The sequence below is a fragment of the Lactuca saligna genome, chromosome 5, assembly GCF_052625555.1.
Source record: "Lactuca saligna cultivar CGN05327 chromosome 5, ASM5262555v1, whole genome shotgun sequence".
Lineage (NCBI taxonomy): Eukaryota > Viridiplantae > Streptophyta > Magnoliopsida > Asterales > Asteraceae > Lactuca > Lactuca saligna.
Genome location: NC_136421.1, coordinates 126,740,045 through 127,028,402, shown reverse-complemented (window position 1 = coordinate 127,028,402; position 288,358 = coordinate 126,740,045). Strand labels below are relative to the sequence as shown.

Sequence of the window (288,358 nt, the reverse complement as noted above, 5' to 3'; positions counted from 1 at the left end):
AGGAATTTAGCTAAGGCCTTTGGGAGTGTGTTGTACCATTTAACTTCACATTTGGATACAAAATGAAGAGTTTACGGCCAAGGATGTTCTTGGGTCGTAAACTCCCCAAAAGTGCATGCCAAATTGTCCCAAAACTCACTATAGGGCCTTCTAGGATTTATCTAAGGTGTATGAGACCATGTTGTACCATAAAAACATACATCTTGAAGGATTTATTTGAGTTTACGGCCCAAGAACAAGTCTTGGCCGTAAACTCCCCAAAAATGTCACAAATTATGATGTTTAATCCCTCCCTATTAGTCCAAGACACATACCATTAAATTAAGGAAGTGAAATAAGGCCCTAATCATACATTTTGGAGTGTCACAAAAGTTTACGGCCAAACCTAGGGGCCTTACGTCCGTAAACTCCCAAAGGATGGCCTTTGGGCCATAAACTCCAAGGGAGTGAGCTCATGGACCCTCCCGTAAATCATTCATGACCTTGTACCACTCCCGGGAACCCTATCTAGGCCTTAAAACCCCGAAAACGATGCTAGAATGTCCAAATAATATAATGAAAAGCATAAGATGATTAACTTCTTGTAAAATACATATTTCATATGACATTAGGGTCCTAGGAGGTGCTCAAGTGGTTATTTGGTACCAAACGCTCAATCGACACTTTTACCCGATTCACCCGATTTCCGCGATTTCAGGTGAGTCCATACCCCTTTAATGAACCTTTCAAATGTTTTAGATGTTTTAGGGGGGGAGATACAAGTTGAATATACATGTTTATGAAAAGTTATACAAGACAATTTTTCATATTACAGACTTAATCACATGTGATTCACAACCTGTAGTTCAAATCACATGTGATTTATCACTATGCTTTATAAATAAATCAATTGTTTTCAAAACTATCTTGGATAAACAAACAAGCTTTATATGTTTCTTTTGTACAACACTTTTGTTTAACAAAACTCCTTATAAAAATGTAACCACACTAATATATTTATATAAGTAAGACTTGAAGGACTTAGGACCGATAGCTCACCTTATTTCCTGTTTCTTGTTTGATTGTGGGCTTAGGGTAGTGGCTATCCGTCCGACTGTCATTGATTTCTTAGTTATATATTTCGTATATAAGTGCGGATTACGAGTACTTCTTATTTCAGTAGATGCCTAAATCACTAACCTGACTAGAACCACACACACTAATTTAACTATAATAGGTATAGTTAAGGACTCTATCCCTTATTTTAACTACTACTCTACACTACTATAATTCTCTCTATTACGAAGCAATACACTAATAAGAGAATACAACACAAGTTATTCAAAAGACTACTACACTATAATACAAGAGAATGTACTAATCATGAAATAATTCATTATCCCACTACGAGATACTCTATACGCTACACACTACGCCCTAAGTTTTCCGATAGGAAGACGACACTATATGTATAGATCTATACGGGGCAGACGCTATTACATCCCAACTGATAATTTTAGTCTGAGCCGCTCAGGTCCAGGGATGCCTTTACTCTACCACACTATGCTTGACTGGGAAGGTCATGAGGGTCCGCTATTACTCACACTATTGGTAACATACAAGAAAGACACTATAACCGCACTAGAATACTAAAAGAAAGATGAAGTAATATCCCGAAGCAAATAAGTATCTAATACTAAAGGATGCTGCACCACTATTATGTACTCCAAGAATAACTCACTATATTGCCTTACTTAATGGTGAGTCACTATTACACTTCTATGATAAATGGCTTTCAAAGATAGAAACAACATATTTCTTAAAGATTTTCATTTACTATACAGTTCTGGGAAATACAGGATTTTCTAGGTTTTACCACTACTTATGATTACAAACTTCAGTTTTCATACTAATGATTCTAATGCTTTTTATACAAGTACTCACACTAAACTCTTATGAACTCACCAGCTTTATGCTGATATTCTTTTCAAAATAACTTGTATCTTCAGGTCAAAGATAGACAGGTACAGCTGCAGCATTTTTGGAGAGGATGGAGTATGCAAGACCCATCTCTTATTTTTGTTTACTTTTGGTGTTTGTCAAACATTACAAAACACACTTGTAAATACACTTACTATGTAAATGACATGGTTGTATGTTCCTTGCTTTTACTATTATACAATTGTGATGATACTGTACACTACGTCATCCACCCCGAAATGTATTTCGCCGTTATCGGTTTTGGGGTGTGACCGATTGGTATCAGAGCATTGTTTATAGTGAATCAAGTATATCAACCTATAAAAGATATACGAACTATAAACACTTCGGGACTAAAGCACTCTGACCAAGAATATATACTGTTAAGTATCTAAAAGATTTAACTAAGTATATATACACACATCACTATAAAACACAGAAGTCAGTATCGTCCTAGAACAAAACAAAAGTATTAAGATTGTTGGATAGCACAATTGAGCTTAGAGACATATAGTCACATTTAGGGGGATGTAGCCTGATCAACTACGTTTTCCTGGGAGTGACTAGCATGTGCCTAAGCTTGGTTGTGGTGTTACAACTAGTCTAAAACTTACCAACACTACCACAATAACGTTAACATTAGAATACTATAAGAGTATTCTGTACCTCTAAAAACATACATCTGTGAGAACTAAAAAGGGTCGTTACTGATGGAGCAATAGTTGCTAAATGGATACTTTCCGGTTACATGTGACTAGGGCGTTATAGACTTAGAATCTGTGATCTTTGCTTTACTTCCTGTTCCTTGTTTGGTTGTGGATTTAGAGTTAGGGTCACTTATTCGACGGACTATCCTGCCCCAATCACATATAATTAGTATGCATTATGCAAGTATTGGTCCAACTCGTGACGACCGTCTTATAAATAATTTAGGTTAGTATGCCTATTAACCTTCTTTTCCCCTTTTCTCGCATAGATACCATGGCTGGCTTCCACCCTCCTGGCGACCCGTACTACCCAAACCAGGGTAATGGGGGATGGCTCAGTGAAGAGTCGGATGATGATCACCGAATCCCTTTGGATGACCACCGAGCAGAAGGCTTTCCGGATAACTCCGACTCCGAGCCAGAAGTTAATAACCTACCACCTGGAGTTTCGAACCCCAACCCCCGTCCGACATTTCAGGGCCCCACTCCTATGTGGGCCATATCCTTGCACAGATGGAGCGAAGAGCAGGGTCATCCCATGCCATACAATGGAGACCGAAGTTTCTACAACATAAACGAAGGAGGATCAGCAGATCAGGTTCTGCCCATCATGATCCAAAGAATTGCCAGGAATGTCGAGCAAGGTCAAGCTGCAATAGGTCGAGTTGTAGAAGTGGATGCCAACTCAAATCTCAACACAGTTCGCATCCACCAACTCAAAGAAGCCATGGACAGGACAAGGAGAACCAATGAGGCTCTGCAGCACCAGCTGGATGCATCCCGAGCCGAAGCTGGAGAACTCCGTGCACGCCAAAGGATTCATGATCGACACCTTCAAGAAGTTATGCGTCAGCTAGCAAATCTGAGGATTCGCCCAACAAGCAACCGTCGCTAGTAGAAGACGTCTAGTTACCTCAATCTTTTGTTAATGGATTAACCTTTTCACTCTATGTTCCGTAGATCTATTATCTGTAAACATTCCTAGCTTGAAAGCACTCTAGTTAAACCTCTAAACTGCCAAAATTTTCTCTATGGTATGATGTAAGACCTATTGCTAGGTCAAATTTTCATGAACTTGTGTTGCATCATTAATACCAATATATTGGCAGTTGATTTCTCTATTGTTATAACTCTCATCTTGATCTTGGGTTATGTTGATTTAATCCACGAAACACTCTATTTATATTCGCAATAGGCTCTTACTATTGCTATCATTTCTATAATTCTTCCAGTAAAGGATGCCTCCACGAAAGCGTCCCACCAGAGGAAGGCCCGCAACTCAAACCCCTACTCCACCACCTCCCCCTCCACAGATCGATCCGGTGCTATTCCAAACAGCGGTGACTGTGGCCGTGACAGCAGCCATGGCCCAAATGAATTCTGGGGATGCGAGCGGTGGTAACTCCAGGTTCGGTGAAGTCCATCATAGAGTGCAGGGATGCACTTATAAGGATTTCATGAACTGTAAACCTACCTTCTTCGACGGTACCGGAGGAATTCTAGCATTATCCCAATGGTTCGAAAGAACCGAAGCGGTGTTCGAGATGTGCTCTTGTCCCGAAGAGAGCAAAATCAAGTTCGCTACTGCTACCCTCACTAACAGGGCCTTGACATGGTGGAACGGTCATGTTAGTTCACTCTCCTTGGTCACAGCCAATGCTATAGGCTGGGACACTCTGAAAGATCTTATGAGGGGAGAGTACTGCCCTAGGGGCGAAGTTCAGAAACTTGAGGAAGAACTCTGGAACCTCAAGATGAAGGGGACTGACATAACGGCTTATACGGCCAGGTTTTGCGATTTGGCGGCTATGTGCCCCAACATGATCCCCTCGGAAAGCAAGAAGATTGAACGGTACATCTGGGGTTTAGTGCCTCCGTATCGAGGAAATGTTCTAGCTTCACGCCCTACAACTTTTGACAGCGCCAAGGAATTGGCCCAGAGTCTGACCAACCACGAAATCCCCTCTACTCCGGCAACAGCAACCATAACAACCGCTGCATCACCCGCTTCATCTGACAGAAAAAGGAAGCATTGGGATAAGAAGAAGGGCAAGAAAACTCAAAACTCCTCAAAGGACCAGCAAATTGTGGCGGTCCATGCTGCCACCACCCTGACTACTCCAGCTGCTCCAGCCCCGCCGAAAGCTTACAGTGGAAACTTGCCCAAGTGTCCCAAGTGTCCTTTCCACCACAACGGCCCCTGCCGTGAACTGCAGTGTTCCAACTGCGGTCGAAAGGGCCATACTGTCCGGTTTTGTAAGGCCCCTCCCAAACCTATCACACAGGTTCCTGGTACGGGAGTGACCCCAACTTGTTATGGTTGCGGAGAGGCGGGTCATTTTAAGAGAAACTGTCCAAAGACCACAAATGCTGGAGGAACTGGAAGGCTACTCGCTATCGGTCACAATGAAGCGGTAGCAGATCCCACAGTAGTCACGGGTACGTTTCTTCTCAACAACTCCTATGCCTGTGTCTTATTTGATAGTGGTGCAGAAAGAAGCTTCGTAAATCATAACTTTAAATACTTACTCAAACAAACCCCTCAACCACTAAAAGAAACATTCGTCGTAGAAATGGCTAATGGGAAAACAGAAAGCTCTAGCGAAATCTACATAGGTTGCACTCTCATGTTAGACGATCACTCGTTTCCAATCAATCTTATGCCAGTCTCAATCAAAAATTTCGATGTCATTGTCGGTATGGATTGGTTGAGTCTCCATCGCACCGATATCCTATGTTTCGACAAAGCCATTCGTCTGAACCTTCCGAATCACGAAACCCTCTTGATATATCGAGATAAGCCGAGTACGAGCCTTCGTATCATCTCCAGTGTTCAGGCTCAGAAATACTTACGCAAGGAATATCGCACCTTTCTTGCCCATGTCGTCAACACTAACCAGAAATCGAAAGATCCAAAAGACATTCCCGTAGTATGCGATTTCCCTGATGTCTTTCCAGAGGATCTTCCCGGCCTACCTCCCAAACGTCAGATTGAGTTCAGAATCGACCTAATTCCAGGAGCTACCCCCGTAGCTAAGTCGCCCTACTGTCTAGCGCCTGCCGAAATGCAAGAACTATCTGGTCAACTCAACGAATTGCTCAGCAAGGGATTTATAAGACCGAGTTTCTCACCTTGGGGAGCTCCAGTCTTGTTCGTGAAGAAGAAAGATGGATCATTTCGGATGTGCATCGATTATAGGGAACTCAATAAACTCACGGTTAAAAATCACTACCCTCTCCCTCGTATCGACGATCTGTTTGATCAACTACAAGGAGCAAGTTACTTCTCCAAGATTGACCTTAGATCTGGGTATCATCAGTTACGGGTACTTGAGGAAGATGTTCCGAAGACAGCTTTCCAAACCCGCTACGGACACTTTGAGTTCATAGTGATGCCCTTTGGACTGACCAACGCCCCACAGTATTCATGGACTTGATGAATAGAGTGTGTCGTCCATACCTGGATCAGTTCATCATCGTCTTCATTGACGATATCCTTGTTTACTCTCGGAGCGAGGAAGAACACAGGGATCACTTACGACGAGTCTTGGAAACGTTGCAATCCGAAAAGTTATATGCAAAGTTCTGTAAGTGCGAGTTCTGGATCCGAAGAGTTGAATTCTTAGGTCACGTGGTTAGTGAAGAAGGAATTCATGTGGATCCCTCCAAGATTAAAGCTATTGAGAACTGGTCAGCGCTGAAGACGCCTACAGAAATTCGTCAATTTCTAGGCCTCGCTGGCTACTGCCGTAGATTCATTCAAAACTTTTCTCGGATTGCGAAGCCTCTCACTATGCTGACACAGAAAGGAGTACCGTTCGACTGGGAAGAAAGACAGGAGAAGGCATTCCAAACCCTGAAGCGAGCCTTATGCACCGCACCAGTATTATCCCTTCCCGAAGGGATAGAAGATTTTGTAGTATACTGTGATGCATCCAATCAGGGTCTTGGTTGTGTCTTGATGCAACGGGGTAAGGTTATCGCATATGCCTCGAGACAGCTAAAGACCCATGAGGCGAACTACACTACTCACGACCTTGAGTTAGGAGCGGTTGTCTTTGCACTAAAAATCTGGAGACACTACTTATATGGGACGAAGAGTGTGGTGTACACTGATCATAAAAGCCTTCAACACATAATGAACCAAAAAGAACTCAACATGAGGCAGCGTCGATGGGTCGAACTACTTAACGATTACGACTGTGAAATTAGATATCACCCGGGAAAAGCCAATGTAGTAGCAGATGCACTGAGCAGGAAGGAGTATACTGGTCGACAGACCAAATCGTTGACAATGACTATCCATTCGCACCTCTCCACACAGATCAAAGAGGCTCAACTGGAAGCCTTAAAGCCCGAGAATGTGTTGGGAGAATCTCTGCGCGGAATGGATAAAAATCTGGAGGTTAAGGGTGACGGAGCCTACTACTTCATGGACCGAATCTGGACTCCACGCCATGGAGGTTTTAGAGATTTGGTTATGAGGGAAGCGCATAACACTCGCTACTCCATCCACCCAGGTTTAGATAAGATGTATCTGGATCTCAAAAAGCTATACTGGTGGCCAAACATGAAAGCGGAGATCGCCACTTTTGTGAGTAAGTGCCTTACTTGCGCGAAGGTCAAGGTTGAATATCAAAAGCCTTCAGGACTCCTTCAACAACCTGAGATACCAGAATGGAAGTGGGAGCGGATCACAATGGACTTTATAACCAAACTTCCCAAGACAGCGGGTGGATTAGATACTATTTGGGTCATTGTTGATAGGTTGACCAAGTCCGCACACTTCCTACCCATTAAAGAAACGGACAAGATGGAGAAACTCACTAGAATATACCTTAAAGAAATAGTACGACTACATGGCGTCCCAATATCTATTATCTCAGACAGAGATAGTAGATTCACCTCTAGGTTCTGGCAATCATTGCAAGAAGCACTAGGGACGAGGCTGGACATGAGTACAGCCTACCATCCGCAGACCGACGGACAGAGTGAGAGGACGATTCAAACCTTAGAGGATATGCTGTGAGCTTGTGTGATTAACTTCGGCAAGTCATGGGACACACACTTACCTCTTGTGGAATTTTCTTATAATAATAGTTATCATACGAGCATCAAGGCAGCCCCATTCAAAGCCCTCTACGGCCGTAAATGTAGATCCCCTCTGTGCTGGGCTAAGGTGGGTGACACTCAACTAGCTAAAGGAAGAGTTCCTGATAGCTCTCTCACTGGTCCGGAGATCATTCGATAAACGACCGAGAAGATTGTACTGATACGCGAACGACTAAAAGCCGCTAGGGATCGACAGAAAAGCTACGCCGACAAACGAAGAAAACCCTTGGAATTCCAGGTAGGAGACCGAGTCCTGTTGAAGGTTTCGCCCTGGAAGGGCACGATACGCTTTGGAAAGCGTGGAAAGCTGAACCCAAGGTACATAGGGCCTTTTGAGATTCTCTCCAGAATCGTCCCCGTAGCTTATAAACTCAACCTACCTCACGAACTAAGCAACATACACCCTACCTTTCACGTCTCTAACCTGAAGAAATGCCTGTCAGACAAGACACTCGTAATTCCCCTTGACGAGATTGAGGTTAATGAGAGCCTCAACTTCGTGGAAGAGCCCGTGGAGATTCTGGATCGAGAAGTAAAACGAACGAAGCAAAGCCGTATCCCAATTGTGAAGGTTCGGTGGAACGCCAAGCGAGGACCGGAATTCACTTGGGAGCGCGAGGATCAAATGAAACTCAAATATCCTCATCTCTTTACTTAGTAATATTGTAGTAACGTGTCTGTTGTATTCTAAATTTCGGGACGAAATTCCCCTAACGGGGGGATGATGTGACAACCCCAAATATATTGCCGTTACAAACCCTATTTTCACAAACGGAATGCGTCAACATACGTTATTTTATGTAATATTTGGAATCGTCAATATCCGAATATCTAATTATATGCATGTCTTAATCTCATCATAAGCAATATAACTCATACGTGTTAACCCAGTTTAACCTAATAGAGTTGTATTACTTTTTCAACCACTTCACCCGGGTAAAAAGTTTTAACCCAGTTAACTTTAAACATCGGGTAGCCGTGTATCGGGTGCGATACCTGAGACATATGAAATGGTTGTGCACAACATTTGAATACTCTTTCACCACACACCCACTTCCTCTCTCTACTTTCTCTCTCTAGACTCGAAATCGGCCCCGAATCCGCAAATTTCCAACTTCCAAACGTAAGTACTCATCCTCTATCTTAATCTAGTCATGCTTCATTGAATTTAGGGGCCAAAATCGTAGAAATCAAGGACCATAAAGGAGTTTACGGCCTAAGAAGCTCCTTAGGTCGTAAACCCCCAAAATCATGCCAAAGATCAAGTTTTTCCTTATTTTAAGCTAGTATACTAATTAAGGCATGTATCTAGAAGAGTTTGGACACTAAAACACAAGGATTTGACATGTAAAAAGGAGTTTACGGCCCAAGCTTGTGCTTAGGCCGTAAACACCTCAAAGACCCCATAAATCTATGTTTAAAGCCCCAAAAACTCTTCTAAGATGTTTGGTAAATTGGACTTGCCTCCAAGGAACACTTAAATGCATCAAACAACTCCATTTGAGGACAAATTGAGGAGTTTACGGCCTAGCTTAAGCTTGGGCCGTAAACACCCAAAAATTTGTGTCAAACAAGTCCCTAAACTACTCTAGTGCTTGTAAGGAATTTAGCTAAGGCCTTTGGGAGTGTGTTGTACCATTTAACTTCACATTTGGATACAAAATGAAGAGTTTACGGCCAAGGATGTTCTTGGGCCGTAAACTCCCCAAAAGTGCATGCCAAATTGTCCCAAAACTCACTATAGGGCCTTCTAGGATTTATCTAAGGTGTATGAGACCATGTTGTACCATAAAAACATACATCTTGAAGGATTTATTTGAGTTTACGGCCCAAGAACAAGTCTTGGCCATAAACTCCCCAAAAATGTCACAAATTATGATGTTTAATCCCTCCCTATTAGTCCAAGACACATACCATTAAATTAAGGAAGTGAAATAAGGCCCTAATCATACATTTTGGAGTGTCACAAGAGTTTACGGCCAAACCTAGGGGGCTTACGGCCTTAAACTCCCAAAGGATCGCCTTTGGGCCATAAACTCCAAGGGAGTGAGCTCATGGACCCTCCCGTAAATCATTCATGACCTTGTACCACTCCCGGGAACCCTATCTAGGCCTTAAAACCCCGAAAACGATGCTAGAATGTCCAAATACTATAATGAAAAGCATAAGATGATTAACTTCTTGTAAAATACATATTTTATATGACATTAGGGTCCTAGGAGGTGCTCAAGTGGTTATTTGGTACCAAACGCTCAATCGACACTTTTACCCGATTCACCCGATTTCCGCGATTTCAGGTGAGCCCATACCCCTTTAATGAACCTTTCAAATGTTTTAGATGTTTTAGGGGGGAGATACAAGTTGAATATACATGTTTATGAAAAGTTATACAAGACAATTTTTCATATTACAGACTTAATCACATGTGATTCACAACCTGTAGTTCAAATCGCATGTGATTTATCACTATGCTTTATAAATAAATCAATTGTTTTCAAAACTATCTTGGATAAACAAACAAGCTTTATATGTTTCTTTTGTACAACACTTTTGTTTAACGAAACTCCTTATAAAAATGTAACCACACTAATATATTTATATAAGTAAGACTTGAAGGACTTAGGACCGATAGCTCACCTTATTTCCTGTTTCTTGTTTGATTGTGGGCTTAGGGTAGTGGCTATCCGTCCGACTGTCATTGATTTCTTAGTTATATATTTCGTATATAAGTGCGGATTACGAGTACTTCTTATTTCAGTAGATGCCTAAATCACTAACCTGACTAGAACCACACACACTAATTTTACTATAATAGGTATAGTTAAGGACTCTATCCCTTATTTTAACTACTACTCTACACTACTATAATTCTCTCTATTACGAAGCAATACACTAATAAGAGAATACAACACAAGTTATTCAAAAGACTACTACACTATAATACAAGAGAATGTACTAATCATGAAATAATTCATTATCCCACTACGAGATACTCTATACGCTACACACTACGCCCTAAGTTTTCCGATAGGAAGACGACACTATATGTATAGATCTATACAGGGCAGACGCTATTACATCCCGACTGATAATTTTAGTCCGAGCCGCTCAGGTCCAGGGATGCCTTTACTCTACCACACTATGCATGACTGGGAAGGTCATGAGGGTCCGCTATTACTCACACTATTGGTAACATACAAGAAAGACACTATAACCGCACTAGAATACTAAAAGAAAGATGAATTAATATCCCGAAGCAAATAAGTATCTAATACTAAAGGATGCTACACCACTATTATGTACTCCAAGAATAACTCACTATATTGCCTTACTTAATGGTGAGTCACTATTACACTTCTATGATAAATGGCTTTCAAAGATAGAAACAACATATTTCTTAAAGATTTTCATTTACTATACAGTTCTGGAAAATACAGGATTTTCTAGGTTTTACCACTACTTATGATTACAAACTTCAGTTTTCATACTAATGATTCTAATGCTTTTTATACAAGTACTCACACTAAACTCTTATGAACTCACCAGCTTTATGCTGATATTCTTTTCAAAATAACTTGTATCTTCAGGTCAAAGATAGACAGGTACAGCTGCAGCATTTTTGGAGAGGATGGAGTATGCAAGACCCATCTCTTATTTTTGTTTACTTTTGGTGTTTGTCAAACATTACAAAACACACTTGTAAATACACTTACTATGTAAATGAAATGGTTGTATGTTCCTTGCTTTTACTATTATACAATTGTGATGATACTGTACACTACGTCATCCACCCCGAAACGTATTCCACCGTTAACGGTTTTGGGGTGTGACATACATAGAGGAATTTGTTGTGAACAAGCTTCACATCTCAAACCCTAAATTGCTAGTTGTGACAGATATGTTTTGATTTCGTTAATAGGATTAACTGAATTTGGCTATTATTTGTGTTCGATTAATTGCATTACCTGGCATGTTAAAGTTATGATTTTATTGTTTGTTACTGAGTATCATTATGATTAGATGATTATTTTATCTTGATGTACTTGAATCATATGAATCTATGATCATTAGGTTTGTATGACTTGGACTTTGATCATAAGCCTAGGGTTAGATAATATTAATCGGTGACTTTGATTGTGTTAGAGAGCATTAGGTATCCATGCTATGCTTAGATTGATTGTCATGATCATTGGCACAAAATCACTAGATCATATCGTTCATAGTTCAAATATATTTAATTAATTATGTGTTCACTAATTGCATGATCATTGTGTTAATTGTTCATTAACTATTAGTACTAGGAAATACAATCAAGATAACTACACATTACAATTTAGTAATAAATTCATTAATCCATTGCACTTCTAATAACTCAAACATAAAAACTTGGGGGATTTTTATTCTAATGGAAGTATTTCTTATTTATTGTTTCCATTTAGTTCTTTAGTTTCGTTAATTAATTAAGCGTTAGAGTTAGTTTAATTTAGTTTACACCAAACTAACATTTACTTTTTTTGTTATTAATTTAATTAACATTCGAATTATTTGATATAAATCATTATCGTTCCTTGTGTTTGACACTCTTTCTTATCTTAAACTATGTTACTTCACGACTAGGTATATTCCCTATTTTTATTTAAAACTAGTTGAGATTAGACAGGACTTTATAAATGAAAAACAACTATATAAACAAACACCTCAAGTTTTTGCCATTGTTGTCGGGGAACGGTTGCGTTTAGTTTGTATTATTTATTTGTTGATTAAATTTTTTTTTATAGTTTTGTTTTTAGTTTTTAGTTTTTACTTAAATGGATATGATTGTTGCTATTCTTGAGAGTGAGTTGCAGGCAATTGATGATCCATTCGATCAAAAAAAAGATTTGGAGGAGCTGGAGAGGTTGCTAGTTAAAAACTCAGTCTAAGAAAACAAACAAGTTGGAAAGCAAGAACCACATCGTGGTGTGATCATTACCACGATGTCGACCATTGCTTTTTCGGTTTATGTTTTAAAGCATGGGATGGCGATTCCAACTATGGAGAAAGTTCTGATGTACGATCCATTTCTGATGAGTGTCCAACCAGTTCCAACCCTTGTCAACATTCTTGGATTTTATGGATTCAAGCTTGGCCAGCCGATTTTCAAAACAAAAAGTCAAATCTTACAAATCGGACAAAAAGAAAATTAATTGAAACGGATGGATTTGCATAGATTTTATTAGAAGTTTATTAAGTTGAGAGTCCAGCTCAAGACTCGCACGAAACGAAGCGCTTATCGGGAGGTAACCCGGCTTTTAAATTAGTTTGCATTTTCTTTTCGTTTTAGTTTTTATTTTTAATTTTTAGTTTTTAATTTTATTTTGAATAAAAGTGATTTTGATGATTTTTATTTCTGTTGGAAGAAATATTCAGCTTAGAAATTGATGATGGGCAAAAGTTCAAGAGTGGAGTGGAGTATTACGTGAAGAATGCAAGAAGCATGACACACAAACAAGTGTAGGGTATACAATCGATGTGGAGATAAAACCAAGGTGTCTTTCATGCTATCAATGCTATATATGGGAATAAATAGATACGAGGGACCAGTCAAGAAATTAGCTACTTTCATATTTGTCGATTTATTCAGCGATAAAGAATTTCGATTTTCATGAAGATGCTGAGTGATTCTAACTACCTCGAGACTCGACTTATAATTGCATTGCAACAATGTTCCTGACATTTAAAGACCGCGACGTGCCAATTCTTACTGCACTTTGTGTCAATAATTTTACACAAGTTCTAGTTTTTATAGTGACCACACCCTGGCCAGAAACTTTGCACGACGTGGCAACGCCCCAGGCAGATTTTTGAGTTGTGAAGTTTAGATGTACACTGCTTATTTTGTTTCCAAGAGTCCACCAATTTCATAAAGGGTGTTCAGATTCTGGAGTATTCTAGTAGACGAAGTCAAGTTTAGTATCGATAAATAACAGTCATTCGGTATCGCCACTACATAACCAAGTTGAGTTAGTTCGTTTTCTCCCTCTTTTATTTTGTATGTTTTAATTGTCTTTATACAATGATGGCATTGTTTAATGTAAGTGTGGGGAAGGGGATCAAATTAAAGGAAAATAGCATGCTAGATTAAAATAAAAATATATATGCAAGATTTAATAAAACTGACAGAACATAGACTTGAAAAAATGATCTAAATTTGAAAAATATAGAATATTTAAAACCATGCTTGTGTTATAACTAAGTTTGCTAGTAATGTGTAGGATAATTTGATGTGAATTTAAAGGTTTTCTTTAACAAATATGCTATAATATATTTTTAGTTTCCCAGTTCAAGTGAAATCATGAGACAAAAACGTGAATTTGTGTAGTTTAAGGGACATAATACGTTTTGCATCGTGTACTTGAAATGTATCCAGGAAAGCTTATGTGGTCTTTGCAATTTAGACTAATACCTTTACCTAATAAGGGTTGAGATTAAGCTCCCTTTCGTAAGCATAAGTTTTCCTTTTAGGTTTTAGTTTGAGAGAAAAAAAAACAAAAAAAAAAAGGAAAAAGAAGGTGAAGAAACTTGTGAAAAAGAAAAAAAAAATTGTCAAAAGTTGTTGAGTAAATAAAAGTTTGCAAAGTATGAAGATCTTGAAAAATTGAAGAATAAGGCAAATTGCCAAAGGATTATTTGATTTTTAATTTTTTTTCTAGGTTATTTTACCATATGTATGTTTGGGAACTTAAGAAAAATTACCTTGAGGTTAATAAAGTTTTATGAGGATATATTCAGAGGGATGCAAAAATGAATGTTGTTCAAAATAAATAGGGAAAGTTTATAAGGATTGTGAGTATTTAGGATATGGGAAGTAATTAGGGTCTAGACTTAAATATATGCATTGAGGCGAGACATAAATTGTGAATTCAAATTGAGTTATTCTATGTGATGTTGGTGGGCAAAGTTTTGATATAGCATCATAACAATCTAGTTTGTTTGAGGACAAGCAAAAGATAATTGTGGGGTATTTTGAGATTATCTTATTTAACTATATACTTTAGGTCATTATCTTAATATATTTGATCAAAATGTTATATTTTCATATATATGATACTTAATATGCTTGAAAATGTTCAATTACAATTAAAATGGGAACTAGAATGCAAAATGAAGAACACGGAGCTGGAAAAAAAACAAAGAAAAGATGTTGCTGGAAAGCTTGACCCTTTGTCAGTATTTTTGTCCATATCGCATGAATCGTAACTCCAATTAAGGCAATTCCAAATGATCTAAAAATTAGAATAAATTTCGAACGACTTTTGTGTTTGTGCCAAAATGTGAAATCCAACCACCACGACGTGGTAAATGGAAACTTCGGGATTGTTGAGCTGAGACCTTATGGTTGTGATTATTCATGAGGAAGAACCCTCCAAGGGTCGATTTTAAAGTTAGAGATTCAATTGGAGCAACGATTGTAAGATTCAAGCCCCATTATATCGAGATTATGCTTCGGCTTTGCTTGATGATCACGTCTTACATTCTTTTGGTGATGTTTTTCCGCTTTAGTTTACTGAATATATTATAAAACCTTATCTTTCACTCTATATTGTTGAACCATTGTTGATTTGCTTTGATGTCGTTAATAGGATTAACAATTTGGTTATTACTTGTGTTCGATTGATTGCTTTACCTAGCGTGTTAAAGTTATGATTTTATTGTTTATTACTAAGTATTATTACGATTTGATGATTATTTTATCTTGATGTACTCGAATAATATGAATCTTTGATGATTAGGTTTGTATGACTAGGACTTTAATCATAAGTGTAACATCCCAAAAATACAAGCCAAAAATTTCGTTTTTAACTCATTAATAAAACCATAACTATCTTTCAACATATAAAAATCATAAATTGTGTATCTCAAGAATAACATAACATCTGTCAAATATATCAAGAGTATAAACATCCCAGGCTGAACAAATGGTGTGTGCACTGCAATCTTCCTGAGCTCCTCTTTTGAAAACTGAGTACCTGAAACCAAAACTAAAACTGTAAGCACGAAGTTTAGTGAGTCTCCCCAACCTAACACATACCATACACATAATCACATAACTTGGGCCTAGCCCATTGCATCGGGCCCTACCCTGTATCGGACCGTAATCTGGTACACATATAAACATATACACAATGCATATAACATAAACACATAACATAAATATTACTCCAGGACTACTCCCAACTGCATCGGGACGAATCCTAACATCGGCTTACCCGGCATCGGACTCCTGCCCGACATTGGGCTCACCCCGGTATCCGACCGCATCAGGCATCAGGCTCACCCCGGCATCGGGCTTACCTCGGCACATACATAACATAGCATATATCACATAACATAATCACATAATCTGCATCGGGTTGCCCTGGCATCGGACCGAAACCCAGAACATATAATATATAACATATAAACTAGCATACATCGGCTTGCCCCAGAACACATAACACATGGCATAATAACTAACATACATTGGGTTGGCCTTGGCATCGGGATTACCCCGGAACACATAGCATATAACATAATCACATATACTGCATCAAGCTTGGCCAGGTATCGGACCGGAGTCTGGAACATATAACACATAACACATAAACATGCATGAATCATGAAGACATCAAGCATACATAACTACTTCTCGGGACCGCCCAGGCATCGGACCGAATTCTGGAAACATATAAACTGCATCGGGCTTACCCGGGCATCGGGCTCACCCCGATATACTACAACTACTTAAACGGGCCGGCATTGTGGCCTTAGACCTGGTCCTACTGGAAGAGGACTCACCTCACACTGCTGAAGATTCGCTAAACACTTCTGACTACTAACTGACACTTCTGAACTGTTGACCCTTCGGCTTCCCAAACTATCAATACCCAAACAACATTTATACCATGATAATCCAAAATTCTACCCTAGCCAAACTTGGTCAAAGTCAACGGTTCATGGTCAAAGTCAACACTTCCAGGTTGACTTGACTCGCCGAGTTGCTCCATCAACTCGCTGGTCAAAAGCTCAGAATCCTACAACCGCGAACCAACTCGTCGAGTCATCCCCTAACTCGCCGAGTTCCCTGGCTAATCCAAACTCGTGGCAAACCGAGTCAACCCACTGAGTCATTCCCCTGACTCGCCGAGTTCACCCATAACCAGAAAACGGGACAACTCGCTTAAACTCGTCGAGTCCTTTCCTGGACTCGTCGAGTTCCTCGTCCTGATGGATAATCTTAAAGGATTAAGCCCTTATACTTAGGAAGACATAGCTCCATGATCCAAAACCCTTATTACTCCAAACCAAAATAAGGAAATCAAGATCTAGGCTCTAGACATCCAATAACCTCATAAAGTCCTGGACTTTACTTCCTTGCATGGCCTTTAGGGCTCCAAAAGGCCTTGATAATCTCTTTAAGCTTGCATGGGACATCCTAATGGCATAAAGTTTGCACCTTTATGCCTTAGCCACACCTAGGGGCTCCATATCTGAATGGATCTAAGCTTGGGACATCCTTGTCTCATAGATCTAGCTTTTGAACCAAAACTCAAACAAAAGGGACATGAGGAGATCTAAGAGGTTGATGAGCAAGGTTAAGACTTGATTACCAGAAAGTGATGGGATTGAGAAGCTACTTCTGGATCTGCAATCCCCTTCTTGATTCCTACAAGATTTTCTCCTTCTTCAAGCTTCCAAGTAGACCACACACACTCCAAAAATGGCTCACACTCACAAGAAAGGCACTAGGGTTTCGTGGGTGAGGGTTTGGGGTCTGGGGCCTGAAGATGAGGCTGAGGGGATGAGAATATGAGGCTTAAATAGGGAACCAAGTCCCGAAATTAAGGTTTCCCAAACCAGACCAGACTCACCGAGTCGGCCACTTAATCCCCGACACGGAACTCGCTCCTACTTGTCGAGTTCTTCCTTAGACTCGACGAGTTGACTCCTTGACTTAGGGTTTTCCTGTCCTTTCTTGTCTGCTGGATTAGGGGTGTTACAATAAGCCTAAGGTTAGATAATATTAATCGATGACTTTGATTGTGTTAGAGAGCATTAGGTATCCATGCTATGCTTAGATTGATTGGCATGATCATTGGCACGAAATCACTAGATCATATCGTTCATAGTTCGAATATAGTTAATTAATTATGTGTTTACTAATTGCATGATCATTGTGTTAGTTGTTCATTAATTATTAATAAAAGGAAATCCGATCAATATAACAAGTCATATTACAATTCGGTAATCAATTCATTAATCCATTATACTTCTAATAAATAAAACATAAAAACATGGTGTATTCGTATTCTAGTGGAAGTACTTCTTATTTATTGTTTCCAATTAGTTCTTTAGTTTCGTTGTTTAATTAAGCGTTAAAGTTAGTTCAATTTTGTTTACACAAACACCTTTTACTTTTCTATTATTAATTAACATTTGAATTATTTGATCTAAACTATTCTTACTTTAAGATTAGGTACACTGCTTATTTGTGTTTAAGACTGGTTGAGATTAGGTAAGACTTCATAAATAAAAAACTAGTGTATAAATAAACACAATACCACACCAAATAAGGTTTGCGTAAATTGGTTTTTAGGTTATTTTGTTTGGTTCTCAGTTAAATATGAATAACAAAAATCAATAATCCAAGTGTATTAAGAAACATTGATTTGTCCAAAAATAACTTAACAAACAACGTTAATCCAGTTGTAGGTAAAAAATATATGATGAAAACTATATAAATACATTGTGTATATACGTACATTTGTGAATATTCAAATTCACATATATGCACAGTATATATAAGAACTCACATTGATAGTCGTTCTTTACATACGTTTAAAGAAGTTGCATATCAGTGTATTAGTTTCCAAATTCCAACCGATCGATTGACCCAATATGGATAATATCATCAAGAGAATCCATGAAGCCTTGGATATTCATGCAAGTCTTTTTTACTTTATTAAATTTAAAAAAAAAAAAATAAGTCAAACATACTACAAGCTAACCAAATGCTAAAACCGACTAAGCCTAATGGTTAGTTCAAACCGACTAACCACAATCAATCAAAAGATTAGTCTAAACTAACTAATAGCAGTCGTTTAATGGTGGGAGGAGTGCGTCTTTTCCATCCCTCTTGCCACCTATGTGCCACATGAACATTTTTCTATCCTTTCACTTCCATCTTTACCAACCATCAAAGAGTAACATAACGAATCTATCTTTTTTAAACCACCCACCTACGAAGTTTTTTTTAATATTAAAACATTTACTAAAACGATAACTAAAATCCTAAAACAATAACTTAAATCCTAATATATAGGTACTAATGCATGTGGTAAAAGTTGAGAGAGAAAAGGTTGAAAATGGTTACTACCAACCCCATCAATTTGAACTCATTTAATAAACAAGCCTAATATTAAGCTCGAGCTCTGCTTGCTTAAAATCGATCTCGAATCGAGTTTTTAACGAGTGAAGCCTAAGAGGAAGGTGGAAGTTGGTATTAAGATTATGTTACATTAGACCTGCAGTAGAACATCGTTGGATATGATATCAAAAATGATATTTAATAATATATTAGAGGTTATGTCAATCATTAAAAGAAATACTAAAAAGGAGATTGTTATGGTTTGGAGATGTCCTCCAAGCAAGTCAACCCACAACTATTGTAAGTAGTTGATACACAAGTTTTATGATGAGGTAGACCGATAATTTGATACACAACACGATTGATATGACAAACACAAGTTTTATGCATAGGATTTAAAAATTTGTTTTTCATGTCTATTGATACAAATTTTAAATTCATGTTGTGTTTTACAATTGTGAAACACAAATTTATCCTTTTAAACATGTAAAAAATAAATTATCTTTTTAAACATATAGACACAAATTAAATTTGTATCGGCATGTGTTTAAAAAATAAATTATCTTTTTAAACATAGACACAAATTAAATTTGTATCGGCATGTTACAAGTATATACATGTATAAAAAAATATAGACAAGTTAAATTCATGTAAGTATATGTTTAGTGTTTTCATGTAACATAGTAAAAATGGATTAATTACGACAATTTAAATTCATGTAAGTTTATGTTTCAGTGTTTTCATGTAACATAGTAAAAAATAAAAAATAAAAATAAAAAATAAAAAAAAAAAAAAAAACATGTTTATTTATATCATGTCACATGTCGCATCACACTGAATTAATTACATGTGCTCATGTTTGATGCCAAAGACACATTTTACAATTCATACAGTGTTCTGACACGTATACACAGCAAACACAAATTGTTGCCAGGTCTATTGTGAGGAGCAAAGATTGGTTGACCAATATAGTGGCAAAATAGTAACAGATAATCATGAAAATTGTTACAACATTGTATAAGAGGAAATGTAGACAAACATATAAATCTCTTTCTTCACTTATTTGGTAAAGAGTGAAGATTAATTATTATTATTCCCTTCATATAATAATATTTTCTAAACCTTTAAATTCTCTTGTTTTGAAACCATATTCAAACATAATTTCATATAGAAAAAACAGAACCAACACGACACGACACGACATGACAGTTTTAAAACATAAAAAACCAAACCACTTATTTCCAGAGTTGACCTTTGAACCCCAAACACATTACAAGACCAAAGGGGTAAATATGTCAATATTATTTATAGCTATCCTGCCACCTTGCTACTATACCCCTGTGACCTTCCAGAAAACAAATCGGATCTACCATTTGCCATTCCAGCCTTCATTGGTGGTGGTGAAGGTTTCCCTCTTCCACTTCCAATCGTCATGTTTCCAAATTTTTCACCAACTCTTCCTTTTCCCATATACACCCCTCCTACTCCTGAAATTATTATCAATTAATTAATCTTATATATCAAAAAGATGTAAGTAAATAAATAGTTTCTTACTTGGATTATTAATATTGTTTTTAATGGGTGGCTGATATTTTGGTTGTTGTTTGGTGGAAGATGAGATCTTATTTGTCTTTTCATTTACTCCATCTTGTCGATTCAATTCCAGTCTTCGTTGCACACCTGTTTTTTCTTTTAAATTAATCACAACATAAAAATATATATACAAAAACAAATTAGATTAATTAAATAATATTATTAGTATTATTATTACCTGAATTTAGAGATGAATGCATTTTGGCAGACGGAGTAATATTTGGCTTGGAATTGGGTAGAGGATATTTCTTGGCACATTTCTGTTCCACAGCTCTTTTTGTAGTTAAGCCAGCTGCAAAAAACAACTTGACTAATTACAATTTTGCCCTTCTTTTATTTACTTGAAAGTAATAAAATCTCATTAAACTTCAAGAATTGTGAGTTGTGAGAGGGAGAACAAACCAGATGGAGGTGTTTTAGCAATGGTGGATTTAGGGCGAAGAGAAGGTGGAACATAGTAACAATTCTGCAGATTTTTTGAAGAAATTACAATTTTGCCCATAATAATAATAAAAATATAAATTTTCTTAATAATTTAAAAAAAAAAAATTGAGAGGTTTTACCTGAAAGAAAGGATGCTGAAGAGCTTCCATGGCTGTTGGCCTCTTACATGGATCCCAAGAACATAGTGACTGAATAGCATAACAATAAAAATATATTTTAGTTGACATTTTTTTTTAAAATAAAATTTAAAAAATTTATGGGAACAAATTATTACTGAAATCAGATTGACTCCATCTTTGCTTGCAGATGGTACGAGTGCAGAGAGATTTACGCCTGCAAGCTGCTAACAAAAATAAAAAAGTTAATTTTTTTATTAAAAAAAATATAAAAAGTATTAAAAAAAAAAAAAAAAAAAAAAAAAGTAACTAACCTCTGGAAATTGATAATTGACAGTAGTTGCAAGCTCAAGTCCTTCAGCCCATGAGCTTTCTGTTGGGCTTCCTATCACTTTGCAGATTTTATAAATTTCATCCGCTTCACTGAAAATTTTACATTTTTTATAAATTTCATAAACTCATTATGCAATAAAAAAAAATTATTTATATGAGAGAAGTGGACACCACACACCTTGAACCTGGGAAAAGTGGTCTGAGAGTAAATAGTTCAGCCATGATTGCTCCCATTGCCCACATATCTATTATATTATGATTTCCATTTTCCAAGAATGTATTTTTTATAAAAACTTTTATATAATTTAAAAATTTTGTATTTTATATAAAGTTTTTACTCACCAACTGCAGAACCATATGTTGGTGACTGAAGAAGAACCTCAGGGGCACGATACCTGTAACCATCCACATTTTCAGCAAAATTTGAAAAAACTAAAAACCAAATTCCATGTTTGATGCAAAAAGACCAAAATACCCTCGACTCACCAGCGGGTTGAAACATACTCGGTGTATGGTGGTTGGGAAACAATCTCACGAGCAAGACCAAAATCAGCTATCTTTATTACATCCTTAGAAACAAGAAAGTTTTCTGCAACATAAAAATAAAAAAAAAATTAATTAATTTTCTACTCAAGGGCACTATTGTAATTTTAAGTAAACTTTTTTTTTAAAAAAAAATCTCACCAGGCTTAAGATCACGATGGAAGAAACCACGTTGATGCATATAAGCAAGACCTTGAAAAACTTGGAAGCACCAATTTCTAATATCAGTTTCTGAAAAAAGCTTCAGTCTATCTTTCATAAGTTGATAAAGACTGCATTCCTGCAAAGAGAAAAAATAAATAAAATTATATTATTATATAAGAGTTGAAAAGTCAACAAAAGATATAACAAGAAATCTTCTTCTGTTCTACATACCATGTACTCAAACACAAAGTATAAGATGTCATTTTCTCTGATCACTTCTTTCAGCTTCACAATATTTGGATGATTCATTTTACGAAGTGACTACAAAAAAAAAATTAAGTTTATATTAAAATGCAATACAAGATTTGTTATTTTTTTCGTTAATTACATGATCTGTTAATTGTTACCTTTACTTCTCTCAGATTTATGCATTCTTCCCATGAATAATACTTCCTCTTCATTTTTTTAATCGCAACCTGTGTAGATAATAAGTAAACTTTAATAATCACATCATTACTTATAGATTTTAGAAGTAAAAACGTGAAGGGTTCAAAGTGACATTTTAAAAAGCAAAGGGGTGGAAAAGCCACAAACTCATAAACATAAATATAGACAAAAGAACATAAATGGTCCCTATGGTTTATCCATGGTTACACACTCGGTCTCTGCCACTTGAAAAGACAAAGTTGCCCTCACAATAATGGATGAACAATAATGGTGTTAGCAAAAAGGACCATTCACGCAAGTTTTGGACATTTTCATCAAAAAAAATTAGCAAGGACTGAGTTTGTGACTTTTGGAAAACCACAGGGACCATTTATGTAATTTTGTCTTATTTTCATTATAATTAACAAGAAGTTATACAAAGGACTCACCACTTCACCATTTTGTTTATTCAACGCCCTCCAAACAACCCCAAAAGATCCATTACCAACTTCCTTGATTACCTTGTACCTAAACAACAACAAATCCAACATATTAGTTACAATTTCACATCATTTAAACCCTAAAATCACAATCAAGAAATCAAGAGATGAACTCACCTTTCCATTTTTGGGTATGCAACTGCTAGAAGCACCTTTATTTACGAAGAACAGACACGAACATAGAAGAAGATGAAGAAGAAGAAGAAGAAGAAACAATGGACTTAATCTCTAGACAACTATAGAAGAAGAACAAGAAGAAGAAGAAGAAGAAACTAGATAATAGTATAATAATAAACTATCCAACATCAACTTTCTTGATGCATGAGCAAAAGAAGAGTGAAAAGCTTCTGATGGAAAGTTTTATTTATGGACACCGGATCGATGATGCCCAGATTTTCAAAAGGCATAGAAAGCAATAAGAAGTGAGAAGTGAAGGGCATCTTGATATGCTTAAGCTTATATTTTGTACCCAAAAAAGAAATCTTGATGATGACTTTTTTACCCCTATGGATTCTGTTGCAAAATCTTCAGCCAATTTTTTGTAAATCTAGTTGGTACCCATTAGAAAAGAGGAGTGTTGCTAAACAGTATCTCATCTAGTAATTAACAGTGAATGCAAAATTCATCATGTACATACAAAGTTCAGCCCTGCATTGAGAAAGGATGGAATGGACAAGTGTGTTAGAAACTACCACACAGGGGTAAAATGGTAATTTAGTCAGCATACACTGTAGATGCTCTATTTGAAGCTTTACCTCAGTAGATGATCTTGGAAGATTTAAAAGTGATTACTGTATTGGAAGTGCACTGGTTTCGTTCAGAAAAAGGACATGAGTACAAACAAGATGAAAACTTTTTTATAAATTGCAATTTGTCAAAACGTTGACCAGCTTACTTGTCAATGTTGACTAAAGATCCAACACCTATCTCATAACAAACTTGCATTACGCCTGTAGACAGGAGGATGCTCACTAGGTGCAGTTAACAAAGGAAACAAGAAGAAAACATCTAGGGATGAGAGAACGCCAATCGAGCACTTTTTGGAATGAGAAAGCCTGATTCTTGAAACAATCTGACCAAGGGCATGTTTGCTCCATGTCTCAGAGGAAATTAAAACCTTTTCAAACTGAAAAGAAAGAATGATATTAGTTTAATGTAAGTGAGATATCAATCATATCATGCAGCAGATGAGATTTATCAGTTTCATCATGAGGATGGAGACTATAAAGTAATCACAGGATTATCATTGTAATAGAAACCTGAATAATCATCCTAAAGATTCTTACCTAAAATAGAGAATCATGATTTCCCATTATTGGTAATCTGGTTGTGGAAAGCAACTTGTAATTTGAATAGATACCAAAAGTTGCATTATTGAATCATATTATATGCTTATGTGTGTATAATATATATGATGTATTATTGTAAAGGTAGAGAATAAAGGTAGCAACGTAAAGTATATTTTAAGAATATAGAAGATGATCAAGTGGGTGCAACGATTAAAGAAAGATGAGAAAGAAAAGAGATAACACATAAAAACTTGCAAGATAAACGAGATGAAAATCAAGCTCCCCCAATCACAAGCAAATCCCCAATCGCGATAATTCTAGTGAATTACAACTATCAGAACTAGGGAGAAACATTTGATGAATGTAAACCAAATAGACCCTGAATCATATACAAACATGAATAATTGTTCGAAAATAAGACCATCTTAGAGATCCGTTTGTAGATAGATTTTTTATTTCCATTGTTCCTAACGAATCCAGCTGTAAACCAAAATACCTAATTTCCGGATATCAAACTCAGAAAAAAAAAAATCGCTAAATATGATGTATATATGCGGAAACCCCCATTAAAAGATCCATAAAAACGCCAATAGATTAAACAAACAAAACCCTAAAACCAGATCTAATCAACCCGATTGAAAAGCAACCACAAACAATCCAGATCTGGTTTCCACAAATTAAAAACAAAACGAAATGATCGAATACGAAACCCAAAAAGGGGGGAAACGGTGGAAGATACCTGTAGGGTAAACGGCATAACCTTAGGGTAGCCACAGGAGGGCAAAGGCCTAACTCCAGAGCTCGTGATATTGGAGAAAGATGAGAAGAGACCCCCCACCCACCGATTAACCTATTGAGTAAATTAGCAATGTTATTGATGCGTATGTTATTGTTGGTGACGAAGAAAACCTAATTATAGTCGTCAAAGATGGGCATCGTTTATATAGAGATACACGTGGGTGTACGTATATGTGGTGTGAGGATGACGCGATGGGGACACGACCACCCAATTAATTTAACCAATCCATCATGCTTGGCGCCTACAAGGCTACCATATCCCATTCCCACACTACAAAAATTATGCATATTTATGTCTTTTTAAAAAGATAATGACTAAAAATAAATAAATAAATAAATAAAATAATATGTTTTTGGATTTGTATATATTTGGTTGAGTTTTTTTTTTTTTTTTTTCATAATTACTTTTTCAATTTGGTAAACAGTATGCATTCAGTCTTTATGATCAGTTACTTAAGGTTAGTCGAGAAAAATGATTTAATATGTTAATATATTTCTCATTTTGTACACATTTAATCCTTAATATTTTTGTATACATTTAGCCTTTAATATTTTTTGTTTCAAAATAAGTCTTTTTTGTTTTTTACTCGTTCAATACTTAAGCATCAAAAACCTCAAACATCTCATTAATGATTGTACTACGTAATATATCGTGAGAAAAACATAAATAAATCATTAATAAGTACTGAATTAGTACAAAAATAAAAATTACTTATTTTGCAACAAAAAAATATGAAGGACTAAATGTGTATAAAAACTTTAAGGACTAAATGTGTACAAAGTATGAAATATATTATCATATTAAGTTATCTTTACTGGCTAACCAGGGGTAGTCAGTCATAATGATTGAATGTATACAATTTAACAAGTTTAATGGGTAAATGTGGATGAAAAAAAAAACTTAGTAACCAAATGTGTTCAAATCGAAAAATATATTACCCTTTTAAGTTGTTATCCATTTTTCAAATGTTACACATGATATTATAATTTTTAATATTTAATATTTTTATTGTTGATAAAACTGTAAAATTTGTCCTCGTGATTTACCAAAAACGATATATAAGGTCTAAAATATTTTCACCTATGGAAGGTCTAAAATTATAAAATTCATGTGATTTTGCTCCATTTTGTCCCTAAAAACCTGAAAATACTATTTTACCCATTTCATTTCTTTTTTCATTTTTTAATGTTAAATATAATTATTTTATAATTAAAAAAAAGTAAAACGAAAGTATGGGTCCACCCCAACCCCAACCCCCACCAGCACCCTAACCTATCTCTTTTTACCCTTTTCCCCAACCATAATCAGGAAATGTTATGTAACATCCAGATCCTTGATGTATGAAATTTTGAATAAAATATGAGTTGTGTGTTGGTCACGACGTGAGGGAAGCACCGTCACATCATGACATGGTCGCAAAAGTTGGGGGTCTCATTTAAGTGTCACAACGTGACACCTGATTTGCGGCAAAACCCTAATTTTTCGAGCTTTAGGCCTATTTAAAGGAATTGATGGCTAGGGTTTCCTCCACCCTCAGCCTTCATTACCTCCAAATGACCCTTTAGCCAAATCCTAACCCTCTTGGAGCTTTTGATCTCATTTTTGCAAGCTTTTGGTGGTTTTGAAGGAAGAAGAAGAAGTTCTGGTGCTTAGTTTCTCTAAGCAATCCATCGTCGTACTTGTGTACAACTTTTGTAAGTCCTCAAACTCTCATCTTGTTGTTGTATGCTTCATGGATTTAGCTTGTATGTCATATTTTACCTCATTAGTGAATTTGGAATGAGTAAAAGAGATAAAGGTTGCAACTTTATGATTTTTCTGAGTCCTAAGAACATTGTATTTCATAGATCTAGTATGTGGTTATGGTTTGGGGACTTTGCATGAACTTTAGGTCATATTTCATCTTTTGGCCTAGATTTGGGGAAGGACATGCATGGAGCATGTATGTCCATAAAGTTTACATTTTTAGGTATCATTAAGGTCCTTAGAACCCTTTTGGAAGTTTTAGACTTGAGACTTTAGGGATTAAGTGCTTAATGGTTGACTTTATGCCTTAAGGTGCCATTAAGGACCTAGGTTTTGAGATCTTGGCTTATTGGGATGTCTTAATGGATAATGTTGTAAACTTTATCTATCAAGACCTTAGGAAGAATCAAATCTAAGCTTTGGAGCTCATGGAATGGATGGAAAATGGCTTAATCCATTAGGCTATTAAGACCCAGTTTTCACGATGTAACGTCTTGGTTGGGGAGGGATACACAATTATTTTGGCCTTATCATGCCACAACATGACTAATAGGAGGTCACGACGTGGTGTCTCTCAGAAGTTGACTTTGACAGTTAACTTTTTTACTTAGGTTGACTTTTAGTCAAAGTGCTAGTTATAAAGTGTAGACTAAGGTTAGACCTTGTTTGACGATATATGCATATTTAACTATGTATTTAATGCATATTTCTAATACTTTTAGCTATAATCATGTTTAATTTGGAAAAAATATATATACTTATTATGTTTGAAATATGTTTTGTAGCAACGAAGACTTGCTCGGGATAAAAAGGAAGCATGCGAGGAGCTAGAAGCAGGAAACGGGAGCTAAACCAAAAGAAGAAGAAGAAAAGACTTAATACCACGTCGTGGTGATCTCTGTCGCACCCCCAAACCAGAACGGCAGAAACGTCTGGGGGTGGATGACTTCATGTACAGTATCATAACAATTGAATAGTAGCGATCAAAGCATTACAACCTTTGTATTGAATATTTTTATAAGTTTACATGGTTTCAAAACGTTGTTTACATTATATCAAATGCACAAGACAAAATAAATAACGTGATGCATGACGTCTCATCCACCAAAAACTGTTGCGTTTACCAGTTTACTGGTTTCTTGATAATACAAGTGATTTTGAAAAGTGTCAACAATTAAGTTAGTGAGTTCATAAGCGTTTTGTATGGGAAGGATTTTGTAACTGTTTCTTGAAAATGATAGTGTATACTTTCAAAAAATCCAATATTTTCTTTAAAAATGAACTATAACTCTTAAATACCAAGACTATAAATGTAAGTAATGATGTACTGGAAAATAGTGTTGTGAAGTTTTATCTTTATATAAAACTACTTGAATGTGTGGTAACCCGTAAATCAAATGTTTTGTTGATACCCTATGTGAGTTATTATAACCATACTAATGCGACTAGTTTCCTGAACGATGCTCTTCAGACGTCAAAATTGTTTATGACATTTGTCACCCCAGACCTGTCGGTCTAACTGTAGCTAACAGTTTAGGTGTGGAGTTTTCAATCTCATATAGATCTATACACAAGTGTTACCTCTCCCTACAAGAGACTCTGGTTATAATTCAGGTCTTGGTATGTGTACTCTAGTGGGTACGGTGAAACCAACTGCCTCACAACAAGTATCAACCAGTTTACGTCTATTGTACTGAAAACTTATTTTCTTGTAAATGAAAGCATTACTCTTCCGTAGTGGTTACATAATGTAGAAATAATTATACCTTTAAATAATTATATGTTTTGTTCGAAAATATAAAGTAGTATTTGTAACCCATAAACTATACCAATTATAGTTTATTTATGTAACAGCCCGGAATTTTCAGGTAATTATTTTGGATTTATTTATGGAAATTGTGAGTGGACTCGGCGAGTTGGAGCCCAGACTCGCCGAGTAGGATCGCGGATTTGGGCATGGGTTCGCGTCCGGACTCGACGAGTCCAAGAGTGGACTCGGCGAGTCCACGCTGTGTGGTGAAACCCTAATTTTCGGGGTTTGCGGCCTATTTAAAGGGCCTTATGGTCGTCATTTGTGCTCACCCAACCCTTAGAGAGAAACCCTTGTGTGCTTGAACGTTTTGAGAGAAAAAGGAAGCATTCTTGACCCTTGTGTGTGTCATTTAGCAAAGAAGGAGAAGATTCTAAGCAAGAGGAAGCAAAGAAGGTTGCTATTCTGTGGATTTGAAGCTTAGATCATCAATCTAGAGGTATGATTTCGGATTACTTTCTGTTTTGTTATGAATAATGGGATCTAGGGTTTCTTATGGGCATTTATGGGATGATTTGATGCCAAATATTTCCCTTCTTTTGTTGAGGCTTTGGATCTGGATCCATAGAGGTCCAGAGAGCCTCATTCTTCAAGCTTTATGTATAGCAATGGAGTTTATGACCTTGGGTTGTAGTATTTGAGACAAAAACATCATTTATGGTCATATAGAGATTGTATGTGCATCAAGATAGTGACTTTACATGCTAAATATGCTTGGAAGGACTGGATCTATGGGTTAATGGACTGGATCTGAACTTATGAGCAAGTTTGAGTCATTGCATGGCACGGACTCGCCGAGTCCGAAGAACAGACTCGGCGAGTAGTATGAATGTTGCCCGACCACACATCGAGTGGTCTTGCCGAGTTGGGGACGGTTGACTCAGTGAGTCAGGGGGGAAGTCTGAGTGGACAGGTGGACTGAGTCAAGCTAGACTCGCCGAGTTGTTCTTGAGACTCGACAAGTTGAGTCGTGGTGGCCCCACAACTCATGCCAGGTGGAACTCGTTGAATTAGGAGGATAATAGACGTGTCAAGGGAGGATTTCAGGGAAATCAGTGTATACGCTCAGACTCGCCGAGTCGCTATTGTGCACTCGCCGAGTTCGGTCAAAGTTGACCGTTGACCGTTGACCTAAGTTGACCTTTTAAAGAGTAGTCAACCTTAGTTGGGAAAGTGTTAATTAGAGATATAGGAGGACTTTAGCTCGGGGGATCGAGCACTAGTGATTTCAGGATTCACGACTTACCGAGACGCGAGGTGAGTCTTCTCACTATACTTTACCTTGAGTAGGTAACCAAAGTTATGTGATAGAGTGTTTGTATGCTATGTATGTTATGTGTTGTACTGCATTATTTCTACGTGATTTATGTTGTGCATGTTTACAGAGTTAGAACCTGAGGGTTCACAGAGTTTGGGTGCACGGACCCACAGAGTTATAGCCTCGAGTGGCTAATATGGGTTATATATGGTATTTTGGGGAAACTCACTAAGCTTTGTGCTTACAGTGTTTGATATTATTGTTTCAGGTACTAATGACGACCGCGGGAAGGCGCCGACTTGATCCGTACACACACACGGAGTTTATACATTTGTGATCTTGGGATTTTGTATTTACTTGAATTGGATAATTAATATGGTTGTTTTATGAATATTAAATGAATTATGTTTTACGAAAATTTGAAAATTTTGTTTTGAAATTTACGGTGTTACAATGTGGTATCAGAGCCTTGGTTTGAGGGATTTGGGTACACTTTCGGGAGTATTTGAACTCAAACTGAGGATTCGGAAAAATATTTTCAAAAGAAAATTTAACTTTTCTAAGAGTAAAAGATTTTTAGAGAAATTCAAGGAAGAAACGTGTGTACGATCAGTCAGCGCCCGAACGGTGATTTCCCAAAATACCCTTATATTATATGTTTATGGTGTATTCTCTTGTTAGAGTAGGCTAGGTATTCTTATTAGGACTAGAGTGCCCTGATTTGTGATGCCTTAGCCTAGGGAGATGTGAGCTGCTATGAGATGCTTGAGAACGAATAGGTAGCAGCGAGGAGCTTATGAGAGATCTGCTAGAGATTGATAGAGTACTTGGAATTGGGGATCCAAAGAGGAGGATTTGGGGTGTGTACTGAGACGGTGTGGACAGTAGTATTGGGACCGTACTATTGAAAGCACCGGGACGGTGCACAGTCCAAATAAGAATCTTTGGAATACCAAGAATCAAGGAGGGATGGGTTGTCGAGTGTGAGTATGCTCGAGCGGATTCTAATTTACCGTATGTTGTATTTCAGAGGTTGATCATGGTGAGGACACGTCATATGCCGGAGGGTGTCGGGGCTAGTGATGAGGAGATCCGACAGATCATTCATGAGGAGGTGGCTGCGGTCATCAGAGCAGAGATACCAGAGATGTTCGGGTCTATTAAGACCGTGCTGATCAAGACTTTCGACGAGCGATATTCCGCTCTTTCTGAGGCTGCTGTTGCTGCTAGGCCGTAGGGTGGTGACGCGTTGCTGTTCCGGGAGTTCAGCAATACGAAACCACCGGAGTTTGATGGGACCCAGGACCCGGTGTCAGCCATGAGATGGATTTCTGACATAGAGGGATGTTTCTTCACTTGCTCATCTCCTGAGCATCTGAGAGTACGGTTCGCGCTGAACCAGCTTCGCTTGGGAGCGAAGGACTGGTGGAAGTTTGTCACAACACACTTTTCGCCTGCTGAGCTTGCGGCAGTGACCTGGGAGAGGTTCACTGCCATGTTCCGAGATGAGTATGTTCCTCAGGTGGAGCGGGAGCAGTTGGCTCAGGAGTTTCTGACCCTCAAGCAGGGTACTGAGTCTATTACAATGATCACCAGGATGTTTCACGAGAGGGCGATGTTCTTCCCTGAGCACGTGTCCACTGAGCAGGCACGTATGAGTCGATATTTGAGTATTTTGAGAAGGGACATTCGGGAGTTCGTGGCGAACTCCTCATACCGGACATTTGCCGAGCTTCAGGCAAATACCCGGAAGAGGGAGATTGAGTTGGAGACCCAGGCTAGGGAGGAGGCTGAGTCTCAGGGGAGGGATCGACGACCGGTACAATTCCAGCCGGCAGCCAAGTGGGCCAAGCCCGCTGATCCCAAATCAGGGAGCCAGAAGGGCCGCACTTGTGGAAAGTGCGGCAAGGGTCATGATGGAGTGTGTAGAGCGGGATCTTGCTACAAATGTGGCAAGGAGGGGCATATGGCCAAGGACTACCCCAAGGGGTTTGCAGTATGTTTTCACTGCAACCAGACCGAACACCGGAAGGCGGAGTGTCCGCAGTTGCGGGGATCAGCTCAGGAAGCACCTCAGGGATCTGCCCCTGCCGCCATCAGAGCTACCAGGAGTGGGCCAGTGAAGGGCGAGGCACCGAGAGCACGTGGGAGAGCATTTCAGTTGACCGCGGAGGAGGTCCGCGCAGCGCCTGATGTCGTGGCTGGTATGTATTCTTTCGTGTATTTATTATAATGTTGAAATATTATGCTTATATTATGTTATGTGTAGGTACTTTTGTTGTGAATTCTGTACCTGCCTTGGTATTATTTGACTCGGGTGCGAGTCGGTCCTTTGTATCTTTGGCTTTTAGTCAGCACATCAGTATTAGTCGCGAGGCGCTGAGTCAGCCTCTAAGAGTTTCTATAGCTGACGAGAAGGCGATATATGCCACGGAGGTGATCCGTGGGTGCGTACTCGAGATTTTCGGTGTTGAGTTCCCGATTGATTTGGTTCCTATTGCCATGGGGGATGTTTGTGTCATCGTGGGCATGGACTGGTTGAGCAAGTTCGATGCCGTTATCAACTGCGAGCGACAGCTAGTGACCATACGAGACCCTAGTGGGGGGGGTTCTTACAGTGTACGGCGAGGGTACCCGTTCTGGATCAGCATTTTGTTCGGCCACTAGGGTGAGGCAGTGTTTACAGCAGGGCTGTAAGGGTTTTGTGGCGTACGTGTCAGATACGCGGGTTGATTCCGGGAGGCCGAGGTCGGTGGAGGAGGTTCCTATAGTGCGTGAGTTTCCAGATGTTTTTCCGGAGGAATTGTCGGGGGTGCCTCCCGTGAGGCTAGTAGAGTTCGGTATTGATTTGGTCCCGGGGGCCGCGCCTATTGCTAAGGTGCCTTATTTTCTTGCACCTCCAGAGATGCAAGAGCTATCCTCGTAGCTTCAGGAGCTGCTCGGGAAAGGGTTTATCGGCCGAGTAGCTCGCCGTGGGGAGCGCCCATTCTGTTTGTAAAGAAGAAGGATGGTTCACATCGGATGTGTATTGATTACCGAGAGTTGAACAAGCTGACGGTCAAGAACCGTTACCCGTTGCCGAGGATCAACGATTTGTTTGACCAGTTGCAGGGAGCATCTTGGTTCTCCAAGATCAATTTGAGGTCTGGATACCATCAGGTGAGGGTACGAGATGAGGACATCCAGAAGACAGCGTTTAGGACGCGTTATGGGCATTATGAGTTTGTGGTGATGCCTTTTAGGCTCACCAATGCTCCGGCAGTGTTTATGGATCTGATGAACCGGGTATGCAGGCCAATGTTGGATCAGTCGGTGATCGTATTTATTGATGACATTTTGGTATATTCGAAATCTAGGGAGCAACATGAGGAGCATTTGAGGGAGATCCTTGGAGTTCTGAGATCGAAGAGGCTTTATGCCAAATTCTCCGAGTGTGACTTCTGGTTGCGAGAGGTCCAGTTCCTTGTACATCTTGTTAACCAGGATGGGATATTCGTCGATCTGGCCAAAGTGGAGGCAGTTATGAGTTGGGAAGTGCCAAGGTCACCCTTCGAGATCAGGAGTTTTCTAGGGTTGGCCGGTTATTATCGTAGATTTATCAGGGATTTCTCCAAGATCGCAGTGCCACTCACTAAGTTGACCCGGAAGGGTGTTGCTTTTTCATGGGGTCCCGAGCAGCAGGCTTCCTTTGAGACGCTTCGCCAAAGGTTATGCGAGGCCCCGGTGTTAGCCATCCCGGAGGGAATGGAGGATTTTTTTGTATACTGCGATGCATGGATTTATGGATTGGGAGAAGTACTGATGCAGAGAGGGCATGTGATAGCGTATGCATCGAGGCAGTTGAAGCCTCACGAGTCGAGGTATCCCACCCATGACCTAGAGTTGGGGGCAGTGGTGTTCGCCCTCAAGATATGGCGCCATTATTTGTATGGGGTTCGGTGTACGATATACACAGACCATAAGAGTCTGAAGTATTTGATGGATCATCACAACCTAAATATGCGACGGAGGAGGTGGTTGGATGTGGTCAAGGATTATGATTGTGAGATCATGTACCATCCGGGCAAGGCTAATGTGGTAGCCGACGCCCTGAGTCGTCGGGCAGAGAGTGCCCCGTTGCGAGGTGCATGTTTGCATTTGACCGTGATGACTCCGGTGTTGGACACCATTCGAGGAGCACAGGCTGAGGCAGTGAGGTCGAAAAACCAGAAGAGAGAGCGAGTTGTTGGATTGGTATCGGAGTTCGTTACTGATGGTCGGGGGCTTATGACTTTTCAGGGGCGTATTTGGGTACCGTTCGTGGGAGGTACGCGTACCATTTTGATGGAAGAGGCTCATCGGTCGAAATTCTCAATCCATCCCGGGGCCACTAAGATGTATTTGGATTTGAGGAAGGAATATTGGTGGCCCTGTATGAAGAGAGACGTTGCGTGGTTCGTCGAGAGGTGCTTAACCTGCCGTAAGGTTAAGGCCGAGCATGAGAGGCCGCATGGTAAGTTGCAGCCATTGGAGGTTCCCGAATGGAAGTGGGAACAGATCACCATGGATTTTATCACTAAACTGCCAAGGACTGCTCGGGGAGTTTATGCAATTTGGGTGATTGTGGATAGGCTGACGAAGAGCGCTCACTTCCTTGCCATCAGTGAGCGTTCTTCCGCAGAGAAGTTAGCAGAGATATATGTGAGGGAAGTGGTATCTCGGCATGGGGTGCCGATCTCGATTGTCTCCGACCAGGACGTGCGTTTCACTTCCAAGTTCTGGAAGAAGTTCCACGAGGAGTTGGGTACTAGGCTGCATTTTAGTTCCGCGTATCACCCCCAGACAGACGGACAGAGTGAGCGGACGATTCAGACCCTTGAGGACATGCTCTGAGCATGTGTATTGGATTCTGGGGGAAGTTGGGATACGTATTTTCCATTGGACGAGTTTTCTTACAACAAGAGCCATCATTCGAGCATCGGTATGCCACCCTTTGAGCTGTTGTACGGGAGGAAGTGTTGAACCCCCATTTGCTGGGGAGAAGTCGGGCAGCGTGTTATGGGCAATACGAAGATAGTGCTTCAGACGACAGAGCAAATCCAGCAGGTCAGACAGAGGTTACTGACTGCTCAGAGTCGACAGAAGAGTTATGCGAACAAACACCGGTCCGAACTTGAGTTCCAGGTCGATGATTTTGTGCTCCTGAAGGTCTCTCCTTGCAAGGGAGTGATCCGATTCAGGAAGAGGGGCAAGTTGGGGCCCCGATATATCGGACCATTTCGGGTAATCGCGAGGGTAGGCAGGGTAGCCTATCGCTTGGATTTGCCCGCAGAATTGGGGTAGATTCACGACACTTTCCATGTGTCGCAATTGCGGAAGTGTATAGCCGATGAGTCGGCAGTGGTTCCATTAGACGATATTCAGGTGGATGCGAGCCTAAATTATGTTGAGAGACCAGTGGCCATCAGAGATCGGAAAATCAAGGTTCTGAGGAACAAGGAGGTACCTTTGGTCTTGGTTCAGTGGCAGCATCGGAAGGGGTCCGAGATGACGTGGGAACCGGAGCGTGAGATGCGAGAGCAGCATAGTGAGACTTCGAGGGCGAAGTCTAGTTCTAGTGGGGGAGAATTGTAACAACATGGAATTTTCAGGTAATTATTTTGGATTTATTTATGGAAATTGTGAGTGGACTCAGCGAGTTGGAGCCCAGACTCGCCGAGTAGGATCGCGGATTTGGGCACGGGTTCGCGTCCGGACTCAACGAGTCCAAGAGTGGACTCAGTGAGTCCACGCTGTGTGGTGAAATCCTAATTTTCGGGGTTTGCAGCCTATTTAAAGGGCCTTATGGCCGTCATTTGTGCTCACCCAACCCTTAGAGAGAAACCCTTGTGTGCTTGAACGTTTTGAGAGAGAAAGGAAGCATTCTTGACCCTTGTGTGTGTCATTTAGCAAAGAAGGAGAAGATACCAAGCAAGAGGAAGCAAAGAAGGTTGCTATTCTGTGGATTTGAAGCTTAGATCATCAATCTAGAGGTATGATTTTGGATTACTTTCTGTTTTGTTATGAATAATGGGATCTAGGGTTTCTTATGGACATTTATGGGATGATTTGATGCCAAATAGTTCCCTTCTTGTGTTGAGGCTCTGGATCTGGATCCATAGAGGTCCAGAGAGCCTCATTCTTCAAGCTTTATGTATAGCAATGGAGTTTATGACCTTGGGTTGTAGTATTTGAGACAAAAACATCATTTATGGTCATATAGAGATTTTATGTGCATCAAGATAGTGAGTTTACGTGCTAAATATGCTTGGAAGGACAGGATCTATGGGTTAATGGACTGGATCTGAACTTATGAGCAAGTTTGAGTCATTGCATGGCACGGACTCGCCGAGTCCGAAGAACAGACTCGGCGAGTAGTATGAATGTTGCCCGACCACACATCGAGTGGTCTTGCCGAGTTGGGGAGGGTTGACTCAGTGAGTCAGGGGGGAAGTCTGAGTGGACAGGTGGACTGAGTCAAGCTGGACTTGCCGAGTTGTTCTTGAGACTCGGCGAGTTGAGTCGTGGTGGCCCCACAACTCATGCCAGGTGGAACTCGTCGAATTAGGAGGATAATCGACGTGTCAAGGGAGGATTTCTGGGAAATCAGTGTATACGTTCAGACTCGCCGAGTCGCTATTGTGCACTCGCCGAGTTTGGTCAAAGTTGACCGTTGACCGTTGACCTAAGTTGACCTTTTAAAGAGTAGTCAACCTTAGTTGGGAAAGTGTTAATTAGAGATGTATTGTGATATAGGAGGACTTTAGCTCGGGGGATCAAGCACTAGTGATTTCAGGATTCACGACTTACCGAGACGCGAGGTGAGTCTTCTCACTATACTTTACCTTGAGTAGGTAACCAGAGTTATGTGATAGAGTGTTTGTATGCTATGTATGTTATGTGTTGTACTGCATTATTTCTATGTGATTTATGCTGTGCATGTTTACAGAGTTAGAACCTGAGGGTTCACAGAGTTTGGGTGCACGGACCCACTGAGTTATAGGCTCGAGTGGCTAATATGGGTTATATATGGTATTTTGGGGAAACTCACTAAGCTTTGTGCTTACAGTGTTTGATGTTATTGTTTCAGGTACTAATGACGATCGCGAGAAGGCGCCGGCTTGATCCATACACACACACGGAGTTTATACATTTGTGAACTTGGGATTTTATATTTACTTGAATTGGATATATAATATGGTTGTTTTATGAATATTAAATGAATTATGTTTTATGAAAATTTTAAAATTTTGTTTTGAAATTTACGGTATTACAATTTATGAATGTTTTGTTAAGTCCATTTATATAATCAAATATATAAACACATGTAAATTATCATGTCTAGATGTTTTGAAACATTATAATATATAAACTTACATCTAAACACAAGTACGAAACATTTAGTATAATAAAGACAATTTCTACTTTTTGACTTTTCTGTCGCAGTTTTTAGAAAAATTATAGAAAAATCATCGTAAGTTCAAATTTGGATCCACATACTCTTAGAGCTTAGAAAATGAGTCTATTTTGTCAATAATATTTTTCCTTTACCTTAAGTGGTTCCTAACCTGAGTGAAAACGTTCATTTTTATAGACTGGTCCGAAAATATTCTGAAATGATAGGCAGTTTTGTAAAAATCACCATAAATTGTAGAAAAATCGTATGAACGCATGCGAGTAGTCCTTAAAAAGGTATAGACCTGAACTATTAATATGTTGAACATTTTTGAAATATACGAAGCTTAAGTAGACCAAAACAGTCAGTGAACAGACCATAATTTTTCTGTAACACCTGGTATGTTTTCTTTAGTATATGTATTTTTCTCTGGGACTCAACGAGTTGGAGGATCAACTCATCGAGTAGGGACGTGGTTGCAGACATTTTAAGTGACCGACTCGACGAGTCGGGAGACTGACTCGGCGAGTAGGTGCTGGATAAGTGAAACCCTAAATCCAAGGGTTTGCACCCTATATAAACAATTTAACTCAGCCTCCCTTGTCCCTAACACTCTCTTGAAAGTTTCATATTGAACCCTAGCTGTTTGTGTGTGAGTTAAGGCCATTTTTGGTGTTTTTGTGTGGATTGTAAAGCTTGGAAGGAAGAGAGGAGCTTGGAAATCGAGTTGGGCTTGTAGATCTGGAGATCTTACTTTATTTTCAGCAGCTTCAAGATATAATGCCCCTGTCTTAACTCATCTATGTGTTTATTCATCTTTAACTTGGGATCTCTATGGATTTCTAAGTCATTTTTCGGATTTGGAAGTGTTGAGTGGGTTTTGACTTCAGATCTGGGCCTTAAGAGGGGTCTCATGGCATAAAGGTGCCAACTTTAGGGCCATGAGGGCCCCATGCACATTATAGGACACTTTATATGGATTTTTGAGCTAAAAACCCCATGCATGTGCATCAAGTTTGGAACTTTACGTATAAAATGGACATTAGGAGGCTCGATCTATGGTTTTGGTGTGTTAGACCTCATTTAAATCGACTGTATGGAATTGGTCAAGGTTGGACTTGGCGAGTTGTTCTTGGCACTCGACGATTCGGTGACCATTGTGCACCAAACCCTTTATGTGAATGGGTAAGTGTTATGAAGGAAGTCCCTTGTGGGTTTAGATGAGAAAAGGGACCTGGGAGCCATGGGACTCGGCGAGTGGTATGAGCAGACTCGGCGAGTCCATAGCAATCTCCCAATCTTTGAAGATGGACTTGATGAGTTGTTCATACAACTCGGCGAGTTATAGACTGGACAAGTTCTTAAGTTGGAGATAAACTCGGCGAGTCGGATGAAGATGATCCCGATGTTTTGATTGAAGGAGAACCCGTCGAATTTTTGCTAGACTCAATGAGTGGAGTCGGGGTTTTGTGCGGGATTAGAGAAGCATGGACTCGACGAGTTGGTAGGCCAACTCGGGGAGTCAGGTCAATTGAATGTTGACTTTGACCAATGTTGACTTTGACTGAACTTGGACTGACCCTGTTTAGGGTTGTATGTGATGTGTGTTGACTTGAAGGTTATCGTGTAGGGATCGAGGAGTCGTAGGGAGTTGACTTGTGCGCCGAGGATAATTCAGACACTGCACGACATTGAGGTGAGTTACCTTCCAGTAGGGCTGGGTCTAAGGCCACAATGCCGGCCCAACAAAAAAGGGTATTTAGAAGATAATGGTCTTTGTGATAATTATCTTGGTCTGGTTATGTGATGATTATGAGGTTTATCTGGATGGTATGTTATGTGTATGGTAGGGATTAGTTTCCTTGATAGTGGTCCTTAGGACCCAAGGGTAGGTCAGTACCCGGATATGGCTGACTGTATGCTTATATTTGTTGATTGTATGCTAGTGGTAGGCGGTGAAATAGTCCCCAGTTACCGGTTGAAAGATACCGATGTTGATTACCGGTTGAAAGATACTGATGATGGTTATCAGTTGAAAGATACCGATGAAGGTTATCGGTTGAAAGATACCGACGATATTGTATGGTATGTGGTATGATGGGGGAACTCACTAAGCTTTGCTATTACAGTTTTGGGTTTGGTTTCAGGTACCTCTTCGTCGAAGGGGAAGGAGCCGGTGGTGTAGCAGCGCATCACACATACACACACACACATGTTTCCGCAAGAAGTTTTTGGGACTGTACTCTGATTTTCCATACTTATGATATTATGGTTTGAAATACAACATTATGATTTTGTAATGGAATGTTTTATTAACAATGTTTTGATAAAATGTTTATTAAATGCGTTAATTCAAAAATGAAATTTTTGGCCTTGAAAATTGGGTCGTTACAAGTTGGTATCAGAGCCCTGGTTTGAGGGATTCGGACACACCCTCGGGGGTGTCTGGACTCAAACCGAGGGACTAAAAGATCTTTCAAGGAAAAATGGTTTTCTAAAGTCTAAACTGAGGAATTATAAGAAAGACGAAGTGTGTGATGCGTGCGACCGGTCGGGCTCAAGTAAGTTTTCCCCAAGATACCCATACTTGTTATGTTATGTTATATGGTTTTGATTCAGAGAACTGCATGCTAGAATAGGACTAAGGATCTAAGAGGATGCCTTGTGTGCCTGATATATGATTCTTAGAATTGCATGCTAGTTAGGGCTAAGGATCTAGGAAGGATGCCTTATGTGCCTGTTGTATGAGTTGTATGCTAGGACTGTTTAGTCAGCAGTAGAATGACATGTGTAGGTTATGCCTGGTTTGGTTACTTGAGGCACGAATGCTACTTGCTTTGTGCTATGGGGGTTCTGATGGGTTTTGGTCATAAGAACATCCTATGTGCTCATACAAACCCTAATGCTTGGATCTAGGTTTCTTTATTGTACATGCAAGTTATCCAAGACTATAAACCCTAATTCTAGCATACAAGTAATCATATTAACATAAGAATGGGTTTAAGAGATTACCTTGATTGTTATGTAGCAATAATAATCCAATTCCTCCTTGTATTGACTTTAGAAAGCTTAGAGTCACAAATGTCACTCCTCTAATGGTTCAGAAACACCAAGAGCAAGAGGATGAAGAGGAGAGAGGATGGAGGCTGCCCTAAAACGTGTGAAACCCTAGAAAGATGCTTAGCCACGTTTTTGGGTCATAAGGGATCTATATATATAGGAGACTATTAGGGTTATCTAACAAGGAAACCCTAAATTGGATGCTTAAGCCCTAAGCAACCCATAGATTCCTTTCCTTAATGCCTTGGACGATTTCCTCATGGGCTTTCCCATAGAATTCGTCCACTCCTTAATACAAGGCAATCGATAGCCTAAATTGCAATTATCTTATAATTACAATTCCAGTCCCTTAAGTTTAATGAATCTCTTTTAGTCACAAAACTAATTACCAATTAATTCTTGACTAATATTTATTTAAACAATATGATTTCTCCTTTAATATATTATTCTCATAATATATTAATAAATCATATTTAATCCTTTCTCTCCATAATTCATCCTATCTAGTTGCTTATGTGAATGCAACCCAAAAGGACCATGCACCATCGGGTCAAGTACATACCAAAATAGTTATGGACTTAGACACTAATCCAAATGTCTCCCACTTGGATAAGTCTAATAACTATTATGTGTATGACTTCAGATCCTGATCTGCAATCGTAGCTTTCCAAAGCCGCTGTCAACTCTGATCCTATCAGATATGCGTGTCCTTTAGATAAGGGATCATATATTCCTCCATTCTAGATATCGTATGAGATATGATTTCAAATCATTCTTTATGTACTATTTCTTGACTTCCAATTTATGACGACTGACTAATTGAACAAATCAAATTAGCCCTAGCCCGACGGAGCATTTACGTTTGTCATCACTAAATCATCGAGGGGCCCAAAGATATCGCTTTTATCTTACTTGGGATAAAAGGAACGGATAAACTTTGATTCAATGCTCGCTTGCACTCACTTACCGAATCACACACAACAATATGTTTTATGACACCAAGTTACTAGTGCGTTTTCATATTATCAATGTGCAACCGATTAGCAAGATACAACTCACACATCTCGGTTTCAAGAATATAAGATGTTATCGTCTCACCAATCACTTGTGATACAATTCATGAAGTGATCCAAGTGAGCGTGGGTTTGATCCAATGCTCAAATCATATTCATAAGAACTCATGAACGTTGCAGCAAACATTTGCTTATGTCTAATGCTCTTTAGACAATCCACACACCAATTCATGACAATCTTCATTCATACCTACTTCCAACATATGAACGACTGTGGCCCTTTCGAATAATTTGACTGTTCTAAACCAATTAAATTATTCAGGAAGTCAAAACATGCAAAGTGAAACACAAGAATAATACTAATCCCATATGGCCTCAACCTTTGAGCATAAATAAAACACCTTTTATTTATCACCATATCGATTACTCATTATTTGTTGTTTTGGGTAATCAACTTCTTACTTGAATTATTACACTTGTCCCATGCTCTTAGTATGCACACAATGTTTACCTATGGTTCTTACTTTGTGAAATAGATCAAATTGAACACATTTCCAATCATTCTCATTTCATAACTCCTAATCCATTTTATAAATGTAAGAATATCAATTCTTGCCACTTATAGAATATGCTAGATTCTAACATTTTATGCAACGATCCTTTTGTAAGATCACTGCACCAAAGTCACAAAGACTATTTCCAATGAAATTACAAAGTCCTCTATCGGAGATTGTTACAAGACAATTCCATAGATGTGATGTCTCTCACTCAAAGTACATTCCTTTGAACATCCTTTTGCATAAAAAAGAGTTTCTAATCTAGACATAGATTTTCAATATTCAATTCCCAAGATGGAAAACTTTCCATACTTAACATATGATAACTCATTCTCAATAGAATCTTTTTCTATTTATAATAATGTCGATATGGTCCATCTAAGATGGAAACATTTCCATATTTTCCAATACTATACTTCCAACTACTCAGAAGCGATCAATCCTCGGCGAACTTTGGATTGTCCTTTGATAGTTGTTTAATTATTTTTGTCAAAAACCGGTTCTAGTCCTTTTTCCCTCTAAATGCGCTAAACATTTGGAAAATTTTAGAATGGTCAAATATTATAGCATTTGCAATCGATCCTGTACCCGAAGCGTATGACACACGATGCAAAATGTCTTACTTAAAGATTTGATACTTTATCAATCTTTTGCCATAATGTTTTATTTGCTATGTTCTCAAAATTCGAATTGTGAAGAGGAATGCCGTAATCATAATCGAAATTTTAAGAACACACTATGTACTTTTGACTAAATTTATTAATATTCCACAACCTAATCCTTTAGATTTAAAACGAAGCATAATATTCTCTCCCTTAATTATAGCAAAACAACTATTCCATCCTTACAAATTTGCAAAGAATGACTCTTGTTTTCTATAATTAATATTGCCAACTTGCAATACTTTCCTTAATAATCATACAATCATAACATTTATTCTCCCACTATCATGATGATTATTATAAAACATAACACTTATGCTCCCACTAGCTTCGATATGTATTCATAAACATCTTAACTTTCAGAAAAACAATACCAATTGAATTTCTTAAGTCCATGTTTCTAATACTTAGTGCTTTGATCATCTTTTATCAAATCTTCTTGAACTTATACACATTTGCCTTAGATAGTTCATATGTGTGTCTAAACAATTAAGACTAATTGCCAAACCTCACAACTCAAATCATGGAAAGGGATACCGTAACCATAATCGAATTTGAGAATGCAATTTTACAATCACTATCTTTTTTAAAATCTTTCTTAGTGAAAGCATTTCCTCACAATCATTTTCGTGAAGGAGGAAATCTTATGAAACTTAGATTTAAACGGTGTATGTGTTCCTATCCATGTGAATTTGTTAAAACCAAAGTTTACGACAAATTCAAACTCATATGGACCGAACTTTCTTAATCTTAATTTCTTGCCTTATGGTAGCACATCTGCCCACCATGTCTTCCAAGTAGTTAAGCAGTTCACCTTTGCCTATCAAAATACTTTCCATTGATCAAGTTCCTTGCCTTTTATGCATTCAAACGAGAACTAATAGGACTCATGCACAATTAACTCAATTGGAATGGCATAGAAAACAAAATAGTGTCAACACGATAGGTTGTAAACCTCAACTCGTGTGCTAGTGATGATCGATAAGGTTTATTTGATTTGTTCTTTAAACCTTTCAAGACCATTAAGACTCCCATTGACTCCTTGACGTATAAGATTCTCTTGTCAATAAACATTTATTGACAACCAAATATTCAAGAGTTAGTGTAGTTTTTATCATAACACTGCATAAAATGGTCCTAGTTGGTCTTTGTCTTATCCAAGACATCACAACTTTCCACATTTGATGAATGTTAAAAAACTTCTTAATACTTGTCACTTATTGCCACAATCTTAACTTTAAGACTTGTTATTGGAACGAAGTATGATTGACTTTTTGATTTAACCATTTCTTCAATTCTTGATTCCTCTTCTTAGACATACAATTGTACTAAGACTCACTTAGAGGATCAACTGAGATATGGTTCTTAATCATTAAGACCTATCATAAAGCATAAAAGGTACTCTCCCTTCTTCTTAGAATGGAGAAACTTTTATCTTTCTGCCTACTTGATTCTTCTTATTCGTTTTGCTATTGATTTAAACTTTTTCAATCAATTCAGAATTACACTTAATCTTATGAGTATAATCATATTTACTAAACTTTTAGTAAACCATGATGAATATCTTGTTACTCTTATGGTGGACTTTGACCAACACACAACTTTATGTACTCGATCTCCTAGTCCCTCACTTAACACTTTGTCAATGAATTAGTCTAATTTCCAAATATGAAATTTCTCATTCTTCGTGCAACCAAGTTGCATGATTCCAAATTTCTGCCCAATTGAAACTTGGGCGATGAGAAACTCTCCCTATTTGGTAAATTCTCGACTTTTCCATAAACACCATAAATAAGAATCATATCCATTTGTTGTAGAAATATGCAAACACCAATTTTCATAACGATTTCATTGCAAGGAAATAAACAAATAAATAAATAAGTCAAACGAAAATTTATTTTATTAATAAAAGCAGCGGAAAACATTTGGCCTTACAATGCAAAATCCATTGAAAACTATGTATTTCAAAAGGAAAATTTCTAACAACTCTATCATAACTATCTAAGCTCAAAATCTAATCTTCAAGTCAATGCGATCAAGATCCATTCCTCGTGATTAGATTCATCTTACTCTTTCACCAAGCTTCCTTTCTTTTCACCGATCCTGCAAAACATTCAAATGCAATCTTATCACATCATGTATTAAGAATCAATGAATAGGAACTTAATAGAGTTAGATAGTGGATTTTACCTGAAGCGTAGCCATACACTTTGACTCCCCCATCTTCTGGACTCTTCAGGCTCTTTGGGCAGACTTGTATCCAATGCCCTTTCTTTTAGCAGCAAATGCAGGTCGGTTCTCCTAGAACATCCTCGGAAGCATGGTCGGTCGACTTTCCCAACAAATACGCTACATTGCTTCGCCAAATCATTTCTGATTCAGCAGCAATGAGGATGTAAGTTAGGTCAATGAGGATGTCGTTATGATCCATCATATAATAGTTTCTTTTGAACTCATTATATGATTCAGGAAGTGACTGCAAAAACCAATTCACAGCCAACTCATCTGGGAATGACACACCCAACATTATCAACCTCTCAATCTGTGATTTCATTCCTAGAACGTGGGCACACACGGGTTTACCATCTTCATGTTTCATTTCAAATAGGGCTTTAGTGATATTGAACCTTTCAATTCTTCGATCTTGTGGGTTAGGGAGAACAATTGGAGGAGGTGGAGGAAGTGAAGCATGATTTCTTGTTCCTCGATCGAATCATGGAATACCATCTTCATGTGGAATGCTTGTTCCACGGGATTTGGGAAGACCATAGTTGTCGAACTTAGACATCTACAAACTGGGAGAAACAAATTCAAGTTAGTTGATTGATTGAGTCCTTAGTAAATCACCCAAATGAGATACTAAGGTTAGGACCCAACACAATATTCCACAACTCGGGAGAGGGATGCCGTAACCCTAATTGCAGAATATTTGAAGGTAAGTGACTGACGATTCACTAATTTCCACCATGAAAACGAAAAAGAAATTTAAGTTTTAAACCTATGAAAACTCTTAGATCCTTTGAGATTCATTGAACATTTCAATGGCATGTTTAAATCTCGATATGCCCCTCTTGTTTGTGACTGGGATGCCGAGGATCATAAAGCGTGTGTGAATAACCATGCAAACTTACATGGTGCCCTCACATGTTACAGTCACCTATTCGATGTGCCGGTAAACCACACACGCTCCACCGAACTATGACAAACATTGAGTCACCCTTTGCTACCTTTGCTTAGAACCATTTAGTGTGTCGGTAAACCACACACGCTCCACTAACGTCTTCGCAAGGGCACAAAGTGTAATTTCATGGTATTGCATCAATTCACTTTGCCTAAGTAACTAAGATTGGGAATTTGTAAAAACATTTAATTACTTTTGTATTTCATTATACTTATAATGGAAGGTTTCGTCCTATCCTACCCATTCGGCTAACGACCCTCCACTAGTCAAGAGTGCGGTGGGTAAGAGTGGATACCCATTCAATCGCCATTTTATAGGCAATTTCCTTAAACACCCCTTATAGACCAGCTTCGTGAATGAGGCCTACTAACGGTAAGACTGACTTTTACTCATACATATATAATGTTAGATTTTTAATGTTATATATAGTATAGGGTGTATTTTACACTTTGAAAATACTAGGTGGTCAAATTTAATAATTATACCTTTAATTCAATCAAATTGTATACCTAAACTTTTATGGATTTATTAAACCTCTTTTAATTATACACCATAATTAATTAATAAAACCATAAGGGTGTGATTTGAACTTTTCAAAACATTACTAGGGTTTTAGAATTTAACATTCCTAATTAAACCTTTTAATCAACTTTTAAATTCCAAAACTTGAGGGCAAGTTTTGAAACATTAGGGTTTAGAATTTAAATATACATCAAAATTAAATTATTAATCAAAATTTAAATTCCAAAACTTGAGGGCAAGTTTTGAAACCTTTTTCAAAACATTAGGGTTTCAACTATTTAAATTTCAAAACAACAAAACTTTTGGGTTCAAATTTAAACTATAAAACCTAAAGGGGAAAATATGAAACTTTTCATAACAACAAGGATCAAATAACAAATAATCTTAATTAACATTTAATCACATAATTATCCATATTTGATTTATTTAATGATTTCTTGCAAAACAATTTACCAATTTAATCAAAATAATTAATCAATTATCACATAAGGAAACAAATATTTTATTAATTGATAAATATCTTCAATTAGATCAAGAATATACTCAAATATATCAAAAAAACGGATTTATATTGATCTAATATGATAAGGCAAGTATCCTCAAGCAAAAACAGCAAGAAATCCTGTTTTTCCCTCTTTCTGACCGACTGACTCGTCGAGTCAGGCATGGACTCGTCGAGTCAGCATGGACTCGGCAAGTTCATCTATAGACTCGGCGAGTTCAGCCCCCAGAAACCCAAGATTTCGATTTTTAAGCTTGAACAAACAAACAAAGCATCAATACAATAGAAACCAATCAAGTCTCTGATACCACTAATGGGTTTTGGTTATAAGAACATCCTATGTGCTCATACAAACCCTAATGCTTGGATCTAGGTTTCTTTATTGTACATGCAAGTTATCCAAGACTATAAACCCTAATTCTAGCATACAAGTAATCATATTAACATAATAATGGGTTTAAGACATTACCTTGATTGTTATGTAGCAATAATAATCCAATTCCTCCTTGTATTGACTTTAGAAAGCTTAGAGTCACAAATATCACTCCTCTAATGGTTCAGAAACACCAAGAGCAAGAGGATGAAGAGGAGAGAGGATGGAGGCTGCCTAAAATGTGTGAAACCCTAGAAAGATGCTTAGCCACGTTTTTGGGTCATAAGGGATCTATATATATAGGAGACTATTAGGGTTATCTAACAAGGAAACCCTAAATTGGATGCTTAAGCCCTAAGCAACCCATAGATTCCTTTCCTTAATGCCTTGGACGATTTCCTCATGGACTTTCCCATAGAATTCGTCCACTCCTTAATACAAGGCAATTGATAGCCCAAATTGCAATTATCTTATAATTACAATTCCAGTCCCTTAAGTTTAATGAATCTCTTTTAGTCACAAAACTAATTACTAATTAATTCTTGACTAATATTTATTTAAACAATATGATTTCTCCTTTAATATATTATTCTCATAATATATTAATAAATCATATTTAATCCTTTCTCTCCATAATTCATCCTATCTAGTTGCTTATGTGAATGCAACCCAAAAGGACCATGCACCATCGGGTCAAGTACATACCAAAATAGTTATGGACTTTGACACTAATCCAACAGGTTCTGACCAGCTTCAGCTAACTAAGGAGCGGATATGTAACAGCATCTGCGAGCTAGTTAGGGAGAGGTGGTGGAGACTCTTAGTGCAGCTGATGGCGGAGAGTAGGTCGGAGAGTGCCTTAGGGAAGCCTAGGATGAGGTCAGTGGAAAGGGTATCGGTAAAAGGGACTTGGTGAAGTCAAAGCAATTCTTGAGGAAAGTAAGGATAGATGTGGAAGGTAGTGTGGGCCCGTACTACTGAAAGTAGAGGATCCGTACTCGAACCGAGGAGGGCCTAGATGGAACCGGGAAACTTGGAAAGTGTGTGTGACCTCTAGAAAGTATATGTGACCCTGGCATTCGTATGTTATTGTTTCAGAATGGTGGTCACGCGACATGGAGCAGGAGGTTCAAGATCCGGGTCAGGATCGGGTTCGGGGGCAGGATCCGAGCATGTGGATGATGGGTTACTCGAGTTCATCGCGTCCAAGATCATGAGAGGTATCCTTGATGTGACACCGGTTATCTTCGGGTCGATCAAGGAAGGGATCATTGAGCTGATGGAGGATCGCCTCAGGGCGTTCAGGAGTGACATGGCGACCAGCCAGTTAGGACCACACACATTGTCCTTTAAGGACTTCAGAGGGAGTGGTGCGCTAGATTTCCATGGGGCGAAGGATCCCGTTGCTGCCAGATGATGGATTGCGGACATTGAGTCTGCACAGCTGACCAACTTCTGCCTCGAGGGGTCGAAGGTACAATTTGCAGCAGGGTGTTTGAGGGACCGAACTAGGGACTGGTGGGAGTCGGTTGGTGACTCTCTAGGAGCCTCGACTGTTGAGGCTATGACATGGTCAGATTTTGTGACTCTGTGGGAGCCTCGGGTGTTTGAGGGACCGAGCTAGGGACTGGTGGGAGTCGGTTGGTGACTCTCTGGGAGCCTCGGTTGTTGAGGCTATGACATGGTCAGACACTGCAAGACATTGAGGTGAGTTACCTTCCAGTAGGGGTGGGTCTAAGGCCACAATGCCGGCCCACCAAAAAGGGGTATTTAGAAGATAATGGTCTTTGTGATAATTATTTTTGTCTGTTATGTGATGGTTATGAGGTTTATATGGATGGTATGTTATGTGTATGGTAGGGATTAGTTTCCCTGACAGTGGTCCTTAGGACCCAAGGGTAGGTCAGTACCCGGATATGCCTGACTGTATGCTTATATCTGATGATTGTATGCTAGTGGTAGGGGGTGAAATAGTCCCCGGTTACCAGTTGAAAAATACCGATGTTGATTATCGGTTGAAAGATACCAATGATGGTTACCGGTTGAAAGATACCGATGAAGGTTACCGGTTGAAAGATACTGATGAAGGTTACCGGTCGAAAGATACCGACGATATTGTATGGTATGTGGTATGATGGGGGAACTTACTAAGCTTTGTGCTTACAATTTTGGTTTTGGTTTCAGGTACCTTTTCATCGAAGGGGAAGGAGCCGGCGGTGTAGCAGTGCATCACACACACACATGTTTCCGCAAGAAGTTTTTGGGACTGTACTCTGATTTTCCATACTTATGATGTTATGGTTTGACATACAACATTATGATTTTGTAATGGAATGTTTTATTGACAATGTTTTGGTAAAATGTTTATTAAATGCATTAATTCAAAAATGAAATTTTTGGCCTTGAAAATTGGGTCGTTACATTTTCTGTAAAAAACTTATTTTAAGCTTAGTTATGTTTTAGTGACATAACTTGTATTTTTAATTTGCAAATCCTTTAGATCATCCAAATAGGATTTATTTACTTGTATCCCCCCCCCCTAAAACTTGGAAAAACTTGAAAATAAAGGGGTATGAGCTCACCTTGAGTGGATTTTTTAGTGGATAAGGAGATGAAGATGAAGATCCTCAAGCTTAGAACACTTGAAGATGGTTGAAGAACACTTGAAGATTGTATTACCCTATGGACAATAACATGTATAAATGTGTGTAAATGTAACAAAATTAGTATGTATGTGTGTAAAATCACTAGATCTATGGAGGAAAGTTTACCAAAAATTGAAGAACCAACTTAGGATGGATAACCTTGAGAGAAAATTGAGTGTTCTTGAGAGAATAATGGAGGAATGAAGAAGATGAAGATGATGAACACACACACACACACATAGAGAGAGAGAGAGAGAGAGATAGAGGTCGGTTAGATGTAGTTTTATGAGGGAGGGGGAGGGAGGGTGGTGGGGTGGGTAGGTTGGGGGTGAGGATTGTTTGGTGGATAAAACTTGGTTATATGTTGGACAATGTATTGATATATGTTGGGTAATAATTCTTGATGGAAAAGATGAGATAGGTTTCATCAAGGTCAACTCTCTCTCTCTTTTTTTTATTTATTTATTTTTTATTTTTTTTAAATTGTTGGACTTTTATAACAGAGTGTTAGTTTTTATTAAAAGTGTGACATAAAAATGTATAACTACTTAATTTGAATCATAAAAATTAAAATTAAAAAAAAAGATCACTATCAATAAGGATAATAGCCTAATGTTTTAAAAGTATTATTTATATAAAAAATGATAATACGTTACATGAAAATTAGGTTCATTTCTAAATTCTTTCCATTAAAAGTTGGGTGTTTTAGGCCGGGTTTGGAATTTGTCGTATTCGGTGACGAGTTCACTAAAATTCGTATTTGTAGCATTTGTTATGAATTTGTCATGTAGTATAAGGATTATGAATTCCATTACATCGTGTTGTGAATATTATTCATAGTAAAATAATATAACCTTATTTAGGGTAGTATAAGGATTATTTAGGATTATGAATTACCGAATTGTTACGATACTAACCTTATTTAGGGTTTATGTTCGATAATTTCCAATAAGAGTGGTACTTTATATTATAACTTGTCAATCGTACATTGGATGCATTAGGGAATATCACAATTTACCTAAAATTCTAATACAAGTTAAGTTGACCTGGTTGACCTTTTTGACTTTGTTTGACCAAAATTAACGGTTTTCACAGTCTCCAATACGACGTGGTGTATAGAAGATTCGCGACCATAATGGCTGACTTGGCGAATATAGGATTTACACGAGGACTACGTCGTGGTGGCGCTCAACCACGACGTGGTGATCAGATTTTGACAATTATAAAAACCCGAACATTAGGCCGACTCCAGAGGCATGCAATCGCTTTTTAGAGGAGAATTTCAACTAAGAACCCCCTAGAAACCCGAAAGAAGATCGAAATTCAAGTGAAGATCAAGGATTAAAGAAGAATTGGAAGAATTCCACATTTAGCTAGTTGATTTTCTTATCATACTTATATCTAATTTAATTTACATGGATCTATTGTGTTTTTCTGCTACAATGAGAGGCTAAATACCTTTTACTTCTGTTTGGTGAATATGAACTTGATCTATATGTGTTGATTTCGATTATTGGATGATTATATTTGATTTTTACTTGTGTTTGATATATGAACCCTAACATAGTTAGTTCTAGTTTATATTGCTTATAAATCAGAATTTTATGTGTTAATTGATCCTATTAATTACATGAATTTGTCCCCTAATTGTTTATGATCATTAAATAGTTAGAGCTAGGATTAATCACATCTTAGATTAGGTAATTAAAGCTAGTAACTTTAACCGTATTAGAGAGCAAATCAGTCTAGATTTGTGCTTGGTTGCTTAACTTGATCATAGGAAAGTAACTAGTATAATTCATAGTCCAATTGTGCTTAATATCATTTTAGTGTTTAACTTATGCATTATCATTGCTTTGTAATTCATAAATTTGTAACGCCTATATATTTGATCATAATAACTGAATAATTAGTAATAAATATAATCCATCCATTAGAAATCAACCAAAAGAGAAGGAGAAATCAGATCTAGGTAGAAGTATTATTTTAATTCTTGAAGTTAATTTGTTCTCTTTGCTTACTTAATTGTTAGTTGATATTAAGTTCTTCTAATCTTGAAAAATCAATAAAAACACCCCAAATCATACTTTGTTTCTTGATTTAATTAAAAGTAGTTAATTTATTTAATTGAATTTCATTCCTTGTGATCGACATCCATCTTACCCAAGCTATACTATAATCTAACTAGGTACACTGCCTATAGGTGCATAGTTAGTAACAGTCCGTTAGGTTATAAATTAAAGACTAGTAGGTACTTTTGTGCACATCAAAGTTTTTGGCACCGTTGCCGGGGAATGACTTATTTGATTTATAATTTAATTGTTTATAATTCTTCGATTCTTTTTGTAGGGTAAAAACCACAAAAAGTTACTTTGGTTGCATTAATTTTATTTTTCTCCCTAAGGTGCAACCACCTCGTGGTCATCTTAACCACATCGTGATCTCGTCTCAATTAATTTTTAGTTTAATGATTTTTATTCCTTTTATGCATTTTTGTTTTGTTTTGTTTTTGTTTCAGTAATTTATGACTCGAGGATCTAAAACTCCAATTGTTCATCCACTAGAAGATCCATAATCAGATTTTCACAAAAAGAAAGGTAAGAAGGGTGATTGTAGCACTCGGTTCCTGGTATGTAATTTATTTTGTTGTGTTTTGCATTTTTCGCATGGGACTCAGTGAGTTGAAGGCCCAACTCGTCGAGTAGGAGTGGGATTGGACACGGGACTTAAGTGATGGACTCGTTGAGTCGGCGGCCAGACTCGACGGGTAGGCTCTGACTGGACAAAACCCTAATATGAGGGTTTGCACCCTATTTAATCATCTCTTTCAACCACAACTCGTCCCTAATGCTCTCAAAGACTCTCCATAGCAGACCCTAAGTGTTTTGGTGCAGTAACTAAGGCTTTTGAGTGACTTCGTGGGTTTTGACCTCAAGGAAGAAGGAAGAGCATAGAAGGATCAAGAGGAGGATGAAGGGTTCGAGTTTTGTTCATCATTTGCAGTCTTTGAAAGGTATAAAGTCTGTACCTTGCATGCTTGTTTGTTAGATCCCTTTTTGGGGAAGATTTAGGGCTTTTAAGCCATATGAGGTGACCAACCATGATTTGCAAACATGGTTGGGAGTTAAGACTTCGAATGTAGAACTTGGGGAGAGTCATAAGGCATATTTGGGTTGCTTTTGCACCCAAGGAAGGCCCCATGCAACAAAAGAGCCATTTTAGAGCCTTTTTGGATCAAAAGTCCCATGCATGCACGTAAAGGTCGTAACTTTACGTGCTAGATCGAGCTTAAGGGCTTGGATATATCATTTGGACAAGTGTTGTACATCAGAAATCGAGGATTTACGGTGTGGACGTTATCGACTCGGTGAGTCCGTTCTTGGGACTCCACGAGTCCAAGGCTTTGAGTCCCATATTTGTTGAGGGTCAAGAGAACTCAATTGGGTGTTAGAAGGGTTGTAGCAGGACAGAAGAAGTGACCCAACGCATTGGACTTAGTTTTAGACCTGGATTCATGGAACTCGACGAGTGCTAGAACAGACTCGGCGATTCCATGGCAATCTTCTAATGTTTGAAGATGAACACGACGAGTTGTTCATACAACTCGATGAGTCAAGGTCAGGTTTTGTTCATTGGATGAAGGTGAACTCAACGAGTTGTTCATACAACTCGGTGAGTCGAATGAAGGTTCATTAACGTTCGTAAAGAAAGGGAACTCGTTGATTCGTTGCCAAACTCGACGAGTTGAGTCATGGATAAGGACGAGTAAAGGGTAGGGACTCGATGAGTTGACGGTCCAACTCGGCAAGTCGGGTCAACTGGAAGTTGACTTTGACTTGGACTTGGTTAGGGGTAAAATAGTCATGTTACCCTAAGAGTAGATATAAGATTTTAACTGAGTATTTTATGGGGATTATAGCCGGAGGATTTCCGTAGCAGCGGCAGATAGAGGTTTCCCGTGCAGATTATCAGCAGCTACTTGTACGAGGTGAGTTACCTTCCGGTATGGGTGGGTCTAAGGCCACAATGCTGGCCCACCAAAGAGGAATATTTAGGATATGATTGTCTTTGTGATAATGATCTTGGTTTGGTTATGTGCCTTGGTTATGAGATTTATCTTTATGATATGCTATATGTATAGTAAGGATCAGTTTCCCTGATAGTGGTCCTTAGGGCCAAAGGGTAGGTCAGTACCCGGATATGCCTGATTGTATGTTTATATCTTGATGTTGTATGCTAGTGGTAGGGGGTGGAATAGTCCCCAGTTACCAGTTGAAAGATACCGATGATAGTTACCGGTTGAAAGATACCGATGATGATTACCGGTTGAAAGATACCGATAGAAGTTACCGGTTGGAAGATACCGATGATGATTACCGGTTGAAAGATACCGATGATGATTACCGGTTGAAAGATACCGGTGATATTGTATGGTATGTGGTATGTTGGGGGAACTCATTAAGCTTTTTGCTTACGGTTTCTGTTTTGGTTTCAGGTACCTCTTCGTCTAAGCGGAAGGAGTAGACAACGTAGCATCGCATCACACACACACACATGATTCCGCATCGGATTTTCGGGGATTGCACTCTGATTTTCATTATTTTGATGTCATGGTTTGGGACACAATATTATGATTTTGTAATGTGTTGTTTTATTGACAATGTTATGGTAAAATGTTTTAAAAATTATTAATTCAAAAATGAAATTTTCGGGCTCGAATTTTGGGATGCTACAAGTTGGTATCAGAGCCCTGGTTTGCGGGATTCGGACACACCCTCGGGGGTGTCTGGACTCAAACCGAGGGACTAAAAGATTTTTACAAGGAAAATGGTTTTTAAAATCTAAATGAAGGGATTTTAAGAAAGATGAAGTGTGTGATGCATGCGACCGACCGGACTCAAGTAAGTTTTCCCCAAGATACCCGTACTTCCTATGTTATGTTATATGGTTTTGATTCAAAAAACTGCATGCTAGAATAGGACTAAGGAACTAGGAGGATGCCTTGTGTTCCTGATATATGATTTTGAGAATTGCATGCTAATTAGGGCTAAGGGCCTAGGGAGGGTGCCTTATATGCATGTTGTATAAGTTGTATGCTAGGACTGTTTAGTCAACAGTAGGATGGTCTGTCTAGGTTATGCCTGGTTTGGTTACCCAATGCACGAATGCTGCTTGCTTTGTGTTATGGGGTCATGGCCATCTTCAACTAGCTAAGGAGCAGATATGTAACAGTATCCGCAATCTAGTTAGGGGGAGGTGGTGGGTACTCGTAGTGTAGCTGATGGCGGAGGGTAGCTCGGAGTGTACCCTAGGGAAGCCTAGAATGAGGTCAGTGGAAAGGGTATCGGTAAAAGGGACTTGGTGAAGTCGAAGCAATCCTTGAGGAAAGTACGGGTAGATGGAACCTGGATACTTGGAAAGTATGTGAGACCTCTAGAAAGTATATATAACCCTGGCATTTGTATGTTTATTTTCAAAATGGTGGTCATGCGACATGTAGCGAGAGGTTCAGGATCTGGGTCAGGATCGGGTTCGGGTGCAGGATCCGAGCATGTGGATGATGGGTTACGCGAGTTCATCGCGTCCGAGATCATGAGAGGTATCCTTGATGCGACACCGGTTATCTTCGGGTTAATCAAGGAAGGGATCATTGAGCTGATGGAGGATTGCCTCAGGGCGTTCATGAGTGACTTGGCGGCCAGCCAATCAGGATCATGCACATTATCCTTTAAGGACTTCAGAGGGAGTGGTGTGTCAGATTTCCATAGGGTGAAAGACCCCATTGCAGCTAGGAGATGGATCGCAGACATCGAGTCTACGCAGCTAATGAGCTTCTACCTGGAAGGGTTGAAGGTCCGTTTCGCTGCAGGGTGTTTAAGGGACAGGGCCAGGGATTGGTGGGAGTCGGTTAGCGACTCTCTGGGAGCCTCGACTGTTGAGGCTATGACCTAGTTAGACTTTGCGACCAGATTCAGGGTAGAGTTTACGCCAGCTGTGGATTTTCAACAGCTAGCCAAAGAGTTCTTGGACATGAGACAGACTACGAAGACTGTGGCGGAGATCACTGCCAAGTTTTGGAAGAAGGAATTATTGGTGCCCCGGTATGCGGGTGATGAGGACATGATGAGGACCTCGCTACCATGACATACTACGAGCTGATGTTCGGGAGCATGTCAGTTTTTCAGCTTGCCCTACCCTGGATTCCATGATTGCCAGGGCTAGGGAGAGGGAGATTGATCTGGAGCACATCCGGAAGAGGAAGGCAGAGGAGGGGCAGACGGCAAGGGCTTCGGGAAGAAGCCCAAGGGATCCGATGGTAGGCCGAAAGGCCAGATAGGGTGGGACCATTGTGCGAAATGCAGTCGGTCACATGAGGGAGCTTGTCGCACTGGGCGGGTTCAGGCTGCTATAAGTGCGACAATGTTGGGCATTTTGGCAGGGATTGTACTGCCCCTACTCTGGTGATACAGATGTCAGACCTGATTTGCTGTCATTGCAATCAGAAGGGCCATAAAAAGGCTAATTGCCCTAGATTGGCAGTAGCAGCGACAGGATGGGTTGTGGATGGCCGGAAGGTCAAGTTGGAGGCTCCAGTGGTTCGGAGCCGAGCATTTTAGCTGACAGCCAAGGAGGCACGCGCTGCACCCGATGTAGTGACCAATATGATTTTTTATTTTATGCTTTTATGTTTTGTCGCTGTGATTTCGATATATTATGTGCCATGCTTAGGATCATTCCATGCGAATAGTATCCCAATTCAGGTGTTGTTTGATTCGGGTGCCACTCGATCATTTGTCTCTCTTGCACTTAGCAAGAAGTTTCCGGAGTCTTCGGGTATGTTGGATTGCCCTCTAGAGGTCGAGATTGCGGACGATTGGTCGGTACGAGCGTCAGAGGTCTACTGGGATTATGTTTTGAGGCCGTTCAAGGAACGTTACCTGGTGGACTTGGTTCCCATACCTTTGTGGAGGAACAAGGTTATTATTGGCATGGATTGGCTGAGCCCCAATGGGGCAGTGATTGACTGCACGCAGCAGTCAGTACGGATTAGGACCCCTAGTGGGGGAGAGCTGGTGGTTCAGGGCGAAAGGCCACAACGAGGACCAGCTTTATGTTCGGCAGCGAAGGCTAGGCACTACCTCCAGCAGGGTTGCGCAGGTTATGTCTCCTATGTTATGGATACCCGGGTGGCGGGTAGGGCGATGGTGGGCGATGTGCCTGTAGTACCGGAGTTTGAGGATGTATTCCCCGAGGAGTTGCTCGGGGTACCTCCGGAAAGACAGGTGGAATTCATAAGCGACCTGGTCCCTGGTGCGGCTCCGATAGCCAAGACACCATATCGGTTGGATCCTCTTGAGATGCAGGAGTTGTCTACACAGTTGCAGGAGCTGTTAGACAAGGGATTCATTAGACTGAGCAGTTCTCCCTGGGGAGCCTCGATTCTGTTTGTGAAGAAGAAGGACGGGTCGCATCGGATGTGCATAGATTATCGGGAGCTGAATAAGGTGACGGTAAAGAACCGTTACCCACTCCTGAGGATCGATGATCTCTTTGATCAGCTGCAGGGAGCATCTTGGTTCTCCAAGATTGATTTGCGTTCAGGGTATCACCAGAGGAGGGTCAGAGAGGAGGATGTGTAGAAGACTGCCTTTCAGACCCGTTATGGTCACTATGAGTTTTTGGTGATGCCTTTCGGGCTTACCAATGCTCCTGCCGCGTTCATGGATCTCATGAACCGTGTGCGGGCCGATGCTGGATCGGTCTGTGATAGTTTTCATCGATGACATCTTTGTCTATTCCAAGATGCAGGAGGAGCACGAGGAGCATCTGCGAGAGGTTTTGGAGATTTTGAGAAGGGAGAACTTTTATGCTAAGTTCTCCAAGTGTGAGTTCTGGTTGCGCGAGGTGTAACTGGAGGCCGTGATGAGGTGGGAGGTTCCGAGGTCTCCATCCGAGATTCGAAGTTTCCTAGGATTAGCCGGCTACTATCGGAGATTCATTCAGGATTTCTCCAAGATAGTTGTACCCTTGACCAGGATAACGAGGAAGGTCGTGGTCTTTCGTTGGGGACCTGAGCAACAGTCTGCATTCGAGACATTAAGATAGAGATTCTGTGAGGCACCAATCTTAGCCCTGCAAGAGACCATGGAGGATTTTGTCGTGTATTTTGATGCGTCCATCTTGGGTTTGGATGCAATATTGATGCAGAGAGGGCATGTCATTGATTACACTTCGAGATATATGAAGCCTCACAAGGTGAACTATCCGACACATGATTTGGAGTTGGGGGTTGTTGAGTTCTCCCTCAAGATTTGGCATCATTACCTCTATGGGGTTTGTTGTACGATTTACATGGACCACAAGAGCCTGAGGTATCTCATGCAACAACCAAATCTAAATATGAGACATCCTCAGTGGCTTGATGTGGTAAAGGATTATGACTGTGAGATCCTCTACCACCCGGGAAAGGCCAATGTGGTGGCCAGCGTGCTTAGCCACAAGGCAGCACCGATCAGGGATATCTATTTGAGGATGACAGTGGTGACTCCGCTTTTGGAGCGTATTCGGGAGGCCCAGCAGGAGGCCATGAAGGAGGAACATCGGAAGAGCGAGCGGATTATGGGACAGGTTTCCTCCTTCGACTATGACAGCCGAGGATTACTAACACTACACCGTAGGGTGTGGGTGCCGTACCACGGGGGTGTGTGCCAGGTTCTGATGGAGGAGGCGCACAAGTCTTGATTCTCCATTCAACCCGGGGCGAAGAAGATGTATAGGGATCTTCGTTTTGACTATTGGGGGCCCTGCATGAAGCGGGATGTGGCATGGTACGTGGAGTGGTGATTGACCTGCAGGAAGGTCAAGGCCGAGCATCAGAGACCTCACGACAAGATGCATCCGTTGGATATCCCGCTGTGGAAATGGGAGGACATTACGATGGATTTTATCACAAACCTTCCCAGGACCGCGCGGGGAGTGGATTCGATTTGGGTCATTGTCTTTCGATTGACCAAGAGTGCTAATTTTATTCCGATTCAGGAGAGCATCTCAGCTGAGATGCTGGCCGACATCTATATCAGGGAGGTGGTGGCGCGGCATGGGGTGCCAGTGTCGATGATTTCAGATAGAGATGTTCGGTTCACTTCCAGGTTTTGGAAGAAGTTTCATGACGAGTTGGGTACTCGTCTGCATTTTAGCACCGCCTTCCATTCGCAGACAAATGGTCAGAGTGAGCGAACCATCCAGAATTTGGAGGACATGTTGCGGGCGTGTGTCTTATACTTTAGAGGTAGTTGGGATACTTACCTTCCCTTGGCTGAATTCTCATACAACAATAGTTATCACGCGAGTATCGATCGTCCTCCCTTCGTGATGTTGTACGGGAGGAAGTTCAGGACCCCGATATGTTACGGAGAGGTGGGCCAGAGGGTAATGGGGAGCACCGAAGTAGTGCTCGAGAAGACAGAGAGGACTTAACAGGTCCAGAGAAGGCTTCAGACTGCTCGGAGCCGACATAAAAGTTATACCGATAAGCGCTGATCAGACCTGGAGTTCTAGGTCGGGGATATGGTTCTCCTGAAGGTGTCGCCATGGAACGACGTCATCTGATTCAGAAAACGGGGAAAGTTGGGCCCAAGGTACATTGGACCAGTCAGGGTCTTAGCCAGAGCGGGCAAGGTGGCGTATAGGTTGGATTTGCCAGTCGAACTTAGCCAGATCCACAACACTTTCCAGGTCTCCCAGCTGCGGAAGTTCCTGGTGGACGACTTAGAAGTGGTACCCTTAGAGGATATTCAAATCGATGACAACCTGAATTATATTGAGCGGCCAGTGGTGATCCTCGACCGGAAGTCGAAGGATCTGAGGAACAAGAAGGTGGAGCTAGTGAAGGTGCAATGGCAACACTGGAAGGGCTCGGAGTGGACTTGGGAGCCAGTGGATGAGATGATGGAGCATTACCCATAACCTATCTAGGAATGAGCAGTAGACTTCGAGGATGAAGTTTGAAATAAGTGGGGGAGATTTGTAGCACTCGGTTCCTGGCATGTAATTTATTTTGTTATATTTTGCATGTTTGGCCTGGGACTCGGCGATTTGAAGGCCCAAATCATCGAGTAGGAGTGGGATTAGACACGGGACTTAAGTGATGGACTCGTCGATTCGACGGCCAGACTCGGTGAGTAGGCTCTGACTGGACAAAACCCTAATATGAGGGTTTGCACCCTATTTAGTCATCTCTTTCAGCCACCACTCGTCCCTAATGCTCCCAAAGACTCTCCATACCAGACCCTAAGTGTTTTGGTGCAATAACTAAGGCTTTTGAGTGACTTTTGTGGGTTTTGACCTCAAGGAAGAAGGAAGAGCATAGAAGGATCAAGAGGAGGCTGATGGGTTCGAGTTTGGTTCATCATTTGCAGTCTTTGAAATGTATAAAGTTTGTACCTTGCTTGCTTGTTTGTTAGATCCATTTTTGGGGAAGATTTAGGGCTTTTAAGCCATATGAGGTGACCAACCATGATTTGCAAACATGGTTGGGAGTTGAGACTTCGAATCTAGCACTTGGGAAGAGTCACAAGGCAGATTTGGGTTGCTTTTGCACCCAAGGAAGGCCCCATGCAACAAAAGAGCCATTTTAGAGCCTTTTTGGATCAAAAGTCCCATGCATGCACGTAAAGGTCGTAACTTTATGTGCTAGATCGAGCTTAGGGGCTTGGATCTATCATTTGGACAAGTGTTGTACATCAAAAATCGAGGATTTACGGTGTGGACGTTATCGAATCGGCGAGTCCGTTCTTGGGACTCGACGAGTCCAAGGCTTTGAGTCTCATATTTTTTGAGGGTCAAGAGAACTTAGTTGGGTGTTAGAAGGGTTGTAGCAGGATAGAAGGAGTGACCCAACACATTGGACTTAGTTTTAGACCTAAAGTTCATGGGACTCGACGAGTGCTAGAACGGACTCAGCGAGTCCAGGGCAACCTTCTTATGTTTGAAGATGAACTTGACGAGTTTTTCATACTACTCGGCAAGTCAAGGTCAGGACTTGTTCATTAAATGAAGGTGAACTCGATAGGGATGTCAACGGTGGAAAATGGGGCGAGGAGTGCATATCCCACCCCCGACCCCGAAATTTCCCCATCCCCCCGCCCCCGCCCCCGCCCACGGAATGTCCAATGTTCTTACCCCCGTCCCCGCCCCCGAATCCCCTTTATTACCCCCGTTCCTCCGCCCCCGATTGATTTTGGGCTAGTTTTTTTGGGCTAAAAGAAGTTGTTATTTATGCTAAAATAAGCTATTTTTTGGTAACAAATAATTATATATAGCAAAATTTTATATGTTAAAAATAAAAAAGTTATGGCATTTTGAAAAATTATACTAACAACTTAAAAACATGTTTTTTGATGAATTTTGGAAGCTCAAAATCATGTTGTAGTTTATTATATTTATATAATTAATATATGTAAATATATGTGTAATTTATTAACGGGGGTCCCCATGGGGATTTCGGGACGGGATTGCCTACCCCCGCCCCCGCCCCCGAAATTAAGACAGGGGTTGACCTTGCCCCTACCCCCGTCCCTGCCCACGATTTTTTTTTTAAATCCCCCAAACGGGACGGAGCCCCACTGGAACGGGGTCCCACGAGACTTTTTGACATCCCTAGAACTCGACGAGTTGTTCATACAACTCGGTGAGTCAGATGAAGGTTCATTGATGTTCATAAAGAAGGGGAATTCGTCGAGTCGTTACCAAACTCGACGAGTTGAGTCATGGATAAGGACAAGTAAAGTGTAGGGACTCGACCAGTTGACGGTCCAACTCGGCAAGTCGGGTCAACTGGAAGTTGACTTTGACTTGGACTTGGTTAGGGGTAAAATAGTCATGTTACCCTAAGAGTAGATATCAGATTTTAACTGAGTGTTTTGTGGGGATTATATCCCGAGGATTTCCGTAGCAGTGGCAGATATTGGTTTCCCGTGCAGATTATCAGCAACTACTTGTACGAGGTGAGTTACCTTCCGGTATGGGTGGGTCTAAGGCCACAATGTCGACCCACCAAAGAGGAATATTTAGGATATGATTGTCTTTGTGATAATGATCTTGGTCTGGTTATGTGCTTTGGTTATGAGATTTATCTTTATGATATGCTATATGTATAGTAAGGATCAGTTTCCCTGATAGTGGTCCTTAGGGCCGAAGGGTAGGTCAGTACCCGGATATGCCTGATTGTATGTTTATATCTTGATGTTGTATGCTAGTGGTAGGGGGTGGAATAGTCCCCAGTTACCGGTTGAAAGATACCGATATTGGTTACCGGTTGAAAGATACCGATGATGATTACCGGTTGAAAGATACCGATAGAAGTTACCAGTTGGAAGATACTGACGATGAATACCGGTTGAAAGATACCGATGATGATTACCGGTTGAAAGATACCGGTGATATTGTATGGTATGTGGTATGATGGGGGAACTCACTAAGCTTTGTGCTTACGGTTTCTGTTTTGGTTTCAGGTACCTCTTCGTCTAAGCGGAAGGAGTAGACAGCGTAGCATCGCATCGCATCACACACACACACATGATTCTGCATCGGATTTTCTGGGATTGCACTCTGATTTTCATTATTTTGATGTCATGGTTTGGGACACAATATTATGATTTTGTAATGTGTTGTTTTATTGACAATGTTATGGTAAAATGTTTTAAAAATTATTAATTCAAAAATGAAATTTTCATGCTCGAATTTTGGGATGTTACAGTGATTCTAGCAACACTTTTCAAATTGAAAATCTTTGATCTTTTTGAGAAGACTCCAAGTAAAGGGGATGTAGGATACGAACCAGGATCATCTGCTGAAGAAAGTTCAGATGAGGAAGAGATGCAAAGCGACATTGAATAGATGGCGGACATTACAAGGACGACGATGGGAGATTACAAGAAGAGGATACACTAAGAACATGCACCAAGTCTAATTCTACCCAATATAGCAGTTGAAAGAAGTTCCAAGCTCAAGGATCACATTATATTAAGGCTCAAGGATATAACTTTCGTCGGGAAAGAGTATGGGGATGCTTTGAAGCATATTGATGAAGTAAAGGACATTGCCAACTACTGCAGTGTTCCTAATGTGCCAGGTGAATCACTGTTACTTAGGATGCTTCCGGTGAAATTTTTCGGTAAAGCCAAGGTTTGGTTGAAGTCACTTGCACCCAAATATATTACTAGTTCAACAAATCTTCGTGATGCATTTACTGAGCAATTTAGTCCACCTTTAAAGATCTCAAAGATTAAGAAGAAAATTGTTAATTTTCAACAAGATATTGGAGAGTCATTGTAGGAAGCATGGGAGAGGTACAGAGGCTTTCTTAGAAGTTGTCCTCAACATGATCTTAATGTCCAACAAGAAATTTCCATCTTCTATGATGGAGTAAATGTAACAACAAGATGATTTTTTGACTCTTAAGGACCAATGACGAAAAAGGAGTTGACAACTATTAAAGAGATGATTGAAGAGTTTGAAAAGCACTCACGTGAGTACCACAACCCACGAGAGGATGTAACTAGAGGTAAAGGAGATTAAGGGAACAAGAACATGGCTGTAGTTTTTGCAAAGTTAGAAAATATGGATAGGCAAATGACAAAAGTAGAATAATCCATTCATGCCACAAGAGTTGTGTATGATAATTGTAATGGGCCACATTTGACCAAGGATTGTGATTTAGATGAAAATGGGAACAAGAAGGCACAAGTGTTCTACTATAGTGGTGAAAAGTATGATGAAGATTGGAGGAAGCCCAAGAAGGAATGGTTGTCATATGACGAGTACAGGAAGCAGAAAGATGAAAAATATAGACAAACTGGTAGGGGTTTTTACCAAAAACAGCAACCACCACCTGAAAAGAATATGAATTTTTAATCGGTACTTCATAGGTTTATGGAGGCATCTGAAAAAAGACATGATGCTACTGATGTTAATGTGATAAATCATCAAGCCTCCGTCAAAAATATAGAGACACAACTTGGTAACTTACTACAACTGTTAATGAGAGGTTACCACCTAGAAATCAAGACCCAAAAATGCAACCTCATGTGATGACCAATAGGAAGGAGTTGGAAAAGGCCTAAACTATAGTACTTAATGATTTGTGCTCAGCCATGATCATCAATGGATTGTGAATAAAGATGGGAGATCCAGGCCAACTATCTCTACCTTGTGAATTTGGCAACTCCACTTCTATTAATGCTTTAGTCGATCCGGGGGCAAGCATTAACCTTCTGCATTATTCTTTACCAGAAGCTCGGATTACCAAAGCTCCAAGACACAAGGATGACAATACAGATGGTGAATTACTCGATCACTTACCCACGTGGAATCATTGAAGAATTTTTAGTGAAGATGGGAAAGTATATTTTTCTAGTTGACTTTGTGGTTCTCGTTATAAAGGAAGATGAAGAACTTCCCATAATTTTAGAAAGACCATTTATTAGTAGCGCAAGAGCTCTAGTTGACATCCACTAACCAAAAATCACACTTCATGTAGAAGATGAAGCATTTACCTTTGAAATGAGTCCAAAAGTAAATCATGAAAAGCCAAAAGATGAAGTGTCAAAAAGGGATAATATGGAAGAAGATCTTGATGAGCTAGTTGAAATTGAAAGATGATGGAAGAAGAGTTGAAAGTTTAGCAGAAGCCCTATTAGGACAAAGTCAAATGTTTTAAACAAAGAGCCTCAGTTCCTATGACATTAGAGGTGATTGCATTTACTACTCCTAAGGATTAAGTGGAAGAGGAAATTGATAAAGTGGACGATGACTTATATGAAAAGGTTGAGATAGTTTATGAAGACATAGGTTGGGATTTAGAGGAGCCAATAATGGTCAAAATGGAGTTAGAGAAGGTAGGTTGTAAAGAAGACGACATTAAGAGTGTAAAGGTGAAAAGGCAAGGAAAAGGGGTAAAGCATAATGTAACATCTCGATGATGAGGTATTTCCAATTTTAACCCTAAGTATAAAGAGTACTTGCATTTTGGCCCTTGTGTATGACATGTGTTATAAAATGGCCTATAATGGAATTTTTGCAAAATCTGGGCGGAGCTCACATACGCTGGATGTACATAGAGCACATTGGGCGTACGTGCCAGAACCTCAAACCCTAATTTTTAGGGTATGGACCTATTTAAGCATCCTTAAGTCCCCAACCCGCCTCCTTTCATCAACATCCAACCCACTTTCGTCCCCAAGCTAACCCTAACCCATTTTAGAGCATTCTTGAGCATTTTGTGTGTGTTTTAGCAATCTTGCAGGAGAGAGGAAGAATAGAAGATCATCTTGGAGGAGTGGGACTCTTTGGATCCAGAATGGGAACATCATTTGGTATTATTTGGAGGTAAAAATCTATAGACTTGATGAAGCTATGCTTCGATCTAGTTTGTCCATGAAGTTTGTGTGCATTTGATCCCATTAGTTTGGTATTTTGAGTATGAGCTACTCCAATTCATTTAAGTTGTCCTTTTAGATGCTTTGGAGTGTCTAGAAGCATAAAAATGTGGTATTGGTCATTATTTCCCTTCTATGCATGTCTTAATTGGTTAAGAGGATATATTTTTTTGGTATTTAGCACTTAATAGTCGTGCAAGACAATAAAGTTGTAAACTTTATGGTCAAGGACAACATTTGGGGTCCAGATCTGTAATTTGGTCGTAAGGGCTTAAGTACTAAGCTCTTAATGAGATGGAAAAGGAGCCAAGCATGTACGCATGGCATACCAAGTGGTACACTCACGGTTAAGCCCCCATTTTTGGTCAATGCTCGAGTACGCCCCGCGTATAGTCTGAGTACACCTAGCGTACTCAGCTAAGTTGACTTGGTTTTCTTTTTTTACTTTTAGTTGTGACCGAGGTTTGAAAAAGTTTGACCTAAGAGTGTTGTGGGTATTTGGAGTTATGTTTGAGATTGGTCACTATTTGATTAATAGGCCATACGTAGAGCTGATATTCGAAGCAGAGACCTATTCAACTATTTTTCTAGGCTGAGAGGTGATTTTCCCTCACTGTACTTATGTGGTCATTGGTTATGTGATTAGACAGGTAGATCTGTAGGCCTACTTGTGTTTGTTGATCATTGTTCATTATTGTATATGTTGACATGTTATGGCTTGATGGGTTGAGTCGGGCCAGCTGGTGCTGAAGGCCACGACGCCTAGGGCCACACAGATAGACCGAAGGCATGCGAGGTAGTCCAGTTAGGCCGAAGGCCCGAAGAGTGGCCTAGATAGTCTATAGGCCTGGGAGGCAGTCTATAACACCGTAAATTTTCAAACAAAATTTTCATTTAAAAACACATAAAAACTCATGTCATATTTCTCAAAAATCAAAATTGTCTCAAATGTCAAACGCAAATCCACAAAATATATATAACAGTATCCCAGAATCCTCAAACATAGTCTCAACAGATGTGTACAATCAAGTTGGCATCTTCTTGTGATCCTGAGAAGTACCTGAAACACATAACACACAACACGATAAGCACGAAGCTTAGTGAGTTCCCCAAAATACCACATATACAAATAATAAGCCTCTCATGGCTATAATTCGGCATGGACCCTCCGACCTCATGCATCTTGGTGAAGACTCTCTAGTCTCACAGCTCGGTGTAGACCCTCCGATCATGTGGACCCTCCGGTCTCACAGCTCGTGTTGTACCCTCCAGTCTTTTATCTCAGTGAAGCCCCTCCAGTCTCACAACTCGGTTTGGACCCTCCGGTCTGACCTCAGTAAAACACATAATAACATAACATATATCACAAAGACAAAATGCATAATATCACATAACTCAAATGAGGCCCTCCAGTCACTCGTTATTACCACTCAGGTAAGCATAGTGAGAAGACTCACCTCAGAAGTAAGTGAGTAGATCTAGCACCCCACGAACAGTCTAGACTCTGCCTGCATAATATAATTATCTCTAATAATAAAATTGTAATAACCGATTGATATGCTAAGCTAACTCCTCCACTAAATTTAAAGGATGATAATACCATTTTACCCCTCCATGGTCTCTAAGGTCCATAGTTGACCAAACCGTAAAAGTCAACGAAATTCAACGCTCCAGTCAACGGACCATGTTGATTAAACTCGTCGAGTGCACCCATGCAACTCATCTAGTTCCTTCATTTTCTCTAGAATATCTGGAAAGTCCATCTCAACTCGTCGAGTTATTTCATCAACTCGCCAAGTTGTAGTACGTGCAGTCCATCAGTAAAAACCCTAACCGACTCATCGAGTTGGCTCATGCACTCGCCGAGACCCCCTAACCAACTTCTCATTCAGACAATTCTAAGAAGAATTAAGGTCCCAAACTCTAGATCTAGCCTCCCAAGGCTGAAATACCACATAAAGCTGCAAGCTTTACGTCCATACATGGCATCTAGGGCTCGAAATGCCAACATAAGCTCTATATATGGTTAGATGCATAAAAGCCTCTAGCTTAGTAAATCTTGGATCTTTGGGCTCATAAGACCTCCTATAATCCAGATCTGAGGTTTCAATCTCATGACATGCTTAGGTGACTCAATAACCAAAAGATGGATGGGAGAAAACTCTGATTTTGAAGTAATGCTTTTGGAACAATTACTCTTTTTGTAAATAATGTTGGTTAATGGTTGATTTTGAAAATTTTAAATATATTTGATTTTTGGAGTATTTGAAATTGTATGTATATATGTGTATATATATGAAAAAATATATGTGTAGGGAATTTGAATTTTAAATGCATATATATATATATATATATATATATATATATATATATATATATATATATATATATATATATATATATATATATATATATATATATATATATATGGGAGGGTTCATGCGAAAATGCAAATAATTTGCGAAAACATGAAAACAAGAAAAACCTATGAGATTGTGTTACCTCAACATTATCTTTTTGGACAATAATTCATCCAAACTTTAATACATGATGATAATCGATCATATATGAGAGTTTTCCACTACCCAACTCCAAATTGTGGGTGGGATACCTCGTCTCGTGAGGCTTCAACTGCCTCGATGCATATGTTATCATGTGCCCCCTCTGCATCAACACCGCACCCATCCATGATATAGATGCATCACATTAAACTACGAAGTTCTCCACTCCCTCGGGAAGGGCTAACACTGGAGCTTCATACAATCTTTGGCGACGAGTCTCAAATGAGGCATGCTGCTCGCCCCCCCAGGAAAAAGTAACACCCTTCCTGGTCAATCTGGTAAGAGACAACAATCTTGGAAAAATCTCTGATAAATCTCTGGTAGTAGCCTACCAGGCCAAGAAAACTTCTGATCTCGGATGGGGACCTCGACACTTCCCATCGCATAATTCCCTTAATCTTGGCCGGGTCAACCAAAATCTCATTTTGATTAACGAGGTGCCCTAGGAATTAGACCTCTTGCAACCAGAAATCACACCTGGAGAATTTGGCGTAAAGCCTCTCCGTCCTCAATACCCCAGGAATCTCTCGAAGATGTTCCTCATGCCGCTCTTTGGACATGGAGTATACCAGAATATCGTCGATGAACACGATCACCGACCAATCCAACATAGGCCTGCACACCCGGTTTATGAGATCCATGAACACTACCAGTACATTGGTGAGTCCGAAAGACATCACCACAAACTCGTAGTGCCCATAACAAGTTCTAAAGTCCGTCTTCTGGATATCCACCTCATAAATTCTCATCTGATGATACCTAGATCTCAAATCAATATTGGAAAACGAAGATAACCCCTCTAACTGATCAAACAAATCGTTGATCCTCGGTATTGGATAACTGCTCTTGACCGTCAACTTGTTCAACTCCCGGTAGTCGATACACATCCGGTGTAAACCATCCTTCTTCATGACGAAAAGGATCGGCGCTCCCCATGGTGAGCTACTCGCTCTAATAAAACTCTTCCCTAGCAGCTCCTGGAGCTGCGAGGAAAACTCTTGCTTCTTGGGAGGCACAAGGGGATAAGGTGCCTTAGCAATAGGCACCGCACCCGGAACCAAATCGATCCAGAACGCCACCTACCTCTCCTAAGGCACACCCGGTAACTCCTCGGGGAAAACATTCAGGAACTCACACACAATCGGAACATCGGAGATAGAACATAACCTCTCAGTGGTAACTCTCATATCCATCTCATATGCTAAATATCCCATATATCCCTGCTGTAAACTCTGCTTCGCCCTGGAGATAGAATAGATTGTTGATCCAGGTCTAGTATCTTCACCTTACACAGTATGCACTCCCCTACTAGGGTCTCGTATGGTCACCCATCGCTATCGACACGAGATCTATTGGGAACTCAACACCAAAAATCTCTAATACACATCCCTGGAATACATCAGTGGCAAAAACCGCATGCTCGTCGGCTATAGAAACCCTCAATGGTCGACTCAATGCCTCGCTTCTGACACTAATGTGATGACTAAAGGATAAGGACACAAAAGATCGACTCGCACCCGAGTCAAATAACACCATAACAGGCACATAACTCACAAGAAAAGTACATATACACAACACAATATAAGCATAATCAAATCTCAAAACAACATAAAATAAGGAGATATATACCAACAACAACACCAGGCGCAACGTGGACATCCTCCATTATCAGTTGAAATGATCTCCCACGATCCCTTGGAGACTCGACCTTCCCCAACTGGCCATCAGTAACATGTAAAGCAACATGAGTAGCAATCGGGGCTAATCCCTGGGTGAGCTGGGGACACTCAGCCTTCCGATGGGCCGTCTGGTTGCAGTGAAAGCAAATAGAAAATCCCTTGGGGCAGTCCCTCGCCATATGCCCTTCCTTGCCACATTTGTAGCAAATCCCTGTTCGACAAGACCCCTCGTGGCTCTTGCCGTATTTGCTACAAGTGTGGCCCTTATGGCCTCTAGCTCTCGAATCATCGGGCTTATCCCACTTAGCCACCGACTGCGACTATATCGATCTCCTATCTCTCATTTGCTGTTCTCCCTCCTCCCTGGTCTGAATCTACAGCTCAATCTTTCTCCTCCTGGCATTGGTCTGCAATTCAACCAATTTCTGATAAGATGAATTCTCCATGAACTCCCGAATATCTCTCCTCAAGATGCTCAAATACTAACTTACACATGCCCGCTCAGTGGACATGTGCTCAGGGCAGAACAACACCCTCTCATGGAACATCCTCATAATCTTAGTCACTGACTTTGTCTTCTACTCGAGAGATAGAAACTCCTATGCCAAACGTTCCCTCTCTACCTGGGGAACATACTCATCTCGGAACAATTTGGTGAACCTCTCCCAAGTCATTGCAGCATGATCTACAGGGGTAAAATCAGTCGTCACAAACTTCCACCAGCCCTTTGCTCCCAAGCGAAGCTGGTTTAGCGCGAACCGGACTCTTAGATGCTCTGGACATGAACACGTATAAAAACACCCCTCAATGTCAGAGATCCATCTCATGGTAGCTATCGGATCCTGCATCCCATCAAAATCTAGTGGCTTTATGTTGTTGAACTCACAAAACAGCAATGAGTCACCTCCCAGTGGCTGGGCTGCAACTATGGTCGTGGTGGCTGCAACAGTAACTGCCTCTATAACAACAGTGTATCGCTCATAAAATGTCTCAATCAACATGGTCTTAATAGACACAAACATCTTTGGTTTGGCCTTTCAGATAGCTGCGACCACCTCCTCATGAATGATCCTGCGGATCTCCTTGCTACTAGCAGCATTGCCCCCGGGGTTGTTGCGGGTAATCACCATAGTGTCTCTGAAACATAAACACAAAATCATTAGAGACTAGCTCAATACACATACTCACTTTATTACCTACCCCTACACACTCCTTAGCATCCTATGATTCTTACTTGGGGTCGCATATAGATCTGGTGTTTTCAGTAGTATGTGCCCAATACTACTTTCCACACCAACCTGTAGTCGTCTCAAGTCCTCATCCTACGATCCTAATTCACAATACTCTATCCCTCATGGATCTCAACTACTCTCTTGGTAGATTCCTCAATGCTCATCTAAGTATCTCTCCTAGATTACTCAAACTCTCTCTAAACATTCCTGCTATGTTTCTCCCTACTCAATACATATACAGAGCAAATACCAGATAAAATCAATCAATGGCATACCCTAGGCTAAGGCATCATGAATCAGACAAATCTAGCCCTTATTTCTGAAGTACCTAGCCTATTCTCTAGCATGCAGCTCTAATATCTCAATAATAACTCATAATATAAACAAATAATGGTATTTTGGGAAATCACTGTTCTGGCTAATTGTACAAACTGCTCCGTCTCGTTTTCTCTTTGAAACTCTTATCGTTTTAGAAAAATCATTTCTTTTTAGAAAAATCTTCTCAAATCCTCAGTTTGAGTTGAACATACCCGAGAGTACATCTTAATCCCTCAAACCAAGGCTCTGATACAAACTTGTAACACCGTAAAATTTCAAACAAAATTCTACATTTTTAAAACACCTAAAAACTCATGTCATATTTCTCAAAAATCACAATTGTCTCAAATATCAAACACAAGTCCACAAAATAAATAATAGTATCTTAGAATCCTCAAACATAGTCTCGACAGATGTGTACAATCAAGCCGTGACCTTCCTGCGATCATAAGAAGTATCTGAAACACATAACACACAACACGATAAGCACGAATCATAGTGAGTTCCCCAAAATACCACATACACAAATAATAAGACTCTCATGGCTATAACTCGACATGAACCCTCCGGCCCCATGCGTCTTGGTGAAGACCCTCTAATCTCAGCGCTCAGTGAGGATCCTCCGGTCTCACAACTCGAGTTGGACCCTCTAGTCCTATATCTCAGTGAAGACCCTCCAGTATCACAACTCGGTTTGGACCCTCCAATTCGACCTCAATAAAACACAGAATAACATAGCATAAATCACAAATACAAAATGTATAATATCACATAACTCAAATAAGACCCTACGGTCACTTGGTATTATGACTCAGGTAAGTATAGTGAGAAGACTCACTTCAGAAGTAAGCGAGTAGATCTAACACCCCACAAATAGTCTAGACTCCGCCTACATAATATAATTATCTATAATAAGCAAATTGTAATAACCACTTGATATGCTAAGCTAACTCCTCCACCAAATCTCAAAGGGTGAAAAGACCATTTTAACCCTCTATGGTCTGTAAGGTCCATTTTTAACCAAACCCTAAAAGTCAACAAAAGTCAACGCTCCAGACAACAGTCCATGTTGACTAGACTCATCAAGTGCACCCATGCAACTCGTCGAGTTCCTTCGTTTTCCGGAATATCTGGAAAATCCATCTTAACTCGTCGAGTTGTCTCATCAACTCGCCGAGTTGTAGCGCGTACAATCCTTTGGGAAAAACCCTAACTGACTCGTCAAGTTGGCTCATGCACTCGCCGAGTCTCCCTCACCAACTTCTCATTCATACGATTCTAAGAAGAATTATGGTCGCAAACTCTAGATCTAGTCTCCCAAGGCTGAATACCACGTAAAGCTACAAGCTTTACATCCATGCATGGCATCTAGGGATCCAAATTCCAACATAAGCTATATATATGGTTAGATGAATAAAAGCTTGCCTCTAGCTTAGTAAAGCTTGGATCTTTGGGCTTATAAGACCTCCTATAGTCCAGATCTGAGGTTTCAATCTCATGACATGCTTAAGTGACTCAATAACCAAAAGATGGATGAGAGAAAACCCTAAAAACTCCCTAGAATGAGATATAACAAAAGAAATGATCAAGATGGTAGCTTTTTACCTCCAAACAGAAGCTAATAACTGAAGAACATTCGATCCAACAGTTCCTCCTCGATCCAATCTGTGTTGCTCTGCAATTTTCCTTCCAAAAATTCACAAGAACACTCAAATTAGTCTCTCTCTGTCTCTCTCTTACTCACTCACTCACTCACTTATTCTCTCTCACAACGAGTGGAACTAATCTAGGGTTTCTTATAGAGCTCTAAGGTGACAAGGGAGGCAAATATGGAGGCTTAAGTTCCTTTAAATAGGATACAAACCCTTAAAATTAGGGTTTTCTCACTTAGCACCAACTCGTCGAGTTGGGGTCCTCCAACTCGTCGAGTAGACTCTAAAAATCACGCGGCCATTATCTCCTCTACTCGGCGAGTTGGGGCATCCAACTCGTCGAGTTCCTATGAAATAAAGGATGTATATAATTAAATGTTATACCTGGGAGTCGGGATGTTACATAGTCCAGTTATGAGGAAGGCTCATATATACATGTTGTTGTTTGTTATGTTATGTGGTGGTACCTTGGGGGAACTCACTAAGTGTTGGTTTATGGTTTCAGTTTATTGTTTCAGGTTCTTCAGAGGATCGCGGGAAAGTGAAGGATTAATAGTGCACATATTCTTGTTTTTATTATATTAGATATTGGGATACTTTGATTATGATTATACTTTTGAAACACTGGTTTTGTACACACTTTATGGTTAATGAGTTGTTTTTGAAAAGTTTAAATTTACGCTGATTTTTAAGACGTTACAAGTTGGCATTAGAGCCTTGGTTTGAGAGAATTGGATGAACATTCGTGTGAATCTAGACTCAAACTAGGGAGCTTTAAAAGTTTTAAAAATGGTTTTCAAAAGTAACCAAGGAAGGATGCGATGTGTACAATTAGCCGGAGCAAGAAAGTATACTCCAAGTTACCCCACTATTATTTGATATGATATTTATGATAAAAAAAACATGCCATTGATAGGCAAGGGATCTTTAGGAATTGCATGATAGAATTTCTTGATACATGATGCCTGATAGCCTAGGGTTACTTATTGAATGAAATTGACATCATTACTGTAAGTGCTTAGTGTATGCATCATAGTTGTACATAACTAGGATTTTATAGCCAGAGAATGTTTGTGTTAGCCTTATTTCATGCTCCTTGTTTTGTTGTGGGCTTAGGGTAGAATAAAGTATTGATCCAGTGTTATGTATGATTAGCATACGCGAGTGTTGCAGGGTTGGTGGAAGTTTCATGGATGAGTATATGTGTGAGTAGCCGACCTGATGAGGAAGTTTTAGCTACCAGAGAGAGAGAGTGAGGATAGGATATATGTGTATCTTAGTTGTTGTATTTGTGTTGGGCGGTTATGATGATCCTTGAAACAAATACGGGTAGGTGTGGAAGGTAGTATGGGCCCATACTACTGAATGCACAGAACCCGTACGTGTAGCAAGGAAGTCACAAGCCCCAATGATTTAATCTTGTCTCGTGATTGTAGCAAAGTTTAATGTGGCATATGTTATATATATATATATATATATATATATATATATATATATATATATATATATATATATATATATATATATTGGTTTATTTTCAGTATGGTGTTTATGAGAGGATTTGGTTCCGGGTTAGGAGTAAGTGGCTAATATAGCCTAGGGTTTACTGATGATCCGATTTGGGAGATCATCACCACTGAGGTGGCTGCTGCTATATGGAGGTATATCTAGGAGATGTTTTTGTCTAGGAGATGATCGGTACGCTGATCTTCTGATGTTGGTGTTGTTGCAGTTGTTTCTGCTGTAAGGGTTCGAGCGGAGGGAGTTTTCCAGTTTTGACAATACGAAGCCCCTAAAGTTTGATGGAGTTAGTGACCTGATTGTAGCGATAAGGTGGCTATCTAATGTGGAGGTTTGTTTCTTTACATGCTCTTGCCCTACTAACCAGAAGTTCAAGTGTGCCCTGAACCTTCTTAGGTTGGAAGCGAAGGACTAGTGGAGATTGGTGACCTGTGCTTACACTCCTAAGCAAAGAGATGGTTATTACTTGGGAGTGGTACTTGAAGATGTTCCATGCGAGGAACATTCCCTTGGTGAAGAGGGAGAGGTTAGCTCAGGAGTATTTAGATTTGAGGCAAACTACTAAGACGGTGATGGAGATCACTGTAACATACACGTTTTAAAATCGTGTTTTGTAATGAATAAAATTGTGAAATATTATGTAAAATTGAGTGTTGAGTTCTAGCAGATGGTTTTTACTATAAATGAAGTAAAACTATGTTTAGAATCACTCAGAAAATATTGGAAGTCTTATAAGATTCCAATTAAAAGACAAATAGTGAAAATATGAAATTTTAAATAAGTAAAATTTTATTATTTGATGTTGTAGATAATCTCGTTAGAAAATTGTAGGCGAAAACCTCGTCAAAATCCGAGTTATAACGAAGAAGTTATGACCAACTGAAGATCCGCGACAAAACCGACACGACACCGAATGATGTAAAAAGCGAGTTTTTGATAAACTACTTTTTAGCCTTAGTAATCTAAATGAAAGTCGTAGTATTCGTTAAACCAAGAAATTCGATAAAAAGAACGCCAAAATCTTACTTCATATGAGGAAGTTATGATTTTTCGAAGTTTCAACTTAGCAGTAGACAGCTAAAAACTCGAATTTTAGATCGAACGATATTTTACCGATACATCCTAAACGAGAATCGAAGGTCTCGTCATTTGTAGTAAAACGGTAAAAAGTCTAACAAAAACGGATGTCGGATGAAGAAGTTATGAATTTTTAACGGATTTTCATGTCCCGGTCTGTTCAAAATAATAATATTAAAAATTAAAATCAAAATTAGCCAACGAAGTCTAAACGAAAGTTGTAGAGCGTAATTTTAGCTATGCGTGCACATAAAGAACGTCAAAAACGGAGCTCGTATGAGAACGTTATGAAATTTAGAAGATTTGGGTGCAATTTTGAAAAATTCGCATGGATGAGAAGCAGCCACGTTACGCTCGCCTCGCATTCCGGAACTGCTGCGTCACCGAGATGTGTCCAAGTTCGGATCTGACACGTTTTCAAATCCGAAGCAGCCACGAGCCTCTGACGTGCCCCTCGCAGCCGAGCCACGTCCGAGCCTCGCAAGCGGCTTCGTGGCCTTCGCTCCTCCTGCCGCGCGTCCAAACTTCGCTGGAGCCACGTCCGAGCCACCGAGCAACTTCGTCACTTCTTCCGGACCGAGCTTCACAGCCTACGACGTGGACGCCTCCCAGCCCCAGATTCCGAACCTTCGCCCCTATAAATAAGAGGGTGCGAACCCTCCCGGCTAAAATGAGAAAATTTCCATTTTTCACCCCTAAATCCATATATTCACTATTTTGACTTTTCCCGAAGCCCAGGTATCATTTTTAAAGCCCGAAACACGTCCCGAGACCCCCGAGAAGCTCGGAAGTTTTATCTTTTCGGTTTTTAAGCCCTACCTTCGCAGAGCCCGGTTTTCAATCAAGCTCCCGGTTTTCAACATTGAAAGGCATATGTAAAGCTGAAGTGCTGTCCAAATTACTATTTTAACCCCCGGTTAACATAAGGTGAGTTCAATATATAGGAACAATTGTATGTTATGTGTTATATGTGCTATGTGCTTTTCAGTATTATCATTCTGAGTTATTTTCTCGTGTTATTTGCTATGTTTATAGCAATTGTAATACCTTTGACCATGTGATCAGTGAAAGGACTTAAATTCACATTGGTACAGGTACGTAGCCTCTGGCCATGTAGAGCATGTCTCCGTAAGAGAATTAATTCTATTCTGTGGCATTGGAAAATGGTTAGACAGGACTATAAGCCTGAAATCTAACAAGATGTTAATCAGAAATTGCATGTCATCTATGCCATTTGGGCCAAAGCTTTATTGATGTATGTCAAGAATTGAAAAGAATATCTTTGAATAATGTCTTTGATTGATATGAACGCTTGTCACATGATCTCACATACATCTTGTTGTTCCTCTTTGTTTTGCCACATTGAAGTGTATATATATATATATATATATATATATATATATATATATATATATATATATATATATATATATATATATATATGGCATAACATTATATTGTATCTATTTTTGAACTCACTAAGCGTCACCGCTTACCCTATTAATGTTTAACAATTGCAGGTGATAAATAACTAGTATGTTTACATATTATTGAAAGATGTAGAATAGTTTGTAATAGTACTTTTGTATTACTTTTTATGTTTGTATAAATTACAATATTCTGGGTAATTATGTAATATATATAACACTTTGTAATGGAAGGTTTGTATCCAATAGTTTGTAAATCCTTTATATCAATGTAAAATAGTGCTTTTATGAATATGAAAATAGCATGCTTTGGAGTAATGATAATGTGAAATATGAAAGTTTAGGGCTTTCAAAAAAAGAAATACGAAATTTGGGGTCTTTCAACCATGATATCAGAGCAGTAGTTTAAGCGAACTAAATTCCACGGATTGGTTTTTAGAATTAAACTATAGGAAGTTCAATATATGAACTTAATCACTGTAAGTATAGGGATACAAACCATAGGAAATATATAAGTAAAAGTACTAGGTAATAGTAAACCCTAGTATTCTAAAATACTATCTTACTCCGTATTTCAGATCGATGGCTGAACAAGTAAGTAGCCATACCCCTGATGTTGGTAGAGATCCTCAACTCGAGGAAGTGAATACTCCAGTATCTCCTCGCGAGGAGCGACTTCTAGGTAAACTTACCAGTGTTATTCGACAAACTCTCGAAGAACACAAAAAAAATGATGATAAAGGAAAAGAGAAAGCCACTGGAGAATCTTCAAGCGGAAAGGTGAAGCGTCCCTCGTTCAATGATTTCAAGAGTAGTGGTGCTATGGAGTTTTCTGGTGTCCTTAATCCTATAATTGTTCTAACTTGGATTCAGAACACCGAGAAAGTATTTCGTGTTTCTCATGTGGATGATGAAGACAAGGCTATCTATGCTTCTGCAATGCTCATTGGAGAAGCTTTAGTCTGGTAGGAAGCAACATATGAAGCTCTCGATGGATGTGACCAGGATGACTTATCCTGGGAGTTGTTCAAGACTCGTGTGCTAGAGAAGTATTGTCCTATAGATATGAGGAGAAGATTAGAGAATGAATTCCTCGAGCTTAAACAAGGAGGAATGAATGTGAATGAGTATGAAACTCAATTTAATCAAAGATCAAGGTTTGCGACGAAGTATATTCCAACTGAAGACGAGAAAATTCGGTTATTCATGGAGGGACTACGACACGAAATCCATGATTTCGTTGTCAACCAGGATGTTCTGTCATTCAATAAAGCCGTTGAGTATGCTCGAAGGCGTGAGCATGACTTAGAAATACGTGGTGCCACTCTTACTATTCCAAAGCATCCACGTACTGAAAGAACTACTCCTGCTTCCACTATTCCACGAGCTCAATCTATTCGAACTGATCCTAGCAAGCAAGCACAATCTCAGAGTGCTTTTCGTGGCCGTGGTAGGTCACAATCTTTTTCTATTTAATCACCATCATGTCGCGTTTGTGAAAGGAATCATCCGGGTCAATGCAAAATAGACAAGGAATCCATTGTCTGTTATGGGCGTGGAGAAACAGGTCATATCAAGCCAGATTGCCCAAGGAAGGATGTGACTTGTTATGCATGTGGTATTACTGGCCACAAGAAGCATTTTTGCCATACTCTTACCAGCCAAGTGACGGGAAGTTAAGCTTCTGTTCAGCAACCAGCGAGAAGTCAAGTCCCTGTCCAACAAACGAAGAATACTCCAACTAAAAAGGAGGAGGTGCCAAAAGCTAAGGGTCGTGCATTCCAGATTACCGCAGAGGAAGCACGTGAGGACCCAAATGTCGTGACGGGTACATTTATTGTCAAATCTAGACCTGCTCACATCTTATTTGATTCTGGTGCCTCGAATTCTTTCGTATCTTATGAATTTGCACATTCTTTTCAAACTATTTGCTATGCACTCGCGCAACCATTTCACTTAGATACTGTAGGAAGTATATCATTACTTGCTGATAAAATCTATAAGGATTGTGTCATAGAAATTGAAGGCTATAATTCTCTTGCTAACCTAATCCCTATCTCCTTGCCCAATTTCAATATTATTCTCGGCATGGATTGGTTGTCAAAGAACCATGTAGAACTCTTATGTTACGAAAATATGATACGCATTCCTATTGAAAGGGAAAATCCTATTCATGTCTACGGTGAACAAAGAATCTTACAAATAATCTCTTTCCTCAAAGCTCGTAAATTCATATCGAAAGTTTGTCCTATTTATCTGGCCTATACAGTTGACATCTCAAGAAAGGAGAATAAAACTGTAAATGATATTCCCATTGTTAAACAATATCCCGATGTTTTCCCCGATGATCTGCCTGGACTTCCTCCGGACAGACAAGTAGAATTCCGAATTGACCTTGTGCCCGGTGCTCCTCCGATCGCAAAGACTCCTTATCGTCTTGCACCAGCCGAGATGAAAGAAATGATGATCCAACTGCAAGAATTACTTGACAAAGGCTTTATTCGACCGAGTACCTCTCCTTGGGGTGCTCCAGTATTGTTTGTCAAGAAGAAGGACAGATCGATGTGAATGTGCATTGATTATCATGAGTTGAATAAAGTGACTATCAAGAACAAGTACCCACTACCTTGCATCGATGATTTATTCGATCAACTTCAGGGTGTTAGCTATTTCTCAAAAATTGATTTGAGATCTGGATATCATCAGTTGAAAGTACAAGAGCAAGATGTACCAAAGACTGCTTTCCGTACTCGTTATGGGCATTTCGAATTCCTTGTCATGCCATTTGGTTTGACAAATGCTCCTGCTGTATTCATGGATATGATGAATCGAGTGTGCCGCCCAATGCTCGATAAGTCTGTCATCGTATTCATTGACGATATTCTAATCTATTCCAAGTCTGAAGCCGATCACGCAGTTCATATTCGTGAAATCTTAGAACTTCTTCTAAAAGAGAAACTTTATGCTAAATTCTCGAAATGTGAATTTTGGCTCCGTCAAGTTCAATTTCTCGGCCATATTATTTCTAGTAATGGTGTATCTGTAAATCCCATCAAAATCGAAGCCATTCAAAATTGGGAAGTGCCCCGTAATGCTTCCAAAATTCGAAGTTTCTTAGGTCTTGCGAGATATTACCGGAGATTCATTAAAGACTTTTCTCGTATAGCCATACCTCTCACAAGTCTTACATGGAAGGAAGTGAAGTTCGAATGGGGTGAAGCTCAAGAAAAAGCTTTCTCAACTCTAAAAGATCTTTTGACTCATGCTCCTATCTTATCACTCCCAGAAGGTGATGATGATTTCTCCGTATATAATGATGCTTCAAGATTGGGAGTCGGTTGTGTGTTGATGCAGCGTGGTAAAGTGATAGCCTATGCCTCAAGACAACTGAAAGATTATGAAAAGAATTATCCCACTCATGATCTTCAACTCGCTGCAGTAGTATTTGCCCTAAAACTTTGCAGACGTTACCTTTTTCGTACCAAATGCCAATTATTTACCAACCACAAGAGTCTCAAGTATATATTCAGTCAGCAAAATCTGAATACGAGACAACAACGAGCCATGGAGCTGATCAAGGACTATGATTGCGAAATGTTGTACCATCCTGGAAAGGCTAATGTGGTTGCAGATGCACTTAGCATGAAAGTTTATCGTAATAGTATGTGTTATACTATTACTCACACTACGGTGAAGTTCACCATTCTTGATGAACTAGAGAAGTGGCAAGTTGAAGCCTTAAAGCCAGAAAATGTAAAGAAGGAAGGAATGATACATTATGTCGATGCTTTACTTGATGATCCATGAGGATTAAAAGTATTTAAGAATCGGATATGGATTCTAAAGATTGGTGGACTAAGATAGAAGATTTTAGATGAAGCTCATAAATCTAAACTATCAATACATCATGGTACAAGTAAAATGTACTATGATGTAAGAGCTGATTATTGGTGGCCTGGATTAAAGAGAGACATATAAAGATATGTACAGAAATGCTTAGTATGCTTACAAGTCAAAACAGAACACTAAAAGCCTTATGGAACTCCAGAAAGCCTTGGTGTTCCTGTATGGAAGTGGGAAGAGTTGTCCATGGATTTTATTACCAAATTGCCAAAGATTACTAGACAGAATGATAGCATTTGGTTAATCGTCGACCGTCTGACTAAGAGTGCACATTTTCTCACTATGTGTGAAACGACTCCAATGTAGAAATACGCACATGTATACTTGGATGAAATTATTGCAAGGCATGGTGTGCCACTAAAGATCATTTCCGATCGCGATACTCGCTTCACTTCTCACTTTTAGGCGAGTATGCAACACAAATTGGGATCTCGAGTTGCTCTCAACACCGCTTATCATCCTCAGACAGGTGGTTAGACAGAGAGAACAATCCAGACAATAGAAGATATGCTTCATGCATGTGTTTTGGAGTTCGGTGGTAACTGGGATAAATACTTACCGCTTGTCAAATTTTCGTATAATAACAGTTATCACACTTCAATCAAAATGCCACCATATGAAGCATTATATGGTCGCAAATGCTGTACGCCGTTATGTTGGCGTGATGCAGGACAGAAGATCCTTGGAGGCCCTGAAATGATTCAAGACACCACCGACAAGATTCAAATCGTACGAGAAAGAATGAAAGCGGCCCAGGATCGACAAAAGTCCTATACGGAAAAGAGAAGACGACCTATAGAATTTCAAGTGGGTGATTTCGTGATGCTGAAGGTATCCCCATTGAAAGGCCTTATGATATTTGGGAAGAAAGGAAAGTTGAGTCCTAGATTTGTTGGTCCTTTCAAAATCATCCAGAGAATTGGAAAGCAAGCTTACCGCTTAGAATTGCCTGAAGATTTAGTGGGTATTCATGATGTGTTTCACGCAAGTTATCTGCGCAAATGCTTGAGCATCTACGATGAGACAGTTCCATTATCCGAAGTGAAATTGGATAATAAGTTAAGATATGTAGAAGAGCCTGAAGAAATCGTGAATGAAAGAACAACTAAGCTACGAAATAAAGAAGTAGAATTGGTGCTTGTCAAGCGGAAACACCATCGTGGCCCAAACTATACTTGGGAGAATAAGAATGAGATAAAAGCAAAATATCCCCATTTATTTTAATCGATGTAATTTCGGGGATGAAATCCTCAAAAGGAGGAGGTATTTGTAACATACACGTTTTAAAATCATGTTTTGTAATGAATAAAATTGTGAAATATTATGTAAAATTGAGTGTTGAGTTCTAACAGATGGTTTTTACTAGAAATGAAGTAAAACTATGTTTAGAATCACTCAGAAAATATTGGAAGTCTTATGAGATTCTAATTAAAAGCCAAATAGTGAAATTTAGTGAAAATATGAAATTTTAAATAATTAAAATTTTATTAATTGATGTTGTAGAGAATCTCGTTAGAAAATTATAGGCGAAAACCTCGTCAAAATCCGGCTTATAACGAAGAAGTTATGACCAACTGAAGATCCGCGACAAAACCGACACAGCACCAAATGATGTAAAAAGTGAGTTTTTCATAAACTAATTTTTAGCCTTAGTAATCTAAATGAAAGTCGTAGTATTCGTTAAACCGAGAAATTCGATAAAAAGAACGCCAAAATCTGACTTCGTATGAGGAAATTATGATTTTTCGAAGTTTCAACTTAGCAGTAGACAGCTGAAAACTTGAATTTTAGATCGAACGATATTTTACCGATACATCCTAAACGAGAATCGAAGGTCTCGTCATTTGTAGTAAAACGGTAAAAAGTCTAACAAAAACGGATGTCGGATGAAGAAGTTATGAATTTTTAACGGATTTTCATGTCCCGGTCTGTTCAAAATAATAATATTAAAAATTAAAATCAAAATTAGCCAACGAAGTCTAAACGAAAGTTGTAGAGCGTAATTTTAGCTACGCGTGCACATAAAGAACGTCAAAAACGGAGCTCGTATGAGAACGTTATGAAATTTAGAAGATTTGGGTGCAATTTTGAAAAATTCGCATGGATGAGAAGCAGCCACGTTACGCTCGCCTCGCATTCCGGAACTGCTGCGTCACCGAGATGTGTCCAAGTTCGGATCTGACACGTTTTCAAATCCGAAGCAGCCACGAGCCTCTGACGTGCCCCTCGCAGCCGAGCCACGTCCGAGCCTCGCAAGCGTCTTCGTGGCCTTCGCTCCTCCTGCCGCGCGTCCAAACTTCGCTGGAGCCACGTCCGAGCCACCGAGCAACTTCGTCACTTCTTCCGGACCGAGCTTCACAGCCTACGACGTGGACGCCTCCCAGCCCCAGATTCCGAACCTTCACCCCTATAAATAAGAGGGTGCGAACCCTCCCGGCTAAAATGAGAAAATTTCCATTTTTCACCCCTAAATCCATATATTCACTATTTTGACTTTTCCCGAAGCCCAGGTATCATTTTTAAAGCCCGAAACACGTCCCGAGACCCCCGAGAAGCTCGGAAGTTTTATCTTTTCGGTTTTGAAGCCCTACCTTCGCAGAGCCCGGTTTTCAATCAAGCTCCCGGTTTTCAACATTGAAAGGCATATGTAAAGCTGAAGTGCTGTCCAAATTACTATTTTAACCCCCGGTTAACATAAGGTGAGTTCAATATATAGGAAGAATTGTATGTTATGTGTTATATGTGCTATGTGCTTTTCAGTATTATCATTCTGAGTTATTTTCTCATGTTATTTGCTATGTTTATAGCAATTGTAATACCTTTGACCATGTGATCAGTGAAAGGACTTAAATTCACATTGGTACAGGTACGTAGCCTCTGGCCATGTAGAGCATGTCTCCGTAAGAGAATGACTTCTATTCTGTGGCATTGGAAAATGGTTAGACAGGACTATAAGCCTGAAATCTAACAAGATGTTAATCAGAAATTGCATGTCATCTATGCCATTTGGGCCAAAGCTTTATTGATGTATATCAAGAATTGAAAAGAATATCTTTGAATAATGTCTTTGATTGATATGAATGCTTGTCACATGATCTCACATACATCTTGTTGTTCCTCTTTGCTTTGCCACATTGAAGTGTATATATATATATATATATATATATATATATATATATATATATATATATATGGCATAACATTATATTGTATCTATTTTTGAACTCACTAAGCGTCACCGCTTACCCTATTAATGTTTAACAATTGCAGGTGATAAATAACTAGTATGTTTACACACTATTGAAAGATGTAGAATAGTTTGTAATAGTACTTTTGTATTACTTTTTATGTTTGTATAAATTACAATATCATGGGTAATTATGTAATATATATAACACTTTGTGTTAGAAGGTTTGTATCCAATAGTTTGTAAATCCTTTATATCAATGTAAAATATTGCTTTTATGAATATGCGAATAGCGTGTTTTGGAGTAATGATAATGTGAAATATGAAAGTTTGGGGCTTTCAAAAAAAAAAAAAAACGAAAGTTGGGGTCTTTCAATCACCAAGATGTTTACTTAAAGGGCTCTTTTCTACCCTGAGTTTGATGCTTATGAGCAGGCTCAAATGACTTGGTACTTGAGCATGCTTAAGATGGATATCCACTAGTTTGTTTCCACCCAACATTATGCTACCGTCGCTGAGCTTTAGGATGCCGCAAGGAGGCGGGAGATTGAGATAGAGATTCAGACAAGGAGTTGAGGTGGGCTCATGTTCAGTCACACCCTACAACAAAGCGGTTCAAACCTCCAGAGAGGCAGTTGAAGTTTTGGATCGACTTGGTTCCTGGTGCAGCTTCGATAGCCAAGGCATCTTATGAGTTAGCACCTTCAGAGATGCAAGAGTTGTCTATACAACTGTAGGAGCTGTTAGACAAGGGATTTATTCAGCCGGGTAACTCACCATGGGGAGTGTCAATTTTGTTCGTGAAGAAGGATGGGTCGCATAAGATGTGTATCGATTATTGAGCGTTGAATAAGCTAACAGTGAAGAATTGTTATCCACTCCCGAGGATTGAGAAATTATTTGACCAGCTTCAGGGTGCATCTTGGTTTTACAAGATTGATCTGCGTTTGGGTTATCATCAGATGAGGTTTAGAGAGGAAGATACACAAAAGATGGCCTTCTAGACTCGTTATGATCATTACGAGTTCGTGGTGATGCCGTTCAGGCTCACCAATGCTCCAACCGCATTCACGAATCTCATGAATCGTGTATGTAGACCCATGTTGTATCGGTCTCTGATTGTGTTTATCGATGATATTCTGGTCTATTCCAAGACCTAGGAGCTACATATTGAGCATCTAAGGGAGGTATTGGAGACCTTGGGAGGTAGAGACTATATGAAAAGTTCTCTAAGTGTGAGTTCTGGTTACGCGAGGTGTAGTTTTTGGGGCACCTTGTCAACCAAAACGGTAATTTGGTCGATCTAGCCAAGGTCGAGGTGGTGGTGAGGTGGGAGGTTCTGAGGTCTCCATCTGAGATTTAGAGTTTCCTTGGATTGGCAGGTTACAATCAGAGATTCATTCAAAATTTCTTCAAGATAGCGGTTCCTCTGACTTGGTTAACGAAGAAGACCGTGACATTTCATTGGGGGACCCAGCATAGGCATCATTTGAGAATCTAAGTCAACAATTATGCGAAGCTCCGATTCTGACCATGCCAGAGGGTGTTGAGGATTTTGTGGAATATTATGATGTGTCGATCTCAGGTTTAGGACCAGTGTTGATGCAGCGGGGCCATATTATTGCTTACGCTTCGAGGCAGCTGAATCCTCATGAGGCAAATTATCCTATACATGTTGGGGGATGTGTTGTTTGCCCTCAATATTTGGCAACATTACCTCTATGGGGTCGGTTGTACTTTCTGTTGGGATTTCTACGCATCAAATACACTCTAAACTAGGTAGCAGAAAAAAATCAAAACAACGATATACCTAAGTGTACATGCAACCTATGGATCTATGGTTTCATACTAATTACATCTACCCTAGAAAAAAACATACCTCTTATGTTGCCCTTGATCTCCATGCTTGAGATTCTAATCCTCCATGAAGTTGCTTGGATGAGAGGACCCAAACCAAAATCCCTCTAATGGTATCACACCCAATATCACCCAAGAGTGGAATAAAATAACTAGGAGAATGGCCAATTTCACAAACCCAAAGAGGGTTAGAAATCATCCCTATGGGAGGAAGAATAAGAGGAAAAACTTCAAGCCAAGAATGAGAAAGGAAGAATGAATCCCTAAGGCCCTATTATAGCCTTGGATGCCTTCCAAGGTTCTATCCTCAAGCCCATGTAGAATATGGATAACCCTAAGAACGAAATTCCCTTTATCATAAGAGAATTTTTTTCACCACCCTTCTTCTTAGGGCTCTAGAATATTCCTGATCAACCAACTATTGATTAATTGAATATCCAATCCTTTGATTAATTAAAATGTTAATTAATTCCCAAAATATATTTCCAATTAGTTTCTAATTAATTATTAACCATAATAATTAATAAACCAATTTCTCCTTTATTTATACTACTCAATTTGGGTCTTGAGGGAAACCCAAAAGGACCATGTCATTATTAGAAATATTACCAATACTTAATTACCTTGGACACACTTTCCAACATTATATACATGGATCACAAGAGTCTGAGGTATTTGATGGATCAGTCGAATATGAGCATGAGACAATGTAGATGGTTGGATGCGGTGAATGATTGTGATTGTGATATCCTTTATCACCCAGGGAAGGCCAATGTGGTGGTAGATGCTCTCAGTTGCAAGGAAGTCGTGGATCGGATTAGGGATATGTGTTGGAGGATGATGGTGATTAGTCCACTTCTAGAGCAGACCCGAGAGGCTCAAGTTGAGGCTATGAAGGAAGAGCACCGAAAGAGTGAGCGCATAGTGGGTCAGGTGGCTTCCATCGATTATGATAGTCAGGGATTATTGAACCTTCCTTGAAGGGTGTGGGTTCCATATTTGGGTGGTGCACACCAGGTTTTGATGTAGGAGGCGCATAAGTCAAGGTTCTGTATTCATACCGAAGCAACAAAGATGTATAGGGATCTCCAGCTCGACTATTGGTGGCAATGTATGAAGCGAGATCTGGTCTGGTATGTGGAGAGGTGCTTGACTTATAGGAAAGTCAATGTCGAACATCAACATCATCATGAAAAGTTGTAGCCGTTAGACAGTCCCGTTTGAAAATGGGAATATATTACTATGGAGTTCATCACAAGGTTTCAACGGAACAGGTGCGAAGTGGATTCGATATGGGTCATTGTGGATCGATTGACCAAGAGCGTGCATTTCATTATGATTTAGGAGAGTATCTCTGCAGAGAGGTTGGCTGACATTTACATCAGGAAAGTTGTGGCATGGTATGGGGTGCCAGTTTTATTGGTTTTAGACAGGGGTGTCCGGTTTACTTCCAGGTTCTGATTCAGGAAGAAGGGGCAAGTAGGGCCCCATGTATACCGGTCCTTTTAGGGTTTTGGCTAGGGTGGCCAAGGTTCCTTATCGCTTTGATCTACCCAAGGAGCTTAGTCAGGTCCATAGCACGTTTTGAGTCTCTCAACTGTGGAAATGTTTGGTTGATGATTCTGCGGTGGTCTCATTGGAGGATATTTAGGTGGATAATCGCCTGAATTATATTAAGAGACAAATTGCCATCCTTGATAGGAAGAAGAAGGATTTGTGGAACAAGTTGGTGGATCTGGTAAAGATACAGTGAGGTCGATATGAGGGAGAATTATCCAGATTTGTTCGCAATGACAGACTTCGAGGACGAAGTCTGATTCAAGTGGGGGAGAATTGTAACATTTTCATTTCAAGTATTTTTCTTTTTTTTTCCCTTAATTGCAAAATCTTCCATTTTGGCCCCTAGCCAAGTGCGTTGGGCGTACGATAGGAGTATGTTGGGTGTACTGGGTCAAAATGAAGATCGTGGAGGCACCCACATACGCTGGGCATACTTGGAGTATGCGAGGCGTGCAGATGCTTGGGACAAACCCTAATTTTTAGGGTTTGATCTCTATTTAAACACCTTAAGTTACTCTAAGACCTTCTTATAACTAGCCTCCACCTCTATAAACCCTAAGAACGAAACCCTAATTTCCATTTGAGTGTTTTGAGCTTAGAAGTGATCTTTGGTAGTGTTTTTGGTGATCTAGAAGGAAGAAGAGCTCTTAGAAGTTGCATTTGTGTGGTCAGAGTTTGTGGATCCAGAATTATCACCAACTTGGAAAGCTTTTGGAGGTATAAAGCTCTGAACTTGATGCTTAATAATGATAGATCTAGTTAGGGCTTTTTTTTGTGCATTTTATGGTGCCTTGAGTCATGCTTGAGAGTATGAGCTACTCCAGAAGCCAAGGATGATAAATCTTAGCATTTTTGAGGTTTCTGGTGCATAAAAATGCAATCTTGATGTATTATATTGTACCATGCATGAGTTAGGGTGATTATTATGGGTCTTATTGGTCAAAATAAAGTATTGGGTCGCATTAAGACATGAAAATGAGTAAAGTTTCCAACTTTACGTGTTTAGACATCATTTAGGATCATATCTGAGAAGTAGACTTAGTGCCTTAACCAATTAAGTGCTTAATGGCGAGTTAGGTGTAACATCCCGAAAATCAAGGGTAAAAATTTCATGTTTATTATATTCAAAACACTAGATCAATAGTTTCCAAACATTGCAAAACATTTCCATACATCACATTTATCAGAGTTCATTCCCAAAATCACATATTGTGGAAAACATGGGTGTATGCAATGCGATCAAGCTGAACCCTTCCCTATCGATCCTGAAGTACCTGAAACCATAAACCACAAACTGTAAGCACAAATCTTAGTGAGTTCCCCTAATACCACATACTATACATACTAATCGATCCATGAATAACATTCATAACATCTAGCCATACATATCATACATATATAACAATCAATAAAAGTGCTATGATTGATCCATAGTCTTTTCATTATTCCACGAGCCGCCTCATGGTCTTTCTTGCCATGCTAGGGGCCAAAAACCTGGGTCTTACAGACAAGTGTGTGGAGCCACCTCCTGGTCTTCCATGTAAGCATCACAAAGACAACTAGCATACAATATACCATTTCTAACTAATTAACTGCCATAGTTCAGACTCTGGTCTTGCATACAGATTGTTAGGAGCTGTCTACTAGTCTTTCATACAAATGCCAAGGGTCACCCTCGGGTCTTCCTACATCACATAAACCAAATGGGTTAACATTGGTGCCTTCGACCCATAAAACAGTGAGGAGACTTACCTTGAATGCAGAAGTTCACTGAAAGAAATCCCTAATTGTTGCCCTGATGACTTCCCAAAGTATCAATACCAACAACACACCTAATTAACAATTGGGTTCCAAGATATAATCCGTAATCCTTTCTTGGGGTAAAAATACCATTATACCTCTGACCCAACATGAACCAAAAGTGAGGCCCAAAACCAAAAGATCCACAAAGGCCCACTAATGGCCAAATTTTCCAAATTGGGCCCAACTCCATATGGGTCTCATCCTAAGCCCATAATTTTCTTAATTACAATTCTAATTACCTCAAGTACCCTTTAGAGCAACTTGGTCAAAGACAGGGTCAAAAGTCAAGGTCAACGACTCTAGTTGACCAATCTTGCCGAGTTGTTCATCAGTTTGCCGTGTTTCTCCATTATCTGCAAGGTCGGGAAAAAACCGATCCAACTTGCCGAGGTTATCCATAAGCTTGCCGAGTTCGCCAAAAACCCACATCTTAATCCATTAAGCCGATATTATTGACTCCAAGAGCTTCACAACTCAGATCTCGACCAATATGAGATCTAGAAGGGTAAAGTTTCCAACTTTATCCCTAGGAATCACCAAAATAGGTCCAGACACAAACCACAGCCTTAAAGAATGAAGGCTTAACCATTAAACACTTAGAATTCAAAGACAAGGCCCGTAATTACAGATCTGATACCCTAGAGCTGGAATACCACGTAAAGTTTCCAACTTTACGCTCATGCATGACTAAAAGAGGACCAAATGCTCAAAAAGGGATTAATAAGGGAATTAAAGAATGCATGAAGCCCTTAAATCCATAAAGTTGGCACCTTTATGCCAAAAGAGTCCATGAAAACCCCACATCTGAAAGAATAAGGCTTTGGGATGTCCTAATCCCAACATCTATCCAACCCATGACTCAAACATAACAATTAACCCAAAAGAAAGATCTAAACATCTAGCCATCAAGATAAGAACTTTATACCTCAAACTCCTTGCAAAATGGATAATGATTCAGGATCCAATACCTATTCTTCAAGCCTAGAAACTTCAAGATCTTCTGACTCCTTCACAATTCACAAAATGGGCACCAAATTTCCTTCCAAGGCTAATTTTTTTGACAATGGAGGCTACAACTCGTTTTAGGGTTTTGATAACAATGGAGGCTGATAAAGAGGCCAACCAAAGGAATTTAAGGCCTTTAAATAAGGTGCAACACCCTAGAAATTATGGTTTCCTTTCCAACCACCAACTCGCCTAGTTGAGGCACCTAAACTTGTCGTGTTGATTCATTTAATCCCTGCGACTCTTCCCTCCTAAACACGCCGAGTTGGTTCCTCCATTTGTGAAAACCTTGATTGAAGTTTATAAGAAAAGTAAAATCCAATATTTTTTTAACGAATATAACTCGAATGTTTCATCCTTCAATTGAAAATCTATATCCAATCATTTGTGAAAACCTTGATTGAGTTCTCTATGGTCTTATTTATCTTTATTCTATTACTTTTCATTTAAATTTTGTTAAAATTTGGTAGGGTTGAATAAATAGTCATGACTTTTAATGCTTTAAGATCTTAGATACAATGAAGAAAGAGAACATAAATTCGAGCTGTTTGGTAATTCATGTGATTAAGTAAGAATAGTAAACGAAATATCATGATTTATTTGGATATATATATATATATATATATATATATATATATATATATATATTGGAGGGTTCTATATATAAGCTTATGTATATAACAACTGTTAGTGTATCCCACATTAGTGCGACATGGTAATATAAGTAGCTATAGGTGTTGGAGTCACTCTTCCTTCCACAAGGGCTCTTTTAGAGAGAGAATCTTAGGCTCCACTTATATTTACATGGTATTGGAGCCGGCATCCTACACCCTGTGGTTCAGCACATCCTAGTTTAACCTTATCGAGCCTCAGACTCTGTGGGGGAGTGTTAGTGTATCCCGTATTGGTGTGACACGATAATATAAGTGGCTATATATGTAACACCAGGAATTTTGAGGAACAATTTTAAGAATGAATCACCTATTCGATGTTTGGACACGGTGTGTTGGAGGCACTAACATGACATGTCTATAGATGAAAAGGCGTAGATTTTATCAAGGACAACATGACGTGTTGCCTCTTGGAACACGATGTGTTGATGGCTGGAATGAAACCCTAACCTTCTGGGTTTTTTCTCCCCATTTAAAGGAATGTGGAGGCTAGGGTTTGTTCACCCTCAACCCCTCAAGCCCTGAAAGAAACCCAAATCATCATTCTGTTGGATTAGGTGTCTAAACCCACAACTATAATTGGTATGTACTTGACCAGAGAGTAGCATGGTCCATTTGGATTGCCTTCACTGGAACAATCTGATAGGATGTATATTTAAGAAAGATGTTCTTCATGATTTATTAATATATTATAAGTATAATATATTAATTGAGAAATCATAATATTTAATTAGTATTGATCAAGAATTAATTTGGAATTAATTTAGTGATCAAAAGAGACTAATTAAATAAACGGGGACTAATTATGTAAATTAGTGATACATATGGATTGGGCTATTGATCAATGATGGGATAAGTTTATGTAAGTATCCATGAAGAGTTAGCCCACATAAGATATGGATCATAACGTAAGTGTATGGATTAGGGTATACCCATGACTCTTGGAATCCTACACTATATATGTGTCATCCTTAGCCAAAATCGGGGTACTTAAGTGTTCTAGGAAGAGAGATAGCCAATTTTGGAGTGTATAGCCTCTCTCTTAAAGTCTTCATTTGTTCATGGTGTTTGTGAACCATTTGAGGCATCACACTTGAGGTGCTAAGCTCTTGAAAGGCCAAAACAACAAGCTACAATATATAGGTATTATCCTACCTAGTTTTATGATTCGTGTACCAAAATTTGTATGCTTGATAGGTTCATGCTTTGGATATTTCTTTGCATGTGTAACTAGAGAAAACTTAGATCCAAAGATATTAGGGTTGTATGTGCACAATAGGAGTGCTATAGTACTTACAACGAACTATGGTATCAGAGCCATGGGTAGTTTTCTCTTATATAGTTGCATTTGTAAATTGTTCAAAGTTGAAAAACCTAAAAAACCACCCTCCGACTGTTGGACTCGATGAGTCTATGTTCATCGGTGATGAACTCGACGAGTCCTATCAGACTCGATGAGTTGGATCATCTTATGCTCGATGAAGATTTTAAGTCATATTGATTCTCAATTGGAGTGAAGGTTCAAATCTCCAACTTTTCATAATCTACATAACTTTATTTCCTTCAATTTTATTTCATTATTGATGATTTTAAAAAGGGACATAAGGTTAGGAGGTTCAGATGAAAACAAAAACCCATGTGAGAATTTGTGCCTCATCAATCTAAATCATTATGGAATTCATTTCTTGTGAGCTTAGGTGTGTCACTATTGCTTATAAGGTATATTCGATTATACCTTGTCACGGTCTCATTTTTGCTTAGATATCAAAATGACCAGGTACGATACATTCATTTCTTACATACTAGACAAACTGTCTTTTATGCCACTAATCCCTACCTAGATATAAGCCAACCAAAAATGATGTCTTGAGATCCCGTGATCCATCAACAAGAAAAGACGAAACAAGATAAAGAAGAATCAACAAGAAAAGACGAAACAAGATAAAGAAGAATTAACAAGAAAAGACGAAACAAGATAAAGAAGAATCAACAAGAAAGCCAAATCATTCACCGAAGAAATACCAAACAAAACAAAAAAAACTCTACATTTGGTACTTTCAAACAAAGTTCAACCAAATGGTTATTTCAAAGCAAACATCAAAAGATCTCGTGATCTTTTTTTAACCATTTTTCACAAAAAGGGATATCTTAATCCCGCAAGATAGATACTCTCAAAAATCCCAATTTTCTCAAATGTAGCAAATTCTCGATGCTAAAACAAAATATCCTTTTACAACAAATAGATATTGATCAACAAAAAGGATACCATCAAAGAAAAAGCTGCAACAACAATGGATTTCCTGGGATATTGTAGCCTTCATCACTGAAGATTCTTAGTTGCAAACTGCACTATGAAAATTGCTAAACCCCTCTACATGTATTTCCCGACGGAGAGAGAGTGAACTTAAATGGTATGAATGAAGAAACCCGCTGAGTAATGCCGAAACCAGTCTTATGTGATTGATTATCTAATAATGACACTAAGTGACCTTTCAGGAAAAGCATAGTTGAACACCTCCAATATGAGTGTGAGTCGTCAGAGAGAGATATCACTCGTTTTTAGTGATCATTAACTTGTTCTGCTGCCAGAACAACCAAACACCCAAGTGAAGTGTGAGCTATACCTATGAGCGTTCATCTGAATCGACCTGTTAAACCACTTGTCGTCATTAATAATGCTATAAAATCTTAAGAAATTTCTTTAGATACATATATGGCTACCCTTTGATAACCGAACCCGAGACTTTGATTCGGAAACAAATTTCTGAAAATCTTTTACATAAGATATGTTAAACCAAGTCACAAACTTTCAAATCAATTGCTATGGTTTTATATATATATATATATATATATATATATATATATATATATATATATATATATATATATATATATATATATATATATATATATATATCTTATCTATTGACAAATCTTTTATCTCGAATCTTCAAAAGTTAAACTGTCAATATGATTATATCATACCTGTCCTTATTTCAGCAATGATCACATAGGGGGAAATTGTTGAAAAATGTTCTTATGTAACCTTGTATGTGACCATAACTGAAATAAGATGAACTGTTTTTATACAATTTAACAAATATTATCAGTTATTTCAGGTTGCATGAATGCGTGATAAAACGGAAAATACGAAAGCACGCGCATAGACGAGAAAATTAGCTGTGTGACTAAAAAGTTTCACCAATATACATATATATATATATATATATACGTATGTATATATATGTATTATATATATGTATGTGTTATATATATATGTATTATATATATAGATATGTGTATGTGTTGAATAGTCAAACAAAGAAGGAAGTCAACAAAAGTCAAAGATGAAGAAGCCTAAAACCCTTCCCACGTTTTTTGCTCCTACTACTACATCAACTTGCATCTTTCAACTTACACTCAAGTGCACTACTAGAAGATATTTGTTTCTCATATATATACATGTGTATGTAGTGTGTGTTTAGTGTTGGAGATAATAGAAGAGAGTAAGAGAGATAGTTATGATATAGTGAGTTTTCCTTTGTAAAACTAAGCCCTCTCAATCATCATCCCTGGAGCTAAATGAAGAACACCAAGATCAAACAAGAAGCAAAGTGAAGAACACCAAGATCAAACAAGAAGCTAAATGAAGAACACCATCAACCATCTTCATCTTCTTCATTGAAACTAAAGGTTTTTCATTGTCACCACCTTTGATCATCACATCATACACCACCAAACACTTTCCTTACATCAAAACACCAAAACACAACCATGAAACAACCCAAAACCTTCTGCATCAAGATCAACCACAAAACCCATCACTATTCATCATCATCTTCATAAGAAATTTCACCACCTTTACCACCTTATATCAACCTCCTTCCAACCTCTAAACAACCTTGAAAACATCCTCAAAACACCATAACACCATTACCCTAGCCAAAACATCATAAACAAAACTTACCTTCAAATCACAAAAATCCCGAAATGGACTCTGAAACGAACACGCCCCGTGTTAAAAACCAAGGAAAAATCAACACGCCCCATGTTGCCCTCTGATTGCCTTCTTCATACTTCTGAACCTCAACACGCCCTGTGTTCAGCAAGGCTAAATCAACACGCCCTGTGTCAGCATCAGCATCATGAACACGCCCCGTGTTCAGCAAGGCTAAATCAACACGCCCTGTGTCAGCATCATTCTTCAAGAAAACCCTCCAAAACCCTCCTACACGAGTCGTGTCACTTGTGCCTTATCTTACACGACCCGTGTGCATGTTTTTACCCAAAAATACTTCAACTACAAATACATAAACCCATGTATTTTGTACCCTTTTGTAAACACTTGTTTTACATAAAATCGAGCTTTAAATGAACTTTTTGTTACTTATCCAATGCCAGATTGATCTTTGAACAAATATCGACCAGTCGCTCCAAGAGTCCCAATATCGACCAGTGTGTTCAAAGAACAAATATCGACCAGTCGCTCCAAGAGTCCCAATATCAACCAGTCTATTCAAAGAACAAATATCGACCAGTCGCTCCATAAGTCCAGTTCAGTCAATTTATTGACGAACCTACTTGATATATATTTATATATTTATATACTTTATTATAGCTTTATGTCATTTAAATATAGTCATTTATATTATTTATAGCTTTATGTCATTTAAATACAGTCATTTATATTATTTATAGCTTTACGTCATTTAAATACAGTCATTTATATTATTATAGCTTTCAGTCATTTACAACTTTCATATTTATACTTATTCCGCAATTATTATTCTTTATACATATATATATATATATATATATATATATATATATATATATATATATATATATATATATATATATATATATCTTATATCTTAAACTGATATATCTGTCAGACTGTAACTGGTAACCGAGCCTTTTGTTGTGGTGATCAGATTGTTATATTTCCGACAAATCGGTATCTGAGCTGATATATAAAAGGAATAATATCCAACAATTGGTATCAGAGCTTGTGTGATTTACCTTGAAATTTTTGTCGAAAAACTTTTGGTTATAGCGTTTATAAACCTTCCATAAGCTTTTCTTTAAAAACTTCATTTTAATATCACTTGTTCAAAATCCTTTCAAAAAAATGTCTTTGGCAAATTACTCCAACATGAACTCTGTCTCCATTGCAAATAGCTTAGGATCTGGTTCACGGGCACCCATACTTATTCCTGAAGAGTATAATTCGTGGGTTGGCCGTATGAATCTTCATCTTAATGCTATAAATGAAGATGTCTGGAAGTGTGTAGAAGGAACATTTGTTACTCCAGAAAATATGGCTACTCTTGCTACAAATCAAGCCACTTAAGTTGAAATTACAAAAAAGTTGGAACTCCAAGCCAAAAAGCAACTTGTTTCTGGAATACCTCACAGTATTCTAAGTCAAATGGATGACATTATATTGTTAACCGCAAATCAAATTTGGGAGAATTTGAAAAATCGTTTTTGTGGAAATAAAAGTATTATCGGAAACAAAAGAACATCTGTTTTGAATGAATTCGATAATTTCAAAATGCTTTCATCAGAAACCATCCATGATGCTCATGATAGGTTCAATTTGATTATGGTTAAAATGAACAATTTGGGTATCAAAAAGACACAACACGAGATAAATCTCAAGTTTTTAAACAATCTTTTCGAAAGCTGGAAAATGGTTAAACTCATTATTCATGGAAATCCAGCTATTCATACTGAAACTTTGTACAACTTGTATGGAGAACTTCAATCGTATGAATCCTCGATTAACCCACCAACCACTGCAGCTTTTGGAGGACCACTTGCACTTGTGTCCACAACTTCTCAAAACCAAACACCTTTCAATGATCAAAACTTTAATCATTTAAATCAGACTACATCTTTTCAAAACCAAGCCTTCCAGTCTGATTCAAATGATGAAGCAGATTATCAACAACTGTGTGCGTTGGTTGCAAACACAAATCTCCAGAGATTTATCCCAAATCATGGTCAATCAATTTTTAGACCAAATTTTCAACCAAGACCATCTTTTGGACAAAATAACTCAAGTTTTCAACCAAGACCATCTTTTGGTCAAAACAACTCAGGTTTTCAACCTAGACCTTACTTTGGACAAAATTCTCAAAGACATTCTTTCCAAAATAACTCAAACCAAGGTTTTCAAAACCAGGGAGTTCAAAACGATCCCAACTCAGGTCATAATCACAATCCAAACAACAGTTTTCAAAATCAAAACAGAGGTTTCCAAAATCAAGGTTACAACAATCAAAACAATGGTTTTCAAAACAACCAAAATTTTGGATTCCAATAAAACCATTCTCAACCTTCCCAACAAACCCAAAGTCAAACACCTGAAAGACTTCCGATTAAAAGTCAAAAGGATGATAGTGATGTAGAAGTGATCATCTGTCATAACTGCAAAGGAACAAATCACTATACCAGTGAATGTCGAGCCAAAAACAAAACCAAAATCAAAGACTCAACATACTATGCTCAAAGAGCCGATGAATTGAAGAAACTGGAAAACCAAGAAAAGCAAAGAGCATTGGTGGCAATCCATGAACCAAGTGTGGAATACTGGCCAACTTCTGATGACGAAGCTGAACACGAACCAACACAATCAAACTTCTGCTTCGTATTTGGTGTTGAAATACCTTCAAGAGCTCCAAACGTCATAGAAAAGGTATGGTCTATGATCTCTGAATTTGGTTTTTCCAAAACAATTTTTGAGTCCCACATAACCAAAATTGAGACTAGTCTGGAAGCTGACCTCAAAACATATCATGACACAATGGTCAATTATGATATTTGCAAATCTGAGTTACAAACCTTGCAACTCAAATTTGGAGAATCAACAAGAACAAAAAGCAAATTGGAAAGAGACGTTGAAAGAAAATCAGAAGATTATAATTACGTCTTGGAACAATTAAATCAGACCTTAATTCAGAAAAGGGATTTGGAACTAAAAAATCAGTCAGTCATTTCTTCTGAAATAAAAGATGTTTTAGAAATGGAAATCCTTCAGTTGAAACAAGACTTTCAAGAATCAACTGACAAATACAATGTTTTAAATGAAAAATTGACTGATTCTTTAAAACAAATCAATTCTATTGAAACCGAGAATAAAAGATTGATATGGAATATGGATTCTATCAAAGTTGCCAGAAAACTAAGTGATGATATTTACACCAAGGCAAACGCCTTAGGAACTGGCAAAATTGATACGAATTATAGACCAGGAATTAGAAGAGAATCCTTTGAAATTGAACAAGCAAAACAGGAAAACATGATGAATTGTGAAAACTCTGAATCTACTCTACCTAATCTTTTCACATCTGTTAATGAGGAAGATTCAGATGACGAAACAGTTATCAACTGTAGTCCAGATGATACTGCTTTCAGTGTTTCCAAAAAGTCTTTCAAAAGAGTTGTAAATTCTGAAACAGACTCTGCAAGTTCTTTAACTCACCAAATCAAACATACCGATGGAACCACTAAACTCAAAAACTTTTTGAATGGAGAAAATTCCTCTTATGAGGATGGTAGTACTTCTATAACAACTGCTTTTCCTACAATGACTTCATCAATTGTTGGAAAAACTAGTCTGGGACAAAAATACTCCAAGAAACAACAAACAAGCAAAAAATCCATTCAAATCACCAAAACCCCACTAATCAAGCCAAACATTTTTGAAAAACAACCAAAGAAACCAGTTAAACCCTACGTCGTACCTCATAATCAGGTTTCTAAACAAAAACCAAAATCTTTTCAAAAACCTTTTGAAAACCGCTTTCAAGATATTACTTTTAATCATTCAAGGAACTTTCAAAAACCATCACATCCGAAAGTTTCAAACCATCATCATCAAAAAGCTTTTCAAAATCGTCCATCACATCCCAGATATGAAGAAAACTTTTCAAACAAACCTTCACATCTAGGATATCTATCACCAAATCACAGATCTTATCAACCCACAGGTTTTCAAAAACAAATCACATTTTGGGTAAAATTGATAGATCAAATCAAACCTCAACCATTCCATCATCATAAACCAAACCATTACAATAATGTGAAGTCAAATGATAAAAGAAATTCATTAAGAAAAGCACCCAAAATAACAACTGACAAACCAGGACCCATTCAGATTTGGGTACCTAAACTTCTTGTCTGATTGCAGGTACTTAATGCTGGAGAACCCAATGATGATACATGGTATATTGATAGTGGCTGCTCCAAGCATATGACAGGAAACCGGAACTACTTACGTGACTTCAAACCTATACAAACCAATCAAGATGTTACCTTCGGCAACAACATGAAAGCAATAATCAAAGGTTATGGAAACATAACAAATGGTAATATTACCATAAAGAAAGTTGCCTTCGTCGATGACCTGAAACACAACCTCATCAGTGTTTCTCAACTATGTGATAACAATCTTGAAGTTCTTTTCACCAAACAACAAAGCTTGATCATGGACGCCAAAACCAAAGATGTTATAGTTGATTCTGACCGTGCCGGAAATATGTATCCACTTGACATGGATCTTATCTATGGTAAACCCGATATATGTCTTCTATCTAAAGCCCCAGCAGATATTAGTTGGTTATGGCACCGCCGCCTTTCCCATCTAAACTTTGGGTACATCAACAAATTAATCGACGATGATCTCGTTCGAGGCCTACTACTTCTGAAGCTTGATAACGAAACTCTTTGTGCTGCATGTGAAAAAGGAAAACTTTCCAAATCCACTCACAAAAGCATCTCAGAATCTAGTGTATCCGAACCACTAGAGTTGTTGCACATAGACCTTTGTGGCTCTGCCAAAACCCAAACCATACAAGGGAAGAAGTACATTCTTGTTGTCGTTGATGGTTTCTCGCGCTTTACTTGGGTCTTTTTCTTAAGAATAAAATCAGAAGCACCTGAAGAGATGATCAACTTCATCAAACAAATCGAGTTGAAGCTGAAACGACCTGTTCGAAGAATCCGAAGTGATAATGGTTTAGAGTTCAAAAACAATACTCTAGATTCATTCCTCAAAGACAAAGGAATTGAACACAACTTCTCAGCCCCATACACTCCACAACAGAACGGTGTTGTCGAAAGAAGGAACCGAACTCTATGTGAAGCTGCAAGATCAATGCTTATCTTCGCTGATCTGCCACAATACTTCTGGGCAGAAGCAATAGCCACAGCTTGCTATACTCAAAATCGTTCCTTAATCCATAAACATCTTCATAAAACACCATATGAAGTCATTAACAACCGAAAACCAAACATCAAATTTTTCCATATTTTCGGTTGTCGATGCTTCGTAAAGAATAATAAAGATCACCTTTCAAAATTTGAATCAAGGTCGGATGAAGGAATTTTCCTTGGTTACTCTTTTTCTTCAGCTGCTTATCGAGTACTGAATAAACGTACTAGAGTAATTGAAGAAAGTACCGATGTTCATTTCGATGAATTTTATGTTAGGAAATTGGATCGTGAACATTTTGGTTCAAAAATGATTGAAAATAGTTTTCAAAATCCAATTCAACAAACACCTTCTCCTGACATAGACATTGAAATCGATCTTGATTTGCTTTTTGAACAACCAAAAACCGCTTACAATTCTGAACTTCTAACTACTTTAATTGACCCTACAGGAACACCCAGTGAAGTAATTCCACAAACAAACAAAAATGATGCAAATCAATTCGAGGGGGAACCACCAACACATACTTCCTCTTTGGAACAAACACCAAATCCTCCTTTAAACACCCCATCCCTAAATAGCCAAAACAATCCCGATGCATCATTTATGGGGGAACCTTCAAACCTATTCCAAGATGAAACGCCCGGAGAAGAACAATGGGATACTGAAACTCCAATTATTATAGCGGAAGAGAATCGCTTAATAAAGTGGACCAGAAATCATCCAACAGAGCAAATCATCGGAGATCCCAACATAGGCATTCAGACTAGAGGCGCATCCACAAATGACTGTTTATTTAGAGCCTTCTTATCCACGACTGAACCCAAAACCATACATTCTGCTATAAAAGATCCAGATTGGGTAAAAGCTATGCAAGAAGAGCTAGCAGAATTTGAAAGAAACGACGTATGGAATCTTGTTCCTACTCCACCCGATGTTACTGGTATAGGTTCAAGATGGGTATACAGAAACAAGACTGACGATCAAGGAATCATTTGTCGAAACAAGGCACGTCTTGTAGTCAAAGGATATTCACAACAAGAGGGAATCGACTACGATGAAACATATGCTCCAGTTGCCCGAATTGAAGCAATTCGCATCTTTCTTACTTATGCTGCACATAAAAATTTCAAAGTATTCCAAATGGATGTTAAATGTGCATTCCTACATGGAGAGATAGATCGCGAAGTATACATCCAACAACCACCAGGTTTCGAAGATCCCAAATTTCCAGATCACAGCTTTAAATTGCAGAAAGCCGTCTACAGCTTGAAACAAGCACCTCGAGCTTGGTATGCCACATTGTCAACCTTTCTCGAAGAATCAGGTTTTAAAAGAGGTTCAATTGATCAAACCCTCTTTCGTAAAATCTTTAATAAACATATGTTAATCGTACAAATATATGTTGATGACATTATTTTCGGTTCTACTGATGAATCTTTAAGTGTTAAGTTTGCAGATCTAATGAAGAGCAAATTTGAAATGAGCATGATTGGGGAGATGACTACTTTTCTCGGACTTCAAATCAAACAGTCAATTGATGGCATTTTCATCAACCAAGAGAATTATGTCAAAAACCTACTCACTCGTTTTTGAATGGAAAAATCCAATACTGCAAAAACCCCAATGGCTTTTGGATACAAAATTGATGCAGACTTAAATGGCAAACCCATTGACCAGAAAAGATATCGTGGAATGATCGGATCACTCTTGTACCTCATTTCCAGCAGACCTGACATCATGTTTTCGACATGTGTTTGTGCTAGATACCAAGCAAATCCTATGGAATCCCATGTAGTTGCTGTGAAACGCATCTTCAAATACCTTAAAGGCACTCCCAAACTTGGCCTTTGGTATCCAGCTAAATCCGATTTTCAGCTGAACGCTTTCACCGACTCCAACTACGGAGGATGCAAGCTAGATAGGAAGAGTACATCTGGTAGCTGTCAATTCCTAGGAGGTAGACTAGTGAGTTGGACTTCAAAGAAACATACTTGTGTATCCACATCAACAACAGAAGCTGAATATGTCGCTGCCGCCAGCTGTTGTTCACAAGTCATATGGATGCAAACTCAACTGCGTGACTATGGCTTCAAAATCTCACAAATTCCCATATTTTGTGACTCAACCAGTGCAATTTCCATTTCTCACAATCCCGTTCACCATTCCATGACAAAGCACATCAACATTCGATATCACTTTATCAAAGACAACATTCAAAAGGGTCATATCGAACTACACTTCATCAACTCCGAAGATCAAATTGCCGATGTCTTCACTAAGGCTCTCGATGAAACGAAGTTTCAATACTTCCTAGGCCGTCTAGGAATGTTAAATCCAGATAACATCCATCCTTAAACTTTTACTTTTTGTTTGTACAAAAGTGTGTTTACTTTCACTCAAAAAGAAAATTCAAAAACATTTGAAAAATGCTTTCTTTTCAAAAAAAAAAAAAACCAAAAACATTGAAATAACCAATATTTCCAAAAACATTCAGAAAAACAAATCTTCAAAAATATAATAAAAGACTTGCCGTAATAAGCTTTTATAGAACCTTGTGATTAATCGTCTTTTGACTTAATTTTCAGATGCTTATGCTCGATGAAGATTTTAAGTCATATTGATTCTCAATTGGAGTGAAGGTTCAAATCTCCTACTTTTCATAATGTACATAACTTTATTTCCTTCAATTTTATTTCATTATTGATGATTTTAAAAAGGGACATAAGGTTAGGAGGTTCAGCTGAAAACAAAAACCCATGTGAGAATTTGTGCCTCATCAATCTGAATCATTGTGGAATTCATTTCTTGTGAGCTTAGGTGTGTCACTATCGCTTATAAGGTATATCCGATTATACCTTGTCACGGTCTCATTTTCGCTTAGATATCAAAATGACCAGGGACGATACATTCATTTCTTACATACTAGACAAACTGTCTTTTATGCCACTAATCCCTACCTAGATATAAGCCAACCAAAAATGATGTATTGAGATCCCGTGATCCATCAACAAGAAAAGACGAAACAAGATAAAGAAGAATCAACAAGAAAAGACGAAACAAGATAAAGAAGAATCAACAAGAAAGCCAAATCATTCACCGAAGAAATACCAAACAAAACAAAAAAAACTCTACATTTGGTACTTTCAAACAAAGTTCAACCAAATGGTTATTTCAAAGCAAACAGCAAAAGATCTCGTGATCTTTTTTTAACCATTTTTCACAAAAAGGGATATCTTAATCCCGCAAGATAGATACTCTCAAAAATCCCAATTTTCTCAAATGTAGAAAATTCTCGATGCTAAAACAAAATATCCTTTTACAACAAATAGATATTGATCAACAAAAAGGATACCATCAAAGAAAAAGCTGCAACAACAATGGATTTCCCGCGATACTGTAGCCTTCATCACTGAAGATTCTTAGTTGCAAACTGCACTATGAAAATTGCTAAACCCCTCTACATGTATTTCCCGACGGAGAGAGAGTGAACTTAAATGGTATGAATGAAGAAACACGCTGAGTAATGCCGAAACCAGTCTTATGTGATTGATTATCTAATAATGACACTAAGTGACCTTTCAGGAAAAGCATAGTTGAACACCTCCAATATGAGTGTGAGTCGTCAGAGAGAGATATCACTCGTTTTTAGTGATCATTAACTTGTCTTGCTGCCAGAACAACCAAACACCCAAGTGAAGTGTGAGCTATACCTATGAGCGTTCATCTGAATCGACCTGTTAAACCACTTGTCGTCATTAATAATGCTATAAAATCTTAAGAAATTTCTTTAGATACATATATGGCTACCCTTTGATAACCGAACCCGAGACTTTGATTCGGAAACAAATTTCTGAAAATCTTTTACATAAGATATGTTAAACCAAGTCACAAACTTTCATATAAATTGCTATATTTTTATATATATATATATATATATATATATATATATATATATATATATATATATATATCTTATCTATTGACAAATCTTTTATCTCGAATCTTCAAAAGTTAAACTGTCAATATGATTATATCATACCTGTCCTTATTTCAGCAATGATCACATAGGTGGAAATTGTTGAAAAATGTTCTTATGTAACCTTGTATGTGACCATAACTGAAATAAGATGAACTGTTTTTATACAATCTAACAAATATTATCAGTTATTTCAGGTTGCATGAATGCGTGATAAAACGGAAAATACGAAAGCACGCGCATAGACGAGAAAATTAGCTGTGTGACTAAAAAGTTTCACCAATATACATATATATATATATATATATACATATATATATATATACGTATGTATATATATATATATATGTATTATATATATGTATGTGTTATATATATATGTATTATATATATATATATAGATATGTGTATGTGTTGAATAGTCAAACAAAGAAGGAAGTCAACAAAAGTCAAAGATGAAGAAGCCTAAAACCCTTCCCACGTTTTTTGCTCCTACTACTACATCAACTTGCATCTTTCAACTTACACTCAAGTGCACTACTACAAGATATTTGTTTCTCATATATATACATGTGTATGTAGTGTGTGTTTAGTGTTAGAGATAATAGAAGAGAGTAAGAGAGATAGATATGATATAGTGAGTTTTCCTTTGTAAAAGTAAGCCCTCTCAATCTTCATCCCTGGAGCTAAATGAAGAACACCAAGATCAAACAAGAAGCCAAGTGAAGAACACCAAGATCAAACAAGAAGCTAAATGAAGAACACCATCAACCATCTTCATCTTCTTCATTGAAACTAAAGGTTTTTCATCTTCACCACCTTTGATCATCACATCATACACCACCAAACACTTTCCTTTCATCAAAACACCAAAACACAACCATGAAACAACCCAAAACCTTCTGCATCAAGATCAACCACAAAACCCATCACTATTCATCATCATCTTCATAAGAAATTTCACCACCTTTACCACCTTATATCAACCTCCTTCCAACCTCTAAACAACCTTGAAAATATCCTCAAAACACCATAACACCATTACCCTAGCCAAAACATCATAAACAAAACTTACCTTCAAATCACAAAAATCCCGAAATGGACTCTGACACGAACACGCCCCGTGTTAAAAACCAAGGAAAAATCAACACGCCCCATGTTGCCCTCTGATTGCCTTCTTCATACTTTTGAACCTCAACACGCTCTGTGTTCAGCAAGGCTAAATCAACACGCCCCGTGTCAGCATCAGCATCATGAACACGCCCCGTGTTCAGCAAGGCTAAATCAACACGCCCTGTGTCAGCATCATTCTTCAAGAAAACCCTCCAAAACCCTCCTACACGAGCCGTGTCACTTGTGCCTTATCTTACACGACCCGTGTGCATGTTTTTACCCAAAAATACTTCAACTACAAATACATAAACCCATGTATTTTGTACCCTTTTGTAAACACTTGTTTTACATAAAATCGAGCTTTAAATGAACTTTTTGTTACTTATCCAATGCCGGATTGATCTTTGAACAAATATCGACCAGTCGCTCCAAGAGTCCCAATATCGACCAGTCCATTCAAAGAACAAATATCGACCAGTCGCTCCAAGAGTCCCAATATTAACCAGTCCATTCAAAGAACAAATATCGACCAGTCGCTCCATAAGTCCAGTTCAGTCAATTTATTGACGAACCTACTTGATATATATTTATATATTTATATACTTTATTATAGCTTTATGTCATTTAAATATAGTCATTTATATTATTTATAGCTTTATGTCATTTAAATACAGTCATTTATATTATTTATAGCTTTACGTCATTTAAATACAGTCATTTATATTATTATAGCTTTCAGTCATTTACAACTTTCATATTTATACTTATTCCGCAATTATTATTCTTTATATATATATATATATATATATATATATATATATATATATATATATATATATATATCTTATATCTTAAACTGATATATCTGTCAGACAGTAACTGGTAACCGAGCCTTTTGTTGTGGTGATCAGATTGTTATATTTCCAACAAATCGGTATCTAAGCTGATATATAAAAGGAATAATATCCAACAATTGGTATCAGAGCTTGTGTGATTTACCTTGAAATTTTTGTCGAAAAACTTTTGGTTATAGCGTTTATAAACCTTCCATAAGCTTTTCTTTAAAAACTTCATTTTAATATCACTTGTTCAAAATCCTTTCAAAAAAATGTTTTTGGCAAATTACTCCAACATGAACTCTGTCTCCATTGCAAATAGCTTAGGATCTGGTTCACGGGCACCCATACTTATTCCTGAAGAGTATAATTCGTGGGTTGGCCGTATGAATCTTCATCTTAATGCTATAAATGAAGATGTCTGGAAGTGTGTAGAAGGAACATTTGTTACTCCAGAAAATATGGCTACTCTTGCTACAAATCAAGCCACTCAAGTTGAAATTACAAAAAAGTTGGAACTCCAAGCCAAAAAGCAACTTGTTTCTGGAATACCTCACAGTATTCTAAGTCAAATGGATGACATTATATTGTTAACCGCAAATCAAATTTGGGAGAATTTGAAAAATCGTTTTTGTGGAAATAAAAGTATTATCGGAAACAAAAGAACATCTGTTTTGAATGAATTCGATAATTTCAAAATGCTTTCATCAGAAACCATCCATGATGCTCATGATAGGTTCAATTTGATTATGGTTAAAATGAACAATTTGGGTATCAAAAAGACACAACACGAGATAAATCTCAAGTTTTTAAACAATCTTTTCGAAAGCTGGAAAATGGTTAAACTCATTATTCATGGAAATCCAGCTATTCATACTGAAACTTTGTACAACTTGTATGGAGAACTTCAATCGTATGAATCCTCGATTGACCCACCAACCACTGCAGCTTTTGGAGGACCACTTGCACTTGTGTCCACAACTTCTCAAAACCAAACACCTTTCAATGATCAAAACTTTAATCATTTAAATCAGACTACATCTTTTCAAAACCAAGCCTTCCAGTCTGATTCAAATGATGAAGCAGATTATCAACAATTGTGTGCGTTGGTTGCAAACACAAATCTCCAGAGATTTATCCCAAATCATGGTCAATCAATTTTTAGACCAAATTTTCAACCAAGACCATCTTTTGGACAAAATAACTCAATTTTTCAACCAAGACCATCTTTTGGTCAAAACAACTCAGGTTTTCAACCTAGACCTTACTTTGGACAAAATTCTCAAAGACATTCTTTCCAAAATAACTCAAACCAAGGTTTTCAAAACCAGGGAGTTCAAAACGATCCCAACTCAGGTCATAATCACAATCCAAACAACAGTTTTCAAAATCAAAACAGAGGTTTCCAAAATCAAGGTTACAACAATCAAAACAATGGTTTTCAAAACAACCAAAATTTTGGATTCCAATAAAACCATTCTCAACCTTCCCAACAAACCCAAAGTCAAACACCTGAAAGACTTCTGATTAAAAGTCAAAAGGATGATAGTGATGTAGAAGTGATCATCTGTCATAACTGCAAAGGAACAAATCACTATACCAGTGAATGTCGAGCCAAAAACAAAACCAAAATCAAAGACTCAACATACTATGCTCAAAGAGCCGATGAATTGAAGAAACTGGAAAACCAAGAAAAGCAAAGAGCATTGGTGGCAATCCATGAACCAAGTGTGGAATACTGGCCAACTTCTGATGACGAAGCTGAACACGAACCAACACAATCAAACTTCTGCTTCGTAGCTGGTGTTGAAATACCTTCAAGAGCTCCAAACATCATAGAACAGGTATGGTCTATGATCTCTGAACTTGGTTTTTCCAAAACAATTTTTGAGTCCCACATAACCAAAATTGAGACTAGTCTGGAAGCTGATCTCAAAACATATCATGACATAATGGTCAATTATGATATTTGCAAATCTGAGTTACAATAGAAACATCTCTTGGGTTCATAACTTATAAAATTAATTAAATAGTTTTAATTTTGAATTTTAATAACCTAGATGCTTTGAATAGTTCAATTACACCTTATGGACTTTATTAAATTAATTAAAAACATGTTTTAAGGTTAATTAAATTAAGAGTATAATTTATTAATAAATTAAACCATCAAGTGTTTTAAAAGTTTAAAATGAACCCTTATACTATATAAAACTAAAAGTTTAATATATATTATTTATGTATAAGTAAAATGCCAATCTTACCATTAGTTGGCCTCATTCACGAAGTCGGTCTATAAGGTTACTACCTATAAAATGATGGTTTAATGGGTGTCCACTCTCACCCACCGCTTACTTGATTGGTGGAGGGTCGTTGGCCGAACGGGTTTGACAGGACATTTAAATCCTCATTAAAAATATAATGAAACATAAAGTAACTAAACATTTTATAAATTCCCAATCTTAGTTACTTTAGGAAAAATGTGAATTTGATGCTAACCCATGAAATTTCACATTGAACCTTATTGGTCGTTAGTAGAGCGTGTGTGGTTAACCGAAACACTAATATTGGACTAATGAAGGAGGTCAATGGGTAGCTCGTAGTTTGTAATAAATCAATGGAGCGTGTGTGTGTAACTGACACATTGATTAGGTGATAAATGACTTTGAGAGTATTAAGCTAATTTGAAGGGCATAATCGAGATTAAACATGCCATTGAAAAGTTCAATGAATCTCAAAAGATCTAGGAATTTCAATTCATTTAAAACCTAAAATTCATTTTGGTTTTTCATGGTGGAAATTGGTAAATCGTCATTTATCTACCTTCAAATATTTTATAATTGGATTACGGAATCCATCTTCCAAATTGTAGAATATGGTGTCGGGTCCTAGCCTTAATATTTCATTTGGGTGTTATATTAAGGACTTAAATCAACTAACTTGAATTTCTCCCTTGTAGATGTCTAGTTCAGGCAACTATGGTCTTCCCGAATCTTTTGAAAAAAGCTTTCCTCATGAAGATGGTGTTCCCAGAAATCATACTTCACTTCCTCCACCTCCTCCAACAGTTCTTCCTAACCCACATGTCCGTCGACTTGAAAAGCTTAAGGCAACTCAAGCACTATTGGCAATTAAACACCAAGATGGAAGGTTTGTGTGTGCACATGTCTTGGAGATGTAGCTACACATTGACAGGCTGGGAATGTTAGGATTCGTAGTGTCAAGGAAGTTGGTTGCTGACCTGGTTCTTCAGCCACTTCCTGAGTTGTATAGTTAAATTGTTAAAGACTACTATATGACAAACCGCGATGTGACCCTTATTGATCTTACCTATTTGATTATTGCTGCTGAATCTGCAATGATTTGGCTTACTACTAATGCAAATTTGATTGGAAGATCTACTTTTCAAACTTCCATGGACATTGACAATGGCGACAATGGAAGTCCAAAAAAGTCTTCTCTGTGTCATCCCCATTTTCGCAGCCAGAAAAGGCCGACTTGTTTATGCTTTATTCGAAAATCAGAGTAACATTTTAAAGAAAAGTGTTGCGGAATTTGTTCCCAAAAGAAAATATGATAAAGATTTATCAAAGAATTTCCAAAGAAATGTATTACATTAAAAACCTCAGGATCCCATGTTCGATACAGAACAAAAGCATAAACAGTACAATATAATCCTTACAACATTTATTCATATCCACAGGCCTATAATCCATAATACCTCATCCGAACATCACATCTATGCTCATGTGCCACTACCTATAATACAAGAAACTGAGTGGGTCAGGTTTGGGAGCCTGGTGAGCGCATAGGGTTTTCAACCCATAATAAATAGTTTATTAGTTTTATCACATCAATAAATCCGATTACCTATTCCAGTTATCCTCACTTTATGTCCCTAAAACACCTATCATAAAGGACCTAGCCTAAGGATCGTTATCGGGATGGACACTACTACTAAGGGGGTTCCTCAGCAATAAATGTCTGTAAGGCAACCATGAGGGGGATGGAGTACGCCGGTGAACACGTCGTTCACAAACACCTACAAGTTGGGAGCCTGCTAGAGTTCCACTGGACTATCTAGAATAGTCTGTGGTCATCATCTATACTCCGCTAGATGACTAGATCATCGTCAACATCTAGGCCTCTCATCATTTTATCGCACATTGTCTATTTCATATTCCCATGTTTTACCCCAATATTTTTGTACATATAATATATATATATATATATATATATATATATATATATATATATATATATATATATAGTTCAAATCATTTAAAAGTCATATAAAAATGTTCATCCATCATAGATATCAAGTAAACATATAATATGCACACATAGCACGTAATTAATATAAAATATTTCATATCTATGTGTAAGATGAAAGTAACTATGCACTCACTTGTTAAAGTGACGACTCGAAATTCGTGCAACGCTTTGCTTCTTAACAATATGATTTCCTTCAACGAAACCTAGTATTATTACCACTAGATTTTAACCTAATATTTATTGCGACTAATTATTAGTCTAGATTTGTCATTAACTCAGAGTCTACTTCATGATCTATGAAATAAGAAACAAACAGGTAGGATCATATCGGAGGTAGGGTCCGTTTGGTATAAGAAGTATACTATTTGGAAATACCACTTTAAACACTTCACTAAATCACAGCCTAGACATCATCCCTGTAAGTAGATCAATGAGTATAACGACTTAGAATCACTGATAAATCTTATTTATAAGTTTATAATAATGATAACGAACTTAAACAGAAGTTATACTTAAAGTAGGGTAAGCATAATTCACTTACCGGGGGTTTGGCTAGGAACTGGGCTTTGCGGGGGTAGAACTTCCCAACCGAATGCTCTTCTTCTCCGAGCCTTCTGGCGCTCCGAGACTCGCCTATAGCACTTAGAAGTTGCTAGGGACTGGGAGGGAGAGATTGGGAGTGTTGAGAGAGAAAGAAGGGTGAAGGTGTGAGTTTTTGGGGTGATTTACGCCTCTATTTATAGGTTTTATGGAGCTATTCCACGTCGTGGACTTGCATAGGCTCCAAGGCTTCGCCTGGTGCTGACATGCGGCACTAGACGCAACTAAAACAATCAATCTTAAAAGAATCATAACTTTTGCATATGAGCTCCGTTGTTGACGTTCTTTATATCCACACGTAGGTAATGATAAGATCTACAACTTTTATTTTGACATCATGGGCTAATTCTCGTCCGATTTTAAATTTAATAGTATGAGAAGATTATACTGTTAAATGATTGCGTAAAATTCATAAATTCTTCATACGGACTCCATTTTCGTCTGTCTTTTTATCGTTGAGCTCTTTTTAATGTTATCTTCAATTCTTAGGTTGCGTTGGCCAAAAATTTATCGATCTAAAATTCGAATTTCCGGGTTGTGCACTGTTATGCCAAATCTTAAAAAAATCTTAACTTCCTCATATGAAGTCAGATTTGGGCGTTCTTTTTATGCATGTTCTTGGTTTGACGTATACTACAAATTTTATTTAGATCTCTAAGGCTGAAAACAGTTTATCAAAAATCCGCTTTTTACGTTACGCGGTGCCTTACCGGTTTGCCGTAAAACTTCGACGGGTCATAACTTCTTCGTTATAATTCGGATTTCGGCGTTCTTTATATATCTGAAATCCTTGTTTCGACCGCTACAACTTTATGTATAGATATCGGGTTAATCTGACACTTTATTTTTGACGCTTATTTTTATCCATTATTTATTATACCTTTATAAATAAGTATAAAACACATAAATTCACATAATTCACATAATACTCAAATAATTCATCTTTATTACTTCAAAATAGATTACAATGGGTGACCTGACTATTACATCACTGCACTAAAGCTTAGCTAAGAAACATGGGAGTTACATTCTCCTCCCAATGGGAAAGAATCAAAGTGAAAGACTAAGTATGTGATTGTCCAGTGTACCTTTCCAAAAGATCCGTTTGTTTCTGTTGCCAAGAAAAGGGACATTGGAAGCAAAGCTGCCCTGACTACCTGAGAGATCTAAGAGATGGTAGAATAAATCGTATGGTTCTACTTCAGGTAAGTTCCTTATCTAACTCTATTAAGTTCCCATTTATTGACTCTTAATACATGATGGGATAAAATTAAATTTTAATTTTTTGAAGGATCGGAGAAGAGAAAGGAAGCTTAAAGGAATAACATGTTGATACTGATCATGAAAAAATAGATTTTGATCGCATGGTTCGATGATCGAATTTTTGAGCTGCTACTTAGGAGTTATGATAGATTGCTTAGGAATATTTAAAAACATATTTTTCATATGTACTTGCATTGTAAGGTGTAACATACATGTTTTGAAATCGTGTATTGTAAATTATAAAAGAGAATCATATTATGTGAAATTGAGTGTTGTGTTCTAACAACTAGTTTTTACTAGAAATGAAGTAAAACTATGTTTAGAATTACTCATAAAATATTGGAAGTCTTATGAGATTCCAATTAATAGCCAAATAATGAAAATTTAGCGAAAATATAAAATTTTAAATAATTAAAATTTTATTATTTGATGTTGTAGAGAACCACGTTAGAAACTTGTAGGCGAAAACCTCGTCAATATCCGAGTTGTAAAGAAGAAGTTATGACCAACCAAAGATCCGCGACAAAACCGGCACGACACTGAATGATATAAAAAGTGAGTTTTTGATAAACTACTTTTTATCCTTAGTAATCTAAATGAAAGTCGTAGTATTCGTTAAACCGAGAAATTCGATAAAAAGAACGCAAAAATCTGACTTCGTATGAGGAAGTAATGATTTTTCGAAGTTTCAACTTAACAGTAGACAACTAAAAACTCGAATTTTAGATCGAGCGATATTTGACCAATACATCCTAAACGATAATCGAAGGTCTCGTCATATGTAATACAACGGTAAAAAGTCTGACGAAAACGGATGTAGGATGAAGAAGTTATGAAATTTTAACGGATTTTCCTGTCCCGGTCTGTTAAAAATAAAATCAAAATTAGTCGATGAAGTCTAAACAAAAGTTGTAGAGGGTAATTTTAGCTATGCGTGTATATAAAGAACGTCAAAGATGGAGCTCGCATGTGAAAGTTATGGATTTTAGAAGTTTGAGGCTCGAAATCTGAGAATATCGCATGAACAGTATAGCCACCGGAGACCCTCGTCGCTGCCACGTCACTTCTCACGAAGCAGCAACATCACCGAAGACGTGGCCGATTCGAGAAGCATAGCGTGTCACATGCTGAGTGGACCGATGTGAGAGCCAATCCAGATCCGACGCGTGCTTACCTGCGAGCCGAGCCACCGAGCTGCTTCATCACCCTTCCGTCCCAGCCTCGCTGGAGCGCTGCGCAGCTGCCGCGTGTCTTCGCTGAGTCACCTTCTCAGCCAAACCCTCTCCTATAAATAAGAGGCCTACGAGCCTTCTTGGTGAATTTTGATAAATTGCCATTTTTGGCCCCTTTTTGATGGGTTTTGGTCATAAGACATCCTATGTGCTCATACAAACCCTAAAGCTTGGATCTAGGTTTCTCTATTGTACATGCTTTGAATCCAAGACTATAAACGCTAATTCTAGCATACATATAATCATATTAACATGAGAATAAGTTTATAGTGTTACCTTGGTTGTTATGTAGCAATAACAATCCCAATTCCTCCTTGAATTGGCTTTGGAATGCTTAGAGTCACAAGTGTCACTCCTCTAATGGTTCACAAACACCATAAGCAAGAGGATGAAGAGGAGAGAGGTTGGAGGCTGCCAAAAACGTGTGTAAACCCTTACAAGAACCTTAGCCACGTTTTTGAGCTTTAAGGGGTCTTAATATAGTTGGGCTATTAGGGTTATCTAACAAGGAAACCCTAATTTGGATGCTTAAGCCCTAAGCAACCCATAGACTCCTTTAATTAAGCCCATGGACGATTTCCTTATGGGTTTCCCATTAGAATTCGTCCATCCCTTAATACAAGACAATCCATGGCCCAAATTGCAATTATCTTATAATTACAATTCCAGTCCCTTAAGTTTAATTAATCTCTTTTAGTCACAAAACTAGTTACCAATTAATTATTGACTAATATTAATTAAACAATATGATTTCTCCTTTAATATATTATTCCCATAATATATTAATAAATCATATTTAATCCTTACTCTCCATAATTCATCCTATCAAGTTGCTTTGGTGAAGGCAACCCAAAAGGACCATGCACCATCGGGTCAAGTACATACCAAAATAGTTATGGACTTAGACACTAATCCAACAGTCTCCCACTTGGATAAGTCTAACAACTATTCTGCGTATGACTTCAGATCCTGATCTGCAATCGTAGCTTTCCAAAGCCGCTGTCAACTCTGATCATATCAGATACGCGTGTCCTTAGATAAGGGATCATATATTCCTCCATTCTAGATATCGTCTGAGATATGATTTCTAATCATTCTCTTTGTACTATATCTCGATTTCCGATTTATGATGACAGACTAATTGAACAAATCAAATTAGTTCTAGCCCGGCCAAGCATTTACGTATGTCATCACTAAACCATCGAGGGGCCCAAAGATATTGCTTTTATCCTACTTTGGATAAAAGGAACGGATAAACTTTGATACAATGCTCGCTTGCACTCACTCACCGAATTACACACAACAATATGTTTTATAACACCAAGTTACTGGTGCGTTTACATATTATCAATGTGCAACCGATTCGCAAGATACAACTCACACATCTCGGTTTCAAGAATATAAGATATTATCGTCTCACTAATCACTCGTGATACAATTCATGGAGTGATCCAAGTGAGCGTGGGTTTAATCCAATGCTCAAATCATATTCATAAGCACTCATGAACGTTGTAGCAAACATTTGCTTATGTCTAATACTCTTTTAGACAATCCACACACCAATTCACGACAGTCTTCATTCATACCTACTTCCAACATATGAACGACTGTGGCCCGTTCGAATAATTCGATTATTCTTAATAAACTCAATTATTCTGGAAGTCAAAACATGCAAGGTGAAACACAAGAATAATACTAATCCCATATGGCCTCAAACCTTTGAGTATAAACAAAACACATTTTATTTATCACCATATCGATTACTCATTATTTGTCGTTTCGGGTAATCAACTTCTTACTTGAATTCCAACACTTGTCCCATGCTCCTAGCATGCACACAATGTTTACCTATGGTTCTTACTTTTGTGAAATAGACAAATTGAACACATTTCCAATCATTCTCATTTTACAACTCCAAATCCATTTTCTTAAGTGTAAGAATATCAAATTCTTGTTACTTATAGAATATACTTAGATTCTAACACTTTATGCAACGATCCTTTTTTAATGTCACTGCACCAAAGTCTCAAAGACTATTGCCAATGATATTACAAAGTCCTCTATCGGAGATTGTTACAAGACAATTCCTTAGATATGATGTCTCTCACTCAAAGTACATTCCTTTGAATATCCTTTTGCACAAAAGTTTCTAATCTAGACATAGATTTTTCAATATTTACTTCCCAATATAGATACATTTCCATACTTTCCATATGACAACTCATTTCTTAATAGAATCTTATCTATTCGTAATGATGTCGATATTGTCCATCCAATATTGAAACATTTCCATAATTTCCATTACTATACTTCCAACTACTCACAAGCAACCAATCCTCGTCGAACTTTGGATTATCCTTTGATAGTTGTTTAATTGTTTTAGTCAAAACCGATTCTAGTCCCTTTTCCCTCTAAATGCACTAGACATTTGGAAAATTTTAGAATGGTCAAACATTAAAGCATTTGCAATCCATCCTATACCCGAAGCGTATGGGACACGATGCACAATGTTTTATTTGCTATGTTCTCAAAACTCGAATTGTGAAGAGGAATGCCGTAATCATAATCGAAATTTTAAGAACACACTATGTACCCTTGACTAAATTTATTAACATTCCACAACCTAATCCTTTAGATTTGAAATGAAGCATAATATTCTCTCCCTTAATTATAGCAAAACAACCATTCAACTTTGCAAAGTATGACTCTTGTTTTCTATAATTAATATTGCCAACTATGCAATACGTGCCTTAATAATCATACAATCATAACATTTATGCTCCCACTATCATGATGATTATTATAAAACATAACACTTATGCTCCCACTAGCTTCGACATGTATTAATAAACATCTTAACTTTCAGAAAAACAATACTTATTGAATTTCTTAAGTTCCTGTTTCTAATACTTAGTGCTTTGATAATCTTTTATCAAGGCTTCTTGAACTTATACACTTTTTCCTTAGATAGTTCATATGTGTGTCTTAACAATTAAGAATAATTGCCAAACCTCACAATTCAAATTATGGAAAGGGATGCCGTAACCATGATCGAATTCGAGAATGCAATTTTACAATCACTATCTTTTAAAATATTTCTTAGTGAAAGCATTTCCTCACAATAATTTTCATGAACGAGGAAATCTTATGACACTTAGATTTAAACGGTGTATGTGTTCCTATCCATGTGAATTTGTTAAAACTAAAGTTTACGACAAATTCAAACTCATATGGATCGAACTTCCTTAATCTTGATTTCTTGCCTTATGGTAGCACAGCTGCCCACCATGTCTTCCAAGTAGTTAAGCAGCTCACCTTTTTCCTATCAATGTACTTTCCATTGATCAAGGTCCTTGCCTTTTATGCATTCAAATGAGAACTCATAGGACTCATATGCATAATTAACTCGATTCGATTGGCACAGAAACAAAATAATGTCTTCACGATAGGTTGTAAACCTCAACTCGTGTGCTAGTGATGATCGATAAGGCTTATTTGATTTGTTCTTGAAACTTTTCAAGACTATTAAGACTCCCACTGACTCCTTGACATATACGATTCTCTTATCAAAACATTTCTTGACAAACAAATATTCAAGAGTTAGTGTAGTTTTTATCAAAACAAAACACTTCATAATTTTGGTCTTAGTTGGTCTTTGTCTTATCCAAGACATCACAACTTTCCACAATTGATGAATGTTATAAACCTTCTTAATACTATTCACTCAATGTCACAATCTTGACTTTAAGACTTATTTTGGAACGAAGTATGATTGACTTCTTGATTTGACCATTTCTTCAATCTTTGATTCCTCTTCTTGGACATACAATTGTACCAAGACTCATTAGAGGATTAATTGAGATATGGTTCTTAATCATTAAGACCTATCATAAAGCATAAAAGCTACTCTCACTTCTTCTTAGAATGGAGAAACTCTTATCTTTCTGCCTACTTGATTCTTCTTATTCGTTTTGCTATTGATCTGAACCTTTAATCAATTCAAAATTACACTTAATCTTGTAATTGTAATTATATTTACTAAGCCTTCAGTAAATCATGACGAATATCTTTGTTACTCTTATGGTGAACTTGATCAACACACAACTTTGTGTACTCGATCTCCCAGTCCTTCACTTGACACTTTGTCAATGAATTAGTCCAATTTCCAAATACGAAATTTCTCATTCATCGTGCATCCACGTTGCATGATTCCAAGTTTCTGTCTAATTGAAACTTGGGCGATGAGAAACTCTCCCTATTTGGTAAATTCTTGACGTTTCCATAAATAACATAACTAAGAATCATATCCATTCATTGTAGAAATATTCAAACATCAATTTTCACATAAAGATTTCATTGCAAGGAAGTAAACAAATAAATAAATAAGTTAAACAAAATTTATTTTATTTATAAAAGCAGCGGAAAAAACATTTGTCCTTACAATGCAAAATCTATTGAAAACTATGTAAACGAAAATTTCTAACAACTCTATCATAACTATCTAAGCTCAAAATCCAATCTTCAAGTCCATGAGATCGAGATCCATCTCTTGTGATTAGATTCATCTTGCTCTCTTATCAAGCTTCCTTTCTTTTCACCGATCCTTCAAAACATTCAAATGCAATCTTATCACATCATGTATTAAGAATCAATGAATAGGAACTTAATGGAGTTAGATAGTGGATACTTACCTAAAGCGTAGTCATACTTTTGACTCTCCCATCTCTTAGATCTCTTAGGTAAATAGGGCAACTTCGTCTCCAATGCCCCTTCTCTTTGCAATAAAAGCAAATTGACTCCTTTGGAACAACACATGGAACTACTTCAGACATCGCCTTTCTCTTACGATCAAACTTTTCGATCATTGCATGTCTTTCATTTCCATTGTCTATATCCATAGAGGTCTTGAAGGCAGATTCACCAATCGACTTTGCTTTTCTATTACGCCAAACCATTGCTGATTCAGCAGCAATAAGCATATAGGTGAGATCTATAAGGGTCACGTCGCGGTTCATCATTTAGTACTCTCTTACGAACTCACTATATGAGTTAGGAAGAGACTAAAGAACCCAGCCATCGCTTCACCGACAACGGATCCCATCATTCTTAATCTATCAATGTGTGGCTTCATCCCTAAGATGTGTGCACACACCGACTTGCCCTCTTTATGTTTACTCGCCAAAAGGGCTTGAGTGATATTGAACCTTTCAATTTTACAATCTTGTGGGTTAGGGAGAATAATTGGAGGAGGAGGAGGAAGTGAAGCATGATTTCTTGTTCCTCGATCGAATCGTGGAATATCATCTTCATGTGGAATACTTGTTCCACGGGATTTGAGAAGACCATAGTTGTCGAACTTTGACATCGGGAGAAAAATGGATTCAAGTTAGTTGATTGATTAAGTCCTTAGTAAATCACCCAAATGAAATACTAAGGCTAGGACCCAACACAATATTCTACAACTTGGGAAAGGGATGCCGTAACCCAAATCGCAGAACATTTGAAGGTAAGTGAATGACGATTCACTAGTTTCCACCATGAAAAACGAAAAGGAAATTTAAGTTTTAAATCTATGAAAACTCCTAGATCCTTTGAGATTCATTGAACATTTCAATGGCATGTTTAAATCTCGATATGCCCCTCTTGTTTGTGACTGGGATGCCGAGGATCACAAAGCGGGTGTGAATAACCATGCAAACAACATGGTGCCCTCACATGTTACAATCACCTATTCGATGTGCCGGTAAACCACACACGCTCCACCGAACTATGACAAACATTGAGTCACCCTTTGCTACCTTTGCTTAGAACCATTTAGTGTGCCGGTAAACCACACATGCTCCACTAACGTCTTCGCAAGGGCACAAAGTGTAATTTCATGGAATTGCATCAATTCACTTTTGCCTAAGTAACTAAGATTGGGAATTTGAAAAACATTTAGTTACTTTGTATTTCATTATACTTATAATGGAAGGTTTCGTCCTATCCTACCCGTTCGGCTAACGACCCTCCACTAGTCAAGAGTGCGGTGGGTAAGAGTAGATACCCATTCAATCGCCATTTTATAGGCAATTTCCTTAAACACCCCTTATAGACCAGCTTCGTGAATGAGGCCTACTAACGGTAAGACTGAATTTTACTCATACATATATATAATGTTAGACTTTTAATGTTATATATAGTATAGGGTGTATTTTATACTTTTAAAATACTATATGGTTAACTTTAACAATTACACTTTTAATTCAATTAAAAGGTTAACCTAAACTTTTATGGATTTATTAAATCTCTTTTAATTATACACCTTAATTAATTAATAAAACCATAAGGGTGTGATTTGAACTTTTTCAAAACAATACAAGAGTTTTAGAATTTAACATTTCTAATTAACCTTTTAATCAACCTTTAAATTCCAAAACTTGAGGGCAAGTTTTGAAACATTTCAAACCATAAGGATTTAGAATTTAAATATGCATCAAAATTAAACTATTCAATCAAAATTTAAATTCCAAAACTTGAGGGCAAGTTTTGAAACCTTTTTCAAAACATTAGGGTTTTAACTATTTAAATTTCAAAACAACAAAACTTTTGGGGTTCAAATTTAAACTATAAAACCTAAAGGGATAAATTGAAACTATTTCACAAGATAATACAAATCTAAATTACAAATAATCAAACTTTATCTAATAAAACAAGTGATTATCTAAATTTTGACAATTATCTTCTATTTAGGTAAGGATAATCACATAATAATGAAAAAATTCGGATTTTATCACAAAAACGAGTTTATGGGAATTATCCAAAACCAAAACAGGAAGAAAATCGCGAAAACGAGCTGTCAGACACTTTGACTCGTCGAGTCTGGGCTTGGACTCATCGAGTTCAGCTGACTCGGCGAGTTCACCAAGTGACTCGGCGAGTCAAACCTTCAAAACTCAAAAAAATCGATTTTCAATGCTTATTACGATCAAATATGCATCAATACAATAGAAACCAATCAAGGCTCTGATACCACTGATGGGTTTTGGTCATAAGACATCCTATGTGCTCATACAAACCCTAAAGCTTGGATCTAGGTTTCTCTATTGTACATGCTTTGAATCCAAGACTATAAACCCTAATTCTAGCATACATATAATCATATTAACATGAGAATAAGTTTATAGTGTTACCTTGGTTGTTATGTAGCAATAACAATCCCAATTCCTCATTGAATTGGCTTTGGAATGCTTAGAGTCACAAGTGTCACTCTTCTAATGGTTCACAAACACCATAAGCAAGAGGATGAAGAGGAGAGAGGTTGGAGGCTGCCAAAAACGTGTGTAAACCCTTACAAGAACCTTAGCCACGTTTTTGAGCCTTAAGGGGTCTTAATATAGTTGGGCTATTAGGGTTATCTAACAAGGAAACCCTAATTTGTATGCTTAAGCCCTAAGCAACCCATAGACTCCTTTAATTAAGCCCATGGACGATTTCCTTATGGGTTTCCCATTAGAATTCGTCCATCCCTTAATACAAGACAATCCATGGCCCAAATTGAAATTATCTTATAATTACAATTCCAGTCCCTTAAGTTTAATTAATCTCTTTTAGTCACAAAACTAATTACCAATTAATTATTAACTAATATTAATTAAACAATATGATTTCTCCTTTAATATATTATTCCCATAATATATTAATAAATCATATTTAATCGTTATTCTCCATAATTCATGCTATCAAGTTGCTTTGGTGAAGGCAACCCAAAAGGACCATGCACCATCGGGTCAAGTACATACCAAAATAGTTATGGACTTAGACACTAATCCAAAACTTTTTCCATTTTTTCACTATTTTGACTTTTCCCGAAGCCCCGGTATCAATTTTAGCACCCGAAACACGTCCCGAGACCCCCGAGAAGCCCGGAAATTTTATCTTTTCGGTTTTGAAGCCCTACCTTTGTAGAACCCAGTTTTCAATTAAGCTCCCAGTTTTCAACATAGAAAGTCATATTTAAAGCCAAAATGCTATCCAAACTACTATTTTAACCCCCAGTTAACTTAAGGTGAGTTCAATATATAGGAACAATTGTATGTTATGTGTTATATGTGCTATGTGCTTCTCAGTGTTATTATTCTGAGTTATTCTCCCGTGTTATTTTATTCGCTATGTTTATAGCAAATATAATACCTTTGACCATGTGATCAGTGAAAGGACTTAGATTCACATTGGTACTGGTATGTAGCCTCTAGCCATGTAGAACATATCTCCGTAAGAGAATGACTTTTATTCTATGGCATTGGCAGAAAGTTAGATATAAATGGTATGTAGCCTCCGACCATGTAGAGCATGACTCCGTAATGGAATTGAACTTTATTCTATGGTATTAGCAAATGGTTAAACAGGGCGTGAAAACCTGAAATCTACTGAACTGGTTAAATAGGGCGTGAAAACCTAAAATCTACTGAAATGCTAAACAGGGCGTTAAAACGTGAAATCTATCATATTGATAATCAGAATTTATATGTCTTTTGTGCCATTTGGGCCAAAGCTTTATTGATGCATATCAAGTATTGAAATCGTTATGTTTCATTGAAAAGTATATCTTTGAATAAAGTCTTTGATTGATATGAACGCTTGCCACATGATTTCTCATATGTCTTGTTGTTCCTCTTTGCTTTTCCCACATTGAAGTATATATGACGCATAAGATTATATTGTATCTATTTATTGAATTCACTAAGCGTTATCGCTTATTCCTCTCAATATTTAACTATTGCAAGTGATGAGTATTCCAATATAGCTTTATACCGCTGAACGATTTAGAATAGTTAATAGTATTTTTCTATATTTTTAATGTTCATGTATTATATGAATAGTAGATTCCTGGGTAGACATGAAATGTAATAGAACTTAGTCGGTTTGTATCCAATCTTTTGTAATCACTTTATCAATATAAAATATTGTTTTATAAATATGCATGTAGCATGTTTTGAGGAAGTAACTTAAGAAATATTTTGAAATAGTATGAAAGTTTGGGTCTTTCATAAATACGAAAGTTGGGGTCTTTCAATCATGGTATCAGAGCAATGGTTTAAGTGAACTAAATATCACGGATTGATATTTAGACTTAAACTGTTGGAAGCTCAATATATGAGCAGATTCGTAATAAGTATATGGATACAAACCATGGGAAATATTTAAGTGGGGGATTGGGTAATGATAAACCCTAGTATTATAAGATATTAAGTTACTTCAGAATTTTAAGAAAATTAGTTTAAGTGAACTAGAAATTTTAAGAATTTCTAAACTTAAACAAGAATTATTAAGTAAAGATGATACGATATATTTTAGGTTGAATACCTAATGAAGGCAAGCACTAGAATATTAAGAGGAGATATGCCTTATATTCTATTATGTGCTAAATGATAAATGAATATAGAGAAGAGATATGCCTTATATTCTATTATGTGAGAAAGCTTAAGCTCTGTTGCCGACCATGGTTTAGAAAATTTTAAGAATTTTCATAATAGAATTTTTCGGAGTGATAAAGAGACTTATGATAGTTGACATCGATAAGTTTATAAATAAACGATCGTGAGATATTGTAAAATAATAAATATGAATTGTTATCGTAATAAGTGTATAATTACCAATAGAGCGGTAATATACATTTAAAGTATGTATATAATAACATCTTTGGAAGAAAGATGTGCGTTTGAAACACGTTTGGACAAGATAAATGTGTTGGTACAAATCCACAAAGTTGTTCTACCACTGTTCAGATTGAAGAAGTGATTGTTTAATAGAGTCAAAAGAACCGAAGATAGTGATCAGTACTTCGGCAGTATCACAATGAATATTGTGAAAGATTTAGAAGAATTAAATGAAGATCAAAAGAAAGGCTAATGAAGTTTTCAGACTCAATAGGCTAAAACTTTGTGATATAAAGTTCCATTGTGTGTTAAGCCGACTTTAACATACAAGATTGGGATGGTGAATTGAGTCAGTTAGTGGTAAATGGTTAAGCAAATTACTTGTTTAAGTAAGGTAGAATGCTTAATTGAAGAAGAAATACACCCATAGTATCGTATGAGAAGAGATGTTGTAGTCAGGAATGACAGAGAACCAAGTTGAAGCTAGTAAAGTTTGTTGAGATGCTGCTAAGATGCAGACTTCTTAGGACAGACTCTTATGAAATAGACTTAGACTTACTCATATACAAGAATAACGATGTCAAGGAAGAATAATGAAATGAACCAAAGTGCATGATGGATTACATGAGTTAAAAGATGATGCAGGTAGTAGAAGACCGTTTATCTCTATGCTGCTAAAGTAAATTTTGGAATAGTGTGTCTTGTAGAGTAGACACTACTCAAGAGAGAATTAGTATGAAGAAATGGAAGTAAAATTTCTATCGACCTATGGAAAAGTATTAGGATATATTAAATCGAGCATATGTATGAGAAGAATCCTAGAAGGCGAGTATAGGTAATCCAATATATGTTTGATAGAAACCTGAAAACCCTAGTTGAGTCTAGGAGAAACTGTTGTACGTATTTGTTTGAACACATTCATGTGTAATAAGTTGCTTTGTGAAAACTTTTGAATGGTGACTTGGGAACTGCGAGACAGTACTTGGGACGAGTATGAGTAGGTGTGAATAGTAGTAGAGGCCTATAGTACTGGAAGCACATGACTCACACTTGGATAAGGAAAAGTCACAAGGTTACCAAGAAGCTAGTAAATGATTCCATTTTATTCATGTGTGTCGTTACCTTCGATTCGGTAATGACTAAGAAGACAAGTATTGTTCAACTCTTAAAGAATCGAGTCCGATTAGTACAAATCTGCGAAAGGAGTTAATTGGTTCAGAGAACCATGTCTTATATAGTGACAAAACATCAGTAGGAATACTGAAGAAGTAAATGGTCGAGATAGTCGATAGAAATATAACAACTTTCATTAAAGAATTGAGCAATCATTAGCCAGAGATGTGACTTGCTATGTGGTGTTACTGGCCACAAGAAATATATCCTCCCTACTCTTACTAGTCAAATGGCGGGGAGTCAAGTTGCCGATCAATAATCAAAGAGTACTCCAACTAAAAAGGAGGAGGTGCCAAAAGCTAAAAGATGTATAGGTTCGAAAGCATGAATTAGAGATACGTGATGCTATTCTTTCTATTCTTAAGCATCCACATGTTGATCAAACTCTTTTTGTTTTTGTTATTCTATCAGCTCGATTTATTCGATCTGATTTTATTACAAGAGTTTGGTTCATTGTCTTGTGTGTTATAAATACAAATGTCATTAGAATAAAACCATTCGAGTTGCTGTTATAGAAAAAGTAAAGACCTTATCTTGGGTTTAGTCTATAAACCAAGAAAGAGCAGGAGTCCGCAATGAGAATTGAGTTTTAACTCAAAGATTAGGATCGAATGTTCAATAAAGAATGAAGAGCGGGTGCAAATTTGAACATCGCCAGTAATTAGGAAGTTTGAAGAATTTGACAATCGTTTGGCAAACTAAAAGCTAAATATCGTACATTTAGATTACCATAAAGGAAGTAAGTAAACACTCGAATGTTCTGACTAGTAATTTTCTTGTAAACTCTAGATTTACTCACATCTTATTTGATTTTAATGCCTGAGATTCTTTCGTACCTTATAAATTCGCATATTCTTTTCAAATTGCTTGTTACGGAATTGTCCAATAATTTCACATAGATAACATAGGAAATATATATCATTACTTGCTGATAAAGCCTACAGAGTTAGTGTTATAGGAATTGAAAGTTATAGTCTTTCTCCTAACCTAATTCCTATCTTTGATATTATTCTCGACATGGAATGGTTGTTAAAGAACCACGCAAAACTCTTGTTCTAGAAGGAGATGATATGCATCCCTATCAGAAGGGAAGATCCTATTTATGTCTACAGTGAAAGTAATAAATTTCTCTCTTAAAAAAAACTCGTAAATTATGTCGAAGGGATATTCTACTTATCCGGCTTATACAGTTAATACCTTGAAAGAGGAGAAGAAAACTGTGAATGATAACATTTGGATAATTATCGACCGGCTGATGAAGAGTACATATATTCTCGCCACACGTGAAACGACTCCATTGGAGAAATACGCGTAAGTTACTTAGACGAAATTATTGCAAGTCATGGTGCGCCACTATAGATTATTTCCGACTGTAATACTCGTTTCACTCCTCACTTTTGGGCAAGAATGAAGCATGAATTAGGATCTCGAGTTGCTCTTAGTACAAGTTATCATCCTCAGACAAATGGTCAAAAGAAGATAGCAATCAAAACAGTAGAAAATATACTGAAGGTATATAAAGTACTGTATGAGCATAAATGTCATACTCAAATATGTTGGAGTGACGTAAGACGGAAGATATTTAGAGGATCTAAAATGATTCAAGACATCACTAACAAGATACAAATTTTCCGAGAAAGAATGAAAGCGACCCAAGATCGATAAATTCCCTATGCAAAAAAGAGGAGACGACCTGTAGAATTCCGGGTGGATGATTTAGTAATACTGAAGGTATTTCATAAATAGGCGTTATACTACTTTGGAAGAAAGAACGGTTGGTAAGCAAGCATACTGCTTGGAATTGCCTGAAGATTTGACAAATATTCATGAATTGTTTCATGTGAGCTATCTGTGCAAAGGTTAAGCATATATGATGAAATGGTTCTATTATCCAAGGTGAAACTGGATAATAAGTTAAGTAGAAGAGATTGTAAATAAAAGAACGACTAGTTTACGTAATAAAGAAATGGAGTTAGTGATTGTCAAGTGGAAGCACCATCGAGGACCAAATTATACTTGGGAAAAATAAGAATGAAATAAGAGTGAAGTATCCTTAATTGTTTTAATCGTTATGATTTCGGGGACAAAATCCTCAAAAGGAGGAGATATTTGTAACATACACGTTTTGAAATCGTGTATTGTAAATTATAAAAGAGAATCATATTATGTGAAATTGAGTGTTGAGTTCTAACAACTAGTTTTTACTAGAAATGAAGTAAAACTATGTTTAGAATTACTCATAAAATATTGGAAGTCTTATGAGATTCTAATTAATAGCCAAATAATGAAAATTTAGCGAAAATATAAAATTTTAAATAAGTAAAATTTTATTATTTGATGTTGTAGAGAATCTCATTAGAAACTTGTAGGCGAAAACCTCGTAAAAATCCGAGTTGTAACGAAGAAGTTATGACCAACCAAAGATCCGCGACAAAACCGGCACGACACCGAATGACGTAAAAAGTGAGTTTTTGATAAACTACTTTTTAGCCTTAGTAATCTAAATGAAAGTCGTAGTATTCGTTAAACCGAGAAATTCGATAAAAAGAACGCAAAAATCTGACTCCGTATGAGGAAGTTATGATTTTTCGAAGTTTCAACTTAGCAGTAGACAACTAAAAACTCGAATTTTAGATCGAGCGATATTTGACCGATACATCCTAAATGAGAATCGAAGGTCTCATCATATGTAGTACGATGGTAAAAAGTCTGATGAAAACGGATGTCGGATGAAGAAGTTATGAATTTTTAACGGATTTTCGTATCCCGGTCTGTTAAAAATAATAATATTAAAAATAAAGTCAAAATTAGCCGATGAAGTCTAAACGAAAGTTGTAGAGCGTAATTTTAGCTACGCATGCATATAAACAAAGTAAAAGACGGAGCTCGTATGCGAAAGTTATGGATTTTAGAAGTTCGGGGCTCGGAATCAGAGAATTTCGCATGAACAGTATAGCCATTGGAGACCCTCGTCGCTGCCACGTCACTTCGCACGAAGCAGCAGCATCACCGAAGGCGTGGCCAATCCAAGAAGCATCGCGTGTCACATGCTGAGTGGACCGATGTGCGAGCCAATCCGGATCTAATGCGTGCTTACCTGCGGGCTGAGCCACCAAGCTGCTTCGTTATCATTCCGTCCGAGCCTTGCTGGAGCCCTACGCAGCTGCCGCGTGTCTTCGCTGAGTCACCTTCTTGGCCGAACCCTTGCCTATAAATATGTGGCCTGCGAGCCTTCTTGGTGAATTTTGAGAAATTGCCATTTTTGGCCCCTTTTTCCATATTTTCACTATTTTGATTTTTCCCGAAGCCCCTGTATCAATTTTAGCACCCGAAACACGTCCCGAAAGCCCCGAGAAGCCCAGAAATTTTATCTTTTCGGTTTTGAAGCCCTACCTTCGCAGAACCCAGTTTTCAATTAAGCTCCCGGTTTTCAACATAGAAAGTCATATTTAAAGCCGAAATGTTGTCCAAATTACTATTTTAACCCCCGGTTAACTTAAGGTGAGTTCAATATATAGGAACAATTGTATGTTATGTGTTATATGTGCTATGTGCTTCTTATTGTTATTATTCTGAGTTATTCTCCCGTGTTATTTTATTCGCTATGTTTATAGCAAATATAATACCTTTGACCATGTGATCAGTGAAAGGACTTAGATTCACATTGGTACTGGTACGTAGCCTCTGGCCATGTAGAACATGTCTCCGTAAGAGAATGACTTCTATTCTATGGCATTGGCAGAAAGTTAGATAGAAATGGTATGTAGCCTCCGACCATGTAGAGCATGAATCCGTAAGGGAATTGAACTTTATTCTATGGTATTAGCAAATGGTTAAACAGGGCGTGAAAACCTGAAATCTACTGAAATGGTTAAACAGGGCGTGAAAACCTAAAATCTACTGAAATGCTAAACAGGGTGTGAAAACCTGAAATCTATCATATTGATAATCAGAAATTATATGTCTTTTGTGTCATTTGGGCCAAAGCTTTATTGATGCATATCAAGTATTGAAATCATTATGTCTCATTGAAAAGTATATCTTTGAATAAAGTCATTGATTGATATGAATACTTTTCACATGATTTCACATATGTCTTGTTGTTCCTCTTTGCTTTTGCCACATTGAAGTATATATGAGGCATAAGATTATATTGTATCTATTTATTGAATTCACTAAGCGTTAACGCTTATTCCTCTCAATATTTAACAATTGCAGGTGATGAGTATTCCAATATAGCTTTATACTGCTGAAAGATTTAGAATAGTTAATAGTATTTCTCTGTAATTTTAATGTTCATGTATGTATATGAATAGTAGATTCCTGGGTAGACATGAAATATAATAAAACTTAGGTGGTTTGTATCCAATCTTTTGTAATCACTTTATCAATATAAAATATTGTTTTATAAATATGCATGTAGCATGTTTTGAGGAAGTAACTTAAGAAATCTTTTGAAATAGTAAGAAAGTTTGGGTCTTTCATAAATACGAAAGTTGGGGTCTTTCATAAGGAAAGGTTTTCCGCATGTTATAAATAAAGAAAAATTTATTTTTATCTTATTTTATATTTCCTTGCAATGACATTTGTGAAAATTGGTGTGTATATATTCTTTGCAATATTGAAAATGGAATTGATTCTTTCGTTTGTGGCAGTGTCATAATTTACCAAATAAGGAAAGATTCTCATCACCAAGTTTCAATTAGACAAAAACTTGGAATCATGCAACTTGTATTGTATGATGATGAGAAGTTTTATTTTTGAGAAATTAAGACTAAATCCTTGTTCATATACATGTGAGTCAAGTAAAGGACTAGGGGATCTAGTACACATAGTTGTGCACTGGTCAGGTCCACCACAAAGAACGATAAGACTATTCATCATGAGTTACTAAAGTTTAGTAAATATGGTTATGCTTACAAGATTAAGTATACTTCTGGATCATTGGAGAAGTTTCAATGTATAGTAGATCGAATAAGAAGAATTAATTTGGCAGAAAGATAAAAGTTTCTCCAATCTAAAAGGAAAGGAAAGTACTTTAGTATCATGTTTTATGATCATCTTACTGATTATGAAAACCATATCACAATTGACCCTCTAAGGACACCTTAGTGCATTTGTATGGCTAAGAAGAGGAATCGGGAATTGTTGAAATGGTTAAATCAAGAAGATGAGTCATACTTCGTTCCAAGATCAAGTCTTAGAGTCATACTCCAAGGTTGTACATTGAGTGATATAATCTTAAGAAAGGTTTATAACACTTATCAAATGTAGAGTAAAATGTTTCTTGCTCTTGTACATTTGAAATTGGTAAGTTGTGATGTTTAGATAAGATAAAGACCAACTAAGACCAATTGAGTGAAGTGTTAATCTTGATAAGAAACCACACCTATTCTTGAATATTTGTTTGTCAAGGAATGGTTCTTGACAGGAGAATCTTATATGTCAAGAGGTCAGTGGAAGTCTTAAAGATCTTGAAACGTTTCAAGAAAAGATCAATACTAATCCTATTGTTTATCACTACCTCACGACTTGAGGTCTATAACCTATCATGTTCACATATTCTTGTTTCTATGCCTGTTCCAGTTAAAGTTGACTATTCATGTGAATTTAATGAGTTCTCAGTTGTTTGCATAACAACTTGGATGCAATGGTAGGCCCTTGTGCTGCTACGTGGCCAGAAATTAAGATTGTACAAGTTCAATCCATATGAGTTTAGATTTGTCACTAACCTTGTCTTATGATTATGATTATGACAAATTTACATGGATAGGAACACATACACCATAAAATGTAAGTGACACAAAGTTTCTCTCCAATTCATGAAAACGATTGTGAGGAAACGCCTTCACAAAGTAGATTTTAAAGAGTTAACAATTGTGATATTTGCATTCTCAAATTGGATTATGATTACGACATCCATCTTCATAGATCGAATTTTGAGAAAAGGCAAATAGTTTGAAAATTCAGAAATTATTATTGTAAGTTCTGAAATAGTTTAGACACACATATGGCCTTTCCAATAAAAGGTGTATGAGCTTAGATAAAGGCTTATCAAAGCATCTCGTATCAGAAATTTGAAGTTTGGTAAGAAAGTCTATAAAGTATTGATTTCTAGAAGTTCAGCTGATTTTGGATACATGTCAAAGCTAGTGGGAGCATAAATGTTATGCTAGTAACAAATAATTGTTATGCTAGTGGGAGCATAATAATTATGGTGAGTGTTGCGAGTTAGCAACACTATTTATAGGAAACAAAGTTCTAATTTGCAAAGTTGCAAAATTTAGAAAGTTGTTTCGGTATTATAAGGGAGAGGATACTTATACTATATTTTTAATCTAAAAGTTTAGATTGAAGTATTAATAAAAATTAGTCATAGATATATGAATATCATGTTGAAATATTTCAACATTGGAAATTCTACATATGGAAATATTATACCAAAAGACTGGTCAGGTATCATGTCTTTATGTAAAACATTATGAATCGTATCCCATATGCTTCGAATGTAGGATCCATTGGAGATGCTATAATATTCATGTGTTCTAATTTTCCAAATGCCTAGGGCATTAAGAGGGATAAAGGACTAGAACCAGATATGACTAAAGTTATTAAACAACCGTCAAGGACAATGTAACAACCCGAAATTCCGTACCACTTCTTGTAACTCTTTCGTAGTTCAATTCAAGCAACCAATCATCGTTTCCAAATTCGATTCAGATTTTCTTGTTTAATTAAGTCATTAACTTGTACGTATCTAAAATGACTTAATGGGTGTCTTAATACATTTAGAAATCATTTTAACACCCCATATTAGTGATCGGAATATTTCTAGAATTTACAATATCGGGTTACGGCAACCTAATAGGGTACGACCAAAAGCCTCGCCTAACGCCGGTATCGGGTAGAATTCCACTGTGTCCAAAACATAGACACTATATAATGTGTTCTAAGCCTTCATTTGAAGCTTTTGGCTTCATCTCACTACTCTTTCTCTAACCTCTCTCCTCATCCAAATCAAAGATCCAAAAACAAAGATTTAAGGCTCCAAATCAAAGAGGTAACATCCCTAACTTGTTATCTAACCTCTTTAGCCTTCAATTTGATGTTTAAATTAGGATTTAGGACTTGGAACAAGTGTTTACGGCCAAAGCATACTCTTGGGCCATAAACACCTAAAAATGGGGTTTTAGAGCCATTTAACCCTTCCAAATCATAGTTAGGACTTAGATACGACTTTGAGACTTGCAAATTTGGACTTGAAACAATTAAAACTTGCATTTTGAGGGACAAAAGAGAGTTTACGTCCAAGACATGTGCTTGGGCCGTAAACTCCTCAAAAATGGGGATTTAACACCTTAAAACATGTCAAAATGCCTTGTAACTTAACCAATAGCCTTGTGGTAAATCCTAGATCCATCTAAAAATAGTTTGGGGGTTTGTAACATATCAAAAATGACACATATAAGAGTTTATGGTCTAGGCACATACCCATAAAAACATGCCAAATGATGCCCCTAATTCACCCTAAAGGCTTGGAAAAATTTCTAGAATCACATGTGATTGTTGTAAGTGCCATAAATTAATTATTCATGAACATATGAGAGTTTACGGACAGAGAGTATACATTTGGGTCGTAAACTCCTAAATTGATGTTATATGGTGCCCAAAATTGATACCAAGCCTTGATAAATTAATTTGAATAACATGTGATTGCTCTTTGTGCCTCAAATCAATTTTTCTTGACCCTAGGAGAGTTTACGGCCGTAAACTCCAAGTTTACAGCTGTGAACTCCCTTTTAAATGATATTATTTCATTCAAACTATTCCAAGGCATTTTAGTAAGTCATTCCAACAATCCCCAAGTCCAAATAAGCCATTAAACCCTCAAAACCACACCCACATGAGTTTACGGCCGTGAACTCATGTATGTATGTGATATGTGGTTGTAAACTCACTTAAATGTTTACTCTTGGGGAGTAAACTCAAGTCCTAAGTTCCTAGTACCAATACACGTCCGTAGATGTCACCCGGGTCACTCCAAATGCTCGTTTTGAGGTGTTTAACCTCGTTGGAGTGTAATGTTCCATATAATTAGTGAATGTATCCCTAATTGAATATATATGTACATTATTTCATTTTACATAGGGACATCGCGAATAATCAAGCCCCAAACCCACGTCTAGTGTCAGAAACCGTTGCAATTCCGAGTCTGGTAAGTTCATACCCCTACCCTTTTTCACTGCTTTCACTATTTTCAAGGGGGAACACAAGCAAAGTACAAGGGATTACTTGTACTCAAAACATGTTTTCAAATGTGTGTTTCACATTTTATATGCTTTTAACACTGATTACTACAACTGATAACCGTTTGAACATGCTAATCACGTAACATATATTTGTGAAATGGGTTTTAAACTGTTATGTTTTACATATATTTCACAAATGGCTTTCCACATTTTATCAATTAAAAGCATGACATTAGACATTTGAACATAATACATGTACACTGTTTTGTCCTCGGTAAGACTCCACATATATACGCGAGTGGAGGACTATCATATTATTACTAGTAAATTTGTTAATCTTGTATGATTGGAGACACGTCCTCGGTGAACACTCCACAGAGATATGCGAGTGGAGGACTACACCCATAACCAGAATCTCTGGGATTTAGAGAGCATGACTTGAGTGTATAGATCTATACGGGGCTGACTACCCCACACATGGCTGCTAGCTACAGCCAAACCGAAATGGTTCAAGGGTGACGAAAGTCATAAAGATGTGGACTACTTATTTCCACAGGTTTAGTCCATCGTATGGTTATCGAACTCGCAATTAGGATAACAGAGATTTACTTATGGTAATAATGAACAACTTTATACAATTCACAAGATAACCAGGTTTCGGTATACATCTTTCACATCGGTAACCAACAATCAGGAAAGTATGGGACTTTCCTGGGAAACCTAGTACATAACCAGGTCTAACATGAATACATCCTTTACATAAGGTAACCAACATTCAGGAGAGTACGGGACTGTCCTGGGGAAACATTGAACATAACCAACATTCAGGAAAGTATGGGACTTTCCTGGGGAAACATTGAACATAACCAACAATTCAGGAAAGTATGGGACTTTCGTGGGGAAACATTGAACATAACCAACTTTCAGGAAAGTACGGGACTTTCCTGGGGAAAAAATTTACATAACCAGAAAGGGTAACAAATCAGATAACCTTGGTTTACATCTTTTACAATTGGTAAAACAATCAGGAAAGTATGGGACTTTCCTGGGAATACATTGGTACATAACCAGAACAGTACGTCAATCCAGATAACCTAACTATACATCTTTACAAGAGAAAACATGTTTTTCAGTGTACAACTTTACTTTACATGTTAACAAATGATAACCAACCTTTTTAAGAAAATATGGGATTTTCTTGGTATGCATAACATTTCAGAAACAGAAAGGAAACTTGAACATTTTCACAAACAAAAACCGCTTATGAACTCACCAACGTTATGTTGATTTTCAAACCGCTTGTGTTCTCAGGTCAGCGTTAGAACAGGTATCCGAAGATCCTTTTTGTCAGAAGACGGAGTACTCAGAAGACCCGTTTCATTTTGTTCATATATATGTTATGTAACACAACTGTACAAACTTTACTTTTGAAACAACTATAAAACTTTTCTTATGTAATGTAATGGTTGTTTTACTTTACTTACTATGTACATTGGATTTGATACTCAATGTGGATTCAACCCCGGAAATGTTTCCGCCTTCGGTTTTCGGGGTGTGACAGACAATATCAGATTTACTAAGGCTTGGTTGTTTGTGGATAGTTGGAAGTATAGTAATGAATAGACTATATTGATATAATTCTGAATAGATAGGGTTCTATTAAGCATGGATAGTAATATGGCAATTATGGAAAAGTTTCCATAATGGGAGTTGGATGTCAAGAATCTATGGGTAAGTTAGAAACTTTTATGCAAAAAGGATGTTAAAATGAATGTGCTTTGAACATGAGACTTCTTATCTATGGAATTGTCTTGTGACAATCTGGAATTTTCTTGTAACAATCTCCAATGGAAAATTTTGTAATTGGCAAAGTCTCCGTGACTTGCGTACATAATCATTACAAAAGGATCACTGCATATAAGCTTAGAATCTAACAGATTACAGTAAGTGGCAAGGACTTGGTATTCTCACACTTACGATAAGGATTTGGTATTATGAAATGAGTGTCATTGGAAATGTTTACAATTGATCTATTTCACAAAGTAAGGACCATAGGTAAACAAAGTGTGTATGCTTGGTGCATGGGATAATTGTTTTTTTTACTTCAAGTATTAGTTGATACATCGAAACATTATACAATGAATAATGTGTAATAAATATGGTGATTAAATGAAAGGTGTTTTATTTATATTCAAAATTTTTGAGACCATATTGGATTTGATTATTATTATGTTTTACTTTGCATGTTTTGACTTCCCGAATAATAAGATTATTTAAACATCCACACTCGGTCGTACTTTGGAAGTAGGTATTGAGGCAAGACTATCATGAATCCATCTGTAGATTGTCTAAGTGTTAGACATAGCACAAGTATGCTACAATATTCATGAGTCCCCCTGTAATAAGATTTGAGTATTGGATTAAACTCACGCTCATCTGAATCACTTCATGGATTTTATCACGAGTGATTTTGAGACGATAATATCTTATATTCTTGAAACGGAGACATATAGTTGTAGTTTGCAAGTCGGTTGCACATTGATGATATGAAAATGCACCAGTAACTTGGTGTTATAAAACGTATCATTGTGTGTGATTTGATGAGCAAATAGAGCAAACATATGAGTCAAAGTTTATCTGTTCCTTTTACCCTAAGAGGGATAAAAGTGATTTTTGTGGGCCCCTCGATGATTTAGTGATGACAACTATAAGTGCTTGGTCAAGCCTGGACTGATTTGATTTGTTTAATTAGTCGGTCGTCATAAATCGGAAATCGGGAAACAACACATGAACAGAGAGAATGATTGTAATCCACGTCTCAGTTCATACAATATTTAGAATGGAGGAATATATGATCCCTTATCTAATGGATGCATCATTGATTAGGTCAGAGTTCGACAATGGCTTTTGAGAGCGACGATTGCTAGTCAGGATTTTGGAGTCATACTTGCAATAATAGTTATTAGACTTGTCCAAGCGGGAGACTGTTGGATTAGGTGTCTAAGCCCATAACTATAATTGATATATACTTGACCCAAGATTAGCATGGTCCATTTGGGTTGCCTTTACTAGAACAATCTGATAGGATGGATATTTAAGAAAGAGGTTATTCATGATCTATTAAATATTATAAGTATAATATACTAATTGAGAAATCATAATATTTAATTACTATTGATCAAGAATTAATTTAGAATTAATTTAGTGATAAAAAAGACTAATTAAATAAACATGGGTTAATTATGTAAATTAGTGATACATATGGATTGAGCTATTGATCCATGATGGGCTAAGTTTATGTAAGTATCCATGAAGAGTTAGCCCACATGAGATATGGATCATAACCTAAGTGTATGGATTATGATTTACCCATGACTCTTGGAATCCTACACTATATATGTGTTATCCCTTAGCCAAAATCGGGGGCCCTAAGTGTTCTAAGAAGGGAGATAACCGATTTTGGGGTGTCTTTCACACCCCAAAACCAAGAACGGCGGAAATATTCTGGAGCGGAGGACGTCATGTAAAGTATCACAACAGTGTAAAGTAGTAAACAAGCAACAACATCATCCATTGCATTAATAGTAAGATTTTAATACATGTGTGTTCTTTCATAGAAAAAGACATGAAAATAAGTAATTAAAATAAAAGATGAGTCTTGACTGCTCCGTCTTCTCAAAACCTGGTCATCGTACCTGTCTACTGTTGATCTGAGAATACAAGTTATTTTGAAAGAGTTTATCAGCATAAAAGCTGGTGAGTTCATAAGTATTTAATGTTATTGTTTGTATGAAAATGTTTGTAAGTGTTTGATGTATAAGTTTGTAAATGTTGGCAGTAAATGTTCATATAAGTTTGAAGAAAATGTTTATAAATGTACAATGTAAATGTTTGTATAAGTTTGAAGAAAATGTTTATAAATGTACAATGTAAATGTTTGTATAAGTTTGAAGAAAATGTTTGTATAAGCAATTGTATCTCCTAGAAAATCATATATTTTCTACTAAAAGTAGCCTTCTACCAAGGCATCAAAATTATGTATGTTTGTTTGTTGTAAAAGTGTGTATTCTTCCCAAGTGTGAATATCATTAACAAAATATAGTTTATACATTACAAATTATGTGAGAAGATCACTAGATGAATGCAATGGGGAAAATATTAAAGTACTGTAGTACTGTATTAAAGTAACCACTTTTGTACTTATTGTCTTAAATCGATTGTTTAAGGTATAATGTGATGGCTAGTTCCCGTACTAAACGTTCTCCCTGTCAAAAGATTCTAGGAACCAAACACGACTTGGCAAACCAGTGGTTGCATTGTGAACATCCACATTAAATTTATATGATCATGTATACCCAATTTAACTATCACCTTTTGTTTAGAACAATGAGTTATTGATTCATTGGTATAATTAGATCATGTAGTTGTTGTATTCTATAGCATCTTAGTATGTATTATTTCTCATTATAGTATTCTTTATCTGTTTCTCATCATAGTATAGTTGTATAGTTTCTCATAATAGTATCGTTGTATAGTTTCTCACCATAGTACAGTTGTATAGTTTCTCATAATAGTATCGTTATGTAGTTTCTCATCATAGTATAGTTGTATAGTTTCTCATAATAGTATCTTTGTATAGTTTCTCATAATAGTATCGTTGTATAGTTTCTCATAATAGTATCGTTGTATAGTTTTTCATCATAGTATAGTTGTATAGTTTCCCATCATAGTATAGTTGGATAGTTTCTCATCATAGTATAGTTATATAGTTTCTCATAATAGTAAGTAGTGACTCATGAATGAACTGACTCTTTGTATGCTTCATTGGACTAGAAGTAGTAAGTAGTATAACCCTAAACTATACCTATTATAGTTTACTAGTAGACTTGTTTGTTAGACTGAATGTATTGAAATGAGATAAAATTATTTATATCTATACATATACACATAATACATAACTAAAGATTCAACAACACTTGGACAAACAACCGGGTACTCTAAGTCCACAACCAAACAAGGAACAAGAAGTAAAGTAAGTCATCAGTCTGCCGTAAACTCTATAAGATGGTTTCCTTGTACCCCTAATGCTTCCTAAGGCTTAGACTTGATCATATAATGGTTACTCTTGACATATAAGACGTTAAAACACCCAATGCGGGAAATGACCTTAGGCCGTAAACTCCATAAGGAGTGGTGCTTGGGCCATAAACTCCAATGCCATGCCATGCAACCTTGAGATGCAACCCTTTGTTACCTCTAGCACTTGAATCAAAGTGTTTCCATGTCCTAGGGTGTATTAACTTAGTTAATTAGTTGTTAAATGACCAATTGGATACATATATGTTTTATTATATGTTATCTAGGATCATTGTGTGTGTTCAAGCCTTCACTTGACACCTATCACCTTGTCCAACACTTCCATACAATCCACTCACTACAGGTGAGTTCATACCCCTTAATCAACCTTTTAAATGTTTTTAAATGCTTTTATGGGGGGGGGGGGGGTACAAGTTGAATCATACTATTTATTATATCAATCACATGTGATTAATAACTAGCATACAAATGGAATTACTACACATCAAACTGTTTGATCAACACAACTACTTGCAAATGTTTACCAAACACTTTTACACGATAAACTCTTTATAAAACTTGGTTTTAGTTTACAAATCTTTACTTTCAATTCTTTAAACTATTTTATTGTCAAATCATGTCCGATATATATATATATATATATATATATATATATATATATATATATATATATAGTTATATAAATAAGGTTTGAAGGACTTAGGATTGATAATACACTCTATTTCTTGTTCCTTATTTGGTTGTGGATTTATAGTACCCTATTGTTTGTCCGAGTATCGTTTGATCCTTAGTTATATATTATGTGTATATGTGTAGACATAAAATCTTGTTATCTTATTTCAGTACAGTCAAATATACATTCAACATTACTATTAAACTATAATAGGTATAGTTTAGAGTTATACTACTTACTCTTGCTTGTACAGAGAATCATACAAAGAGTCAATTCATACATGAGTCACTATACAGTATAAACAATACATACATTAGACTATACAAATGAACATACTATTATGAGAATCAGAGAGAACATAAACAAGTACATATTATTCATACACACTATATACTATACTAGGGACCATACTATGATGAGAATCAGGGATGACATATGCTACTCTAATACATACACTACATACACACTATAACATACATGTTTGGCAGTACTATGGGGCATGGCATCTCTGTTATGGCTCGTCTTGTATCTAGAGTCTCGTGGAGGGAGAGATAGATCTATACTGGACTAATCATCCTACACCTTGACGCTAGCTACAGTGGGACCTGCAGGTCTACGAGTGATGAATGTCATAACATTTCGACATCTTACATCGTCGTGGTTCACTAGGTCGATCAAGTATGGTTACAATTATATCACATTATACTTAATTAACAATTGGATTAAGGTAGTTAGTACAATAGTAGTTATAATATTATTATACTATAGTACTTCATCATTTTCCCTTTACATCTACTTTGTGATCTCCTCACAATAAAGAGTAATGTAAAAACTATATTTTTACTAATGATAGTAACGTTTTCGGAAAATACTTAGTTTTACAAAGAACAAACATACAGTACACTTGATGCCTGGGTAGAGGCTTCTTTTAATGGAAAATATAGGTTTTTCTAAGAGATACAAACGATTTCTACAAACATTTTACATACTTTTACACTCAAACTCTTACAAACATTTTCATGCAAATCATTGACACTAAATACATATGAACTCACCAGCTTTAATGCTGATAAACTCTTTCAAAATAACTTGTATTCTCAGGTCATAAGTAGACAGGTACCGAGGCCAGCTTTTGAGAAGACGGAGCACATACAAAACTCATCTTTTATATTGATTCATATTTTTGGTGTCTTATAAACCACATAACACACTTGTATTAAAATTATATATTTAATGCAATGGATGATGTTGTTTACTATTATACTGTGTTGAGATACTATACATGATGTCCTCCGCTCCAGAACGTTTCCACCGTTCTTGGTTTTGGGGTGTGCATCATGTGCTTGTGATCCTAACTATACCATTGTGTCATCTTTTTCACGTCATATACTTATATAAATATGTACCATTTGAATTCAAAAACAAACAACATATGCGTAAACACTAAACATAGTATGAAAAAGGGTTGAGAATCTAGTGAGACTTGTCGGTTGGCATCTCAGAGTGTACAATCGTAGCCTGTAGTTATATTCAAAGTTTCCTGGATGGAAAGTGGGAGTTTGGGTATAGATCTATATGGGGTGATCCCCCCACGCCTTAGTTGCTCGCTACAGCTAGAGTAGGCCAGTCTAGGGCGACAACATCCTTATCAAGACCGGTATTTGGAAAAATACCAAGACAGGCAACCTAGTCATTATCATGCATGGTTATAACTGGTCGTTTTGGGATTCGCTACAAAAAGTTAAACCTTTTAAATATAAACTCTTTAAGGGTGTCAATACAAAACTCTTATTTAAGGATACAAAAATCTAAACATAACTACAAAATGGAAAATATCAGATTTTCTAGGGAAATTATTCGTGCATATTTATCAGTAATTCGAAATACAATGAATCTAAACTACTTTTATACAAGGTATAACTATGAAATTCACACATGCATTTATACTGGATTTTCACATCATTTTCATACAATTTATAGAAAATATCGGATTTTTTGGGTTTTTACGTAAGATACAAAACTTTTACTCAAACATACTTATGAACTCACCAACATTATATATGTTGACCATTTTCAAAATAACTTGTACTCTCAGGTAATCATTAAGCTGGAAGATATGCGATTGTGTTTGGTTTTGTTTATGTAATATCACTTATCGTACTTTGAACAATTAGAATTTATGTATTTTAATAATGTACTTGATGTAAACAATGTTGGTTGTATTATGTAATGTTGGTGACGAATGTGTTATGTTTCATGTATATTCATTGTGATGATTATTCAATTGTTAGTCACACGCACTACTAGAAAAATAGCCTTTTACGACGCGCGAACCATGACACGCAGTGATTTATGATATGTAAATGTGAGTGTCCAAAAAATAATGTTATCTCTTCCAAAATTTAAAGGATTTCAGACGCGCATTTTTGCGTGCCCTAAAATTAGTGTCTAAACAAAAATAATAAAAACACGGAGGGCACCTGCGTATCGTCTAAGACCGTCGCTTTATAAATTTTAATAGAACGCGCGCGCTCCATCCCGGGAAAATGAAATCCCAAAAACTTAAAATCCCCACCTTCCTTTTTTTTTTCTCCCTCCACTTTAGTTTCCCTAGTAGCTAGGGCTTTTTTTTCAAGAACTTGCCCTAATCGCCCTCCTGTACTGCTCGTTCTCTCTTCAACTTCCCTTTCTCTCCTTCTCAGTTCGACAAACCCTTTCTCTTTTTCTTAGTTCTCGACGTCGATAGCTTCTCCCACCTCCGACGTTTCTCTTGGTGTTGGCGCCTCCCACCTCTGACCTCGGTCTAGCCCCGCCCCACCTAACTACGCTTTCTAGCAACACCCAGCCGATGGAGCCCCTCCTCTCCATCAATCTTACCTCGCCTGCCCTTGCTAGCAACATTAGGTCCGGTGACCTTAGGGTCACTGCTTCTATTGCTCAAATTTACAAGCCTATGTCTTAATAAGATATTTTTTCTTGATTCTAACTTCTCAATGTTTTCGTTCTTCTATAAGAACCCTAGCTTGCTAAATCTCCTTTTCTTTCCGGCTTAATTTCTCTCTATTTCATTTACGATCCAAGGAACAAACTTCCGATATTTGGTGAAACTAACAATCGATGATGTGTGATTAGGTGAAATAATATACTAGGGTTAACTAGGAACAAAGACACATGGAAACGGGAAAGGGTATGAAAAAGAAACACACAATATGTTTGATTAGGTGAAATCATCGGTTTTGGCAATTTTCTTGCCATCATTGGTACTACAGGAAAGCTTAGCTGGCAGGAGGAGTCGCTTCACTTTGGCGGGGTCGTCAAAGGGAAACGCGAAGTCCGTTCAAGAATAAAGATCATAACCTGTTAAGAGGAGAGTTCCTTCATGGAGGTGCAGTTCTTGATTGCTGCTTTCATGATTATACCTCTGGTTTTAGTGCTAGTGCAGATAACACTGTCACAAGGTATGACTAAATGATGCATATACTTTCTTGGATTATTGACTTATCTTTTTCTTGACTAAGTTTCAAGCTACATTCCTTTTACATCTCTCAGGCTTGTTTTTGACCACGAAAAGGAGGATCTTTTGGGACGCCATGATGCCCCTGTTCGCTGTATCGAGTACTCTTATGCAACGGGTTAGTGTCACATTCATTTCATCATTTGTTTTCATTTTGCTAATATCATCATACATTGATACTTTCGTTTCCTTCTATTACATCATTGTGTTTTCAATTCTTTTTCTTGTTGGTGGTTTTTAGGGAAAGTGATTACAGGGAGTTGGGACGAAACTTTGAAGTGTTGGGACCCACGTGGTGGAGGTGCACAGGAGCGTGCAATGGATTTTTTTGATGCAATGGCACCAATTATTTTCTGTTTGCAGTATTTCTCATAGCTTTTAGTATAATTTATCACATTCAAAATAAGTCTCTTCAATCACAAAAACCAAACTGTGTTCCAAAATCTCTTTTTTCTCTTTTCTTCAAAGTTTGGGACTGCTTGATGAGGAAAATTTTTGAATTTTCAATGATCATATGCTGCGTAGTTAGTACTATTTCATCTTCATATCTAAAATAATAAACAATACGAAAATTTAGCATGTGATGTATCATGTAGGTGATTAGTTTAGTGTAGGATCTTCTTTATGGAGATGTAGAACATTACTATGTGTGATATGATCTGATCATCTGATATTGATAGACTAATGATTGCTTGTTACTCGGTTTGCAGAGGTGAAGGGAAGTCAAATAATCTTTTATGCGGGTAAGGTGGCAAAATCAAGTAGCCTGAAATCTTTAAGAGCCACTACACATCTTAATTTTTCAGGTTTTCCTCTGAATAACAAATCATCTTTTATAATACTATTTTATATTTCTAATAATAATAATAATAGGATTAATGTTCTTGATTCTAATTGCAACAGGACTTGTTCCATTAGCTGCTTTTGGATGGGTGAAGATTATGATGATGAGAAACCATTGTCTTCAAAATATAATTCCAAGTCCAAAGTGGGATCATCTAATAATCATAAACCAGTGGTTCCCAAAGTTCATCAAAATGGTTCTGCATCAAAGGATAATAATCAACTGAGGAATATTGGGTTGAATAAGAGACCACCAGATGAGGAAAGATCTGCTTCTGTTAAAAAGCCAAAGCTTTCTGATTTTGTAACCCCTATCAACCACAAACCAGTAATGTGCTCTCATTTATTTTTTTTATTATAGCTTCTGATTCCACATCATCTTTTTCTTTACAATAAATGAATAGGAAATACTAATGTGCTCTCATTTATTTGTTTATTATAGCTTCATACTTTCATTGCTTTCTATTACATTATTGTACCTTGAGTAGATCTTTCAAAGTACAATGTTCTGATAAAAAAAAGTTTTGAAGCAGAATGTTGTAATCATGTAGATTCTTTGAAGTACATTGTCTTCTTGAAACTACAATGCTGTAATAGAATGAAATGAAAGTAAATTGCTATACTAAACAAATAAATAAAAGTGTGTTGCTTTTTTTGTTTTCTGTTTAGTCCCTTGAAGAAAGAAACTAGTTGGATGTAAACATGATCATCATATTCTTATTTTACACATTTACAGGTTGCAACAATGTTTTCAGTGATGTTTGACACAGATTACATGGCCAAACCTCAGTTCAAAGACAATTTCTAGGGTGACTGGAGAAAGATATTCGGAAAAAACCACACAATTTAGAATTTGGAAAACTGTGATTTCAAACCAATATATGAGTGACATCAGGCTGAAAAAGAGAAGAAGAAGCTAATGACAACAGAAGTAAGTTACTTCAAATTTCTTACTTTTTTTTGGTATTATCAGCAACTATGATAAATATTTATTTATTGTTTTTTTTCTTCAAGATTCAACCTATTTCCTCATTAGTAATGAACATTTAGCCATCTTTGTTTTGTAATTTATCTAATGTATGAGGGTATTAATGCAAGAATTAATTTTTGTAGGAAAAGAATGCCATAAAAGACGAGAAAATGAAGATAGAAGAGAAATATATGTGGGCATATCAAGAATGACAGAACCCATTAAACCTCCATCGCTGGCGCCGCCTTCCCCTCCGCCATTATTGTTAACCCTCTTGATTTGGCTAAAGTACGTAATTTCTCTGTTTCCCCCTTTTCCTCTGCACCACCTTTACTTTTCTCTTCATTTTTTTTTCAAGCCTCTTTGGTACCCTTTTTTGTATGTCTCGCACAAGGGCTTTGTTACAAAACATACACCAAAAATAATTCTTTTGTATCAATTTTTATTAAGGGTATCCAAATATTCAAGTTGATAAGCAACTGTTTTTGACATACAAACTCAAATTTAGATATCATTCTCCTTTGAAAACTATGTATTGCTTATTAATGTTGCTAACTTGTTGTTCATTCTCGTTAACTTCATATTGGGTGTTGATAACCATGGTAATGATTCTTCATTTTGTGTATGGTTGTGATTTGACATACAATGCTGCAAGCACGGGCTGCTGGTGTAGCATACTCGCATCCAATGACTAATCTTACGAGTCGAATGGCCATTTTTGGACCAAACGTGGTATGTTTGCTTTGTAATATTTGTTAGAATGTTGTGCAATGTTGATAATCATGTAATTGTTTGTTTTAGATGTTCGCGGATCTAAGATGTTCTCCATCATGTATGCGTGCTGGAGTACCTGGTACAGTGTCCATCTGTCCTCCAGATTGCTTTGAGTACAAAGGAACACTTGATGTTTTATACAAAATTATTTGGCAGGTTGGTCATCTTCTTCCTCTTTTAGTGTGTAAATGCATGTAGATCAATGTTGTGTTAGATTACATGATATCTTTGTTGTTGTAACCTGTTTACACTAAAAAATGTCAATGGCTAACTTTTTGGGATTTTTCAGTTAAAATTGTGCAGAAGCATTTCTTATGCTGCAGTTGCTGCTCATGTAGATCAGACTAGCAGGAGGAAATTAGCACCTTTCCAGGTTCCTTTGTTACTAGGCATTGGGGAAGAAGATACAGCCCCGACTAAGGCAACTGAAAGTGGCGATACTGATCTTGTTTATCTTGTTCTCTTTCATATATGGCAGAAGGTATTTATTGTTTTCTTATTTGATTAATTATATAATAATGGTAAAATTAAGTTCTCAAATTATTGGCTTGTATAGAGACTAGCATTGGAATTATTTGGAATGATACAAGCTAGACCTATTGCGCACGATCTATTCATACGAGACTCAAGATATCATATTTTGGCATGGCTAAAAGCTTTGGAGGAAACGAGACTCAAGAAAAAGTAAACGCACAGAGAGTTGTTGGCACATAGTAAGCTAGATGATGCAATTGTATATAAATGAGTTCATTTTCTATAACATTTACTCACCTTTGGAATAATTATTTGTATTTGACATATTAGTGAAATGAATTATCTTTGTTATTTATGGTATTTTATTTTGTATTATGAGATTTTTAATGTATTATTTAATTTGAAAATTAGTAAATCTATAAAAAATATTTTTTTTAAACATTTAAAATTATGATACGCAAAAATGTGTGTCATCTTCATTTATGACATGGCCTTTCTTGACAGGGGCTTTCTTGATACGTATTGCGTGTCATTAACACGCGCGTCGTAAGGTTACGACACGCGAATGCGTGTCGTCTTCCTTTATGACAGGGCCTTCCTTGATACGCATTGCGTGTCGTATACGCGCGTCGTAAATGAGCGTCGTAAATGCGCGTCGTCTCTCTTTATGACGGGGCCTTCCTTGACGCGCATTTGCGCGTCGTCTGAGCCTTTTACGACGCGCAATGAGCGTCGTAAAAGGCTGTTTTTCTAGTAGTGACAAACCCCTGAACGTTTCCACCATCTGGTTTGGGGGTGTGACAAGTTGGTATCAGAGCGATGTTTATAGTGAACTAGCATATCCAACCATACATGATATGCAACTATAAACATAACGGGACTAAATAACTCTGAACAAAACAAAATTTTCACACTTATGTGCGCATATTAGGATAATAACCTAAAAATATGTAATAAAAGCTTCTGGAGGAAATTGGACACTATGATTAAACCTGGGCAATTATGTAGTCATCTTATGGATTAATATAGCCTGATCAACTATATTTGTTCGGAATATGACCAACATGTGTTCAGGAGTAACCATAGCGGGAAATGAATCCAAAATCCTACCCCACTCTCGAATAACTATAGGGAATCCAAACACTAATAATTGAAAATACTATGAGAGTAATCAAAACATGACTTGTTCCCGCGCCCCATGAAGCCACCATGAATGATGATCAGCAAGGGGTACACTTGTACCAAGCGCTAGTGGATCAAGTAGTGCTTGAGGAGGATCTTGAAGAAAACTCCGAAGGAGGCCCTGCCATCGGTCAACAGGTGGGACCCAAAGTGGAACCAAAGAGTATATGGTAACTGATTATGAATACGATGAGTCTGACCAGGAGTCAAATGAAGGCAAGGACGTTGAGGAGGCGCGCAATGAACTCCACCTATTGAAAGCCCCATCAGATCCACACACAGTGTAGAACGCTGATGCATACCATTTACGCTCTATTCAGGAAGAAATAACAAATCTCAAGCGTCAACTCTTTACAACTAAAGCAAGGGCTGTTTGAGCCGAGCAAAGGGTAAATGTAATCACCTAAGAGGCAAATGAACTAGCTGAACTTCTGATACGTCAGCTCGATGACTAAGTGCAATCGTCAGCACTACCGTTAGGACTTGCTCTACTACTTGATATACACCTAGTTTATAGGATCCCAAACTTGCAAAAATCATAGGCACTCAACATCTTTCCATTCCATGACAGAAGGATTCCTCAACGACCCACTCGTGGAAACCCCGAGCCGTCGTCTCCAGAAATTAACTCGGTTGCATTCCAGGCAGCAGTGTCCGCTACGGTCACTGCAACACTTTTACAGATTCGCAATAGAAACAACAGAGAAGGCAACGAACAGGGAACTGGAAGTACAAATCAAGGAACAAGTCATGGAGCCACACGAGCATGCACCTACAAGGACTTCACTAACGCCAATCCTCGGACCTTCAATGGGACTGGTGGCGTCATAGCCCTGAAGAGATGGATGGAGAAGGTAGAGTCTCTTTTCGAAATCTATGGATGTCCGGATGAGTGTAAAGTCAAGTTCGCAGTATGCACTTTCATTGACCAAGCTCTCTCTTGGTGGAACGACCACATAGAGGCCATGACACTCCCAGTGGTGAACGCAATGCCCTGGGAAGAACTGAAGGGGATGATGTTAGTAGAATACTGTCCTAGAGGTGAGATACAGAAGATTGAGCAAGAATTACGGAACCTCACAATTCAAAATTCCAATATCAACGCATACATATCCCGGTTTACTGAGTTATCGCTTCTGTGTCCCAGTATGATCACCTCAGAAGAGAAAAAGATTGAAAGGTTTATCTGGGAACTGACTGAACATATCCAAGGGAATGTCATTGCGGCAAACCCTAAGACATTTGATAACGCCAAGAGACTGACCAAAAAACTGTACGATCATGGCAATAAGAAGGGTGCCAAGATGGTGGAGGCGGAGGGTAAGAAGGAGGAGGAAAGTAAGAAGGGAAGAAACAACAAGAGAAAGTGAAAACGGAACTCAGAATCATCTAAGAAGCAATAAATTGTGTCTGTCCATGCTGCAACACAAGCTACTACCACACAACTTGCTCCAAACTCATCTACATCAAATAATTCCAGGCAGTACACGGGAAATCTCCCTAATTATAACAAATGCAACCTCCACCCTCACGGAGAGTGCAGAGAGATGAGTTGCATAAGGTGCAATCTGAAGGGTCATACAGCGAAATATTGTAGGACTCAGCTTCAACAAAACCAGATGACAACATCCAACAACAACAACAATATGGGAGCTAGTTATACCTGTTACGGATGTGCGAAAACTAGGCATATCAGGCGAAACTGTACGAACATTAAAAATCAAGGGACATGAGTAGTAGGGAGAGTACTGACAATGGGTCAAGGTGATGCAGTACAAGACCCAACCGTTGTCACCGGTACGTTCCTGCTTAACAACTCGTATGCATGCATTTTATTTGATAGTGGAGCAGAGCGAAGTTTTGTGAGTAATAAGTTCAAGCATTTACTAAAACAACCACAGAAGCTTAATGAAGCCTTCACGGTGGAATGGCTAATGGGAGACCGAATCAACTAAGGATATCTAAGTAGGGTGTGCACTAACTCTAAACAATCACACATTCCAAATAAACTTAATGCCTGTAAATATTAGGAGTTTTGATGTGATCATCGACATGGATTGGTTGAGCCTCCATCATGCTGATATTACATGTCACGAGAAGGCCGTTCGCGTTCATCTTCCTAACCACGAAACCCTAATAATCTATGGAGATAAAGCTAATGCATACCTTCGCCTTATCTCGAGTATCAAGGCACAAAAGTTCTTACAAAAGAAGAACTACACATTCCTTGCTCACGTGGTGGATAAGACCAAAGAATAAGAGAGCATTCAAAACATCGCAGTGACTTGTGACTTCCCGAATGTGTTTCCAAAGGAACTTCCTGGAATACCCCCAGAACGACAAATCGAATTCCAAATCGACCTAGTTCCTGGAGCCACTCTAATTGCCAAAACATCCTATAGGTTTGCTCCTACTGAAATGTGGGAATTATCAAACCAATTAAGCGAACTCTTGAATAAAGGATTCATCAGACCAAGCTTCTCACCACGGGGAGCTTCGGTCCTTTTCATTAAAAAGAATGATGTATCCTTTAGGGTGTCCATCGACTACAAGGAGATAAATTAGCTCACAATCAAAAACCAGTATCCACTTCCACGAATCGATGATCTATTCGATCGGCTCCAAGGAGATAGTTACTTTTCTAAGATAGATCTGAGATCTAGTTATCATCAACTCAAGGTCCGAGAAGAGGACATTCCGAAGACGGATTTCCGAACTCGTTACGGTCATTACAAATTCGTGATGATGCCCTTCGGTCTAACGAATGCCCCCGCTGCATTTATGGACCTCACGAACTGAGTCTGCCGACCATTCCTTGATAAATTCATAATCGTTTTCATTGATGATATTCTCGTATACTCTCTAAGTGAAGAGAATCATAGTTAACACCTCCGACAGATTTTAGAAACCCTATGGGCTGAAACGTTGTACACGAAACTCTTCAAGTGTGAATTCTGGCTCCGCAATGTCAACTTTCTGGGCCATGTAGTCAGTCTAGAAGGAGTACATGTGGACCCCTCCAAGATTAAAGCAATCGAAAGCTGGGCAACTCCGGCAACACCAATGGAAATTCCTTAATTCTTAGGCCTTGCAGGCTACTATCAAAGATTCATTCAGAACTTTTCTAAGATAGCCAAACCGCTCACCACATTGACAGAGAAAGGTGTACCGTTCAACTGGACGGAGAAGCAAGAGATCACTTTCCAAAACTTGAAGCAAGCCCTTTGTATTGCTCTAGTGTTATCCTTACCGAAGGGAACCAAAGACTTCATAGTTTACTGTGACACTTCGAGTCAGGGATTAGGTTGTGTTTTTATTCAACACGGGAAGGTAATTGTCGATGTATCCAGAAAACTGAAAACCCAAGAAGTGAATTATGCCACACATGACCTAGCATTGGGAGCGGTGGTCTTCGCCCTAAAAATTTGGAGGCATTACCTATACGGTACCAAGTGCACCATCTTTACAGACCACAAGAGCCTCCAGCACATTCTAAATCAAAAGTAACTAAACATGAGGCAACGGAGATGGATCGAACTGTTAAATGATTATGAGTGTGAGATTAAATACCATCCAAACAAGGTTAACATGGTAGCTGATGCCCTGAGACGAAAGGAGTATTCAAGTCGTCGTGTGAAGACCCTATCAATCGCCATCCAAAATCCCCTAGCCTCACAGATCAAGGAAGCCCAAGTAGACGCCATGAAGCCAGAAAATATCGCTAGTAAATCACTACGAGGAATGGAGAAGGAGATCGAAGTTCAAGACAACGGAACTCACTACTTCATGAATAGAACCTGGGTTCCAGAATTAGGGGACTCATAGAAGTAGTCATGCATAAAGCCCACAAGACACGGTATTCTATTCATACAGGGCAAGATAAAATGTACTTTGATATCAAGAAACAATATTGGTGGCCTAATATGAAGGCAGAGATAGCCACTTTCGTGGGCAAGTGCCCTACATGTGCCAAGGTGAAAGTGGAATACCAAAAGCCCTCGGCTCTGCTGCAGCAACCAGTGAGTGATACCCAAGTGGAAATAGGAGAGGGTTACCATGGACTTCATAACAAAATTGCCAAAGACAACAGACGAATTGGATGATATCTCGGTAATCGTTGATAGACTAAAAAAAATCCTCTCGTTTCCTACCAATAAAAGAATTCTACAAGATAGAAAAGCTAACATGAATCTACCTCAAGAAGGTTGTGAGACTCCATGGAGTACTAGTATCTATTATCACAGATCGAGATAGCAGATTTACTTCAAGATTCTGGCAATCTCTTCAAAAGGCAATGGGAACACAACTAGAAATGAGCACCGCCTACCACTCACAGACCGATGGTCAGAGTGAGCGTACCATCCATACACTCGAATATATGCTATGAGCTTGCGTGATTGACTTCGGAAAATCATGGGATGCCTATTTTCCTCTGATCGAATTATCTTATATCAACAGCTACCATACAAGCATCAAAGTTTACCCCTTTGAGGCTCTCTGTGGTCGTAAATGTAGATCGCCGCTATGCTGGGCCGAGGTGGGTGACATTTAACTAGCAAAAGAGAAACCGCTGGCCATTGCTCTTACAGGACCCGACATCATTCGTGAAACAACTGAGAAGATATCCCAAATCAAAGCACGACTTCAAGCATCGCAAAACTGACAGAAGAGCTATGCTGACAAGCGGCAAAAGCCACTAGGATTTTAAGTCGGAGATCGCGTGCTATTAAAGGTCTCTCCATGGAAGGGGATGATTCTCTTTGGGAAACAAGCAAAAATAAACCCGCGGTACATTGGTCCAGTAGCATACAGAAAACAACTACCCTCCGAGCTCAGCAACGTACATCCAGTGTTCCATGTCTTGAATCTGAAAAAGTGTCTATCAGATGAAACCCTTGTCGTCCCATTGGAAGAGATTGAGATAAACGAGAATCTTCTGTTCGTCGAAGAACCAGTCGAGATTATGGATAGGGAGGTGAAACGTACAAAGCAAAGTCGCATCCCAATCGTGTAGGTACAATGTAGCGGAAAACATGGACCGGAATTCATGTGGGAACGTGAAGACCAGATGAAGTAGAAGTATCCTCACCTATTCCTTCCTTCACAATCCTAGCTTTCACATGTCACAACTAGCTAATTAGCTTGGGAATTCTATTCTTATGTAACCATTTAACTGTCGTAAATCGTGCACCTTAAGTAAATCTCACTCAAGGATCATTTAGATTCATCAATTATATTCATAAAAGAATCTAAAAAATCTAAGAATCCCGGTTTAAATCCATATTGGACTAAGAGTTCCTTATTGGGCCTAATGGACCAATAAGCACCCAATTAAACATTATTGGACTTAGAAGCACTAAATGGATCCTAATTGGACCTAATTCACAAATCCAAAACATTTTGGGACCATTTGGGTCTAGAATGATTCATTCTAATCCTAATGGGCCTTATTGGGCCATAACAAATCCAATTAACTATTAGTGAGCCATAGGCCATTATTTTATTCTAATTGGGCCGTGAATGCTTCTAAGGGCCCAATGGGCCGAAAAATTCTACGTTTAGAACCCAAACATCCTAGCTAAGGTGAATGGGCCCAATCTAATCTATCCTTTCTTCTTGGCCCAAAATCTCAGCCCATGTAAAAAAATAATAAAAAAGGAAAAGAAAATAGATTAAGGGAGGGTTGACTTTGGAGTGCCACCTCCATTTTTTCCATCAAACATCCATGCAAGATCCTCGATATATCCAAGATAGTCATTCGCAACTCTCTCTCCCCTCTCCTCTTCTACTCTCGGCCAAGAGCCACAAACACACACATTACACCAAACTCTCTCCAATTCTCTCAAGACTTATTCATCTTCTTTATATAAAATTCTCAAGACTTTTTCTTGTGTTTCAAGAGTTTTTCATAAGATAATCATCATTTCTTGGTAAGTCTTTACACCTCCAAGTTTTATAATTCCATTATCTTGTTAGATCACTCTTTTAAGCAAAGTTCTAGTGATTTTGCTTCCTAGAACTTCGTAAGTTCGAAATCCACTCAAGAAAGCTTGCTAGGACCCAAATATTCTTCATTACTTCTTCAAAATCGAAACATCAAAGCAAAGGTATGTTCATACCCCCTTGGTTTCGGTTTTCATAAGATTTTTGGGGGAGAATACAAGTAAGATATGTAGATCTATGTGTTATATGCATGATTTATGTGAATACTTTTTTTATTTGGTAATAATGGGTTACATCTTAGCAAATCTCTAAATTCAAGTATTATCTAGCAAGGATCTATGAACTCTTACATTATACATGTCATATTACTAAGCCAAAGAAGAACACATGTTTAAGATACAAAAGAATTCAACAAAAATCATGTTAAGGGTCAAAGTTGTCAAGAAAACAAAAGATAGGGGTAAAAAGCAAAAAATTTGTTTTAAAAGGGGCCAAACAGGTCCTATATGTATAAAAAGACATTTTTATGCTAAGCATACTTTTACAAGGGTCTAAAATGCAAATTTAAGCTTATTGGGCCAACCTTTTGGGAAAAACATGAAGTTTTAAGCTTTAAAAATGTTATTTAGCCAAATTTGGGGTCAAAAATGTAAATATACCAAATTTGGAGGGAAAATAACGTTTATTTTCAAAATGGACCAAAAATGTAAAACTTTCCAAAGGTAGGCCGAAAATGTGAACTTTTAAAAAGGGCTGAAAATGCACTTTTCTGCAAAACAGGTTCCTAAATGTGAAAATATAACTTTTTGGGCTAAAACCGTAAGTTTTTAGACATTTGGGACAATACTGCATCTTTTTATAACTTATGGATTAAAATGATTTTTACAAAACTTTGGGCCTTAATTTAAAATTTGAGAATCATTGGACAAAAATGTCATTTTTGCAAAAAGAAAGCTTCATAACGTCAATCTGGTAAACCTTGAGCTAAAATACATAACGAAACAAAACGAACGAACAAAATACGTCGATAATCAATTATTGGGCTTAATATTCATGATACCTGGCAGTTGGGCCGAAAGGGCCCAACTACGTGTATATTGAACCCAATGTGTTCCATGACGTGTTTAGTAGGCCTTGCGACCCACTTAGATGTTAATTTGAGCCTAAATTATGGACTATATGTTTATTGGGCTTCTGTTGCCGATATACATGTCTATTGGGCCTAAGTTACCTTCTTACATGTTACTGGGCCTTTGTGGCCCATTTACATGCTAACTGGGCTTGGAATGGAATTTATGTGCTTGTAATCATAACTATACCATTGTGTAATCATTTTCACGTCGTATACTTATATTAATATGTACGTTTTGAACTCAAAAACATACAACATATGCGTAAACACTAAACATAGTACGGAAAGGGGTTGAGAATCTAGTGAGACTTGTTGGTAGGCACCTATGAGTGTACAATCGTAGCCTATAGTTATAATTAGAGTTTCCTGGATGGAAACCATGAGTTTGTGTATGATCTATACGGGGTGACCCCCATGCCTTAGCTGCTCACTACAGGTAGACTAGGCCAGTCTAAGGCGACATCCTTATCAAGACCGGTATTTGGAAAAATACCAAGACGGGCGACCTAGTCATTATCATGCATCGTTATAACGACTCATTTAGGGATTCGATACAAAAAGTTAAACGTTTTAAAGATAAACTCTTTGAGGGTGTCAATACAAAACTCTTATTTAAGGATACAAAAATCTAAACATTACTACAAAACGGAAAATATCGGATTTTCTAGGGAAATTATTCGTGCATATTTATCAATAATTTGAAATACAATGAATCTAAACTACTTTTATACAAGTTATAGCTATCAAATTCACACATGCATTTATACTGGATTTTCACATCATTTTCAGACAATTTATAGAAAATATCGGATTTTCTGGGTTTTTATGTAAGATACAAAACTTTTACTCAGACATACTAATGAACTCACCACATTATATATGTTGACCATTTTCAAAATAACTTGTACTCTCATGTAATCGTTAAGCTGTAAGATATGCGATTGTGTTTGGTTTTGTTTACGTAATGCCACTTATCGTACTTTGAACAATTAGAATTTATGTATTTTAACAATGTACTTGATGTAAACAATGCTGATTGTATTATGTAATGTTGGTAATGAATGTGTTATGTTTCATTTATATTCATTGTGATGATTATTCAGTTGTTAGTCGCATGAACCTCCGGACGTTTCCACCATCTGGTTTGGGGGTGTGACAAGTTGGTATCAGAGCGATGTTTATAGTGAACTAGCATATCCAACCATACATGACATGCAACTATAAACATAACGGGAATAAATAACTCTAAACGAAACAAAATTTTCAAACTTATGTGCGCATATTAGGATAATAACCTAAAAATATGTAATAAAAGCTTCTGGAGGAAATTGGACACTATGATTAAACCTTGGTAGTTATGTAGTCATATTAAGGATTAATATAGCCTGATCAACTATATTTGTTCGGAATATGACCAACATGTGTTCAGGAGTAACCATAGCGGGAAATGAATCCAAAATCCTACCCCACTCTCGAATAACTCTAGGGAATCCAAACACTAATAATTGAAAATACTATGAGAGTAATCAAAACATGACTTGTTCCCGCGCCCCATGAAGCCACCATGAGTAATGATCAGCAAGGGGTACACTTCTACCAAGCGCTAGTGGCTCAAGGAGTGCTTGAGGAGGATCCTGAAGAAAACTCCGAAGAAGGCCCTGCCATCGGTCAACAGGTGGGACCCAAAGTGGAACCGAAGAGTATGTGGTAACTGATTATGAATACGACGAGTCTGACCAGGAGTCAAATGAAGGCAAGGACGTTGAGGAGGCGTGCAATGAACTCTACCTATCGATAGCCCCATCAGATCCAAGCACGGTGTAGAATGGTGATGCATACCATTTACGCTCTATTCAGGAAGAAATAACAAATCTCAAGCGTCAACTCTTTACAACTGAAGCAAGGGTTGTTTGAGCCGAGAAAAGGGTAAATGTAATCACCTAAGAGGCAAATGAACTAGCTGAACTTCTGATACGTCAGCTCGATGACTGAGTGCCATCGTCAACACTACCGTTAGGACTTGCTCTACTACTTGATATACACCTAGTTTATAGGATCCCAAACTCGCAAAAATCATAGGCAATCAACATCTTTCCGTTCCATGGCAGAAGGATTCCTGAACGAGACACCAGTAGCCATCGCCTCCAGAAATTAACTTGGTTGCATTCTAGGCAGCAGTGTCCGCTACGGTCACTGCAACACTTGTAAAGTCAAGTTCGCAGCATGCATGTTCATTGACCAAGCTCTCTCTTGGTGGAATGGCCACATAGAGGCAATGACACACCCGGTGGCGAATGGGATGCCCTAGGAAGAACTGAAGGGGATAAAGTTAGCAAATTATTATCCTATAGGTGATATACAGAAGATGGATCAAGAATTGTGGAAGCTCATGGTTCAAAATTCCAATATCGACGCATACATATCCCGGTTTAGTGAGTTGTCCCTTCCGTGTCCCAGTATGATCACCTTAGAAGAGAAAAAGATTAAAAGGTTATCTGGGGAATGACCGAACCTATCCAAGGGAATGCCATTGCAGCAAACCCTAATATGTTTGATAACGCCAAGAGATTCATGAAGAAACTGTACGCTCATGGCAATACGAAGGGCGGCATGACGGTGGAGGCGGAGGACAAGAATGAGGGAGAGAGTAAGAAGGGAAGAAACAACAAGAGAAAGGGAAAACGAAACTCGGAATCATCTAAGAAGCAACAAACGGTGTCTGTCCGTGCTACAACACAAGCTACTACCACACCACATGCTCCAGCCTCATCTACATCAAATACTTCCAGGCAGTACGCTGGAAATGTCCTTAAGTATAAGAAATGCAACCTCCACCCTCACGGAGAGTGCAGAGTGATGAGTTGAACGAGGTGCAATTGGAAGGTCCATACAGCAAAATATTGTTGGACTCAGCTTCAATAGAACCAGATGATAACAACCAACCAACAACAACAACAATACGGGAGCTAGTTATACTTGTTACGAATGTGGGAAAACTGGGCATATCAGGCGAAACTGTTCCAACGCGAATAATCAAGGGATAGGAGCAGTAGGGAGAGTACTGACTATGGGTCAGGGTGAAGTAGTATAGGACCCAGTCGTTTTCACCGGTATGTTCCTGCTTAACAACTCGTATGAATGCTTTTTATTTGGTAGAGGAGTAGAGCGAAGTTTTGTGAGTAATAAGTTCAAGGATTTACTAAAACAACAACCCCAGAAGCTCAATGAAGCCTTCATGGTGGAATGGTTAATGGGAAGACCGAATCAACTAAGGATATCTATGTAGGGTGTGCACTAACTCTAAACAATCACACCTTCCAAATAAATTTAATGCCTGTAAATATTAGGAGTTTTGATGTGATCATCGGCATGGATTTTTTGAGCCCCCATCATGTTGATATTATGTGTCACAAGAAGGTCGTTCGCCTTCATCTTCCTAACCACGAAACCCTAATAATATATGGAGATAAACCCGACGCAAACCTTTGCCTTATCTCGAGTATCAAGGCACAAAAGTGCTTACAAAAGAAGAACTACACATTCCTTGCTCACATGGTGGATAAGACCAAAGAGTAAGCGAGCATTCAAAAACTCCCAGTGACATGTGACTTCCCAGATGTGATTCCAAAGGAACTTCCTGGAATACCCCCAGAACAACAAATCAAATTCCGAATCGACCTAGTGCCTGGAGCCACTCAAATTTCCAAAACACCCTAAAGGTTGGCTCCTACGGAAATCCAAGAATTATCAAACCAATTAAGCGAACTCTTGAATAAAGGATTCATCAGACCAAGCCTCACACCACGGGGAGCTCCGATCATTTTCGTTAAAAAGAATGATGTATCCTTTAGGATGTGGATCGACTACAGGGAGTTAAATAAGCTCACCATCAAAAACCAGTATCCACTTCCACGAATCGATAACTTTTTCGATCGGATCCAAGGAGCGAGTTACTTTTCTAAGATAGATCTGAAATCCAGTTGTCATCAACTCAAGGTTCGAGAAGAGGACATTCCTAAGACTACTTTCCGAACTCGTTATGGTCATTAACAATTCTTCGTGATGCCCTTCGGTCTAAAAAATTCACCCACTACATTTATGGACCTCATGAACCAGGTCTGCCGACCATTCCTTGGTAAATTCGTAATCGTTTTCATGGATGATATTCTCGTATAGTCTCGAAGTGAAGAAGATCATAGCCAAATGTGACAACTTGAAATTTCCATTCTGAACAAACCATGTCAAGCCAATAGAAGTTAGGACAGTTACAAAGAATTTCCAGACTTTTGAGTATTTCAGGTTTAGCACTTAATGAGATATCAGGAGAGTGGATGCACTTGGGTTTTGTGTAACACTATTATTCCAATACTCTAGGATATTAGAGTTCATTCCGGGAATAAAAATATTTCTCCCAAAAAAACTGAGGACTATATATAGAAATCTGAACCAAATAATTCATTAGTTACATTTCCAATGAGAGAAAAGGCAAATTCTCTCTCACGGATCTTCGGGTTTTTATCCCAAATCGTGAGTACCTTTCTCTAGTTGTATTATATGGCATATAATGTGCTTAATAACATCAATTTCATAACAAAACAACTAGATTCGGGAGTTTACCGCCCAGGAACACCTTGGGGAGTAAACTCCTAAACAGATGCCTAGTCCTTCCCCCATGATTTGTAACTACCTTAGGCTTGTATGCTAGTGTGTATATGACTAGAAAACATCAAAATCGGACCAAAACCCCAAGATTTGGGAGTTTACCCCCCAAGAACACTTGGGGAGTAAACTCCATTTTATGGGCTAAAAGTGTCCCAATGCCCCTCAAAGCCTTAGAACTCAACATAGGGACTACCATTACATGTTTAGACCACCAAAACAATTAATAATCAAGGGTGAAAGGGAATTCACGGCCAAGGAGGTTCTTAGGCCATGAACTCCATTTTTATGTGCCAAAATGCCTTAAAAACCCTCATTAAGCTAAGAGACTAATTTGGGCATGTACCTAAATGAGTTTAGGACTAGCTAACACACTTAGAACACCAAGAGTAAGTTGTTCACAGCCCAAAAGGTTCTAGGGCCGTGAACTCCATAAAATGGTGCCAAATGGTGCTATAAACTCTTCTAAAGCCAAGTAGAAAAGCCTAGTTTAGTTCCTAGTTAATTTAGAGACTTGAAAACACCATAAACATCCTCCCAAGGGAGATTATGGCCATAATCTCCAAGGGATATGGTCCTAGGGTCTTAAAATCCTAGAAGGAGTTATATTATGCCCTAAACTCTTCCATAGACCAAGCCATTAAGTAGAGATGCTTCCTAGAGTCTTGTAGAGCATCAAACAAAACATGATAACCTAAGTATGAGCTTACGACCGTAAACCCATGAGTTTACGACCGTAAACTCATTTGGTAGTGTTATTAGGGCCGTGAACTTCATGGTGAAGTTTTCCTTGAGCCATACACACAATAGCTTCCCTACAAACACTTAGATGCAATCCTAGAGGCTAATAACACTTGATAAAGGTGATTTAGCATGTCCTAGGGTGTCTTGACTTGTTTATTAGTTGTTTATAGACTAATTTGTTACATATATGTGAAATTATATGTTAACTAGGATCATAGAGTGTGTTCAAGACTTCACGTGACACCTAGCAGTCCTACCTCTTCAGTTTATCCGTATCACCCATAAGAGGTGAATTCATACCCCGTAATCAATGTTTTAACAAATTTTAAATGTTCTAGGGGGGGGATACAAGTAGAATTATGCTAATTATCATATCAATCATATGTGATTAATAAGTAGCATTCAAATGATTGGTTATTCATTAGCCGTTTACTGAACAGTTTCCTTCAAATGATTTTTATAAACATTTTATATGTTTAAAACTCCTTATTACACTGTACATATTACTTTGTATGTTTTATTTCAAACTTATTTACAATTGTGATTCAAACAAATGTTTCCTTATACTAAATTGCTTTATCAAACCCATGCCTTCAAACCGTTTTATAAATTGACATCAAGTCGATCTTTTCTTAAGATAATAATTATGTTCAAAGGTTTTACAAAACTTATTTATGCTTTTATATTATAAATTGCATGCCTCTATATGTATAGTTATATAAGAAATGTTTAAAAGACTTAGGAAGGCTATCCACCCTATTTCCTTTTCGCGCTTGAGATGTCGTCTGGTGGAATATCGGGTACTCGTTCGAAGGTCGTTTAAATATTAGTTATATAACATATGTACATATATAGTCATAAAGTCCCTTCCAGTTCATCCCATGCCCTTGGGTAGCAAGGGTATACATTCATGTCGATACGTACCAGTTAGATTACTAATTAACTACCATATGGGTAGTTTAGGAAGATACTAGAACTATTACTAGAACGCGATATCATACCATGAGTCAGTTCATTCATGAGTCAAAACATACTAGAAAGAGACCATATACAACTATACTAGGAGAGATCATATACAACTATAATAGAAAGAGAACATATACAACTATACTAGGAGAGAACATATACAACTATACTAGAAAGATAACATATATAACTATACTAGAAAGAGAACATATACAACGATACTAGAACGAGTACATTACTATACTTGCTAGGTAGAGAGCACGTACATTACAGCTAGAACAGTTCATTACATTACATATATATGAATACGTTAATAATTGTGATCCACTGTATCGGAGCATGCCTTTAATGTCATGGCCCGAGTTGTACCCAGAGTCTCTTGGAGGGAGAGTGTGAGTTTGCGTATAGATCTATACTGGATTGACTATCCTACACCTTGCTGCTAGCTACAGCGGGACTTGCAGGTCTGCGGGTGCCAAACGCCATTTCTTTTTACGACCATTCGTATGTCGTTGTTACCAGTCCATAGTATGGTACAATTAATCACATGATGCCTTAATATAAATCCGGTTTAAGGTAGTTAGTACAACAGTAGTTCTTATAACACTACATTTTAGTACTACATTAATTTTCCCTGTACATATATTTAGTGATCTTTTCACTTAAACTATAAATGTAAAAACTATATTTTCTTAATGATAGTTACACTTGGGAAAATTACACCCTTTTACATGAAACGAACATTTAGAACAGTTAAGTCTTGGTAGAAGACTACATTGAGAACAGTTAGGTCTTGGTAGAAGACACCCTTATATAATAGTAGGAATCATAGGGATTTCTAGAGTTTTTCAAACGTTTACAGTTGTTTTTACAAACATTTTTATACTTAGACTTCATATACATTTTCCATACTTACAGTTCATAAACTTACAAATTCTTACATACAAATTAAGACACTAAAATACTTATGATCTCACCAGCTTCAAAGTTGATACTCGCTTTCAAAATTACTTGTATCCTCAGGTCATCATAGATAGGTACTGATGCAAGGAGAAAGGAAGATGGAGCTCGTTCAAGACTCATCTTTCATTTTGATTTATGCTTTAGTGTTTATCAAAATTTGATAGGACACTTGTATAATAATTATATTATTAATGCAATGGATGAGGTTGTTGCTTGTTTACTACTTGTCATTGTTGTGATACTGTACATGACATCCTCCGCCACAGAACGTTTCCTCCGTTCTTGGTTTTGGGGTGTGACTGATTGGTATCAGAGCATTGTTTATAGTGAATTAAGTATATCAACCCATAAAAGATATACTAACTATAAATACATAAGGGATTAAAAATACTCTGACCAAGATTATATACTTTAAATATTAAAATATTTAATTAAGTATATGTGCTGCATTCTTACTAAAATCACTGTCACTAGGACAATACAAAAGAATTACGGTTGTTGGGCAACACAAGTGGGCTTAGAGACATATGGTCAAAACTGGGAAGATATAGCTTGATCACCTACATTTTAGTACTACATTAATTTTCCCTGTACATATATTTAGTGATCTTTTCACTTAAACTATAAATGTAAAAACTATATTTTCTTAATGATAGTTACACTTGGGAAAATTACACCCTTTTACATGAAACGAACATTTAGAACAGTTAAGTCTTGGTAGAAGACTACATTGAGAATAGTTAGGTCTTGGTAGAAGACACCCTTATATAATAGTAGGAATCATAGGGATTTCTAGAGTTTTTCAAACGTTTACAGTTGTTTTTACAAACATTTTTATACTTAGACTTCATATACATTTTCCATACTTACAGTTCATAAACTTACAAATTCTTACATACAAATTAAGACACTAAAATACTTATGATCTCACCAGCTTCAAAGCTGATACTCGCTTTCAAAATTACTTGTATCCTCAGGTCATCATAGATAGGTACTGATGCAAGGAGAAAGGAAGATGGAGCTCGTTCAAGACTCATCTTTCATTTTGATTTATGCTTTAGTGTTTATCAAAATTTGATAGAACACTTGTATAATAATTATATTATTAATGCAATGGATGAGGTTGTTGCTTGTTTACTACTTGTCATTGTTGTGATACTGTACATGACATCCTCCGCCACAGAACGTTTCCTCCGTTCTTGGTTTTGGGGTGTGACTGATTGGTATCAGAGCATTGTTTATAGTGAATTAAGTATATCAACCCATAAAAGATATACTAACTATAAATACATAAGGGATTAAAAATACTCTGACCAAGATTATATACTTTAAATATTAAAATATTTAATTAAGTATATGTGCTGCATTCTTACTAAAATCACTGTCACTAGGACAATACAAAAGAATTACGGTTGTTGGGCAACACAAGTGGGCTTAGAGACATATGGTCAAAACTGGGAAGATATAGCTTGATCACCTATATTATTCGAGGGTTGATTAGCATGTGCCTAAGTGTAGTTGGGTGGTTGCAACAAATCTAAAATCTTACCAACCGTACCACAATGAGAACAGTAGAACATAACATTAAACTTAAAATACTATAGGAGTATTTGGTGTTACTATAAGTACTTTATACTTGAGAACTAAAACGGGATCTTCATTACTAAGTTGGTAGTTGCTAAGTGGATACAATAAGGCTATATGTAATTAGGATGTTATAGACTTAGAATCTGTGAAAATTTTACTTCACCCCTATTCTGTGTGAATTTGGAGTTAAGGTCACATATTCAAAGGCCTATCCTGTTTCGATTACATATAACTGGTATGCACTTCACAAATAGCGATGTAACTAATGAAGATTTTCTAGATAATTATCTAGATAGTTCGTCTACTAATTATTTTCTTACCCCAATTCGCGCATAGATAACATGGCTGGACTCCATCCCCACGGCAACCAGTATCTTCCGAATGAGGTCATAGTTGGTTGGTTTGAAGAAGAACCAGAGAATGATCATCCTATCCATGTGAATGATCACCATGATGAAAATCTTTCGGATGATGCTAAATCCAAACCAGAGGTTGAGAACCTACCCGAAGTAGCTCCCTTTCCAATTCCTAACCGTCGTCCGGCTTTTCATGGCCCGACGCCTGAATGGGTGGAATGCTTGGAAACATGGAGCCAAGGACAAGATCAGCCCATGCCATTTGATGATGACCGAAGCTTTTATGACCTAAGCAATGGGGGCTCAGCAGACAGAACCTTGCCAATCTTGGTCCGTAGAGTGGCCCGAAATGAGATTCAAGGCAGGACAACCCTACATCAGATTACCGAAGTTGTCGCTGATGCGAGAATGCATACCCTCCGCACCATTCGTCTAGAAGATGCTCATGAGAGATCAGAGAGAAACCATGAAACCCTACTTCAAGCACTGGCTGAATCACGAGCCGAAGTCATAGAGCTCTGAGTATGCCAGAGGGTGTACGAAAGACACCTACTTGACATGGAACGTCAATTGGCTGAACTGAGAGTTCACCAGAGGGATGACCGTCGCGAGTACTAGATGCTTTACTTTATTTTCCCAATTAAAAGAAATCGTTTTTCTGTCTATGCCCGATGTGGCATTTTCTATGAAATTATCTTGTACCGTAAGTACTTTGGTTAGGTCTTTATGCTGTCAAGAACTATCTTCTCTGAATATGATGTAAGACCTTTACAAGGTCATTTTCCCGAACTTTTACGTCATGAATATCAAAGATATTGACAGTCCGCTAACTTCTGTGCCATTTCCTTAATTCAAGTACTCTCATCATACTTTCATTGGAATATATCTGAAACCTGCTTCAGTCAAGTCATTGGACTGTAGCAAGTTAGATCCGAAGACATTTTCAAGTCTCTTTCAGTGGTTGGATCTTGTATTTTCACCAACCCACAATTCCTCGGCTTGAACGACAAACGTCTTGAGACCATTCTACGAACTTACCTCCACTCAGTACTAGGACTGCATCATAGGGATGTAGGTTAAATTTTCGAGAACATAGTCTTACTCTTTACTTGAACAATCGAAGTACCTCTAGGGTCAACAAAAATCGCTCACAAAATCCTTATCTTTCATGTTACAGAATCATGTCATCATCCGGAAGCAATCAGTCGAACAAAAAAACCTTTGCCTTACCTATGGACGCTGCTACCTTCCAAACCACAGTTACAGCTGCCGTAACCCCTGTCCTTGCGCACTGTAGCACTATCAGCACAATCAATGCTGATGATGGGATTGAAGTTTCCAATCATGGTATCCATCCAAGAAATCGCCAAACAGTAACAGTAACAGGCTCGCAAAGCCGAAAGACAGAGAACAAGAAACGCAGACATCAAGCCTAGAAAGAACGCAAGAAGTCCCAAAAATTTACCATGCAATCACAGCAGGTGGAAACCCCTAGCATTCCCGTACCAAGCAAGCCATACGAGGGAAAACTCCCGAAGTGTGATTAGGGTAGTTTCCTGTTGGATTAATGTCTAAGTCCATAACTATAATTGGTAAGACTTGACCCGACCCGGCATGGTCCATTTGGGTTGCATACCATCATGCACTTGGATAGACTATAATGAGAGAAATAAGACACTTATGGTTATTAATATATTATAAGTTCTAGTATATTAATAATAAGAATAATAAGATTATTTAATTAGTATTGATCAAGAATTAATCTAGGATTAATTAAGTGATCAAAAGAAGACTAATTAAATATATGGGTTGATTGGGTAAATCATCCATACTTATATAGTGGGCTAATGCTCCATGGATAATCAAGTTAGGCTAAAACCCATAGGATGGTCCATGGATGCTCCATGGTGTATTTGAACCCATGGATCCAAGGAAATGGAAAGTCATGACAATTAAGGATTTACCCTATTTGTAACACTATATAAATATATTATTCTTGACAAAAATCGGCCACTAGTATTATTCTAGAGAGGGCTAGCCGATTTCATGAAGTGTAGAACTCTCTCAAGTTATTCTAAGTGTTTTGATGATTGTGATTCCATTTGAGGCTTCCACACTATTGGGGCTAGGCACTCAAGCTTCATGAAGAGTTTCTACATCAAAGAGGTATGTATTCTATCTTGTTACACTCATTGTTTTGTATGCTAGATTAGGATAATACCTTGGATGTTCTTATTTGCATGTATAATAGAGAAAACATAGATCCAAGGTATTTAGGGTTGCATGTACACTTAGGAGTGTTAGAATGCTCAAAACCCAATAGTGGTATCAGAGCCTAGGCTTGTTTTCTTGTTATACTTGCAACAGAAGCTGAAAAATCGAGTTTTGATGCTGTCAGCCCAGCAGACTCGCCGAGTCCATGAAGGGACTCGACGAGTCCAAGGCAAAATGCATCCAACTCGCCGAGTTTTGTTCATGCACTCGACGAGTTGGACCCCAAACAGCATATTTTCGAGGTTTCTGGCTAGAAATGGACTAGGAACATTACCCTACGTTTTTTTTGAACTTATAAACTTGTTTTTTTAATGTGGTAATGTTCATGCTAATCCATTTTTAAAGATAATTGTCAATAGATTCATGTTTTGTATTAGTTTAAGGTTTAGACTAATTACATGAAGAAGTTTGATATGAATTATCTTGTTCTTATGAGTTGCTTAGATTAATAGAAAAGTTAATTGAAATAGTTGTTTTCAATCCATTTTAATCTAAGAGTTGAGTATAAAATGTGTTTGTGTAACTTGTCCTCAAGTTACATGAAGAGTCACATTAAAGACTCATAAAACTCATAAAAGTTGGTAATGGTTACAAAATGAAGAGTCTTGTGTCATTGAATTTTTTTTTATGACTCCATAACTTGTCCTCAAGTTATGGAAATTCAAGAGTCACTTCATTAATAAATAAATAAATAAATAAAGTGTAACCTTAATTAATTCCATAAGTTATAAAAATAAAGAAAAGTTAATTCTTTTATTTGTTTAAAGTCTTCCATAAGTTATGGAACTTGAAGAGTTTTTGGATTAAAGCTACTTTAAACACATAAGTTATGGAATTAATTAGTTTTGAATAGTTTCAAAACTTGCCCTCAAGTTTTGGAATTTGAAAAGTTTTCTCTTATGAATACTTTAATTCCAAGTTAGCCCTTAGAATTTTAAAAGAGTTAAAATTCAACACTTATACTGTTTATAACATTAATGGTTAATTATTATATATATGTATAAGAACAAGTCGTTTTACCATTAGTAGGCCTCATTCACAAAACCGGTCTATAAGGTGGGTATAAGGTTGTTGCCTATAAAATGGTGACTTAATGGGTGTCCACTCTCACCCACCGCTTGCTTGATCGGTGGAGGGTCGTTAGCCGAACGGGTAGGACAATGACTTTAAATTCTCCCTTCATTAAAAGTATTAATGATAAATACTAAGTAACTAAACCTTTTATAAATACCCAATCTTAGTTACTTAGGAAAAATGTGAATTTGGTGCTAACCCATGGAATTCACACTTTGTACCTTACCAAGTCGTTGGTGGAGCGTGTGTGGTTAACCGACACACTAACTTGGACTAGTAAGGACCACGAAGGGTGACTTAATGTTTGTCATAGATCAATGGAGCGTGTGTGGTTAACCTGCACATTGATTAGGTGATAATATTAAGGGTACCAAGTGAATTGGTATGGTTATTCACACCTTGTTTTGTGATCCTCGGCATCCCAGTCACAAAATTTGAGAGGGCACACTCGAGATTGAAACATGCCATTGAAAAGTTCAATGAATCTCAAAAGATCTAGGAATTTCAAATCCAATTAAAACCTAATAAATTATTTCGTTTTTCATGGTGGAAATTGGTGAATCGTCATTCGCCTACCTTCAAATATTTTATAACTTGGATTACGGAATCCCTCTTCCAAATTATAAAATATTGTGTTGGGTCCTAGCCTTAATATTTCATATTGGGTGTTATATTAAGGACTTTAAATCAAGTATCTTGAATATCTCCCAAAACATGTCTGGTTTAGACATTTATGATCTTCCCAAATCTCTTGAAGATGATGTTCCTCAATATCATGCTTCACTTCCTCTATCTCCTCCAATTATTCTCCCTCACCTACAAGTTCTTGAAAAGTTTAAGGTTACTCGAGCCCTATTGGCAAGTAAAGGTCTTGGTGTGGTCACATCTTGGAGATGTAGTCACATATTGACAAGCCGGGAGAGTTGGGTGTCAAAGTCTTGAGAAAGTTGGTGGTTCAATCACTTTCTAAGTCACATAGTGAGTTTTTTTGGAACACCTATGAAACAGACTATGACAAAACCCTTAATGATCTTATCTATTTGTTAAGATCAACTTCCTCAAAACTTGATGGACATTGACAATAGTGACACAGGAAATCCAGAAAAGCATTCTCTTCCCAATGGAAAGGGATCGGCCATAGTCAACTCGGTTGACCAAATGGTAAAGAGAAAAACTAAGTCTGTGATAGTCCCGTGTACCATTATCAAAGGGTCCATATGTTTATATTGCCAAAGAAAGGGGCATTGGTTGCAAAGCTGCCATAATTTACCTAAGGATGTTAAAGTCGATAAGATTGACTCTACTTCAGGTAAAGTCCACTATCTAGTCTGCTAAGTTTCTATTTGGAGATTCTTATTACATAATGTGAGTGGGTCACATGCTGATGTCTTTTAAGAATCAAAGAAAAGATAGGAAGCTTAAAGAGGTATATGCTGATTTTGATTGCGAAGATGGGTTTCGATCGCATGGTTCAGTAATCAGAATTTTGAGCTGTTGCTTAGGAGTTATAATATATTGCTTGTGAATAGATAACAACAAGGTTTTCATGTGGATTGTAAGGATAAGTTTTTCCGCAAAGTTTTAAAATAAAAGAAAAAAAAGGGGTTTTAATTTTGTTTATTTTAAAAATATCCTTACAATGGCATCTGTGGAAAATTGTTGCTTATATGTTTCCAGTAATAGCAATATTGGAAAGTGGATTTGATTCTTTTATTTGTGGTAGTGTCTGAATTTACCAAATGAAGAAAGTTTTTCATCACCCAAGTTTCAATTGGACAGAAACTTGGAATCATACAAGTTGTATTGTATGATGAATGAAAATTTTCATCTTTGAAAAATTAAGACTAATTCTTTGATCACATGTATATGTGGGTCAATTGAAGGACTAAGGAATTAGGTACACTGGGTGTGCGCTGGTCAAGGTCCACCACAAAGATTGATTTGTCATGATTTACTAAAGATTAGTAAATATGATTACACTTATAAGGTTAAGTATAATTCTGTAACATTGAAAAGGTTCCAATGTATGGCAGAGCGAATAAGATGAATCAAATTAGGCAGAAGGATAAAAGTTTCTCAAATCTGAAAAGATGGGAGAGTACTTTAGTATCAGTTTTATGATCATCTTAATGATATAGAAGCCATATCACAAATTCATACTCTAAGGACGTCTTAGTGCATTATTATGGCTAAGAAGAGAGGTCATGAATTGTTGGATTGGTTAAGATCAAGGAGATGAGTCATACTTCGTTCCAAAACAATTCTTAGAGTCATACTCCAAGATTGTAACATTGAGTGACATAAAGTAAGGTTTAAAACACTTATCAAATGTAGTGTGAAATGTTTCTACTCTTGTACATTTGAGATTGGTAAGTTGTGATGTCTTGGATGAGACAAAGACCAACTAAGACCAATTGTGTGAAGTGTTAGTCTTGATAAGAATCCGCATTATCCCTTGAATATTTGTTTTGTCAAGGAATGGTTCTTGACTAGGAAAACTTATATGTCAAGGGGACAGTGGGAGCCTTAAAGATCCTGAAAGAGTTTCAAGATTTAATCAAGAATGAAACCTGTAATTTATCACTAGCACACGACTTAAGGTTTGCAACCTATCGGTTGACATAATTCTCATTTCTATACCTACTTCAAATAAGTTGGATTTGCATGTGAGTTATCAGAGTTCAACTTGGAAGCATTGGTGGGCCTTGTGCTACCAAGGTGACAAGAAATTAAGATTGAACAAGTTCAATCCATATGAGTTTGAATTTGTCACTAACCTTATCTTGTGATTATGGTTTTGACAAATTCGCATGGATAGGAACTCATACACTATAAAATCTAAGTGTCATAAGGTTTCTCTCTGATTCATGAAAATGATGGTGAGGAAACGCTTTCACTAAGTAGATTTTACGTAGATAGCAATTGTGTTATTTGCATTTTCAAAAGTCGTTAGTGGAGCGCGTGTGGTTAACCGGCACGCTAACATGGACTTGTGAGAAATGGAAAATGCCTAAGCAATTGAGACTATGATTACGGCATCCCTTTTCATAGTTCTGAAAATTGTTTAGACACACATGTGAGCTATCTAAGAAAGGATGTATGAATCTAAATTTCAGAAGTCCAGCAGATTTCTGAAAATATGTCAGAGATAGTGGGAGCATAAGTGTTATGCTAATAATCATCATGTTAGTGGGAGCATGATTATTATTATGATTAGTATTGCAAGCTAGCAATGTTAATTATAGAAAACAAAGCTTCAATTCGTGAAGTTGCAGGGGTTGAAAATTTGTTTTGCTATAATTAAGGGAGAGGAAATTATACTTCATTTCAATTCTAAAGCTTAGATTGAGATTTTAATCATCTTTAGTCAAGAATATATATGAATTTTGTGTTGGAATGGTTCAACTTGAAGAAATTCTATATATATATTGCGTTTTCAAAATTTGATTATGATTACGGCATCCCTCTTCATAGTTAAATTTTGACAACATGGCAAATAAAAAATATTGTAGCAAAAGACTGGTCTAGTATCATGTCTTTATGTCAAACATCATGAATTGTGTCCCATATGCTTCAGATATAGGATCGATTTCATGTGCTATAATATTCATCCTTTCTAAATTTTCCAAATGCTTAAGGCATTTAGAAGGGAAAAGTCTAGAACTGGATATGATTAAAGTGATTAAGCAATTGTCGAGGACAATCTGAGGTTCGCCAAAGATTGGTTGCTCAGGGACATTTGGAAGTATAGTGTTAATTTTGGTAGGACCATATTGACATTTTCTGAAAAGAGGTAACTCTTGTTCGGAAGTGATAGTCAAATGGGACTATGGAAATGTCTCCATAGGTGGAAGTTATTCAATCTATGTAAGATTAGGAAACTTAATGCAAGAAGGATGTTCCCAAGGAGCTGATCTCCTTTGGAATGCTCTATAATGGTTGTTGTCAAGTCTTTCTGACTTCGTGCATAATCATTACAAGAGGATCAATGCATATAAGTTTAGAATCTAACAGATTTCAGTAAATGACATGAATTTGGAATTCTTGCGTTTACAATAAGGATTTGGGATTGTGAAATGAGTATCATTGGAATCATGTTCAATTGATCTACATCACAATGTAAGGATCATAGACAAACATAGTGTGCATACTTGGGGTATGGCATAACTATTGTTTAGAAAAACAAAGTGTACATGCTAGGATCATGGGACGACTATTGTTTTTATTCAAGTCTTAAGTTGATTATTTGAAACATTGAATAATGTGTAATCAATATGGTGATAAATAAAAGGTGGTTTTATTTATATTCAAAAGGGTTCTGAGACCATATTAGATTCGATTATTATTGTGTTTCACTTTGCATGTTTTGACTTCAAAAATAGCTAGGTTATTCTTTCGAATGACTAAGTTATTTAAACACTCCACAGTCGTTCATATGTTGGAAGTAGGTATGAATCAAGACTATCATGAATCGGGTTTGTAGATGGCTAAATGGGTTTAGTCATGGCAATGGTTGCTACAACATTCATGAGTGCTCATAAGTTATGAGTATTGGAATAAACCCACGCTCACTGGTATCACTTCATGGAATTTATCTCGAGTGATCGTGAGACGGTAATATCATATAAATCTTCAAACCTAGAGATATGAGTTGTTACCTATGAGTTGGTTGTGCATTGATTGCACGTAAACGCATCAGTAACTTGATGTTATAAAACGTGCCTTTGTGTACAATTCAACATGTAGTAGAACAAGCATATGAGTCGAAGTTTATCTGTTCCTTCTAAAAATAGAAGCGATATCTAGGCCCCTCGATGATTTTGTTATGACCTATGTACCGGCCGGTCAGAACTGAATTGATGTGTTCGATTAAGTTCTTTGTCAAACAAATCGAAAATCGGGAAACAAACTGTTGGACAATAAGTACGACGTTGTTCCATGTATTTTTCCGGCTGATATCATGAGAACAGAGGATTATATGATCCCTTATCTAATGGACAAGTCATTGACAAGATTAGAGTTCATCTACAAGGTCAGAGTTCGACAGAAGCTTTTGAGAGCTACGATTGCCAGTTGGTTCTTGAAGTCATACGCAATAATAGTTTTAGGCTTATCCAAGTGGGAGACTGTTGGATTAATGTCTAAGTCCATAACTATAATTGGTAAGACTTGACCCGACCCGGCATGGTCCATTTGGGTTGCATACCATCATGCACTTGGATAGACTATAATGAGAGAAATAAGACACTTATGGTTATTAATATATTATAAGTTCTAGTATATTAATAATAAGAATAATAAGATTATTTAATTAGTATTGATCAAGAATTAATCTAGGATTAATTAAGTGATCAAAAGAAGACTAATTAAATATATGGGTTGATTGTGTAAATCATCCATACTTATATAGTGGGCTAATGCTCCATGGATAATCAAGTTGGGCTAAAACCCATAGGATGGTCCATGGATGCTCCATGGTGTATTTGAACCCATGGATCCAAGGAAATGGAAAGTCATGACAATTAAGGATTTACCCTAATTGTAACACTATATAAATATATTATTCTTGACAAAAATCGGCAACTAGTATTATTCTAGAGAGGGCTAGCCGATTTCATGAAGTGTAGAACTCTCTCAAGTTATTCTAAGTGTTTTGATGATTGTGATTCCATTTGAGGCTTCCACACTATTGGGGCTAGGCACTCAAGCTTCATGAAGACTTTCTACATCAAAGAGGTATGTATTCTATCTTGTTACACTCATTGTTTTGTATGCTAGATTAGGATAATACCTTGGATGTTCTTATTTGCATGTATAATAGAGAAAACATAGATCCAAGGTATTTAGGGTTGCATGTACACTTAGGAGTGTTAGAATGCTCAAAACCCAACATTTCCATCATCATGAGGCTTGCCATGAGATGAAATGTTGCAATTGCCCAAAAATAGGGCACCATGCTCGTGGCTGTGGAGCACCGACACGACCCATCACTCAAGTCCCTTTCATCGGGACTAACCCTACACACGAGAGTAGTTATAAAGCCGAACGCTTTAGGAAGCAATTTTCAAATTGGAGTAATGAGGAAGGCACTCGTGTCCACATAACACTAGCTAAACACTGCAATCCCGTCACCAATGCAAGTACAAGCCAGTCATGCCACCAATGCGTTGAGATAGGGCACGTCAAGAAGGATTGCCCTATAGCAAAGAACTCTTACGCAGATGGGAGGATTCTCAAGATCACAGCTGCAGGAGAGCCTACGCTGGAACCCTCGTTAATGTAACTTAGGCGTGTTGTTGTAACAGACTTATAAACTATCCAGAACTAGTGCAACTAGAGTCTTACCTTTTGCGAGATCCTATCTGTATAGGGATTCTCGTGCTGCGTATACTTGTCTTTTGTAGTATATCTTATTTGCAACATCAATCTTGTGGTAAATCTAAAGTACTATAACTCTGTTCATGGTTGCACGTTTGTCACACCCTCGAACCAGACGGTGGAAACGTCTGAGGGCTGTTGTGACTCAATTGAATACCATCACAGTGAATATACATGAAACATAACATCATTCATCACCATGCATTGAAATAGTACAACCAGTAGTGTTTATATTTAGTACATTGTTTCAAAACATTACATTCCCAAAAGTAGATTGTTCGATACTAGTTAAACAAACAACATGACATCACTAAATACATCTTTCCCTTCGATTTACCTGTTACCTGAGAATACAAGCATTTTGAAAAACGTCAACATATGAAATGTTGGTGAGTTCATAAGTAATGTTTGAAATAAAACGTTTTGTATTGTTTTGAAAACCACCAGAAAATCCGATATTTTCTGAAAAGAGTATCGTATAAAAAGTGTGAAGATCCGTAAGTATGCTTGCTTGTTTCTATAAATGTAAGAAAATTGTTAGACTTGGTATGCATGTCGCAGGTGTATGTATTGAAAACCCTAGGAAAACCCGATGTTTTCCTAATACTTTGAATTACGCGTTATATATTTTGTTATACCGTTACGACGTGTGTATTCAATAATCCCAGGTGTCATTGGATTAATTATGGTTTGTGAATCGTTATAAACACGCATTAATGAAAACGACTAGTTTACAACTATACAAACGATCCCTTAGGTGTCGTCCATATCATTCACTTAATCCAACCACCCTAACTTCTCATAGCCCCACAACCAAGGAGAAGAGAGGGTGCGAAACCCCCGATATTTCCATAGGTTGTTCAAGACTATCGTGAATGCGAAGGGCCCTTGGCCCGACTCGCATTGGTGAATTCTCGACTTTACTGGCAGTACCAAAGGACCCTTGGGGCCCAACAGCACAAAAGCCATTGAAAGTCCTTTTACAAGAAATTAGGTCATACAAGATCCAACGACATGTAAGCAAGTTACCTTTGGGCCTCAAGATCATGTCATTGGACTAGTTAGGCCCAACAAGCACAATTTGAAACTTTCGGGCCCCAAGATGGTGTATCGATGTCTGGTGAATTCTCACGTGTGTATTAACTTCTGGTGAATTTCCGCGTGTGTATTGACTTCTGGTGAATTTCCGCGTGTGTATTGATGTTTCGTCGTGTATTGATTTTTGATTCGTTGTTGAGTCGAGACCGAATCAATTCGTTTGATAACGATTTGGTGTTGAAGGTGTATTATGTTTCATCGGTAGTCATGGTACTAGTATTTTATCATAACAGATTTATTGGTTACAACATTAGGATTTTCTTTTTGCAGCCCCTTTCTTTTGGATAATTTACAATTTTGACCCTTTGTATAAAAGAATTTCTATTTTAGTCCTTAAACCATTTTTCTTGACATTTTAGTATCAAAACTTGTTGAAAAGGTATTTTTCAGCTCAAATTTATTTGAAAAATAGTTTTAGTCCCTCAAAATGAAGTTTTCTCGGCTGAACCCTCTATTTTCGCAAGTTTTACACTTTTGGCCCAAAATAGAAATTTTTTGCATCTTTGGTCCCTTTTAAATATGAAAAGTATTTTTAACCCTTAAAATGGACTTGGAGCACTAATAGTCCCCTGTTTTACAGAAAAGTACAGTTTCAGCCCCTCTAATTTGGAAATCTCGCAAATTGGGCCTTATTGGGCCAAAATGTTCATTTTGGCCCATTATGCTTAAAATTTCACATTTTGATCCTTCAAAAGAGTATATTTCAAGAAAATACATTGTTGAAACTGTTTTGACTCATTACAACAATCAAACTTCGTATCTTGTCATTTTGGGCCCTTTAATTTTATATTTTTCACATTTTGAGTCAAAAAATGGGTTTTTAGCCCAAAGATGTTCATATTAACCAACTTGGTTATTTTTCTAGAAATGATTTGTGTGTAATAATGCAACTAATAGTAGTTTCATAAAACCTAATGTAAATCTCGGTTTTAAGGACTTTTTGACTAGATCCAACACCACAATCACATAAGAGCATAAATATAAACATAGAAATCACACAAAGCATACATATACTCATAGATCTACACATTTGCTTGTATCCCCCCCCCCCCCTAAAAAAAAAAAAAAACTTATAAAAACCGAAAAATAGGGGGTATGAAACTCACCTTGAGTTGTAGTTTCGGTTTGAAGAAGAAAAAGAGAGAAAGTAAGGTGATTTTCGGCCTTAGCAACACCTTGATGAAGATCTCGAATTTGAGGTAATTCTAAGATGCAAGATCATGATTTCTTATGAGTTAAGAAGAGATGTTTGATGAATCAAGGAACCTAGATCATAGATTTAAGTATAAACTTACCTTAGATGATGTGTTTGTGGGAAGAACCTTCTTGAAAAGCTCTTGAATCTCGAAATCTTTGAAGAAGAAGTGAGGAGATGTTCTTCAAGACTTAGAGAGAGTGGAGTGAATTTTTGTGAGTGTGTGTGTGTTGTGTTCGGCCGAGAGCAAGAAGAGAGAGGAGATAAGTGAGGTTCTTGAATTGATTTTCATGAAAACATGAGATGGTGCAGGGGAATCCTATGGACAATTATGAGGTGGCATAGGAAAGTCAACTCTCCTTCTTTGGTTGGGCTTGGGCCGAAAATGGAGAGGGGAGAGAGGGTATTTTTAGGCTTTTTGCCCCTAAGCCCATATTAGAGTTAGGTTGAATGATTGTTAGCCCTATAAAATATAAGTGTGATTTTTATGCTTTATTGGGCTAGATTAGGTTAATTATGGTCCAAAATAGTTCATAATATTTGATTTATTCCATTCTATGCCCAATATGGCCCAAAATGTTGAAATAAATGAAAGTGGGTCCAATTAGAGCCCATTTAAGGGTTCTAAGCCCAAGATAGTCAAATTGGAAGTTTATTGGTCCATTAGGCCCAATAAGGAAGTCCTAGTCCAAAATGGACCTAAACAAGAACTTCTAGGGTTTTCAATTGCTTGTTGACTATTTGTAATGCTTGTATGGTGTATTTGATTGCAATTTTGTTGTCACAGAGTAAGCATTATACATGCCCTTATGTTTTTGGTATCATAATTTGACTTAAGTGTTGTAGTTACAAGGCACAAAATTTCTAGTTGTGACAATGTTTGCGTTTTGTCTCTACACGTCTTATGTTCAAATCTAACGTCTTAAAGTTTCATTATGATTTCGACATTATCATACGACTCGATTCAATTTGATCCTCACAAAAACAGCTTCATACGTACGTCTCCTTATCAGTAAACGTCTTTTTAGCGAAACTGTCATATCAGAACGCCTAACTACTCATGCCAGGAGTACCTCTTAGTGATTTTCTTTCCGAAGAAATCCCCGAAGTACCACTCGTGCAGTACGTCAAGTTTAATCCAAGGATTCATGCGATTGATCTATCACTGAGGAATGTATACATAAGAGTGATATATAATCAAGGTTCTACAGGTTTAGAATTGATGATTCCACTTTAGCTTCTTTTTCCCCGATGGGATGTGAGCTTAAAGAAGAATCAGTTATTCCACTACCTTTTCAATCTTAATTATATACGACTCTTATACACGAAATTGTGATTGTGAAACCATGTATGAATTCTAATATGAACTTCAGGATGGAGAACTGCTCAATACTATGAGTAATCACATCGTCATGTGAACAAACTTAGAACCCAGTACGACTTCTGTGAACCGATCGCCCTACATCCTAAACACCTACGGAGATACAAAAACAATACAAACAACTTAGTGAACTCCACAATGATAGAATAAGAAGACTAGGCTTCACACCCTGGAGAACCCCGGTCTTATTCTTCCAGAGATCGACAAATTGCATCGTATGTGAGTCGGATATCGAGGACTCCGTCAAAATTTTTCATTAGAAATCGTTATCTCTGCCTCACATAGATGAAATGGTTGAGAAAACGCAAGGAAAGAATTACTTTCAGAAATGGATCTGAGATCCTAATATCACCAATTCGAATGTTAGGGAAGGATATCCGTAACACTATCTTCCGAACTCGATGCGGACACTTCGAGTCCGTAGTGATACCCTTCGGATAGGACCAATACGCTCATAGTTTTCATGAACTAAATGAGTAGGGTACGTCTTTCTTACTTGGATCAGTTCGTCATTTCTCCATGTAATGACTTACTTATCTACCCTCGTAGTAAGAAGAAAACCATGGAAACATTTCCTTCAGAGGAACTTTTCACGAAGTTCCCTAGGCACGAGTTTTGAAATTGAAGAGTCAAATTTCTATGGCACACTATAGTGATGTGGGAAATTTTAGTACTCTTACAATTTGTCAAAACCGTTGAGAAATTGTCGAAACCAGAGACGCCGACAGAAATACGCCAAATTCTAGGTCTTACAGACCTACTGTTATAGTTCATTTAGAACTCCTCGCAAATTATAGAAACCCGTACGACTTTGACCCAACAAGGGGTAGCCTTTGACAGGGAAGTTAAGCAAGAGAACGAACCTTTGGAATTCCAAGTGAGAGACCAAGTTCTTTAGGAAGTCTCACTCCGGGAACGGCTTAATACGCTTCGTAAAGCGAGGAAAGATAAATCCAAGTTAGATAGGACCTTTGAGATTCATACCAGAATTAGTCCTGTATCTCGCAAACTAGACCTACTCCGCGAACTCAGTAACGTACATTCTACTTTTCGCGTCTCGATCGTGAAACCATACCTTTCCGTTAGGACTCTTGTAAGTCCACTCGTCGAGATCCTCACGTTCGTATTAGAACCATAGTGACCCTCGACCGAGAGGTCAAGCGGACGAAGCAACGCCGTCACCAGTTAGTGAAGGTTCGTTGGAATACAAACCGATGACCCGATTTCACTTAGGAGCCCTAGAACTCATCGATTAGGAAGTTTCCACCTCACGACTCGATCATTCGTACCTACTTCCTTACCTAAATTCTAATTTCGGGACGAAATTCCCTTTAACAGGGAGATGATGTGACAACCCGAAATTTCCATTCTGAACAACCCATGTCAAGCCAATAGAAGTTAGGACAGTTACAGAGAATTTCCATACTTTTGAGTATTTCAGGTTTAGCACTTAAGGAAATATTAGGAGAGTGGATGCACTTGGGTTTTGTGCAACACTGTTATTCCAATAATCTAGGATATTAGAGTTCATTCCGGGAATAAAAATATTTCTGCCAAAAAAACTCAGGACTATATATAGAAATTTGAACCAAATAATTTATTAGTTACATTTCCAATTAGAGAAAAGCCAAATTCTCTCTCACGGATCTTCGGGTTTTTATCCCAAATCGTGAGTACCTTTCTCTAGTTGTATTATATGGCTTATAATGTGCTTAATAACATCAATTTCATAAAGAAACAACTAGATTCGGGAGTTTACCGCCCAAGAACACCTTGGGGAGTAAACTCCTAAATGGATGCCTAGTCCTTCCCCCGTGATTTGTAACTACCTTAGGCTTGTATGCTAGTTTGTATATGACTAGAAAACATCAAAATCGGACCAAAACCCCAAAATTTGGGAGTTTACCGCCTAAGAACACTTGGGGAGTAAATTCCATTTTAAGGGCCAAAAGTGTCCCAATGCCCCTCAAAGCCTTAGAACTCAACATAGGGACTACCATTACATGTTTATACCACCAAAACAATTAATAATCAAGGGTGAAAGAGAGTTCAAGGCCAAGGAGGTTCTTGGGCTGTGAACTCCATTTTTATGTGCCAAAATGCCTTAAAAACCCTCCCTAAGCTAAGAGACTAATTTGGGTATGTGTACCTAAATGAGTTTAGGACTAGCTAACACACTTAGAACACCAAGAGTAAGGTGTTCACGTACCAAAAGGTTCTAGGGCCGTGAACTCTATAAAATGGTGCCATAAACTCTTCTAAAGCCATATACAAAAGCCTAGTTTAGTTCCTAGTTAATTTAGAGACTTGAAAACACCATAAACATCCTCCCAAGGGAGATTACAGCCATAAGCTCCAAGGGATATGGTCTTATGGCCATAAACTCCTAAAAGGAGTTATATTATGCCCTAAACTCTTCCATAGACCAAGCCATTAAGTGGAAATGCTTCCTAGAGTCTTGTAGAGCATCAAACACAACATGGTAACCTAAGTATGAGCTTACGGCCGTAAACCCATGAGTTTACGACCGTAAACTCATTTGGCAGTGTTATTAGGGCCGTGAACTTCATGGTGGAGTTTTCCTTTAGCCCTACACACAATAGCTTCCCCTACAAACACTTAGATGCAATCCTAGAGGCTAATAACACTTGATAAAGGTGTTTAGCATGTCCTAGGGTGTCTTGACTTGTTTATTAGTTGTTTATAGACTAATTTGATACATATATGTGAAATTATATGTTAACTAGGATCATAGAGTGTGTTCAAGACTTCACTTGACACCTAGCAGTCCTACCTCTTCAGTTCATCCGTATCACCCACAAGAGGTGAGTTCATACCCCTTAAACAATGTTTTAACAGTTTTTAAATGTTTTATGGGGGGATACAAGTAGAATTATGGTAATTATCATATCAATCATATGTGATTAATAAGTAGCATTCAAATGATTGGATATTTATTAGCCATTTACTGAACAGTTTCCTTCAAATGATTTTTATAAACATTTTATATGTTTGAAACTCCTTATTACACTGTACATTTTACTCTGTATGTTTATTTCAAACTTATTTACAATTGTGATTCAAACAATGTTTCCTTATACTAAATTGCTTTATCAAACCCATGCCTTCAAACTGTTTTATAGATTGACATCAAGTCGATCTTTTCTTAAGATAATAATTATGTTCAAAGGTTTTACAAAACTTGTTTATGCTTTTATATTATAAATTGCATGCCTCTATATGTATAGTTATATAAGAAATGTTTAAAAGACTTAGGAAGGCTATCCACCATATTTCCTTTTCGCGCTTGAGATGTGGTCTGGTGGGATATCGGGTCCTCGTCCAAAGGTCGTTTAAATATTAGTTATATAACATATGTACATATATAGTCATAAAGGCCCTTCCAGTTCATCCCATGCCCTTGGGTAGCAAGGGTATACATCCATGTCCATACGTACCAGTTAGATTACTAGTAAACTACCATATAGGTAGTTTAGGAAGATACTAGAACTATTACTAGAACGCGATATCATACCATGAGTTAGTTCATTCGTGAGTCAAGACATACTAGAAAGAGGACATATACAACTATACTAGGAGATAACATATAAAACTATACTAGAAAGAGACCATATACAACTATACTAGGAGTGAACGTATACAACTATACTAGAAAGAGAACATATACAACTATACTAGAAATAGAATGTATACAACTATACTGGAAAGAGAACATATACAACTATACTAGAAAGAGAACATATACAACGATACTAGAACGAGTACATTACTATACTTGCTAGGTAGAGAGCACGTATATTACAGCTAGAACAGTTCATTACATTACTTATATATGAATACGTTAATAATTGTGATCCACTATATCGGAGCATGCCTTCAATGTCATCGCCCGTGTTGTAGCCAGAGGCTCTTGGAAGGAGAGCGTGAGTTTGCGTATAGATCTATACTGGATTGACTATCCTACACCTTGCTGCTAGCTACAGCGGGACCTGCAGGTCTACGGGTGCCAAACTGATGGGTTTTGGTCATAAGACATCCTATGTGCTTATACAAACCCTAATGCTTGGATCTAGGTTTCTCTATTGTACATGCTTTGAATCCAAGACTATAAACCCTAATTCTAGCATATGGAAATCAATATTAACATATAAATGGGTTTAAGAACATACCTTGATTGTTTTATAGCAATAACAATCCTAATCCTCTTTGAATTGACTTTGGAAGGCTTAGAGTCACAAGTGTCACTCCTCTAATGGCTTACAAACACCAAGAGAAAATGGAGAAGGTGTAAAGAGAGAGGAGAGAGGTAGGAATTCATCCTTAGGACTGCCTGGGAAGGCTTAGACGAATTCATGAGCCTTAGGGGGTTTATATAGGTGTAAAGATTAGGGTTTTAGTCCTTATCCTTATCTAGTTGCTTGCCCATCAAGTAACCATAAGATAAGTCTTAGAAACCCTTATCCTAGTCGAATTCTAAGGCATTATCTCCTTAAATTCGTTCACCCTATATTTAAGATAATCCTTACCTTATTTTGTAACTATCACATAATTACACATCAGCCACTCTAGTTTAATTAATTACACTTGATCACAAAATTAATTCCTAATTAATTATTGACCAATATTAATTAAACAAATATGATTTCTCCTTTAATATATTATTCTTATAACATATTAATAAATCATTATAACCTCTCTCTTTATTTATTTCTCCAATCAAGTTGCTTTCGTGAAGGCAACCCAAAGGGACCATGCACCATCAGGTCAAGTACATACCAAAATAGTTATGGACTTAGACACTAATCCAACAGTCTCCCACTTGGATAAGTCTAATAACTATTATGCGTATGACTTCAGATCCTGATCTGCAATCATAGCTTTCCAAAGCCGCTGTCAACTCTGATCCTATCAGATACGCGTGTCCTTAAGATAAGGGATCATATATTCCTCCATTCTAGATATCATATGAGATATGATTTCTAATCATTCTCTTTGTACTACTTCTCGATTTCTGATATATGACGACAGACTAATTGAACAAATCAAATTAGCCCTAGCCCGGCCGAGCATTTACATTTGTCATCAATAAACCATCGAGGGGCCCAAAAGATATCGCTTTTATTCTTTGAATAAAAGGAACAGATAAACTTTGATACAATGCTTGCTTGCACTCACTCACCGAATCACACACAACAATATGTTTTATAACACCAAGTTACTAGTGCATTTACATATTATTAATGTGCAATCGATTCGCAAGATACAACTCACACATCTCAGTTTCAAGAATATAAGATGTTATCGTCACACCAATCACTAGTAATACAATTCATGGAGTGATCCAAGTGAGCGTGGGTTTAATCCAATGCTCAAATCATATTCGTAAGCACTCATGAACATTGTAGCAAACATTTGCTTATGTCTAATACTCTTTTAGACAATCCACACACCAATTCACGACAGTCTTCATTCATATCTACTTCCAACATATGAACGGCTGTGGCCCGTTTGAATAATTCGATTATTCTTAATAAACTCAATTATTCTGGAAGTCAAAACATGCAAAGTGAAACACAAGAATAATACTAATCCCATATGGCCTCAACCCTTTGAGCATAAATAAAACACCTTTTATTTATCACCATATCGATTACTCATTATTTGTCGTTTCGGGTACTCAACTTCTTACTTGAATTATTACACTTGTCCCATGCTCCTAGCATGAACACAATGTTTACCTATGGTTCTTACTTTTGTGAAATAGACAAATTGAACACATTTCCAATCATTCTCATTTTACAACTCCAAATCCATTTTCTTAAGTGTAAGAATATCAAATTCTTGTTACTTATAGAATATACTAGATTCTAACACTTTATGTAACGATCCTTTTGTAATGTCACTGCACCAACGTCTCAAAGACTATTGCCAATGATATTACAAAGTCTTCTATCGGAGATTGTTGCAAGACAATTCCTTAGATATGATGTCTCTCTCTCAAGGTACATTCCTTTGAACATCCTTTTGCATAAAAGTTTCTAATCTAGTCATAGATTTTCAATATTTACTTCCTAATATGAACACGCTTCCATATTTTCCATATGACAACTCATTCTTAATAGAATCTTATCTATTCATAATGATGTCGATATGGTCCATCCAATATGAGAACATTTCCATATCTTCCAATACTATACTTCCAACTACTCACAAGCGACCAATCCTCGTCGAACTTCAGATTGTCCTTTGATAGTTGTTTAATTATTTTAGTCAAAACCAATTCTAGTCCCTTTTCCTTCTAAATGCGCTAGACATTTGGAAAATTTTAGAATGATCAAACATTAAAGCATTTGCAATCTATCCTATACCCGAAGCGTATGGGACACGATGCACAATGTTTCATTTGCTATGTTCTTAAAATTCGAATTGTGAAAAGGAATGCCGTAATCATAATCGAAATTTTAAGAACACACTATGTACCTTTGACTAAATTTATTAACATTTCTCAACCTAAGCCTTTAGATTTGAAATGAAGCATAATATTCTCTCCCTTAATTATATCAAAACAACTATACAACCCTTACGACTTTGCAAGGTATAACTCTTGTTTTCTATAATTAATATTGCCAACTTGCAAAACTTTCCATAATAATCATACAATCATAACTTTAATGCTCCCACTATCATGATGATTACTATAAAACATAACACTTATGCTCCCACTAGCTTCGACATGTATTCATAAACATCTTAACTTTCAGAAAGACAATACCTATTGAATTTCTTAAGTCCATGTTTCAAATACTTAGTGCTTTGATAATCTTTTATCAAGGCTTCTTGAACTTATACATCTTTGCCTTAGATAGTTCATATGTGTGTCTTAAACAATTAAGACTAATTGCCAAACCTCACAATTCAAATCATGGAAAGGGATACCGTAACCATGATCGAATTCGAGAATGCAATTTTACAATCACTATCTTCTTAAAATCTTTCTTAGTGAAAGCATTTCCTCACAATCATTTTCATGAAGGAGGAAATCTTGTGACACTTAGATTTAAATGGTGTATTTGTTCCTATCCATGTGAATTTGTCAAAACCAAAGTTTACGACAAATTCAAACTCATATGGATCGAACTTTCTTACTCTTGATTTCTTGCCTTATGGTAGCATAGCTGCCCACCACGTCTTCCAAGTAGTTAAGCAGCTCACCTTTTCCTATCAATGTACCTTTCATTGATTAAGGTGCTTTGCCTTTTATGCGTTCAAAATGAGAACTCATAGAACTCACATGCATAATTAACGCAATTGGAACACCACAGAAACAAAATAATGTCAACACGATAGGTTGTTAACCTCAACTCGTGTGCTAGTGATGATCGATAAGGTTTATTTGATTTGTTCTTGAAACCTTTCAAGATCATTAAGACTCCCACTGACTCCTTGACATATAAGATTCTCTTGTCAATAAACATTTCTTAACAACCAAATATTCAAGAGTTAGTGTAGTTTTTATCACAACTTTTAACATTTGATGAATGTTATAAACCTTCTTAATACTTTTCACTCATTGTCACAATCTTAACTTTAAGACTTGTTATTGGAATGAATTATGATAGACTTCTTGATTTAACCATTTCTTCAATCCTTGATTCCTCTTCTTAAACATACAATTGTACTAAGACTTACTTAAAGGATTAACTGAGATATGGTTCTTATTCATTAAGACCCATTATAAAGCATAAAAGCTACTCTCCCTTCTTCTTAGAATGGAGAAACTTTTATCTTTCTGCCTACTTGATTCTTATTATTCGTTCTACTATTGATCTAAACCCTTTAATCAATTCAGAATTACACTTAATCTTGTAAGTGTAATCATATTTACTCAGCCTTTAGTAAATCATGACAAATATCTTTGTTACTCTTATGGTGAATTTGATGGGTTTTGAGCATTCTAACACTTCCTAAGTGTACATGCAACCCTAATAACCTTGGATCTATGTTTGTCTAATTATCATGCAAAGTTGAATTCCAAGGTTATATTCCTATCTAGCATACATGGGGAACAATTTTAACTTAAAGTATAGATAGAATAACTTACCTTGTTGTTGTTTGTGTTCCTTGAAACCTTGTGAGCCTAGCACCCCAAGTGTGATGCCTCAAATGCTTCACACAACACCAAATGCTCTTGGAAGAACTTATGAGAGAACACACACTTCTCAAAAATCGGCCAAGCCCTCTTGTTTCTTAGTGTCCCTTAGTGTAGCCGATTTTAGGTGGAGAACGTGTTTCTTATATAGTGTTGACACATCTAGGGTTAAACCCTAATGTGTCATGACTCTTCATTTCCATGACCCATGGGTTTGTAACTCCCATGGAGCATCCATGGAGCATCCTATGGGTAGAACCCAACTTGATAATCCATGGAGCCTCTTAGCCCACTATACAAGATATGGATGATTTACATAATCAACCCATATATTTAATTAGTTATCTTTTGATCACATAATTAATTCTAAATTAATTCTTGATCAAACTAATCAAATAATATTATTAATATATTAGAACTTATAATATATTAATAATCTCCAAGTGTTATTTCTCTCATTTAGTCTATCCAATTGCATGGTGCCATGCAACCCAAATGGACCATGCCGGGTCGGGTCAAGTACATACCAGAAATAGTTATGGACTTAGACACCTTATCCAACAGTCTCCCACTTGTATAAGTCTAATAACTATTACTGCAAGTATGACTTCAGGAACCGATCGGCAATCGTAGCTCTTTACAAGGTTTCTCGAAACTGAGAAGATGATGGTACGCCATTTAAGATAAGTGATCATATAATCCTCTGTTCTAGATATCAGTCGGACAAATACATGGAACAATGTCTTACTTATTGTCCAACAGTTTGTTTCCCGATTTCCGATTTGTTTGACAAAGAACTTCATTGAACACATCAATTTAGTTCTGACCAGGCCCGGTACATAGTTCAAAACAAAATCATCGAGGGGCCCAGATATCAGCTTCTAATCCAAGAAGGAACATATAAACTTCGACTCATATGTTTGTTCTACTACTCATTGAATTACACACAAGAGCGCGATTTATAACATCGAGTTACCAATGCATTTTTCGTACAATCAATGCATAACCAACTTGTAAGTAACAAATCATATCTCTAGGTTTGAAGACTTATATGATATTACCATCTCACGATCACTCGAGATAGAATTCCATGAAGTGATTCCAGTGAGCGTGGGTTGAGTCCAATGCTCAGACCTTATGAGCACTCATGATTGTTATAGCCTTGTCCAAGACCTCTACAACCAAACATGACAGTCTTGATTCATACCTACTTCTGACATATGACCGACTGTGGAGGTTTGAATAATATGTTATACCAAACCAAAATTATTCTGGAAGTCAAAACATGCAAAAGAAATATAGTAAACGATCGACAAGTGATAGCAACACTTTACTCATAAATAAAACACTTTTTATTCATCATCAAATGTCAATTACACTTTACAAATTTCGAGGTTATCTAACTACTAAATCTAATATCATCCTTCAGCCCTATGCTCCGAGCATGCTCGAGATGCTTAACCCGAGTCAGTCCCTTCGTGAGGGGATCTGCCGGATTCTCATCTGATGATACCCTCTTTGCCCGAGGTGTCCCTCTTCGATCCGATGTCTGATGAAATGGTATTTTCTGTCGATGTGTCTGGATCTCCCGTGATCCCTTGGTTCCTTGGCTAAGGCAACAACACTTTCACTATCACAGAAAATTTCCATTGGCTCTTTAATAGCTGGTACAACTCCAAGGTCTCCAATGAAGTTCCTCAGCCATAACGCCTCCTTTGCCGCTTCGCTAGCTGCAATATACTCTGATTCACAAGTGGAATCTGCCACTGTCTCTTGCTTGGAACTCTTCCAAGAAATTGCTCCTCCATTTAGAGTAAAGACCGAGCCCGACTGAGAGTGGAAGTTATCCCTATCAGTCTGAAAGCTAGCATCACTATACCCTACAACTCTCAAGTCATCACTCCCACCGAGGGTAAGGACCCAATCCTTAGTCCTTCGTAGGTACTTGAGAATATTCTTTACCGCAGTCCAGTGTGCCTTGCCAGGGTTCCCCTGAAACCTGCTAACCATGCTCAGGGCAAAATCTACATCAGGTCGAGTACACGTCATAGCATACATGATCGATCCTACAGCCGAAGCATAAGGTACTCGACTCATTTGTGCTATCTCAGCCTCAGTGCTAGGGCTTTGTGTCTTACTCAGTTTGGCGTTACTTTGGATGGGCAATTCGCCTTTCTTGGAGTCTTGCATTCTGAATCTCTTCAGCACCTTATCCAAGTAGGTACTTTGACTAAGTCCAATTAGTCTTTTACTCTGATCTCTCAAGATCCTTATCCCTAAAATATAGGCAGCTTCACCGAGGTCCTTCATAGAGAAACACTTTCCAAGCCAGGACTTTACTTCCTGCAGGGTTGGAATGTCGTTTCCTATGAGTAGTATGTCATCCACATACAATACCAAGAAGCTGAATATACTCCCACTAGCCTTGACATACACACATGATTCATCTTCACTCCTAGAAAAGCCAAATTCCTTGACCTTTTCATCAAAGCAAAGATTCCATCTGCGAGGTGCTTGCTTTAACCCATAAATGGATTTCTCAAGCTTACACACTGTATTGGGGTACTCGTTGCTGACAAAACCCTCTGGCTGACTCATGTAAACATCTTCAGCCAACTTTCCATTAAGGAAAGCGGTTTTGACATCCATTTGCCAAATTTCATAGTCATGAAATGCGGCTATGGCTAACAGAACCCGAATAGACTTAATCTTGGCTACTGGAGAAAAGGTCTCATCATAATCCACTCCAGGAATTTGAGAGAAGCCCTTTGCAACCAGTCTAGCCTTATAAGTGTGTACTTTACCATCCATGTCGATCTTCTTCTTGAAGACCCATTTGCACCCTACAGTCTTTCGACCTGGTACATTCTCAACCAAGTCCCAAACTTGATTGTCATACATGGATTGTATCTCGCTATCCATAGCCTCTTTCCATTTAGCAGACTCGGGGCCTGCCATGGCTTCCTCGTAGCTGTTAGGGTCATCTTGACTTACTAGTGTTCCATCACTAATAAGTGTCTCACCTTCTGCAGTAATATGGAATCCATAGTAATGCTCAGGTGCACTCCTAACTCTCGTGGAACGCGTCAGAGGTACAGATTCGTCAAATTGCTCAACAAGAGTTTCCTCCTCAAGTTGAGGGCTAGAGTTTGAAGTTCGTTCACCACTTGACTCTTGAATTTCTTCAAGATCAATTTGCCTCCCACTGTCTCCTTGGCTTATAAACTCTCTTTCTCGAAAGACTCCTCTTCTTGCTACAAAGACCACATTGTCACTAGGTCTGTAGAAGAGGTAACCAAAGGATTGCTGTGGGTAGCCGATGAAAATACACCTCTCGCTTCGGGGTTCGAGCTAATCATGAGTCTCGCGTCTCACGAAAGCCTCGCAACCCCAAATCTTGATGTGGTCTAGTTTAGGTACTTTACCAGTCCACATCTCGTGAGGAGTTTTGGCAACTTTCTTTGTAGGGACTAGATTAAGGATATGGGCGGCAGTCTCTAAGGCATACCCCCAGAATGAGATTGGTAGAGAAGCTCGACTCATCATGGAACGAATCATGTCCAACAAGGTTCGATTACGCCTCTCAGCCACACCATTCAACTGTGGTGTCCTGGTAGGTGTCAATTGTGAGACAATCCCACATTCCCTTAGATAGTCGAGGAACTCTGAACTAAGATACTCACCACCTCGATTGGATCAAAGCATCTTAATGTTCCTGCCCAATTGATTCTCGACTTCTTGTTTAAATTCCTTAAACTTCTCGAAAGTCTCTGACTTATGCTTGATTAAGTAGACATATCCATATCTACTATAATCATCAGTAAAAGTCAAATAATAACGATTAGCATCCTTTGTGGCATGTTTGAATGGTCTACACACATCCGTGTGTATAAGGTCCAACAAACCTTCACCTCTTTCACACGAGCCTGTGAAGGGTGACTTTGTCATTTTTCCAAGTAAGCGTGATTCGCAACTATCATTTGGCTTTAGGTCAAACGACTCCAAGACTCCATCCTTTTGGAGTTGGCCTATGCGCTTCTTGCTTATATGTCCAAGACGACAATGCAATAATGATGCTTTATCCAAGTTATTATTATTATTAGAATCAATACACAAAACATTATTTCCTGAATTATCTACAACAGACACAGCTTCATACACACCGTCACAAGGTAATGCTTTAAAATAAAGAACATTATTAAAGAAAGCATCAATAGAACCAACTTCATTATTAAATGAAAAGGTAAACCCTTGTTTGTACAAAGCATGAAAGGAAATAATATTTCTTGCCATTCCTGGCGAGTAACAACACTTATTCAAATCTAAACTAAACCCACTACTTAGCGATAAAGTATAAACTCCTATCTTGGTGACAGGTGAAGCTTTCCTGTTCCCCATGATCAAGTTTATTCTTCCTTGCTCCACATTCTCACTTCTTCTTAGTCCCTGCAAGTCACAACAAATGTGAATACCACAACCGGTATCAAGGACCCAAGATTTCGAATGGGGTGAGTTATTAGAAATGATAGTGTAAATACCTGCATGGTTGGGTTTAACTTTCCCATCCTTCACATCCTGCTGGTACTTTGGGCAGTTTCGCTTCCAATGAGCTTTTTCGTGGCAATAGAAGCATTCAGCCTTTTTTGGTTCAGAAGAAGGAGTAATGAAACCTTTCTTGGTTCCACTTGAAGATGAGCCATCAAGGGTCCGAGCCTTGGTACCCTTCGAAGATCTCTTTCTCTTCCTCCCTCGACTTTTCCCGATTGCCAAAACCAGAGTTGAGTTTGAAGTAGGAGTGATAGCAACCGACTTCCCCTTAAGACCTGTTTCTGCAGTCTTGAGAAGTCCCTGAAGTTTGCTGAGTGTGACCTCTTCCTTATTCATGTGATATGTCATGCGGAATTGATCATAGCATGATGGTAAGGAGCGCAAAATTATATCTATTGCAAGCTCCTCAGGGAGGTTCACATTATGCTTCAGCAATCGATCCACATATCTTTGCATTTTCTGCATGTGGCTCGTGACGGAATCCCCGTCCTTCATCATGGTTGTTATCATGGAGCAGATGATTTCATACCTCTCTTGTCGTGCACTTTGATGGTATCTTTCCATCAAATCTTGGTGCATTTCATAAGGGTAGAAATCTTCATAAGATTTTTGGAGTTCTGCTGTCATTGTGGCCATCATGATGCATGCTACTTTCATAGCATCCCTTTCATGTGCCTGAAAGTCAGCGATCTCCTGAGGAGTTGCAGTGGTCTCATCAATCTCCTTAAGCTCCTTGTCAAGGACATATTCTTTGTCCTCGTAGCGGGTAATCATCCTGATGTTTCTGATCCATTCATTGAAGTTGGATCCATCAAAGGTGACTTTCCCACACATACTCATAAGAGTAAAGGAGCCATTAGGATTCGAGCCAGAAGCATTATTTGAAGACATCTGAAAGAGGAGAACAAGCTTAGTATAGATTTAAGAGAATCCTTAATAAAACACCCAAATGTAATATTAAGGCTAGGATCCAATCACAATATAATATAACTTAGAAGAGGTATGCCGTAATCTAAGCTATACCATATTTGAAAGGTAGGTGAATGACGATTCACCAATTTCCACCATGAAAACTGAAATATTAGATATTAGGTTTTATAATTGGTTCTTAGAAATTCCTAGATTCTTTGAGATTCAATGAAATTTTCAAAGGCATGTTTCAATCTCGAGAGTGCCCTCCAAGTTTTGTGACTGGGATACCGAGGATCACAAAACGAGGTGTGAAGTAACCATGCAAATCACTTGGTACCCTTAAAGTTTATCACTCAATCGATGTGCCGGTAAACCACACACGCTCCACCGATACTATAATAAACCTTAAGTCACCCTTTACCTACCTTGTTAAGTCCAAGTTAGTGTGCCGGTTAACCACACACGCTCCACCAACGACTTAGGCAAAGTGTAAAGTGTAATTTCATGGATTAGCACCTTATTCACATTTTCCTAAAGTAATTAAGATTGGGAATTTAATAAAACATTTAGTTACTTTATAATATTCATCATACTTTGAATGAGAGTTTATAAGTCCTTGTCTTACCCGTTCGGCTAACGACCCTCCACCAGTCAAGCAAGCGGTGGGTGAGAGTAGACACCCATTAAGTCACCATTTTATAGGCAACAACCTTATACCCACCTTATAGACCGGCTTTGTGAATGAGGCGTACTAGCGGTAAGATGACTTTATTCTTATACATATATATATATATATATATATATAATTATTAAATCATCATAATATAAGTATAAGGGTTGAATTTTAACTTTTAAAATTCTAGGGGTTGGAACTTAAAGTTTTAACTTAACTTTACTTGTTCCAAAACTTGAGGGCAAGTTTTGTAACTTTCAAAACTTTTCATTTCTTGTAACTTATGAGTTTAATAGAGTAATAAAATGAAGACTCTTCATTTTTATAACTCTTGTGTTTGTTTTAATGGTTTTTAATTCAAGTGTGACTCTTGGTTTTCCATAACTTGAGGAAAAGTTATGGACTCCATTAAAACACATTATGATCAAGAATTAAACTACCACATAGGTTACAAATAATTCCTATGATCATCTAAAACATCATAAGAACAAGAACATGAATATGAACTTATTCATAAATCAAAAATTACACTTATAACTTTGTAATTTTGATAACTAGTTGTTGTAAATGAATTATCAAAGACATTACACCATCTAAAACAAGTTTTTCAAGTACCAAAAACGTTTAGGGTAATGTTTATAATTCATTTCCAGCAACTAAATCGAAATTCTGCAATTAATCGACCCTACTCGCCGAGTGCATGAACTTTACTCGCCGAGTTGGTTGAAGATGCACATGAACTCGACGAGTCCCCCCTATAGACTCGATGAGTCCATTCGCAGACAGCAAGATTTCTGATTCTTTTTCAACTTTTAAGCACAAATAAGAGCAAACAAGCCTAGGCTCTGATATCACTGATGGGTTTTGAGCATTCTAACACTTCCTAAGTGTACATGCAACCCTAATAACCTTGGATCTATGTTTGTCTAATTATCATGCAAAGTTGAATTCCAAGGTTATATTCCTATCTAGCATACATGGGGAACAATTTTAACTTAAAGTATAGATAGAATAACTTACCTTGTTGTTGTTTGTGTTCCTTGAACCTTGTGAGCCTAGCACCCCAAGTGTGATGCCTCAAATGCTTCACACAACACCAAATGCTCTTGGAAGAACTTATGAGAGAACACACACTTCTCAAAAATCGGCCAAGCCCTCTTGTTTCTTAGTGTCCCTTAGTGTAGCCGATTTTAGGTGGAGAACATGTTTCTTATATAGTGTTGACACATCTAGGGTTAAACCCTAATGTGTCATGACTCTTCATTTCCATGACCCATGGGTTTGTAACTCCCATGGAGCATCCATGGAGCATCCTATGGGTAGAACCCAACTTGATAATCCATGGAGCCTCTTAGCCCACTATACAAGATATGGATGATTTACATAATCAACCCATATATTTAATTAGTTATCTTTTGATCACATAATTAATTCTAAATTAATTCTTGATCAAACTAATCAAATAATATTATTAATATATTAGAACTTATAATATATTAATAATCTCCAAGTGTTATTTCTCTCATTTAGTCTATCCAATTGCATGGTGCCATGCAACCCAAATGGACCATGCCGGGTCGGGTCAAGTACATACCAGAAATAGTTATGGACTTAGACACCTTATCCAACAGAATTGATCAACACATAACTTTGTGTACTCGATCTCCTAGTCCTTCAGTTGACACTTTGTCAATGAATTTGTCTAATTTCCAAATATGAAATTTCTCATTAATCATGCAACCAAGTTGCGTGATTCCAAATTTCAGTCCAATTGAAACTTTGGGCGATGAGAAACTCTCCCTATTTGGTAAATTCTCGACATTTCCATAAATAACATAACTAAGAATCATATCCATTCGTTGTAGAAATATGCAAACATCAACTTTCATAACGATTTCATTGCAAGGAAGTAAACAAATAAATAAGTCAAAATTTATTTTATTTATAAAAGCAGCGGAAAAACATTTGTCCTTACAATGAAAAATCTATTGAAAACTATGTAAAAGGAAAATTTCTATCATAACTATCTAATCTCAAAATCCAATCTTCAAGTCCATGCGATCGAGATCCATCTCTTGTGATTAGATTCAACGTGCTCTCTTAGCAAGCTTCCTTTCTTTTCACCGATCCTACAAAACATTCAAATGTAATCTTATCACATCATGTATTAAGAATCAATGAATAGGAACTTAACGGAGTTAGATAGTGGATTTTACCTGAAGCGTAGTCATACTTTTGACTCTCCCATCTCTTAGATCTCTTAGGTAAATAGGGCAACTTCATCTCCAATGCCCCTTCTCTTAGCAATAAAAGCAAATTGACTCTTTAGGAACAACACATGGAACTACTTCAAACATCGCGTTTCTCTTATGATCAAACTTTTCGATCATTGCATGTCTTTCATTGCCATTGTCTATATCCATAGAGGTCTTGAAGGCAGATTCACCAATCAACTTTGCTTTTCTATTCCGCCAAACCATTGCTGATTCAGCAGCAATAAGCATATAGGTGAGATCAATAAGGGTCACGTCGTGGTTCATCATATAGTACTCTCTTACGAACTCACTATACGAGTTAGGAAGTGACTGAAGAACCCAATCAACATCCATCTCTTCACCAACAACGGATCCCATCATTCTTAACTTATCAATGTGTGACTTCATCCCTAAGACGTGTGCACACACCGACTTTCCTTCTTTATGTTTACTTGCCAAAAGGGCTTGAGTGATATTGAACCTTTCAATTTTACAATCTTATGGGTTAGGGAGAATAATTGGAGGAGGAGGAGGAAGAAGTGAAGCATGATTTCTTGTTCCTCGATCGAATCGTGGAATATCATCTTCATGTGGAATGCTTGTTCCACGGGATTTGGGAAGACCATACTTGTCGAACTTTGACATCTACAAAACGGGAGAAACAAATTCAAGTTAGTTGATTGATTGATTGAGTCCTTAGTAAATCACCCAAATGAGATACTAAGGCTAGGACCCAACACAATACGATACAACCTAGAAAAGGGATGTCGTAATCTAGTTGCAAAATATTTGAAGGTAATTGAATGACGATTCACTAATTTCCACCATGAAAAACGGAAAAATAAATTTAAGTTTTAAATCTATGAAAACTCTTAGATCCTTTGAGATTCATTGAACATTTCAATGGCATGTTTAAATCTCGATATGCTCCTCTCATTTGTGACTGGGATACCGAGGATCACAAAGCGGGTGTGAATAACCATGCAAATTTACATGGTGCCCTCACATGTTACAGTCACCTATTCGATGTGCCGGTAAACCACACACGCTCCACCGAACTATGACAAACATTGAGTCACCCTTTGCTACCTTTGCTTAGAACCATTTAGTGTGCCAATAAACCACACACGCTCCACTAACGTCTTCGCAAGGGCACAAAGTGTAATTTCATGGAATTGCATCAATTCACTTTTGCCTAAGTAACTAAGATTGGGAATTTTCAAAACATTTAGTCACTTTGTATTTCATTATATTATAATGGAAGGTTTCGTCCTATCCTACCCGTTCGGCTAACGACCCTCCACTAGTCAAGAGTGCGGTGGGTAAGAGTGGATACCCATTCAATCGCCATATTATAGGCAATTTCCTTAAACACCCCTTATACACCAGCTTCGTGAATGAGGCCTATTAACAGTAAGACTGACTTTTACTCATGCATATATATAATGTTATACTTTTAATGTTATATATAGTATAGGGTGCATTTTACACTTTTAAAATATTAGGTGATCAAATTTAACAATTATACTTTTAATTCAATTAAATTGTAAACCTAAACTTTTATGGATTTATTAAATCTCTTTTAATTATACACCTTAATCAATTAATAAAACCATAAGGGAGTGATTTGAACTTTTCAAAACATTACTAGGGTTTTAGAATTTAACATTCCTAATAAACTTTTAATCAACTTTTTAAATTCCAAAACTTGAGGGCAAGTTATGGAACATTTCAAAAAAATTAGGGTTTTAATTATTTAAATTTCAAAACAACAAAACCTTTGGGTTCAAATTTAAACTATAAAACCTAAAGGGTAAAATATGAAACTTTTCATAACAACAAGGATCAAATAACAAATAATCTAAACTAACATTTAATTACATAATTATCCATATTTGATTTGTTTAATGCTTTCTTGCAAAACAATTTATCAATTTACTCAAAATAATTAATCAATTATCTTATAAGGAAACAATTATCTTATTAATTGATAAATATCTTCAATTAGATCAAAAATATAGTCAAATATATCATATAATTGGATTAATATTGATCTAACATGATAAGGTAACTATCCATATGCAAAAACAGCAAGAAATCCCGAGATAAGCACTATCTGACGAGTTGACTCGTCGAGTCACCTTGGACTCGGCGAGTTCAGCTATGGGCTCGGCGAGTCCAGCCTCTAGAACACCAAAAATAGAATTTTTTAGATATACAATGCATCAATAGAATTGAAACCTGTAACAACCCGAAGTTTTCCATCGTCGAAAACTTGTTCTACCCGTGAGATTTCGCCGTTAGTCGATTCGTTTCGTTCTCGCTTTGGGTTAACTAATTAAAATTAATATGTTTATTATAATTGAATGAGTGTCCAAACCTCTTGGAACTCATGAAATTAACCCAAAAGTATTCATTTCAAAAAGTTAGAAACATTCCCGCCGGGTGACGGTAACTTAATCGGGTGCGACCAAAAGCGTCGTTTAATGCCGGTATCGGGTAGAATTCCAGCGCGTCCAAAACTTAGACACTATTTAAAGTGTTCTAACCACTCATTTTGTAACAGCTCGGAATTTTAGGTATTGTTTTAAACCTATTTTTGGGACATCTTAGGAAGGGACTCGGCGAGTTGGTGCCTGACTCGCCGAGTAGGACCACAGGCTTGGTCGCGGGTTCGCGACTGGACTCGACGAGTCCAGATATGGACTCGGCGAGTCGACGCTGTTCAGCAGAAACCCTAGCTGTTTGGTTTGGATTGTATATAAGGCCTCTTAGGCCGTCATTGTCCGTTTTTTTGGCCGATTGTGAAGAACCTAAGCATCTGTGGACGACTAGAGGAGAAGGGAAGGCTATTGGGACCTTGAGGAGATTGTTAGGCAAGAAGAGGGAAGGTTTTGGTCAAAGGAAGATCAAGAGAATTGAGTTCTGAAGGTTGGGGACACAGAGAACACGTTTTTCAGGTAATACTTGGACCATTTCTGTTGTTTTGAGGTGTACACGAATCTAGGGTTTATGAGACCCATATGGTGATTAGATAGATTATTATGTTGTTACCCAATCGTTTATACCCCAGTAATAGGATGCTTAGAGGTCCAGAAAGTCCCATGATTGCATGTCTCGGGACCATGCGTATTTTAGGAGGCAGATGATCGACTGCATGGCATGGACTCGCCGAGTCCAATGATCAGACTCGGCGAGTAGCTTGAAGATTTACTGGGACTCGCCGAGTTGTTCTTCAGACTCGGCGAGTAGCTTGAGGATTCATTGGAACTCGTCGAGTTGTTCTTCAGACTCGGCGAGTGGAGTCGGGGTGGCCCCGCGATTCTTCCACGAGTATCTCGTCGAGTCAAGAGGGATACTCGACGAGTAGAAAGGGGAACAACAGGGAAGTTGGGGAGGACGTCTAGACTCGCCGAGTCGCCTTTGCACTCGACGAGTCCGGTCAAGTTGACCGTTGACCAGAGTTGACCTGCATGTAATTCCTTAGGGTCAGTTGTCTTGAATGATAAGAGTATTAATAAGGGTATATGGTATTATAGGAAGTCTGCAAATCGGCGGATCGAGCGCGAGTGGTTTCAAGAGTTGATAGTTTACATTACTACGAGGTGAGTCTTCTCACTATACTTCACCCGGAAGGGTTTGACTGTGAGACCGGAAGGTCGTATATGATATGTGTTATTTATGCTATAAATAGAAAGGTAGTTGCTATGCATGATATGTATGTTTATACGGGCCGGAAGGCAATATGTTAAGTGACAGAAAGGTCAGGTATGATGTATGATGTATGTGCTATGTGTGTTATATTAAATGTATTATGTGTTGTAAATGTTATGGGCCGGAAGGCAATATACTATGGGCCGGAAGGCAATATGATACGGGCCGGAAGGCAATATGTTATGGCCCGGAAGGCGATTATGTTATGGGCCGGAAGGCAATGTATTGTGGACCGGAAGGTCAGGGCCTGGAAAGGCGTATGTGTGTAAGTCGTATACTGGGGAACTCACTAAGCATTTATGCTTACAAGTTGTATGTATGTGTTTCAGGTACTAGCGAGGACCGTGGGAAGGCGCCGGCGTGATGCGTACACACTGCCATTATTGGAGATCTTGGGGATTCTTATAATTGTATTTTGATATGAAACTTGGAATAAATACTATTGGTTGAATGAAATTGCTTTATTTTAAATGAAAATTTTATTTGAAAATTTGAGATGTTACAATTGGTATCAGAGCCTTGGTTTGAGGGATTCGGGTGTACCTTCGGGTGTAACTGAACTCAAACCGAGGATTTGAGGAAAAAAATCTTTTAAATTAATAAAGACATAAATTTTTATAAATGGTAAAGTGGTAAACAAGAACGGAGCAGTGTGTACGATCAGCCAGCGCCCGAACGGTAAAGATCCCCAGAATACCTTACAATGTTATGTTATGCACTGAATTATGAATTGTTATGCATGCTAGAAGACTAGGTATACATGATAGGACTAGAATGGCCTGTTTTGTGATGCCTTAGTCTAGGGAGATTGCTTATATGAGATATTCGGTAGCGTGCTAGTAGATAGTGCATACTAGAAGTAGAGTACTCATTATTTGGGGTTTGGGGAGGAAGATTTGGGACGAATACTGATACGGTGTGGTCGGTAGTATTGGGCCCGTACTACCGAAGACACCGGGTCGGTGGAAGACCCAAGTAAGAATCCCTGGATATCGGTGACTGAGTAGGGTGCGTTATCGAGTACAATTGTACTTGATGGAGTCTCTGATAATTTTATGTTGTATTTCAGAGACATCATGGTTACCACACGTCATGGGGCGAGTTCGAGCACTGTGAGTGACGAGGATATTCGTCAGATGATCCAGGAGGAGGTAGCTGCAGCGATCCGGGCCGAGATCCCGGAGATGTTTGGGTCTATTAAGACCACGCTGATGGAGACATTCGAGGAGCGGTACGCCGCACTGACCGAGGTTGCAGCTGCTGCCGCTACCGCAGCCGTGGCCACTGCCAGGCCGCAAGGGGGCGAATCATTGCTGTTCCGAGAATTCAGCAACACGAAACCCCCTGAGTTCGATGGGACGCAGGATCCGATTGCGGCGATGAGGTGGATCGCCGACATTGATTTAGGGTCCAAAAACTCTCTCCTAAAATCCAAGATTTAGGGTCCAAAAACTCAATTTTAAGGTCTCAAATCCTTAAGGTAACTTCCTAACCTCATTGTATAGATTATTTGACTTCCAAATTCGAGATTTAATCATGGAATTGTACATGACATATGAGTTTACGGCCCAGGAAGGTACCTAGGCCGTAAACACCAAGTTTGAAGGGTTTTGAGCCCTTAAACCCCTCCTTGACAATTTTGGGACCTAGATATGGCTAAATGACTTCAAGATATGGACTTTAAACATTTAAAACATGGATTTTGTGAGGTTTGAAGGAGTTTACGGCCAAGGCACAAGCTTGGGCCGTAAACTCATATAAAAGGGGTTTTCATGACCTTAAACCCTTCCAAATCACAAACAAGGCTTAGATATGAATTATAGAATATTGGTATTAATATTTGGACACTTGAAACATCATTTCTGAAGGGTTTGTGTGAGTTTACGGCCAAGGCATGTGCTTGGGCCATAAACTCACTAAAGTTGGGTATAAATTCACTTCTAAGGTGTTTGAAAGCCATCCAACACCACCAAAAGCCTTGGAATAAATCAAAGGACCAACCAAAAATAGTTTTAAGGCTTTACACATAACAAAATCCCATGTATGAGAGTTTACGGCCATAGAACATACTCCATGGCTGTAAACTCCAAAAACCCTTTCAAATCTTCAAACAGATGCATCTAAGGATTAAGGAGTTTACGGCCATAGAACATACTCCATGGCTTTACGCATAACATGTGATTTGTTTTAGCATCATTAAACACCATTTTCATGAGGATTAAGGAGTTTACGGCCAGGAGCCTATGCTAGGCTGTAAACTCCCATAAATTAATCATTTTGATGATTTAAATCCATTCCAAGCCTTTAAATCCAAAACTAGAAAATTTCCTTAAGTGATTTGAAGCCATTTTTGCCCTTAACTCACCCCACCATGAGTTTACGGCCGTAAACTCATGGGTAGAGGGTCTTTTGGCCGTAAACTCCTTAGGGAGTGTTCCTTTGATGTCCCAACTCATTATCCTAACTATATGTGTCCCTAAACGCCACCCGGGTCCCTCTAAACACTTGTATCGGAGTGTTTTCGCGACTACAAACAATTGTCCTTATCAAATAACCAACCTAAGTCCTAATTAGATACAAATGTCTATATTTACATCATACTTAGGAACCTCATGTGTTTGCAAGCCTCGGACCAACACTTAGCATCCGAATTCGCCACATTTCTTGTCCGGTGAGTTCATACCCCTACCCTTTTTCAACTGTTTTCACTGTTTTCAGGGGGGAATACAAGCAAAAGTACAAGGAAATCTTGTACTCAAACTTATTGTTTTCAGTTTAATCATTTTCATTATGTATGTTCTAATATCAATAACTGTGTTTATCAAATAGTTCGAATTACGAATTTAGCTTTCAAACTAATCATAGATTTCTCGATAAAATGTTCTAATCTAAACTATGTTTCATAATCTACGAATAGCTTATACTAATTTCCAATTATAACTAATTACGAAAACGAAAACGAATACGAAGCTATAACTAGGAATAGAACGAATACGAAGCTATACCTAGGAATAGGACGAATACGAAACTATAATTAGGAACAGAACGAATAACGAAACTACAACTAGAAACAGAACGAATAACACATCTATAACTAGGAACATAATGGATAACAAAACTATAATTAGGAACAAAACGAATACGAATACGACAGCGAATATGAATACGACTGCGAATACGAATAAGACTGCGAATACGAATACAACTGCGAATAGTAATAGGAGTAGGAATAGGGAAACGAATACGACTGCGAATACGAATATGATTGCGAATACGAACACGAATACGAATAGTAATAGGAGTAGGAATAGGGAAACGAATACAACAATGAATACGAATATGAACACGAATAAGTACAAGAATATGTATAAGAATAAGAACACGAATATGAAGATATGTATCTAAGTATACTCCAAGATAATACCATTAGATTATCAGAATACCTAGTTAATACAATAGGTACGAAAGGAAATAAATCATTATGTCTCAAATCCTAAAATCCAAGATTTAGGGTCCAAAAACTCAATTTTAAGGTCTCAAATCCTTAAGATAACTTCCTAACCTCATTGTATAGCTTATTTGACTTCCAAATTCGAGATTTAATCATGGAATTACATGACATATGAGTTTACGGCCCAGGCAGGTACCTAGGCCGTAAACACCAAGTTTGAAGGGTTTTGAGCCCTTAAACCCCTCCTTGACAATTTTGGGACCTAGATATGCCTAAATGACTTCAAGATATGGACTTTAAACATTTAAAACATGGATTTTGTGAGGTTTGAAGGAGTTTACGGCCAAGGCACAAGCTTGGGCCGTAAACTCATATAAAAGGGGTTTTCATGACCTTAAACCCTTCCAAATCACAAACAAGGCTTAGATATGAATTATAGAATATTGGTATTAACATTTGGACACTTGAAACATCATTTCTGAAGGGTTTGTGTGAGTTTACGGCCAAGGCATGTGCTTGGGCCGTAAACTCACTAAAGTTGGGTATAAATTCACTTCTAAGGTGTTTGAAAGCCATCCAACACCACCAAAAGCCTTGGAATAAATCAAAGGACCAACCAAAAATAGTTTTAAGGCTTTACACATAACAAAATCCCATGTATGAGAGTTTACGGCCATAGAACATACTCCATGGCCGTAAACTCCAAACACCCTTTCAAATCTTCAAACAAATGCATCTAAGGCCTTGGAACAATTTTACCAATCACATGTGATTTGTTTTAGCATCATTAAACACCATTTTCATGAGGATTAAGGAGTTTACGGCCAGGAGCCTATGCTAGGCTGTAAACTCCCATAAATTAATCATTTTGATGATTTAAATCCATTCCAAGCCTTTAAATCCAAAACTAGAAAATTTCCTTAAGTGATTTGAAGCCATTTTTGCCTTTAACTCACCCCACCATGAGTTTACAGCCGTAAACTCATGGGTAGAGGGTCTTTTGGCCGTAAACTCCTTAGGGAGTGTTCCTTTGATGTCCCAACTCATTATCTTAACTATATGTGTCCCTAAACGCCACCCGGGTCCCTCTAAACACTTGTATCGGAGTGTTTTCACGACTAGAAACAATTGTCCTTATCAAATAACCAACCTAAGTCCTAATTAGATACAAATGTCTATATTTACATCATACTTAGGAACCTCATGTGTTTGCAAGCCTCGGACCAACACTTAGCATCCGAATTCGCCACATTTCTTGTCCGGTGAGTTCATACCCCTACCCTTTTTCAACTGTTTTCACTGTTTTCAGGGGGGAATACAAGCAAAAGTACAAGGAAATCTTGTACTCAAACTTATTGTTTTTAGTTTAATCATTTTCATTATGTATGTTCTAATATCAATAACTATGTTTATCAAATAGTTCGAATTACGAATTTAGCTTTCAAACTAATCATAGATTTCTCGATAAAATGTTCTAATCTAAACTATGTTTCATAATCTACGAATAACTTATACTAATTTCCAATTATAACTAATTACGAAAACGAAAACGAATACGAAGCTATAACTAGGAATAGAACGAATACGAAGCTATACCTAGGAATAGGACGAATACGAAACTATAATTAGGAACAGAACGAATAACGAAACTACAACTAGAAACAGAACAAATAACACATCTATAACTAGGAACAGAATGGATAACGAAACTATAATTAGGAACAAAACGAATGCGAATACGACTGCGAATATGAATACGACTGCGAATACGAATACGACTGCGAATACGAATACAACTGCGAATAGTAATAGGAGTAGGAATAAGGAAACGAATACGACTGCGAATACGAATATGATTGCGAATACGAATACGAATACGAATAGTAATAGGAGTAGGAATAGGGAAACGAATACAACAATGAATACGAATATGAACACGAATAAGTACAAGAATATGTATAAGAATAAGAACACGAATATGAAGATATGTATCTAAGTATACTCCAAGATAATACCATTAGATTATCAGAATACCTAGTTAATACAACAGGTACAAAAGGAAATAAATCAGTATGTCGAAGTTCAATAACTAAAAATTACTTTTAGGAAAGTACGGGACTTTCCTGGGGAAAACAAAACATTTCCTAATCAAGTTACATCTTTTACATCTTTAACATCATTCACATTAGAAACCAACATGCAGGAAAACATGGGGCTTTCCTGGGTAACACTTATATAACTAGAAATAGTAACAAACTGAATAACATTACATCTTTTACAATTGGTAATATACAATAAGGAAAGTATGGGACTTTCATGGGATCATAGATAAACAACCAGAACCGCGTAACCTAACAATCGATCAACCTTCTCTTTTAAGAAAATATAGGATTTTCTTGGATAATAACTTTTCGGTAAACTAAAGGAAACTCGTACATTTTCACAAAGCAAACATCTTATAAACTCACCAGCTTTATGCTGATTTTCAAACTGCTTGTATTCTCAGGTCAACATTAGACAGGTACCTAGCGAATCTTTTGGAGAAGACGGAGCGTACAGAAGACTCGTCTTTACTTTTGTTCATATATACTATGTATTACGAATGTACAACTTTTCTTTTGAACAAATGTAAACTTTGATATGTAATGTAATGGTTGTTTACTTTGCTTACTATGTACATTGGATTTGATACTCAACTTGGACTCAACCCCGGAAACGTTTCCGCCTTCGGTTTTCGGGGTGTGACAGATTGGTATCAGAGCCCTTGTTTATAGTGAATGGAGTATACCAAACCTTACATGGTATAAAACTGTAAACACAAAAGGACCTAAATGCTCTGAACTAAAAGTATACCTGAAATATAAGTATTTTCAAAAGTATACAAGTATACCGAACCGTCGAAATCCGTAACTACAAGTAAAACAAAACATAAGTAAATGGGTGTTGTACACTGCAGTTAAACCTGGGCAGTTATGTAGTCGTGTCTAGTATGAATATAGCCTTGCAAACTATATTCATTCTAGACACGGCCAACATGTGCTTGGGAGTGACTGTGGTACGCAGCATGCCTAAAACTTACCCAATATCCCAAACAACGAATCGTCGCTTGAGCGAATCATGAAATACTATGGGAGTATTTCTCGAGCCAAATCCGTTATAAAATTTCTCATCCCAGCGTTGCTCCTTAATCATTCCTTTAGCGATAATTTATCTGTTTGATAACTCCTTCCTGCTTTATCGCTTAATAGAATTCTATGTATACCATAAAGAGATATCCTTTGTATCATATCTCTTGATTCAATTCAGAGGACTTATCATCCTCTCTTCCTGATCTTATTAGATCAACATGCCTCCAAGAAAGAGACCCAGATCACAGAACAACAACAACCCTCCTCAAACACCACCTTCTCTTCAAATCGACCTGGCAACCCTTCAGTCAGTTTTAACTGCAGCATTTTCAGCAGCCATGTCGCAAACGATCCTCGGTAGTTCAGGAGGTGGTCCCCAACCTCAAAATCAGGAAAATAGCCAGGGACACCGAAAGGAGTGTTCCTATAAAGACTTTATGCATGCAAAACCTACATTCTTCGATGGCACAGGAGGTGTCATTGCTCTAACTCGATGGATAGAAAGGATCGAATCTATCTTCGAAATCTGTGCTTGTTCAGAATCCGACAAAGTGAAGTTTGCCGCTTGCACTCTCACCAACAAAGCCCTGACTTGGTGGAACAACCGAGTCAAATCTCTAACTCTACCTGTAGCCAATGCTATGGTCTGGGAAGTTATGAAGGAACTTCTACATGCAGAGTATTGCCCTCGGGGTGAAATCCAGAAGCTGGAACATGAACTTTGGAATCTGAAGATGAAAGGTTCCGATATCGCCGCCTACACATCTAGGTTTGACTACCTAGTGCTTCTTTGTCAAGGGATGGTTACCCCTGAAAGTAAGTAGATTGAGAGGTTTATCTGGGGATTAACTCAACCAACCAAAGGGAACGTCTTAGCTGCGAGGCCGGATACATACGACAGCGCCAAATGCCTAGCGCAAGTCTTGATTGACCATAGTGAGGACGTAGAGGAAGCAGCCACTACTCCTGAGCCGATGGAAAGAAGTGGTGAGAAAAGAAAGTACCGGGAGGCAGGGGATAAATATCAGCCTTCCCAGGAGTTCTCGAAGAGACAACAAAAGGTGACAGTCCACGCTGCCACTACCCCTGCTGTTGTACCCGTCATCGGTTCCTCAGCTCAAGAACCTATTACCGGATATGCTGGTGTTCTCCTATGGTGTAACCAGTGCAGTTACCACCACTATATCCCCGGTCCCTATCGTATAAAACTTTGCAAAAATTGTGGCCAAGAGGGTCACCTTGCGCGGAATTGTAGAGCACCAACAAATCAAGCTCCCGGAGCGGGCATCAGTCAGGTCTGTTATGGTTGCGGAAAGGTCGGGCATTATAAGAGAAACTGCCCCAATGCAACAACAGCTGGCAACTCTGGAAGAGTCCTAACTATAGGACAAGGTGAGACAGCCACCGATCCCATAGTTGCCCAAGGTATATTCCTTTTCGACAACCATTTTACTTGCAGTTCTTTTTCAACTCTAATCTAGAAAGATAAATTGTTATCTATTCATTCGAATCTCTCCATAAACGTAGAACTTTTCGAAATCTTCATTAGAATTAATCCTGTAGCCTACAAACTTCAGTTAACCTCGAAACTTAGAAACATTCCCATGGTACTTCACGTCTCGGTCTTTTAGAAATATCTACTCAACGAAACCAAGACACGTCCTGAAAGTGAGGGTTCGCTGGAACGTCAAGCGGAGACCTGATTCCACTTGGAAGCGTAAAAACCCGAAGTAGTAGACTCATCCTCGGTTCTCTTTTCAACTTGCAATTTTAGTTCAAATCTTTGAATTTCGGGACGAAATTCCCTCTAACGGGGGGATAATGTAACACCCGAAGTTTTCCATCGTCGAAAACTTGTTCTACCCGTGAGATTTCTCCGTTAGTCGATTCGTTTCGTTCTCGCTTTGGGTTAACTAATTAAAATTTATATGTTTATTATAATTGAATGAGTGTCCAAACCTCTTGGAACTCATGAAATTAACCCAAAAGTATTCATTTCAAAAAGTTAGAAACATTCCCGCCGGGTGACGGTAACTTAATCGGGTGCGACCAAAAGCCTCGTTTAATGCCGGTATCGGGTAGAATTCCAGCGCGTCCAAAACTTAGACACTATTTAAAGTGTTCTAACCACTCATTTGAAGCTTTTTATTCCTCTCTCTACTCTCTCTCTAACCTCTCTCCTAAAATCCAAGATTTAGGGTCCAAAAACTCAATTTTAAGGTCTCAATCCTTAAAGTAACTTCCTAACCTCATTGTATAGCTTATTTGACTTCCAAATTCGAGATTTAATCATGGAATTGGACATGACATATGAGTTTACGGCCCAGGAAGGTGCCTAGGCCGTAAACACCAAGTTTGAAGGGTTTTGAGCCCTTAAACCCCTCCTTGACAATTTTGGGACCTAGATATGGCTAAATGACTTCAAGATATGGACTTTAAACATTTAAAACATGGATTTTGTGAGGTTTGAAGGAGTTTACGGCCAAGGCACAAGCTTGGGCCGTAAACTCATATAAAAGGGGTTTTCATGACCTTAAACCCTTCCAAATCACAAACAAGGCTTAGATATGAATTATAGAATATTGGTATTAACATTTGGACACTTGAAACATCATTTCTGAAGGGTTTGTGTGAGTTTACGGCCAAGGCATGTGCTTGGGCCGTAAACTCACTAAACTTGGGTATAAATTCACATCTCAGGTGTTAGAAAGCCATCCAACACCACCAAAAGCCTTGGAATAAATCAAAGGACCAACCAAAAATAGTTTTAAGGCTTTACACATAACAAAATCCCATGTACGAGAGTTTACGACCATAGAACATACTCCATGGCCATAAACTCCAAAAACCCTTTCAAATCTTCAAATAAATGCATCTAAGGCCTTGGAACAATTTTACCAATCACATGTGATTTGTTTTAGCATCGTTAAACACCATTTTCATGAGGATTAAGGAGTTTACGGCCAGGAGCCTATGCTAAGCCGTAAACTCCCATAAATTAATCATTTTGATGATTTAAATCCATTCCAAGCCTTTAAATGCAAAACTAGAAAATTTCCTTAAGTGATTTGAAGCCATTTTTGCCCTTAACTCACCCCACCATAAGTTTACAGCCGTAAACTCATGGGTAGAGGGTCTTGTGGCCGTAAACTCCTTAGGGAATGTTCCTTTGATGTCCCAACTCATTATCCTAACTATATGTGTCCCTAAACGCCACCCGGGTCCCTCTAAACACTTGTATCGGAGTGTTTTCGCAACTAGAAACAATTGTCCTTATCAAATAACCAACCTAAGTCCTAATTAGATACAAATGTGTATCTTTACATCATACTTAGGAACCTCATGTGTTTGCAAGCCTCATACCAACACTTAGCATCCGAATTCGCCACATTTCTCGTCCGGTGAGTTCATACCCCTACCCTTTTTCAACTGTTTTCACTGTTTTCAGGGGGGGTGGGGGAATACAAGCAAAAGTACAAGGAAATCTTGTACTCAAACTTATTGTTTTCAGTTTAATCATTTTCATTCTTTATGTTCTAATATCAATAACTGTGTTTATCAAATAGTTCGAATTACGAATTTAGCTTTCAAACTAATCATAGATTTCTAGATGAAATGCTCTAATCTAAACTATGTTTCATAATCTACGAATAACTTATACTAATTTCCAATTATAACTAATTATGAAAATGAAAACGAATACGAAGCTATAACTAGGAATAGAACGAATACGAAGCTATAACTAGGAATAGGACGAATACGAAACTATAATTAGGAACAGAACGAATAACGAAACTACAACTAGAAACAGAACGAATAACGCATCTATAACTAGGAACATAATGGATAACGAAACTATAATTAGGAATAGAATGAATACGAATACGACTGCGAATACGAATACGACTGCAAATACGAATACGACTGCGAATACGAATACGACTGCGAATAGTAATAGTAGTAGGACTAGGGAAACGAATACGACTGCGAATACGAATACGAATACGAATAGTAATAGGAGTAGGAATAGGGAAACGAATACAACAACGAATACGAATATGAACACGAATAAGTACAAGAATATGTATAAGAATAAGAACACGAATATAAAGATATGTATCTAAGTATACTCTAAGATAATACCATTAGATTATCAGAATACCTAGTTAATACAATAGGTACGAAAGGAAATAAATCAGTATGTCGAAGTTCAATAACTAAAAAATACTTTTAGGAAAGTACGAGACTTTCCTGGGGAAAACAAAACATTACCTAATCAAGTTACATCCTTTACATCTTTAACATCATTCACATTAGAAACCAACATGCAGGAAAGCATGGGGCTTTCCTGGGTAACATTTATATAACTAGAAATAGTAACAAACTGAATAAAATTACATCTTTTACAATTGGTAATATACAATAAGGAAAGTATGGGACTTTCCTGGGATCATAGATAAACAACCAAAACCGCATAACCTAACAATCGATCAACCTTCTCTTTTAAGAAAATATAGGATTTTCTTGGATAATAACTTTTTGGTAAACTAAAGAAAACTCGTACATTTTCACAAAGCAAACATCTTATGAACTCACCAACTTTATGCTGATTTTCAAACTGCTTGTATTCTCAGGTCAACATTAGACAGGTACCAAGTGAATCTTTTGGAGAAGACGGAGTGTACAGAAGACTCGTCTCTACTTTTGTTCATATATACTATGTATTCGAATGTACAACTTTTTTTTTGAACAAATGTAAACTTTGATATGTAATGTAATGGTTGTTTACTTTGCTTACTATGTACATTGGATTTGATACTCAACTTGGAGTCAACCCTAGAAACGTTTTCGCCTTCGGTTTTCGGGGTGTGACAAAACCATCCTAGGCTCTGATACCACTGATGGGTTTTGGTCATAAGACATCCTATGTGCTCATACAAACCCTAATGCTTGGATCTAGGTTTCTCTATTGTACATGCTTTGAATCCAAGACTAGAAACCCTAATTCTAGCATATGGAAATCAATATTAACATATAAATGGGTTTAAGAACATACCTTGATTGTTATATAGCAATAACAATCCTAATCCTCCTTGAATTGACTTTGGAAGGCTTAGAGTCACACGTGTCACTCCTCTAATGGCTTACAAACACCAAGAGCAGATGGAGAAGGTCTAAAGAGAGAGGAGAGAGGTAGGAATTCATCCTTAGGACTGCTTGGGAAGTCTTAGACGAATTCATGAGCCTTAGGGGGTTTATATAGGTGTAAAGATTAGGGTTTTAGCCCTTATCCTTATCTAGTTGCTTGCCCACCAAGTAACCATAAGATAAGTCTTAGAAACCCTTATCCTAGTCGAATTCTAAGGCATTATCTCCTTAAATTCGTTCACCCTATATTTAAGATAATCCTTACCTTATTTTGTAACTATCACATAATTACAAATCAGCCCCTCTAGTTTAATTAATTACACTTGATCACAAAATTAATTCCTAATTAATTATTGACCAATATTAATTAAACAAATATGATTTCTCCTTTAATGTATTATTCTTATAACATATTAATAAATCATAATAACCTCTCTCTCTTTATTTATTTCTCCAATCAAGTTGCTTTGGTGAAGGCAACCCAAAAGGACCATGCACCATCAGGTCAAGTAGATACCAAAATAGTTATGGACTTAGACACTAATCCAACACAAACGTCATTTCTTTTTACGACCATTCTTATGTTGTTGTTACTAGTCCATAGTATGGTACAATTAATCACATGATGCCTTAATATAAATCCGGTTTAAGGTAGTTAGTACAACAGTAGTTCTTATAACACTACATTTTAATACTACATTAATTTTCCCTGTACATATATTTAGTGATCTTTTCACTTAAACTATAAATGTAAAAACTATATTTTCTTAATGATAGTTACACTTGGGAAAATTACACCCTTTTACATGAAACGAACATTTAGAACAGTTAAGTCTTGGTAGAAGACTACATTGAGAACAGTTAGGTCTTGGTAGAAGACACCCTTATATAATAGTAGGAATCATAGGGATTTCTAGAGTTTTTCAAACGTTTACAGTTGTTTTTACAAACATTTTTATACTTAGACTTCATATACATTTTCCATACTTACAGTTCATAAACTTACGGATTCTTACATACAAATTAAGACACTAAAATATTTAGGATCTCACCAGCTTCAAAGCTGATACTCGCTTTCAAAATTACTTGTATCCTCAGGTCATCATAGATAGGTACTGATGCAAGGAGAAAGGAAGATGAAGCTCGTTCAAGACTCATCTTTCATTTTGATTTATGCTTTAGTGTTTATCAAAATTTGACAGAACACTTGTATAATAATTATATTATTAATGCAATGGATGATGTTGTTGATTGTTTACTAATTTTCATTATTGTGATACTGTACATGAAATCCTCCGCCCCAGAACATTTTCGATGTTCTTGGTTGGAGTGTGACTCCAACACCTCCGACAGATTTGAGAAACCCTATAGGATGAAAAGTTGTACGCGAAACTCTCCAAGATTGAATTCTGGCTCCGCAGTGTAAACATTTTTGGGCCATGTAGTCAATCAAGAAGGAATACACGTGTACCCCTCCAAGAAGCAATCAAAAGCTGGGCAACTCCAGCAACACCAACGAAAATTCATCTATTCTTAGGCCTCGCAGGCTACTATCGAAGATTCATTCAGAACTTTTCTTAGATACCCAAACGTTCACGACATTGACACAAAAAGGTGTACCGTTCAACTGGACAGAGAAGCAAGAGATCGCTTTGCAAACCTTGAAGGAAGCCCTTACTGTGATGCTTCAAATTAGGGTTTAGGTTGTGTTTTTATTCAACACGGGAATGTAATTACCGATGTATCCAAACAACTGAAAACTCACGAAGTGAATTATGCCACACATGACCTGGAATTGGGAGCGGTGGTCTTCGCCTTGAAAATTTGGAGGCATTACCTATACGGTACCAAGTGCACCATCTTTAGAGACCACAAGAGCCTCCAACACATTCTAAATCAAAAGTAACTAAACATGAGGCAGCAGAGATGGATCGAACTATTAAATGATTATGAGTGTGAGATTAAATACCATCCAGGCAAGGCTAACATGGTAGCCGATGCCCTGAGTTGAAAGGAGTAGTCAAGTCGTCGTGTGAAGACCCTATCAATCGCCATCTAATATCCCCTAGACTCACAGATCAAGGAATCCCAAGTAGACGCCAGGAAGCCAGAAAATATCGCTAGTGAATCACTATGAGGAATGGAGATGGAGCTCAATGTTGAAGACGACGGAACTCACTACTTCATGAATAGAATCTGGGTTCCCAAAATCAGGGGATTCATAGAAGTACTCATGCTTGAAGCCCACAAGATGCGATATTCTATTCATCCAGGGGCAGATAAAATGTACTTGGATATCAAGCAACAATATTGGTGGCCTAATATGATGGCAGAGATACCCACTTTCGTGGGAGAGGATTACCATGGACTTCGTATCAAAATTGCCAAAGACAGCAAATAGATTGGATGTTATTTGGGTAATCATCGATAGATTAAGAAAATCCGCTCATTTCCTGCTAATAAAAGAATTCTACAAGATGGAAAAGACGACACGAATATACCTGAAGGAGGTTGTAAGACTCCATGGAGTACCAGTATCTATTATCTCAGATCGAGATAGTAGATTTACTTCAATATTCTGGCAATCTCTTCTGACGGCAATGGGAACACAGCTAGACATGATCACAAACTACCACCCATAGAATGATCGTCAGAGTGAGCGTACCATCCAGACACTCAAAGACATGCTCCGAGCTTGCGTGATTGACTTTAACAAACCATGGGATGCCCATTTTCCTCTGATCAAATTCTCTTATAACAACAGCTACCATACGAGCATCAAAGTTTCCCCCTTCGAGGCTCACTATGGTCGTAAATGTAGATCGCCCCTATACCGGACCTGAAATCATTTGTGAAACAACCGAGAAGATAGTCCAAATCAAAGCTCGACTTCAACCATTACGAGACCGACAGAAGAGCTATGTTGACAAGCAGCGCAAGCCACTAGGATTTCAAGTCGGAGATCGTGTGCTGTTAAAGGTCTCTCCATGGAAGGGGATGATTCGCTTTAGGAAACAAAGAAAACTGAAACCACGGTGCGTTGGACCATTCAAAATTCTTGCTCAGATTGGTCCAGTGGCTTACAAACTACAACTACCCGCCGAGCTCAACAACGTACATCCAGTATTCCACGTTTCGAATCTGAAAAAGTGTCTATCAGACGAAACCCTTGTCGTCCCATTGGAAAAGATTGAGATAAATGAGAATCTTGTGTTCTTCGAAGAACCAGTGAGATTATGGATAGGGAGGTGAAACGTACAAAGCAAAGTAGCATCTCAATCGTGAAGGTTCGATGGAGAGCAAAACGTGGACCGGAATTCACGTGGGAATGTGAAGACTAGATGAATCTTAATTATCCTCACCTATTCCTTCCTTCATAATCCTAGCTATCAAAAGAATTACGGGACGAAATTCCCACTAACGGGGGGATGATGTCACAACTAGCAATTTAGCTAGGAAATTCTATTCTTAAGTAACCATTTAACCGTCGTAAATCATGCACCTTAATTAAATCAAACTCAAGGCTCGTTTAGATTCATCCATTATATTCATCAAACGATCTAAAAACCCTAAGAACCCCAGTTTAAGTCCATATTGGACTAGGAGTTCCTTATTGGGCCTAATGGACCAATAATCGCCCAATTCAACTTTATTGGACTTAGAAGCCATAAATTGATTCTAATTGGACCAAATTCATAAATCCAAAATATATTGGGACATTTGGGTCTGCAATGACTCATTCTAACCCTAATGGGCCTTATTGGGCCATAACAAATCCAATTAACCATTAGTGAGCCATAAGCCATTCTTTTATTCTAAATGGGCCGTGAATCCTTCCAAGGGCCTAATGGACCGAAAAATTCAATTTTTAGAATTCAAATATCCTAGCTAAGGTGAATGTGCACAATCTACTCTACCCTTTCTTCATGGCCCAAAATTGGCCCATGTAAAAAAATAATAAAAAAGGAAAAGAAAAGATATTAAGGAAGGGTTGACTTTGGAGTGCCACCTCCCTTTTGTCCGTCATACATCCATGCAAGATCCTCCATGTATCCAAGTTAGTCATTCACCACTCTCTCTCCCCTCTCCTCTTCTACTCACGGCCAAGAGCCACAAATACACACACACATTACATCAAACTCTCTCTAATTCTCTCAAGACTCATTCTTCTTCTTCATCCAAAATTCTCAAGACTTTTGCTTGTGTTTCAAGAGTTTTTCCCAAGATAATCATCATTTCTTGGTAAGTCTTTACACCTCCAAGTTTTATAATTCCATTATCTTGTTAGATCACTCTTTTAAGAAAATTTTTGATGATTTTGCTTCCTAGAACTTCTTAAGTTCGTAATACACTCAAGAAAGCTTGTTAGGACCAAAATCTTCTTCATTTCTTCTTCAAAACCGAAACATCAAAGCAAAGGTGAGTTCATACTCCCTTGTTTTCGGTTTTCATAAGATTAATTCGGGAGAATACAAGTAAAATGTGTAGATATATGTGTTATATGGATGTTTTGTGTGAATACTTGTTTTATTTGATAATAATGGGTTACATCTTAGTAAATCTCGAAATTCAAGTATTATCTAGCAAGGATCTATGAACTATTACATTATACATGTCATATTATCAAGCCAAAGAAGAACACGTGTTTAAGATACAAAAGAATTCAATAAAAATCTTGTTAAGGGTCAAAGTTGTCAAGAAAACAAAAGATAAGGGTAAAAAGAAAAAAATTTGTTTTAAAAGGATCCAAACAGGTCCTATATGCATAAAAAGGCATTTTTATGCTAAGCATACTTTTACAAGGGTCAAAAATGCAAATTTAAGCTTATACGGCCAAAATTTTGAGCCTCATGGCCTTAGAGCCCAATTTGCGAAAAACATGAAGTTTTATGCTTTAAAAATGTTATTTGACCAAATTTGGGGTCATAAATGTAAATAAACCAAATTTGGTGGTGAATATAACATTTATTTTCAAAATGGACCAAAAATGTAAAACTTTCCAAAATTAGGCCGAAAATGTGAACTTTTACAAACAAAGGGCTGAAAATGCACTTTTCTGCAAAATAGGTTCCTAAATGCAAAAATATAACATTTTGGGCTAAAACCGTAAGTTTTAGACATTTGGGACAAAACTCCAACTTTTTATCACTTATGGACTAAAATGTCATTTTTACAAAACTTTGGGCCTTAACTAAAAATTTGAGAATCATTGGACAAAAATGTCATTTTTGCAAACAGAAAGCTTCATAACATCAATCTGTTAAACGTTAAGCTAAAACACACAACGAAAGAAATCGAACGAACAAAATACGTCGATAATCAATTATTAGGCTTAATATTCATGATACCTGGTCGTTAGGCCCAAAGGGCCCAACTAATTGTATATTGAACCCAATGTGTTCCATAATGTGTTTAATGGGCCTTGCGACCCACTTACATGTTAATTTGAGCCTAAAATATGGACTATATGTTTATTGGGCTTTTGTGGCCCATATATATGTCCATTGGGCCCAAATTACCTTCTTACATGTTATTAGGCCTTCGTGGCCCATTTACATGCTAAACGGGCTTGGAATGGAATTCATGTGCTTGTAATCATAACTATACCATTGCGTAATCATTTTCACGTCATATACTTATATAAATATGTACCTTTTGAATTCAAGAACATACAACATATGCGTAAACACTAAACATAATATGAAAAGGGGTTGAGAATCTAGTGAGACTTGTCGGTTGGCAACTCTGAGTGTACAATCGTAGTTTGTAGTTATAATCAGCGTTTCCTGGATGGAAAGCAGGTGTTTGTTGTATAGATCTATACGCGGTGACCCCCCACGCCTTAGCTGCTCGCTACAGCTAGATTAGGCAAGTATAGGGCGACAACATTCTTATCAAGATCAGTATTTGGTAAAATACCAAGACGGTCGACCTAGTCATTATGATGCATGGTTATAACGGCTCATTGAGGGATTCGATACCAAATGTTAAACCTTTTAAAGATAAACTCTTTGAGGATGTCAACACAAAACTCTTATTTAAGGATACAAAAATCTAAACATTGTTATAAAAAGGAAAATATCAGATTTTCTGGAGAAATTATTCGTGCATATTTTTCATTTTTAAACATAATGAATTTCATAAGAACAATTTCAAAACCCATTGTATCACATATTATCTCAATAAACAACCCTAGAATCTCAAGTACATAAATCTTCATCAGTGTGTACAAATCATGTCGGTGCCATCTCACGATCCTCGCTAATACCTGAAACACATATCACATAACACGGTAAGCATAAATGCTTAGTGAGTTCCCCAAAATACCGCATTCAACACATACGCCACTTAAGGCCATAGGTCTTTGGGACCTTCCGATCCATGTGTCTCAGGGGACTTCCGTCCCAACCCTGGAAGACCTTCCGGTCCTACCCGTAATGACCTTCCAGTCCATACCCTGTTGACCTTCCGGTCCATATCATGATGACCTTATGGTCCATTCCATGCTACTCATAACACATCATAACACATACATATCACATATCAACATATGTCACATACTCTTCATAGCATATAAGACCTTCCGGTCACACATAATTACCACCCTAGGTAAAGTATAGTGAAAAGACTTATCTCGTATGAAGTCGAATAAACTCTCGTGCTTGAATATCCCGACCTTGCCTCCTCCTATCAACAAGATAACATCTCTAATCAAAATCCTCTCATGTTCTCATCTCTAATAATGGGTAGAAGACCATTTTACCCCTCTTCGATCTCTCTTGAATCAGCTTTGACCAAAACCCCAAGGTCAACTGAAGTCAACTCTAGTCAACGATCAAACTTTGACCAGACTCGTCGAGTGCACATGGGTGAGTCTGCGAGTCCAAGAGTGTCGTCTGGATCCTTCTAAAGCCTTACTCGACTCGTCGTGTGAACCTTCCACTCGACAGGTTACCACTGGTCATGAATCGCGCGGCAACCCGATCCGACTCATCGAGTTCGCTTATGGACTCGGCGAGTTTCCTCCATGGCAACACTCATTCGACCTTCTGAGGTCAGATCTGTTTCTCTAACTTATAGATATAGCATTCTAGCACCCAAAACTCATGTAAAGGTCTGAACTTGAGGCTCATGCATTGTGTATTTTTCTCTATACATCATTATGACTCCATTGAAGCTTCATAGCTTCAAAGCTCCAAGGTTACTCCTTCATGGCCGCCTACTTTCAAGTTCTCTGGACCTCACAAGGTCCAGATCTACAAAATAACTCAAAAAGGGTTTGGATGCACCCAAAACCCCATCAATAAGGTGATACAAGGCCTAACTTAACCACCAAAGGAAATCTACTCAAACACAATGGAAAAGAGAGCTTGTACCAGATCTGAAGCTTGAAATGAGGATGAAACTGATCCACCAACCCTCCTCTGAGATCCTTGCAACCCCATAACCTTCTTCTCAAGGAAATGACTTCCAATTAGCCTCTCTCTCCTATTTAGCTCACAATTAGTTCTAGGGTTTCTCTCAAGGGACGAAGACATTGATGGGAAGGGGCCAAGGAGGCTATATGTGCCTTTAAATTGGCCTAAACCCGAGAGAATTAGGGTTTCTGTTAAAAATGCTGACTCGGCGAGTCAGCTTGCCTACTCGTCGAGTCCATTCAGTTTCCACGTCACCAAGCCACGATCCTACTCGACGCGATAAGGTGCCAACTCGTCGAGTTACTCATCAAAACTTTGAAAATAAATACTCATTTTATCATACCTGGAAATCCGGATATTACAATTCTCCCCCACTTAAATTAGATTTCTCTCTCGAAATCGCTCCTCCACATACAGATCGAATCCAATAACCAAATGTCACCATCGATAGGATCTCATTCCACATAGCTCCCATCCTCTCTATACACCTGAATCCCAACAAGAATTTCAATTCTCATAGGTAAACCAACCCTTCAGATTCTCTCTAAACATAATCCAACAATCAGCTACTGATCCCTCATACCAAACATAGCAACCATCTAAATCACGACCCAAGACATGGAAGCGTTCACGTCCCAACAGGGCTCGTCCGCTAAACTACTATCGAAACCCAACCGAAGAATGAATTCTCAACTCTCTGCCCTCAAACCCAAAAAAATACTCGTGCTCGCTCTAAAGTTTCCTCAGACATCTAAAAATAATAAGTCTTAGCTCCATTCCTCGTATCCTTTTTTTAACACTGAGTACCAGGTTTGAACTCGACCCAACATTTGAACCTCCAACCGTCTTCATGGTTTCCTTCTTACTATAACCACATTGGCCCAATGTGACACACAAGTAATGAAGTTTTCTTAACCCTAAGTGAATGCTACCTTCCCAACTGAAGATCGACTCAACCCCGACCTCTGTCATCTATTACTCATAGTTCCATGCAACTTGCGGTACCTCCCGTACCCGAGTACTGACCCACACAGGTCCAAGACATCAGATGACAAACACTACTCTTCAACATGGAACCCACCTCATAATGCAAAATCTCATCTCGCCTATCCATCACACCACCAGAGCCAAACTCAAACTCAAGAGTTTGGTCCAACCCAGAGTTAGAACCACTCGTTCTAACGAAGCACTCAACTCAAAACACATTTCCCGCAACCCATGCGCACCTCACTTATCCCATTCTTTAGGATTGCAATGACCACACCTTACTCAGGACAAAATGATTCCCTATCATTGAGCAGACCCCGGTCTCATCCCTGGTCCGACCACCAGGTTCCCAAAAACTCATAAATTAGGTCCATCCCAAGCCTAAAACTCTTTTTCACCATGATCTGATCAAAGAGTATTTATCATAACAACATCTCACTGACTAGTATGTACTACGTCTTCCAGTAGAATCACAACAACCTCTGACTAATGAGTACTACGGCTTCCCGTAGCATCACAACAACCTCTGACTAGTGAGTACTACGGCTTCCCGTAGCATCACAACAACCTCTGACTAGTGAGTACTACGGCTTCCCGTAGCATCACAACAACCTCTGACTAGTGAGTACTATGGCTTCCCGTAGCATCACAACAACCTCTGACTAGTGAGTACTACGGCTTCTTGTAGCATCACCACAACCTCTGACTAGTGAGTACTACGACTTCCTGTAGCATCACAACAACCTCTAAATAGTGAGTACTACGACTTCCCATAGCATCACAACAACCTCTGACTAGCGAGTACTACGGCTTCCTGTAACATCACAACAACCTCTGACTAGTGAGTACTACGGCTTGCCATAGCATCACAACAACCTCTGGCTAGTGAGTAGTACAGCTTCCCATAGCATCACAACAACCTCTGACTAGTGAGTACTGCAGCTTCCCGTAACATCACAACAATCTCTGACTAGTGAGTACTACGGCTTCCCATAACATCACAACAACCTCTCACTGACACATATTCCATGGATCAATCATAGATAGGTGCATGCACTTACCCAATTATGTATCACTATATCTGGCGGCAATCGCATTAACAAAACACCCTTCCCCGCTGCAATCCATATTCTTGAACAATCTCACTTACTTTAATTAACCGAAAGGGCTCCCAATAGAATCATCGATGATTGACCGCCCATTTTCCGTCTCTACTCAAGACTCAAAATTATCCAAAATCCAATGCATTAAATTCGGATACCTCGATACACCACATAGAACCTCACGACGTCTCGTCTCATCCACTGATCTTCCTGTTCCACAACCTGAAATTGGTTGTCTAATCAAATTCTGTCCTTCCCAATCTGAATAACATCCCTATCATTGAACCAGAATTTCTCAACCACCAAACTCACCCTACGAGCCAACCATCTCGAATTCACCATTATGACCTCGAAGAATTCCCGTTCACCCCAAGGTCTCCAACCAACGGCCACTTGTCGTGGAGGCACTCATCCTCTTCAAACATAACCCATGCATTATCTCGCTCTACACCTCGTCTCAATCACCAATAACCCTGGGCTCATGAATTCGCATCGCCATTCTCTATATCAAGATCTTTAACAATTCTCGATCGAATCTCTGGTCCCCTCAATAAAATACTCAGTTCTCCCCCACTTAGGGTTCGAACAATCCCCAATCGGCGCACCAGCAATCTATCCCATAGACTGTTTCCACCAGTAACATCGTACCTACTCTTGGAAGGTGCTACGCAACTCTCGATGATCTCCCGATAGAGATCGAGCAACTCCAAATGCCCCGAAACTCAGATGAAATCCCCAGAACTTCCCACCATGACTTCCTCTAGTCATTTAGAATCTCACACCATTCCATCACCAGACCTTCCAATTGTCCAGTATTAACCCTGACTCTTAGTCTGGAAATTATGATCTACTATACTCCTCATCATTGACTCCTCAACCAATGTTCCATCACGTCACTTATCATAAGAGCAGAAAACACAATTCCACTCTTAATACCCCTCAAATACAATAAGGGCCACCGCCCTGATATACTCCTCTTAATCATCCGATGCTGTAGCTAACACATGCCCTACTATACTCAATTAGGGTGTATCATGGTCCTTGACCATCTCAGTCCCCACTGACAACTTGTTCAAGCCATATCTTTACCTCGCGGCAGACCTACTGCCATATACTATGGTTGAAGATCACCGTCCATGCAATCCCACAAGGCTCACCCCCAAACTCAAAAACCGAAATCTCAACACCTCTTATGTCTCCCACAGGAAATGGAAATAGCACCACTCGGATCACAGAAAGTGACCTCTCCACTATCGGTCGGTCACCTAGCCCAGATTGTATTCTCCCATAATGCACCATCCCTACTCGTCCCTGAGTGTTGCGACTCTAACTGGCATATCACCCACAATCCTTCGAAGCTGACTCGATTTCCCCTTTATAGGGATGCTCCACTAAAACTTGTTCCTCATGGCCTTCTGGCCCATACTCATTCACCTCTGATCTCAGTCTAGACAATCCCTACAGAATAATCGGTAAAAACTAGAAACAGTAACTGCCACATGTCATGATAGTCAAACTGTGTGGCCACCTCTCGATTTGCTATGAATCGTGGTACCTGTACCATGCTATCTCCACTTAATCTTCAATGAATCATGGTACTCGAACCATGTTCCCTCTTCTCAATCCACCTCACATCATGGCACTCGAACCATGACATCATCTCTCGACCTGCTACAACTCATGGTACTCGAACCATGACATCACTTCTCAATCTGCTACTTATCATGGGACTCGAATCATGTCATCACTTCTTAATCTGATACCTATCTTGGTACTCGAACCATGACATAACTTCTCAATCCGTTACTTATCATGGTACTCAAACCATGTCATCACTTCTCATTTTGCTACTTATCATGGTACTCGAACCATGACATCACTTCTCAATCCGCTACTTATCATGGTACTCGAGCCGAACCATATCATCACTTCTCAATCCGCTACTTATCATGGTACTCGAACGATCTCATCACTTCTCAATCCGCTACTTATCATGGTACTCGAACCATGACATTACTTCTCAATTCGCTACTTATCATGGTACTCAAACCGTGACATCACTTCTCAATCCGTTACTTATCATGGTACTTGAACCATGACATTACTTCTCAATCCGCTACTTATCATGGTACTCGAACCATGACATCACTTCTCCATCCGCTACTTATCATGGTACTCAAACCATGACATCACTTCTCAATTCGCTACTTATCATGGTAGTCGAACCATAACATCACTTCTCAATCTGCTACATATCATGGTACTCGAACCATGACATCACTTCTCAATCCGTTACTTTAGAATCCTCCGGATTAGCCTTCTGGATCTCCACGGTCATCTTATCATGAATCATATGGCGAATCTCATCATCGCTAACATCGTTGCTCCCTGGTGTGTGTGGTGTACCAACCATGATATCTCCCAACATAAAAGAAATCAGAGACTCGCTCGAGTATACTTGCACTCGATCACTCAGCCCTAATTGTTCCTAATCATTCCAAAGATTCTTACTTGGACTTCTCACTGATTCGGGGCTTCCAGTAGTACCGGACCTATACTACCTTCCACATCGCATCAACATTCATTCTAAGTCCTCCTCCTAGGATACCAGATCACAAGTACTCTACATCTTACTAAGCATAGGCTACCCTTCGGTAGACTTCTCATAAGCTCATTACTGCTACCCACTCACTCTTGAAGCATCTCATAGTAGCAGTAATCTCCTAGGCTAAGGCATCACAAATCAGGGCACTCTAGTCCTAATATGAATACCTAGAGTACTCTAGCATGCCTAACATATCATATCATATCTCATAGCACATAATGTAAGGGTATTTTGGGAAATCACCGTTCGTGCATTGGTTGGTCGTACACACTACTTCTTTCCGCTTTCCTCAAATTACTTACTTTTCAGAAAAATAGTTTCTTTTATGAAAACCATTCTCAAATCCTCAGTTTGAGTTCAAATACACCCAAAGGTGCATCCGAATCCCTCAAACGAAGGCTCTGATACCAACTTGTAACTACGTAAATTTCCAAAACAATTTTTCATTTTTAAACATAGTGAATTTCATAAGAACAATTTCAAAACCCATTGTATCACATATTATCTCAATAAATAACCCCAGAATCTCAAGTACATAAATCTTCATCAGTGTATATAGATCATGCCAGCGCCTTCGCGCAACCTCGCTAGTACCTGAAACACATATCACATAACATGGTAAGCATAAATGCTTAGTGAGTTCCCCAAAACAACACATACAACACATACACCACTCAAGGCCATAGCTCTATGGGAACTTACGATCCATGTGTCTCAAGGGACTTCCGTCCCAATGCTAGTAGACCTTCCAGTCCTACCCCTAATGACCTTCCGGTCCGTCACATCTTAACCTTCCGGTCCATACCCAGTTGAACTTCAGGTCCATATCATGATGACCTTCCGGTCCATTGCATGCTACTCATAACATAACATAACACATACATATCACATATCAACATATATCACATACTCTACATAGCATATAAGACCTTCTGTTCACACATAATTACCACTCTAGATAAAGTATAGTGAGAAGACTCACCTTGTATGAAGTCGGATAAACTCTCGTGCTTGAATATCCCGACCTAGCCTCCTCCTATCAATAGGATAACATCTTTAATCAAAATCCTCTCATATTCTCATCTCTAATAATGGGTAGAAGACCATTATACCCCTCTTCGACCTCTCTTGAATCAGCTTTGACCAAAACCCCAAGGTCAACTGAAGTAAACTCTAGTCAACGGTAAAACTTTGACCATACTCGTCGAGTGCACATGGGTGACTGGGTGAGTCCAAGTGTGTCCTCTGGATCCTTATAAAGCCTTACTCGACTCGTCGTGTGAACCTTCCACTCGACGGGTTACCACTGTTCATGAAACGCGGGGCAACCCGATCCAGTTCGTTGGGTTACCTTATGGACTCGGCGAGTTTCCTCCATGGCAACAATCATTCGACCTTATGAGGTCAGATGTGTTTCTCTAACTTGTAGACCTAGCCTTCTAGCAACCAAAAGTCATGTAAAGGTCTAATCTTAAGGCTCATGCATAGTGTATTTTGCTATATACATCATTATGGCTCCATTGAAGCTTCATAGCTTCAAAGGTCCAAGGTTAGTCCTTCATGGCCGCATACTTTCAGGTTCTCTCGACCTCACAAGGTCCAGATCCACAAAAAAACTCAAAAAAGGGTTTGGATGCACCCAAAACCCCATCAATAAGGTGATACAAGCCCTAACTTAACCAACAAAGGAAATCTACTCAAACACAAGGGAGACAAGAGCTTGTACCAGATCTGAAGCTTGAAATGAGGATGAAACTGATCCACCAACCCTCCTCTAAGATCTTTGCAACCCCTTGACCTTCTTCTCAAAGAAATGACCTCCAATTAGCCTCTCTATCGTCTTTAGGGTTTCTCTCAAGGGACGAAGACACTGATGGGAAGGGGCCAAGGAGGTTATAAGTGCCTTTAAATAGGCCCAAACCCGAGAGAATTAGTGTTTCTGTTAATAGCGTTGACTCGGATAGTCAACTTGTTGACTCGACGAGTCCATTCATTTTCCATGTCACTAAGCCGCGATCCTACTCGACGAGTTAAGGCGCCAACTCGTCGAATTACTCCTTAAAACTACGAAAATAAATACTCATTTTATCATACTTGGAAATACAGATGTTACAGCTTGGGATGGAATTCATGTGCTTGTGATCATAACTATATCGTTGTGTAATCATTTTCACGTCGTATACTTATATAAATATGTACCTTTTGAATTCAAAAACATACAACATATGCGTAAACACTAAACATAGTACGGAAAGTGGTTGAGAATCTAGTGAGACTTATCGGTTGGCACCTCTAAGTGTACAATCGTAGCCTGTAGTTATAGTCAGAGTTTCCTGGATGGAAAGTAGGAATTTGTGTATAAATCTATATAGGGTGGCCCCCACGCCTTGGTTGCTCGCTACTGCTAGACTAGGCAAGTCTAGGGCAACAACGTCCTTATCAAGACCGGTATTTTGAAAAATACCAAGACGTGCGACCTAGTCGTTATCATGCATGGTTATAACGGCTCATTTAGGGATTTGATACCAAAAGTTAAACCTTTTAAAGATAAACTCTTTGAGGGTGTCAATACAAAACTCTTATTTAAGGATACAAAAATCTAAACATTGCTATAAAACGGAAAATATCGGCTTTTCTGGGGAAATTATTTATGCATATCTATCAGTCATTCGAAATACAATGAATCTAAACTACTTTTATACAAGTTATAGCTATGAAATTCACATATGCATTTATACTGGATTTTCACAATATTTTCAGTCAATTTACAGAAAATATCGGATTTTCTGGGTTTTTTACTAAAGATACAAAAACTTTTACTCAAACATACTTATGAACTCACCAACATTATATATGTTCATTGTTTTCAAAATAACTTGTATTCTCAGGTAATCGTCAAGCTGGAAGATATGCGAGTGTGTTTGGTTTTTTTTTATGTAATGTCACTTATCGTACTTTGAACAATTAGAATTTATGTATTTTAACAATGTACTTGATGTGAACAATGTTGGTTGTATTATGTAATGTTGTTGATGAATGTGTTATGTTTCATGTATATTCATTGTGATGATTATGCAATTGTTAGTCACACGAGCCCCCGGACATTTCCGCCATGTGTTTCGGGGGTGTGACAAAACCCAACACAATTTATGTTCGATAACTGTGATTATTGATTTATGTCGTGCACCTAGTCATTTTCGCCGTTGGCCGGGGATGTGACAAATTAGTATCAGAGCTATTGGCTATAGCGAACTATTACTTTGTTAGGAAAACACGACTATAGCCTAGGGATTAATCTCTTAGATTAGGTATATTCCTTAACCTACAAGTAAAGGGTTACACATATATACATATATAAACTTGAAATCTCAAATATGAATACAATGCAAGGTTTTAGGTCAAACACCATAGCTAAGTAGATTGTATGTGGGCCGAACCACAACTAGACGTAGACTAATCACCTATGTTTAATTATGGTTAGATCGATGCACAATCAATCTTGAGTTCGGTTGTTGGTAGACTAAAATGCTTAGAATCTAGAATATTTAACGAAAATCACAGTTCGAAACGCATAAGAACTCATGAAAATTTTAGAGAACGCTGATGAATATTTAGAAAATATTAACTTTAAATCCTTATAGAACTATAAGTATCATAAACATAAATCATGTCCAAATTTTATCATGGAATACTAATTACTCAACTATGATATTCTACGAATGCATCTGTTAAACGTTGTAGGAATACCTTGTAAAATATACACACCTTCATGAATCATTTCGAATTCGGCTTAGGTATTCAATCAATCTATTTCTTCCTGTTGTGAACCGTTTGACTTACGATTAAAACATCCAAGTTCAAAAGAAGGAAACCTACACCTACCCTTCGTATTTTCTGACCCTTTTTAAAGGAGAAAATGGTAGACTTGGTAAAGGCGCGAAACATAAAAGTTGTTAGAAATCTCGTCTAGTTTTCAAGATATCTTGATTCAAATAAATCAGAACTTCAAAAATCAACATTTGGTCAAAACATAATGCCACACCCCGAAACCGAAGGCGGAAACGTTCTGGGGCGGAGGTGACTTCATGTTAAGTATCACAACCAATGTACATAGTAAGCAAAGTAAACAACCATTACATTACATATTAGAATTTACATCTGTTCAAAAGTAAAGTGCTAAAAGTGTTATACATATGAATATATGAACAAAAGTAAAGACGAGTCTTCTGAACACCCCGTCTTCTCCAAAAGATTACGGGTGCCTGTCTAATATGGACCTGAGAATACAAGCAGTTTCAAAATCAGCATAAAGCCGGTGAGTTCATAAGATGTTTGTTTACTGAAAATGTACAAGTTTCCTTTGGTTTTCCAAAAAGTTTGTTATCCAAGAAAATCCCATATTTTCTTATATGTAAAGTTTAGTTAACAGTTTTGTTACACGATTCTAGTTATGTACACTTGTTATCCCAGGAAAAACCCTTATTTTCCTAAAAGTAAGTTTAGTTATTGAATCTCAATGCAATGTACAATTATCTATCATACTTGTTATATATTGACTATGTATTTTTATATTCTAGTTATGTTACACTCGAATGTATCTAGAGGAGTGCTTTCGTATTCGTGTTCCTATTCATATTCATATTCGTATTTGTATTTATATTTGTATTCGTATTCACATTCGCATTCGCTATTTGTAACATCCCCCTCTGGCACGTATCACAATATTGTCCGCTTTGGGCCTCGGCACGAGGACTTCCCAGGGGGTCACCCATCCTGGTACTACTCCCGCTCGAGCACGCTTAACTGCAGAGTTCTTATGGGATCTGCTGCCCTCACGACTTTAAAACGCGTTGTGATAGGGAAGGTATCCACACCCCTTATAAGGAATGCTTATTTCTCCTTCCCAGCCGATGTGGGATCAGATCTAACCAACTTTGTTGTATTCGTATTCGTATTCATAGTCCTATTCCTATTTGTATTCGTATTCGTATTCGTATTCGCATTCGCATTCACATTCGCATTCACATTCTCATTCACATTCGTATTTGTATTCCTATTCCTATTCCTATTCCTATTCCTATTTGTATTCGTATTCGTATTCGTATTCGTATTATTACTTTTGTACTTACTCTGTTCCTAGCTGTACTTTCGTATTCGTTTTGTTCCTAACTGTACTTTCGTATTCGTTGTGTACCTAGATATACTTTCGTATTCGTTCTGTTCCTAACTATATTTTCATATTCATTATGTTCCTAATTGTACTATCATATTCTTTATGTTCTTAACGGTATTTTCGTATTCGTTCTGTTCATAGCTGTATTTTCGTATTCGTTATGTTCATAGCTGTACTTTCGTATTCGTTCTGTTCCTAACTGTACTTTCGTATTCGTATTCGTATTAGTTCTAATTGATGATTAGTATGAATTATTCGTAAATTATGATTTATAACATAGATTATAACACTTTATCAACAAATCTATGATTAGTTTGAAAGCTAATTCTATAATTCAAATTATTGTTTAACACAATTTTCGATATTAAAAACATACAGAATATAAACATTTGAACTGAAATAATGAGTTTGAGTAGAAGATTTTTCTTGTACTTTTGCTTGTATTCCCCCCTAAAAACATTTGAAAAATTGTGACAACCCGAAGTTTGTACCGTCGCCGAAACCCGTTTCCGTCTATAAATTCATCTTTTTCAAATCATTTCCGTTTACATTTTTAAAATTAAGTCATTTATTCCTAGACTTCTATTATGAATTAATTAGTATCCAAACCCGTTAGAAACTCAAGAAAACACCCCAATATTATAATTAGATAAATTTTAGAATTTGTCCCGCCGGGTTACGACAACTTAATCGGGTGCGACCAAAAGCCCCGTTTAACGTCAGTATCGGGTAGAATTCCACCGTGTCCCAAACCCGAACCATATATAAAGTGGTTTAAGCTTCATTTGAAGCCTTTTCTCTCTCTCTCTCTAACCTCTCTCCCCAAATCCACACTTTAAGTCCAAAAATCATTGAATTCAAGCCCCAAATCATCAAGGTAAGTTCCCTAGCTCCTAGTATAACATCTTTAGCATTCATTTTCAAGTTTAAATCATGAAATAGGACCATATTCATGATTTTACTGCCCTAGAACAGTCCTATGCCGTGAACTCACATAAAATGGGTATTGGAGCCCAAAAACCATTCCAAACCACATTATGAGCTTAGATATGACTTAGGGGCTTACCAAAATGGACTTAGAACACCTTGAACTTAACTTTTGGAGAGTAAATATGATTTTACTACCCAAGAACATGCTTGGGTCGTAAACTCCATATCATGGGGAGTAAACTCATTTTTTAAGTGTTAAATTGCCATTTAAACAAACCAATAGCCTTGGAATAAAGTCTAAAAGCAACCACAAACGAGCTAGAGGCCTTAAACTTAATGAAAACCCTTCCCTTAGGAGTTCACGGCCGTAAACACCCCAAGGATGGGTTCCTGGGCCGTAAACTCCTATAACATAGTCAAATGATGCTCTAAATTCCATCCAAGGCTTGTAAAATGAGTTTAAATCACATGTGATTGTCCTCCATTAAATGGTCCCTAAGTTAGTTTAATAAATTCCTATGCCCTAGATTTGATCCTAGGTAATTTCCACAAGTGATAATTGACCATTTAGCACCATAAACCCCTCACCCATGAGTTCATGGTTGTGAACTCATGTGGAGTAGGTCTTAGGGCCGAAAACTCCGTAAGGAGTTTACTCTCGAAGAGTAAACACATTATCCAAGCCATATACGTCCGTAGATGTCACACGGGTCACTCCAAACACTTGATTTGAAGTGTTTTCGCATATTGGAGTGTATAATCATATCTAATTAGTGATTTAAAGTCTAATTAGATATATTTGTATATCATTTCATATTACATAGGAATCTCACGCGTTATCAAGCCCCGAACCAACACTTAGCATCCAATCCGACATGCTTCTCGACTGGTGAGTTCATACCCCTACTCGTTTTTAAATGTTTTTCAAATATTTTCAGGGGGAATACAAGCAAAAGTAAAAGGAAATCTTGTACTCAGACTTATTATTTTCAGTTCAAATGTCTATATTCTACATGTTTTTAATATCGAAAACTGTGTTAATCAAATAGTTCGAATTACGAAGTTAGCTTTCACACTAATCATAGATTTCTTGATAAAGTGTTACAATCTAAATTATATTTCATAATCTACGAATAATTAATACTAATCATCAATTAGAACCAATACGAATACGAATACGAAAATACAACTAAGAATAGAACGAATGCAAAAGTACAACTAGGAGCGGAATGAATAAGGAATACTAAAGAAATAATGCGAAGGTAATAATACGAATACGAATGCTAATACGAATGCATATGCGAATACGAATACGAATGCGAATACGAATACGAATAGGATTAGAAATAGGACTAGGAATATGAATACAAATACGAATGCGAACACGAATGCGAATACGAATATGATTAGGAATAGGACTAGGATTATGAATACGAATGCGAATACGAATACAAATACGAATAGGATTAGGAATAGGATTAGGAATACGAATGCGAATACGAATAAGAATAGGAATACAAATATGAATACGAATACAAATATAAAATACGAATATGAATATGATTAAGAATAGGAATACGAATACGAAGGCACGCATCTAGGTACACTCAAGTGTAACATAAATAGGATATCCGAATACCTAGCTAATATAACAAGTATGAAAGATAATCAAACATTACATTGGGATTCAATAACTAAAATTACTTTTAGGAAAATATAGGATTTTCCTGGGATAACAATTGTACATAACCAGATTCATGTATTAAAACAGTTAATCAAACTTTACATATAAGAAAATATGAGATTTTCTTGGATAACAAACTTTTTCAGAAAACCAAAGGGAACTTGTACATTTTCAGAAAACAAACATCTTATGATCTCACCAGCTTTATGCTGATTTTCAAATTGCTTGTATTCTCAGGTCCATATTAGACAGGTACCCAGCGATCCTTTTGGAGAAGATGGAGCGTACAGAAGACTCGTCTCTACTTTTGTTCATATATACATATGTATAACACTTGTAACACTTTACTTTTGAGCATATGTAAATTCTAATATGTAATGTAATGGTTGTTTACTTTGCTTACTATGTACATTGGTTGTGATACTTAACATGAAGTCACCTCCGCCCCGGGACGTTTTCGCCTTCGGTTTCGGGGTGTGACAAAAACATTGAAAAAGCGTAGGGGTATGAACTCACCGGTCGAGAAGCGTGTCGGATTGGATGCTAAGTGTCGGTTCGGGGCTTGATAATGCGTAAGGTTCCTATATAATATGAAATGATATAGAAATGTATCTAATTAGACTTTAAATCACCAATTAGATATGATTATACACTCCAAGACACGAAAACACTTCAAATCAAGTGTTTGGAGTGACCCGGGTGACATCTAAGGACGTATAAGGCTTGGATATGGAGTTAACTCCTCAAGAGTAAACTCACAAGAGGGTTTACGGCCCTAATGATCCACTCCACATGAGTTTACGGCCGTAAACTCATGGTGGGGTTTTCTATGGTGCTAACTGGTCTTATATCACTTGGGAAAATTGGATAGGATCAAATCTAGGGCATAGGAATGGATTAAACTCACATATGGACCACTTAATGGACTTTCCGGCAGTAAACTAGGAGTTTACGGCCATAAACTCCCCCACACTCAATTCTTTGATGTTTTGGTGGTCCTAGATCCTTTACAAGTGTTTCTAAGTCATTATACAAGCCTTGGGATGAGTTTCAGGCACCATTTGAGTAGGTTTTAGGAGTTTACGGCCTAAGAAGATGTTCTTGGGAGGTTTACGGTCGTAAACATCCATGGCAGCAGTTTTGGCATGATTAAGGTCCTTAACTTGATTGTGGTTGCTTCTAGACTCATTTCTAAGGCTTATGAGGTGTGTAAGTGGCATTTTAACACCTTAAAAGGAGTTTACTCCCCATGAATTGGTGTTTACGGTCCAAGCATATGCTTGGGCCATAAACTCATGTTTACACCCTAAGTGAAGAGTTTAAGGTGTTCTAAGTACATGCAAATAGATCCCTAGGTCATATCTAAGCTCCAAATGAGGTTTGGAAGGGTTTTATGGCACAAAAACCCCATTTATGTGAGTTCACGGCCTAGGGATGTTCTAGGACCATAAACTCATGCTAATGGTCTTATTCCTCATATAAATCACGAATTTGAAGGCCAAAGATGTTAAACTAGGAGCTAGGATAGTTACCTTGATGATTTGAAGCTTGATTTGGATAATTTTGGCTCAAAATCGGATTTTAGAGAGAGAGTAGAGAGAGAAAGTAGAGAGAGTGAAAAGGCTTCAAATGAGGCTCTCTCAACTTTAACGACGGAACGAACTTTGGGTTGTCACATTATCCCCCCGTTAGAGGGAATTTTGTCCCGAAATTCAAACTTTAGATGCGACTCGCAGATTTGGAAAGAGAATACAGATACTTATTTTCTATCGGATCATCACGCTTCCAAGTGAATTCGCATTCTCGCATGGCATTTCGTGGAACCTTTCACTTATCGGGAGACGGCTTGTTTCATACGTTTAACCTTTTGATCTATCATTTCGATTGGTTCTACCATGAGTTTCAGACTTTCGTTAATTTCGGTCTCATCAAAAGGAATTACTGGGGTTTCATCGGGTTGGCACTTCTTAAGGACAAAGATATGGAATACCAGATGGATGCTGCTAAGCCCGAGGGTAGTCGGAGTTTGTAGGGTACGAGATTAATCCTAATGAGGATTTTGAAAAGTTCTATGTACCTCGGCTTACGTGTTTCAGAATGTAACATGCCTTCTTTCTCACCGTTAGCCATCTAGACAGTAAACGTTTCGGTTATAAATGAGGACTATGTTTATGAATACATTCGAATGAATAGCTAACACTTTATCTTACAGTATTAGAATTGAAAAGGATTGTAAGCAATAAGGGTTGTCGAAGAGGATTATACATGTGGCAACGGTAGGATCGGCGGCTGTCTCACCTTGTCCTATATCTAAGACTCTTCCAGTGTTACCAGCTGTTGCTGTCCTAGGGCAGTTTCTCTTATAATGCTCGACTTCGCCGTAACCGTAGCAGGCCTGACTGATACCTGCTCTAGAGGCTTGATTGGTTGACGTTATGCAACTTCCCGCAAGGTGACCCTCTTGGCCATAATTTTTGCAAAATTTAACACGACGGGGACCGGGGATACGGTGGTGGTAACTGCATTGGTTACACCACGGGAGAATCCCGACACATCTGGTGATAGGTGCTTGGGCTGAAGAACCGATGACAGAAACAGCAGCAGGGTTAGTGGCAGCATGGACTGCCACTATTTGTTGTTTCTTCGAAAACTCCTGTGAAGGCTGACATATCTCCCTTGCCTCCCAAAACTTTCTTTTCTCACCACTTCTCTCTGTCGGTTCAGGCGTGGTGGCTGCTTCCTCTCTGCCCTCACTATGGTCGATCAAGATCTACGCTAGGCATTTGGCGATGTCGTATGTATCCGGATTTGCAGCTAAAACGTTCCCATTGGTTGGCTGGGTCAACCCCCAGATGAACCTTTCAACCTTTTTGACTTCCAGGGTAACCATCCCCAGACAAAGAAGTGCCAAGTCGTCAAACCTTGAAGTGTAAGCGGCGATATCGGAACCTTTCATCTTCAGGTTCCAGAGTTCATGCTCCAGCTTCTGTATTTCACCTCGAGGGTAGTACTCTGCACGTAGAAGTTCCTTCATGACCTCCCAATCGATAGCATTAGCCATGGGTAGGGTTAGGGATTTAACTCGACCATTCCACCAAGTTAGAGCTTTATCGGTGAACGTGCAGGCGGCGAATTTCACCTTGTCAGATTCTGAACAGGTACAAATCTCGAAGATAGATTCGATTTTCTCTAACCACCTAGTTAGGGAAATGACACCTCCTGTGCCATCGAAGAATGTGGGTTTCGCGTTCATAAAGTCCTTATAGGAACACTCCTTCCTTTGTCCCTGGCTACCTTCTTGGTTTTGGGTTTGGGTACCACCCCCTGAACCACCGGGGTTTATGTGAGACATGGCAGCTGTATCTCGAATGAATATAGTTGGCCAGACTATATTATCCTAGACACGACTACATAACTGCCCAGGTTTAACCGCATCGTACAACACCCATTACTTATGTTTCGTTCTACTTGTAGTTATGAATTTCAACGGTTGGGTATAGTTTGTATACTTTTGAAAATACTTATATTTGAGGTATACTATTAGTTCAGAGCACTTGGGCCCCTTAGTTTTTGTGACAACCCGAAGTTGTCCATCGCCGAAACCCATTTCTTCCATAAAACCCGTCAATAGTGGTTTGTTCCGATCCCGTTTTTAGGCAAAGTTATTTAAACTTATAAGTTTGTTTTAAATATTATAAGTGCTCAAATCCTTTAGAAACTCATGAAAATTGCCCAAAAATCATTAAATTGAAAATCTCCAAAGTCTATCCTGCCGGGTTAAGGTAGCTTAATCGGGTGCGACCAAAAGCCCAGTTTAACGTCGGTATCGGGTAGAATTCCACCGTATCCCGAGATTAGGACCTATTTAAGGCTCAAAAGACTTCATTTGAAGCCTTTCCTCTCTCTCACTACTCTCTCTCTAACCTCTCTGCTCTAACTCAAGATTAAGGTCCAAAAACACCAAATTCAATCCCCAAATCTTCAAGGTAACCACCCTAACTCCTATTATAGCACATTAGACCTTCAAGTTCGAGTTCAAATCATGGAATAGGATCAAAATCATGTGTTTACGGCCCTGGAACACCCTTGGGCCGTGAACACATATAAAAGGGGTTTTTATGTCTTAAAACCCTTCCAAAACATCATTGAGGCTTAGATATGACGTATAGAATTATGGAATTGGACTTGGAACACCTTGAACATCAATTTAGAGGAGTAAACATGAGTTTACTGCCCAAGAACATGCTTGGGCCGTAAACTCATTATCATGGAGAGTAAACTCCTTCTAAGGTGTTAGATTGCGATTTAAACACACCAATAGCCTTGGAATAAATTCTAGAATCAACCACAAACGAATTTGGTACCTAAAACTCAAGGAAAACACCCCCTAAGGAGTTCACAGCCATAAGTGGAAGTCTTGGACCGTAAAAACCTAAAACCATGTCAAATTGTGCCCAAATTTTACCCCTAGACTTGTAAAATAGCTTGAAATCACATGTAATTAATTAAGGACCACCAAAACAACAAGGATTTAGTGTGAGGGGGCGTTTACGGCTGTAAACTCCAATTTTACTGCCGTACACTCCAATAAATGGTCCTTAAGTGAGTTTAATCCATTCCAAGGCCCTAGATTAAAACCTAGCTAATTTTCCCAAGTGTTATCATGCCATTTAACACCATAAAACCCCCAATCATGAGTTCACAGCCATGAACTCGTGTGGTCATTCGGTCCGACAAATCTTATATGACTTTACTCTTGAAGATTAAACTCCATATCCAAACCTTATGTGTCCTCAAATGCCACCCGGGTCCTTCCAAACGCTTGTAATTGAGTGTTTTCGTGATTAGAAGTGTTTGTCCCTAACTAATAAATAATTCAACTCCTAATTAGATACAAATGTGCATCTTGTCATAACACATAGGAATCTTGTGCATTTGCAACCCAGAGGTGATGTTTAGGATCCAAACCGTCGCGTTCCTCAACCGGTGAGTTCATACCCCTACCCTTTTTCAAATGTTTTCACTGTTTTCAGGGTGGAATACAAGAAAAAGTACAAGGAAATCTTGTACTCAAACATATTATTTTCAGTTCAATTGTTTTCATTCTGTATGTTTTAATATCAAAAACTATGTTTATCAAATAGTTCGAATTACGAATTTAGCTTTCAGACTAATCATAGATTTCTTGATAAAATGTTACAATCTAAATTATATTTCATAATCTACGAATAATTCATACTAATTATCAATTAGAACTAATATGAATACGAATACAAAAGTACAACTAGGAATAGAACGAATACGAATGTACAACTAGGAATAGAATGAATACGAAAGTATAAGTAGGAATAGAACGAATACGAATACTAAAATAATAATGTGAATGCAAATACGAATACGAATATGATTAGGATTAGGCATAGGAATACAAATATGAATGCGAATACGAATACGAATACGAATAGTATTAGGAGTAGGAAGAGGGATACGAATACGACTGCGAATGCGAATACGAATACGAATAGTATTAGGAGTAGGAATAGGGATACGAATATGAATGTGAATACGAATACGAATAGGATTAGGATTAGGAGTAGGAATACGAATACGAATGCGAATACGAATACGAATAGGACTACAAATATAAATACGAATACAAATATAAAAACATAAAAATGAATATGATTAAGAATAGAAATACGAATACGAAGGTACGCATCTAGATACATTCAAGTGTAACACCATTAGGATATCAGAATACCTAGCTAATATAACAAGTACGAAAGGTAATCAAACATTACATCGAAATTCAATAACTAAACTTACTTTTAGGAAAATATAGGATTTTCCTGGGATAACAATCGTTCATAACCAGAATCAAGTAATAAAACAGTTAACCAAACTTTACATATAAGAAAATATGGAATTTTCTTGGATAACAAAATTTTCAGAAAACCAAAGGAAAGTCGTACATTTTCAGAAAACAAACATCTTATGAACTCACCAGCTTTATGCTGAATTTCAAACTGCTTGTATTCTCAGGTCAACATTAGACAGGTACATCGCCACCTTTTGGAGAAGAAGGAGCATTAGAAGACTCGTATTTTTTTTTTTTTTGCTCATATGATATATGTATATGACACTTGTATAACTTTTCTTTCAAACAGATGTAAACAATTCTATGTAATGTAATGTTTTGTGTTTACTGTGTTACTATGTACATTAGATTTGATACTCAACGTGGAGTCCGCCCTGAAAATGATTCCTCCTTTGGTTTTCGGGGTATGATAGATTGGTATCAGAGCCCTTGTTTAGAGTGAACTAGTATACCAAACCTTACATAGTATAAAACTATAAACACTAAAGGGCCTAAGTGCTCTGAACTAAAAGTATACCTCAAATATAAGTATTTTCAAAAGTATACAAGTATACCCAACCGTCAAAATCCGTAACTACTAGTAGAACAAAACATAAGTAAATGAGTGTTGTACGCTGCGGTTAAATCTGGGCAGTTATGTAGTCGTGTCTAGGATCAATATAGCCTGGCCAACTATATTCATTCGAGACATGGCCAACATGTGCTTGGGAGTGACTGTGGTGTGCGGCATGCCTAAAACTTACCCAACACCCAAACAATGAGTCGCCGCTGCAACGAGACAAGAAATACTATGTGAGTATTTCTCGAGCCAAATCTGTTATAGAAATCCTCATCCCAACGTTGCTCCTCAATCATTCCTTTAGCGATAATTTATCTGTTTTGATAACCCCTTCCTACTTTATCGCTTAATAGAATTCTATGTCTGTCATAAAGAGATATTCCTTGTATCATATCTCTTGATTCAATTCGGAGGACTTACCATCCTCTCTTTCCTGATCTTATTAGATCAAGATGCCTCCAAGAAAGAGACCCAGCTAAAAGACCAACAACAACCCTCCTCCACCACCACCTTCTCTTCAAATCGATTTAGTATCCCTTCAGACAGTTTTTACTGCTGCAGTGGTAGTAGCCATATCGCAAACGAACCCCGGTAGTTCAGGAGGTGGTTCCCAGCCTCAAAACTAGGAAGGTAGCCAGGGACATCGAAGAGAGTGTTCGTATAAAGACTTTATGAATGCAAAACCCACATTCTTCGATGGCATAGAAGGTGTCATTACTCTAACTAGGTGGTTAGAGAAGATTGAATCTATCTTCGAGATATGTGCTTGTTCAGAATCCGACAAGGTGAAGTTTGCCGCCTGCACTCTCACCAATAAAGCATTGACTTGGTGGAACGGCCGAGTCAAATCCCTAACTATACCTATAGCTAATTCTATGGGTTGGGAAGTTATGAAGGAACTTCTGCACGTAGAGTATTTCCCTCGGCGTGAAATTTATAAGCTGGAGCATGAACTCTAGAACCTGAAGATGAAAGGTTCCGGTATCGCCACCTACACATCCAGATTTGATGACTTGGCACTTCTTTGTCCAGGGATGGTTACCTCGGAAAGTATGAATAATGAGAGGTTTATCTGGGGATTGACTCAACCAACCAAAGGGATTGTTTTAGTTGCGAAGCCAGATACATACGACAGCGCCAAATGCCTAGCGCAAATCTTTATCTACCATAGTGAAGATGTTGAGGAAGCAGCCACAAATCTTGAGCCGACAGAAAGAAATGGTGAGAAAAGAAAGTTTTGGGAGGCAGGGGAGAAATGTTAGCCTTCACAAGACTTCTCGAATAAACAATAGATGGTGGCGGTCCATGCTGCCACTACCCCTGCTACTGTTTCTGTCGTAGGTTTCCCTACCCAAGCAACTATCACCGGATATGCTGGTGTTTCACGTGGTGTAACAAGTGCAGTTACCACCACTACATACCCGGTCCTTGTCGTGTGAAATTTTGCAAAAATTGTGGCCAAGAAGGTCACCTTGCACGGAATTGCAGAACACAAAAAAATCAAGCTTCCGGAGCGGGCATCAGTCAGGCCTGTTATAGTTGCGGTAAAGTCGGGCATTATAAGAGAAACTGCCCTAATGCAGCAACAACTGGCAACACTGCAAGAGTCCTAGCTATAGGAAAAGGTGAGATAGCTGCCGATCCCGCAGTTGCCTCATGTATATTCCTCTTCGACAACCCTTCTACTTGCAATACTTTTTTCAAATTCTAGTCCTGAAAGATAAACTGTTACCTATTCATTCGAACCTCTTCATAATCATAGTCCTCAATTAGTAACTGAAATGTCCTTCATCAAGGTAGCCAACAATGAGAAAGATGACGTGTTACATTCTGAAACGCGTATCCCAAGGAACATAGAACTTTTCGAAATCCTCATTAGGATTGATTCCGTAGCCTACAAACTCCGACTACCTTCAGGACTTAGTAGCATCCATCCGGTATCCCACGTCTCTGTACTTAAGGAGTATCTACCTGATGAAACCCTAGAAATTCCTTTGATAATACCGAAATAAATGAAAGCTTGAACCCCATGGTAGAACCAATGGAAACTATAGATCGAAATACCAAACGTACGAAACAAAGTCATACCTCAACAGTGAGGATTCACCGGAAAGCCACACTAGAACTCGAATTCACTTGAGAGCGAAAAAATCCAACAAAGTAGAAGTATCTGTATTTCTTTCTGAATCCTTACATCGTATCTAAAGTTTGAATTTCGGGACGAAATTCCCTCTAACGGGGGGGGGGGGGGGGGGGGTAATGTGACCACCCGAAGTTGTCCATCGCCGAAACCCATTTCGTGCATAATACCCGTCTATAGTGGTTCTTTCCGATCCCATTTTTGGGCTAAGTTATTTAAACTTATAAGTTTCTTTTAAATCCCGTAAGTGCTCAAATCCTTTAGAAACTCACGAAAATGGCCCAAAATCATTAAATTGAAAATCTCCAAATTCTATCCCACCGGGTTACGATAGCTTAATCGGGTGCGACCAAAAGCCCCGTTTAACGTCGGTATCGGGTACGATTCCACCGTGTCCCGAACTTAGGACCTATTTAAGGCTCAAAAGACTACATTTGAAGCCTTTCCTCTCTCTCACTATAGTCTCTCTAACCTCTCTCCTCTAACTTAAGATTAAGGTCCAAAAACACCAAATTCAAGCCCCAAATTTTCAAGGTAACCACCATAACTCCTAGTATAGCACATTAGACCTTCAAATTCGAGTTCAAATCATGGAATAAGGCCAAAATCATGTGTTTACGGCCCTAGAACACCCTTGGGCCATGAACACATATAAAAGGGGTTTTTATGCCTTAAACCCTTCCAAAACACCATTGAGGCTTAGATATGACTTATAGAATTATGGAATTGGACTTGGAACACCTTGAACATCAATTTAGAGGAGTAAACATGAGTTTACAGCCCAAGAACATGATTGGGCCGTAAACTCATTATCATGGAGAGTAAACTCCTTCTAAGGTGTTAGATTTCCATTTAAACACACCAATAGCCTTGGAATAAATTCTAGAATCAACCACAAACGAATTAGGTGCCTAAAACTCAAGGAAAACACCCCCTAAGGAGTTCATAATCATAAGTGGAAGTCTTGGGCCGTAAAATCCTAAAACCATCTCAAATGGTGCCCAAATTTTACCCCTAGACTTGTAAAATAGCTTGAAATCACATGTGATTAATTAAGGACCACTAAAACAACAAGGATTTAGTGTGAGGGGGAGTTTACGGCTGTACACTCCAAGTTTACTGATGTAAACTCCAATAAATGGTCCTTAAGTGAGTTTAATCCATTCCAAGGCCCTAGATTAAAACCTAGCTAATTTTCCCAAGTGTTATCATGCCATTTAACACCATAAAACCCCTAATCATGAGTTCACAGCCGTGAACTCGTGTGGTCATTCGGTCTGAAAAATCTTATATGAGTTTACTCTTGAAGAGTAAACTCCATATCCAAACCTTATGTATCCTCAAATGCCACCCGGGTCCTTCCAAACGTTTGTAATTGAGTGTTTTCGCGATTAGACGTGTTTGTCCCTAATGAATAAATAATTCAAGTCCTAATTAGATACAAATGTGTATCTTGTCATAACACATAGGAATGTTGTGCATTTGCAAACCCAGAAGTGACGTTTAGGATCCAAACCGACGCGTTTCTCAACCGGTGAGTTCATACCCCTACCCTTTTTCAAATGTTTTCAGTGTTTTCAGGGTGGAATACAAGAAAAAGTACAAGGAAATCTTGTACTCAAACTTATTGTTTTCAGTTCAATTGTTTTCATTTTGTATGTTTTAATATCCAAAATTGTGTTTATCAAATAGTTCGAATTACGAAGTTAGCTTTCAGACTAATCATAGATTTCTTGATAAAATGTTACAATCTAAATTATATTTCATAATCTACGAATAATTCATACTAATTATCAATTAGAACTAATATGAATACGAATACGAAATTACAACTAGGAATAGAACGAATACGAAAGTACAACTAGGAATAGAACGAATACGAAAGTATAAGTAGGAATAGAACGAATACGAATACTAAAATAATAATGCGAATGCGAATACGAATACGAATATGATTAGGATTAGGCGTAGGAATACGAATATGAATGCGAATACGAATACGAATACGAATAGTATTAGGAGTAGGAATAGGGATACGAATACAACTGCGAATACGAATACGAATACGAATAGTATTAGGAGTAGGAATAGGGATACGAATACGACTGCGAATACGAATACGAATATGAATACGAATAGGATTAGGATTAGGAGTAGGAATACGAATACGAATGCGAATACGAATACGAATAGGACTACAAATATAAATACGAATACAAATATAAAAACATAAAAATGAATATGATTAAGAATAGAAATACGAATACGAAGGTGCGCATCTAGATACATTCAAGTGTAACACCATTAGGATATCAGAATACCTAGCTAATATAACAAGTATGAAAGGTAATCAAACATTACATCGAAATACAATAACTAAACTTACTTTTAGGAAAATATAGGATTTTCCTGGGATAACAATCGTTCATAACCAGAATCAAGTAATAAAACAGTTAACCAAACTGTACATATAAGAAAATATGGGATTTTCTTGGATAACAAACTTTTCAGAAAACCAAAGGAAAGTCGTACATTTTCAGAAAACAAACATCTTATGAACTCACCAGCTTTATGTTGATTTTCAAACTGCTTGTATTCTCAGGTCAACATTAGACAGGTACATCGCCACCTTTTGGAGAAGAAGGAGCGTTAGAAGACTCGTATTTGTTTTTTTTTTTTTTGTTCATATGATATATGTATATGACACTTGTATAACTTTTCTTTCAAACAGATGTAAACAATTCTATGTAATGTAATGTTTTGTGTTTACTGTGTTACTATGTACATTAGATTTGATACTAAATGTGGAGTCCGCCCCGAAAATGTTTCTCCTTCGGTTTTCGGGGTGTGATAGATTGGTATCAGAGCCCTTGTTTATAGTGAACTAGTATACCAAACCTTACATAGTATAAAACTATGAACACTAATGGGCCTAAGTGCTCTGAACTAAAAGTACACCTCAAATATAAGTATTTTCAAAAGTATACAAGTATACGCAACCGTCAAAATCCGTAACTACTAGTAGAACAAAAAATAAGTAAATGGGTGTTGTACGCTGCGGTTAAATCTGGGAAGTTATGTAGTCGTGTCCAGGATCAATATAGCATGGCCAACTATATTCATTTGAGACACGACCAACATGTGCTTGGGAGTGACTGTGGTGTGCGGCATGCCTAAAACTTACCCAATACCCAAACAATGAGTCGCCGTTGCAACGAGACAAGAAATACTATGTGAGTTTTTCTCGAGCCAAATCTGTTATAGAAATCCTCATCCCAACGTTGCTCCTCAATCATTCCTTTAGCGATAATTTATCTGTTTTGATAACTCCTTCCTACTTCATCGCTTAATAGAATTCTGTGTCTGTCATAAAGAGATATCCCTTGTATCATATCTCTTGATTCAATTCGGAGGACTTACCATCCTCTCTTTCCTGATCTTATTAGATCAAGATGCCTCCAAGAAAGAGACCCAGCTCAAAGACCAACAACAATCCTCCTCCACCACCACCTTCTCTTCAAATCGATTTGGTAACCCTTCAGATAGTTTTTACTGCTGCAGTGGCAGTAGCCATATCGTAAACGAACCCCAGTAGTTCAGGAGGTGGTTCCCAGCCTCAAAACTAGGAAGGTAGCCAGGGACATTGAAGGGAGTGTTCGTATAAAGACTTTATGAATGCAAAACCCACATTATTCGATGGCATAGGAGGTGCCATTACTCTAACTAGGTGGTTAGAGAAGATTGAATCTATCTTCAAGATATGTGCTTGTTCAGAATCCGACAAGGTGAAGTTAGCCGCCTGCACTCTCACCAATAAAGCTTTGACTTGGTGGAACGGCCGAGTCAAATCTCTAATTCTACCTATAGCTAATTCTATGGGTTGGGAAGTTATGAAGGAACTTCTACACGTAGAGTATTTCCCTTGGGGTGAAATTTAGAAGTTGGAGCATGAACTCTAGAACCTGAAGATGAAAGGTTTTGGTATCGCCACCTACATATCCAGATTTGATGACTTGGCGCTTCTTTGTCCAGGGATGGTTACCTCAGAAAGTACGAAGATTGAGAGGTTTATCTGGGGATTGACTCAACCAACCAAAGGGAACATTTTAGCTGCGAAGCCGGATACATAGGACAGCGCCAAATGCCTAGCGCAAATCTTGATCTACCATAGTGAAGATGTAGAGGAAGCAGCCACAAATCATGAGCCGACAGAAAGAAGTGGTGAGAAAAGAAAGTTTTGGGAGGCAGTGGAGAAATGTCTGCCTTCACAAGAGTTCTCGAAGAAACAACAGATGGTGGTGGTCCACATTGCCACTACCCCTGCTACTATTTCTGTTGTGGGTTTCCCAACCCGAGCACCAATCACTGGATATGTTGGTGTTTCCCATGGTGTAACGAGTGCAGTTACCACCACTACATACCCGGTCCTTGTCGTGTGAAATTTTGCAAAAATTGTGGCCAAGAAGGTCACCTTGCGCGGAATTGCAGAACACCAACAAATCAAGTTTCCGGAGCGGGCATCAGTCAGGCCTGTTATAGTTGCGGTAAAGTCGGGCATTATAAGAGAAACTGCCCTAATGCAGCAACAACTGGCAACACTGCAAGAGTCCTAGCTATAGGAAAAGGTGAGATAGCTGCCGATCCCGCAGTTGCCTCAGGTATATTCCTCTTCGACAACCCTTCTACTTGCAATCCTTTTTTCAAATTCTAGTCCTGAAAGATAAACTATTACTATTCATTCGAACCTCTTCATAATCATAGTCCTCAATTAGTAACTGAAATGTCCTTCATCAAGGTAGCCAACAATGAGAAAGATGACGTGTTACATTCTAAAACGCGTATCCCAAGGAACATAGAACTTTTTGAAATCCTCATTAGGATTGATTCCGTAGCCTACAAACTCCGACTACCCTCAGGACTTAGTAGCATCCATCCGGTATCCCACGTCTCTGTACTTAAGGAGTATCTACACGATGAAACCCTAGAAATTCCTTCGATAATACCGAAATCAACGAAAGTTTGAACTCCATGGTAGAACCAATGGAAACTATAGATCGAAAGACCAAACGTACAAAACAAAGTCATATCTCAACAGTGAAGATTCGCCGGAAAGCCACACTAGAACTCAAATTCACTTGAGAGCGAAAAAATCCAACAAAGTAGAAGTATTCGTATTTCTTTCCGAATCCTTACATCGTATCTAAAGTTTAAATTTCGGGAGAAAATTCCCTCTAACGGGGAGGGGGGGTAATGTGACAACACGAAGTTGTCCATCGTTGAAACCCATTTCGTGTATAAAACCCGTCTATAGTGGTTCATTCCGATCCCATTTTTGGGCTAAGTTATTTAAACTTATAAGTTTGTTTTAAATCCTGTAAGTGCTCAAATCCTTTAGAAACTCATGAAAATGGCACAAATTCATTAAATTGAAAATCTCCAAATTCTATCCCGCCGGGTTACGATAGCTTAATCGGGTGCGACCAAAAGCCCCGTTCAACATTGGTATCAGGTAGAATTCCACCGTGTCCCAAACTTAGGACCTATTTAAGGCTGAAAAAACTTCATTTGAAGCCTTTCCTCTCTCTCACTACAGTCTCTCTAACCTCTCTCCTCTAACGCAAGATTAAGGTCCAAAAACACCAAATTCAAGCCCCAAATTTTCAAGGTAACCACCGTAACTCCTCGTATAGAACATTAGACCTTCAAATTCGAGTTCAAATCATGGAATAAGGCCAAAATCATGTGTTTACGGCCCTCGAACACCCTTGGGCCGTGAACACATATAAAAGGGGGTTTTATGCCTTAAACCCCTTTTAAAACACCATTGAGGCTTAGATATGACTTATAGAATTATGGAATTGGACTTGGAACACCTTGAACATCAATTTAGAGGAGTAAACATGAGTTTACTGCCCAAGAACATGCTTGGGCCGTAAACTCATTATCATGGAGAGTAAACTCCTTCTAAGGTGTTAGATTGCCATTTAAACACACCAGTAGCCTTGGAATAAATTCTAGAATCAACCACAAATGAATTAGGTGCCTAAAACTCAAGGAAAACACCCCCTAATGAGTTCATAACCATAAGTGGAAGTCTTGGGCCGTAAAATCCTAAAACCATGTCAAATGGTGCCCAAATTTTATCCCTAGACTTGTAAAATAGCTTGAAATCACATGTGATTAATTAAGGACCACTAAAACAACAAGGATTTAGTGTGAGTGGGAGTTTACGGCTGTGAACTCCAAGTTTACTGACGTAAACTCCAATAAATGGTCCTTAAGTGAGTTTAATCCATTCCAAGGCCCTAGATTAAAACCTAGCTAATTTTCCCAAGTGTTATCATGCCATTTAACACCATAAAACCCCCAATCACGAGTTCACAGCTGTGAACTCGTGTGGTCATTCGGTCTGAAAAATCTTATATGAGTTTACTCTTCAAGCGTAAACTCCATATCCAAACCTTATGTGTCCTCAAATGCCACCCGGGTCCTTACAAACGCTTGTAATTGAGTGTTTTCGCGATAGACGTGTTTGTCCCTAACTAATAAATAATTCAAGTCCTAATTAGATACAAATGTGTATCTTGTCATAATACATAGGAATCTTGTGCGTTTGCAAACCCATAAGTGATGTTTAGGATCCAAATCGACGCGTTCCTCAACCGGTGAGTTCATACCCCTACCCTTTTTCAAATGTTTTCATTGTTTTCAGGGTGGAATACAAGAAAAAGTACAAGGAAATCTTGTACTCAAACTTATTATTTTCAGTTCAATTTTTTCATTCTGTATGTTTTAAAATCAAAAACTGTGTTTATCAAATAGTTCGAATTACGAAGTTAGCTTTCAGACTAATCATAGATTTCTTGATAAAATGTTACAATCTAAATTATATTTCATAATCAACGAATAATTCATACTAATTATCAATTAGAACTAATATGAATACGAATACGAAAGTACAACTAGGAATAGAACGAATACGAAAGTACAACTAGGAATAGAACGAATACAAAAGTATAAGTAGGAATAGAACGAATACGAATACTAAAATAATAATGCGAATGCGAATATGAATACGAATACGAATACGAATATGATTAGGATTAGGCGTAGGAATACGAATATGAATAGTATTAGGAGTAGGAATAGGGATACGAATACGACTGCGAATGAGAATACGAATACGAATACAAATATGAATACGAATAGTATTAGGAGTAGGAATAGGGATACGAATATGACTGCGAATACGAATGCGAATACGAATACGAATACGAATAGGATTAGGATTAGAATTAGGAATACGAATACGAATGCGAATACGAATACGAATAGGACTACAAATATAAATACGAATACAAATATAAAAACATAAAAATGAATATGATTAAGAATAGAAATACGAATACGAAGGTACGCATCTAGATACATTCAAGTGTAACACCATTAGGATATCAGAATACCTAGCTAATATAACAAGTACGAAAGGTAATCAAACAGTACATCGAAATTAAATAACTAAACTTACTTTTAGGAAAATATAGGATTTTCCTAGGATAACAATCGTTCATAACCAGAATTAAGTAATAAAACAATTAACCAAACTTTACATATAAGAAAATATGGGATTTTCTTGGATAACAAACTTTTCAGAAAACAAAGGAAAGTCGTACATTTTCAGAAAACAAACATCTTATGAACTCACCAGCTTTATGCTGATTTTCAAACTGTTTGTATTCTCAGGTCAACATTAGACAGGTACATCGCCACCTTTTGGAGAAGACGGAGCGTCAGAAGACTCGTCTTTGTTTTTTTTGTTCATATGATATATGTATATGACACTTGTATAACTTTTCTTTCAAACAGATGTAAACAATTCTATGTAATGTAATGTTTGTGTTTACTGTGTTACTATGGACATTGGATTTGATACTCAACGTGGAGTCCGCCCCGGAAATGCTTCCGCCTTTGGTTTTCGGGGTGTGATAGTGTTTATAGTCTTATACCATGTAACGTTTGGTATATTAGTTCACTATAAATAAGGGCTCTAATACCAATCTGTCACACACCGAAACCGAAGGCGGAAACGATCCGAGGTGGAGGTGACTTGTTATCCCTGGAAAAACCCATATTTTCTTATATGTAAAGTTTAGTTGACAGTTTTGTTACACGATTCTAGTTATGTACACTTGTTATCCCAGGAAAAACCCTTATTTTCCTAAAAGTAAGTTTAGTTATTGAATCCCAAAGAAATGTACAATTATCAATCATACTTGTTATATTAACTAGGTATTCTGATATTCTAGTTATGTTACACTCGAATGTATCTAGAGGCATAATTTCGTATTTGTATTCCTATTCATATTCATATTCATATTCATTTTCGCATTAGTATTTATATTTTTGTTCGTATTCACAATTATATTTGTATTCGTATTCGTATTCGTATTCCTATTCCTATTCCTATTCCTATTCCTATTCGTATTCGTATTCGCATTCACATTCACATTCACATTCCCATTCGCATTCGCATTCGCATTCGTATTCGTATTCCTATTCCTATTCATATTTATATTCATATTCATATTCATATTTGTATTTATATTTTTATTTGTATTCATATTTATATTTGTATTCGTATTCGTATTCCTAGTCCTATTTGTATTCGTATTTGTATACCTATTCCTATTCCTTTTCCTATTCCTATTCCTATTCGTATTCGTATTCGTATTAGTAGTATTACTTTTGTACTTGTTCTGTTCCTAGCTGTACTTTCGTATTCGTTCTGCTCCTAACTGTACTTTCGTATTCGTTCTGTTCCTTGTTCTTTCGTATTCATTTTGTTCCTAATTGTATTTTCGTATTCTTTTTGTTCCTAACTGTACTTTCATATTCGCTCTGTTCCTAATGGTATTTTCGTATTCTTTCTGTTCATAGCTGTATTTTTGTATTCGTTTTGTTCATAGCTGTACTTTCGTATTCGTTCTGTTCCTAACTGTACTTTCGTATTCGTATTCGTATTAGTTCTAATTGATGATTAGTATGAATTATTCATAAATTATGAAATATAACATAGATTATAACACTTTATGAAGAAATCTATGATTAGTCTGAAAGCTAATTCTGTAATTCAAATTATTGTTTAACACAGTTTTTGATATTAAAAACATACAAAATATAAACATTTGAACTAAAATAATGAGTTTGAGTACAATATTTTTCTTGTACTTTTGCTTGTATTCCCCCTGAAAACATTTGAAAAACATTGAAAAAGGGTAGGGGTATGAACTCACCGGACGAGAAGCGTGCCGGATTGGATGCTAAGTGTCGGTTCGGGACTTGATAACGCGTGAGGTTCCTATATAATATGAAATGATTTAGAAATGTATCTAATTAGACTTTAAATCACCAATTAGATACGATTATACACTCCAAGACACGAAAACACTTCAAATCAAGTGTTTGGAGTGACCCGGGTGACATCTAAGGACGTATAAGGCTTGGATATGGAGTTTACTCCTCAAGAGTAAACTCACAAGAGGTTTTACGGCCCTAATGACCCACTCCACATGAGTTTACGGCCGTAAACTCATGGTGGGGTTTTCTATGGTGCTAACTGGTCTTATATCACTTGGTAAAATTGGATAGGATCAAATCTAGGGCATAAGAATGGATTAAACTCACATATGGACCATTTAATGGAGTTTACGGCAGTAAACTAGGATTTTACAGCCATAAACTCCCCCACACTCAATCCTTTGATGTTTTGGTGGTCCTAGATCCTTTACAAGTGTTTCTAAGTCATTATACAAACCTTGGGATGAGTTTCAGGCACCATTTGAGTAGGTTTTAGGAGTTTACGGCCTAAGAATATCTTCTTGGGAGGTTTACGGCCATAAACATCCATGGGGGTAGTTTTGGCATGCTTAAGGTCCTTAACTTGATTGTGGTTGCTTCTAGACTCTTTTCTAAGGCTTATGAGGTGTGTAAGTGGCATTTTAACACCTTAAAAGGAGTTTACTCCCCATGAATTGGTGTTTACGGTCCAAGCATATGCTTGGGCCGTAAACTCATGTTTACACCTTAAGTGAAGAGTTTAAGGTGTTCTAAGTACATGCAAATAGATCCTTAGGTCATATCTAAGCTGCAAATGAGGTTTGGAAGGGTTTTATGGCACAAAAACCTCATTTATGTAAGTTCACGGACTAGGGATGTTCTAGGACCATAAGCACATGCTAATGGTCTTATTCCTCATATAAATCACGAATTTGAAGGCCAAAGATGTTAAACTAGGAGCTAGGATAGTTACCTTGATGATTTGAAGCTTGATTTGGATGATTTTGGCTCAAAATCGGAATTTAGAGAGAGTAGAGAGAGAAAGTAGAGAAAGAGTGAAAAGGCTTCAAATGAGGCTCTCTCAACTTTATATATGATGAAAGTTTGGGACACAGTGGAATTCTACCCGATAATATCGTCAAGCGAGGCTTTTGGTCGTACCCGATTTAATTATTTTTATAACTTGACGGAATAAAACAATTACTTTTCCAAATAATAAATTGGGGCGTTTCCATGGATTTATAACGTATTTGGACAATTATTAAGTCATAATAACAAATTTAAAATTTATAACTTAAATTTAGAAACGAAATGGAAATTATTCAAGACGACGAATATTTTTTTTTTTGAACCGGCAAATCTAATATACTCCTACACTAACAACACCTATTCCACCTATGTCCACGATGGGACTTGAACCCTCGACCTCAAAGAGGGAGGGCACCACCGGATACCGCTAGGCTACAAGCCCTTTGGTAAGATGACGAATATTTAACGACGGAAAAGGTTACGACAACGGAATGAACTTCGGGTTGTCACACATAGAGATGTATGTAACTTTCTTTGTAGCATTTTCTTTGTAAATATGCACAACTTGTCCCATGACTTGGTGGTTTCTTTTCACTCATTCCAAGTGTAAAATTTCACCCATGGTAGTAATGTAAATGTTTTATATGTCTAGCACTCATCGTAGAGTCAATCTCGTGCAAACCCACGTCAATTCTACATGTTTGGCACAGTTGTAATACTATCACTTACTTTTAGAACAATATTTTCAAGCCACTTATTTCTCCTTGAACCAATTATAATGAGACAATGCAACGCCTCACAAGAGACCCACAAGTGATCTTCCATCACCGATACAATTGCCCGAAGCAACTATGATGGAGATAACGATCGAACAACAAGTAGCTAGCACCTTGGACAACTTACAAATCCAATAGGAACAACACCTCTACACAAAGTAGATTACGTAAGCAACAAACATGGATCTAATAGTCATGTCAACCCAGATCCTTCTACAATATTAAATGGATTGTATGAATGATTCCCTGGAGCAAAAATATGGAATTGGTATTTCATGTCAGCTCCTATGCAGAAATCTATCATGTTAAGTTGTCACCTACACCTTTAACGACCTTGAATTTACTGATTCAAACTCATATGAGTGTGCTACTGGGAGATGAAATGAAGAAATTAGAATAAGCATTGGTGGAAGAAAAGATTGTTATGAAAATGGTGAAAATGGGCATTTTGAAAGAAACTTCCCAAGACTAAGAGCCAGGAGTTAATAGCTCGAGTTAGAAGAATCATGATCAGAACAAGCAAAGAAAACCAGGAACCATCAATAGTAACTGGTGCGATTCTCATTACCTAATTGTATATTGAAGAACTTCTAATTCGGTTATGAAAAGAAATCCTTGCAAACCCTAAACTTAAGCCTATTATGAGTCATGAACCCAATAGTTTGGAGAAATCCTGTAGAGTAGAGATAACTAGTGAACTGTCAGAAATCTACTTGTGAAATTTTAATTTTTTTCATCCTAACACTTACCAAATCGTTGTTGTCACGTCAATCTAATGCGTATGTCGCCCAAAGTCCAATATAGTTGTTTATATGACACGATTTTGATTGTGTCATGTCAGGTCATATACGACCCCCTTTAACTGATAAAATAACCATGAACGATCGATCTTTACTTATAAACTTTATGCCAATTCCGAGCGGAAGCTTCAACATTATCATAGTTATGAATCGACTACCTCCCCATTTTGTCTAGATCTGTACTACAAGAAAATGATATGACAAAGCCTACCCCATGAGAAACACATGGTCATTTAAGATGAAAAATTGGAGGAAAACCTAAAGTTTATTGTCTAACCTAAAGATCAAATGTGAAGGATTTAATCAAATAAGAATGCTTTGATAAAATGTGAAGGATTTAATCAAATAAGAAGGATTTGATAAAATGCGAAGGGTTTAATTAAATGTGAAGGATTTAACAAAATGTGAAGGAATTAATCACATGAGAAGGATTTGATCAAATATGGAAGTTTAAGTGAAGACTTCTTCCCAATAAATGATCACTGAAATTTTAACAACAAAAGAATTTATTTTGGATACTACCAGTGATCCATCAGGAACTTCTTTATGGTAGCCCAACTGTCAACTATGTTAACACCAAAAGGTAACAAATTCCAATTGGAAAAATAAGCAAGATAATATATTCCAAAATTCGTAACAACTATGGTGTAAAGCACTAATCCTACATTTCCAAAAGAACAGAGAACTTGTTCATGTACGACGACTAGTAGATAAAGGATTGAGGTGCACATAGATGAATTAAGACAAGGTTTTTTCCTATGCTTTTGGTTGAATAACATAAATGAGAAATGTATTGTCATCATAACATGTGAGATTCATCAACATTGTAATGAGAGTGACATAGTAGCAAATGTCTTTAGCCTAAAAGAACGTGCCGAATACCACTGAGTACGAATATTAACTATGAATATCCATTCAAAACCTACAACTCAAATTCGAGAAGTTTAGCTCGAGACTATGAGAGAGGAAAGGCTTCGTGACTGAATCTTTTTGAAGATTGGATAATCAGTTCAAGCTTACGGATGACGGGATGTCATATTTGGTGAGCCGAATTTGTATGCATATGTGCAGTGAGCACGGGAGCATAGTCTTGGATGATGCTCACATACTAAAGTGTCCCATCAATCCAGGATCAGACCTAATGTGCTTATATATAAAGAAATGGAAATGGTGAACATTCATGGAAACAAGAATTACCAATTGAGTGGACAAATAACAAACTTGTACCAAATACAGAACGTCAGAAACACTCAGAACTAGGGTAATGATTAAGAAATACCCAAGTAAAAGTGGGAAGGAAATTCAATGGACTTTATACCAAAGCTTCCCAATAAACCTAATGGTGTTGATTCTATTCTGGTAGTGGTCCATAGATTGACTAAGTACGCTTGAGAACCATGTGAAATGGAAAAGCTAACTAGAACTTACCAAAAAATTGTCAGACTGCTGGAGGTGCCAATCTCTATCATCTCTCGTTAAGATGGTGGATTCATCTAGGAATTATGACAATCATTTGAAATGCTTGATTTTGTGCTTTGGCATAAGAATAACTATTCATCCCTAATGGTTAGACCGAATGAACTATCTTGACATGAGTAATATGCTCTGAACCTATACGATAGACTTTTGATAGTGCATGGAATACTCATTTTCGTTAATTGAGTTTTCCTACAACGATAGTTATCACACTAGCATAAATACCTCACTACTTGAGGCTTGGTACGATGAAATTGTGGATCCCCAATAAGTTGAGTAATGATTGAAGACAAGAAAGTAAACAAAGAGGATATAGGTGATACGTTGCATTTTGATCTAAAAATCACTCATGAGATCACAGAAAAGATTGTGCAAATCTTAGAAGGATTACAAACTATACATAAACAACATAAGAGTCTTTTGAACAAAAATATGTAAGTCTCTTAACTTTCAAGTTGAAGACTGTGTGGCTCTTAAACAACTACACTTTTTGAGAAATTATTCACCTTAGAGAAAGATTTAAGTTAAACCTATAACTCAAAGGACCTTTGAAATTCTTCATAGAATTTGGTCCTGATATTTATATCAAGTTATCTGAAAAACTAAATGACATGCACGATGCTTTTTCATATGCCAAATCTTAAGGAGTGTCACTATAATGAAACTTTTTATTTCTGTTTCAATGAAGTGAACTAGGAAACCATGCGCATGTTTCATAATTGGGAAAGTACACACGATAAGAATTGCATATAAGATTTGATAACCTTAAAATACTTGATTCAGCCATATTCTCTATTCCCTATTTATTTGTGACATGTGGTAAAGTCATGTATCAGATCGGGTATCTAATATGGAGTATGTGACTTAAAATGAATATCTAGAATGATCATGTGTGGATCAAGCGAAACGAAAAGGCCACTAGCTATTATATAGTGTTTTATCTACACATTGAATTTCAAGAAAATTTTCCTTTCAACGGGGGGATAATGTAACGACTAGTAAAAATTGGTCAGAGTTCAGCGGACATTGTAACGCCCGTAGATACGGGCTAGTCAATTTAGAGATAATAGGGATCGAAAATGAATTTTTGGAAAAAGATTATTTAGAATAAATAATCTTAACCAAGTTTTAGTATATGTTACAAGGTTTTCGTACATATAAAGAGCATCGAAATCCGAGTTATAACGAAGAAGTTATGACCCGTCGAAGTTTCACGACGGAACCAGCACAGCACCGGGAAGCGTAAATAGTGAATTTCCGATATATCAAATTTTAGCCTTAGCAATCTAAACAAAAGTCATAGAAAATTTTAAACCGAGAGTGTCCATAAAAAGAACGCCCAAATCTGACTTCGTATGAGGAAGTTATGATTTTTCTAAGATTTGGCATAACAGTGCATGACCCGAAACTCGAATTTTAGTTCAAGCGGTTTTTGGCTTACGCGACCTAAATGAGAGTTTAATATCTCATTAATAGGAACTCAACGACAAAAATACGGATGAAAACGGAGTTCGTATGTAAAAATTATGAATTTTACGCGGACATTTAACAGTGTAATCACCTCTTACTGTTAAATTTAAGATCGGTCGAGAATTAGCCGACGAAGTAAAAAGGAAAGTTGTAGATTTTATTTTTACCTAAGCGTGGATATAAATAACGTCAAAAACAGAGCTCTTATGTGAAAGTTATGGACAGAGCTTAGTCTCTACTTTTCGAGCGCGGCAAATTCGATATAGTTTTGTAATTCCGAGATAGAATGAGAATTAGCCAACGGTGTCTACATGAAAGTTGTATTATTCATAAATACCAACACATGGATATGAATAACATCCAAAACGAAGCTTGTATGCGACAGATATGGACGAAGCTTAGACTCTACTTTTCGTGCACGATAAATACGATACAGTTTTTGTAAATATGAGATAGAATGAGAATTAGCCGACGGGGTCTAAATGAAAGTTTTAGTACTTGTAAATACCAATGCATGGATATAAAGAACGTAGAAAATGGAGCTCGTACGCGGAAGATACGGACAAAGCTTGGAGACTACTTTACTATAAACTTCCTATAAATAAGAGATGAACTCTTCATAATTTCTTCACCCCATAAGCCTTTATTTCTCTCTCTAACTTCTCTCTAACCTCCCTAAACCCCTCCCAAGTCTAGGGAACCTCCCTAGCATGAAAAGAAAGCCCCGGAGCGCCTGCAGGCTCCGAGAAGAAAAGCTTTCGGCTCGGAAATGTTGCTCCAGCGAAGCCTAGTTTTTAATAAAAACTCGTTGTAAGTGAGCTACGCCTACACTATACTTAATATACCTTTTATTTAATTATAGTAAAGTTATTAGGAACTTATAATAAGTACTTGGGCTATTATTATGGATTATATAAGTATTGTTTAACGCTTATATAATAGTAATAATAGCTAGAGTATTAATTAGTCTCAACGAATAAGAGACTAAACTCTAGTGGTAATAATACTAGGTTTCGTCGAAGGAAATTATTTTTAAGAAGCAAAGCGTTGTCTGAATTCAGAATCACCACCTTTCAAGTGAGTGCATAGTTACTTTCATCTTACACATAGATATGAAGTATTTTATATAAATTACATGTTGTGTGCATATTATCTGAGTACTTCTTGTTTATGTTTAGGGGTGGCAAATATGTACCATGGAAAACCAACCAACATGTGTACCAGCCGAACCAATTATATTGGTAGCCAATATATTTGGTAGCCAACATGTTTGGCTGGTAGTACCATACCAATTAATTAATAACGGTACGGTGATGGTACAAAGTTTTAGATGTCACGGTATTACCATACCAACCAATTTATTTTTCATATAAATAAAATATTGCATATTTTAACTTTAAATGTAATTGACGATTAAGAGTTCAAGAGCTTTGATATTACCATTTACGGTCTAGTAACTTTTAAAGTTTAAACTCATATTAACATATCCCATTTACTCTATTGTTTAGTTTAAACTCATGGTACAAAATTATAAAATCTTGTTTGTATCGAATTTCCAATCCAACCATTCAGAAAACTCTTATTTACAAAACTCACACGTATCTTTTAAGTGCACAACATCATATATAAATCTTAATTTGTAAAACACTCATACATGTTGGTATATACCATTACCAACATGTACCAACCGAACTTACTGGTAACCAAATAAGTTGGTACCAACTGTACTTGGTACGGTAGTGGTAACTAAAATTACATACAAATTATAATTGGTACGGTACACGGTTCGGGAAAAAAAATACCTGGTACCGTACAAATTCCACTTCTATTTATGATGGATGAATGTTTTTATACATGTTTTAAATGATTTAAACTGTATACATATTTTATATATACAAATATGTTGGGGATGACATGGGTAGATGAATGATGAGAGAGAAAAGATGATGTGAGTAAATGTTGGCAACTATAGACTTAGTGCCTAATAAATAACACTGGAAGCTATGGACTTAGTGTTTGTTGGACAAACACTGGTAGCTATGGACTTAGTACCTGTTAGGAATTGGTAGCTATGGAGTTAGTACCTACTAGATAAACACTGGTAGCTATGGACTTAGTACCTATTAGAAATTGGTAGCTATGGACTTAATACCTATTAGATAAACACTAGTAGCTATGGATTTAGTACCCGATGAATAAACTAAAGCAACTATGGAATTAGTGCTTTATGAACGAGTATTGGCAGCTATGGATTTAGTGACATTCCTGTAACCCTGGAAGCAAGGGACCTCGAAATAAACGAATGCAGGATAGATGACTCTTAGGATAGATCCTTAAGAGTAAAGAAGATAATGGGGATGGGTAATTGGGTTGATTGATGATTGTTTAAACAAAATAATTATATTATTGTGGGTTGAAAACCCTATGTACTCACCAGGTTTCCCAACCTGACCCACTCAGTTTATTTATATCACAGATGTTGTTATGATGTCACATTACACTGAGAGATTAGGGAGATGTAAATCACTAGCGATAATGAATGTAAGTTCTGTTTATGCTTATGTTTCTGTATTGACGATGACATCCCAAATATTTTAAAATGAATAAAAAATACTTTTCCTCGGAAATGCTTTGATAACGTATTTATCATGTTTTACTGGGAACAAATTCCGCAACGTTTTTGTTAAAAGAGATACTCTGATTTTATAAAGTATAAACAAAATCGATCTTTTCTGGCCGTGAAAATGGGGATGTCACAAACATGCCACCGTGAACCACTATGTGATAAGAACCAATTGTGTGTAAAATTTATGTTATGATGTATATTAAAAGCATTATATTCATAATTACCTTTAAAACGTCTCAAATTGATTAAATCATTTATCGTTGATAACAAAATAAAAAACTATCAAAAATTAAATTTATTTGTGCGTTATAAATACAATTTAGCGTTAAGTATATCTAAAAGTTATGCTTAAGAAATTTGAATAGATTACATTATACTGATTCCATGAATATAAATAACGTCTTAAACAGACATCGTATGAGAGAGTTTATATTATTCTTATAATATATTAATAAATCACAATTACCTCTTTCTCCATAATTCATCCTATCCAATTGTTATGGTGAACGCAACCCAAAAGGATCATGCTACTATTAGGTCAAATACATCCAAATTATAGTTATGGGATTCAACACCTAATCCAACAGGTGTTGCATGAATCCATTAAAAATCCTATTTCTTTATGAGTGTGTGTATACATATACAAAAAATGAGAAATATTATACTTTGATCCGATTAAAATCATTAAAAGATCATGATGTTTGAGATAATATAACTTTTCATTAATATTTTTAACTAGGATTGAAATAGTCTTCTATAATATTCATATATTTCTTATTATAAAATTAATAAATTACTAAACTATGTTTGAAATGATATATTGATATGATTCATAAACATATAACATTATATAATTAGTTAATGTGCCTTTTTCTGCATTTTCAAAGTATCCATAAAATGATATAAACAACATTGTAGATAAACAACACTATTTTAATTCTTATTTATTTTGAATTTAGTATATCAAAGACATTCACAAAATCCTTTATAGCAATATTCAACTAAATCAGGTGGACAAAGACCAAGACAATCGCCTCTCCATATACATGGATGTTTGACATCTGAGCCTTCAAGTTTTTCTCCAACATTAACAACATCTATTTCAGCCAATACTACAAATAAGAAAAAGAAAAAAAATATTGTTAAGTGCAATTCATAAGTTTTCAAACCTTATAAGGAATAAAATATGCCAAAATTTCATATCAAGGACAAAGATGGAGAATAACCATAGGTACTCAGCATCAATATGGCAAAAAAAGAAAATTTAATCAAATGATTCATTGTATCGTGGTATGGTAACATTAAGAGAGCTATGCCGGTGTTTTAAAGTTTAAATGTAAATTGCAAAAATTTATAGTACTCTATACCTATCGAAAACGTTATTTTTTATTAATGGTAATTTAAGGCTCTAGTCTAAATATAAATACAAATATGCTCATAAATGTTTGAATATTTAATGTATTTCATAAAAATTACAATTACTATAAGGAACTTTAAAATTCGTTTACACACGCGCACACACACACAATTATATATATATATATATATATATATATATATATATATATATATATATATATATATATATATATATATATATATATATATATATATATATATATATATATATATATATATATATATATGGGAGGGATCAATATAAAAGGAAAATAACTTATAAAACTATAAACCACATTAAGAACCATTAGATCAAGTTTGGAGGCACAAGAGTATGATGGTAAAATAAGTATTTTATTGAAAAAATAAATAATAATTTATTAAAGACCTTCCTAAATTTTAATATTTTTTAATAGATATGAATAAATGACCATAGATTGGTATTGTTCATAACTGACGACATTTTTTAAATATAGTTCATATGTATATGTATTTGCTTACTCTCACGCATGCATATACAATCATTAAAAATGTTTCTTTAATATGCTTTTGCATAAGCAAAAGTTTGTTAAAATATCCATATACCCAAAAAAATATGAATATTTATTAAGAATGTTTTTTTTTTTTTTTGAAAAATTCTTTTTTTAAATATTACTTTCGAAATACCATGAATATCTTTGCGATTTAAAAAAAATTAAAAAAACTTTTAAAAAAATAAAACAAAATATATATTTGTTTCAAATAAGTGATTATATACCTTATATTAAAAAAAATTACAAAAAAGTTCATATTTACATTTTTTTGGGCAAATTCACATTATCAAAAAACATGTGCATATGTACATTCATACATATATTTTTTTTCAAATTTCTTTTTGCAATTGTCTTAGAAATATGTATCTACATGCACATGTGAAATTTGGAACCAAAATTCGCTATGAATAAAAATTTTGTTGGTTCTCTCCCTTAGTTTAGTTTTCCATTGATCATATACGTGTAAGTGTGTGTGTGTGTGTGTGTGTGTGTATATATGTGTGTGTGTGTATGTGTGTGTGTGTGCGTAACTACATGCACATATGAAATTTGGTACCAAAATTCCCCATGGATAAAAAGTTTGCTAATTCTCTCTCTCAATTTAGTTTTCCATTAATCTTGCATATATATATATATATATATATATATATATATATATATATATATGTATATATGTATATATATATACACACACACACACAATCATTTACAGATTCTTTTTGTCATTTGTATGTAAAAGATGTTGATGAATTATTTTTTTAATGGAGTAGATATTTGAAAGTTACAATGTAATTTACTTATTTAGGCTTTCTGATTCGTAGGTTCAAAGGTTTGCATTCATACATATTCATATCTAAACATGAAATATTCATCCATGAACATAAGCTCATCTATGAATACGTATATGTTCATCTATTAACATATGTTTACGTCTCAACATAACATAAGAACACGCACATAATTTCTATTCATACATGTCCAGTTACTAGAAAATACGTATAGTTCATATTCATACATGTTAAGTTATGAAAATGACCATCATTTGACTTCTTCAAAATAGTCTTCAATTATGAACAATACCAATCTATGCCCATTTATTCATATTTGTTACAAAATACTACAAGTTAGGAAGGTCTTTAATAAATTATTATTTCTTTTTTCAATAAAATAGTTATTTTACCATCGTACGCTTGTGCCTCCAAACCTAATCTAATGGTTCTTAATGTGGTTTATAGTTCCATAAGTTATTTTAGTTTTACATTGATCCCTCCCATATATATATATATATATATATATATATATATATATATATATATATATGTGTGTGTGTGTGTGTGTGTGTGTGTATATATATATATATATATATATATGTGTGTGTGTGTGTGTGAGTGTGTGCATGTGTGTAAACGAGTATTAAAGTTCCTTAAAGTAATTGTAAATTTTATGAAATACATGAAAGATTCAAACATTTATGAACATATTTGTATTTATATTTAGACTAGAGTATTAAATTACCATTAATCAAAAATAACGTTTTTGATAGGTATAGAGTACTATAAATTTCTGCAATTTACATTTAAACTTTAAAACACAAACATAGCTCTCTCAAAGTTAACATACCTCAATACGATGACCAGTCTTGGTAGAAGGCTGCTTTTATTAAAGAAAATATAGGATTTTCCGGAAAGGACTCTAATACACTGAAATCACTTAAACTACTACTTTCTTAAGTTATTTGAATGAAATGTCACTAAATGTTTATGAACTCACCAGCATTGTAAAAATGTTGATACTTGCTTTTCAAATAACTTGTATTCTCAGGTTAGCATTAGACAGGTACATCCCCGGAGCTGTTGATGAAGATAGCTTTGTACTATGTTGCATTTATTCTATTACTTGTATTACTTTAAAGTGTTGTAATGTAACCTTGTAAAACTATTACTATTAATGCAATGTTTTGTTGTACTTTGATTACTATAATGCATGTGTTGTGATACTTGACATGACGTCATCCACCCCAGAACGTTTCCGCCATTCCGGTTTTGGGGTGTGACAGATTGGTATCAGAGCATTGTTTATAGTGAGCTAAGTATATCAATTCATAAAAGATATACAGCCTATAAATACAAAAGGGATAAAATACTCTGACCAAAAATTATACTTTAAAATATAACCATATTTTACCAAAGCATAATAACATCCAGAATCTAAACACTCGAACACAAGTATCACAAGAAGAACAAGAATAAAAGTCTTCGGATGTTGAGCACTACAGACAAATCTGGGCAGTTATGTAATCGTACGCTGGAATAAATGTAACCTGATCAACTACCTTTATTCGAGATGCGATGAACGTGTGCTCAGGAGTGATTGTGGTGTGCAACAGGTCCGAAACTTACCAACTAGGATTTGCTAGAGCCAAACATAAAGTTAAAATACTATAGGAGTATTTTAGAGCGCTAAAAGATTCACACTAATCCCAGAATGACATTCAGAAGATGAGAAAACAAACAAGAATTAAAATACCATAGGGGTATTTAGAATACATAGATAACCTGGTGTGAGAACTAAAAGATCCTTATTGATATACCTACAGCTACAGAGGGTATACTTCCAAGGTTATATATAATAAGGATCCCATAGGCTAAGAATGTGTGGTTTCGCTCTATTTCCTTTTCCTCGTTGGGATGTGGTTCTAGAGTAGTATCACATATTCGAAGGCCTATCGGATCTAAGCTATATATGATTTGTATACCCTGTGTAATCGTAGCAGGACTCGATGTGGATCATCCAGCGAAATGTTAATAATCTATTAGGATTCTTTAGACATTTCCATTCTCGCACGAACCCTGTAGAAAACCCTACCCACTTCAGTGCATAACAGAAGAGTTGATTCCGACCCCGAAGAAGTTCATTCAGAAGATTTCCTGTTCGGAAATAAATGAACTGGGTCGAGACTATTGAATACACCAAGTGCCCATGTTCTTTTAGGGACATCGGTGAGAAACTCGCCTAAACTTCGGAGATTCCCAGTCATCCATCGCGAGGTGATGACACCCAGAGTTGGAATCAGAAGGAAGGCAGAGTAGAAATTCAATATGTCCATACGAGGAGAGAACCCTAGGAAACTACCCGAAGGAAACCAACGCCGATTCCAGTCAAGGATACAAGGCAGACCGAGGGAGCCAGTACGTGGAACCCGAAAAGTGTCTTTTCCTCGTGTTCGTCACGCTAATACACCCATAAAATAATACAATTTAGTGAGTTAGTGATTACACTGCTCACGCTATGTGTTAGGTAAATCGCCTTGTTCCCGTTGCCAGTAATACGCTTAGAGCGGATCCCCACACCTCTGTGAAGTTGTTTAGCCATAAGCCCTCATGAGCCTCTCTTTTCGCAGCTTCGTTCCGAACTGTTCTCAAATCTCTCCAGGCTGGAGAGTGAAACCTTTCTCAGTATAAAGGTAACTTAGTAGGAACGACTCGCATCTTATGGCCTTTTTTCTGATATTCATACATTCACTTCGATTACCAGGACTACATCATAGGGATGTAGGTCGACACTCAGACAACCAATACCCAAGGCACGGGAAAAATATTATGCCTAATACGTTCAGGACAGAAACGTCCAGGATTAACCATCGTCTCTCATTACCTTGTATTCCTTTCCGTGTAGGAAAAACCATGCCACCGAAGAAGCGTAACCAATCCACAAGCAAGAAACCTACTCTCCTATTTGATGAAGCTAAGTTCCAAGCTGCAGTTTCAGCAGTCGTAGCAGCTGTCATGGCTCACCTGAATGCTAACAACGCCAATGTTAGCAAGGTGCCCGTTAGAAATTCCAATCCTGACAATGGACAGCATTAACCCACACTTCGATACTCAGTCACCCACGAACCTCAACCGAACCCACTAAAGAGGAAACTTAAGATAGAGGAAGGAAGTACCTCGGCTCAAGGACCTTCCGATGGACAACGAGCTGAGGCAGCCTGTACCCCTGTCAACCCTTCCCTCCCGACTCCAAGAAGACCGTATCTAGGAGACCTTCCCCATTGCAGCAAGTGCAGCTACCATCATCATGGTGCCTGCTGGGAACTCCATTGTGCTAGGTGCCACATGAAGGGGCATACTGCTCATGTATGCAGAACTCCGGTGGAACGTATAACAGCAATCGCCAATGCGGCGGCCACACAGGTTTGCCGCCTATGTGGCGAGTTCGGACACTTCAAGAAGGATTGCCCAACCGAAGGAAAAGACAAAGACACAGAAGGAGCCTGACTCTACTGCTTAGGGAGAAACGTCAAGGAACTCGGTAGATTTTTGGTACGACTCTCGATCTCAGATATCAAAGCTAAATACATTAAAAGACTAATTCAATGTAAATTCTTTCCAGCAAGGCAAAAGTCACAGCACTGTTATAAAATTTAAAATTTATTAGGTAAAACTATAGTGGCTAAACATATACGTTACGACCATGTATATTTAAGATGGACAGACCTAGAGTGAGCGAATGCCGCCTCATCTCCTGTTCCTCGTTTGGTTGTGGATTTAGGGCGAGGTCACTCAGTCGACAGTCCTCCCCACCTTAAATGTACATGACTAGTATATGGGAGGCAATTATAGAAATGCCTTGTGAGAACCCGTTCATGAAAAGATACTCTATTCGGAAACACTTAGAACCCTCTATAGTTCCGCATCGACTCTATCAATCCAAGTATCCGTGGTAGTGATATGTGGGACGAAACCCAAGACGCCTCGAACTTGTGTGCCTATTCGGCATAGGACTCTATCGATCTTCACTTTATATCATGTCGGAGTGTGCTAACTTCGACGACTCTATTGATCATGGTTTGATTTCGTGAAACCGTGTGTAAATCCTTAAGTGTTGTGTAAAAAGAACTTTCTCCATAGCCATATCGGCAAATAAAGGTTCTTCCGAACCTGAACCTAACTCAAATAAACCAACCTAATACGACCCGTAAAATCGTCCCTCTTATCTCAAACCTTTCGAAGTACCCACAGGAGGGTACCATACACTGTTGACCGACCCCTCGTAGTCAGATGAACACCGAAGTGAAACACACTACAAGATACTCTAGATGACGACAACGGATCGAAGCAGACTCCGTATATTTCCCCCGAGAGACCCTTCGCACCTCGCACATTAGGTTCGTTAACCTAGAAAATAGAACTCATGAGACTGACCGCTATAATCAGGTATATGCATAAGGGCGGCATATAATTGAGATCAAAAAGATCAAAGGTGTGTGTTTCCTCCCTATTCCCTGTTCCTCGTTGGGTTGTGGGTTTGGGGTGGAGTCGCACAGCTGAACGTCCCGCCGACCTCAACTGTATACTGCTCGCATACACGCGGTATTTGCGGTTAGGCTTAGTATGAGCTCCACCACAGACCTCTTAGCAAAACACCTTCACCATATTCCATAACATAGGAGCCGAAGTCAAGAAAATCACTACGGGTTGAACTCTTAAAAGTTCCGAGTGAGAAAACTCTATACTCCCTAGATTTAACCTAGACCGAGAAAACCCAGAATCTCCGGATGAGTAGTTGCAGTATATGCCCACACTACTCCGGCACTTCGTCCACCTCATTATAGACAAGTGGTGCCTATCATCCTCTGCCCTATTGCATGGCGGAAATCGTCGTCGCCCTGTAGACGATGGAATACATTCTCCGAAGAGGACACTAGAATGCCGAGAACCACAGGATAACCTTCGCAGCCAAGAATACTTGGTAAAGTGCGAACGTAGTTGCGTTAAGCCTCGTGACCCTGATCCCAAAGAGATTATAGACTTGACACCAGCCCTGGTGTTAGTCGAAGGGTTATGCAAGAGCACGCACTTTCCACGCTAGAATAAACCACAGTCTTGGAGATTCATTGGACTGTTAGGTGTTCCACGAATACTATCTTACGCAGAGATAGTAGAACCACCTCCCGAGATAGTCCAATGTTCATCTAGTGAAACCCTAACTCCTCGATCCTCAGGGTTTCCGTATCTCAAACTTCGTTAGTGCAGGTTCATTTTGCACAAGCGCGAGATAGACACTCTATAGCAAACCGATAACCATAGTCACGCAACCCACTCGACGATCTAGAAAGCCTCTATCAGCCAGTTGAAAGAAAACACGAAACCGAAGATCATCTGAGCTTCCTAAGAACTAACCTGAAAGACTACACATCCAGTACAAGCGAGAACGTTAGGAACTTCGTAATGGCGATCACGCCAGTGTTGATCTTGCCATAGAAGTACACTATGTTCTTAGTACTGAAAAGCTCTACTCCTTTCCGAGAGCTTAGGACCATCCGAGAATCCTCATGGAAATATGGTCCAACCCTTTTCAGGCCGCTACTACTTTCGGATATACCACAAAGTTCACATTCGATCGACTCACTTCTTAGACTTGATACGTGAATTCCCGACAACACTCTTCGTGCTTCACTCATCTAGATAGAATCCATCGAGAACCCTAACCTAGTAGATACACCAGTTGGAACCCACTAGCTACACGAGAAGGAATCCGCATCCCGTACGCCAGAGTCTGTTGAAATGACAAACACAAACCAGAGATCACTTGGGGATGCAAGGACAACCACATAGGAAGTACTCTCTTACCTCTACTTGGCCATTCATACCTACTTTCTTGCCTAGATCTGAATTTCGGGACGAAATTCCCTCTAACGGGGGGATGATGTGACAACCCAAGTTGTCCCGTTACATTTCTCCGTTACCGTTAACGGAATTTTCCACTGTTCAAAAGTTTTGTTAATGAGAAGTCTTCAAGTTTAATAAACATTTCAATTGTGTATGTTTACATGTCGTTAAGTCATGAAAAAGGAAATAAAACACAGGACACACATTTTCATTCATTTGGAAAATGTCAAGTTTTATTATTACGACCACTAAATCGGGTGCGACCAAAAGCCCCGTTTAACGGCAGTATCGGGTAGAATTCCACTGAGCCCCGACTATGAAACCTATATATGGGTGAGTGGAGTCAAATGGGAGACTTTTTACACGCTCTCTCTATACTCTCTCTCTAGACCGGTTTTCGCCCCGACTCCGCAACCAAACGCTTCCAAATTGTAAGTCCGCTTACCCTAGCTTGCTCTAAACATTACTAGCTGTAGTTATAGCCCAAAAACCATCCAAGAAGGCATGGGATAAGGAGTTTACAGCCCAGGAACACTCTAGGGCCGTAAACCCCTAAAATGGTGCCAAACATGTCTCTAAACTTGTCCATAAGCTTGGGAATAATTAGGGGATATAGCCTAGGAGTGTTTAAACATTAAAAGGCATGATTTTAGGACTCAAACAAGAGTTTACGGCCCAAGCACAAGCTTAGGCCGTAAACTCCTCAAAATCATGTCAAAATGTCCCAAATGTGCACCAAACTCATCCTAGGGATTATTACATAATTTAGGGACTTATCCTCTTGAGTTTAGACACTTGAAACACTCCAAAATGATTTAAAGAAAGGAGTTTACGGCCCAGACAAAGGTCAAGGCCGTAAACACCCTAAATCATGCCCAAAAGTTAGTTTTTGTCCCCCAAATGACCATAGGCTATCTCTATAAAATGTTAGGAAGGATCTAAGGGCTTAAACACAAGGAAAATGAGGGATTTCTTGGATTTTATGGCCCAAGCATTTATCTAGGCCGTAAACTCCCCAAAACCCCCTCAAATGTTGGTTTTAATCACCCAAAATAGCATCAAACTTCATAAGAAAATTCTAGGAAGGCAATAGGGGCTTAAAACTTCACTAAACTCAAAGGTTGAGAGTTTACGGCCGTAAACTCCCTTGGGAGAGTTCCTAGGCCGTAAACTCTTGTTTAGTACCCTTAGAGGCCTCAAACCCACACATACCTTTTAGGAAAAGTGCTTGGAATAATTCTATGAACAAGCTAGAAGCATCAAACACCCAAGAATAGGACCTTGGGAGTTTACGGCCGTAAACTCCCTTAGGTTGGGCCGTAAACTCCTTGTTTGGTCCATGTTGGTGTTTTAAATCCATTTACACACTTGATATGCGAGTATAGCAAAGTCCCACAACTGATAAGAGACCCTTAGCACCCGTAAACGCTACCCGGGACCCCAAACACTCAACCAAAAGTGTTTTCCACTCCTTTGAGTGTGTATAATTGTTTAATTAGTATATTATATGCTAATTGTATGTGAACATATGTTATCATATGTTAAAATAGGTCCTTGTGTGTGTTCAAGTCCTTGCGTGACCCCGAACGCCCAATCGGCACTTTCGTCGGACCTACTTACACCAGGTGAGTTCATACCCCTGAATGAACCTTTTAAATGCTTTTAAATGTTTTATAGGGGGGAATACAAGTTAAACATGCCGGTTATCATGTCAATCACATATGATTGATAACCCGCATGCACAAGATTTTACCACTTTTACACTGTTTAACCGAGTGGGACACTAAAATGACTTTTACCTGTTTCATAAATTTTACTTATACTGATTTATTCAAATTCATCCTAATTTGGTTTATGAAAGATCCTCTAAGGTTTTAAATGTATTTTACAAAGGAATACAATTTGTGATTTTCTCTGTACATAAAGGCCTTTCATTAAAGATTTCCCTTTTTGACGTATACTTTTACTTATAAAATACTGCTGCTTCACTTATACTTATTTTATACTCTGACTCGGTAACACTTTCACTTATACCTATAGTCGCTTATACTTGATGACGCTTATACTTATTCACGCTCTTACTTAGTGATACGATTTCTCCTTCACTTATACTGGATAACGACTTTACTCCACTTATACTTGATAGACATTCTTACATCACTTATTGTCGTCTCTGCTTCGTGATACACTTATACTTGGTACGCTTATACTTCATGGTTCGATTATCCCACACTGTACTCTTATACTTCACGACTCGGATGTTCCACTGTACTCTTATACTTCACGACTCAGATGTTCCACTGTACACTTATACTTCACGACTCAGATGTTCCACTGTACTCTTATACTCCACGACTCAGATGTTCCACTGTACACTTATACTTCACGACTCAGATGTTCCACTTTACACTTATACTTCACGACTCAGATGTTCCACTGTACACTTATACTTCACTGTATGATACACACTCAAGCGTAGTTAGATGTATGTTTATGCTTGTATAGATGCATATAAATAATGATTGAAGTACTTAGGAAGGTTGTCCGCCCTATTTCCTTTTCTTCATTGAGATGTGGTCTGGTGGGATCGGATGTCCATCTGAAGGTCGTTCGATTCATTAGTTATATATTATGTATACGAGCATAGACATACGAGTTTTCTTCAGTCAATTCAGTTAAGAATCTATACCTCCAGTCTACACTTACATAAGAAACCCACTCCCTCCTAGTAACACACTATCCTCTATTTGGGATGCATCTTCGGGACGCGGCCTTCTCCGTCGTCTAGTTGGTAACCAGAGTCTCCTGTAGGGAGAGCAGACATTGTGTGTATAGGCCTATACGGGATTGACAACCCCGCACCCTGACTGCTAGCTACAGTCCACGGCCTACCATGCCAAGGGGTGACAAATGTCACATTATATAGATGCTTGTAGAGCATCTAGAACTCTAGTCAGTATGGTTACGAGTATCCTGGGTTGCCTTATAATTCATGGCTTTAAGGTAACAGTATTTCATCAGCGATTTACACTGTATGCTGATGTCAACTTTTTCAGAGTTACACTGTTTTGACCTTGCTAGATGTATCTTCCATTTGATACCGTCTGGGGTCTGTTATCTCTGTTTGACCTTGCAAGATGTACCTTTCACTTGGTATCGTCTGTGGTCTGTCTTCACTGTTTTGACCTTGCGAGATGTACCTTTCACTTGGTATTGTCTGCGGTCTGTCTTCACTGTTTTGACCTTGCGAGATGTACCTTTCACTTGGTATCGTCTGCGGTCTGTCTTCACTGTTTTGACCTTGCTAGATGTATCTTTCATTTGATACCGTCTGGGGTCTGTTATCTCTGTTTGACCTTACAAGATGTATCTTTCATTTGATACCGTTTGGGGTCTGTTATCTCTGTTTGACCTTACAAGATGTATCTTTCATTTGATACCGTCTGGGGTCTGTTATCTCTGTTTGACCTTACAAGATGTATCTTTCATTTGATACCGTCTGGGGTCTGTTATCTCTGTTTGACCTTGCAAGATGTACCTTCCATTTGGTATCGTCTTCAGTCTGCGTTCACTGTTTTAGACCTTACCAGTTGTACCTTTCATTTGGTACCTCCTGGGGTCTGTTTCTCCATTTGTTAGACTGAACCAGGCGTGTCGTTAGTTCGATACTTTCCTGGAGTCTATGACTCTTTTGCCTTAGTCAGCAGTCCTCACTGCTGAGGCATATGATATTCCCTGATGTCGTTGCTTTCCTCAATAATCAAATCCAGTATTTTGATAATGATAGCAATTTAGGGAAAATTACTTTTTACCCTACCTCACTGACCAGTCTTGGTAGAAGGCTGCTTTTATTAAAGAAAATATAGGATTTTCTGGAAAGGACTCTAATACACTGAAATCACTTAAACTACTACGTTCTTAAGTTATTTGAATGAAATGTCACTAAATGCTTATGAACTCACCAACATTGTAAAAATGCTGATACTTGCTTTTCAAATAACTTGTATTCTCAGGTTAGCATTAGACAGGTACATCCCCGGAGTTGTTGATGAAGATAGCTTTGTACTATGCTGCATTTATTCTATTACTTGTATTACTTTAAAGTGTTGTAATGTAACCTTGTAAAACTATTACTATTAATGCAATGTTTTGTTGTACTTTGATTACTATAATGCATGTGTTGTGATACTTGACATGACGTCATCCACCCCAGAACGTTTCCGCCGTTCCGGTTTTGGGGTGTGACAACCTCAAATCTAAGCCCCAAACACGAAATAGATCTCAATCTTACCAAAATAACCCCAAAATCTCATTCAAGAATAGATATAGATGCTAAAAGAGTGAAGGTAACAACTTATTACCTCCAAGATGTGCCCAAACTGAAGTAGATTCCAGATCTTCACGACTCCCTTGGTGCTTTACACTTGATCTACAAGTTTCTTTAGCTAGAAACTACTTCCAAAGCTTCAATCTCCCTCCAAAGGCCTCACACACACGAGCTTAGGGTTTACTGGCTCTTCAAGGCAATAAGGAGGCTAAGTGAAGGACATAAAGTCCTTTAAATAGGGTGCAAACCCTAAGATTATGATTTTCTCTTCTCAGAACCAACTCGTCGAGTCCAGTTGCCGACTCAGTGAGTTGGTCACTTAACTCGCGACCAAATCCCGCTCTGAATCGACGAGTAACTGCACCTACTCGCCGAGTCCAGCCTCATAATAACATTTTACACCCCTGAGTATTGCTCCTGAACTTGGGATGTTACAATTCTCCTCCACTTGAATTAGGCTTCATCCTCGAAGTCCGCCACGGCCAACCGATCTCCAATCTACTCACAACCTTCCTGAACAATGCACACTTCATCTGCTCGGTCCAACCCTCGGGTACCGCCTCCAATGGTCCTCTGCCCAGTCAGTCCGGCTAAAACTAGTTCTTGTAGATAGTCACCTTGAGTGCATTCTAATCCTAATCAATCCTGAGAACACGTCTTACCCAACTGACCATCCATCTACTACTTATGATGACATCCAAGGGCTCACCCCTTTCCCTTGCGCGTTTTCTGGCTTCCCCAAGGCAACTCCCCATAACTAACCACCTCCTCTGCCACTGCGAAGGACATACCCTTCACGCTATACATTACTCCAGCCATTTAAATCAGATTTCATCCTCGAAATCATTCTTTACCATTTCTTACATGCTAACTACTCCAGGTTCCCACTAGAACAACAGAATTCACAGATCCACATATCCTAGCGATTCACTTATACTTGGCCATAACTTAGATAATCGTGTTATGAGTGACTTGCCACTCCACAAGCTATCCATGAAAATTCAAAATACAATTACCGCTAGAGACCCAAGACTGTCTAAAAACACTGAACTGCTTGAAAACACTAAACTGCCTAGAACACTAACTGCCTGAAACACTGAACTGCCTGAACACTAACTGCCTGAAACACTGAACTACTTGAACACTGACTGCATGAAACACTAGACTGCCTAAACACTGACTGCCTGAAACACTGAACTGCCTCAAACACTGAACTACCTGAACACTGACTACTTGAAACACTGAACTGCTTGAACACTGACTGCCAGAAACACTGACCGCCTGAAACAACATGCTACCACATGGCTACTTACCAACATCTCCCGAGATCTTCCTGGTCCCAATTCATTCGTCAGTCGTCTGAAATATCGGGATCCAACCCGGCTGTGGAACCAAAGATTCCCTATTTTAGTCGCCTAACACGACTTCCGAACAAAATCCTTCTCTGGACTAGTTACCGCTAGTTATCATGTCACTGAGGCTCTAACAACCTCCTGATCCAGCAGGTCTCGAGCATCGAATCCTGATGTTACCAAACCGCAGCTAAACGTGATTGCTACATGACCAATCGTAGCCTTATATAACAAATAACATGAAGAAATCCATTGCTTCCTTTTCCTCATAGCTGAAGTGACGTTCCAACTTTCGTATCGCTGGCTCAACTATATCTAAACCATTTGGGAAATTCCGAAATACAATCCGTGGATTTCCAATCCTCACTACTGCACCCGAACTAGTGGTTACTACTGATCCCCCCCGCGCCCTAACAATGCGCTCATGCTACCTACTAACCTTTGTATGACGCAACTACACCCGCAGTCTCACACCACTCACAATCTGAATGCTAGTGAATGCTACGGCTACAACGTAGACTTACAACACTAACACTATCTTGTTGCTAGTGAATGTTTCACACCCCCAAACCGGAATGGCGGAAACATTCGGGGGTGGATGACTTCACGTAGTATCACAACGATTGAATATTGTAAAGATAGTAACACAACCATCATATATATATATTAATGAAAACGTGTATTGTTGCGTTATACATGTTATCAAAAGAATATTACAATATGATGAATAAATGTTTAATGATAAAATCATCCTTTGTGTTCCTTCTTCCAAAAGCAGGTAGTTTACCTGTATCACTGATTCCCTGAGAAATACAAGTGGTTTTGAAAAGTGTCAACATTTAAGTTGGTGAGTTCATGAGTGTTCCGAGTTGAAAAGTATATTCCTTTTTGGTGGTAATTTGGTAAACGAAATCTTTAGAAAATCCAATATTTTCTTGTAACATGTAAAAGGTTCCAAAGTTGGAATGTGTTAGTAACTTTTATAAACAATTGATATCAATAATTTAGTATGAAAATATAATGTAGAAATACTGCGATGCACATATGAACCTTGTAAATCAATCTTGTTTTATACTTTTTATGTGAGTTTTATAACCATACTATTGACACTGACGGCCTGTAACAACATTCTTCAAGTGTTGTAGTGTTATGACATTTGTCACCCCAGACCTGCCGGTCTAACTATAGCTAGTAGTTTAGGTGCGGGATTGTCAATCCCGTATAGATCTATACACAAGTATCACGCTCTCCCTCCCAGAGATTATGGTATATAATACAGGACTTGAAATGCATACAAAAATGTACGTTGAAGTTTAAATGTCTCACATTACCTAGTATAAATAGATTTACAATGAAATGACTTTACTCCTTTTTGAACGTGTTTCGTTTTCAAATTGTATAAAAATGTAGGATTGACTTGCTAACTATACCCATTATAGTTTTTCAGATAGTATATTCCATTTCGTAGACATAACTTAGTGATATAATTGCCCTTGTATACATAAGATGTTTGTATCGATATTCGAAGTTAGAAATTTCATTTATGTTTAGAAAACGATACTTTTAACGTGTAATGTACTTGTATTTCCCCCCCTAAAACATGAAAAAGAGTTGAAAAGTAGGGGTATGAACTCACTCGTTAAGTTTGAAGAGAGGGGCTAGAGTTGAGCAGAGTTTCGATCGCGGATAGTTGCGTCGTCGGGCTCTTCGGGAACTTCTGCAACGTAAATCTTTCGTCGGGGCTCGAGTGCGGAAACCGAGGTGAGAAAAGGGTCTCTGGAGTTGGGAGAATGTCTGAGAAATGGTGAAGGTGTGCCAAAACCCGAGCTTAAGCCTTCTATTTATAGGCTGGAATTGCCTCGTACGCGGGGCGTAATTTTGGAGTACGCGGGGCGTACTCACGTACGCAGCGCGTACGTCGTTACGCTGGGCATAAAAATACGTCACGGCTTACGGCTCCTGGCTAGCTAGGCGTAGCTTGGGCAGGCCGATGGGACTCGACCCTGGGTCTAGTACGCGGGGCGTACTCCCAGATTACGCAGGGCGTAATCCCTGCTTCCAACTTCTAAATTCCGTAACTTTCGCGTACGAGCTCCGTTTTTCGCGTTCTTTATATCCACGCGTAGGTGAGATTATGCTCTACAACTTTCATTTAGACTCCGTCGGCTAGTTTTGAATTTATTTTTACTGATATAATTTTAATAGGCCGGGCCTCCTAAAGTTCGTTAAAATTTCATAGGTTCTTTATTCGACGTCGGTTTTCGTTTGTCTTTTTTGTTGTTTTATTACCACCGAGGAGATCTTCAACTTCCGTTTAGGTGGTGATAGCTAAATAATACTCGATCTTCAATCCGAGTTTTTAGCCCTTTACTACTGTTACGAAACTTTGAAAATTCGTAACTTCTTCATACGAGGTCCAAATTGGGCGATCTTTTTATGCACGCTCATCTTTCAACGAGATCTACGACTTTTGTTTAGATACTTTAAGGCTAAAATGTATTTTATTGAGATTTCACTTTTTACATCAAATTACGTTTTAACGTCGTGTCGTAATTATACGAGTGGTTATAATTTCTTCAATATAACTCGGTTTTGAGTGTTCTTTATGTTTTTGGAAACCTGGGCATGATATCTAATATTCGATGCATCCCAACTTAGATACCTGAACACTTTATTTTCGAGGTTAATTTCGTTGTTTTTAGCTTTCGAGTGTTTACAATGCTTTTGGGAAAAATAGGGTTGTCACAGAATGCTACGGCTACACCCGCAGACTTACAACATTCTAACACTATCTGGCTGCTAGTGAATGCTACAGCTACACCCACAGACTTACAACACCCTCCCTACTGACTCTATCACTAACTACTATTCTGAGGGCACCCTAACTCACCCGAGTCCTGCTAGCAATCAGCCAACCTAATTTCCAAAACCAACCCTCGGTCATCAAATGCTACAACTATCTTGTAGTCTTACATCCTTGCTACACTTGCTTTCCGATGAGAAATTCTACAACTTGGTTTCCCAACCCAATCGTCTACTAGTCCCAAATACATGCAACCGACATTAGGAAGTTTTCCAAACTCCCAACTCCTGAACTCCTGAACCCACTAGACCCTTCGGGCTGCTTTCCCTTCCTACACAAGATTACCAACCCTTTCTAAGTTTAGCATGCTACTGACCCTGAATGCATGAAGGGTTCTCCCCCACTTTGATCCGGCTAATTCTTACAGTTCACAGTTTGAAAAGGATTCTCCATCCTTCCTATCATTTAAAAGGTCAATCCGCTGACAATCGATGTTTATCTTTGCTGGTGTCTAAATTAACCCTTCATCAGACCTAAACCAATCTTGTCAACTAATCGAGCACCCTTCAATCCCCGATTGATCCTACTTCAGCGACTGCGTCCTAATAACCTGAGCTTAAAGGGGAGGAGGGACATCTTTGAACTACTATCCTATCATCCTCTGGTTACTCTACTGGGAACTCAAGCTTACCAATGGTGAAAATATAACCGATCTATACACAAATAACACCTTCCCGAAAATAGCGAGACACCACCGAGTCTCACTCATACTTGCTACAATTACTACATCTGAAGTAACCTGCTTTACGGGAACGTCCTCAACTATCATTCTAGAATCCAAGGTATGCAGACGGCATATGACTCACTCACAAATATGTAATATAATATTCCAATATGAGTACTTACTAAATCGGTGCAGAATATAACAACATCATAAATCATAATTTAGAGGAAGGTAAAAGATACGTATCCCCAACATCGTGTGTTTCTCGAATACATGTTGAAATCAACCGGAATGCCCTGCTCCGAGCCGTGGGTGCCCTTGCCCGACCCTGATGTATGTTTGTAGTTCTCGAAGTCCCATGGGTAGGAATTATCACCTACCATGATGTATACAAACTCGGACAGTGGGCCTCTCTGACTGCAACGTAAACAAACTGGATCAATCCCTTGGGTGATGGTAGTAGTGCAATCACTGCTAAAATGACCAGTCTGGCCGCACTTGAAGCATCCAGGATTACCACCTTTACTACTCCTACATGCACCCATGTGCGTCCTGCTACACTTCCCGCATCGGTTGCGGCCCTAGAAGTATCTCGATCTCAAACTCGACCCTTTGGTTATTTTACCCGAACCTATGGGCCATTGAACCTCATCCGGTTTCCTCTTCATTTCTGACTCAAGGTCAATCCCTCGCTCATGTGCTACCCCATCGCCCCCATCAATCGTCTGAACAACCGCTGACCGGTCCTAAAGCTGCTCGGTCAACCTATCAGTGACCCTCTCGACGATGTCAGGTAGCTCCTTACAAACGACTCGTGAAACCTCCGTAATGACCAAATCATACATGGGACTATCCTGGGGATAGGGTGCCCCACTCACTTCCAACCCTTGATGACAAGAGCTAAAAATGGGATCCCCTTCCCTGATGGATCCCTGGGATCCATCAGAATCGGGCTCTAGACGAGCCCGAAACTGTCCCGAAACTATCCCGACCCTAAAGGCCTCAAGACGAATGTCCAAAAGCTCCACGATGGCTTCCATAACTGAATCGAATATCACAGGAGTCTGATCAATGATGTTGCGCATAATCTATGCGGAAATGACATCTATCATCTGATCATCAAACTATTCGACTCTAGAGCCTGAGCCAGATCCCTCCCCGGCACCTGAACTGCTAACTGATATCTCGCGTAACGTCACCATGCTGAAAACATATCACAATAACTGTCAGAATACTCATTGTTTCTGAGGGATCTCACACATACTCTTCAATTTCCCCGTTTCGTCTTGGCCCCTCTTGAATCGAGTACGGATCCTCTACTTTCAGTAGTACGGGCCCATACTACCTTCCACATGTATCCGTACTTTCCTCAAGAGTTACCTTAACTCAACCAAGTCCCTTCTACTGCTACTGATCTTTGCTACTCTCATCCTAGGCTTACCCTAGGGAAATCTCTGACCCAAACCAGTCCTCAGCTGCTGAAGGCCTCCTTGTAATGCCAATTAGCCATCACCTGAATACCATCACATGTAACGAGGTTCGGATAATCCTTCGAGTAAGGGACTCATCCCTACAACGGTTAGACTCATACAAGAGTTGCGCAATAGGGCCAAATCCAGCACTTTGAGATTATTTAACCATGATCACATGTGACGTGACGTATTCACCTAATGGCTAACTCCCATCACTCGGTGTCGCACAAAGCAAGCAACATTTGGACACAGGAACCACTCAAGCAAATCTATTCTAATAATGAGAAACTTTACTAGCATACAATACTAAGCTCATACTATCAGGCATAACCAAAATATGCTATCCTACTACTGTCTACTCAATACTAGCATGCAATTATCATAAATCTGAAACACATATAGCAGGCACATAAGGCATCATCCCTAGATGCTTAGTCCTATTCTAGCATGTCGTTCTATTGAAACTGAAACTGATAGTCATAACATAAACTTGTATAGGTAATTTGGGAGTACGTACTTGAGCTCGGCTGAGCACATGCACCACACCCTTTTCTCTTCTAAAAAAAACTCTTTTTCTTACTAAGTTCTTTTTTTCAAAAATTCTTTTCGAAAACGTTTCTCTCTTGAAAATCTTTTACCATTTCCTCAATTTGAGTTTAGACACACTCGAAAGCGTGCCCAAATCCTCAAACCAAAGCTATGATACCAACTTGTGACGACCCAAAATACGACCCAAAAACAAAAATTGTTTTAATATTACAAAAAATTGCAACATCAACTATTAGATAATAAAACCATGAATCGTATGTCCCAAAATTCCATAGTAAATGTATCAATTCAAAATTGAAGTTAATAACATATCAAAATATCTAAATAAAACTCCCAGGAATAAACTCCAACTGTGGTGTGTGCCATGCCATCAATCCGAGCACTTCCCCTTGCTTGCGGAAGTACCTGAAACCAAAATTGAAACTGTAAGCACAAAGCTTAGTGAGCTCCCCCAAACTACCACATACCATACAATAACATATAAATTACATATTGGGCCTTACCCACTGCATCAAACCGAAATCCGGACTAACTGGGGCCTTTCCCCCTGCATCAGACCGAAGTCCGAAAACTGCATCAGACCGAAGTCCGGACTAATTGGGGCCTTTCCCCTGCATCGGAATGATGTCCGGACATACTGGGGCCTAGCCCCCTGCATCAGACTGAAGTCCGACTAACTGCATCAAACCGAAGTCCGGACTAACTAACTGAACATGACATAGCATAATCATAAGTACTAGCATAAACACATATACTGCATACTGCGTGGGACCGAAGTCCGGAACACATAAAACAAAAACATGCCTGAATCACAAAGACATCAAGCACACTAAACTAGTGCATCGTACCGAAGTCCAGAAACTACTGCTAATTAGACATGTCGGCATTGTGCCTGTAGACCCGTTCCTACTGGAAGGAAAACTCACATGAACTGCTAAACTCGGCTGATAACCCTTTGGCTACTAACCGACAACTCTCTCCGAAACACTGCTCCTCTAGCTCCCTAAGCAACTAATACAATAATAACACATAGACTAAACTATCTTCCCGGGGTCAACTATGTCAACTCTGGTCAAAGTCCTGGTCAAAGTCAAACTTCCTGACTGTCACTTACACCTTTAATGACATTGAATTTACTGATTCAAACTATTATGTGTAAATTATAGGTATCGACTCTACTTATGCCACGACTTGAGAAGCACTATAGGTGATGCTCATAGGTGTGTGCTACTGGGAGATGAAATGAAGAAATTAGAATAAGCATTGGTGGAAGAAAAGATTGTTATGAAAAAGGTGAAAATGGGCATTTTGAAAGAAACTGCCCAAGACTAAAGAGCAAGGAGTTAATAGCTCGAGTTAGAAGAATCATGATCGGAACAAGCAAAGAAAACCAGGAACCATCAATAGTAACTAGCGCGATTCTCATTAACTAATTGTATATTGAAGAACTTCTAATTCGGTTATGAAAAGAAATCCTTGAAAACCCTAAACTTATGAGTCATGAACCCAGTAGTTTGGAGAAATCCTGTAGAGTAGAGACAACTAGTGAACTGTCAGAAATCTACTTGTGAAATTTTAATTTTTTTCTTCCTAACAATTACCAAATCGTAGTTGTCACGTCAATCTCATGCGTATGTCACCCAAAGTCTAATATAGTTGTTTATATGTGTGACAACCCGAAATTTCCATTCGGTCAAACCCTAAAAGTCAACCACTTCGTATCATAAGTCAATGTCATTATTTCTTATTTTAAGAAAATTAAAAGTACGTGTGATTATTTTAATATTATTTTAAACGAACGGGTGAAAGAAAGTGTCGTCTCGGGTTTTGAATTTTAAAAACCGTCAACACTTCGCGTCTTAGAAATTCCCGACCAAACTTTTATGTTTGGGTTGAAAAATCACCCAAAAACCGTGAACTCATACCTATATATGAGTTTACTCCCCAAAAGGCTAGTCATTTGTGTTTACTCCCCAAATGTCAAAAGAGTAAACTCCAAAATATCCTCTCAAGTATCATCCAAGTTTTTATTCAAAATCTTCAATCTAGTAAGTGTTTCTAGCCCTTTTAAGTTAGTATATCACTTAATCTAGTGATTGTACATCCTTTAATAAATCCATTTTTGTGTTTTGATTAGTTTCCAAAAACACCAAGAACACCAAGAACACACACTAAGTGTTCTTGGATTTAAAGTTCATTTCAAGCTTCCTCTATGTAAGTACTTCTATCCTAGAGTCATTTTAAGATTTCTATACATGTTTATACCAAGGAAAAGTCCCAAGAACACCAAGAACAAGGTGTTCACGGTTTTGGGAGGCTCCCAAAACCATAAACACCCAATATAGTGCCTTAGGGTGCTTTAGGGTGTTTAGATGCTTCACAATGCCTTAGGGACTTGTCTAGATCCATCCTTGATGAATGTATCACACAAAAAGCACCAAAATCATATATTTTTATGTGTTTACTGTTTGGGGATCTCCCAAAACCGTAAACACCTCAAATGTGGTGTAAATGTCCCATAAATGGCCCATGGTTGTTCCTTATGGCTAGAATCTAACCTAGACTAGTGCCATGTTTGAGCTAAGGACTTGAAAGCCGCCAAATACCAAACTTAGGAGTTTAAGGATGTAAACTCATGGAAAAATGGTCCTTACACCGTAAACTCCATTTAGGAGTGTTTTGATGCCACACAACACTTCCTAAGGCTAAATCATGAAGTAGGAATGCTTGGAATAGCTTAGTAGTCTTCAAAACAACAAATGGTCATAAGTTGTAGAGTTTACGACCGTAAGCCCTTAAGTTTACTGCCGTAAACTCCTTGGGTAATGGCCATGAAAACCGTAAACTCCAAGGGAGTTTACCCTTGAACCCCAAACACACTAGCCTTTCCCTACAACACGTAGATGCAACCCTTGAGACTTATAACACTTGTATAAAGTGTTTAGCGTGTCCTAGAGTGTCTTAACTTTGTTTATTAGTTGTTCAAAGACTAATTGTGTATATACATATATCCTTATATGTTATTAGGATCTTTATGCGTGTCTAAGTCTTCACTTGACACCAAGCACTTATCCGACACTTCCTTTCTGATCCACTTGCTACAGGTGAGTTCATACCCCTTAATCAATGTTTTTACAGTTTCTAAATGTTTTATGGGGGGGATACAAGTAGAATTATGCTAATTATTATATCAATCATATGTGATTAATAAGTAGCATTCAAATGATTGGCTATTCATTAGCCGTTTTACCAAACAGTTTCCTTCAAAAGATTTTCATAAACATTTTATATGTTTAAAACTCCTTATTACACTGTACATTTTACTATGTATGTTTTATTTCAAACTTATTTACAATTGTGATTCAAACAAATGTTTCTTTATACTAAATTGTTTTATCAAACCCATGCCTTCAAAACGTTTTATAGATCGACATCAAGTCGATCTTTTCTTAGATAATAATTATGTTCAAAGGTTTTACAAAAATTATTTTATGCTTTTATATTATAAATTGCATGCCTCTATATGTATAGTTATATAAGTAATGTTTAAAAGACTTAGGAAGGCTATCCACCTTGTTTCCTTTTCCTCGATTTGGATGTGGTCTGATAGGATATCGGGTACTCGTCCAAAGGTCGTTCAAATATTAGTTATATATATCATGTGTACATATATAGTCATAAAAGGTCCTTCCAATTCATCCAATGCCCTTGGGTAGCAAGGGTATACATCCATGTTCATACGTCCCAGTTAGATTACTAGTAAACTACCATATGGGTAGTTTAGGAAGATACTAGAACCATTACTAGAACGCGATATCATACAATGAGTCAGTTCATTCATTAGTCAATCCTTCCTAGGTAGAGAGCACGTACATTACAGCTAGAACATTAGAGTACATTACTGTACTTGCTAGGTAGAGAGCACGTAAATTACAGCTAGAACATTACAGTACATTACTATACTTGCTATGTAAAGAGCACCTACATTACAGCTAGAACATTACAGTACATTACTATACCTACTAGGTAGAGAGCACGTACATTACAGCTAGAACATTACAGTACATTACTATACTTGCTAGGTACAGAGCACGTACATTACAGCTAGAACAGTTCATTACATTACATATACATGAATACGTTAATTATTGTGATATGAATCGGAGCATGACTTAGATGTCATCACCCGTGTTGTAGCCAGAGTCTCTTGAAGGGAGAGCATGAGTTTGCGTATAGATCAATACTGGATTGACTATCCTACACCATGTTTCTAGCTACAGCCGGACCTGTAGGTCTGCGGGTGCCAAACGTCATTTCTTTTTACGACCATTCTTATGTCGTTGTTACCAGTCAATAGTATGGTACAATTAATCACATGATGCCGTAATATAAATCCGGTTTAAGGTAGTTAGTACATCAGTAGTTCTTATAGCGCTAGATTTTAGTACTACATTAATTTTCCCTGTACATATATTTAGTGATCTTTTCACTTAAACTTTAAATGTAAAAACTATATTTTGTTAATGATAGTTACACTTGGGAAAATTACACACTTTTACAAGAAACGAACATTTAGAACAGTTAAGTCTTGGTAGAAGACTGCATTGAGAATAGTTAGGTCTTGGTAGAAGACACACTTATATAATAATAGGAATCATAGGGATTTCTAGAGTTTTTCAAACGTTTACAGTTGTTTTACAAACATTTTAATACTTACAGTTCATTTACATTTTCAATACTTACAATTCATATACATACAAATACTTACATTTCAAATACATACAAGTATTTACACTCAATTAAGACACTAAAATACTTATGATCTCACCAGCTTTAAAGCTGATACTCGCTTTCAAAATTTCTTGTATCCTCAGGTCATCATAGACAGGTACCGATGCAAGGATTAGGGAAGATGGAGCTCGTTGAAGACTCATCTTTCATTTTGATTTATGATTTAGTGTTTATCAAAATTTGACAGAACATAATTGTATAATAATTATATTATTAATGCAATGGATGATGTTGTTTCTTGTTTACTACTTTTCATTGTTGTGATACTGTACATGACGTCCTCCGCCCCAGAACGTTTCCATCGTTCTTGGTTTTGGGGTGTGACAGATTGGTATCAGAGCATTGTTTATAGTGAATTAAGTATATCAACCCATAAAAGATATTCTATCTATAAATACATAAGGGATTAAAAATACTCTGACCAAGAGTTTATACTTTAAATAATAAAATATTTAAGTAAGTGTACGTGTTGCATTCATACTAAAATCAGTGTCACTAGGACAGTACAAAGGAATTACGATTGTTTGGCAACACAGGTGGGCTTAGAGACATATGGTCAAAACTGGGAAGATATAGCCTGATCACCTATATTATCCGATGGTTGACTAGTATGTGCCTAGGTGTTGCTGTGTGGTTGCAACAAATCTAAAATCTTACCAACCCTGCCACAATGAGAACAGTAGAACATAACATTAAACTTAAAATACTATAGGAGTATTTGGTGTTATTATAAGTACTTTATACTTGAGAACTAAAACGGGGTCTTCATTACCAAGTTCATAGTTGCTAAGTGGATACAATAAAGCTGTATGTAATTAGGATGTTATAGACTTAGAATCTGTGAAAATTTTACTTTAACCCGATTCTGTGTGAATTTGGAGTTAAGGTCACTTATTCGAAGGCCTATCCTATTTCGATTACATATAACTGGTATGCACTTCACAAATAGAGATGTAACTAATGAAGATTTTCTAAATAATTATCTAGATAGTTCGTAGAATAGTTATTTTCTTACCCCAATTCTCGCGTAGATAACATGGCTGGACTCCATCCCCACGGCAAGCAGTATCTTCCGAACGAAGTCATTGCTGGTTGGTTTGAAGAAGAACCAGAGAATGATCATCCAATCCCTGTGAATGATCACAATGACGAAGACCTTTCGGATGATGCTAACTCCAAACCCGAAGTTGAGAACCTACCTCAGGTAGCTCCCGTTCCAATTCCTAACACTCGTCCGGCTTTTCATGGCCCGACGCCTCCATGGGTGGAATGTTTAGAAACATGGAGCCAAGGACAAGATCAGCCCATGCCATTTAATGGTGACTGAAGCTTTTATGACCTGAGCAATGGGGGCTCAGCAGACGGAATCTTGCTAATCTTGGTCCGCAGAGTGGCCCGAAATGAGATTCAAGGCAGTACAGCCTTACATTAGATCACTGAAGTTGTCGCCAATGCGAGAATGCATACCCTCCGCACCATTCGTCTAGAAGATGCTCGCGAGAGATCTGAGAGAAACCACGAAACCCTGCTGCAAGCACTAGCTGAAACCCGAGCTGAAGTCATTGAGCTCCGAGTACATCACAGGGTATACGAAAGATACCTGCTTGATATGGAATATCAACTGGCTGACCTGAGAATTCACCAAAGGGATGATCGTTGCCAGTAGTAGACGCTTTACTTTATTTTCCTTATTAAAAGGAATCCTTTTCTATCTATGCCCGATGTGACATTTTCTATGAAATTATCTTGTACTGTAATTACTTTAGGTTAGGCCTATATGTTTTCAAGAACTATCTTCTCTGGATATGATGTAAGACCTTTACAAGGTCATTTTCCCAAATCTTTACGTCGTGAATACCAAAGATATTGACAGCCGGCTAACTTCTGTGTCATTCTTCATTCAAGTACTCTTACCATACTTTCATTGGAGTCTATCGTTAGTTAAGTCATTGGACTAAAGTAATTTAGCTCTGGAGACATTTCCAAGGCTCTTTTAGTGGTTGGATCCTATTATTCACCAACCCACGATACCTCAGCTTGAACGAAAAACATCTTGAGACCATTCTACAAACTCACTTCCATTCCGTACTAGGACTGCATCATAGGGATGTAGGTTAACCTTTCGAGAACATACTCTTACTCTTTGTTTGAGAAATCAAAGTACATTTAGGGTCAACCTGAATCGCTCACAAAATCCTTATCTTACGTGTTACAGAATCATGTCGTCATTCGGAAACAATCAGTCGAGCAATGAAACCTCCGCCTTTCCTATGGACGCTTCTACTTTCGAAACCATAATTACAACTGTTGTGATGGCTGTCGTGACAGTTGTCCTTACACACCATAGCACTATAAGCACAATCAATGCTGATTATGGGATTGAAGTTTCCAATCGTGGTATGCATCCAGGAAATCGCAAAACAGTAACAATCACAGGCTCGCAAAGCCGAAAGACAAAGAACAAGAAACGCAGGCGTCAAGCCCAGAAAGAACGCAAGAAGTCCCAAAAACTTGCCATGCAACCACAGCAGGTGGAAACCCCTGCCATCCCCGTACCGAGCAGACCATATAAAGGAACACTCCCGAAGTACGACAGGTGCAACTACCACCACGAGGGAATTTGCCGAGCCTTACAATGCGTTAATTGCAACAAGATGGGGCACATTGCTCGTTTATGTAGAACTACCTCCACCACTGGAGCAAACCTAGTTTGTTTTAATTGTGGTGATTTTGGGCACTATAAGAGAGATTTCCCGAAAAAGGAAATCAAGGAAAGAACCCGCGTCCCCATAACTCCTACTCAACACCTCACTCCCGTCACCAATGCGAGTACTAGCCAGTCATGCCACCAATGCGGTGAAATAGGGCACTTCAAGAAGGATTTCCCTATAGCAAAGAACTCTGGAGCAGATGGGAAGATTCTCAGGATCACAGCTACGGGAGAACCTGCTCCGGAACTCACGTTAATGTAATTTAGGCGTTTCGTTGTAACAGACTTATAAACTATCCAGAACTAGTGCAACTAGAGTCTTATCTTTTGCGAGATCCTATCGGTATAGGGATGCTCGTGCTGCGTATACTTGTCCGTTGTATTATACCTTATTCGCAGCAATAGTCATGTAGTAAATCTAAAGTACTGTAACTCTGTTCATGGTTGCACGGTTCTTTTTGTCTGTAAGCATCTTATGTTCAAATCTAATGTCTTTAAGTTTTCGTATGATTCTGACATTATCATACAACTAGATTCAATTTGATCCACACCATACCAGCTTCATACGTACATCTCTTTCTTCGAAATCGCCTCTCCAGCGAAGCCGTCATATCAGAACACCAACGTACTCATGCCTGGAGTACCTCATAGTTCTTTCTTTTTTAGAAGAAATCCCTGAAGTACCACTCGAACGGTATGTCAAGTTCAATCCAAAGATCCATACGGTTAATCTATTGCTGAAGAATGTATACACAGGGGTAATATATAATCAAGGTTCTACAGGTTTAGAATTGATGATTCCACTTTAACTACTTTTCCTCAATGGGATACGAGCTTAAAGAAGAATCAGTTATTCGACTACCTTTTCAATCTTAATTATATACGACTCGTATACACGAAATTGTGATTGTTGAACCAAGTTTGGATTCTAAAATGAACTTCAGGACGGAGAACTGCCGAAGATTACAAGTAATCGCATCTTCATGTGAACAAACTTAGAACCTAGTACGACTTCAGTAAACAGATCGCCCTACAGTCCAAACACCTAAGGAGATTCAAGAACATTACGGACAACTTAGCAAACTACTCAGCAAATTCCTCATAAATAGAATTGGAAGACTAGGCATCTCACCCTAGAGAACTCCGGTCTTATTCTTCCAGAGATCGATGGATTACATCGTATGTACCTCGGATATCGAGGACTACGTTAAGATTTTTCATTAGAAGAATCAATGGAGCAAACGCAATGAACGAGTTACTTTTTAGAAATGGACCGAGATCCGAATATCAACAGTTTTGAGTGCTAGAGGAGGACGTCCCGAAGACTACCTTCCGAACTTGATGCGGACACTCCGACTCCGTATTGATACCCCTCGGATAGGACCAATACGCCCATAGTATTCATGAGTTTAATGAATAGGGTTCGTCTTTATTACTTGGATCAGTTTGTCATTTCTCCATGTAATGACTTACTTATCTACCCTCGTAGTAAGAAGAAGCCCATGGAAACATTTTCCTTCAGAGGAACTTTTCACGAAGTTCTTTGGGCACGAGTTTTGAAATTGAAGAGTCAAATTTATATGACACACTGTTAGTGATGTGGGAAATTTTGAGTACTTGTACAATTTGTCAAAACCATTGAGAATTTGTCCACACCAGAGACGCCGACAGTCATTCGCCAAATTCTAGGTCTTACAAACCTACTGTTATAGTACATCCAGAACTCCTCGCAAATCAGAGAAACCTTTACGACTTTGACCCAGAAAGGGGTGGCCCCTGACGAGGAAGATAATCAAGAGAAAGAACCTTTGGAATTCCATGTGAGAGACCAAATTATTTAGGAAGTCTCACTCTGGGAATGTCTTGATACGCTTCGTATCGCGTGGAAAGCTAAATCCAAGATAAATAAGACCTCCGAGATTCTTACCAGAATCGGTTCTGTATCTCGCAGACTAGACCTACTCTGCGAACTCAGTAACGAACATTCTACTCTTCGCGTCTCGATCTTGAAACCGTACCTTTCCATTAGGACTCTTGTAAGCCCACTCGACGAGATCCTCGCCTTCGTACTAGAACCGTAGTCACCCTCGACCGAGAGGTCAAGCGGACGAAGCAACGCAGTCGCCCGCTAGTGAAGGTTCGTAGGGATGCCAACCGAGGACCCGAATTCACTTAGGAGTGCTAGAACCAATCAATTAAGAATTTTCCTCCTCTCGACTCGATCATTCATACCTACTTCCTTATCTAAATTCTAATTTCGGGACGAAATTCCCTTTAACAGGGGGATGATGTGACAACCTGAAATTTCCATTCGGTCAAACCCTAAAAGTCAACCACTTCGTATCATAAGTCAATGTCATTATTTCTTATTTTTAAGAAAATTAAAAGTACATTTGATTATTTTAATATTATTTTAAACGAACGGGTGAAAGAAAGTGCCGTCTCGGGTTTTGAATTTTAAAAACCGTCAACACTTCGCGTCTTAGAAATTCCTGACCAAACTTTTATGTTTGGGTTGGAAAATCACCCAAAAACCATGAACTCATACCTATATATGAGTCTACTCCCCAAAAGGCTAGTCATTTGTGTTTACTCCCCAAATGTCAAAAGAGTAAACTCCAAAATATCCTCTCAAGTATCATCCAAGTTTTTATTCAAAATCTTCAATCTAGTAAGTGTTTCTAGCCCTTTTAAGTTAGTATATCACTTAATCTAGTGATTGTAGACCCTTTAATAAATCCATTTTTGTGTTTTGATTAGTTTCCAAAAACACCAAGAACACCAAGAACACACACTAAGTGTTCTTCGATTTAAAGTTCATTTCAAGCTTCCTCTATGTAAGTACTTCTATCCTAGAGTCATTTTAAGCTTTCTATACATGTTTATACCAAGGAAAAGTCCCAAGAACACCAAGAACAAGGTGTTGACGATTTTGGGAGGCTCCCAAAACCATAAACACCCAATATAGTGCCTTAGGGTGCTTTAGGGTGTTTAGATGCTTCACAATGCCTTAGGGACTTGTCTAGATCCATCCTTGATGAATGCATCACACAAAAAGCACCAAAATCATATATTTTTATGTGTTTACTGTTTGGGGATCTCCAAAAACTGTAAACACCTCAAATGTGGTGTAAATGTCCCATAAATGGCCCATGGTTGTTCCTTATGGCTAGAATCTAACCTAGACTAGTGCCATGTTTGAGCTAAGGACTTGAAAACCGCCAAATACCAAACATAGGAGTTTAAGGATGTAAACTCAAGGAAAAATGGTCCTTAGACCGTAAACTCCATTTAGGAGTGTTTTGATGCCACACAACACTTCCTAAGGCTAAATCATGAAGTAGGAATGCTTGGAATAGCTTAGTAGTCTTCAAAACAACAAATGGTCATACGTTGTAGAGTTTACGATAGTAAGCCCTTGAGTTTACTGCCGTAAACTCCTTGGGTAATGGTCATGAAAACCGTAAACTCCAAGGGAGTTTACCCTTGAACCCCAAACACACTAGCCTTTCCCTACAACACGTAGATGCAACCCTTGAGACTTATAACACTTGTATAAAGTGTTTAGCGTGTCCTAGAGTGTCTTAACTTTGTTTATTAGTTGTTTAAAGACTAATTGTGTATATACATATATCCTTATATGTTATTAGGATCTTTATGCGTGTCTAAGTCTTCACTTGACACCAAGCACTTATCCGACACTTCCTTTCCGATCCACTTGCTACAGGTGAGTTCATACCCCTTAATCAATGTTTTTACAGTTTCTAAATGTTTTATGGGGGGATACAAGTAGAATTATGCTAATTATTATATCAATCATATGTGATTAATAAGTCGCATTCAAATGATTGGCTATTCATTAGCCGTTTTACCAAACAGTTTCCTTCAAATGATTTTCATAAACATTTTATATGTTTAAAACTCCTTATTACACTGTACATTTTACTATGTATGTTTTATTTCAAACTTATTTACAATTGTGATTCAAACAAATGTTTCTTTATACTAAATTGTTTTATCAAACCCATGCCTTCAAAACATTTTATAGATCGACATCAATTCGATCTTTTCTTAGATAATAATTATGTTCAAAGGTTTTACAAAAATTATTTTATGCTTTTATATTATAAATTGCATGCCTCTATATGTATAGTTATATAAGTAATGTTTAAAAGACTTAGGAAGGCTATCCACCTTGTTTCCTTTTCCTCGATTTGGATGTGGTCTGATAGGATATCGGGTACTCGTCCGAAGGTCGTTTAAATATTAGTTATATATCATGTGTACATATATAGTCATAAAAGGTCCTTTCAATTCATCCAATGCCCTTGGGTAGCAAGGGTATACATCCATGTTCATACGTCCCAGTTAGATTACTAGTATACTACCATATGGGTAGTTTAGGAAGATACTAGAGCTAGTACTAGAATGCGATATCATACAATGAGTCAGCTCATTCATGAGTCAATACTTGCTAGGTAGAGAGAACGTACATTACAGCTAGAACATTACAATACATTACTATACTTGCTAGGTAGAGAGCACGTACATTACAGCTAGAACATTACAGTACATTACTATACTTGCTAGGTAGAGAGCACCTACATTATAGCTAGAACATTACAGTACATTACTATACTTGCTAGGTAGAGAGCACGTACATTACAGCTATAACATTACAGTACATTACTATACTTGCTAGGTACAGAGCACGTACATTACAGCTAGAACAGTTCATTACATTACATATACATGAATACGTTAATTATTGTGATATGAATCCGAGCATGACTTAAATGTCATCGCCCGTGTTGTAGCCAAAGTCTCTTGAAGGGATAGCATGAGTTTGCGTATAGATCTATACTGGATTGACTATCCTACACCATGTTGCTAGCTACAGCCGGACCTGCAGGTCTGCGGGTGCCAAACGTCATTTCTTTTTACGACCATTCTTATGTCGTTGTTACCAGTCAATAGTATGGTACAATTAATCACATGATGCCTTAATATAAATCTGGTTTAAGGTAGTTAGTACATCAATAGTTCTTATAGCGCTAGATTTTAGTACTACATTAATTTTCCCTGTACATATATTTAGTGATCTTTTCACTTAAACTTTAAATGTAAAAACTATATTTTGTTAATGATAGTTACACTTGGGAAAATTACACACTTTTACAAGAAATGAACATTTAGAACAGTTAAGTCTTGGTAGAAGACTACATTGAGAACAGTAAGCTCTTGGTAGAAGACACCCTTATATAATAGTAGGAATCATAGGGATTTCTAGAGTTTTTCAAACGTTTACGGCTGTTTTACAAACATTTTCATAGTCACAGGTCATTTACATTTTCAATACTTACAATTCGTATACATACAAATACTTACATTTCAAATACATACAAGTATTTACACTCAAATTAAGACACTAAAATACTTATGATCTCACCAGCTTTAAAGTTGATACTCGCTTTCAAAATTTCTTGTATCCTCAAGTCATCACAGACAGGTACCGATGCAAGGATTAGGGAAGATGGAGCTCGTTGAAGACTCATCTTTCATTTTGATTTATGATTTAGTGTTTATCAAAATTTGACAGAACACAATTGTATAATAGTTATATAATTAATGCAATGGATGATGTTGTTGCTTGTTTACTACTTTTCATTGTTGTGATACTGTACATGATGTCCTCCGCCCCAGAACGTTTCTGCCGTTCTTGGTTTTGGGGTGTGACAATATGACACGATTTTGATTGTGTCATGTCAGGTCATATACGACCCCCTTTAAATGATAAAATAAGCATGAACGATCGATCTTTACTTATAAACTTTATGCCAATTCCGAGCGGAAGCTTCAACATTATCATAGTTATGAATCGACTACCTCCACATTTTGTCTAGATCTGTACTACAAGAAAACGATATGACAAAGCCTACCCGACGAGAAACACATGCTCATTTAAGATGACAAGTTGGAGAAAAACCTAAAGTTTGTTGTCTACCCTAAAGATCAAATGTGAAGGATTTAATCAAATAAGAATGCTTTGATAAAATGTGAAGGATTTAATCAAATGAGAAGGATTTGATAAAATGCAAAGGGTTTAATTAAATGTGAAGGATTTAACAAAATGTGAAGAAATTAATCACATGAGAAGGATTTGATCAAATATGGAAGTTTAAGTGAAGACTTCTTCCCAAGAAATGATCAGTGAAATTTTTACAACAAAATAATTTATTTTGGATACTACCAGTGATCCATCAGGAAATTCTTTATGGTAGCCCAACTGACAACTATGTAAACACCAAAAGGTAACAAATTCCAACTGGAAAAATAAGCAAGATAATATATTCCAAAAGTCGTAACAACTATGGTGTAAAGCACCAATCCTACATTTCCAAAAGAACAACGAACATGTTCATATACGATAACTAGTAGATAAAGGATTGAGGTTCACATAGATGAATTAAGACAAGGTTTTTTCCTATGCTTTTGGTTGAATTACATAAATGAGAAATGTATTGTCATCATAACATGTGAGATTCCTCAACATTGTAATGAGAGTGACATAGTAGCAAATGTCTTTAGCCTAAAAGAACGTGCCAAATACCACTGAGTACGAATATTAACTATGAATATCCATTCAAAACCTACAACTCAAATTCGAGAAGTTTAGCTCGAGACGCTGAGAGAGGAAAGGCTTCGCGACTGAAGCTTTGTGAAGAGTGGATAATCAGTTCAAGCTTAGGGATGATGGGACGTCATATTTGTGTTGGTTTTTGGTATAATACAACATCCTATGGTGCACATACAACCCTAAATAACTTGGATCTATGTTTTCACTAATTATACATGCAAATGGTTTCCAAGGCATTAAACCTATAACTAGCATGCATTTGACATAAACCATATAATATACTAGTTAGGGAAACATACCTTTTATGTGGCTTGAAGTCTTGATGTATTTGGCCTTAAGAGCTTAACACCAATAGTATGAAATGCGTCAAATGGAATCACAACACACCTAAGACAAAGGTGGCTCTTGAGAGAGAATTCCATGCACCAAAACACCTCCATATTTCTCTAAGAAAAGAAGTGGTGATTTTGGCTACGGAGTAACCTATTTATATGTAGGATTCCAAGGGTCATGGGTATAACCCATAATCCATACCCATGGGTTTTATGGTCCATGGTTCATGTGGC

At 37.7% G+C, this 288,358-nt stretch overlaps 1 protein-coding gene and 1 non-coding gene across 4 annotated transcripts; both read right to left on the bottom strand.

Moving 5' to 3' along the window:
• Nucleotides 1-20,314: 20,314 nt before the first annotated feature.
• LOC145047780 (Protein kinase superfamily protein) lies at nt 20,315-25,560 on the bottom strand. 3 transcript variants are annotated; one of them, XM_078996135.1, is made up of 18 exons: nt 25,292-25,560; nt 24,159-24,389; nt 24,019-24,070; nt 23,381-23,911; nt 23,213-23,291; nt 22,745-22,813; nt 22,569-22,658; nt 22,335-22,473; nt 22,137-22,239; nt 21,993-22,045; nt 21,829-21,895; nt 21,632-21,740; nt 21,476-21,544; nt 21,321-21,389; nt 21,160-21,223; nt 20,936-21,049; nt 20,719-20,853; nt 20,315-20,651 (listed from the first exon to the last, which is right to left on the bottom strand). In XM_078996135.1, the coding sequence occupies exons 4-18, from the start codon at nt 23,386-23,388 to the stop codon at nt 20,476-20,478; spliced, it is 1,344 nt and encodes a 447-aa protein (XP_078852261.1). In that variant the 5' UTR covers nt 23,389-23,911; nt 24,019-24,070; nt 24,159-24,389; nt 25,292-25,560; the 3' UTR covers nt 20,315-20,475. The 3 variants fall into 3 exon arrangements, with proteins under 3 accessions (XP_078852261.1, XP_078852260.1, XP_078852259.1); XM_078996134.1 differs by lacking the exons at nt 23,381-23,911; nt 24,019-24,070; nt 24,159-24,389; nt 25,292-25,560 and having other exon boundaries at nt 20,719-20,844; nt 23,213-23,310; XM_078996133.1 differs by lacking the exons at nt 23,381-23,911; nt 24,019-24,070; nt 24,159-24,389; nt 25,292-25,560 and having other exon boundaries at nt 21,476-21,541; nt 23,213-23,310.
• A 37,816-nt stretch (nt 25,561-63,376) lies between these two features.
• Nucleotides 63,377-63,482, bottom strand: LOC144999119 (small nucleolar RNA R71). The gene has a single exon (XR_013660640.1). It is a non-coding gene; the product is annotated as a small nucleolar RNA R71 (small nucleolar RNA).
• Between the last annotated feature and the right edge of the window lie 224,876 nt (nt 63,483-288,358).

What these genes read in the sequence shown, in the direction of transcription:
- LOC145047780 (XM_078996135.1), bottom strand. An exon ending in CCATCGTGATCTTAAGCCTG is followed by an intron (nt 22,240 to 22,334) that starts GTGAGATTTTTT and finishes TTTATGTTGCAG; the next exon opens with AAAACTTTCTTGTTTCTAAG. An exon ending in TCAATTATCAATTTCCAGAG is followed by an intron (nt 21,545 to 21,631) that starts GTTAGTTACTTT and finishes TATTTTTGTTAG; the next exon opens with CAGCTTGCAGGCGTAAATCT.